The sequence below is a fragment of the Amphiura filiformis genome, chromosome 18 (assembly GCF_039555335.1).
Source record: "Amphiura filiformis chromosome 18, Afil_fr2py, whole genome shotgun sequence".
NCBI classification, from domain to species: domain Eukaryota; kingdom Metazoa; phylum Echinodermata; class Ophiuroidea; order Amphilepidida; family Amphiuridae; genus Amphiura; species Amphiura filiformis.
The window spans coordinates 32,591,689-32,825,693 of record NC_092645.1 but is presented as its reverse complement, the minus strand read 5'-3'; the positions used below and the strand labels follow the sequence as shown (position 1 = coordinate 32,825,693).

General features: G+C 36.6%; 2 protein-coding genes and 1 non-coding gene across 3 annotated transcripts; 2 read left to right on the top strand and 1 right to left on the bottom strand.

Moving 5' to 3' along the window:
• Positions 1–7,912: 7,912 nt before the first annotated feature.
• On the top strand, positions 7,913–156,845 carry LOC140139603 (cAMP and cAMP-inhibited cGMP 3',5'-cyclic phosphodiesterase 10A-like). Its single transcript, XM_072161308.1, has 12 exons — positions 7,913–8,316; positions 33,894–34,052; positions 34,943–36,345; positions 66,750–66,842; positions 77,826–78,026; positions 107,562–107,593; positions 130,019–130,201; positions 135,193–135,230; positions 137,415–137,517; positions 138,971–139,064; positions 155,315–155,370; positions 156,693–156,845. The coding sequence occupies exons 3-12, from the start codon at positions 36,333–36,335 to the stop codon at positions 156,843–156,845; spliced, it is 966 nt and encodes a 321-aa protein (XP_072017409.1). The 5' UTR covers positions 7,913–8,316; positions 33,894–34,052; positions 34,943–36,332.
• Trnas-aga (transfer RNA serine (anticodon AGA)) lies at positions 47,723–47,796 on the bottom strand. Its single transcript has one exon. It is a non-coding gene; the product is annotated as a tRNA-Ser (tRNA).
• Positions 156,846–160,865: 4,020 nt separating the features above from the next.
• On the top strand, positions 160,866–220,144 carry LOC140139602 (probable 3',5'-cyclic phosphodiesterase pde-5). The gene is made up of 16 exons (XM_072161307.1): positions 160,866–160,891; positions 165,996–166,054; positions 166,428–166,479; positions 167,137–167,372; positions 168,660–168,728; positions 170,271–170,385; positions 175,527–175,666; positions 178,712–178,798; positions 180,152–180,178; positions 186,012–186,165; positions 190,394–190,549; positions 191,593–191,765; positions 210,289–210,400; positions 213,324–213,404; positions 214,728–214,816; positions 218,685–220,144. The coding sequence occupies exons 2-16, from the start codon at positions 166,008–166,010 to the stop codon at positions 219,265–219,267; spliced, it is 2,121 nt and encodes a 706-aa protein (XP_072017408.1). The 5' UTR covers positions 160,866–160,891; positions 165,996–166,007; the 3' UTR covers positions 219,268–220,144.
• The last annotated feature ends 13,861 nt before the right edge of the window (positions 220,145–234,005 follow it).

Below are 234,005 nucleotides of genomic sequence, written 5' to 3'. Positions count from 1 at the left end.
AATACCTCCATGATATTGTTTGTCTACATTTTATTTCAGTAGGGTGATTTGTTTGGTTTTCTCAGTTGATTGGTTACTACCCAATCAGTGAAGATAATAATGGGATATTCCAGTTGAAATTTGATTGATTGGGTTGCAAAATTTACACTTCTTTTGTTAATTTTGATGAAAATTTGATGTCAGATGATTACACAACAAATGGAAAAGATAAGCTTTTGGTAAGCGACAAAAACATGAGATATAACAGTGTTTCTGATTGGATGATCATGTGGTATAATCATCTGAGTGACCAATTACATTGCAGCTTATAGATATTTGAACTCAATCCTCTTCAGCGCTTATCGTGTTGCTGATTGGCTCAGTAAATCATAATAGCCTTCTTGTAACCAATTAACAGATAGCATTTATGGGTAAATAGATGTGCACCATCTTCAGCCCTACCACCATTCTTACCATGTTGCTGATTGGCTAAATAGATCATAGTAGCCACCTTGCAACCAATCAGCAGGTAGTTTTCATGGGGTTAAGCCACTTCAGTCCTTCCAACATTCTTATCATGTTGCTGATTGGTTAAGCCTTCTTGTCACCAATCAGCAGGTAGTACTCATTGGGTTTAGCCTCTTCAGCCTTACTACCATTCTTACCAAGCTGCTGATTGGCTCAATAAATACCTTCTTGTAACCAATCAGCAGGTAGTTCTCATGGGATTAATAGCCACAACAATGTAAAACAAAAATGAAAACCATGCAGAACTGGACAAGATCTACTGTTCAAGATATTTCTTACATTTTTTATGTGCTGGTATATAGATTATAGTACATGTAATTATCTTATTAAGCAGAATTAAACTGCATGTAACAGATCCGTTTACAACTTTTGGCACAGTACCACTATTAGAGTTTGTAATTTATAGCGACGCTATTTATTTTCCAACCACATACCGTACCCATATGAATGATCTTTATTCCTTTACTGCATCCATGTAAGATTCAAATCTAAGTATTGCAAAAAACACACACACACCCGGCCCACACTACACACCCCCCACACACCCCACACAAAAACACCCACTGCTAAGTCAATGGAAGTGCACTAAAGTGTCTTCATTGGCTAAGTGGGTTATAGAGCAAAGCATTTTTAGATTTGATTAAATAAATAGCCGCCCTTTGAGACAAGTGAATTAGTTGTGGTGCTGGGTCACAAATTGTGGACAGAATATGGTAAATGCAAACCAAACTATGCCTCATGATGTAGGCAAAGACTGTATAAATAGCTACCCTTTGAGACAAGTTAATTATTTGTGGTACTGGGTCACAAATTGTGGACTGAAAACTGCAAATCAAACTACGCCTCATGATGTAGGCAAAGACTTGTAAATACAATTAAAAAGTATTTCTATACCCTAGTTTAGCTGCAACTCAGAATTAATGTTTTCATATTCTAAAAAAAATAGTGTTTCTTCCAATTTGAGTTTTAAACCCTTCTTAAATTAATTGTAAACCGATTATGTAATAATTGAAAATAAATTACATGAAATGAAATGGTGTTATTTATAGACTCTATTCATTGCTTCAGTGACTACTCCCTATTCCAGAAAAATAGGGTACAGCTAGAAGTATTTTTGGGGATTAAAAAATATTATCCTGTTTTGCCAAATGAAACATAGCTAAATCCTAATCCTTTAGTTAGTCCTAACTAACAATAAAAGTCAAATTTGGCCAATTTTTGGAAATATGGGCCAAAATCATGCGTTTTTAAGGCGTTTTTCGTATGCTGTGACAATCAAGCCCAAAGACTTGTGCAAAGACTAATTTCAGTTTATGCATTCTAATTTTTGGAAAAGACATGTTTCTTATAACCAACCATTTAATTCATTAACACAAAAAAGTAAAAAATTAGAGCAACATTTCGGCATATACTCAAGATGTAAATGCTTAGGACTTTAAGACTTGTTCCAAGTCTGTGATTTTTATGACTTGATTGTCAGAAAACATGCCGAAAATGCATGTTTGTGGCTCTTTTTGCAAGAAATTAGTGAAATAGTGAACTTTTTCTTTTATATCCAATAGGACTAAATGAATGATTAGGATTAAGGTGTTTCATTTGGCAGAACTTGATAATATTTTTTAACCCAAAAAATTAGTGCTGTATTTTTCTGGAATGGGGAGGGAGTAGTTCCCGTCTTCATTTAATTCTTGAAACCGTTGTGGTCTTCTTTTATTTTAAGGAATCAGATAGTAACGTTTGCACAGTATTTTTTGTGGGACCTCAGAGCACATCAGACACACCAAATTGCATTTTGATTACGAGGAATGTCCTGATGATATCAAATAATTTTGATTTTTTTAATTTCACGATATAACACAAATTTTATGGCAAATTATTAAAAATTGATATTTTTTATATTTAATATTAAACAGTTCTTCAAGTAAACTTAATAAATGTAATGATAAAAAGACCTAAAAGATTGTTGGTTTTTTTTGAGAAAAAATTTATATCGTCAATATGTCAAAATTTTCAAATGATGGACAGCTTTTCCTCCCAGCTACGAGGGGCGGTCAATAAGTTCGTAGAACAAGGTACTTGAAAGAGTACTAGCCAAATTCTTTCTATCTTACTCTTGAGCATGGTCACTACAAACCTTAATGCACCCGTCGCAATTTTTCTTGAAACCTATGTCAACAAAATGGAAGTCTTCCGATAGCTCCTTGAGCCACTCTTCAGTGAAGGCTCACCAGCATTGATCACCAGCAAACCTGATATTATGAAGCTAGGACTTAAAATTTTAAAATAAGTTTCACTAGCTGGAGGCCATGCCTGAACCACAATGAGGTTACTTTAGTTAACTGACCCCTCTGTCGTGAATGGTAGCTTGACAAACAAAGAATAGCGTACAGGACACAATCCGAGAACAGTCACATTCCTACCATCAACCTTCTTCACATGATGGCTTGTCTCAATTTTGCTATCAAAATTGTATGATATATGCCTATAATTGTACTTTCATTTAGGAAATGATCTGTCATCAAGACTCTCCCTAGATCTCAGAAACAGCGATGAAGACCTTGCACTATGGTGACCGAGTGATGATCTTCTTAGGTGTGGGAGATCCAAGTGCTTCCACTATATGCTCTCGTAATTCCAGTGATTAATGTATGTTTTATCACCTTTAGCCACATATAGATTAAACTTGCCTCGGTCCTCATTCTAAGTGTATAGAAGGTGTGGACCTGAATATGTCAATTGGTATCAAATTTGTACATTAAGATTCTGGGACCCCATCTAGAAGACACCCTGGAATACCCAATGTTAATGGATTAATGTTGAAAACACATTCAACAGAGTTGGCATATTTTGAGGCTATCTCATTTTTGGCTCTTTATCCATTATCAATGCCACTGTACCAGCACGTATATCGTTACGTCAGCAAGTCTTTTGGACCTTGGATGATCTTCAAGGACGCTCCTTCCATTCTTGAACTCTAAGAACCATTTCATTGCTGTTGAATATCAAGGACTTCATTACCATTTACAGCAACTGTACATTGTTAAATTTCATTTGAGTTTTCACCGCCGTTCGGAGAAATTTCCATAATGACCCTGTATTCACTTCTGGTAGTACCTGTGAATTCATTTAGGTAGGCTTCCTCTGAAGAGTGTCCTGCCCACATACAGTGATGCAAAAATGTAATATCTTTGCAGTAATGTTTTGAAGGAACAAGCTTTCAAATGAGACCAAATTCAATACCGTGCGACAAAGTAGCATACCGAGTTCTACGAACTTTTTGACCGCCCCTCGTACACGCACTTTAAGGGATCTAAAATGATCGTTTATTGCGTTTCGACAGTATTTTTTTGTGGGACATGAGAGCACCTCAGACCTATCGAATTGCATTCTGAATACGAAGCATGTCTTTCTGATATCAAATAATTTTAATTTTTGAAAATCACAATATAATACAAATTTTATGACAAATTATAAAAATTTGATATTTTTCAAATTTTGATATATAACAGTCCTCGAAGTAAATTATATAAATCTAATGACATATTCTTAAAGTGTATGTAGCAGGGAGGAAAAGCCGACGGTCAATTGAAAATTTTGACCTTTCATATTGAAGATATGGATTTTTTTCCCAAAAAGACCTAATTTTTTTTGGTGTTTTGGGGAAAAAATCCATATCTTCAATACGAAAGGTCAAAATTTTCAATTGATCGTCGGCTTTTCATCCCACATACATACACTTTAAGTATAAATCATCAGATTTATAAAGTTTACATCAAGTAGGGCCTACTGTTAAATATCAAAAATATCAATTTTTAATGATTTGCCATAAAATGTGTATTAAATTGCGAATTTCAAAAAATCAAAATTATTTGATATCAGAATGACATTCTTCGTATTCAGAATGCAATTCGATATTTCTGATGTGCTCTAATGTCCCACAATAAATACTCTCCAAACGTTCATACCCCAGCCCTTAAGTGCACATCAATTATCATTAGATTATTTTATAAAATTTACTTCGAGGACTGTTGAATATCAAAAATTGTTAATAATTTGCCATTATAAACATATATATTGTGAAATTCAAAACAAGATAATTTGATATCAGACATGTCAGAAGGACATTCCTCAGATTCAGAATGCAATTTGATATAATCTGATGTGCTCTCAGGTCCACTATCCGATGGAAACTTTGGGGCCTCATAACTGCTAAACTGACGGTCTACAGTTTATAAAAGTATAGATTTTTAGAATGACAAAGACTTGATGAATTCATCTGTGAGGTTAACTTTGGGCCAAAATGCTCATTTTTGGAGAAAATACCAAAAAACCTTTTTTTTATTAATTTTTAAAAATAGATAAAAATATCTAGGAAACGTTTGAGTTTTGAAAATAACAGGTATGCTAGAAATCGCACTTCTGGAAATGTTAAGAGGGGCGGTCAAGTGTGCTATTAAATTGCACTGCGAAATCATACCCCATTAATATACCAAATTCATATTTTTGGTCTTCAACAATTAAAAAAAACCCACACAAGTCACGTTTTGCTTTTCTAAAGTGTGTTCCAAAAAAATTCCGCCAAAAATGTGTGTGTGTGTGGGTATATGTGTTTTGGTTTAATCATGGAAGAAAGAGATAAGAAGGAACCACAACGAACGCATTCACTTTGTACACTCCCTTTACCGACAATTAATTGACATTGTTATTCATGAGGATTTACTTTGATCAATACCCCGCGTTAAATAGGTGATTGGTATTGTATTCCATGTATTTGCATGTCTTCTGGAGCGTGTGTGAAGGATGATTTGAACTAATGACCTTCCGTGCAAGCACCCTATAGGATTTTCTTTGGTGACGTGATCATCTGTCATTGATGGCCTACATCTTTTTCTTCCATTTTGCCCAATTTTTCCGAACTTTGATGACTTTTTTCTCAGAGTTGGCAGTCTTTGGCACTGAAACGAGTTAGCTAGTTACGATTATACACATATAAACTATTAAATTAAACAGGTTTTATGTACCGGACTCAACCGGAACATTGTGCATTATTTAAGAACATTTTACATCTATTTTTCATCGAAAAGGTCACCAAAATCTTACCTTATTTGCTAAAGATGAAACTCAGCAAAAAAACGGCCGATTTTGATTAACTTTTCGATGTTTTATAGGACATTTTCTACACAACACGATCAAGAAAACAGTTTGACTGTAGATCCCAAAACAAAGCTACTATACATGTTCAGAGCATCAGTGAAATTCCATAATCTTACTTCTGGGTAGCGTTTGTTTGTTCGTGGATGGGTTTGTTATAAATTTTTTCCAGTAATGATTTTGCCAAGCATCGATCGCGGTAAATGGATCATACATGAAAGTAAGTACCATTGATAGCTTTTCTTTTCATGCGTGGTCGTGTGTCTTGAGCTCGCCACCAAAAAAAGGTGGCGACGTTACATTTTGCCAAAGTCGACTCAAAACAAATGATGATATCTCTGTCAAGCAAGAAGTTATTGTCATGCTTGTGGTTTTATTTTATTGCTAAATAAAATGCACTTTCAACCCTGTAAAAAGAAATACTTGAACTTTTTTAATACTGACACTGTGCTTCATAGAATTCAGAATGGGCAGGGTGGCGGTGGTGGGGGATGTGGTGGTGGGGGATGTGGTACACACAAACTCTATGGGATTGGTATTTTTAGTGCTTCTGTAAAGGCCGGCTGTAAATTGGATTTGGACTCTATTTAGCATCTAAAATACTAATGGTCTTACAGCTAAACAATTCTACTAATTGTTTTTAATCATTTACGATTGGTTTAGTCTAGAAAATACAAACTTTTCCATACAAAACTACCCGTTGTCATATCAAACACTGTAGTAAGTAATGCAGATGTCTTCAAAATCTAAAAGTTACTGTAAAATGTTAATTACTTTTGGGAAATTTGACGAGGAATCTAAATATGGACATCTTTTTTCTGTATGGGTTAGGGGGAAAATGTTTAGTTTCAAAATATGTTGAATTGTAAAAAAATCTAACATACTTTGGGACACCCTATATTCCGAGATTACCAAACAGCTGTGATTTTGGTTTCTTCCAAAGTCAGTTGGCTCTCCATATCCTCTAACCAAATGAATGTTGTTTACTTCCAGTTTATTACTGTAAGTTGGTAATAAGCAATGCATTGAGTGGCCCATTTTTATCAAAATCTTTTTATTCCACCCTGTATAACTTGCAGGTCACCCTGTATAATGAGTTGAAATGTATATATTTGAATTGCTTATGCCTTCAGCTTTCCAAAAATGTATACTTTTGCTAGTTTAGGGTTGATGATTGTGGAGATAATGATGATGGGTCGGATCCAGGAATTTTTGATAAAGGGGGCGCCTTTTGGTCGACGACGAAAAAAATGTGTTAAAGGGGGTTACCCCCTCGAAAACTCAACGGTTTTGGCCCATTGTTTGCTGTTCATGGCCGAATTTGTTCCATTTTTTTCAATTTCTTATAATTTTTGTATTTTTAAGTTACCGGTGCCCTTTGCTAATCAAAAAATAGAGGGGGCGCGCGCCGGCTGCGCCCCCTAAATCCGCCCCTAATTAGAAACCCGGTTGGTGTAAAAATTCATAATATTTGTCATGTAACGCTAAGGGTGGCGAGTTCAGGACACACGGCCGCGTCAATAGATAAGCGGATTAAAACTTGGCCGATCGAAGTCGTTGTGGTTCCTTCTCATCTCTTTCTTCCATGGTTTAATGTGTGATTTTCTCCAAAATTGTTACTTTTACAACAAATCTATGTTAATTATTGTTTATAATAATTATATTTTCGATTCCACTTGACTTGTTTCCTTTCCAAAAATACTTGCAGGAATGATTTTAGAAGTTACAGGACTTTTAATTAATGTATTTCCCGGGTGTATTTCTAAGAGAATGATGATGAAAGCACTCAATGCAGAGATCTCCCCAGTCGATTTTTAATCATTTTGTTCAATGAAGCATACAAAAACCAAATAAGATTTCTATGAAAGCTTGATTTTCCTATTTACTACCCCATAGGTTTCAACGTTTTTCTAAAATAAATACTATTTTTACTCGCCTTAGTATTTTGAGATACCTAGGCCTAAGTTAACATTTTATTTAACATTGAACAAGTAGTCCTAGGCACAAAAAAAAAGTGGGGGTGGGGGGCTTGGTCTTATAGTCACTGTGACTTTTGCCTGACATCCTAAGTTTTCTTTTTCACATGTTTACTATGATTAGAAATTTTTCATTGAATTTTTGCCTCATTTTGTTCTCATTCAGTTTTTTCTTCCTGCAGCCGCGGGCGTTTTTTATTTTTTCTAATAAAAAAATGCCTCAAAAGTATGGAAAAAGAGGGTAAAATGTGCCTTGTTTGCAGGTCCGGGACCAGAGAGAGAAAGAGAGAAAGAAAATACTACCGCAGGACTGTGGAAATTTTAAGCTATTTTAATAGAGATAAGTCTGGTGCATGTACTTTTCGACTCTTCTACCACCTGCTATTCTGTGTTCTGTAAATCTGTGCAAATACCTCCCTCAATCGATCTTGCTTCCCAATCTGTCATTTTTCATTCAGCTGGTTCCCAATATTTTCAACACGACGTGCACTCTGAAGCGTAGTTAATTGATTGAATCCTCGCAACATTGCGAATTCACATCAATTTGTTTATATTGACCACCGATTTCGATTTATGGGCATTCACGAATGAAGTGATTTTGAACGATTTAAAGCAACGTTTGGGAGATGAAAACATCTATAAAACTAGGAATATCATTGTGCTCTTGCATGTGAAATATTTTGTAAGTATTGAACGTATGTCATGTTGTTTAATACGTTTTTCTTCGTGTGTTTATGTCTCGTAGTATTTTAATTTTTCTAAAATTGCACGGCAGTCATACATGTAGTGCCATTGCAGACTCTGTTTACCGTACCATTCAATGATTGATGGACTTGCTGAGATAAAACACCGGTATAACACAGTAGCAGGTGTTTCTTAACATGGGATTTGAGATGAGCTTGATGTAATAAATCTTTGTATTGATGATGTAGACATTGTTTAGCGTCTTATTTTTAAGTAAAAACATGCATCATCCAACTCCATCCATCATGTCCATGCATCATTGATATTGTCATTGTGACATTGACATGATTGTCAATCATATTTTTGCAAATTAAATTACAATAAATTACAATTTCAAACGTGTGAAATGAAGCCAAACAAGGTGATACTTGTATCAGGGCCGTAGCAAGCGGGGCGGCCGGGGATGCCATGGCCTCCCCACTTTTTGAGAAATTTGTTTTGTTTTTTATATCATTATTTCAATTTGGGCATGTATGTGTAATTTGGCTGCCCCACATTTTTCAACCTTGCTACGGCCCTGACTTGTATATCTTGAATCTTCTTCCTGATCCTGTCGGGCGCACAGATGAATAGAGCATGAGATGAGAGCCACCCACTTGCACTTGCACTAAACATCTTGGAAAGATGAACTCCAACATGTGTACAAATCATTCAAATAGATATAGATTTTGTAACAGATCTTCCCCGGGGGATCTGCCATTTTTATATAGGTCACCCCGGCCTTCCGGGAACTTATTTTACATGACGCTACAGTGCCTACACTTACGCTTTTCAACCCACAATAGACCGTGGAGCAGTGCGACTAGTTGAAGACTTGTAACAGAGGCTGATTCAGTTTGTTGACATTTTGTTTTGACCTCGAATCAAGCATATTTCGGGCCGATTTCGGGCCGATTTCGGTAAAATAAGGGTTAAATACTTGGCTTAAAATTGCATTTTATGTGAAGCTGAACGCATGAACATGTAGAGGAGAGTCTTTATTTTGTTGTTGGCTGGAGGCCCCATGTCGAGAAGTTATAGAAATAGTAGTATTTTGGCCGATTTGAAAAGGGACAAACCACAGAAAACTACAAATTTGACTTCTGAATCAGATTTGTTGTCAACGGAGGTCAACGGCTTGTGACGTCACTCCGGGGTCACCTATACACATGATCAGGGGAATGAGTCACATGTCGACCCTGGTCAAAAATGAGTTTTACACATGTTTCTAAAAAGGACAAATTTAGAGCTTTCAGAAACTGAAAACCCCAAAACACTTTCTTTGCTATCTCAAAATCGATATTAGCGACATCCGACTCATTCCCCTTGATCATGTCACATATACTGTAATAACAGGACAATAATAAATAAATAAAAGCGCAGTGATTTATAGTGCGCTACGCACAGGCACAACGCCTAGACCAGGCCTTCTCAACTGGCGGCGCGCGCGCCACTTGTGGCGCTTGGGGTCAGTCGAAATGGCGCACGGTAATTTGAATAATTTTTTTCACATAAATCTTAAACAAAATAGGGGTGAAAATACCCAATCTGGGCCTTTAAAAAAACTCAAAATCCAGGATAAAAGCTGATAAAGCTCCACTATGCACACGATACCTCGCAAAGTCCTCCCTTGACATATTGGCACTTCATGATCACTCAAATTTTCCAGTTGGCACTTCAAATAAACTAGTTGAGAAGGCCTGGCCTAGACGTTGATCCACAAGCCTCAGCACACTTTAGGTGTATACTGTTATATGTACATTCCATTTCTTCGGCTACATCATAGAGGCTACTGGCTTATAGTGATTTTTGGTCATTTTTTGTTGAAAATTGGCACATGTACCGTATGACTATGTTTGTAATGAGTCTCAGACTCAGGCTCTCAGGAGTCAAAATTGGCTATTAATTTTTAGTATTAAATTTTGGCGTATCGTTACAAAATAAAATTTTTGTGTTTTCCACAGTGGCGTACATAGGCTATACATGTGCGCTACTTTTCATACATTTTATTGTAAACAAAGTAAGAAATATTGGCAAAATGAAAATAATTGTATGTCAAAGACTTTGACAAAGTGGCGTATCATATCGCTACATTTTATATTGGCGTACATGCCACTATGCAATGAAGCAGACGGGCAACGAAAAGTAACGCCATAGGGATTATATGGCGACTGAGGTGGCGTAAGGTTGGTATAAGGTTAGTGTTTCCGTGTTTTCCATAGTGATGTATCGTTAAATTGTTATTGAAAGTTAGGAAATCTATTTAGTTTACTGCGTGACTGAGCGTAAATAACTTTGCATAGGGTCCGCATTAGCCGGTAGGCCTATCGCATTGCAATTTGCACGGCATTCACGGGCAACTGCAATGCATTTTTTTCAATGCATCGCAAAATTGCTACACACAATTTTGACTCTATTATTTTAAAATCTACAACACCACAATATTTCTTTTTAAAATCAATAGTCAACATTAAACACTAATTTTATACATGTATCACTCAACTATGAGAACTTAGCTCATTTTCAACATGATTTTGATAAGCTTTAAAATTCCAAAAATGTTTCCGTGCGTTCTCGACATTGATCACTGACATTGCCACAGAAACATTTTCCTTTAACCAATTCAATGCTACAAGTACAAGCCAACAACATCCAATGGTGATGCACAGACGCTGTACAGTAGGCCTACATACATTCTTTTCACGCGAGGGTCTAAGGTTTGAATCCTGGTACATGAATTATATTACTGTATGTGAAATGATATGTTTCAATGGCAACAGAACAGGTCTTTTATACAATAAAACTCATTTTTGTAAAATAGTGGAGAACTATACATTCAATTTGTGGTGCAGCATATCAAGAGGGGGACCTTGCGGCAAACAGCAAAGTCCTTTTCAAGATTAAGATGTAATAAACACAAAAAAATATAAAAAATGATAATAATTTGGGATGCTTTTAATCTGTTTTGAATACCAAATCAAATGAGTTGTCATTTTAAACCTTGCAAAATGCTTTCAAAGCAGACTCAAAGTTGAATACACCTGCAACGACCCTCATTTAGATGTGCTGCAGCATCACAATTTTTTGAATATTATTATTTTTAGAGCCTGGATTTACCTCAAAATATGCCTTAAATCACACCAAAGATACTATCTTTGATCACACATCAATGTTGCAGAGTACTATTTTATAGGCCTTTATTATTTTTATCTTGATTTATCTATCAGTCCACAGTCCAGTTCTATTGACTGATTTCTGTATAACATAATGTTTACATTTAACATTGATATTACATGTACTGGTATTTATGGTTATTGTTTAGACTTTTAAAAAATTCTCACCAATTTAGAAGTACATACAACCCTGCAGCATCTGAGTAAAGATCGTTTGTACCTTCTTTAAGAGTCAAAGAAGGCTTCTGAAAGCTGGGGGGCACACAGCTTGTAAATGTACTGGCGGAAATATTTCTTGTGAATTAAATAAAAAAGGATAATTGATAGGTGTTAGTAACCTAAAACAAAACATTTTATGCCTCCACCGAAGGTATTATAATAAAATGTTTCCTGGTTGTCAGTCTGTCATTCCGTCTGTCTGTCCGTCCGAGGTTGAGAGTGCAATTTCTTGGAACTGGTAAGGTGTATAGTGACGCGATTTGGTGAAGGGGTGGTGATTGGCGGTCTGCTTTTGGGCAGAGGACCCGCCTTCAAGCAAAATAATCACAGACCTATAGATTGACCCGACTGCGATTTAGTCATGGGCCTACTATACGTGCAATTTAACCTTTTCCTTCTCCCGTTTCTCCTTTCTCTTCTTTTTTCCCTTTCTCTTCTCTTCTCTCCTTTCCTCTTTTTTTTTTTTTGGGGGGTGGCCCCTAATCTGTGCTCTGACTTGGCTTATGTAAAGTGACTTGATGAGACTGCCTAGTACTTGATCTACTACAGTACCCCCTCAAAGCCAATATATATACATGTAATTCTCTAAATTGGTAGAGCTGATTCACCCAATTGCTAGATTGAATTTCCTGAAAACCGTTTTACGCATATTTTGTGACTGTGAAAATATTACCCCCTTGTGAGATAAATTAATGTTTCAGGGGAATCCAAATCCTTAAATACTTTTTTACATTACCCTGACTTTACTTTACAATTTTGAGTACCCCCTCAAAGCCAATGGCTATTAAGGGGAATACATTACCTAAAGCCACGATTTCTCTGTGATACGGAAAAACAGAGAAATTCACAGAATTCGGGGTTTGCTCACAGAAATTTGAAAATGCCACAAAATAGTGAAAAAAAAGGTGTAAAATGTCTAACTTTTGCGTTGATTTGCAAAGAAAAACAAAGAAAAGTGATTATAGCAGTACCGTATAAATCAACCATTAAACATTCCATTCTAGCATTAATTCTAGACCTACATGTACGATGGCAATGTTGAGGGGATACTACAGTAAACGGAACACAAAATAGGCATACACCTTTAAAACATGTTTGTTTTCACTTTTCAGCGCTTTATATTGGAAAACAGAAAATCACGGAATCGTCCAATTTGTAACACAGATTTTACATTTTGTAACACGGAGAAATCGTGGCTTTAACATTACCTGTTCATTGAGATGCAAGATGATATGAACATGTCACAAATAATATAGATGCTTGAAAAAACTTTTGAAACTTTTGTTGAGGAGTTTATAATTATAAACATGCACCAGTGATACATTTGTTTCTTTCTCAGCTTGAAAGATAAATTTGTCCAAGTCTGCAGGTTTTTTCTTTTTACATACTTTTACACGGTTAACCGACTGGATTGTGGTCTGACAAACGGATAGACAAATAACTGTTAATTTACACCCCTAGTCTGCAGCCATTCATATTGGTAGTATGAAGGGTACATATTTGAGGAAGCAGGTCTGAAGTTAATCTACTGTAGTAGACCATTTAAATTTATCATCCCTCTAATCCCACCATGGAAAATCCACCAATCCTGTTTTGATCCAACAGCTATCTATCCATGAGAAAAATGTTTTTTTCTCTGGGCAGGGCAGTCACTGGGGATGTGGATGTGTTGTGTTTTATGGAATGGTATGAATTGTTTAAAAAAGGAATGCAAAGCAGTCTAGTCTGAAGTGAAAATCTAACACTTTCAAAACAACGGGGATTCCCTTATTTTCTCTAGTTGGTAGAGCTTATTCACCCAATTTGTAATTTTTATATTGAATTTCTTGAAACCATTTTACACTTACCACCTTGCGCCTTGTGGGATAATTTTGTTTTTTTAATTAATGTTTCAAGGGAATCCTTCACTTTTTTTACATTACTCTTGACTTGACTTTAATTTTGAGTACCCCCTCAAAGCCAATAATATGTCAATGGCTATTAAGGCTCACTGAGCAGGCTAATTCAGTTTGATTGGCGTTTCTAAGAAACAGGTGGATTTCACAGGTATGTAGATTGTAGTCACACTTTGTTCAACCCTCTCCACGCGGGTGTCGACTGCAGACGACAAGTTTCAAATAAAAAAATAAAAAATTTCAGAATTGTTAATTTTCATGACCATATTTGGTATCAACATGAAAAATGCATTAAAATAAGTACAAACAAGCCTAGTATTAGTTCAGTGGATCTTAATCTTGGAGAGCTTGATATTTTGAGAAAATATCTCAAAAATATGGCTAGCATGATGTCGTAGAGCATTAATTGGTAAAAATTAGTCTGATTTCTGGCTTAGGCAGGAGTGAAACATTTGCTGCAGAAGTTGAGAGAAAATTATTCAGATTTTGTAACTGCTCATAATCAAGTATGTCACCTTTTGCTCTCGTAAATTCCAAATAGCATACACCAGTGATAGATTTGTTTCTTTCTCAGCTTGTAAGATAAATTTGTCCCAAGTCTGCAGCCCGGGGGGTTCACTCCCATTGTGACCTGTAAACCATCCGCGATAATAAGAAACACGGAAAAAGGGTAGTTTTTGTCGCCTGATAAGGCAGGAGACTATATAATCACTTTTCCGTATGTATGTATGTGGGGGTGTGTTTTGGTTAAAGTTTGCCTTCCGCCTATTTTCTCGGAGACTAGGAGTCGCACATTCCTCAAACTTGGTGGGTGGGTGCATCTTGACCCGAGACAGAACCGGTTTGTATTGGTTAGTGGGTCAAGGTCACCGAGGTCATGTAGGGGTCATCTGAGGTCAAATGAGTAAAAACTGTCGTATGGGCATGAAACTTGGTTGGTACAGTCAACATTTAAAGCCAAATTTTTGGAAGGTCATTTCAAGGTCACCAAGGTTCATCTGAGGTCAAATTAGTAAAAACTGTTGTATGGGCATGAAACTTGGTGGGTACAGTCAACATTTAAAGCCACATTTTTGGAAGGTCATTTCGAGGTCACCAGGGGTCATCTGAGGTCAAATTAGTAAAAACTTGTACGGGCATGAAACATGGTGGGTACAGTCAACATTTGATGCCAAATTTTGGAAGGTCATTTCAAGGTCACCAGGGTCATCTGAGGTCAAATTAGTAAAAACTGTTGTATGGGCATGAAACTTGGTGGGTACAGTCATTATTTAAAGCCAAATTTTTGGAAGGTCATTTCGAGGTCACCAGGGGTCATCTGAGGTCAAATTAGTAAAAACTGTTGTGTACGGGCATGAAACTTGGTGGGTACAGTCAACATTTAAAGCCAAATTTTTGGAAGGTCATTTCAAGGTCACCAGGGGTCATCTGAGGTCAAATTTAGTAAAAACTGTTGTACGGGCATGAAACTTGGTGGGTACAGTCAACATTTAAAGCGAAATTTTTGGAAGGTCATTTCAAGGTCACCAGGGGTCATCTGAGGTCAAATTTAGTACAAACTGTTGTACGGGCATGAAACTTGGTGGTACAGTCAACATTTAAAGCTAAATTTTTGGAAGGTCATTTCGAGGTCACCAGGGGTCATCTAAGGTCAAATTAGTAACAACTGTTGTACGTGCATGAAACTTGGTGGGTACAGTCAACATTTTAAAGCCAAATTTTTGGAAGGTCATTTCGAGGCCACCAGGGGTCATCTGAGGTCAAATTAGTAAAAATTTCAGATAGGCATGAAATTTGGTGGGTACAGTCAACATTTAGAGCCAAATTTTTGGAAGGTAATTTCAGGGTCACCAGGGGTCATCTGAGGTCAAATTATTAAAAACTGTTGCATGGGCATGAAACTTGGTGGGTACAGTCACCATCAGCCAGATAATCGTGCCCAGCCGATAACCGCCAAATTCATTTACCTCTGCCAAAAGTAATCACAAAAGCAGGTGAAAGCGAAAGCAGGCGAGACTCGTGGTTCGAGAACCGCCTTGTTTTGTGGGTAGGCACGACACGCACATATCGTGTTTAGGGTGTCACAAACATGAAAAATTGGACAACAGGGTATCAAAATTGCAATTGCTAATACGCGGAAATGGAATTTAGTGTATGAAAATTGACGCAAGGAATAAAATCCCTAGGGTGTGAAAACAGGAGCGTGTTACCTGTTTAGGGTATCGTTTTAGCCAAGGGTTAAATCCTTGTTTAGGGTGCTATTCAAAAGTTGATTTATCCAGATGGTGTACTGGCTACTTTTTGGCCTGGCCGGTAACTTTTCTGACTGGCATCTAGTTGCCGCCCCGGCTGGCCGGTATCTGTTTAAAGTCAAGCCCGGCTGGCCTGTAACTTTTGAGGCATATTTCAACACTGCATGGGAACAGGTAAAAGTTTTTTTTTTTGAGCTGCAAACATTCAAAATCAAGGGTCTTGGTGTTTTGGTTGGAAAATCACCTGAAACAAAAAACATCTACTGATACCTGTCCTTACATGAAGACTTTTTTCGTCTATCAGTTAATTTTCACTAAATTTTTTAATGGGTAACCAGTCCTGATCAGAAAATGCAGCAAAATATAGTTTGTACCATACCCATTTTCAGGTCAACACATTCAAGCTGATTTCTCTTATTAAGTTATTGTGGCATATTCAGCCGCAAACCCCAAAGAAATTATGTTAATTATTCACACAGGATCGCTGTGTAAACAATCTTGACTGTTTTGGCTGAAACTAAGCCAAGTTTTTGTTTTTTGCTTATATCTATAGCGGGATCTTAATCACGCTGCATTTCTCAATTTTCCCCATCTTGCAGGTTATGCGCGGTAACCGAGGCCGCAGGTTACTGGCATCTAGTGCCACATGTAAAGAAAGTAAACAAACTTATGAGACCATTTTTGTACCATAATGCACATAAGGACCAGTAATTATACTTGACAAAATTTCATCGATATAGCGCCTTCACTTCTGGATGATTTCATAAACTTTTTGATACCCCCTTGTATTTTTTTGCACCCATAGTACTCAAAATTAGTCACAAATAAATTAGTCCATATACATGTACATTTGTAAAGAGAGATCTTCAAGAGAGAGAGAGAGAGAGAGAAAGAGTGAGCTGAGGTACTGACCTTTCATGAGTTCATGAAAGGGGAGGTTGAGAGAGAGAGAGAGAGAGAGAGGAGATTAGAGGGGAGATTGAAATTGCAGGGATGCAAGTTTTTCAGAAATTTCTGGATTTCCAGATATTTGGCCATGATAGGAAAGGAGAGAGTGGTGAGAGAGGGAACGAGTGATTTGGAGACCGCAAAGCAGCCATCGAGCTACAGAGAGGGCCTGTCAACTTGACACTGAGCATGTGCTAGGCAATTCAAATGAGAGAAAGATGGTGGGGAGAGAGTAAAAAAAGGAAATTTAGAGAGGCTAATTTAGCAGGAAGGTTTTGCTCATTCAGTAAACACAAATCTGTATCATTTTCAAGCAGATCAATGCAGGGCAATAACTGCATGCGAACTCTCTTCTTTAAAATTTTCACGTAGATGAGAGAGGGAAATTGTGAGTTGATGCACAGAGAGTTTGGCAGTTTAGATGAGGGTGGGAGGAATGGAGAGAGATTTTGAGTTCAAATGAGATCATGTGAAAAAGTGGAGAGGAAAGGAGAGATTGAAATATATTCAAGAGAGAGAAGAGAGATTGGCAATTTTCCCAAGAGGAAATGAAAGAGATTGAGTTTAGATGTGACAGTAAGAGTGGGAGAGACAGATTGGTGTTCAGATGAGACCAGACGATGGTGGGCGACAGTCATTTAATGCGGCAACAGCCGATATAGCATAAACAAAACAGACAATATAACGGCAACACTGCCTTGACGTTGGAAGCCCCGGGCCGAGGTGCGTTTTTAAAAAAAAAAAAAAAAAAAAATGCACAAAATATATTTCCCAGTGCAATGTATACATTTTCACATGAAAATAAATAATTTTGGATTCAAAATGAATGTGAAGAAAAAAAAAATTATTTTAGCCGGGAGTGGGAATCGATCTCGGGACCCTTGGCGTAGCAGGCGAACAAATTAACCACTACACCATGAAGACATTGATACACGTGGGAGGAAATTTTCTGTATATCATAACATATCGTGCGTTATTCATACAAAATTTTTTTTTAAACAGTACTTACAAAGAGGTTCACTGTCGAACCTAAACGAATTTAGACTGATAAAATAGTGCTTGATAACATGCATACACTTTTGGAATTATTTGAGACATTTTCGTGTTTACCTGTAAAACCAATGACGACGTCAAAATTCAGTCAATCTTGGCCCCCCCCCCCCTGGATGAGACCGAGGAAAGGAGAGAGATTAAGTTCAGATTCATGTGAGAAAGAGAGATAGGGGAGGAGGGATTTAACAAATAAGGGCATAACTATAGAATACATACAGTGTGGTCTTTTGCAGGGTGGGTTTGAACCCCTAAATGAGTTGGCTTGCTAACTCAACCCCCAAAAAGAAAATTTTAACCCTCCCTCTAAATTAAATCTAATACCCCCCCCCCCAAGAAAATTTCAACCTCCTGACTCTCCAAATAGTGTAAAATTGAAAATTGTGAATACAAAATACATTTTGGGGAACGACCACACTGCATATCACATCCTGTGATTTAGGGTTATAGTTTTGGGTTAGGATGAGAGAAACGGAGAGTAGATGGGAAGTGATACAGATAGAAAAATAGGAGAGAGAGAGAGAAGGGGGAGGGGGTGGGAGAATCAGGGCAGAGTGATTTGGAGGAATAGTGAAAAATACAGAGAGAAATCAAGTTATATGATACATAGATGCAGCACAGATAGTCTGACAAGTGACAACATACGTACAAGACATTAATAATAGTTGAGTGAGCGTTCAAACCAACCAAGGCCGTAGGAAAATTGTGCCAATATGTTGCCATGACAACTAGTAGAGGGAATCAACCATTCTATTTCTCAGTTCCCCGTCGATTTGTGTCCACAAAAGCACACTTGATGTAATATTGTCTTGCATTGGTGGAATATATGGTGAATTAAACAGTGTTAATGCTATTGAAGTACTGCGGAGGTAGACTATGTTATCGGACCAAACACAGTAAGTACACTGTATGCCCGGTATGGCAATAAACATAAGGTACTAAAGGCGAAAATAGGATGTGACAATTTGATTTAATAATACTGGTCGATGCATGTGTTTTATGCCACTTAGACTTAGAGATTTATTTTTAAAATGAATGGGCAGGATTGGTTTATAAATTATATCGGATAGGTGCCTTGCTGATGAACTTGAAATCTATATTGTATAGATTTAGTATCAAGCGTCTTCTGTAGAGATTTGTGCTTAAAATTGATTTTCTGAGATTTTAATTTGTTTAGATATACATGCCTAATTGTTCTACAAATTGCTTTAATTAGCATGGTTAAATTTTTTCTTCATAAAGATGTACTTTCCACCTAGGCTTTGAGCTTTTAGGTGGGCGAGTGCAATGCTCACGGAGGTCCCATCCGAGTGTTATTTATAACTCACTGTATGAAATCTGCCTCTTAAAAAGGCATTTCGTGATCCACAGCATCATCCCCCCCACTTTTCACAAAAAACCTCTGGCTAAATAATGTATATATGTACAAAATATTTCTTGCAGATAAATTCTTTAAGGGGGTACTACACCCCTGCCCAATTTTGTGCCTATTTTTGCATTTTTCTCAAAAATTATAGCACATTGGGGACAAGTAAGATATGTATATTATAGGGGCAAGGACTACAACTACTGCACTGAAAATTCAGCAACTCAAGGCAAGTAGTTATTGATTTATTGATCAAATATTGGTTATCCTCATTTTGACAGTAACTCCACAACTGTTGCCTCTGCTGAAATAAAATTTCCAGTGCAGTAGTTGTAGTCATTGCCCCTATAATATACATATCTTACTTGTCACCAATGCTCTATAATTTTTGAGAAAAATGCAAAAATAGGCACACAATGGGCAGGTGTAGTACCCCTTACAAAGATATTGTGAAATTTAATTTCGTTCTGGTATACCAGAACGAAATTACAACGCATTGTCTATGGAGCAGTGTAAGGGCTCATATTGAAATTCCCTTACACAGGAAGGTGTGCACCATCCTGCAGCTTCCCTGTGCTAGCCTTCTTTTGTTAAAATCCTGGGCAGGGTGTATCACTGATGCATATAATCCATCCGTTTATGACCGAGCTTTCCTGAGGTGCGGCGCTTAGCGAGGGAATCCTGCCTTCTTTCTGTGTGAAAACGTGGTAGGGTATTTCAATATGAGCCCTAATACACATAAATCATGCATAACTTCGCAAACACAACATCGGAATCAACTGAAATTTTGGGAATAATCTTTTTTCGTGGATATCTTACTCCTTTAACTTCTTCACTTGGTGCAGTTTATAGCACACCTGACAGCTCAACTTAACATTGAGTGCAGTTTATTGCATGCCTAGTATTTACAGATTCAAAGCCTGACTTTCATTAAATCATGATTAAACTCTGCCAATTTGAATTCTCTGCAGTTTTGACTGCTTTGTATGCATAACTTCCAAATGTGAGTAAGGCCAAGAAAGATTTATCTCTCAAACCGCTACTATGGGAAATAAGTTTTGCTGAATAGTAACCAGCAACCAGCTACTTTTAAGGGGCTTTTTTTTGGTTGTCAGAAAAAAAAGGAAAAATTGATACAAAGTGAAAAAAAAGGTGTTTCACATAGCTTTTTTTACTACAAAAAGCATAGCACATAGCATTTTTGCCAAATGTTTTCGAGACAATACATGAAGGCTGGCGACAATTGAGCACAAATAATCATTACGTCATTACACTTAGACAACTTTTTTTGCGCAGGAATTTTGAATATTGCGTGTTTATTCTTTTTTTTTTTCGAATAATGAAAAGTTACCATGTTTGTTTTCTGAAAGTCAGTGTGACAGGAAACTCAGAACAGGGACTGCCTTTTGAGGAGAACGAGAGCAATCGCTCTATACTGCTCTCCTTATAAAGAGTGATTTTTAGCTCTCCTTGGTTGACCATTCTCTCCTTACATTCTATTGTAAATGCTCTAAGCAGCTCTCTGCAAATTCCAAAAGACAGTCCCTGTCAGAATCAACTTTTTGGGACCCTATATGTAATTAGTTACAGTTTGTGTATGCATTCCTTACTATTCAAACTTTAACTAGACAAGTTACAAGTGGCCATCAGCTACAGACCCTTTCTTTGCATTCATCTTAAATGTCCAGCTATTAGAAAAATTAATCAATATCTTTCATTCTGAATATCATAACAGGGTTTTAATAATGTAAATGCCTTTGTTTGGTGTGCAAACAAAGTTCCATGTCTCATAAAAAGTATTAAACGTCATCATACAGCATGGTACAGGTATGACCTTGTTGTTATAGGGCCTATAAATGTTCTTATCCTGATCATCTTCTCATCATCTTTCCTGAAAATGAATCAAGGTATCAACCGGGGTGTCAACATTTAAAAATGTAATAATTACGCCAGATATACATTTTGAGAACTCCAAAACATCAAATGTATGAAGCGAAACTCATACATGTGATGGGTGTAGAACTTTACATGCAACAAATGTGATTTAATGGGGATTTTCCAAAACCTAACCACCTTTTTATCAGCTTTTATCTGACCAACAATTTTGACTAGGTGTTCTGACCACTATATTTTACTTTTTTTTCTTACTCTAACTCTTTTGTAAAATGTTTGCAAATTATAAAATAATTATAAAATTATAAAATGATGATGATGTCATCAAGGAACTATGATGATTATTACGATGGCAACAATGATGATGATAATAATGAGAATGAGGATGAAGACCTTTATTTCTACATCATTTTCCACAAATTGGAAAAATTTACACTTTTAAATAGCATCGTACAGTTTACACAAAACACTCGCTTAATTAGTTTCCCCGAGGCTGACAATTGTATGTAAACTAAAGCTGCATTATTTTTTCTCTGTTTGACAGTCACAAGTGCTGCTCTACCACGTGTTTGAAGAGTTGGTTGCCAAGATAACAGGATAGTAAACAAATAGCATCTGGTATTATGACAAGGCTTGTCAAGTGTTTGCATTACACATTAGCATTTTAACCCCCTTGGTGCTAGGAGCATCATCAATTGATTTTTCTTAGTGTATTCATATATATCTATGTTTACTGTGTATTGTGGATTCATTGCTAGAATTTACTTATGATCTCCCAAGAGGTCCAAGATCTATACTGCCATTCAATTTCAGTGTTGCCAAACTCGCTATTTGGTAGCCCGATAAGACAACTTTGAACTGTGCCCATGATTTGCAAATGGCTTGCAAATTTTGTGATTTTGGTTGACTTAGGAGTTTGTACAGAAAAGAACTTTTTTTTCTGTGAATTTGCTTCAAAAACAACTTTTTTGATATTGTATTTGGATAAAATTCAGAGAAAATCATACAAATTTAGACAATAATTGACTCTAAAATTTATTTGATTTTTGCAACTTTTTGTTTGGCATATTTGCAAATTTTTTTCAATCCTGTTCTTATATTAGGATTTCTATGTAATTTTTGTACATATGCACAGAACGCTAAATATTCATTATAGTAGTACATGTATTTTTCATTAAAATTATATAACGACTTTGAAAGAATGGACTCATTAAAAATAAATTGTGTACTACTCAGGGCATATTCTATAGTTACATATACCGTACTATACATTTCAGGATCAAATAAAAGCCCTACACATAACATGTATAGGAAGCCTATTATGAGGAATTAGCCTGGTTTGAATGCTTGTAAGCTCATAGAATGAACTCAGGTGTAACAAGCTTATGAAATAAATGTCATTGTTACTATGTCTGGAATTAATGTTGTTTTTACGATTTACGTCTTGGGGGAATTCTGGCTTGTAGTATGACAATTTGAGCTTAAGTATTTCTGCTATCTTCGGTAGATAGCGCAAGTGATTCGCGCAGTATTTCACTCACTATATTACATTAAATATATATTGCATTGGGAACTGAAGTGGAAAAAAGCTATAAAGTAATTTCCTGCATATTTACTGTTGGTTTTAAAGCCATAAGAGCTTTTAACGATCCAACAAAATCATGTTTTCACCATCTGATTTCTTTATATCTTTGTTAAATCATCAAAATTGTTATTATGAAAGCTACCTCTTAAATTGCTTAAAGATACTGATATTCTTGTGGAGAATTATCAGGTGAGGTTTGAAATTGGTTGGGGATCATTCAGGAGAAATTGTAATGGCACAAATATCATGGTAGATGGCTGCATCAGTCTCTAGGGGCCGGTTCCTTGAAGCATGGCTAGTGGTCAGGCTTTTTAAGCCATCAGGCCCAAATATACCAATGCTTACAATTTCACATCGTACATCACCTAGATAGATAAATCAATAAAATGGACCCACATTGGTAGGGCTAGCCTGCAGGCTTAGGAAGCCTTACCACTAGCCAAGCTTCGAGAAATCAGACCTTTGAGGCCAGCTCGTGCATGCAACGGATACAAAATATGAAGTGAAGTATAATGACCTTGGTACAGGAAAACTTTGCAGTTGTTGAGAACATGGTTGAGAGTTTCTCTGTTGTAACAAGGTAAACACTTGGAGAAAATTTACACCACCTAGCAAAATTGACACTTGTGTTAAGAGAGTCGCCAAAGGCATAAAACCAAAGATGTGCAACTCTGGAAGGAGATTGAAAATAATGCCTAGCAACGAATTCTGCCTTATTGCAGTGTCTACTTACATGTAAGGTTGATCGGAACCCTTGAATTATGGAAACTTTCGGGCCTCATAACTGCTAAATTGTTGTTGTAATGAATACAAAATTATACATATTTAGAATGGCAAAGACTTGATCAATTCATCTGTGAGGTCAAATTTGGGCCAAAATGCCATTTTTGGCCCAGATCCCCAAAATAACAGTTTTGGCCCACTTCTTTTTCGTTTAAAAACGTAACAAAAAATTCTTGGGCCAAAATTTTTTTTTATTAATTTTTGAAAACTAGATAAAAATATCTAGGAGCTGTTTTTTTATTTTTTTGAATTTTGAACAACTTCACCAAAAATCAGATTTTTTTGAAAATTTAGCATTTTTTTACCATTTTTGGTGCAAATTTCTCAAAGCCGGTCGAAATTAGAAAAAAAAATAAAAGGACGGCTCATAGATATTTTTATCTAGTTTTTACAAATTAATAAAAAGTCAGTTTTTTTTTGGATTTTGGCCCAAAAATGAGCAATTTGGCCCAAATTTGACCTCACAGATCATGAACAGATGAACTTATCATGCTTATCAAGTCTTTGCCATATACAAAAATAGACCAACAATTTAGCAGTTATGAGGCCCGAAAAGTTTCCATAATTCCAGGGTTCAGACCAACTTTAAACCAGGCTTATAACACAAATATTATGACAGATGTCTTGACTGACGATGTTGTTGTTCTTCTTGTTGCCTGTGAACCCTAATAACCGGGAGATATTTAGGTCTCAGAATGTTTTCTGAAGGGGGGGGGGGGGGACCGGGGGATGGGGGGTAGGTCAAAGCCAGGACATCTTGCTGTTGGGTCACTATAATGTATGTGTGTGTAGATGACTTGAACACACTTGATGTTGAAAGCCATAGATGTTGTTGATGTTCCATGTACGATTGACCATCCTCTTGGGGGGGAGGTCAAAGCCAGGACATCTTGCTGTTGGGTCACTATAATGTATGTGTGTGTAGATGTCTTGAACACACTTGATGTTGAAATCCATTGGCGTTGATGTTCCATGTACGATTGATCATCCTCTTGGGGGGTAGGGGGGTCAAAGCCAGGACATCTTTCTGTTGGGTCACTATAATGTATGTGTGTGTAGATGTCTTGAACACAGTTAATGTTGAAAGGCATTGACATTGTTGATGTTCCATGTACAATTGACTGTCCTCTTTGCCCGGCCTCTTTGCAAAATAAAGCAAGGTTCCACATTTTATACATGTCCACTGCTCAGTGCCAGAAGTGGGTAAGTGCAATAGCTGCCATGTGTAGGTGAGTACAATATACTGTGTGTACATTGCAAAATGTTTGCATGGCAGCTATTGTACTTGCCCACTTCTGGCACTGAGCAGTCGATGTGTGTTTTTGCATAATAATAGAAAGACTTAACTTTTCTGCTGTGTAGGGATGAGCATATGCTGTAAAAACAAGGGGAGGGTAAAATTGGGCAAGGGCCAAGAATTCAAAAAATCTTTTTAAAAAACCTGCATTCTGCATTCGTTTTTGAAACTGCCATGGGCTGTGAGACATAATATTCTTTTTTAGGTCTAATCACCATGCAATTAGCATCTCAATCTAATTTACATCTCTAGGAAGTGACAAGAACTGCCCGCAGGCTGAACAATAGTGTTTAATATCATGTGCTTATTTTTTGTCTCTAGATGAGAGCAGAACTCTGTGTCATGTGATGGTGAATAGAAGCCTAACAAGTGTTGTACGGAGATCACATTGTAGATTTAATTGCATTTTGTATTGTTATATACTTTTTGAGTGTATAGAACACATAACCAAATCTATAAATACTACACATGCTACTAACTTTAGAGTAGAGAGCATTATGATGTGCATCAGTGATTACTGTGATAAAAGCTCTATAGGCGATATGCATCGGAAATTAAGTGCTTAATAATTGATGTATATCTTGACATTGCCATGGACGATGTTACTCATCAAACTCTGCTTTACCATGCAGGGTTCGCAGGTTTTTGCCACAGGTGAAAAAAAACATGGTTTTAACTGCTTGGCAAAAACAGTTTTTACCAGTTTTTGCTGGAAAAAACTAAAAAAGTGATTTATAGTTTAGTTTTTTTCATCTCAAAACAAATTATCAAGTTATAAAAATAATTGTAATTATAAGTAGCATATATGAAGAAATTAAAGGCATGAGTTTTCATTGTTCAAGTGAAATTTAACCGAATATATCAAATTCAAAATCATTTTAAGGACTTATGAGACAAAAAATATGTTGAATGATTCATCCAAAGTTGTGTGTTACTGTTTATTAGCTTTCTGTGTTACTTTTTAATATTTGAGTGACTATAAGTGAGTTTTTGCCAGTTTTTGCCAGTTTTGCCAGTTTAAACTGGGCAAAAACAGGTTTTTGCCAGTTTTTGCCACCCTTGTCCCTATTTTTGCCGGCAAAAACCGAACCCTGTTACCATGTTTATTAAGTAAACATGTAGTTTTGTTCAGGGGTATATATTTTTACAGAAGGGCTTATTTTTATACCTTAATTTTCAAGAAATGACTTAACATGTTTTTCAGTGGGTGAAAGGGATTTTTTCTTCAAAAAGTGTTTATTTTTTCCCAAACCAAAAAGTAGGAAATTATCAAGTTTATATACTCTTGGTTTTGTTAATCACAAGAACATACTGTCTGAAGTTAGCTCGATGTTTAGCTATGCGAGTGTCAAGCCCCGATGGAGTCCCTATTTGTTCTCATTGAATAATAAATGCTCTGCACATAGTCCCTATTTGTTCTCATTGAATAATTAATGCTCTACACATGTAGGCTTCAACATAAATAGTCCCAAGTTTTGAAATATTTTCTCAAAATATCAAGAGCTGTCTGAAGAACCACTGAACCAATACTAGGCTTGTTTGTACTCATTCTAATGCATTTTTCATGCTGATTCCAAATATTGTCATGAAAATCTTACTATAAATAGGCTAATGTTGTGTGTATGTATCTATGTATGTGGCATATGTAAAAGGCTCCGTCAGTTTCGATCCAAATGTCGCCAAATTCATACGGGAGATCGAGGAATATACGGAAATTGCCTGGACTTTATTTGGTTGAAATCGGTCAAGAATTGGCTGCAAAAACAGTGAAAATATGGGTAAGAACGGGGAATAAGATAAGAAAAACTGCAGCTGGTAGGCAGCGCGTTAAGCGCCAGCGTGCATGTCGCACTACGCCAATGCTTGCTACAGAACGGCGCAGAGCCACGCGACTTTAAGAGCCAGAGACCAGTGGACATGACAATACAGAAAGAAGGAAAAATAAATAAAATATTAAGGACAAAAAGGTACATGGACGGGTCACGGGATTATGATAACGGATGAACACTTCCGCATGTACACGCTATGAGAGGACGTAATAAATACGGGAAAAAGATGTGTGTTGTATAAACAACATGAAGCGGTACTATGAAGAAAAATGAAATTAAAATGACAAAAGAGGTACGAGTAATAGGCCAACAGGTTTTAAGTAACTAAATGAAACGGGAACGAAACAAAGAAGGAAAGAAACTAATCAGGAAATGTACCGGTAAGAAAAAAAAGAAGCTAAAATAATGAGAACAGAATTAAATAAAAAAGCAGCAAATAAAAAAAGAAGGAAATGTAATAAAGAGACAGATTCAGGGCAGTCATAGAGGGGGGTATGGGGGTGTGACACCCCCAATACGCAATTTTGTCGGCAAAATTTGACTGCTGTCGGCAAAACCATGTGACTGTCGGCAAATGTAGTCAAAGGTATGTGTGATTGTCGGCAAATTGTGAGAGCCATATAACAGATTAATCATGTGTTACGTTATTGTGTTGTTGTAACATAATAGAGGTACTGTGAATGGTATAGTAGTTACTAGTTAAAAAAAAAAAAAATTTAAATTTTTTGACTCCTACCCCCCGCAAAATTTGACTGCTGTCGGCAAAACCATGTTTTCTATCTTAGATTGAGGCCTACCATTAAAACAATTTCAACAACTCTTCCTATACCTTTGTACAGGAGCCAACCGTTGTTAAACCGTGATGAACCAACACTTTTACTGTAGCGTATAATGCGAACGCGAGCGAGACTATGCGTTACGCGAGAGCGCGTAAAATTCGTCATGCCTGGAACCTTTGTGCGGTTGCCAGCTTACAAGTTGAATTCAGTATTTTTCAGGTAGCGGCTAAACATTGCCGTTTTATTCTGTAGTTTTATTGCTGATATCAAAAGAGAAATCATCGAAGTTTTTGTAAGGCTGAGTGGCAATGATTAACTGACATTCCTCGTAAAATAATCGTGAATTATACAATATTTAGCTTCTTTTCGTTAGTTGAAAGGATTCAATCATGTTTCACCGTTGTTCATCACCGTTAACAACTCACGGCGGGCGTCTGCGTGGTTTACTTCGCTCAAGTAAACCATGCAGACAGACGCGTCGCATCGTTGTTAAACGGTGATGAACAACGGTGAAACATGATTGAATCCCTAAATGTTTCCAAATTTTGAGTTGCATTGCTGAGAAGCAGAAATGTGTTTCTCAAACAATATAGTGTTGTAATAAACTTGTTAGAAAACTTTGAAGTAATAACTTCATGGACATTTCCTGATCATTTTGCGTATGGTTGAATAATGGTTCATTATCTACCTGGTTGTCTTATACCTCTCGCGGGCACCTGACGAATGTTTGGATTTGAATTGAGACATTCAATGTTACTGACTGCTCTTTGTGCATTGCAGCTTAAATGTGTACATGTATAATCCGGTTGTCATGGTAGTAATGCTCACCAATGTCTCCACTGAATGTTACATGTTGATTTGGAACATTATGATGAACATTGACACTTTTACAATCTATTTTTATTTGATGAATTTTGTGAGTATTAAAGTCATTCCTATCAGCTACAATGTAGTAGTAATCGTTGGTTGCAACATATAGTGGCGTACATAAGTGAAGGACAAAATATGTGTCAGAGCAAAACGTGTTTGAAGGATATGCTACTAATAATGGAGCCGATACTACTACACTGGAGATTATCTCTCATTGTCCATTTGAAATTGAAGTTTAAGGTTCAAACTATCAAGGAATAACTATAGATATCTATAGCTTAATTCTGGTTGTCATGGCAGTAAATGCTCACCAATGTCTCAACTGAATGTTACTTGTTGATTTGGAACATTATGATGAACATTGACACTTTTACAATCTATTTTTATTCGATGAATTTTGTGAGCAAGTCATTCCTATCAGCTACAATGTAGTAGTAATCGTTGGTTGCAACATATAGTGGCGTACGCGCGTGAAAGACAAAATATGTGTATGAGCAAAACGTGTTTAAAGGATATACTATTAATAATGGAGCCGATACTACTCCACTGAATATTATGTCTCATTGTCCATTTGAAATTGAAGTTTAAGGTTCAAACTATTAAACTGTATCAAGGAATAACTATACAGTTGGAGGGCCATTCAACTTTGACGCGCTATTATTAAACTGTACGCTATGAATACGCACACAACGAAAAGTTAAATTTGCTTGATTTGGGTTGCAGTTTTAAAAGCTTCCAAATTTCTCTCTACAACTCCTAATAGCTATATATTTTATATATAATTACAAGAAAGGGTTTCAACATTCCATATATGTTCACAAAAAATACCGTAACTTTGCAAGGAATATGATATGGGCACATAAATACAAATTTTTGTCATGAATTGAGATAAAAGAGTAAGAAAAACTGCGTTATTTTAAAAGTGGTGCGAGTTCATAAATCAGGAATTTGCATATGATTAGAAACATGGCTTATTATCCTCATATTAAAAAATCAAGATTTTTGGTTGGTTAAGACAAAAACCTGCCGGGATGAAAAGGGTATTTTACAAGACGGAAAAATAGTAGGCCATGCGACAACAGCATTGAGAAGGTTCATGCGAGCAGTGTTAAACTGCGCTGCGTATTTCACTGAACGCAGATGAATGGCGCGCTTAGGCGCAACAAAGTCACGCTGCGTGTACTGCGTTCATGGTGTCAAGTCACGCGGTATTGTTATGAAGTTGTTTACTTAATTTTCGCGATGGGCCTAATCTGGGTAACCAATTTAAACTATTATAACAATTTAGAATTTTAAGTTCAAAATTTTGGACAAAGACTAATCGATAGATAAAGGTTGAAATTACTTGTCTGGCTAAAAATTAGAATGATTAAAGCGTTAAGACAGAAAATATCCGGTTAGAAGTCCTTAGCAACGAAAATAAATTTGAAGGTAAAGCAAGCGCAAAAAAATCACGAATTCTAACGACAAAAGTAGACAAAATGGAAATCAAGTAGAGAATTGTGAAGATATTTTCTAATAAAACTTATTTGTTAATTGCCCAAGATGATTGGCTACACATAATACGATACATTTCAAATCGAAATTTTCCGGGAAAAGTAAAAAGCATACCCAAGAGTGCGACGGTCATTTTTGCCAAGGTCGCGTCCGTTAATAATTTGACCTTTAACGGAAAACGCGCATGATGGCCCTCCGACTGTATAGATATCTATAGCTTAATTCTGGTTGTCATGGTAGTAAATGCTCACCAATGAATGTCTCAACTGAATGTTACATGTTGATTTGGAACATTATGATGAACATTGACACTTTTACAATCTATTTTTATTTGATGAATTTTGTGAGTAAGTCATTCCTATCAGATAGATTCCTATCACATAGATTAAAGTGGTGAAAGTACAATCTTTGCTGCTTATGATTGTTGATATCTTCAGCAGACCTTAACCCCTCTACAATTGATTTTTGGAAGCCTATGTTTTAAGACAAATGTCACAGAAAGTTCATGATTTGAGGGATATTTATCTCAAATGTTGACATTTTTGGCTCAGTTTTGCTATTTTTACAGAAAAAAGTAAACCATCTACGGGCCCGGTCAGGAACAGATAACAAAATCTGACTTGATTGCATTACGGCTATCATCAGTACATATCATTTATTATGAACAGATTGTACTTCCTGCAATCTTCAGTAGATAGCATTTATTAAAGGCCCATTCAGTGATTTGCTCATCCGGACGATCGTAAAAATCATCAAAATTCCGATTTTGGTATCTTTGTTATTGTCATAGATGTGCTAACATAGCCTGCAAGTGGTTCAGCCGAAAGCCGTGTATTTACGACAAAATAAGACATTTTACACAAATCTGTAATTTAGATACTGACAGTATCTAAATTAGCTACATGTATTTGAAAGCTTTTGAATGGGGCTTCAACTTTTGTCAGTACTGCTGTTTTCTTTGTTTTTCTTCATTTCAAAAATACCAAATGACAACTTGAATGACTTATCCTTCACTTTTAAGCAATTTATAAACAATTTTAATTTTTTTTACACTTGCACTGGGATCACTGAATGGGTCGTTAAGAACAGATTGTACACTATTTGTTGCATACATGTATGGCTTTGGTTTATACCAACTCAGAGGATAAAATCCAGATCCAGATAGATTACTGCTATCTTCAGTAGATAGCATTTAATTGAAACATATAGTTAAACCTTTGATGCATAGAAATTATTGCTGTCATCGGTAGATAACAGTTATTAGGACCAGCATTACTGCTATCATCAGCCAACAATACTGTCATCAGCAATACTACAGTAGATATCATTTGTTATGAACAGATTGTACTGCATATTTTGCTGCTATCGTCAGTAGATAGCATTTATATTGAGAACAGATTATACACTATGCCACATACATGTATAGCTTTGGTTTATACCAACTCAGAGGATAAAGTCCAGATCCTTACTGCTATCTTCAGTAGATAGCATTTAATTGAAATAATTATGGTTTAACCTTTGCTGCATAGAGATTATTGCTGTCATCGGTAGATATACGTATAGCAGTTATTATGATCAACATTACTGCTAACAAACATCAGTAAAAAAAAACTATAAAGATATCATATGTCATGAACAGATTGTACTGCATTATAGTCCCTGCATATGGTAATTATTTGCTGCTATTTTCAGTAGATAGCATTTATTAAGAACAGATTGTACACTGTTTGCTACATACATGTATGCGCCTTGGCGTTGATGTAAGCATCATGTCATAACAGTATTGTCTAATTGCCAAAGAGGGCGCTTTTCACTTGCACAATTTTTTTTGAGACAGGCTGTACTTCTGGTAATTGCGCACACACAGTAGTACAAAATGATTTTTAAAAAAAAATTTTCGACCCCTTAAAATTCTCATTGAACCTCTTAAATTTGGGTTTTGCCAGAAAAAATTAATAAGGTTTTAAAATTTTCAGCTCGCGCTATCCCTGCCTGTCACGGAGGTCACATGTAACTTGCAGAAACTCAAGTGGCTACTCTCTTCTCAATAATTTATTGTGATTGACGTCAAATGAAAATATTCCTTGAAAGTTGTTTAAATAAAATATATATGCCAGAGTGGTTTTCAAAAAACAATAAATAATCTACCTTTTTTTTAAATTTCTTGTTTTTGGTGCCTTCTTTATGCTACGGAGTGAATGATTATACATGTATCATGCATTGGGGCTATTTTGTTTAAAATACACTCCACTGTGGAAGACATGACCTTAATCTGCCACACAAGGAGTGTGAATTTCAAATGGGGTTTCCTGAATGGGTGATGCCATTTGAAACTTGAAAATTGGGAGTTTAAGGTCATGTCTTCCATAGGGGGTGTAGTGATTTCAACTGCAATAGCCTATGGTAAACTGACACCATGTTTGCTGACTGCTGAGATCACAGATATCAATGTGTTAAATAATTGATATTCAATTTGTATTCTATCTACACATGATCTATTTGCACTTCAAGTTGAAGCTGAATGGCTTTAGAATTTGATTTGATGATTTCTGTCCTTTTGAGGTTTAAAGCCATATTGTAACATTTCTTTAAAAATAGATTTGTATTTATTTTCCATAAAATGTTAGCTTTTACCGTCAGATATATCCCCTTTTAATTTTGAGCCGAACAAGTGAGGTAAAGCAAAGAAAATTGGAATTTACTACAAGCGCTATTATTTGTTACTCTGGCGGTTGTAATACGGTACGATCCTCTGGCGTGTGTGCGTGGGGGTGTGTGTCCCGCACGGCGTGTACGTAGTATGTGTTATGAACATCGCATACGCATTTTTGAATGTTTTTGAAGCAAGTGGCAGCCTGTTGCAAAAGGAAACCATGGCTGTTCAACATATGTATTCGCTGTCGTAGTGCATGTTAGTAACCATTGGTTACTGCTCCAAGCCTGGGGTCATACACCTGTTCCGAATTTTGATATGCCATAGGCTTTGTGTTGTGATCATTTCGATCAGTGGTTCGTAACAAAGAAAGCGTGATCCAGTTGACCTAGCAACGGTCTAACGTACACTACGACAGCGAATACTGGTTATCTTGAGTCTCTGAAATTCCCCTATAGTAACTGGATTCCTTGCCCCTATAATATACATAACTTTTGTAACCCAGTGTGTTATTATTTTTTGAGAAAACAGCAAAAATGGACACAAATTTATGAAGGGGTGTAGTACCACCTTAACGAACAGCGCACATCCAGATTTTGCAATGGTTACTATTGATGCTGCTTATTTCTATCAAAACCAGAATTAATAGTAAAATAAAAAAAATAATAAAAAATGTAGATATTTATATAGCGCTTTATGCCGTAAACAGCCTCAAAGCGCTTTACATTTATTCCGCCGTTATTAGAATATGTCGGAACCACGTTTGCTGCCTGCAAATGGCGCAGGGTTCTTCAGTACAACGACTGTGACTACCCCTAACAGCTTCCCATTGCACCTGGGTGGGGTGAAGCAAGCGAGACAAAGCACCTTGCCCAAGGGCGCAACACGGTGGCGGATGGGGACTCGAACCCACGCACGTAAAGCAAGCTCTCAGATTATGAGTCCAAGGCCGTAACCACTGAGCCACCATGCCCTCACTGGTATTGGACAATATCATTACATGCAATAGTCTACTGTAGTAGACTATTTCAATTTATCATCCATTAATCCCTCTGACCATGGAAAATCCACCAATCCTGTACTGATCCAACAGCAAGCTATCCATGGGAAAATGGGCAGGGCAGTCACTGGGAATGTGTTGTGTTTTATGAATGGAATTCAATGCATTTTGAAATCATTAATAGAGTATGACATATAAACTTTAAAAAAAAAAAAATGGGGGGTGGGATTATACTCGAGCGTGGGACTATACTCGGACGAATACGGTAATTGATATTTCAGAAAAAGATGAAACAAATTTGGACCCATTGTCTTTAAATGATTCAGAGTTTAGCTCTGTTTTTGCTTCTGTTTATATGATTTTAAGATTATCTTCAGTGAAATAAGCAATATCATCTCTTTCTTTTTTGTTTTCTTATTTTTTTTTCTATTTCTATTTTCTTTCCAGGATGCTCTCATGGCTGAGTTGTAAATGTGTAGGCCTATGTGTACTAGCTTACGAGCGGAAAAGTCACTCAAGTCTCATCAATCAATGATTTAAGGGGTGAATAATACACCAGGAAACATCCATCGCAGGAGAGATGTGACAGACGTGCCTACACGCAAGGTATAGACTTGTTTACATCCTGTTTTTATATTTTTATATTTTCCTTTCTTTGTTTGTTTGTTTGTTTGTTTGTTTGTTTCTTTCTTTCTTTCTTTGTTTCTTTCTTTCTTTCTTTCTTTCTTTCTTTCTTTCTTTCTTTCTTTCTTTCTTTCTTTCTTTCTTTCTTTCTTTCTTTCTTTCTTTCTTTCTTTCTTGTCTTATATTTGTCTTGTATTTCTTTTCTTTTCTCTGTTCTCTTTTCTTTTCTCTCTTTTCTCTCTTTTGTATTTTCTCTTTTCTCTCCTCTCCTCTCCTCTCCTGATCCTCTCCTCTCCTCTCATCTCATCTCATCTCATCTCATCTCATCTCATCTCATCTCATCTCATCTCATCTCATCAAGAATCACAAAACCTTAAGATAAGTGTACACTGCAGTTTTTTTAGTAAAGAGGTTGTATAGTTCTGGATTTTTAGTCCCATGTTCCATTTTTTTGCATTTCTTGCATTTTTGCTCCTTGTTTGTGCACCTGTATCTCAATTTCATTATTGCCGACTTTGGTTCGATTGGATTAGATTGTGTCACATAAAACTATAATGCACTCTAGAAATCTATATTACCAGTTTTTAAAAGGTTGAAAAAGAGCTACCATATCCATTGTGACATTTAGGTTTTCTTGTCGTCGTATTAAAATGGGATGGATTGTATTACAAATTTAATGGGTCAGACACAGTTACCAAGTAAGTGTTGTTTACGTTAATGCAGTTTTCCTGTCTTCTTTATTACAGATACTCATTCACCAAGTAATCAAACTAAACCAAGTTAGTTATAAAATAACCCAAGTTAGTTATAAACTAAGTTGCCTAGTAAGTATTGTTTACGTTAATGCAGTTTTCCTGTCTTCTTTATTACAGATACTCATTCACCAAGTAATCAAACTAAACCAAGTTAGTTGTGAACTAAACCAAGTTAGTTGTGAACTAAACCAAGTTAGTTATTAACTAAACCAAGTGATAGTCACCTGCTAAGAGAAAAAATGGTGAGAGTTTGACAACGATCTGTATATATTGGATTGGGACAAGTGTGACAACAATCTGTGTATATTGGATTGGGATTCATTAAGCACCTCATGAATATTCATTAATGATGTCATGAATATTCAAATGCATATATTGGATATGCAGTGAACATCCAATTTTCATCAGGATAGCTGTGAGCTTTTACGAGAAAAGGAGTATGGAAATGATTTTGTGTGCAATGTGTTATTTTGGTACTTTGCAAATATTGAAATAATTTGATCTACAAGTGAGGAAAACGGTTCCAGAACAGTAAACATTGGCTTGTAACATCAACATAGTAATTCAAAAGCCAAATTTATAACGGGAATTTACAGAAGTCAGTTTATCTGTTGGCTCTTAATCTGTTAAGTAAGTGGATGGAAGCGGATTGGTGACCAATGCAAATTGAGATTCATTTGGTAATCATTGGCTGTATAAGAAGATTCCTTTAGTGGAATTCGGACAATACTATGAAAACAAAAACAGGAAGCCTTTATGAGCACAAAATAAATTTAACAATCAGCAGGTTACTGGGTGGTTTGCAAGCAGGTACCTGGCTGTGTAGATAATAACCTGATAAAAAAAAAACCCAGGGAACTGGAAACGTCACATTAACAGTTGCTGTTCAGCTGTGTTGTGACAGGTGCTAAAGTGGTGGCAATGTCGTCTGCAAACTTTTTCACTGAAAGTACATGACCGCCGGGATTTTATTTGTCGTTTGTGAATCGTGGTGAAATGAAACGCAAATCAAGTTTGTTGATGTACTAATGAAGTAATCGGTTGATGAAGACGCTTTGATTGTACAGACACCTGTATACTTCTGTATTGTTTTTCTCTTCTCAAAATGGAGATTTGAAAGGATTGGTTATGTTATAGTTAAACGTTATGAATAAGGACAAGGATTTGACAGTTGCCGCATTGGCTACCTACCTGCCGCAGTTGCATTGTTAACAGGTTGCCTGCCACACTGGAAATACACAGACTAAGTCGTACATCGATGAAGTATAAACAAAAACCGGTTGTGCGGGAACCCGTCATGACTAGTCCAGCCGCGCGCCAAACAGGCGCAAGTCGGAAACTCCCGCCGTTAGCGGGCGCCTCACGCCAAAGTCCTCAAAATGCTGCCAAAGGATCTTCGATTTACCTCTCCGAAGCCCTGTTGGGTCAAAGACTTATGCGTCCGTGGAGGCGCTGGTGGACGATTTAAGTTTGAGGGACAAGTTATCATCAACGTAATTATGACAGGATGATGGTAAAAGGTAGGTTGACTGCTTGGGCTATTCTAGTTGAAATCCTTACACCCCTATGGAAGACATGACCTTAATCTTCCACACAGGGAGTGTGAATTTCAAATGGGGTTACCTGATGAATGGGTGACTCCATTTGAAATCTACACCCCCTGTGTGGGAGATTAAGGTTGTGTCTTCAATAGGGGGTGTATGGATTTCAACTGGAATTGCCCATTGTGCTTGACTTTCTAGCTCAGTGTAAATTGTCTGTTTGTTTGTCTATAGGTGTGTGACCTGATTTAGAGCATCATTCCCCAGTGGCGTTGCTGCCGGGGACAGGGGGGCAATTGCCCCCCCTTGGCAAACATTGCCTATTTGGGCCCGACCTAGTGCAAGAAAAAAGAGGAAAAAGGAGGGAGAGAGAGACGAGAGAGAGGGAGAGGAGGGCAGAGAGATGGGGAATCCATACGATATGCAATACCATACGATTATTATCAATAAGCCTGGCAAAAAGTGTCTATTTGGGGCCCCCCAAGTGCAGGGAAATTTGGTGGGTTTGGGCCCCGCCCCATACAGGCTTCCCCTGAAAAAATCCCAGCTACGCCGCTGTCATTCCCCATACCCCATCAAATTTCAGATTTTGGTGTCAGTTGAAAGCCAATTGTTTTCATAAATTCGGTTAAACTTGGGCTGTTTTACGTTCAGCTTGTATCAACAAACACATGGTAGTTAGTGGTTATCTCCCTTGAGAAAATCATGTACTCTTCTATGGAACGGTGTGGGTCAGTGATACACATTTTTTGCTTATAGAATCCAGACCGCTGTCCAGAGCAATTGAACTTAAACAGTAGAAGAAGTGATGTAACAGGATTAATTGCCATGTTGTGATAGATGAAAATAATTTGTGACATGATCAAGGGGAATGAGTCACATGTCGACCCTGGTCAAAAATGAGTTTTAGATGTTTTTCTAAAGAAGACATTTAGAGCTTTCAGAAACTGAAAACCCCATGTTGTTACGACTTTTCTTTACGAAGTTACGTCGATTTATCAATCGCTGAAAAAATAGAAAACAAAAGAATTTTAACACTTTCTTTGCCAATATCTCAAAATCAATGATAGCAACATCCGACTCATTTCCCTTGATCATGTCACATTGTTGAATGTATTGCCTTGCACTATAAGTAGGCCGCACTCATCACCTGTCATGTCTGCGTATGTATGCAATCATAGATTTGAATACAATACGGCGGTGTGTCCTGAACTCGCGTGCCCTTAGCGTTACATGACAAATATTATGAATTTTTACACCAACCGGGTTTCTAATTAGATTATCTCGACAATCATCAACCCTAAACTAGCAAAAGTATACATTTTTGGAAAGCTGAAGGCATCAGCAATTACATTTCAACTCATTATACAGGGTGACCTGCAAGTTATACAGGGTGGAATAAAAAATATTTTGATAAAAAATGGGTCACTCAATGCATTGCTTATTACCAACTTACAGTAATAAACTGGAAGTAAACAACATTTATTTGGTTAGAGGAAATGGAGAGCCAACTGACTTCGGAAGAAACCAAAATCACAGCTGTTTGGTAATCTCGGAATATAGGGTGTCCCAAAGTATGTTCGATTATTTTACAATTCGACATATTTTGAACCTAAACATTTTCCCCCTAACCCATACAGAAAAAATATGTCCATATTTAGATTCCTCGTCAAATTTCCCTTCAGAAAATCTATACTTTGACTATGATAAGTAATTAAAAAAATTTTTACAGTAATTAACTTTCAGATTTTGAAGACATCTGCATTACTTACTTGTGTTTAATATGACAACGGGTAGTTTTGTATGGAAAAGTTTGTATTTTCTACACTAAACCAATCATAAATGATTAAAAACAATTAGTAGAATTGTTTAGCTGTAAGGCTGTGAGTCGTTTAGATCCGAATCCAATTTACAGCCTTTACAGAAGCAGATTACGCACTAAAAATACCAATCCCATAGAGTTCGTGTGTACCACATCCCCCACCATCACATCCCCCACCACCGCAGGCGCCATCCTGCCCAATCTGAATTCTATGAAGCACAGTGTCAGTATTAAAAAAGTTCAAGTATTTCTTTTTACGGGGTTGAAAGTGCATTTTATTTAGCTATAAAATGAGACCACAAGCATGACAATAACTTCTTGCTTGACAGAGATATCATCATTTGTTTTGAGTCGACTTTGGCAAAATGTAACGTCACCACCTTTTTTTGGTGGCGAGCTCAAGACACACGACCATACCGCTCTTTTCGTACATGGATTCTGCATAATGTGAAAATTCCATAGAATTACGATCCAGGTCTTTATGCCTATTTGATAATCAGTGCTGCGATGCAGAGTTGTAACGTACGTCTAGTGCAGGGCAATACATTCAAAAATAGTTTTCACCTATGATAATTAATCCTTTCACATTACTACTACAGAGAATAAGAATATTTGGGTGATGAGCACTTTTTTGCTACACAAAATTAATTCTGGAAATCTAACATTGATCAGTTCATAAATATTGAAAAAAACAAATTCAGTGTCTTCAAAGTGTATTTTGAATCAATCGGAGATCAAGCTGTGCATGTTAATGTGTCTATGTGGTCAACTCGGACAAATGGCCCTGTGTGTTATATATACATTAATCAGGTAAGCGGGGTTGTTTGCGTTGACATTATCTAAAGGTTATAGTGTGAATAAAACTACAGATATCATCTGATAAAGTGAATAATTTAAAGGTGTACTGTTAGTGTTGGGGGTTTTGTTTTGTTTTTGCATTTTTTTCAGGGTACATAGAACCCCACCCAAAAATTCAATCGGGTACCTGAGTACATAATTACCCATTGGGGGAGAGTCTTTCCCAATTCAATATATTTCGCTATCACCAGTGGCGTAGCCTGGATTTTGGTGTGAGGGGGCAAAGCCAAATTTTCGTCCCCATTCAGGGGGCAAGGCAATATTTTCGTTCCCATTATGGGGGCAAAGCCATATTTTCGTCCCCATTCAGGGGGCAAGGCAATATTTTCGTTTCCATTTAGGGGGCAAAGCCAAATTTTCATCCCCATTCAGGGGGCAAGATCATATTTTCGTTCCCATTTAGGGGGCAAAGCCATATTTTCATCCTCATTTTGTCAATTTTTTGTCCCATTTTTGGTTATTTTAAGGACATTTTGCTCTTTGCTGTCCCCATTTTGTCCCAGAAAATTTTCTTGGGGGTGGGGGGGGGGGGCGGCACACTACCCCCCTGGCTATGCCGCTGGCTATCACTAGGATGATGTGACAGTATACTGTTTTAATTCCTCTTTGGTGTTTAAATTACCAGACCATGTGATTTCCCGATTGCCCCAGATTGCTCTGTAAAGTTTCTGTGGGTGCGTCTCTATAGTCATCTGCCCAACAAGTCTGTTTTACAAATATGTGCCCATCCACCACAAACTGGTCTTTAAGTCGGCATTTTTGGCCCCCACATATATGTGGGGCTTATATTTTTGCATACATTTCCATTAATCCGCTCTCCAGCTTTAACGCAATCACTGAACAACATCAAACTTGGTCGTGTGATAGTATTCTTTATATTTTCCTACATTTGTTGTGGGGGCCACCTTAATTATGAACCGCGTAACTCTAGTCCATTTTGAGATACAATCAAAAACAGTATATGGATTTCTATGTAAAATATATTAGGAATTTGACCATTGATGAACCATAACTTCACTTCTAGATGTCCGATGAAGCTGGTTGAGGTGTCATTTTAAAGCTGAAAGTGCATTCTTTCGAAATCTGCAATGATCTACAGCCGACTTTACTACCACTTCGTGGTGGATGGTCACATATCTAGGTAATTTAGCCGCACAAATCGGCAATCAAATTTGACTAACAGTATACATTCACTTACATGTGAAATGTAATGATACAAATGCCATTTTCAAACTTTTTCGTCCTGGCCAACAACTACCATACCGTAAAAACTCGATAGTTAGCATGTGCTTACTATCAAGCGCTATGAAAACATGAAATTATACTAAAGTCCGGCGCTTTACCAACTGAACTAATTGGGTTGAGACACACATTTGCAGGTAATACTAGTACTTGTTCGTATATATGTATCGATGATTTACTCAAAACCTTTTACACTTTTGTGGACGGGGCTCTTCATGTTTGCATGTTTTAAAAGCACTCGATAGTAAGCACATATGCTAACTATCAAGTTTTTACGGTATAATGCTAGCTGTAAACTGACACCCTACTTTAAATTTAAATTCAATGTTTATTTTTAAATCTAGGATCAAAAATAATATATTTCCTTATTATGTTATTTAAATTTGATGATAATTTGCCTAAATCTCTAATCATGAAAAATTTATATCGCTTTTACAATTCTGAACTCATGTGTGTAATGTTCTTCATTTCTTTTATGCTTCTATTAACAGAATAATTAATAAGAACATGATTGCAAGGATGGTTGCCATAGCAACATGCCAAATTGCGCAATAATAAAACTAAAAAGTAACGACAATTGGATATTGCAAATGCCTGCCATTGGGACATATTCTAATCTAAAATATAATTTTCTGAAGTATGATGAATAAAACATTTTCTGATCCATTTAAAACACATTTGATTAGATTGAAACTAACATCATGTGATTTTAATTAATGCTTTTGTTTCATGGTAAAATGCTGTATATATTGTACATATTACATACGTAATTCCCATGTCATAGGAAGGAGCATTTTTTTCAGTGACATACACCATAAAATAAAAATTGATAAGTAGGTTACAAGTAGAGTTTATTCCACTGATTTGGAGACGTGCCGCAAAATAAGGCCATAGGCCTAAAATAATAAAAAAAACTATTAAAAAAAAAACTACGCTCCAATTGTGACTGCTTAGTACCATATTAGTAGGATATAGCAGGCCTCAAAATCCTTTTTTTTAAATTTTGGGAGCTGCTTATGAAAAGTGCTCCGGAATTGAACTTTCGGGGCTACTTTCAGGATTATGGGGGATAAATACCCTAAGTCCCCATTTATTTTGAGCCACAAGCCCAAATGGTTTCCTTTCAGGGGCTACTTTTTATTTAAAATCACCCCTGTAGTTTAATTTTTGAGGGCTATTTTGGCATTTTGGGGGGGAAATGCTCACTAACGCTACATACTGGAATTATTTTTGAGGGTTGTGCTACCCGAGTTTCATAACCCTACCCAATTGGCCACATTTAGCTCTATTAGGACAATGTTTTAGAATCATGAACCCATGTCTACGGATTTTGTTGTAAGAAAGTAACAAATTTTTGGACAATTTTAAAAGAGAGCCATGTCTAAGGACTTTCTGTGAAAAACCTGTGTGTTAGGATTTGTTGTGGAAAAACAGACCCATTACAATGTACATGTAGTGCAGTATGTCCTGGTATTCCCCCATCGCACAGTCATCTCAAAACAAGGTTGTACAGACAATGTGCGTGCTGTGTGTGCGTACATCTAAACACATGCTTTAATTGCCTCATACGCTTTGCAAAAGCCTTCTGACGCATTGCTAGAAAAGCAAGAGAAACAAAATGTGCACAATTTATGCATGCGTTTGCAGAGATAACCTCGTTTTGGTAGCAAGATGTTGCAACGCTAGATACTTCACCATGAAAGTAATGTACCTCCTCAGGCAGTTACATTATTTCATGTGTAGCAGCTCCACACATCAAGCTCCATCACACTTCTGTAGAGAGCAGCAAAAAAAGCTAAACCTGCAGACCCAATATACAACATGTCTCTACTAGGCCTCATATTTTAATTTGTTGGGGCACCCATTTTCAAGGCCACTAGGCAATGACAAAGAAGGGCACCAAGGCCATCAAGTGATGAAGAATGCTGTGATCAGTTGACAAAGATCTGGGGCACAAAAGCCAAAACTGAAAAAGGGCAGGCAATGGTTGTGGTGGCCTCCCTGAAATTCGAGCCCTGGTCTCTACCAAGAAGACCTAAGCTGCACTTCAGCATGTATAATTGCATGGTTTGCAGATTATTTCAAATTCACACAAATTCAATTTCTTTCCCATAAACACTACTACTCTATAGATGAGACAATTTGATATATGTTTGCTTCAAAATGATCCAGCTGTTGCCGTGGCAACAAACCGCGTGTGTGAAGGCAATTACTGCGATATAAGCTCACCTGTACTCCTGATAAACATTCAATTTTATACAGAAATAGAAAGAGAGAGAGCGCAATATTTCTTCATTAGAATTTGACCCGAAGTAATAAAGAAAGGGATCTTGAAAAGTAAGTCAAAAACATGTGGATTATATTGCGTATTATAACCTTCGCAAGTATCATCAAATTTAGGTATGGATCTTGTCAGAATGGTAATTTGGTGAACGGTATTATATAGTATTATAAAAAAAACATGTAAATAGATACGATAATGGAAAGTTTTGATGATGTTGAGTTGTGTGGATTATTATATTAGCGCTGATGACGCCTGTTAGGCTGCTTGGTATTCACAATGTGGCGCTACATTGGGTTACTCCATAAATTTAAAATACATACACCCCTGGATAGCTAACTTCGTGATGACACTGCTACGCCAATTGCATTTTACAGTAACGGCGGAAGCATTAGTAAATTTAGGTGGGACAAGCTGGTTTTACTGGGACATTTGTGCGCATAAAAAATGTTAAATTTCAGACTACATTTGTGCGCATAAAAAATGTTAAATTTCAGACTATTTTAACCCAAAATGAAGGTGAACAGACACAAAATTGTGTAAGTTTACCTGTTTTGGCCCCAAACATGTTCTTTTTTCGGGCTAAAAAGGAAGATGCACAGGGCAATGATTGCTTTAATTTTTCTTTCATTTGGATTTTTAGGGGATGCCCCATGGAAAAAATGTGTGTGGGGGGGGGGTGGGTGTCCCCTGCTTCCGCCACCTATGTGCAGTTACATGTTCACTAGAACTCAGGGCATAGAAAAAAGGCAGTAAGGTGGGAACTTAGTTCCCAGAAAATATTTAGAAGTGGCAGAAAATAAATGAAGTGACTGGCAAATTGCACATTATTTTTTAATTTTCATGTGTAATTGTCAATTTGTGTTCTCTAATGCTCATATTGGTGCCTAAAAATGCTATTTTTATACCTCAGCAAGGATCAGGTTACCTTTAATAGTGATAAACTCACTGTTGAAAATGGCAGAAATTTCCTGATTTGCTGAAATTTGGTCAATAGTCCCAGAAAGGAAAATTATTCCTGAGCTCTGCTAGAACTACGATATTATATTTTGTGAGTTTCATGTTAAAATCCAGTAGTGGAAAATATTGAAAACTAGTTGGATTTTTGCCAACTTCTGCCCCAATTTTGGAAATTTTGTGTAGAGAATTCCAAAATCTCTCTACACATTTCCCACTGATTATGGATGAACGTTGTTGAATAAGGAATGGCTAAACATGTTGAATTTGGTTCAACCTTCTCAGTGGCGTACCGTGGCCACTCCTACCCTGGGGGGATGAAGAAAATTCAATTTTGCCGCCCCTTCCTCAACAGCTAGCGCCATAAGACCAACACATTTTGATTTTTTCACAATTTTTTATACTTTTTCAATTTTTTTCCGCCCTTTTTTGTTTACTAATTCTTTTGGCTGCCCCTTCTTCCACCGCCCCTTTGTTTTATGCCCTTCTTCTTCCTTGCGCCTTTGTTTTCGCCAAGACCCTGCTTTTTTACCCGGGGGCTCGTGCCCCCAAAATATGCGCATGCTTCTGGAGCACCCTTTTTATTTTTTGTAAGTCTGGACCCCACCCTTTACACCTATGAGTTGTCTGTAGCAAATCCACTCCATGTGGCAGAAGGGTGTTGTTTTTAAGATTTTTTTCTTATGTCGACATGTTGGAATAATTCAAAATCCCTTCATGATCCTTCCTTGACACGATGTCAACATTCTTTATGGCACTAAGGAGTCCGGTCTGTGTATGAATTTGAGGAACAAGCAGCTTTCATTTTTACAGTAAGTTTAAGGGATCTGGAATGAGCGCTTATGGCGTTTCGACAGTATTTTTGTGGGACATGAGAGCACCTCAGACGTATCGAATTGCATTCTGAATACTGAAGCATGTCTTTCTGATATCAAATAATTTTCATTTTTGAAATTCACGATATAATACCAATTTTATGACAAATCATTAAAATTTGATATTTTTATAAATTTAATGATATAAAGACCTCATTTTTTTGGGTGTTTTGGGAAAAAATCCACATCTTCAATACTGAAAGGTCAAAATTTTCAATTGATCGTCAGCTTTTCATCCCACCTACATACACTTTAAGTATAAATCATCAGATTTATAAAGTTTACTTCGAGTACTGTAAATATCAAAAATATCAATTTTTAATCATTTTGCAATAAAATGTGTATTACATTGTGAATTTCAAAAAATAAAAATTATTTGATATCAGAAGGACATTCTTCGTACTCAGAATGCAATTCGATATGTCTGATGTGCTCTAATGTCCCACAATAAATACTGTCCAAACATTCATACCCCATCCCTTAAGTAAAAGCATTGTTTGAAATAAGAACTTGTCCTAATGTCTGTGTGCAAAAGTCACATCAGAAAAGAACATGCGAAAAATCCATGAAATTTAGTTGTAATTTAAGTTGTAATTTTTCATTAGTTTACATTCATTAAAAGTACATTAGTTTACATTCATTAAAAGTACATGGTAAATCACCATTTTGGAAATTCCCGTCTTTGAGCACAGTGCACACTACATACAGGTGGAGATCCACTTTGTATCTTTGATTGCTGCAATGACTATTGTAGAAAAGCAGTGTCGCCATTGGTTTGTGTTTTAGCCGTAGTGCAATGAGCACCTTGCGCTGCATCGTAAACACCACACTGTCATTGAATGGAATTTCTTCTTGCGATGTGTTAGTAAATTTAGCGATTTTTCTTGGAAACTAAGCTGGTTTTTAAAAATAGTAAATTCTTAGTTGATACAACCTCCACGATTAGTCTACTCCTACACTTTTTATCAACCCACCCTTAACACAGAAAAAGTTAAAACCCCCATCCTTTTTCTGATTTAATGCAACTTCCAGACCGACACACTTTCTAAAGCATACCGTTTACTCTGAGCCAAAATATTCTCATTTTCCAATGCCACAGTTAAAAACCTATATCCAACTGATAGAAATTTACCTTTTGGAGTGAAATTTTTTAAAAAGTTGTTCAGTATACGTTGTTTAGTGGTATGCCTCAAAGATGCCAAACTAAACCAGTTCCTTTTTATAATAATTTTTCTTATATCGATCAAGGCCATTCTTTCATCCACCCCCACATTGTGTGAAGGCCAGGTAAAGCGTGTCCCAGCTTGTTATATAATGCATTATGCAATCGGTCAAAATAAAGCTAATTCTTAGCATTTACATTTGTTTTGTAGCTGACTTTGAACAAATTCCACTGTATGGCAGCAAATTTAATATTTTGACATGACCTACACACGTCGCGATCTGTCAGCGGTGAGTGTAGCGCTATGATAAAATTGTACCGCGGTTTGCCGATAGAAATATCAGTTTATACTACTCATCATGGCGGACAAAAAGAACAAATGGGTCCAGTATAAGACATGGAAAACCTACAAGCTTAATGATGTAATGGGGTTTGAAAAAACCGAGGCAGACGGGACGATATTTGTGTCGAAAGTTTGGTGTTTGAGTTGTTTGAGTAAGCCCATCCCACGAACGAACTACCCCCATTCATTCATGCTGTACGAAGTTAGAAAAAAAGGAGCCAGTTATCACGCCAGGCACCACTAAGCATGCAAAGTGCATAGCATCGGACTTTTGGTGATCCCCATTATCTTTTTTTACCGTGTCAGACAGGAGCGCGCTGCTCATTAAATATTCATGAACTCAACACGTCACAAACACGTGGTCTTATTCGGCCGATCATAATCGTTGCAGTTAACCCGACATGGTTTTATGAATGAGTTTTTGACCTTACTGGGGTCAGACATATGCATATAAATTCATGTATTTTGTAATATTCGAGATGGCTGCTGGGTCCTGGCAAAGACAGAATGAAAATCAATGGTTCCGTTCGAAAATATTGCCGCTTTGAAAATTGACTTTTTCTGGCGTCAAACGAGCAAAAATTTTGATGACTGAAGATACGCAAATTTCATTTATCTGTCATTTTGGTTATAATTTTTTGTTGGACATGGTATATTTTTTCTGACTTTGCTGGAAGTTTATTTCAAGTGGTCAGTTTTTCAACGGAGACGAACAATATGCATGAGGTGTTTCTTACCAAATTTTACAAAAATTTCACCGATCCTACGCACACGATTCGTCAGTTCTGTGCACGTGATGTCATGCAGTGGGTGCGTGGGGCAGTGCTAGGAAATTTGCATAATTTTAACTGGGTAAAAAGTTTGATTGCCCACCTATACATTATAGTCATATTTAACACCAATGCTTCTTATCTGAATATCAAGTGCAATAATTCAAATAGCCCACCTAAACTTCTTACCGAGTGCAAATGATAGCACACCTAAAATCCTTACCGAGTGCAATTAACAGCACACCTGTAGCTCGCCTGACTATTTCCAGGAGTGCGATTTGTAGCACTCTTGCTTTTTTTAAAATTCATTGACTGCCGGGCCCGTACACTTTTGCGTTTGGACTATGGTAACAGCCTTCTCCATGGACTCAAGCCTCAAGATCTTCGCCACCTTCAATCACTTCAACACAAAGCCTCCAAGTTAATTTTCTGTTCCTAGACGCAGTGATAAGACCTCTCATGAACAATCTTCATTGGCTTCCGATAAGCAACCACATCCAATTCAAACTCTGATTTATAAGTACCTGATTGACTCTGTTCCACGATACCTCATCGATTCAATTAGTCTTAAGCCAACACCTTCCAGTGGCCCCGTTACAAGATCTGCCCTGGACAGAACTCTCCTAAACATTTCCATGTGCAAGCTAACCTGTGGTGATAAGTCATTTACAGCTGCTGATTGATTTGGAACTTGCAAACTAGAGAACTGAAATATATGGCCTTTTACAGTCATAGAAGTAAGCCAAAAATTGCAATGGCCAGTCCGATTTGGCCCTTAGATGTGAAAATGTATTGGCCCTCGTTAATTTTACAAGGCCAAACTCATTGTACAATAGACAAATCATATATACTACAGTTTAAATATTTTAATGTTACGCTGGTCCACATTTTGTGACACTTTTTTATATATCATATTCCCATGATTAACAACAGGTAATAAGAAAGAATGAACTGTTTACCAACCCAAAGTGTTACAATTAAACATGACAACAAATAAATACAAATCCAAACCGGCACACAACCCAACTTGAAAAAAAGCAAGGGTATGTGCTGGCATGGGAATCGAACCCACGACCTTCCGATCTCTAGACGGACGCCTTATCCATTAGGCTACCAGCTCCCACTGATAAACGGTGGTTAAAACTGGGTCTAATGTAAAGCAGTCGAGGTATATAATACACACAAACAAATATTACGCAAGCACACAAGTGAAGGAGATCATTACTGATACTTAATCGTTTCCCCAGTATAATATAAGTAAAGTAGGTAATGGGGATCGCATCCTGCACAAGAACAAATAAACACAATGGGGAACGATTGCTCGCTACGAGAGGAAAGAATGAACATGTTTGTTGTCATGTTTAATTGTAACACTTTGGGTTGGTAAACAGTTCATTCTTACTTATTTAATATATTCTGTTTCCTCTCGTAGCGAGCAATCATTCCCCATTGTGTTTATTTGTTCTTGTGCAGGATGCGTATCCCCATTACCTACTTTAACAGGTAATACACAAATTTGTATACCAGGGAAGGAATAATGTCATTGTAACGTCAGTATTGAATCCATCTTGCTGACTTTGGGAAATGGTAACACAATTGAATACCTGAGTGGAAGAAGGGCCCAACTCCAATATTTTACAAAAATGAGTTAGACCCAGCATTTTATTGCCAGCAGACTGTTCTTCCTTGTGTGTGAAAGATGAGCCAAAATCCACTCTCTAAATAGTCTTCCACGTACACTTAATCATGGTTTTCATGGAAGAAAGGCCCAACTCCATGGAGTTGGGCCCTCCTTCCACAAATATAGGGTTAAAGAGGAATTTTGATCATCCATGAAGTCTGCTTTTCCCTACAGTAAACTTTCTTGCTAACATATTACATGAGTTCTATTTGTGCATAATGGCTAGTATCTAATTTCTGTAGCTATTTATAACACAGAACTGGCACTTGCAATATATTAGTGGAAGAAGGGCCCAACTCCAGCTGGTATTAAGACCTGTACCATTGCCATGGAAACATCATATTTAATTTCGAATGTATGTAATATTGTATGTTCATGTATTAAAGCTCCCCTGAAGACGAAAACAATCTGTCTATAAAACTTTTCCAAATATCAAGTTTTTTCTTAATATCTCAAAAACAGTTTTGATGGAGTTGGGCCCTTCTTCCACTCAGGTATTCAATTGTTACACAGGCAGGTGTGATAGGGTACACTCTTAAAATGATCTAACAATTTATGAATATAGAAACTTGTAAAATTTGACAAGGGAAACGATTCAGATGTGGACATAACAGATATTCTCATCAAAATAACAAGAAACTCATCAAATTTGATACGATTTTCATGTCATTTTATAAAAATAAATCGGTTCTTGTCAAAACTTGATACATTTACTAACCGGTGAATTTCATGGACTACTATACACACACGGAAGCAGTACGTACATCCAAGCCTTGGTTACAGAGCTCGAAGGTTTTATATGAATAGACCTATTGTTTTCAAACAGATGTGTGTGGTGTCCATAAAATTAACAGGTTTCACAAAATAATGACTTTAATATTAGTGCTATTGATTTTGAATAATAAAGTGAAGGACAGTGCTCTCAACAGTATGAAAAGGAAATCAATTCAACTTCATTTAATTTGATTGTACAGCTTCCATTTAATTCAGATTTCTGGCAGAAAAACTGTATCTTTGAGGAGATGAAAATTTTATCATGGAAGTAAAGCATACCATACACAACAAACGCATCAAGATAGATCTCACACTGGTTTTTCCTCTGCACACAATTCACTTCCTGTAAACAGTCTATAATACCGAATTTATTAATTCGCTTTTAAACAATTCATTGATGTTAGCACTGGGTAGTAGCCATTACTGCCAGTAGACAGGAAGTCTAGAAAGTTGACCTCAACACTGCGGGTGGTCTTCCTGTGAAAATTTTGGATTTTTCAGATTTTTTTTCTAAGTTTGTGAGAGCATAACAAGACTATCCGTCGATGGATTTTTATTTCGGTTGGTAAATATTTTTTTAATTAAGTTTTTCATAACATATTAAAAAGGCAGAGACCCCTGCTGTAAATTAGCTAGGTAAGTTTTGAGTAACCTTGATGAAAATTATCAAAAAAGTGCCTATTCTTTTGTGTGTGTACGGTCCATCACCTGTCACTTGGTAGTCTTGTAACATGTCTGATGGCGCTGCCCATGGCCATTCGATGAGTTGTTTAATTCGAATTAATCAATTCGATATTATAGACTGGTAAACAAGTTTTAGCACTTAGAATAGAACTAACATCATATGAGGAAAACTCTTCATTTAATACTTTTGTGTAATTTGCAAGTCTTCCCTCAAGTAAAAATGAGGCTATTCCATTTAAAATTCACACTACCCCCTGTAAAAGATGTTAGAAATATCATCCACAGCACCACTGACATTCACTAGAAAAAACAATAGGTTAGAGAACCAAATAAATCCTGTTTTATTGGCAGGACTTTTGAAGTACGGTAACGTCTGAATTGTTTAATATATTTATTTATTTTTTCTGAAAAACTAAAATGACTCTAAAATATCACCAAAAGCTTTAAAAAATCTTGTCATTTTTTGCAAATATTTTGAAATATTTTTCATTCAAAATCAATGCATTTTGGCTAAAAAATGGCGGATTTTACATGATTTCAGCAAAATAGACCAAATGTAATCTCCCAAAATGCAAAATATGGGGTAGTCAGGTCCGTAAAACGGTAAGGGTTTTTTTGTCGCCTTATGCAACGTTTTTTTTTGTTCCTGGACATAAAACATCAATAGGACAGCCATGATCGATGGAGTGTCATGCATTGGCAACATCAGCGCTGGAATTAAATTGCAATTTTCTGTGCTTTACCCAGCTGTTGTTTGTCTCAAAATTAAAAGGGGACACATCTGACAGTAAAAACATTTTGTGGAAAAGAAAGAATAGAGACCGAAATTCTCCATTTTCTAAATGTTTTTTTCTGTGTTGTTTTCCATTTACTACAAATAATAAGAAATCCGATTAATCTTGCAAAATCAGCGATGTATCCAAAAAAAAGTTATGAAACTGCAAATATATGACCCTAAAAGCAAGCAGGCCCGTACACAGGGGGCCCCACAAATTTATACAAAAAGTCCCAAAAGGTTTTTTACACTTTTTTTGACAAAAAAGGTCCAAATTTTGGGAAGAAAGTCCACTTTTCACAAAATCACCCCCCTTGAAAAAAAAGTCCACTTTTTCAAAATCAGCACCCCCATATGAAATCCTGCGTACGGTCCTGAAGGCAAGTATAAATTTCAGTGAAATATTTGATCGGTTTGTGCATTCTGTTTAATGTACATTGGAAATAAGACCCAAATTTTGCCTGTTGTTGCAGTAGTCCATTTGACGTTTTCTACTTGGAGTTCCGTGAAATTTTTCTGTTTTCCATAAAATGGAGAGCTTCAGGGTGTATAGGCCAATATGGACTTGGGATCAGAAATGAACGTGGAGACAGACTGGAGGAATTTTGTGAAGCTAATAACCTAGTCATTGGGAACACGTTATTTCAGCATCATCCACGGAGACTGTGGACTTGGATGAGCCCAGGAGATAGAACAAGAAACCAGATCGATTACATCATGGTCAGGAAGAGGTGGAGAACATCACTCCAAAATGTCAGGACACGACCAGGCGCTGACTGTGGTAGTGACCATCAGCTACTTGTAGCCAAAGTAAAACTAAAACTGAGAGCTAAGAGAGACAATGCACCACCTACCAGGTATGATGTTGACAACATTCCCACTCAATATTCAGTAGATGTGAAGAACAGGTTTGATGAGTTACTGAAGGCCCATTCTCCGTTAAAGCGTCCAAGTTTGGTCTCAGGAATGACAAAATGCCAACCACAAAGAATTCATAAAATTCATTCAGAATCGTAAACTTTAATAGTTTAAGAACACAAAACAGTGCATGGGTGATTTTTCAACAATTCTTCATTTTTAAGCAATATTACTTGTACGTATTGGGGGTAACGTATCAGTGGTAACGTATCTGTGAAACCCTTTCCCATCTTTGTCTTAATCGTGCAAGTGTAAAAACTGACCGACTTAATACCCATACTTGATCAGTCATTACCCAATGTACTAAAGTCTGGTATGGTATTTGGCTTCATTTATCGCAGCGTTTTTTCGAGGGGAGTAGAATTTAGGTAACGATCTGTGAAGGCATGAACGTAACGTCAGGATTTTTGCCATTAATAGACCTGATTTTTTTTACTTTGAAACCATTATGTTTTGTTCCATATATATAATATAACTATGGAGACTGCTTGATCCATCACATATGAGAACATTCATCTAGCCAATTATTTTCACAGATTATTATCCATTAGAAATATGGTAACGTATCTGTGAACAATATTGGCGACATAGTCTGAAAGACCTGTTGGAAAAATTTAATAATCTGTGTTGTGATGATTTATACTTTATAATTAGGGCATGATATCAGCTAATGAAAAGTACCTATAATCCATTATATGCGCGCATGTTTAGAGAGCAGGGACACATTATACAGAACACACCTTGGCTGGCGACATGGAGGAAAACAGTGGACATGCATAATCAGCTCTATTGTTTTATTCTTTCTAGGCATGTTACAACCTCTAGCCTCAGACATTTTAAAAAGCAACTCCTAAGTATAAGTTATATTAATAAAAGTTATTTCTTTCTGGCGAAACAAGTCTGAATACGACTTGAAACTATGGGCGACACATATTTGGCATTTTGGACGCTTTATCGGAGAATGTGCCTGAAAGTTAATGAAGAGGAGCAGACCCCAAATGAATTGTGGGAAGACATGAAAGAAGCAGTCCAGAGCACAGCAAAGAAGTACATCCCTAGAAAGATGAAACGGAAACAGCCGTGGATCTCTCAGCAGACCTTAAACCTAGCTGATGACAGGAAGAGAGCAAAGGCAGATGGAGGAAAGGAAGAATGGGCACGCTTAAACAAAGAGGTCTCCAAAAGTGTTAAGGAGGACAAAAGAAAGTACATCGAAAGGAAGTGTGTGGAAATGGAAAGATGTAAGGGTGACTCAAAAATAGCTTTTGGTATTGCCAAAGAACTTACCAAGAAGTGGACCCCCAGGATGGATGTTATAAATGATGAGAAAGGTAACACTCTTACCGAAAGTGTAGACATCAAAAGGCGATGGGTTCAGTATAGTTCCCAGCTGTTTGAGGCACAAGATGACAAGGTGTATGTACAGTGTGAAACGAGTGAGGAAGAACCTCCACCATTGAGATCTGAAGTTGAGCTTGCCATGGAACAAATGAAAAATGCTAAGTCACCTGGCATTGATAATGTAGCTTCTGAGTTGTGGAAGGCAACTGGGAAAGAAGGGATAGACCTAATGTGGCGTCTATGTGGTATCATCTGGAAAAAGAAGAAATGGCCGAGAGACTGGTGCAGGGCAGTATTTATTCCACTGCCAAAGAAGGGAAATTTGAAAGAGTGTGCCAATCACCGACCATCAGCCTGATTTGTCATGCAAGTAAAGTGCTTCTGAAGATCATCATCAAGAGAATGAAGAACAAAATGGAGCAGGAAATATCTGATGAGCAGGCAGGATTTCGTGAAGGAAGGGGTACTAGGGACCAAATTGTCAATATCAGGAATGTGATTGAGAAATGCAGAGAGCATAGACTTCCTCTTTACATGTGCTTCATAGATTACAGTAAAGCTTTTGACTGTGTTAGCCACCCTCAGATGTGGGAAACTATGAAAAGATGGGTTTTCCAAGTCATCTTGTGGATCTGATCAGCTGCTTATATGAAGACCAAGAATCGGCAGTCAGAACAAGTAGTGGAGACACAGATTGGTTCAAGATTGGAAGAGGCTTACGACAGGGTTGTGTGCTATCACCAAACCTATTTAACATCTACTCTGAAGACATAATGAGAACAGCTTTGGAGGGGTTTGAAGGTGGAGTGAAGTTTGGCGGTACAAGAATTACTAACCTGAGGTACGCCGATGATACCACTCTTATTTGTAGCAGCAGAGTAGAGCTGATTGATCTTTTGAAGCGCATCAAAGAGGCCAGTGAAGAAAAACACCTTCTCCTGAACACAAAGAAGACAAAAATAATGGTTGTAGACAGAGAGAGAAAAAGTGATGAGTTTGTGATAGATGGACAACAGATTGAGGAGGTGAAGCAATTTGAATATCTGGGTTCAATGATTAACAACAGTGGTGACAGCACAACTGAAATTAAGAGAAGACTGGCTATTGCAAGGACAACTGTGCAGGGCATGTCAAGCATATGGAAAAGCAGAGGCCTATCCATTGACCTCAAGGTACGCCTACTTCGTGCAACTGTGTTTTCCATTGCCACTTATGGATGCGAGTCTTGGGCTATGACCAAGAATGATAGGAAAAGAGTAGATGCTTTTGAGATGTGGTGTTACAGGAGGCTTCTACGAGTGACATGGAAAGACAGGAGAACAAATTCCTGGATCCTTGACAAGATTGGTACAAGTCTAACCATCAGAAGCGGCATAATGGAGAGAAAGCTGAAGTACTTTGGCCATATTGTCAGGAAACATGGAGGTGTAGAAAACAGATTTTGCAAGGGGCCATGGAAGGCAACGAGGAAGAGGACGCCCACCAACATCTTGGACTAATGACGTGAAGCTGGTTTCTAACCAGGGAATGCAAGGTGCAACACACTTGGCATCGGATCGAGTGAGATGGCGTACTCTTGTGAAGACCACAGCAGCGCTACACAGCGCCACCTGACAGAGAGAGAGAGATTTGTAATCCTAACTAGAAATGGTGAATGCAACATTAACCCCATGAGAACTACCTGCCGATTGGCCAAAAAGAAGTTTTCATTATCAAATGCACCAATCAGCAACATTGTTAGAATAATTGCACCACGCAAAAAATTGGGGTGCATTATTTGCAAAGTTCCATTCTGATTGGTGATTAAAGTGAAGATATCATGTAATTGACCAATCAGAGGCAATGTTAGATCGATAGGTTAAGTGCTCATGGGGTTAAACTGAATCAATGTAAAATAATGTGTGCTGATAATGTTTCATGAGCCTCACATGGCTTTTCAGTTCATTCTTTCAAGTGGTTTACTTGAATTACATTATGACGTCTGTTGCATTGATTTTGAAAAGGCAAAGTATGTTTTCCCTGATTACATTCTCAGTCAAATCTATATGTTAACCTACAATTCCAACATGTTGCAATCCAGCAGTTCTTTACCTTCAAATATATAAACATTTAATAAAAACAAATATGTAGGTTAGAAATTGCATCGCCCTCATTTTTTTCTGGGGCAATGTAATTGGGGCGTCTATTTTCTTGTACTTTTCATAATGCACACATTTGACCTCCTTAGTGAAACAAGTAATATCCATACACCCCCTAGAAGGAAGACATGACCTTGATCTTCCATAATATGGAAATATGAAATCTACACCCACCTGTAGCTGTGATTGTCTTGGTCCCAGCCAATTTGTGTTCCTCCGTCACTAAACCATCTGGTGACAATCCCGATAATGATGATCACTGATTGGTATAATTAATTTTCAAATAAAAAGGTTTTCAATTGGCTATGGCTGATAAATTTAGGGTGTGACTTGTGTAAATGACACAAACATCATACTTTGTAGATACCGCAAACACAAAATGTACGCTAGCTTGCAGCCACTGAGGCGCCAATCGTCTGATATCGCCTTTCATGTCATCAGCGACTTGCAACGCATACTCACATACATTGTGTTGATTAATACGGGGATTTATATCACCGCAAGGCTGTCCACCAACTTGCCTTATTTGGTAACACAATATTTTACGGAGTTAATTCAGCCAATCAGGAAAGACGTTTTATGAGGTTGTCCCCAGACGGTTTGTTTAGTGACAAAGGAGCACAAATCGGCCAAATTTTGCCGGTATATTCTTTAATCTCCCGTATGAATTTAGCGACACTTGGATCAAAACTGACAGAGGCTTTGATTAACTCACATGTATATATACATGGTCACATACAACATTTCCCTTTTTATAGTAAGATTCTGAGTTAAATATATTTAGCACACATTTTAAGAGTAAATTCTTAGTAAATCCTTGGTGGTATTTAAAATACCCATCCCATCCTGCTAATTAATTTACACACAAAACAAATTACCAGCATATCAGGCACTTAACAATGCTAAATTATGAAACTTGATCTTCATCCATGGCATTGTCTTTTTTAAAGACATTTCTTGTTGCTTGTGACTCTAAAACACCCTCCTGAAGGACAAAAAAGGACAAGAGGAAAAATGGTAATTTGTATCTCTATTCAAAATGGCAGCTAATACAGGGCTCAATTCCAAAATTGGATGAATATGGTTAAAAACCATCTAATTGTATTCCTCTCATTATGATTAAGAAAAAGTATAGTTTGATCTATCTCTGATGCACAGTTCTTGAGTTCAACTATTCAAATTGACAAGATCTCCAATTCATTATTTGACAAGATTACCCATTTCATTTTGACAAGATTCTGTTATAGTCGCCTACTGCATGAAAAGACAAACTATTCAAATTTGAATTTTTTGGTCGTTTTTGACAAGATAAAAGTATTCAAATTTAATAAGTTGGGTAATTTTTGACAAGAACTTTTTTTTATAAAATGACAAAACAATCTTTAGCACAGGCTCTGTGCTGGACGCTGATACCTATGATCTATGATATTCCACTAACAGTCAGACGCTCGCTGGTCACTGCGCTTACTATTCAAGGGGCATCGTGGTTTGTGAACGGGGCCCGTTCTAGACAATCTTATCAAATTTGATGAGTTTCTTGTCATTTTGATGAGAATGTCTGATTCCTTTGAAGAGAAATCTGTTATGTCCCCATCTGAATAGTTTCCCCTGTCAAATTTGACAAGTTTCTATTAAAAAATGAGTAGATCATTTTAAGAGTATAAGACTTAAATGATATTGTTAGTAGTAAAGTATATTTTCAGAGACAGACTATTGGGTATTCAGGAATAAAGTTGTATGTGATCGACATTCCACAGTCAAGTGAGCCAATGCCTGAGAACATTTTTGTAATTTTGTATGCATACACTAACATGACAGTGTGAGACTGAGAGGCAGTAACGTCTATGTTTGAACATAGCGCATAATTTATATGCATATAAACGGGCAACTCTATGCACAGTGGTTAGATCGGGCAATTTCAGTTGAAATCCATACACCCTTATGAAAGACATGACCTTAATCTCCCACACAGGGAGTGTGAATTTCAAATGGAGTCACCCATTCAGATAACCCCATTTGAAATTCACACTACCTGTGTAGGAGATTAAAGCACAGTGGTTAATGTAGCTGTGTACTCTCAGATACGCATGTAGTAAAAGTGCCATAACTAAGGCAAGACATCAATGAATCTCAATATAAGTACAGTTTTGGTGTAAAAACAACAATTATGAAGAAAATCACAAAAAAGTGAATTTTTGGCAATATTTGTTCGGTACAACATAAAAAAAAACACTCTTTCCAAAAAATTTTGTTTTGCTTTTTTCTTAATCTTGAGGCACCATTCCAAAAACTTTTTTTTATAGTTTTTTGATATTGGCCTTATCTTTTTAGATATTGACCATATAAGGCATTAAAATGAACTTTTTAAAATTCACAAACGCCTATTTGCACAAAATGATGCCTAAAATCGGAAATAGACCAAAATATAAAAAAATGAGAAAACCGTTTCTTAAGTTGATCATGCTTTTTATGATGAGCATAATTGCTTACCTATAGATACTGTATTTATTGAGTTATCGTGTACCTAAATCGTCATTTTACCGAGAAAATGAACATTGAAAAAAAGACCGTTGAAGTTTAAAGTGGTCACATTTTGCACTTTGATCAAAGCTTACAGAAGAATGCGGCAGTTCTTGTTTTTCTACCTTACATTATGTGAACATCGGGTAAATCCACAGCCCCTTGAGAAATTTGGGCAAAATCTATTCATATCTTGATGTTTAAATCGAGGGAAAGAACTTGAAAAAATTCACATTTTATCAGCTAAAACGGAGCCATTTGACCGCTAGGTTTTTGTGAAATAAGTGCTTACGTGGTGTTTCCATAAGATGCGCCACAAGCATGCAGATAAGCGTCACAGTATGCATAGCGTATTTGTGCGATCGTTGTTGCGCTGCGTACCCCTGCTGGTACAACAAAGATTTTCTTTCCTTTTAAATTTCAAACACGAGTGGAATAGTGAAATAAAATCCTTAAAATATTGCAGTTGGAGTTTACAAATCTTGATTGTCATTCTTTTTATTTATAAAAAACATAACAAAGTACAAACATATCAAAAAAACTCAATTTCGCGAAAGAAACAATGTCTAGAGTACACAGCCGCGTTAAATCGGGCAATTTCAGTTGAAATACATACACCCCGTATGAAAGACATGACCTTAATCTCCCAGACAGGGAGTGTGAATTTCAAATGGAGTCACCCCCCGGCCCCCCAACTCAACACAAAAGTTGACAACCATGAGAGTTACCAAATTGCGCGGAAAAGGGGTCACTTTTTGGCTCTGAGCGAAGCTAAAAGGGCCTAACTGATCGCAAGAATTAGAGAGCCAATTCGGGCGTTGGTTTTTATGCTAAGGATGTTTGTCTGTTTGATATTTGGTCTTGAAATTTGTTTCTAAATTTTGCTTATTTATTATTTAATCGATTGCACTCCAGGTAGATTTCAAATACTGTCAATAAAATGAGATTTTTTGGTAAAAAAGCCACGATGAACGAGTTGTTTTGTGGTACCCTGTGTGTGCTAGAGATTATTTTGGTCTGTATAATTTAAGTCTCGTAAAAGTGACGGAAACCAACGGAGGGTAATTTCTTAAGATTCAGTTTAGATTCAGAAGTTATTTACTATTTCATAACTTTTCTGAACAATTTCTTTACAATTTAAATAAAGAAATAGTTGAGGAATGTCAAAAATGGTCAAGAACATGTCTGAATCTTGAATAAATCTGAACTAATGAATCGGGTAAATGAATTTCCTAGTGGACTATTTTTCCTTGCGCAAGTGCACATATTTTTGTGACCTCAATTTTTGTGCAAAACACGGACCGAAAGTCATGAAAAATTTTCGTATTTCATCACACTCATTGTAGTTTTGTTAGAATATAGTTTTAAAAAGTCAATTTAATCATATTGTGGACATGATTCTGAGGGAAAATTATATTTTCAATGAGATTTTACTTTACCCCACTTCGCAATATTGAACAATTTCCGTATTTTTCCATAGCAAAAACAATCTAAATAAATGATGTTCCACTTTGCACAACAATTTTATACTTCAGAATATCAAAGATTGATATGTTTTCTCTTGAAAAACAACATGGTTTTTAGGCCAGGACTTCTTAAGAAATTCAAGACCAAGGTTTATTTGATCGATGTTACGTCGATGGTCCCCGATCTCGCCATGATTTTGGCTTGTTTTATGTTTACAATCAGGAGGTCATGACCTATGGCGTATTGATCGATTCTGATTGGATGGTCTCAAGATCGTCACAGTTATGAATGAATAATTCACAAGGTCATTAGGGGGGGGGGTGGCAGTAATAGAAAAGGTCAAAATAATGTTGGATAATGAACATAATAATGTACATTATAATAATAATAATTGAATTCAAATGTGACTGAAATTAGTGGTTTCAGAAATCATTGATTGCAAGTTGCAAAGTTTCATTTTTTACTATAGGCTGTACAATATTAATCATGAGCTAAATTTTGAGAGAAATCAAAAGGAATGGCAAGCGATCAATGACAGCAGGGGGTGGGGAAATCACTTTTTTTTAGTATTCCCTGATCAGAAAAAAAGTTACAAAGATCAATTATTTGAACCGATGGCTGCTTTCGGAAACTAATAACAACTAGTAGGCCTATGGGCATGAAATTTGGTAGGTACAGTCAACATTTATAGCCAAATTTTCGGAAGGTCATTTCGGGGTCACCAGAGGTCATCTGAGGTCAAATTAGTAAAAACTACTGGATGGGCGTGAAACTTGGTGGATACAGTCGACATTGGAATCAAATTTTTGGAAGGTCATTTCGGGGTCATCTGAGGTCAAATTAGTAAAAACTGTCATATGGGCATGAAACTTGGTAGGTTCAGTCAGCGCAAAATATGGTAATTAAGTACCTAATTTGCATAATTTATGCGTAATAAGCAAAATACCTTGTGAACAGATTATCTGGAGATCTGTATGGGGTACAGTGACGTAACTTGGTGGGGAGTAGCGTGGCCAGATGTTCACGACCTGATTAGATTATCAGCGCAAAATATGCTAATTAAGTACCTAATTTGCATAATTTATGCATATTTGATGCGTATCAAGCAAAAAAACCCTTGCGAACAGCTTATCTGGAGATCCGTATGGGGTACAGTGACGTAACTTGGTGGAGAGTAGCGTGGCCAGATTTTCTCGACCTGATTAGATTTTCAGCGCAAAATATGCCAATTAAGTACCTAATTTGCATAATTTTAAATGCGTATTTGATGCATATCAAGCAAAAAACCCTTGTGAACACCTTATCTGGAGATCCGTATGGGGTACAGTGACGTAACTTGGTGAGGAGTTGCGGGGCCAGAGGTTCTCGACCTGATTAGATTTTGAGCGTAAAATATGGTAATTAAGTACCTAATTTGCATAATATATGCGTAATAAGCAAAATACCTTGTGAACAGATTATCTGGAGATCCGTATGGGGTACAGTGACGTAACTTGGTGGGGAGTTGCGTGGCCAGAGGTTCTCGACCTGATTAGATTTTCAGCGCAACATATTTTATCCAATTTCGTGAGGTCAAAGGTCACATAAAAGGTCAAAGGTCAACTAAGGTCACCAAATCTTTTAATAATTTTTAATTGTGCATCACATATTCAAATAACAGCTTGATCGGTCATGTAATTAAGGAAATAGACGACTTTAAGATAGTCGCTTTCCATGTAAAGTATAGCAAAGTAGCACTTTCAATGAGTGATAACTCGTAAAGGAAGCATCTTTCTGTTTTGATTTATTACTTTGATGAAATAGTTCTTTGGTATTGCCAAATTTGATTGCAAATTTGTAAGGTGGGCCCCTGAACCCCAGCCATTTAAAGCCAAATTTTTGGAAGGTCATTTTGGGGTCACTAGGGGTCATCTGAGGTCAAATTAGTAAAAACTGTCGTATGGGCATGAAACTTGGTGGGTACAGTCAACATTTCAAGCCAAATTTTTGGAAGGTCATTTCGGAGTCATCTGAGGTCAAATTAGTAAAAACTGCCGGATGGGCATGAAACTTGGTGGGTATAGTCAACATTTAAAGCCAAATCTTTGGAAGGTACTTTCTGGCCCAACAGGGGTCATCTGAGGTCAAACTAGTAAAAACTGTCGTATATGCATGAAACTTGGTGGGTACAGTCAACATTTAAAACCAAATATTTGGAAGGTCATTTCGGAGTCACCAGGGGTCATCTGAGGTCAAATTAGTAAAAACTGTCGTATGGGTATGAAACTTGGTGGGTACAGTCAACATTTAAAGCCAAATTTTTGGACGGTCATTTTTGAGGCCACCAGGGGTCATCTAAGGTCAAATTAGTAAAAACTGTCATATGGGCATGAAACTTAGCACGGGGGTACAGTCAACATTTAGAGCCAAATTTTTAGAAGGTCATTTCAGGGCCACCAGGGGTCATCTGAGGTCATATTAGTAAAAACTGTTGCATGGGCATGAAACTTGGTGGGTACAGTTACCATCAGCCAGATAATCACTGTCACCATAAAGCACAGAGCCACAGCGCCATTGGTGCTCTTGTTTACCAGTAGCAAGGACCTTGAAATTGGCAAAATAGGGGGTATTTAATTTGCACTGCCCGTAAAATTTGACAGTGAAATTAGCATAATAGGGGTATTTAATTTGCACTGTCCGCGAAATTTTGATAAAAGGGGTAATTGAGAAAATCCAGAAATTTTATGTCAATATTTAGTGTCATTGGTAAGGGGTGTTTGAAATTCTAATCATTGAAAGCGGGTGTTTGAAATGCTAGTCATTGAAAACCGCAAAAAAGGGTTTGTTTTTGGCCATATTTTGTCCTCGATTTTGCATGAAAAAGGGGGTAAATTTGATGAAAAATCATTGCAAAAGGGGGCTTTTGAAAGATTTGGTAACTCTCATGGTTGTCAACTTTTGTGTTGAGTTGGGGAGCCGGAGTCACCCATTCAGATAACCCCCCCCCCCCCCCCCCCTATTTTGCCGGGGGGAGGTAGCTTTGCTCCAAAGCCAACCTATTTTCCATCCAGTTGAAAGAAAAAATGAAAAAACCATGCCATATGCCCTCTGACACTAAAGTAAAGACCGGCTGGCGCGTCGGTCAGTGGACTTTCGCGGTTGGTGTGTGGGGTAGACCAATATCTCAGGTAGACAGTGATCTTTACTGCATAGTGGTCCTACTTGACTTGTTGGTGACTTGCCTATAGTGAAGCTTGCCTTTGGCAAGCTCTCTACAAATACATGTACTGCTGGGTGATGCATGGGAGTGGTATTAATTTTTTACAGAATGGATTGGCCTATATACATTTTCTTTACTAATACTAGTCACTTGCTTGGGTTTATTTTACTTGGGGATCTCTGGATCTTCTAAGGTACTGCGAGGGCTCTGATCAAGAGCTACAGGGGGGGATGGTCCATACAATCATCCCCCCCCCCAATGTTGAGACCTGTATATGGGTTTCTGACCAAATTAACCTTATATTTGGCCATTTTAGCCAAAAATTGCAAAAAAAATTTGCGCTATGCACGAATTTATCCCACTTTTGCACCATATTTAATTAGTTTAGCTTCAAAATGGCAAAATAAAATTAATCTGTGTTAGATTCACTTTACTTTAAAGGGGCATTTTGTGATCCACAGCCTCATCCCCACACTTTTCTCAAAAAAAGTTTAGATTTTTATATCTCTGGAAACCTCTTGCTATATAATGTTTATTTACAAAATATTTCTTGCAGATTAATTCGTTTAGCAAAGATATTGTGAAATTTGAATTTCGTTCTGGTATACCAGAACGAAATTACAACACATTGTCTATGGAGCAGTGTAATACACATAATCATGCATAACTCATAAATGCAAAATCGAATCAACTGAAATTTTGGGAATAATCTTTTTTCGTGGATATCTAGTACTGAAAAATGTCATAAAATGAGGACGCTAGGATCACAAAATCCTCCTTTTTTTTCCAACCTCATCCCCCCCAATGTCAAAAAGAAATCTATGCCACTGTCAAATTTCTTGAAAAATTGGTACATTGATGGGTCCACTTCCAAATTCTCAGCAGCACACTCCAACCCAAACCAAATTTGAGTACCCCCCCCCCATGTCAGACAGAGTATGAAATTTTATTGGCTCATCTCTTACTTAACCCACAAATCCTGGAAAGAAATGTCTTTATTGTACTTGTATAACCTGTATTACTTGGCTTCATTGTCACAGATTAGTTGTTTGGTAAGGAAATCAGCAGTTAGGTTGTCATTCCTTGTGTAATCTTTCCTTGCTGAAGCCATATGTGACATGATCAAGGGGAATGAGTCACATGTCGGCCCTGGTCGAAAATGAGTTTAAACAGGTTTCTAAAGAGGACATTAAGAGCTTTCAGAAACTGAAAACCCCATGTTGATATGACTTTTCTTTCTGTAGTTACGCCAATTTATCAATCGCTGAAAACAATATAAAACAAAAGAATTTTAACACCTTCTTTGCCAATATCTCAAAATCAATATTAGCGACATCCGACTCATTTCCCTTGATCGTGTCACATATGACTATTGCAGTTGGAATCTATATCCTCTATGACCCTGTACACATTATGGAATTTTCTTTGTTCAACGACGATTGAGCGAAGATTAAAAATGTTATTTCCGTAATGTGTACATGCAGGTCTTTGTTCAACGAATATTAAAATCGATTAGTTCAATGAAGCAAAAAAGGTACTTTTGACGAAACAATTCTTAATTTGACAGAGGTTATTTTGTAATGTGTACACTGGCTTCATTCGACGAGGTAAAGTGATCATGTGGCAAGTGACAATTGCTAGACTATGTTCAAGTTCATATGTACCACATCTGTGTGTATCGATCAACTTACATCCATTTCACTAAATTTCAGCATTAGTTTTACCCATTTAGAAATTGTTTTAAGAGTTTAATCTGTTATGCAAGCAATATAGTATTGATACATTGGCATGGCTGACAATATTCACAGTAAGACCGGGACAGAACGTTAGACGTTTATAATAGTCCTTTGATCTTGGTTGATTTTTTGTTTAATGTGTACGGTACAAAGTCTTCGTTTGATCTTCATTTAGCGCAAAAGCTACATCAAGATTTATTTATCTTAGTCGAATGACAAAATTTTCTAATGTGAACAGGGTCTATGAAAGACATGATCATAATCTTCTACATAGGGAGTATGAATTTCAAATGGAGTTACCTGAATGGATGACACTATTTGAAATGTACACCCCCTGTGTTGAAGAGTAAGGTGATGTCTTCCATAGGGGGTGTATGGATTTCAACTGGAATAGCCCATTTCTTGTGCACTCTGTTCTTGCTGAAGCCATATCCGCCGTGTGAGTACAACAACAACATTGTATGTTACATTTAGATTAGATTGTACAAAGCTAGTCATTGCATACATTTAACATTTTAAGCTTATCTTTAAGCGCAAGTCGTAATTAAATACATTTTGATTAAGCAAAGTAAATGGAAAAGATGTGAATGGACACCACGAATCAGCCGTAAAGTCGGCCCCGGTCAATTTTGTTTTATTTTGTGTTTAGAAAATATATATCATTATAAGCTGGTATATCATTTGACTTCAAACGATATCCAGAAGCGGGGTTATGGTTTGTTGAACTCTGTTCCTTCAACAAAATTGTACCTTTTTTTGTTTCTACATGTCTCTTTTTCCACATTGCTGGTAATAAATACCAAACAGTCATACCTGGCGGTCATTTCAAATCATCCCCAAGTCAACGAGGTTCAGGAATGTCCTCTCATTGTTAGTTATACATACCTAGACAAAATACAATGCTTTTGTTATCCACCACTTGAATAGGATTTAGACAAAGCAAACAAAGACAACTATTTAAGGATTCTATAGAAATAGGTAGAAGCTTATTATCCTCTTCAGCAATAGGATTATTGATTGGTTTGATGAGATACTTGTTGCACCAAATTGAGGTATACCTATGAATATGACCTTCACACACATTTTACACTGTAACTCAGAATACAATTTGCAGACTTTACGGCTCATTCGTAGTGTCCAGTCACATATGTCATAAACTGCACTTTCTTGTGAAATCGGAAGTCAAGTTTATGTGAGTGTACAAATGATGTTCTTGCAATTACAGAAAATTGACTTCCACTGTCTGTGTTGGACAAATGGTATTTTGTTTTTCAATTTATTTGTTCCTTATATAAAGCCTGGGCATTTATTTGACTGTAAATTATATCTGGAATTTTTTCATTATTTCTCACTTACACTCACGGCATTACAAAACATATACAAAGATACATTATGTCACCTGCAATCACAAAATGAGTATCAAGTTGTCAGTTTCAGGACATTCTGGCTGACTGAGTTCATGTTCTTTGTTTGCCGCAGATCTTTGTGAATGGCTCATTGCGCCACCATTCACAAAGGACATACAGACGCACTTCTGGCTTGAACAGGTGCATGCTAAACAAAAGCACCAACGCAACAACCAGGGCATTTCGAAACTACTGACTTGCGACTTTTACGCTCTTTTTGTGGTAGCAGGTCACATATAATAAAAATAACAATAATAATGATTAAAGAGTTTAACTTCAACACTACACTATTTTTCGCTCACCTGGAACGTTTTCATGATGGTGATGCTGTGATGGTATCTTGTCTACGATCGGGATAACCTTCACTGATGCTCTTATGGGTATAGCTTCCAGAACTCTGCGGGAATATTCTTTTTGTTCCCATTCTAGCACTTTTACATTTTCCATCAAAGCATCACCATCTGCTGAAGACGCTCTTCGAACTTGTGAAAACGTTCCAGGTGAGCGAAAAATAGTGTAGTGTTGAAGTTAAACTCTTTAATCAATTTATCTACCACTACGTATGAATATCCACTCGTATAGTAAACAATAATAATATTTGACAATAATAATAATAAAGAAACAATTGCCAAGTGTCAAGCAAAAGTGAAATTATTTATTTTCATACTGGCAGAAAACGTTGTTTCCAATAAAGGAATGCCTGCCATTCTTTTGCTTGTTTTGTTCTTACACCAAGAAAATGTTGATTTCTGTTTCAGAAGAAACTATGCGATGTGATTTCAAATTTGGTACATATTGTATTGAAAGAAAAATGTTTGGTAAATATAAAAATACCCATTTCAGTTTTAAAGTTCTACTGTCATTGACTGCTTTGAGCACACAAAATTCTTCCTTTCAGCAAAATGGACTAAAATGTGCAAATGATGTTCTTGCATTCAACAAGGCACAGCATCAACATTTAGGTAAATACTGTAACCACTCAGGTATAAGCCCACACCCCTAGATGGCCAATTTCACTTCAAAAATGGGGTTGGGCTTATAACCGGGGAGGGCTAGTACTTGAATTTAGAAAAATCATCCCCATTTGTATATGCCCAATGTACCAGTAATTTCTACGATCTTTGTGTGGAATGTTAATTATCAACTGATATTTTTTTTATTTGTTCTTAAATGTGAGAGAAAAGCATTTATTTGGTTTAAGAACGTAGCCAAAATGTAGTATTGGGCTTATAGCCTATAGTGCACCCTTGTTCCCAGAATGTTTTGAAAAAAAGGGGGTGGGCTTATACCTGAAGGTGGGCTTATACCTGGGTGGTTACGGTAATTATTTTTGTACATATGGTAAACAAACAAGTAAAAATACGCCTTACAATGATGCATTCACTCTCAGAAGTATTACTAACAATGTCAAATATGTTTTTGTTTTCTATGTAGGTCATGGCACCTCACTCAGTAATGGGTTTTCTAGATATCAACGACATTTATTAAATAATCACCACCAAACAGCAGAACCAGAGAGTTTACCAGGTAGGTGTACATTTTGACCTTTGACCTTGACATCATTTCTCCTTTTGACCTTGACATCATTTCTCCCAGTGGCATACTAGACACAATTTACAAGGTGGTAATCGTTGTCGTCCCGCTGAGCTGGTCCTTACCTATTTATTTGTAATAATGTGTCTTTATTTCTTTTGAAAGTTATACAAAGATAAAATCTATGTAGTTTACTACAGAAATTTCACATCAATTGCAAAATAAAATGTCTGATTTACACAACTCGATGTTGGCATTTCTTCAAACCTGGTTTTCTCGAAAAGTTGTTTATTCATGGTGCCCCACTATACGCCACTATAGAATACAGCCGACACATTAACACAATTTGATAGGGCTATCTTCAGAAGATAACAGCATTCACACAATCTGACTATCTTCAGTAGATAGCAACAGGAACAAAATTTGATATCAGCTATCTTCAGTAGATAGCAAGATTAACACAATCTGATATGGACTATCTTCAGAAGATAGCAACATTAATGCAATCTGATATGAACTATCAGAAAAATAGCAGCATTAACAATGTGATAACTGATATGGGCTATCTTCAGTAGATAGCAACATTAACACAATCTGATATGGACTACAGGCTTGGGATATAGCAGCATTAACAATGTGATATGGGCTATCTTCAGTAGATAGCAACACATTAACAAAATCTGACATGGACTACCTTGGGAATATAACAGCATTAACAATGTGATATGAGCTATCTTCAGTAGATAGCAACAATCTGATCATATGGACTACCTTTTGAAGATGTCAGCATAACACAATCTGATACGGATTATAGTCTATATATCTACCTCCAGTCATTGGCACTAGCTTTTAAGTTCAGCGTGTGCTGAGCGTTGTTTCTTGCGTGTACATATGCACCAAGTAACGCTAAGCTAACACAGAACATGCTGAGCTTCAAAGCTAAGTGCCGCTGACTGGAGGTAGATATATAGACTATATCTTCAGGAGATAGCGACATTTTGTGATCTGATAGTGATATGGATTATTCTTTGAAAGATAGCAGTATTAAGCCTCATCTAACAAGGGTGGTAGATTTTCTCCTATTGCTGTAAAAATGCTCAATTGTCTGTCTATCTTTTACATTCATTTTAGTAAAAAAACACTGACCCAACCACCTTACCCAGGGTAGAGTAGGTTGTCCCAACTACAAGGGGGTGTTGAGGTCCAGGTACATATTTTGGTCCTTTCTGGTAAAATATTGTGTTATAATAATGATTTCCTGCATGAGCAAACATTTTCTATGATTTTTATCCAATTAATCTTAATTGTTTGCAAATTGTAGGAACCGTGATATGCGATCTCTGAAAATTGACTTTTCAAACTGTTTCATACACCAAAATTCTAACTGAGGAGTTTCTACACACAAATTTGTGCATAATTGTCTTACTGTGGAGGTTTTTGTATCACTAAATGAGGGTTGCTTGCCCCCTCTATGGCTCAAAGACATTGTTTTTGAAGCTTATCCATCCGTGGAGTGATCACAACTGCGGAGCTCTCCACAAGTATGGTATGTGTATATTGTATAATGTGCACACATCCACAGTTTGAATGCATATCTACAAGTACATCAGGAAATTTATTATGATATCGAGAATTGCCTGTCACACATGATCGCACACAGTGACGTAGGCAATCGGTCGGACCTCATCTGGCCAAAACATATCGACCCAGGTCAGCATACGGCCATATCCTTCTCGACATGCTTAGTAGCCGGCCAGGTCCGTAGAAGATATTATTCTTGTGATCCACACACTATGTACACATATATACATTTGGCCACATTTTATTATACGATAAATACGAATTTATTAAACCTGGTAACAAATATTCTCTAGCAAATGGGTTATACGATGGAACTGGTAGACATATTATAAATTCGGGATATTAAATATCTTCCTGACCAGCCAGATCTGCGCATGGTCAAAGACGAGGGTAGACGAGTGTCAGGGAACCGATGCAAACTGGCTTAGTCTCCACATCAGCCAGTTTGGTTCCACCCCTCCACAGGGAGCGTAACCTGTGTAGGAGACTAGGTCGGACCTCATCTCTTCGCATCGACTGTGACCTTTAGTCCCCGACATTGCCCTTATGTCACTCACATCCTCCTTAGTATGTGTCCTTCAGGGGTACTACACCCCTGCCCAATTTTGTGCCTATTTTTGCATTTTTCTCAAAAATTATAGCGCATTGGTGACAAGTAAGATATGTATATTATAGGGGCAAGGACTACAACTACTGCACTCAAAATTTTATTTTAGTACAGACAACAGTTGTGGAGTTACAGTCAAAAATGAGGGAAAACCAATATTTGATCAATAAATCAATAACTACTTGCCGTGAGTTGCTGAATTTTCAGTGTAGTAGTAGTAGTCCTTGCCCCTATAATATAAATTTCTTTCTTGTCACCAATGCGCTATAATTTTTGAGAAAAATGCAAAAATAGGCACAAAATTGGCCAGGGGTGTAGTACCCCTTAAACTGAAATGAAACAGCTGATGTTAGAAAAGTCTTAATTACACCTCCAGCAAAGCATTGTATCAGTGACATCTTGTTGTGAAACCATTGTCTTCTTAATTAGTGTGGAAGGCTATGAAGACCTGTTATTAATTACTGAGTAAAGATTTATAAATACAAGATGAGCAGTTGACACATCTTGTTGTGAAACCATTGTCTTCTTAATTAGTGTGACAGGCTCTATGTAGACCTGTTATTATAATTACTGAGTGCAGATTTATAAATACAAGATGAGCACAATAAGGCAATACACATTAGAAATCAAATATGCAATGTGGTACTGTACTTTCTGAAACGGACAATTTTCTGGACATGTGACACCCACGGGCGCAGACATAGCATTATGGAATGTGACCCGAGCACAGCGGGTGGTCTTCCAATGTATTTGAATAGGAAGAATACCTCATTTGATGCAAAATCAGTAACTTATGCATAAGTTAATAATATTATGGTAAGAGTTTCCGTAGATAAATATTTTTTTCCGTAGGTAGTTATTTTTGAAATTACGTTTTGATGATATTGTGAAGAAATTAAGATTTATAAATTTGCAATACACAAATTTCTATCGAAATTGCAGCCAAGATTACTATTCAATTCAAAATTCACCACGGGGTCAGAGATCAGGCTCGAGGTTACACTTACATTGATACGCATTGATCATGTGTCCAGAGAATTTTCTCTTGAAAATATACCCATTAATGTTGACTGATCATGATTAGTAATTATAAGACAAATGTGACCCGATCTGATCCACTCAGGCCAAAGTCATAAATGTTGACAATTTAATTACTACCATTACTAACTTGCTCAGTACCTACCTGTTTTTTCTTTTTTTTTTTTGCCTATATCTCAGTTTCATTATTGCCAACTTTTGCCTGATTGGACCAGATCTGGTGGCATAATGCAAGATGATCAGTTGACACATTTATTTTATTTATTTATTTATTTATTTATTTATTGCACTTTATCACTGGCACAGAATTACAAAAATATAATATTGCACATAAGTTACATCAAAAATTACACAATATCATAAAATGAACAATTTTTTTTAAAGTCCAGTGAATGGCTGGAGCGAACAGGTGCAATGCACCTCTAAGACCACCCACCAAATCCAAAAAGAAGGAAGGAAAAATAAATTTGAGGGAAATGCAGGTTTAGTTAAATTTGCCTGCAATTTGGACAATTACAAAAAAGAGGTCCAAGTGCAAACACAAGTTGCATCAAAGGTGCGAGCAAATTTGGACTGATAGAACTCCAAAACTTGTTGCTTAAAAATGAAGCAACATAATTTGTTGACCTGATAATACTAGGCAGCTGGTTCCAAATGGGCACCAAACGCTGAAAAAAGCCCATATTGTGGCACTCCGTTTTCGAAAGCTGATTTACCAGCAACAAAGGATCAGAGGAAAATCTGGTGGTGGGACGGTCTTTGTTAGTACCATTAAAAACTACATAATCATCAAGATCTTCTAACATCACAATGAGGCAATAAACAGAAAAATCAAATCTGCATTAATGTACTTCAATGTGGTACTTCCTGAACCAGCAACACATGTGAACAAGCAAATTTATTGTGTTGTGTTCAGTATAAACAAACCGCTTCAAATGATTGCAAGCGTTTGATCAGAACTCTGGTGTACACCTGCACATGTCTAAATAAATGAATAGAGGCACTCACGATTATTTATTTATTTAAGTGTAATTTATTTATTTGTTCGTTTAATTTTTTGTGTTGTGTTTAGTATAAACAAACAAGCAATGCCAAATTAATTCTAAAACATACATATTTTGTGACCTTATGTTTGATTTTTTGGCCCCACTTTGTGTGGGGGCCTATTTTATCATCCAAATGGTTGTTTGTTTACCTGCTGTCTGGTTGTTAGTTTGTTTGGCTGGCTTAAATGCAATAACTGATCAACTTCAAACTTGGTATGGTGATAGGATATGGTAGCCTAATGTGATGTATAGTTTTGTAGCATGTTATTTGCATATTTATGAATATTAATGAGCTTATTTGCATATTTTGCTTAGATTTTCATTAATCCACTCTGCAGCTTAAATGCAATAACCGATCAACTTCTAACTTGGTATGGTGATTGGGAGCATGGTGAAAGGGAGCACGGTGGCCGAGCGGAACGGGCTACGACTCATAATCGGAAGGTTGCGGGTTCGAGCCCCGGCGACGCCATCGTGTTGTGCCCTTGAGTAAGGCACTTTATCTCGATTACTCCTCTCCACCCAGGTGTGAAATGGGGAGCTGTTATGAATACTGTCCATTGAGCGCCGCCCAAAGGTATGAGCATGTCATGGGCATTGTATGGCAGCTGACATATTCTAACGACGGCGGAATAAATGTAAAGCGCTTTGGTACATGTTCACATGTGAAAGGCGCTGTATAAATACCAATATTCATATGGTGGTATGATGTGCTGTATAGTTTTGTGTCATGTTTTTTGCATATTTATGAATATTTTAATTAAAATTAGCTTATTTGCATATCTTGCCTACATTTTCATTAACCCACTCTACAGCTTAAATGCAATAACCAATCAACTTCATTATTATGTTTTCAGGGTTATTAGGAGTCAAGAAAACCTAATAATGATAATATTGATGGCTTATTATTTGCATGATACCATAACATATCGGATTAAGTCATACAAATATCGAACTACGCCGTTGGCTAGTCCGATATTTTTATGACTCATCCGATATGTTATGGTATCATGCTCAGCCATCCAATATTATATCAAACTTGATATTGTGATAGTATATGGTAGCCTAATGTGCTGTATAGTTTTGTGGCATATTATTTGCATATTTATGAATATTAATGAGCTTATTTGCATATTTTGCTTAGATTTGCATTAATCCACTCTGCAGCTTAAATGCAATAACTGATCAACTTCTAACTTGGTATGGTGATTGGATATGGTGGTATGATGTGCTGTATAGTTTTGTGTCATGTTATTTGCATATTTATGAATATTAATTAGCTTATTTGCATATCTTGCCTACATTTTCATTAATCCACTCTGCAGCTTAAACGCAATAACCAATCAACTTCAAACTTGATATTGTGATAGTATATGTGGCCTGATGTGCTGCATAGTTATTTACATATACATATTAATGAGCTTATTTGCATATTATTTGTACCAAGTTACCAACCTTTGTTATTTACACACCTTTGTGTGGGGCCACCTTAATTATGAATTGCGTAATTCTAGTTACTTGGTTTGATACATGTACAGAAATACCAATTTGGAATTGCAATAGAAAGAGATTATTTTGGATTGGGAATAGTAAATAAGAGATTTTGGGTCAATCCCTATTTGATTAATCTAAGTATTACTTTGAATTAATATATATACTGACCTAATGCGATGAGCGGAGGAAGTATAATAAGATTTGGGATTTACATAACATTCTGTTAGGGGTGGCTGTTGTTTTTTGTATTTGTTTGCTGAAGAAGAGTAGCCACACAAAATTAATTCATCTTTGCCATTTTTGACAAAATGAGATAAGATCAGTTTCATAATCTATGTATAAAGCTCTACATTCTGACAAACATTCAAGACATGCATGTCATTAATTAATAAAGTATTATCATTAATTAGGTTTGGCGTATCTCACTCAATGGAATTATTGTGTACAGCATTCCCCATGTTTTCGACGACATAGTGGCGTATCAGTGACATATGCCACTATGTCGTAAATATGTGACATACACCACTATTTAGGTATATCGTGGCTGTGTGGCCAATATGGATATGAATTCAACTATAACTGGCATATCACGTAATCACGTGTCCTATGTCAATTTTGAATGGAGAAGAATTTTTCAAAATATTTGACATACTAGCGTATAAGTTTAACGACTAATTACAATTAATTGGTGAATGACAACAATGTATTTATACATTAAATGTAACTTATATATTTATATTTTCATATCCATTCAAGAAAAGAGGACATTTTAATCGAGGCAATGTATGGCAAACGGTTAAAAGTTGCAAAAACTTCAAATGCAATTATCTCAAAATTGCCATTTTCATGATACACCACTATGTCATCCGAGCGACGATTTAATTTATGTGTGAAAATGCCCTCTTAAAACTTCTACGTAAGTCAGATTTGATGATACAAAATAGACACCAGCCAAATTTTGATCGCCACCATGGGGAAACGGTAAGGGGTAGGGATCTGAAAGTTGTGTTTTCTTCTAATGACTGTTGCTACAACCTTTTGAGTGAAATTAAAGAAATTTTGAGGGGGGTGGGGGCAGGAAACATCTTTTGGATTGACATGGAATGATGACCCTACTTTGTTTTGATGAAAATTAATAGTTCATGGTGAGTGCATAGGTCGCAGCCAAATGGTTTTAAAAGGCTTCAAAAACAGACAAAAGTCTGAAAAACATGATGCATGGTTAGAAAATCAAAAGGTTTCCTTTAGACAATGCTGACTTGGAATACACATTATACTTAAAGGAGTATTTCGTGATCCTAGCATCCTCTTTTTATGACATTTTTCAGTACATATCCACGAAAAAAGCATATTCCCAAAATTTCAGTTGACTCCGATTTTGCGTTCGCGAGTTATGCATGATTATGTGTATTACACTGCTCCATAGACAATGCGTTGTAATTTTGAAATTCAAATTTCACGATATCTTTGCTAAACGAATTAATCTGCAAGAAATATTTTGTACATATTAACATTATGTAGCCAGAGGTTTCCAGTGATATAAAAATCTCAACTTTTTTTGAGAAAAGTGGGGGATGAGGCTGTGGATCACGAAATGCCCTTTTAATGAGATTAATTGTTACTAGTATTCAGAATATCTTAATTACTTTTTGTTTTGATCAAAATTAATAGTTTGGAATACCCATAAGTGCAATATGAAAGGTCAAAATTTTGGGTCGAGGTCTTTGGGGTCTGGAAAAAATGTATGTCTTCAATACAAAAGGTCAAAATTTGCATTATATGGACAATGTTTCCTCCTAGCTGCATGCACTTTAAGTACATATCATTAGATTTATAAAGTTTACTTCAAGGACTGTTAAATGTCAAAAATTTAAATTGTTATAATTTGCCATAAAATTTGTATTATATTGCGAATTTTAAAAGATCAAAATTATTTGATATCAGAAGGACATTCCTTGTATTCAGAATGCAGTTCGGTGTGTCTGATGTTCTCTCTGAGTCTGAGGTCCCACAAAAATACTGTGCAAATGGGATTTTCTCCAAAACTGAGCATTTTTGCCCACATTTGTCCTCACAGATGGATTCATCAAGTCATTTCCATTCTAAATATGTATACTTTTATATAATTTAGACCAACAATTCAGAAGTTATGAGGCTTGATTTTCATTATTTAAATCAATATATTATTGAAAATAACACTTTGATCCGGGACTTTGATGTTTTGCAAAAGTTCAATCTACAAAGCATATACTTTGAAAAGGTGCTTTATAGTTGTTAGTAAGTCAAGTACGTTTTACAAAAGTGTTGTTTACAACATAGCTCAAGAACCAAAGGACCTTCAGAAGTATATCTGCGATATTTGGATTCTTTGGAAGTTCGCTATGAAATGACCAATGCAATTTTTGCCAAGCTCACTACCATTCGCAAGATGCTGTGAACTACCAAATCGCAACAGTTTAAAATAGTTGCTAACCTTAAGACCACCATTAAGGCTTTAAATAAATAAATAATAATAAAAACTAGACTTAGCTGTGGTCTAAGACCACGAACACAGCCGTGTTGTGAAACCTTAATGACCTTTGACCCAAAAATATATGAAAACCCCATAGACATTGGCTAATGTCAATGTATGCGTGCACGTGGCATTACTTTGCCATGTTATTTGTGGCAGAAGGGGCATTTTGAAGGTTTTTCGTCTCCGACCGGAAGTGACACCTTACTTACCTTTGACCCCAAATATGTGTAAATTGGCTAATGTCAATGTATGCGTGCACGTGGCATTACTTTGCCATGTTATTTGTGGCAGAAGGGGCATTTTGAAGGTTTTTCGTCTCAGACCGGAAGTGACACCTTAATTACCTTTGACCCCAAATATGTGTACACCCCATAGACACTGGGTAATAACAATGCATGTGTGTAAGTGGCATCACTGTCCTACGTAATTTGTGGGAGAAGGTGCATTTTATAGGTATTTCATTTTATACTGGAAATGACCCCATAATGACCTTTGACCCCATTTAAAAAAATACCATATATACATTGGGTAAACACAATTCATGTGTGAACATACCATCACTCTCCTATGTTTTTCTTAGCTGATAAATTTTTTTGAAGATATTTCGATTTATACTGGAAGTGACCCCTTAATGACCTTTGACCCAAAATCTGTGTACACCACATTGACACTGGGTAATAACAATGCATGTGTGCAAGTGGTGTCACTGTCCTCGTAATTTGTGGGAGAAGATGCATTTTAAAGGTATTTCGTTTTATACGGAAGTGACCCCTTAACGACCTTTTGACCCCAAATAAAAAATACCACATATACATTGGGTAACTGCAACTCATATGTGAACATACCGTTACTGTCCTATGTTTTCCTTAGCTAATAAAAAAAAATTGAAGGTATTCCGTTTTATGCGGAAGTGACCCTAAATGACCTTTGACCCCAAATCTGTATACACCACATAGACACTGGGTAATTACAATGCATGTGTGCAAGTGGCGTCACTGTCCTCGTAATTTGTAGGAGAATATGCATTTTGAGCTGAAATCACGTTTTAACCCCTGTGGCCCCTCGTGACCTTTGACCCCACGAGTTTCATGTGACATGTAGGGGCACGATCAATGATCATTGTGACCAAGTTAGGTCAAAATCGATGTAAGCATGTGAGTGCTAGAGCAAATGTAATGGTTGACAGAAGAAAGAAGAAGAACTAGACTTAGCTGTGGTCTAAGACCACGAACACAGCCGCGTTGTGACCCCTTAATGACCTTTGACCCCAAAATATATGAAAATCCCATAGACATTGGCTAATGTCAATGCACATTTGCACGTGGCATCCCCCCGGGGTGGCATCACTATGCCATGTTATTTGTGGCAGAAGGGACATTTTGAAGGGTTTTCGTCTCAGACCGGAAGTGACCCCTTAATGACGTTTGACCCAAAATAAAAAAATACCACATATACACTGAGTAACCACAATTCATATATGAACATACCGTCACTGTCCTTCATTTTTCTTAGCTAATAAATTTTTTTGAAGGTATTTCGTTTTATACCGGAAGTGACCCCTTAATGACCTTTGACCCCAAATCTGTGTACACCCCATATACACTGGGTAACACCAATGCATGTGTGCAAGTGGCGTCACTGTCCTCGTAATTTGTGGAAGAAGATGCATTTTATAAGTATATCTATTTATACGGAAGTGACCCCTTAATGACCTTTGACCCCAAATTAAAAAATACCACATATACACTGGGTGACCACAATTTATGTGTGCATATACCGTTACTGTTCTACGTTTTTCTTATCTTATAAAATTTTTTGAAGATATTTTGTTTTATACCGAAGTGACCCCTTAATGACCTTTGACCCCAAATCTGTGTACACCCCATAGACACTAGGTAATTATAATACATGTGTGCAAGTGGCGTCACTGTCCTACGTAATTTGTGGGAGAAGATGCATTTTAAAGGTATTTCGTTTTTATACCGGAAGTGATCCCTTAATGACCTTTGACTCCATATAAAAAAAAAAATCACATATACACTGGGTTACTACAACTCATATGTCAACATACCGTTACTGGCCTATGTTTTGTTTAGCTAATAAAAATGTTTGAAGGTATTTCATTTTATACGGAAGTGACCCTTAATGACCTTTGACCCCAAATCTGTGTACACCACATAGACACTGGGTAATATCAATGCATGTGTGCTAGTGGCGTCACTGTCCTACGTAAGTTATGGGAGAAGATGCATTTTTAGTTGAAATCACGTTTTGACCCCTATGACCTCTGCGTGACCTTTGACCCCATGAGTTTCATGTAACTTGTAGGTGCACGGTGAATGATCATTGTGACTAAGTTAGGTCAAAATCGATGTAAGCATGTGAGTGCTAGAGCAATGTAAAAATTGACAGAAGAAGAAGAAGATCCTGTAAGAAAAAAGACACAGCCGTGACTAACGTCACGGCTGTGTAAAGAAAGAAAGAAAGAAAGAACCTGTAAGAAAAAAGACACAGCCGTGACTAACGTCACGGCTGTGTAAAAACCAATGGATACGATGTCAAAAAGGTCCACTATTTGGCACACAATATCAGAAATAAGAAGCTCTCATGTAAAAAGTAAATTTGTTGGTACATGGTTTGAATTCAAAGTCAGGGTGAACTGATATTCTGAATCTTATTTCTTTATATGTTTGTAGAACCAGTAATACAAGAGCAAGTAAAGCACTACCTCACTGAGAACCCAGCTTTTCTAGAAGATTACGTCCTCAGCCATGTTCACTCGGAGGAACTTGAAAGGTGGCTGCACATACTACAAGGTCATAGGTTACGACCTTCAAATTCAGCATCAAAAGAGGGCGCAACAGGGAGGAGCTTATCTGTGGCCTCGACAGTACATGGTAAGTAGTATGAACAAAATTGTCATCCCAACTAAAAATGTAAATATAAAATGTTCAGTATATTAAATGTTCAGAGTATACCATATGTCCCCAGGCATGCCAATTTTCAGGCTTTTGCCTCAGGGGAAGGATTCAGGTTGAATCTTTCTCGGAGGGTGTATGAAATTCAATTGGAACTGCTTAGTATGTTTATTCCAATTGAAATCCATACTCCCCCTGTGGCAGATATTTCCAAAATCTTTCACAGGGGTAGTGTGGATTTTAATTAAATGGAATAGCCCAATGAAAGCATGATTCAAGCAGAACAGATAGCCAAAGATCACTGTGCATGGAGAAACTTTGTAGTCACCTGCTCCGCAGCCAAAGGATGACAATGATGGTCTGTTGTTCTTACTTCATTCTTGGTCTTGAGTATTGGATTTGTTTTGTCAATACTTAAAGCCATATTATAACATTTGCTGAGGAGAACGCCCTCAAAAAATGTTTAAATTCTGGTTTTTACACAATTGTAAAGTACTTTAGTCAATAAAGATACCGTAAAACCCCGTCTACAAGCATATATAGTGTTCTTTATAAAAGCTTAATTAAATTGAAGCAAGCGTTAATATACCAATACAATAGATCGGTCTTAAAATAATACTTGTTTGTATATGCTTGGATCCGTAATTTATTTGCTCAAACTCCATAATGGCGACTGGATTAATGTAGCTTTCATCAGAAGCACACTATATGCTTGTCGACGGGGTTTCACGGTACTCTGCAAAAATCAAGACACTAGGTGCTGTAGTTTTGTCAAAATCCAAGATTTTGAATAAAACGATGGAACCAGCGTTTTATTATTACGATGGAAATATTAGTCGAACACATATGCACAGTACGTACATGGCGTGCGGGATACACATACACACACCCCCGAGGATCGTACCGTATTACAACCACGGAAGTAACATGCATGGGCGCTCCAATTTTCTATGCTTTACCTCACTTGTTCGGCTCAAAATTAAACGGGGACATATCTGACAGTAAAAGCTAACATTTTATGGAAAATAAATACTAGTCTATTTTTACAGAAATGTTATAATATGGCTTTAAATATGATATAGGAGTAAATATTCATACTACTATAGGTAAAATGAATTAAATTTGATATTGGCATGGATAAAGTAGAATTCCAGAGGGACCACTGATCATCTTTGAACAAGATTCAGGTTAAAAGGGTCATTTACAAGATCAAAGATATGTGGGTGTACTATGTGAATAGGGTATATAAAAAACAAGCAAAGTCTTTAAAAAAATGGCATCCCTTGCTCAATGTATTAAGGGTCCTTTGAGATTCATCTTCTGACCTTGTGAGTTTTAAGTGTTTTTCCAGTAGTATATACTCATATACAGTAAGCAAAAGAATTAAGGTACAAGTTGTGTTCACCCCTGCATATCCTCAATAAAGACAAATATGTCAAAATTAAACAAGCAGCCAATACCTGTACTCTTTAGCTCTGATTTAAGACCTTATTTGTTGAAATTGGTTGAGAATTTAAGAAATAGTGATCCAAAACCTAATAATGAAGATATCAAATAAAAAGTTGCACTTTTGTGTTCTAATCAATGAAAGCACGACTTTAGCTTTTCGTGCTAATCAATGAAAGCACGGCGCTAGTTATCTTGTTTGCGAACGCTTTGTGTTCAAATCAATAGGGCATGCAATGTGGCAAACTGCAACTTTTAAATTTGAATCTTCCTTGGGTTTTTTGATCGTCGTGTCTTTATTTCTTGAACAATTTCAACGAAAGAGGTCTTAGATTCGAGCTAAAAGAAGCAGATATTGGCTGTTAGTTCCAATTATGACATATCTGCCTTTGTTTACGGTATACAGGGGTTGAACGTAACTGGTACCTTAATTATTTGGCTTACTGTAGTCAGGGATTTGTGTCTCAAATTGGTATAGTGCATGGATTTGAATCCAGAAAATTGATAATTTACTTGCTTAACATCGTGTTCACATTTTGAGTTACACTCAGCGTAAACTTACACTAACATAGATAAAAATTCAACAAATATTGTCCCTACTCCTACCTTATGTCAACACCTAGCCTACTCCTAGTACTATAGAAGTGGGAGAGAGAAACAATAGAAATAGATGGGGGCCGTAAACAAATGGACATATTCATGGCCTCCTCCACTATTGAAAAAAATTGCTACCCCATCAGATCGCTTCTATTGAGCTTTGGAGAAGACACAAGAGTTGAATGTACTGATATGAAAGGACTATGGATTTTCCCTGAAGACCCCACATTGACATTGTACCATATTGATGCAGCAGTTTGGCCAGGAGCCATTCTAACAGAAGCTGCGTTCACATTGTCGAACGTACGGCCGATGGAACTTGGTCGGTGCAAGTTGCTAGTAGTAGCGGTAGGCGCTGCCAGGAGTAGCGGTAGTGTTCCGCCAGGTGTACGATTTACCCCTGACAAAAGGTAGGAGTATTGAGCTAGGTGTAATCTCCGTCAGGCGTATGTTGCAATGTGAACACTGCTACGCCTGGCACCAGGTGTAAGTTTGACCTTTTTTTTGTCGGAACTATAAAATTACATATCGCGAGGTAGAATAAGGTCACAAAAACACCGGAAGTGGTAGCCGATGTTTACACGTACGAGAAGTGAATGCTTGGTGGAACTGGTCGGGTAGGCTATGTGCTTTGCTAGGTGTGGACAGGCGGTAGGTCCGCAGGGATATGAGACCATGAGTAGGGATGAGTTGGGGTGAGTTTACGCTGAGTATAACTCAAAATGTGAACACGACATGAGGAAGAAAGGCTCACAATGGGAGAAGAACCTGTCTTAATAATCACTCTTGGTAAAGAGCACTCACTCTAATTCAAATTAAGATGGGTCGTTACTCTTTGTTAATATCAGTAATGCTAGGGGCCTCTGACAATATATGAATGAAATTTTTTCTAAAAAGCTTTAATAGAAAAATTGTAGGATATGCTACTAGTAACGGGGGCTATACTTCTCCACTGTTATCTCTCAGTGGCCAGATTCCATTTGAAATTGAAGTTTAAGGTTCAAACTATTAAACTGTGTCTTTAATACTTAAAGGTCCGTAACCCGATCGACAGCATCATCCCCGATTTTTTCATTGTTGATGAGGTTTTGGTATCACATAATAGATACTATTTTTCTCATTACTATCCTGAAATTTGACGCTCCAAGTCGATGTATTTCGGAGAAATCATGAATCACAGCGGTTTTACAGGTATACCAGTTTGTAAACAATAAAAATTACTTCGGATCATGGGAAGAGAAAAGAGCGAACTACACTAAGTGTAGTCTCCTACACAGCCAGTTTGCGTCGGTCTGACACTCGTCGATCCTCGTCGATAGCCACATACAGTCTGGCTCGAGACTACGCTAAGTGCTGAGGAGACGGTCCGCCGTATATAATTAAAACAATTCCTTGATTATTTCAGTTGGTGAAATAGCTCAATTGGCTAGCGCTACCGTTCTTTTACCCTAGAGGTACCGGTTCAAAACCCGGTATCGGAAGGGTTTTTTTTGCTCTCCATTTTAACCCAAACTTTTTTATTTTCATTTGAACTGTACATATTGCAAGGGGAAATATATTTTGTTTCCTTTTTTTTTTTTACGGTACGAAAAAACAAAAAAAAAAACCAAATATTTTCCGTTCAATACAGGCCGGGCATTGCAGCATGTCAGCATTCGTCATACTGAACGGAATTGTTGTTGTTGCATGCCTACCCAGAATGCAATTCACGTATACAAGGTATTGGATTGCAAATTTGGCTATTTATTCACATTTACGCTGAAAATGCTCTCGTTTTTCACAAAGCAGCATAAAGGGGGAGATATTTGATATTATTATGTAATTTTAAAGACAATCCATATCCAAAACCAATAGGGTTACCCCCCTTTAACAAGGAATAACTTTTATAGGATAATAGTTAGCTCTAAAGCTATACGCCACTATGTGAAACGGAAAAGTTGGAAAATCACTCTACGCCACTATGTGTTTTGCGAATTAGCGAATTGTAACATGTCCATAAAAAATAGGTTTGTATTTCTTTTCCACAAAATGTTCAACCCATACGCCATGGTACATAAGGCCAAGTAAAATAAAAAACATGTTTCACGTCCGGATTTTTGAAAAAGAGGAGGAGGAGGGGGCTTTTTATTTTTTTTTTTTATCGCAAAATTGGTATAAATACCCATAATTAGAGCTGTTTTAGCATACACAATAATGCCTGGGAAAAGGAGGAGGCCTCTTTTTATTTGTTGTTCTGAGAGGTAGGCCCCTCTAATTATCTCAAAACCTTCCAAAAGTGTTTCTTGTATATTATCAAGGCTATAGAAAGCATCTCTACTTCCTAGACATATTTTATGAAAAGTTATAACTGAATTTCAAAAAATAAAAAAATAATTGAAGAAATCTCAAAAAAGGAAGCGGGAGGGGACGTGAAACATGTTTATTTTTTTATTTGGCCTAATATGTACAGTGTTGTTAACATGGTGTATGTGTTCAGCTAATATTTCAATTGTAACAATTAGAGGCCTCACTCAGTCATTTCATTAAAAAAATCATATTTTGTTACATTGCAGATCAAAATGTTACATGATTTTAGACTTTCTAAAAGAAAGGTTTTTGAGTTGGAACATTATGATGGTCAGGTAGTTGAGGCCAAACAAACAACCTTCATTTTTTATCATGGGTTGGTTTGAGCACATCAATATACCAATTTTTGAAGAAATTTTGACCCATCAATATACCAAAATTTAAAATTTTCAGGCAAATTTAACACAAAATTGTAATAGTTGCCCAAATTGTTGTAATTTTTACCCACATTTTTGGGAAATTTCAAACATTTCGGCTACATTGGGCTTAAAGATTGAAAAAATGACCCATCCAAGTACCCAAATTGGCATATAATAGAGGTCATTGATATATCTTAAGGCAGCTGTGTACTCTCAGACATGCATGTAGTAAAAGTACAATAACTTTGTAATTATTCACGCAAGACATATATAAAGTATACATTTTATAAAGGCAAGACATCAATGAATCTTAATATAAATTTATGGATTTGGTGTAAAAACAACAGTTTTGAAGAAAATCCCAAAAAAGTGAGTTTTTGGCAATATTTGTTCGGTACATCATAACAAAAAACACTCTTTCCAAAATATTTTATTTTGTTTTTAGCTCAATCTTGAGATTCCATTCCAAAAAACGTTTTTTTTAGTTTTTTTTATTGGCCTTATTTTTGGAAATATTGACCATATAAGGCATCAAAATGAACTTTTTAAAATTCACAAACGCCTATTTGCACAAAATGATGTCTAAAATCGGAAATAGACCAAAATATAAAAAAATGGGAAAACCGTTTCTTGAGTCGATCATGCTTCATACGATGATCATATTTGCTTACCTATAGATGCTGTATTTCTTGAGTTATTGTGTACCTAAATCGTCATTTTACCGAGAAAATGAACATTGAAATAATGGCCGTTGAAGTTTAAAGTGGTCACATTTTGCACTTGGATCGGAGCTCACAGGAGAATGCGGCATTTCTCGTTTTTCTACCTTACATTACATGAACATCGGGTAAATACACGGCCCCTTGATAAGTTTGAGCGAAATCCATTCATAACTTGATATTTAAATCGTGGGAAAGAACTTGAAAAAACCCACATTTTATCAGCTAAAACGGAGCCATTTGACCACTAGGTTTTTGTGAAATCAGTGCTTCCGTGGTGTTTCCATATTGATGCGCCGCACATGCAGATAAGCGTCGCGTATGCGTAGCGTATTTGTGCGTTAACAAATTACGCGATGACGCATAGCGATGCGTTATTCGCTGCGTGTACCCTGGCTGGTACAACAAAGATTTTCTTTCTTTTTCAATTTCAAACACGAGTGGAATAGTGTAATAAAATCCTTAAAATATTGCAGTTGGAGTTTACAAATCTGGATTTTCATTCCTTGTATTTATAAAAAACATAACAAAGTATAAACATATCAAAAAAAACTCAATTTCGCGAAAGAAACAATGTCTATAGTACACAGCCGCGTTAAGGGCGAAAATGCTACCCATGTTTGCAGCATGCCCTCTCCTGTGTGGTCATTTGTATTGAGTCCCCCCTCCTGGACATCATCTTGCCTGATATCTTCTCTTATAGAATTTAGTTAAGTGCAGAAGACAACTATAATGGCGGTACGACATTTTGCATTTACATTAAATGCATGAGGCATGGCCTTTACAATAATAAGCTTTGTGCAGAACTAGTCATGAATTGCTGGCATGAATTACTTGACATTTATGAGGATCTCTTAAACTTAAGATAGAGATACACAGTATAGAATCCTGTAGTTTTGATATAGGTTTGATGCTAACTAAATTTGACTCAATGGTAGGCCAGATTGTATACAGCGACTGCATGGCGCGATATTGAAATAAAATCAAGTTAATTGGGGCACACAATAAGGAAATATTCAACAGTTTGCAATGTCAAAACATGGTTTAAAAGATGATCCCACTTTTTAAAAGCCATAATGTGCGATTTGCTCACAGTGACAGGAATTTTGTGAAATTTCTACTTTTTGCATGATTAGGCCCTTCGCACTTGATTATTAGTTTCCTGTTAAAGATTTTGAAAAAGGGACGAGGTGACATTTAATTATTAATTATTAATTTTCTTTTATTTTCTTTATTTAGTTTGAACTATTCCAAGCAACTATTGACTCGTTTTGACTAGAGCGGGCATTTAATTATTTCACAACAATATTTGATTTTATAAATAAGTGAAGGTGGAGTTGGACTCTTTGTTCATTCATCATTATTGTTGATATTATTAAAGTCAGAAAATGGCAAGTAGAAGTAGTTGAAAGTTATTTTAAAGGAGAAAATTAGAAATAAAAATAAAATAATTAATTTTTTTGAGAATTTCAATTTTGGACGCGGGCGGTAAACAAGAAACTAATAATCAAGTGCGAAGGGCCTTATTCATATTCATATTCATTTTATTTTCATCTCAAGATATAATTGGCTGTTCCATTTAAAATCTACACAACCCCTGTGGAAGCTTTTTGGAACTATCTTCCTCAGGGGGGAGTATGAATTTCAAATGGAATGAACACATTAAGCACCTCCACTTGAGCCTCACCCTCCCTCTGTGGAAAATTCAGGTTGAATCTTTCTCAGAGGGTGTATGGGATTTAAATGGAACTGCATAATGTGTATATTTTATTTGAAATTCTTACTCCCCTGTGGAAGATATTTCCAATATCTTCCACTGGTGGAATGTGGATTTTAAGTGGAATAGCCCAATTTGATACAAGGTACTTCAGACTGAAGTTCTTTAATTCCAGTCAAAATTTAAGGTTTTGTTTTAATAAACATGGGGGTTTATTCGCTAAGTCCCCCCTAGAGCTCCACTGTTAAGCAGCAAGTAGGTTCTTTTCATTTACCTCTTCATATTCTTCATAACCAGAAAACCATCTTGACAGTACTGCTGTTGTTACTAATATTCTTTTGGCAAAGAAGAACAAAATAAAAATTTGACTGAAATCATATATTGGCTTTAAAGGGGGTAACCCTATTGGTTTAGATAGCAGGGATGCAAGTTTTCCTGCTTTTGCAGGAATTCCTGCTTTCATGAAGTCCAAATTCCTGCACTTTTCTTTATTTTCAGCCCTTATTGGAGGCTAATTTGGCCCAGATTCACATACTTTTCATGCTTTTTCCTTCAGGTTTATAGCGTGCATCCCTGGATAGAGATTTCCTTCAAAGTAACGTACAATGTCAAATATTAGTTGCATCACTTGCAGGGTGTATTCACTACAACCCATTACATTGTCTTTGCCAAAAAAAATCAAAAATCTGAATTTTTTGGTAGTTTTCTAATTTAGCAAATCAATCTTAGTGCCTCGGAATAAAAAACAAAATTTTCTGCAAAAAATCTTGTATGTACTCATATTATTATTCATTCATTCATAGTTTATTCATCAATCAATATCATCAAATACAACATATATATATATACAATATACAAATCAATTGGAGTAAAAGTAAACATCAAGATTAATGGTGAAAGCAATTATTAATGTAAGATTTAAGGGTACATTCTCTTGGGTCATGACCTTGACATAGGGAAAAATTTTTATTTTATTTTTGACAAGAAGACATACATACCCTTCATATAAAATAACATGAATCCTGAAAAAAAGTGCCAATGTGTAATTTCCCCCTATTTTGTCTTCCGTTGCTAATGAAAACAAACTCCGATTGTATTGCGTGAGGTCCATTTATTAAAAGCTCCATGGTATGCACCAATTACTCTCTTAGTTTCGAGTCCAGACTGCATATTGTAAGGACGAACGACGTGTGTTTAGAACGACGTAAACCACAGCATAAACCGATTGTGAAGGAGACTAAGTCTCAAGTTGAAGCGCTTCCGATTAGAACGTCAGTCCGCAAACTCGTCAAATTGGGCATATAATATCAAAACGGGATGTACGAACGGAATCGGGATATCGCTGTGCTTGAAACCGTATGCCCAGCAGGGCCAGCGCCGTAACTTGCAGTAGTGTTTTGTTTTGCATACAGCCCGGGCATGCAAGAAGTGCTGTGAAAACATATTTATATGAAAGATGGGCCTATATTAGATTTACTGAAACCCGGGGCTCACAAAAATGATTATTATAAATGATCAACCAAATATTGTTGAAGGTATATTGATCATTATTCAATGACAATGGACATGCCTATTGCCTCCGGCAAGGGGAAGGGGGTGGGGTAATCCCATACTGCCAAATGCATACGGGGATTGCGCTTTTGCAATTAATCCTTATAGACATGGGTCCCTATTTTTGCTGAAAATCCTTATGGGTCCGTTAAACCCCCGTACCGTAAATCTCGATCTTTTCGGGGAAAATGGGTCTAGGCCTATACGAAAGAAAACTTTAGACATGGGTCTTTGAGAAAATCAATGGGTAGGCCCCTCCCTACCTGTCCACGGTCAAATGGCAATGGGTAGGCCTACGGGTTTCAAGTCTGGAGCCTCCACCCCTGTCTAAAAATATCAACTTGTTCCCCCGCATGCCTAGGGTCGGTTTTTAGGTGTCACTTCGCCTAAACCATAATTATACGCCTAACGACCATACCCGTCATACGCGTAGGCCTCACGGGGAGGGGCCTTTGGTGGCAAAAAGAAGGGCAGCAGAGGCGGCAAAGGGATAGCGCGCAGTGGTGTAGATTTCTTTTTGACATTTGGGGGATGGGGTTGGAAGTTTTTTTGAAGTAGGCCTATACGGTGAATCCAGCACCTTTGGCGACAGCATTATAAGCAAAAAAATACTAGAAGATAACTTGTGACACTAGATGCAAAAGTGGAATAAATTAGCGTTGAGCGTGCAAAAATTTGCACTTTGGGGGCTAGCTAAAATGGCCAATGAGGTTAATTTGGTCAGAAACCCTGGCAGAAACCCACATACAGGCGTCAACATTGGGAGGGTGATTGTATGGAACATCTACCCTGGCAAAATATTAGTGGGATTTATCCTCCATCCCACCAGGATCTCACGCCTACAAAAGGGATCCGAAAATCTAAACTTCCCATGACAATATGTCGGTTCATAAAATACAAATTTTGTATTAGATCCAACACAAAGGTTTTTACTGCTTTTGGAAGGAGGGTGGTCCAAATTTAAAAAAGTCGGAGGCAATGAAATTACGACCCCCCTTTTTTTCGGCAACAAAAAATTATGACCCCCTCCGCTGATTGGCCTACACAGCTCTACACCTTAGGGGCTGTGCAATAATTATGACCCCTGGGGGAGGGTAAAATTGGCGGGGGGCGAGCCGAAAGGGGGGGCAAGCAATTCCCCCCAAGCGATTTTTTGTTTGAATTCATGGGGCGCCTTTTTAATAAAACGCTCTAAAAAGGCTTAGGAAAACAGTACGGAACGCTTAATTTTTCTTTCAAGGAGAGCGGATCGGCCGAGATCTACACCATTTAAGGTATGCAATTTGGGATCCCAAAATTTGGCATGTTCAAGGGGAGGGGCAAAGAATTTTTGGCGGACCGACGGAGGGGGGGGAAGCGATTTTTGGCGGGGCAGAGAGGGGGAAGCGATTTGGCGAGTCATTTGGAAGTTTTACCCCCCAGGGGGTAAATTGCACAGCCCCTTAGGCCTACCCCATAAACAGGCTAACATTGTATTGAAATCATTCAAATCAGTCTTTTTGAATGAAATAACCACACTATCTGTCATCTTGTGACTCCCTACATTTTGGTCATCGAAAATGTTATGACCCCCCCCCCTATTTTTTATACTTAAAATTTTTGAACCCTTCTGTATATTTGGGACCCCTTCCGAAGAAAATGATAGCCCCCCCCCCTCCCCGCCAGGCCTAATCAGGCCCGTACGCAGGATTTTGTTTTGGGGGGTGCTGATTTTGAAAAAGTGGACTTTTTTCCCAAGGGGGGACGATTTTGTGAAAAGTGGACTTTCTTCCCCAAATTTGGACCTTTTTTGACCAAAAATGTGTAAAAAACCTGGTTCTCAAAATTTGGGACTTTTTGTATACTTTTGCAAATTTGGGGAGGTGCGGTCGCACCCCCCCCCCCCCCTGCGTACGGGCCTGGGCCTAATTATTATTTTGTTCTTGAGCAAAGATTGGTGAATGCATCGTTAAACCATATTTCGTACTTTTGTTCTCAAAATTACAAAAAAAAGTAAGGCAATTATCGTAGTAGGCTGACGATATCCATTCTTGTTCTAAAATTATTGTTAATTTTGCCCTTGGTTTGTTCTGACTAGAAATATGAAACACTGGCCCTGTTCTGACCACAGCTTCTAACATTCATAACATCGTTGGTCAATCATGTTCCAAACGGGATATACAACCGCGGCAGTCTTCTCCAAGTGTGTACATCTCGATTTGCCGGATTGACCCATGACCTCATGAAACGTAAACACATGGCCGGGCGTGAAATATAAATTTCTCCGTGTCTTCTTGCCAGGAAAATCATGAATTTAACCAGTTGCAGTCATTTGATTGTGAGTAGCAAAGTACACAAGCAACCGGGCCTTGTCGTGGCTTATGAGGGCGAATTTCGCTTTGACACTTTGTCAAATAAGTAACATAGAATTGAAAGAAATGTTACGCGATTGACCATATCTCTGAATCGTATAAAAGCTTAAAAAGTGTTGACCATACCGTCTAAAAAAATTGATATTTCGAAATTGGCTGATCGTTATCCCCAAATTCGAGTATGCACATGTAGCGAAGATATGCACCATATCTTGCAAAGTTATTTTTTTTTTAAATAATTAAACAAGCTATGAAAGCTAGACTCATTAAGAAATTTTTGAAAATACAAATTTCAGTCGTAAATTTAGGTTTTCTACAACTTGTAATTTTATTTCTGAAGTAGAGATATCAAAACTGAATAGCAAGAATGTTATTATGGGATGTTTTATAGATGACTACAATTTTGTTTAGAAATCGGAATGAGTAAAATTGATGAAATGACTGGTCAAAAAAAAAATAGCGAGTGCTATAATCACCCAGTTCATTCACTCAGTCCCAGTCCCAATCAGAGTCTGAAAATTAAAATAGCAATGGAAACATAATAATATATAAACCTTTAGTCCTTTACCTTTAAGATGAGGTATAACTTTTATTTTTCCGATGATTATTTCTGGGCCAAATTTGATACTTAATGTGGCAAAATCATCCCATTTTTTTGCTCAAAACCTCAAAAGAGGCAGTAACCTTAATACAAGTTATATACCAGAAGCAATGTACTATAATATACCTAACATGATTAGAAGTATAACTCAGGATATGACAATAAAATCAAAATGATGTTATACATGAGAATATAGGTATCAAGGATATAATAATAAAGTAACAACATTATACAACTAAATTCAGCAACATGAATAGGTAGGTATACAGGGTATATTAATATACTATACTATGTGAATGTAGGTGTAGGCCTACAATAAATCATACATTTCACAATTTAAATGTAGGTAATCAGGGTATAATAATAAAGTATATTTGAGATCAAAACATGAATATTGTAAATGCAGGTATACAGGGTATACTAATATAGTATAACAATCATATTTACATAATAATGCAGGTATAGGCCTACAATAAATCTTGCATTTAGAAATCAAATAGTTATATTCAACATGAAGGATATTGAACGACGAGGTCCCTGCTAAACGCGGAGCGTGGGGTGCAGGGACCTCTTTAACTAATTACAGACTAACATAGGTGCAATCAAGATGATATGGATTGGGCTGTTCCATTTAAAATCCACACTACCCCCTGTGGAAGAATTTGGAAAGATCTTCCACACAGGGAGTATGAGTTTCAAATGAAATAAACACATAATTGCAGCTCCAATTGAATTTCATACACCCTGCTGAAAAAGATTCAACCTGAATCTTCAACAGAGGGAGGGTGAGTTTCAAATATAGGTTTTTTTCACAACTTTATTCCCTGTACTTGAGTCCGGTGGGAGGAGAAAAACAAACAAAATGGCCACCGAACCCCTTAAAAAACAAAATATATGTATATATTATGCAATATATTTGTATATATCTAGTTTTACAATAAAAAGTTCCATTTAGCATTTCAAAATTGGAGAAACATTTCTTGATATAGATGTAGGTTACTTTTAAAGACATTTAAGTTATGTTGCGATTCACTGATAGAGTTAGTTATTGTGCTAATTCCATTTGCAATTTATACTCCCCCTCACAGTGTCATCTCCCCGATATGCAGAAATCACCATGGTAGGTTGAATCCACAGCCACGCATGGCCATTTTGTTCTGACCTGTTTACTAGTTTTGAGACGCATAATGAGCCGAGAGACATCCGACTAAGGCTACTGACAATAGCCTGGTAACTGACCTCTGTGTGTGCGAGTGAGCATGTATATGCCATGAGGTCATCTGCTTTTAGACTGCCTCCACGAGTAAGTGCAGCTAGCCTATGCAGTGCTATGTTCGGCACATATAAAATCAGAATTTTTGTCAGTTTTTGAGCTCAATACGCACGCTTCTTTCTCAATACGCAAGCTAACGACTATCATATCCTTTCAACACATATGTTCAAGTGCAAGGAAAAAATATGGCTTCTTCAGAATAAAAAAAAAGGTATTCATCATTTTCTACCCCAGTATCCAAAGATTTATCGTCTGAATATCAAATTGTGCATAGCACATTCACGTGTATCGATCCCGTGTATTCATTTTAGTGTCTCTGCTGTACAATGTAATTATTAACCAGGCGATGTCGGTGTGCCCCTTTGGAAGATATTTCAAAAAATGTCCACAGGGGAGGGTGGACTTCAAATAGATTAGCCCATTTGTTGTCACCAATTTAAGCTTATTTCTCCTGTCACTGACATCATTAACACCTCCCTTGAACAGGGTATTGCTCCTACGTGAATGAAAAATGCAGATGTCATTCCTCTATCTATCAAAACAGACATCACTTCAGTTGACAAACAAAATGTATGAAATTGTATGCCTTTAAAATAAGGATCTTCTATAGATTCCTCACCTATAAAAACCAATTAGCACAGAGTGACGTCAATAGCATTTATATAATATTGTCTCAAGGGGAAATGGTTAGAGAAAATGTGCAGAGATGTTATAAAGCAAATTGGAAACAATTGTTTTGATATAAAAGTGAGATAACATGAGAATAAAGAGAGTCGTGTTCTTCATTAATAAGGTTTGGTTATCTTCGACTTGAAGTGGCACCACCGAGAGAGATACATTGAGATGTGATACGTCCTAACAGACATAGAGAGAGTATCAGGAATATATCATGTATGGAGTCCTTAACTCTCTTCACACGGGTGTCGACTGCAGACGACAAGTTTTAAAAAAAATGTAAAAATTCATTAAAATGAGTACAAACAAGCCTAGTATTGATTCAGTAGTTCTTAAGATAGCTCTTGATATTTTGAGAAAATATTTCAAAACTTGAACTTTTTCCATTGAGGCGCATGGATAGCACGCAGAGCATTAATGAATTTGGTAGCTTCAGTAGATATCCAGAGGATGATTTAAGGAAGCCCCATCATGCACTGTAAAAGTGTTATCACTAGAGTTTCAACTGCCACTTTACTTTTCAAATCCCATTGAACTCTGTGCAAAAGATGTTGTTTTAGAATTGCCCGTGTGTCATTATTAGTTGGTCGATTTCAGATCTAAAGTGATGTATGCATGAAGGATAATTCACACCTTCTGTAGATAACATAAAATGTGAAATCGACCAACCTTTAGAAGGTGTTTTATTGTAAATATATCTGTCCAAATTCAAATTTAACCATGCACGTGTGTATGCAGTGGGCGGGCAGTGGTGTCATGTTCTCTCACACAGCTGTGCTAACCGCAAGACTTGCTGGGAAGTGCTTAAATCATCCTCTGGTAGATATCTATATTATAAAATAACTGACTCTGTCTCTTTATAAAAATCTGATTTAAAAAAATTTAATCAGATTAAATAAATTTAAAATGACTTTTTTGTCTCCCCAACCACATAACATCTAATAAAGTCAACCAAAGTGGCTCAACATAATGCCTAAGAGTTGGCAATTCCAATTATGAAATAAAAATCAAATTGTCACTCAAATGCAAGATATTGTTGATGTAAAATCTTGAATAACTAAAATTTGAAGTAAATCAATGTTAGTGATAAATCATAAACAAAAATAGGCTAAATTGAAACAGGCTCTGATAATGTTTTCATCTTCAGGGGACCTTTAATACATGAACATACAATATTACATACATTCGAAATTATATATGATGTTTCAGTGGCAACGGTACAGATCTTAATACGGGCTGGAGTTGGGCCCTTCTTCCACTAATATAATGCAAGTGCCAGTTCCGTAAGCAGATGTGTTATAAATAGCTACAGAAAGTTGGTAATTATCCATTATAATTAATTGCACAAGTAGAAGCATGTAATATGTTAGCAAGAAAGTTTATTGCAAATGTTCCGTAAATTTTACGGGAAAATACCTGGCAGTTCTATTGCCAACCTTTTCCCGTAAAAATTATGATTTAACAAGTATTTTACCGTAAAATTAGCATATTTACGATATATTGCCGTATAATGTATGCGACAGAAAGCCCGTAATTTTACGGTAAAATACCTGGCAGTTCTATTGCCAACGCTTTCCCGTTAAAATTACAGTAAAAAACAATAAAATTACAATAAATTATATGAAGTAAAAACACAATCTGTCAAGACAAATACGGCTATTTCCTATTTGAAAAATGTGGACGATGCAACACATTACAAATAAATCAAATTTAATGGTACTAACATGCCTATTTGTAGAGAAAGAGTAATTCAGTTTACGGTAAATGACCGTAAAACTTTACGGTTTGTGCCGTAAAAAACGGTGATTTCTAAGAGTGTATGCCTGGCCTTATGGTAATGTTATAAATGAGTAAATAAATATGAAGTAAAGGAATTAAGTCTTATCTTCAGTAGATAGCATAGTAAGTAACATAAGAAATAACTTATTGTTATTAGCATTAGTGTGTATCACATAAATGTCTACAAAAGAAATGGATGTTGTAAGTACAAAGCATTTGAATTAGAAAAGGAAGTGCTGTCTTCAGTAGATAGTAAAGAAGTAAATTACAAAAAAAATGTATTTTTTGTCTGTTTGGTTGTAACACAACATGGTTTGACCATGTTGAAGTAGTGATAGTTGTGACTGATTCCACTGTGGACTGATTCACAGTGAAGTGAAGTAGGCACTGTTGCCAAGTGACTGTGCAACCTAATCAGGACATGGAAATGTGCAGGGACGTGAAAATAGAATTCCCAGAAAAATCTTGAGAGGTGGCAGAAAATAAATTGGGATGACTTGTACAATGCATTAATTACCAAAAATGTCATCAATATTGCTGCATGTAGCATTTTGTTTTGGTTGAATGTACATATTAATGCATCCAAAGTCTATTAAGATATTTTTACCAAGAAAAGCTTAAAGGAAATCTGTACCATAAACTAATCAATGGCTAATATAGTTATATAGGGGAGATTGGGGTTAGTTGGAACGCAGGGTAAGTTGAAACATTGTATTTTTTTCTGACACAAAAAATTAATTTGGTAAAATACTGGCACCTAGTAATAGGTATTAGTAAGGGTCATCCACCAAATTAGCAACAGCACTGATGCCCCACCAGTGTTGGCTTGGGAAAGGAATATCTGTTTTTTGACATACTGACTAATTTTTATACCCCTCAGAAAAGATGCGTTATCTCCATGTTGTTTGAAGATTCAGGGGATTATTTTTTGAGTATCATAAGCACTAGTAGTAAGTCCCAGAATAATGTTAAATAAAAGTTTTATTGTATTTCTTCTTTTGTGTAATGAACTTTGAAATGTAAAAATAGGCATCAGGGTTAGTTGAAACTTTTGAGGTGGGGTTAGTTGAAATGTGAAAATCGCATAAAAAAATATGGTTAAAAATTTGACTTTTTAAAAATTTGTAACATGTTTACCATTTCTTCAATATTGCTTTAATATGGTTAAAAGCAATAATACAAGCAAAAAGTGCACACAGAAAGTACATTTTATAATATTTTAGGCTTCTCATATTTTGGTCCATGGTGACACTCGTCACCTTGTGTCCAAAGTATTGACCCGCACTCCTACATATATATTTATTCATTTTTTAACACTGATTCTATGTTAAAGGGTGCCTTCAAGGGAAGTGTAACCCTAAACAACACAGTAATAATTATTTTGAAATTTTTACAAGCCGTGTTTCAACTAACCCCACCCTATGTTTCAACTTACCCCAGGGGTGGGCTTAGTTGAAACACTTTTTTTCAAATTTTCAAATTGGATTATATGAATAATCATAAGCAGGTCCACTAAAGTTTAAGGCAGTATTTGTAGCATGTATGTATATGTTTATACTGATATGGTTAGTGTTTCTTGAAAGTAATCGGTTTGCGTTAAAAAGACGATTTTGTGAAAAATGGTTCAACTAACCCCAATCTCCCCTACCCCTAAATTAAACATACCAGACGGTCTATATGAATTTCGGAATATTCCTAACAAAGAAAAAGCACTTTTAATCCTTCGTTTCTGCGATTCATGGAAGCCGCCATGATAGCTGCTTGCGAGTCCTTTCTGCCACAAGCGGTATAGTGTAACCTTTCACACAGACCCGCAAAGTAGCGTAGTATTGCTATGGCATTCGCGACCCCACAGCGAATTTTGGTTTTTAGTGCTGTTTTTACTTTTCGTTCTCAAAAGACATTGTTGATCATAAATATTACTTAAAATACATTTTTTTATGTTCTTCTGTAGTTTTATGGGTAAAAATTGTCGCGTTTTCTTTTGAACGAATGTTGAATCTGAACTTTGGTAGTATTCGCTTCGTGTCACCAAAGTTCACGAGGGACGTGGCTCGTGGCACGGATTTCGCTGGTTTCAAAATCGGGGTACCGTTACAGCGTAATAAAATACATCGGGTACCAATATGGCCGCCACCATGGATTACAAACATGTCGCTGATTGTCGTAAGGAATTAAGAATTTCTCCTTTATTTGGACATATATAAGCTTGGGACTTTTACTGTTTGTCGTTTTTATTATTACTGCAACTATATAGCCATTGATTAGTTTATGGTACAGATTTCCTTTAAGGGATCTGGAATGAGCGTTTTGACTGTTTCGACAGTATTTTTTGTGGGACGTGAGAGCACATCAGACATATCGAATTGCATTCTGAATACGAAGAATGTCTTTCTGATATCAAATAATTTTCATTTTTTGAAATTCACGATATAATACAAATTTTATTACAAATTATTAAAATTTGATATTTTTCACATTTTTGATATATAACAGTCCTCGAAGTAAATTATATACTAGTAAATCTAATGATATATTCTTAAAATGTATGGAGCTGGGAGGAAAAGCCGAGGATCAATTGAAAATTTTGACCTTTTATATTGAAGATATGGATTTTTTCCCAAAAAAAGACCTAATTTTTTTTTTGTGTTTTGGGAAAAAAAATCCATATCTTCAATACGAAAGGTCAAAATTTTCAATTGATCGTCGGCTTTTCATCCCATCTACATACACTTTAAGTATAAATCATCAGATTTATGAAGTTTACTTCGAGTACTGTTAAATATCAAAAATGTCAATTTTTAATCATTTGGCATAAAATGTGTATTACATTGCAAATTTCAAAAAAATCAAAATTATTTGATATCAGAAGGACATTCTTCAGATTCAGAATGCAATTTGATATGTCTGATGTGCTCTAATGTCCCACAATAAATACTGTCCAAACGCTCATACCCCATCCCTTAAATTGCTGCTACATCTGGTAATATTAATAATCTAAAATCAATTTCTGATATTTGCGCCTTGGTTCCCAGAAAGACAACATATCATTTCTGTGGCCTGAAGCTAAAATAAAATTTTATTTGTTTGACTAATTTATTACAAGCAAAGTTTAAAAAAAAAAATTCTTACAAATCAAGGCAAATCAGAACTTGAAGTATAACTCGCTTCCAGATTGTCTCCAAGGTCAAATCCAAGAGAGGGGGGGGAGGCAATTAATACCCCAAAATTACATCTATAAGAGCATGTTTATGCAAGAATGTGAAACTTGACTCAATTTGGCAATGAACTGACTGGAAGTTTAAGTTGAAATAAGTTAAAAACACATACAAAAATGTCATTATCCTTGTTGTACCTCCGTTTCCAGAATTTTTCAGTTTCCGTGTCGCTCCACCATTCACCTCGCATTTTAATCATGTTTTAAATGTTTCTCTTGTGTAGGCCTCACAACACTATTTTTGTCACCTGACGAAGGGCGAGGCCCGAAAATTCGTGTAATAAATATTCTTTTACGACATTATAATTATTCTTCGCTTCTTTGCTTCCTTCATCAAATGTCGACGCAGTTAATTTTCTACAAACTTCGGACTCTACGTATAGTAGCCTTATGAAATGATGCCTCAAAGAAAAATGAAAAGTTAAATGTGTGTCTGAAGTAGTTAGTAAAATATGAAGCCATCATTGTGGTCTGTAAATAGCAAATACTAGTGTTTTTATATTCACAAGGGGCCTCTCAATAAACACCTCGGCAAAGAAAGTGACTATAGCCTGAGTGACCGTAGCTTAAGTGACCATAGCTTTTAATATATAAATATAAAGTAATAACATGAACTGCAGAAAATGTTATAGCTGCAGTTTAATTTGACATTGTGGGAAAAAAATCTTGATGTTCCAGATTTTGATGATTTAATGAAAAATTGTATAATTTGAGAAGTTGCAAATTACTGTAAAAGAATATGTCTAATGTATGTCAAATTTGCCAGGAAAATTTGTGTATTCAACTTAATTAGCATGCGCATATATTTTTGGGGGGTCAAAGCAGGGGGCGACCAAAACAAAGGGGCTGCAAAAACGAAGGGGCGGCAAAAGAAGAAGGGCGGCAAGAAGAATTAGTAAAGAAAAAAGGGCGGAAAAAATTTTGTGTAGCTTTTAGGGCGCTAGCGCCTATAATCTTTTTTTTTTTTTGCTCTTCACTTTTTCAAACCACCAAAAAAAAAATAAATTGGGTCAACCTTTTCGGCCTTTTGAAGAAGGGGTGGCAAAATTGAATTTTCTTTAGCCCCCCCCACCGGTAGGAGCGGCCACGGCACGCCACAGATTAGTGCCCTGGGTGGTTAAGTCAGGTCATTTTCCAGGGTGCTTAGGGACCGTTCACAAACACTTGTAAGGGGGGCCTGATGCAAAAAAAATTTTATCACAAAAAATTTTTTGGGCCCCCCCCCTTTACAGACCTCAAAATTTCAGGGCCCCCCTTTTGACATGAAAATTATCGGTCAACCCCATAGAAAAGCATATAAACTCAATTTTCCCAGAAAAATTTGTGGCCATTTTTTTCAGGGCCCCTCTTAGAAGGGTCAAACAATTTCAGGGCCCCCCCCCAAGTGTTTGTGAACGGTCCCTTATTACAAAGTTATACAAATGTGAATTGATAGTGAAAAGCTGTCACAGTTAGATTGTTTCTACTGAAGCTCTAAATAAAGGTTGCATGTATAGACGAATCCAACAAGCCAAGAATTTGGTCGGCCATCTTTGGGTAGCCGCTAGCACCAACCTGGTGTTTTGAGCGCCCTATTGTGCAAATAAAAGCCGCCTAACACCTAGAGAAGATGCAAGGACGAGGAGGGTTAATAGAATAATACAAAAGAGATAATTTGGCAGGTAATCCTGTCGCATCTATTCATACATAGTCCCTTTATTCGCAAGTACATCCATTTGTAGCATTTGATATGGTGTAGTTAATCTGATTATTATGTCACTTCAACAGCGAATAGACCATGTAGAAGCTGTGTGTTTTGCCAAAGGGAACTGTAGGGCCTATTGTGTTGTAAACTTTAATCATTCTTTTGTCTACCTGTGTTTTCGCGGAAGATGTAAAACGGGTGATGGAATGCAGTTTAAAATTTCCGCCAAGGCCGAATCATTTCACATTTTGGGAGTATTGGAGCCGACGGGTACCCAACTAAAGGCTGCTAGTCAGGTGTAGGAATGCGTGGATTTGGATTCGTCTATACTGGAAGTACTGTTATTACAACAGGAATTCATAACAATTAGTGGTTTTTTAGCGGGTTCGCTGTCTGACAAGTTTAGAACTGTCAAGCTTAGGAGTAGCTCTTACTTCTTCAGGACAAAGTACCTAAGAATGAGACATGTAGGCCGCCCCTTGCCTATACTGATGGCTCTGAAAAGAGCCGTTCACATGGGGCAGTCTTCAGTGAACGGCTCTTTTAGCAAACTAATAGTTTGTTGAACTTCTCGTACACTCTCCAACAGTCACTCCATTCTGTTTCTGCTCTGGCAAATATTCACACTTTTATCAAAGATTGTGGTTTCACCTAATCTTTCATCTTTCATCTGTACATGTAACAGTCTATATGCAATTTGAATGTGCGCCCATTTCTCTAAACCAGGGTTTTCTATAAGCATTTTGCTGAAGGGGTATTTTCAATTTTTTTTTACCCTTTCAATTGTGAATTTTTCCTCTGAAGGGGTCCAAAACATTGCCCAAGGGGTATTTTTATAATATTTTTTTTGAAGACATTTTTAACAATGTGTGTGTTTTTGAAGCAGAGGCAGATCTACAGCAGTCAGAAGTGGGAGGGAGGAGCAAGTTTAGAAGAAAATAATAAAATGTAAAAAATGCCTCCTGCGAAGTAAAAAACAAAATGAAGACCTAATTGAAGCGATTTGGTGAACTATTTTGGCACTATTGATGTGTGAAATGAGCAGTCCATGGAGCCTTTCGGGGACGGCAAGTTTTCCCTATTATGGTAGGCTTATATATTGTGTAAAACATAAATTGACAAAATGTCGAAAGCAGAAGTGAAAGTGGCCATTTGTTTATCAACTTACGCAGGGGGATGTTCCCTCCTCAGAACTTCAAAAATTGTGCAAGTGGAAAGCGCCATCTTTGGCAATTAGAAAATACTGTTGTGACATGATTTGCAAAATGTGACGGGCCCTGCATCGGGAGTAGGTCCTAAATGCCAAAAGCTGAGAATAAATGCAAAATTCCGGGTGTTTCTCTATTCAAATCTTGCAATATTTGAACGTGTACGTTTTCAAGATTTTGTACGCGTTTGACTTTTGGGGTCCGCAAAGTGCCTGAACGTGTAAATACGCGTGTTTTGTGCGTTAATGTAAACCCTGCTCTAAACCACCTAATTGTTTCTTATATAAACACAAGTTTCATAACCATCTTGATTCTTGAATATTCATAGTCCTTAATGTGTGAACAAGTTTGCTTTCAGGTCCTCAAGATGATCTTGAAAATAATTTGAAATTTTATATTATACAAAATCAAACAAACTACAGCAATTCAAAATTTCTAAAGACCATTTATATTAAAATTCAATTTAATATTAGTTTGACAGTGTTGTTATAAATAAAAACGTGGTTCAGTGACCTATCTAAAACTACAAGTTTTTACATTATGAGAGTCAAATTAATGATCTGCGTGCTAGCCATGCGCTTCAACAGAAAAAGTTCAAGTTTTGAAATATTTTTCTCAAAATATCAAGAGCTATCTTAAGAACTACTGAACCAATACTAGGCTTGTTTGTACTCATTTTAATGCATTTTTCATGCTGATTCCAAATATGGTCATGAAAATGTACATTTCTGAAATTTTTGAATTTTCAAAAAAAAATTGAAAAATGTCGTCTGCAGTCGACACCCGCGTGAAGAGAGTTAAGAGAAAGGTGCATACATGTGTGATGCAATCAAGCAAATTCAATGTCAGTTTACTTTTAATTAATATTCTTGCTTGTTGTACATGCTACAATATGCTGGAAATTAACTCTTTAGGCTGCGATCACATAGAAGTATACTATTCGGGTATACGGTGCACGTTTTGCAGGTGCATGCGTATAGCTTAAATCGAGCAAGGTAATTTCATAGTACCGGGTCACAAACAGGAGGGCACTATTCGAAAAGGCCGTATACCTGCGTATAGTATAGTATAGTATAGTATAGTATAGTATAGTATAGTGGGAATCGGTGAGGTACACTATTTGCCCCCCATCAGCGACAAAACAAATTTATGGATTTAGCATATAGCATTATACACACTGGACAATTTTGAGTCGGTATGGATTTCCCATAGCATTTACACAGGCAATTTTGAGTCGGTACTCTTTGGGTATAACCTCTTCGGGCAACCCTGACCAGTTTCCTGACTATAGATATCCTGACTATACTTTGGCCCAACTACAGATGAGCTAAACTGTAGTGAAAGCATCATTGATGCTCAAAACAATATGTGGTGGGCACAGAGAGAAAGAAGAGGATTATCATTTAAATTGCTTCGTGTCTATCCACTGGGAATTCATCTTTGTACCAAGGCGGATCAAATGCAATCCTAAGAAAATTGGAAGATTATAAGTATTTACGGTTGCCCATACATATCAGTATTTTATTTATTTTAAAATCATAAGTTGAGAGGGAAAAGACATATTGTGGCCATTCCATTTGAAATCAACACTCCCCCTGCAGAAGATTTTGGTAAAGTCTTCCACAGAGGGAGTATAAGCTTTGACTAGAATAGACAATTGGGGAACTTCCATTTGAAATACTTACACCAGTTGTTTAAGATATATAGGTAAAGCCATAATACAGAAGGAGTGTGGGTTTCAAAATGATTAACTCTGACCGATTACATTTGAAAAACTTACTCCCCCTGTGGAAGATTTGTCCAAAATCTTCCACAGGGGTAGTGTGGATTTCAACTGGAATAGCCCATTGACATTTAAGAAAAATGGCTTGTCAGATTCATAAGTAGAATGATGAGTACTGAGTATGATAATAGATGGGAAAATGGATTGAGAGTAGAAAAAAAATACATTGTGACATTTAACAAAAACTACTTGTAGTTGGCGTATTTACTGTTAAGAATTTCAAATGAATGAACACAGTTTGCCACGTCACACCTGCATAATTGCATGTATCCGTTGCCGGGTCCGTTGCAACCAGTACTCGTCCGGTTTAACTCACTGAGGGCGTGTTGTCATGGTTGAGTTGAGTGGCAGGAACATGGGTGTTTATCAAACTAATTTCATTCATTTGAAACCCTTACAGATGCATGGAAATCAATGAAATTAGTTGAAATTTTATAATAAGATGTATGGAGACGGGTCAGGAAGGGAGTTCTTGGCATTCCTATGCTTTCACAAGGAGTACAGATATTGAAAGTACTCCTCTGTGGGACAAGAAAGGTGATAGAGGAGCAAATTACCAAAAAAAGATCAATTATCTTGGTGCAAATTGTTCATCCAATAGATCAAATATATATAAAAAGATAAATTATTAATGGAAAATTTCCAAGAAGGCTGCATGTAAATAATAATTATGAAAATAAATCTGGGGATTGCTAGTAAAATTGTGTCAATTATTGTGCAGTGATTGAATATCTAGAAAACATATCTGTTGTGATATATTCAAGGTTAAATTGCAATGTGCAAAAAAAAAAAGAAGAAAATAGTGAGTACATACACTTTTCTATATGGTAGAGTATAGATCACTTGACATCATTGTTTATCAACAAAGGGGAGGGACTGGTCTATCGATATGCTTGAAAGAACCGGTAGACATTTCAGTGGCTTTCTTGTAGTGTAGTAGGCAATTAAAAATGCTTGTGTCCATAGCGAACTAAGATGCATACGCACACTGCAGGGCAAAGAACAATGAAAATTGCCATAATTTGCGGGCATACCACCGGGCAATGATGTCAAGTGGTCTATAGGGTGTAATTGCAAAGCATGCAAAACAAATCAACAAAACACGGAACACATTGGGCTATCACACAGCAAAAACACTGTTTAAAATGTCGCTGTTTAAAACGATGTTGTTCAAACTTTGAACAACATTGTTTAAAAGACAGTCCTTGAATTTTAAACAGTGTGTGTTTAATTCATGAATAATACCAAAAAAGGAACTTTTGAACAATGTTGTTTAAAAAAGATTGAATTTTGCAAAAGAGGGGTTTCCTTCCTTGAAATCAGGGTCAGATTCATCATCATGGCGGATGACTATGTGATTGACTTGCTCCAAAAGTGGGAAATGCCAGACCTAATTGATACATTCAGAGGTAAGTGTTTGGTTTAAATATTGTTTGATGTGATAGAGTATTATATGAACACACAGTTGTGTGTTGTACATGCTAAATGATGCAAGCTGTGCAGTAGTATGCAGCCGTGACAAGTACAGTGTGAGTGTAAGCTTAACCACATCAAACATTAAACCAAACACTTATACCTCTGAATGTATCACATTCACACTGCTCATGCACAGATGCATGGGGCTGATGTGCATGTTTTACAGTCAATTCTTCTTGCCCATTCTCCCAAGTAAATTGATTTCAACAAAAAAAAAAATGTTAAAATGTATGTTTTAAACAATTGTTTTAAACAATAGCCATAAACAGCTTTAAACAACTGTTTGTTTTAAACATTTGTTGTTTAAAATCTATACTAATAAAATAATAAGCGGTCTCTATCTGTCTATCTGTGTATCTATCTGTCTGTCTGTCTGTCCGGCTATGCGTTTCGCCGCACTTCAACGCATCGTGCTGAAATTTTGGATATAGGTAGGTATTGGGAAAAGCATCTTGGCCATGTGGTTTTGAGGGTCATCGGAGGTCAAGGTCAAAGGTCAAAATTTCAAACTTTGTCCAATCGGGCCCAAATTCGGTGGGTGGAATCCTTGATAGGAGGGGAATATAATGCGTGAAATAAAATCAAGGTCAACCGAGGTCAAAGGTCATTACGGAGGGGTCAAATTTCAAACTTTGTCCAATCGGGCTCAAACTTGGTGGGTCGAAACCTTCGTACGAGGGGAGCATGAAAAACATTTTATGGAGGTCATCCGAGGTCAAAGGTCAAAGGTCATGGATTTCAAACTTTGCCCTATCGGGCTCAAAATTGGTGGGTGGAATCCTTGATGCGAGGGGAATATATGCGCAAAATAAAATTGAGGTCAACCAAGGTCAAAGGTCATGTAGGGGTAAATTCAAACTTTGCCCTATTGGGCTTAAACTTGATAGGTGGAATCCTTTCGTATGAGGGGAGCATGAAAAAAATGACACCGAGGTCATCTGGGGTCAAACAGAAATGCTATCATGCCTGTGCTCTCACAGCATCAGGGCTCTCACAGCTGCAGGTGCACTAGTACTTTAAACAACTGTGTAAATTTAAAACAACCCAGATGTTTAAAAACTGTTGTTTAAAAAATTGTTTAAAATTTTAAACAATTGGATGTTTAAAGTTTAAACAACCCAAGGTTGTTTAAACTTTGAACAACTGTTTAAAAATTCTAAACAGTTGTTTAAAATATTTTTTACTGTGCAAAAGTTAATTTTAAAAAATCAGTAATAATTAAGTTCACAGAAGCAGATATCAAACACTGCATCGATGAATATACAGTAAGCCAAAGAATTAAGGTACCAGTTGTGTTCACCCCTGTATATCCTCAATAAAGACAAATATGTCAAAATTAAAACAAGCAGCCAATACATGTACTCTTTAGCTCTGATTTAAGACCTAATTTGTTGAAATTGGTTGAGAATTAAAGAAACGGTGATGTAAAACCTAAGGAAGAAACGAAATCAAAAGTTGCACTTTTGTGTTCTAATCAATGAAAGCACAATGCTAGTTTTAACATGCTAATCAATGGAAACACGGCGCTAGTTCTTTTTCGCGAACGCTCTGTGTACAAATCAATAGGGCATGCAATGCAGCAAACTGCAACTTTTAAATTGGCATCTTCCTTGGGTTTTTGGATCGTCATGTCTTTATTTCTTGAACATTTTCAAAAAATAATGTCTTTCGCGAACGCTCTGTGTACAAATCAATAGGGCATGCAATGCAGCAAACTGCAACTTTTAAATTGGCATCTTCCTTGGGTTTTTGGATCGTCGTGTCTTTATTTCTTGAACATTTTCAAAGAATGATGTCTTAAATTTGAGCTAAATTATGCAGCTATTGGCTGTTGGTTCCAATTATGACATATCTGTCTTTGTTTAGGATATACAGGGGGTGAACATAACTGGTACCTTAATTCTTTGGCTTACTGTATATTAGTATCACATGCAAGGTTTTTCTCTCACAATAATTTACATTCAAAGCGTTATGTGAATTTATATAAACTTGTAAGATAATAATGATAGCGGTATGTGGGGCTGAGTAGAGACAGACTTGACCTTGGCATTATGCTTATCAAATTGAAATGGCCGTAGCTGTTGAAAAATTTAAACTAGATGGACAGTAGTATGCCTAGTGTTAAAATAAAATGTGTGCTCCATGTTGTGGCTGGAATGGACATTTACTTTAAGGGATGGGGTATGAACGTTTGGACAGTATTTATTGTGGGACATTAGAGCACATCAGACATATCGAATTGCATTCTGAATACGAAGAATGTCCTTCTGATATCAAATAATTTTGATTTTTTGAAATTCGCAATATAATACACATTTTATGGGAAATCATGAAAAATTGATATATTTGATGTTTAATAGTACTTGAAGTAAACTTTATAAAATGCTGATTTATACTTAAAGTGTATGTAGGTGGGATGAAAAGCCGACGATCAATTGAAACTTTTGACCTTTTTCAGATTGAAGATATGGATTTTTTCCCCAAACACCCAAAAAAATTAGGTCTTTTGGGGAAAAAATCCATATCTTCAATATGAAAGGTCAAAATTTTCAATTGATCGTCGGCTTTTCCTCCCAGCTACATACACTTTAAGAATATATCATTAGATTTATAAAATTTACTTGAGGACTGTTATATATCAAAATGTGAAAAATATCAAATTTTAATAATTTGTCATAAAATTTGTATTATATCCTGAATTTCAAAAAATCAAAATTATTTGATATCAGAAAGACATTCTTCGTATTCAGAATGCAATTCGATACGTCTGAGGTGCTCTCATGTCCCACAAAAAATACTGTCGAAACACTCAAAACGCTCATTCCAGATCCCTTAAGCCAGATTTTTTTTACAACCTCTGCATTGAAGATGAGGTATACTGTTTTTGCGATGTCCGTCCGTCTGTACGTCTGTCCGCAATCTCCGCATGCTGTATAGTTCTTGAATTAATAGCTGGATTGCTTTTTGATATTCTAGGATAGGTAGGCTACAATCAGAAACTCCAGTTCCTTTGAGGGGGGTCTAATTTGCATATTTGTTTGCTATGATAAGGAGCTAATTTGCATATTTTTTATTTGTCAAAAAAATGATTGTGGTCATATCAACACTTAATTGCATTGAGAAGAATACTGTGCAAGCTGAGAATTGCACAATTTTAGTTTTGTTTTATTTGGCTGTGATATTTCATGATGCTTCTGTTGTATCTACTGTGAAATCCGAGGTCAGAAGATAGACCTTCAGGTAACCCCATTTGAAATTCAAACTCCCTGTGTGGATGATTAACTCTCTTCACGCTGGTGTCGACTGCAGACGACAAGTTTCAAAAAAAAATTTAAAAAGTCAAAAATTTCAGAAATGTGAATTTTCATGACCATATTTGGAATCAGCATGAAAAATGCATTAAAATGAGTACAAACAAGCCTAGTATTGATTCAGTAGTTCTTAAGATAGCTCTTGATATTTTGAGAAAATATTTCAAAAGTTGAACTTTTTCTATTGAAGCGCATGACTAGCACGCAGAGCATTAAGGTATTGTCTTCCATAGGGGGTGTATGCTTTTCAATTAGAACATCCTGATGACAAAGATGGTCTTTAGATGTGTATATAAATGTGGCTGACAAAAAATAGCAAACATTTGAAGTTGAAACTATGTGTTTGGACTGGAAAGTGATATAGGCGACACATTGGCTCTATTTGTCTGATTAAATGCAAATAGATTGAAATGTTTGACATAAATAGGTGAACTCTATTATAATGATGGCAGTGAAAACAAAATATGACACAGCATCCAATCGAGAAATAACATACAAGGTATAAGGGTGTTTTAACTTATTTATTCCTTGTATACGGAGGGGCACTCCCACTTTGGAGGGGACACATATGTAGGGCTGTTAAGACTCCTTTTTTCAGCATCACTGTGGCAAAGACCCCATATTTTTTGTTCAAACACATGCCCTGTCACCCAAAGACCCCTGATTTTTTCCATGTGATCTGTCACCTAAAAACCCTTATGTTTCAATTTGAATAGCAACTTTCATTTATCGCTGATTTTGTTACTTCTTTTGAAATAACAAAGCCATTTAGAACTAGAAATTTTCCAAGCTTCTTTGGTTCTCACCCAAAGGCTCCGTTTTAAAACCGGTCATATTCGCACCTAATGCCCTCCTAATTTAGGTCCAAACGGTCTGTCTCTCACCCAATGACCCCATATTTTGTATATTTTGTACATTTTGCGCTTACCGAATGCTAAAAATCATGCTCTCACCCAATGACCCTATATTTTTCATATTTTGCTCTCACTGAATGGCCCTTACTGTGAAAGTGCCAGCCCTACACATATATATCCATTTCATATTGAAGTGTTTCCCACTGGGTGTATACCATTCCCCCATTTGATGTTGATTCACATTTATCTTGTTTTTACTTTAGCCTTGCTTGTGTAACACAAGTGGCGGTGCCACGGGTGGTGGGGGGGCATGAGGGGCAAATGCCCCCAGTCAGAACTGTTGCGGGCCCAGTAAAACCCAAAATTACAAACATTTTACCTTTTACAAAAATTTGTTGATTTCCCCCGAAATTCACTTTGCCCCTCAATGCCCCGAAAATAAATTCATGGCGCCGCCACTGTGTAACACAACTGCATCCTCTAGAGCCATCCGTTGGTTCTTTGCTGGTCAGTTGGAACAGACTTCGCTATTTTCTATTGATGATGTCTATAATTTGTGTCTTACAGGTCCCACATCTCCAAGGCCAAAGAAGTGTAAGGTAAGTTTACTATAATGGGGTTTGACAAAAATGGTTGCGTTTGATTTTAAAACGTACATGAAACCTGCTTTAAAATGGTTATGTTTGATTTTTTGCGTATGGACAGAAGCAAATTATATTGCTAATATGTTTAACTTCTGAAATATATTTACAAAGAAAATGTCAGAATCCCTGAAAAAGGAAGTGGTCGGAGATGCAAACATGATTTGTTTTTCACTTGTCCTAAAATGGAGGAATATCTTAGAGCAACATTTACACAATGTGTTCCTTCTTGCGGAAACAAATTTCATTATGACACCTCCTTCTGGCAAAGATTTCTATTGTACATTGATTGATTTAATAAAAAATGAATTTCAAACATTTCAGAATTGCCTGTGTATGACTGAAATAGTTACCAAATTGAAGGAAATTAGAATTTTTGGTGAATTGTTAATGTTTCTGACATATTGTTTGGCATCTCTTTAAAATAACTCTAATGCAGAGATAAAGCCACGTACATGCTGTTGAAAAAATGAGTGGGGAAAAATTTAAATTGCATCTTTCAGCTATAATGTGCAGGAAACTAGAGTTTTGAAGGTATGATCCAAGATGTAAAAATAGTTGCAGGATAAATTCTGCAATTTTCTGTTGACTTCAAGTCACAGCGTCATTGAACATGCACAGTGCTCACTCAGCACTTGGAGAGTTTTTGGAAACTTACGTTCATCCGATTGTGTACAAAAAAGTACAAATTCTCTCTATTTTGGCCAATAACTAAAGAACTAACAGACCTAGCCAAATTTCAAAGCCATTTTTGGAGTTCTAAGAAAATTTCCTGTACAATGCATTGCATCAATTTTTACAAAAATGATCTGATTTTTGATAAAAAGTAGAAAATTGATCTGCAGATATGAACGCACATGGCCTGCACCCACACTGTGTCATCGCCCCGAAATCTTCATGGCAGAAATCACCATGATAGGCTGAATCCACAGCCATGCATGGCCATTTTGTTCTGACTTGTTTAATAGTTTTGAGACGCATAATGGGCCGAGGGACATCCGACTAAGGCTATTGACAATAGCCTGGTGACTGATCTCTGTAGATGTCAGTGAGCATGGTATACGCCATGAGGTCATCTGTTTTAGTCTGCCTCCATGTGTGGCCTACGCTGCGCTATAGTTCGGCACATAAAATCTGAATTTTTGTCAGTTTTTGAGCTCAATATATGCATGGTTCTTTCTCAATACGCAAGCTAACGACTATCGTATCCTTTCAACACATATATTCAAGTGCAAGCATTGAAATATGGCTTCTTTAGAATAAAAAAATTACGGGAGATATTCATCATTTTCTACCCCGGTATCCAAAGATTTATCATCTGAATATCAAATGGTGCATAGCACATTCATGTGTATCGATCCCGGGTATTGATTTTAGTGTCTCTGCTGTACAATGTAATTATTAACCAGGCGATGTCGGTGTGACCCACGCCAAAATTGCAAAATTGGTCCTGCAACCATTTTTACATTATATTAGAGATCATATCTTTGAAAGTGTTTTATCGAATGAACTCTGGTTTCTTGCGAATTATAGCTAAAAGATGTGGCTCTCACTGAATGACGCTTAAGATTTAAAAGCTCTATTTTGATTGGTTACCCAGAGATGAGTATATCATGTAATTAACCAATCGGGAGCACTGTAAGAAAGACAGTTATAGTGCCCATCATGGGTTAAGTTCTAAAAGCTCAATTTTGATTGGTTACTCAGATGAGTATATCATGTAATTAACCAATCAGGAGCTCTGTAAGAAAAGCAGTTGTGCATATGGGGTTAAGAAACAAAAGTATGGGATGACATAAGACACTTGGCAGTGATTCAAATCACAAGGAGTCATGTATTGATTATTCATGATACCTTTGCCCATGACTTCTGTGTTTTTACATCGATTCTTTTATTATGGCAGGTGGAAAGTTAAAATGATGCTTTATTTTGTCAATATTATTTCCGAGATGACAATTTCAACCAAAAAAGGTCCTTATTCAAAATATTATTGCTACAATATAATCAATAGGTTGTATTGTATATGGTAGCTGCTGATGTCTCACCCAATGTTAATGAAAGTGCAGTGATTAAGAGTGTGCTACAGACAGGCTTTAAACCCGGGGGACTCCCACTTTGGAGGTGATGCGTAAATGGGGCTGTTAAGACCCCCTTTTCAGCAGCGCTGTCACCCAAAGACCTCATATTTTTTTACGAACACATGCTCTGTCATCCGAAGACCCCCTTTTTTCATTTGTTCTGTCACCCAAATGCCCTTATTTTTCAATTTGAACAGCAACTTTTATTTATCACTGATTTTGTTACATATTTTGAAAAAACAAAGAAATTTGAAGCCATTTAGAACTAGAAATTTGATGTTTGAGGTTTCTGTGGCACTGTTTTGGCTCTCACCCAAAGGTTTCATTTTAAAAAAATGACCCCATATTTTTTACATTTAACTCTGAATGCCAAAAATCCGTGCTCTCACCCAATGACCCCATATTTTTTACATTTTGCTCTCACCGAATGCCCCTTACTGCGAAAGTGCCAGCCCTACACCCATATCCATTTTATATTGCTTGAAACCTACAAGCCTCTGCACAAGAATTTGCTGACCACACTGACTAAAGACATAATTAGTAGCTCTTTTGGGCATATGTAGAATAAAATCAGGTTCCAAAAATATAACTTTAGGGCTTAAAACAATGTAGAAAGTTTTGTATGTTTGTCCAACTCATTTAATAATCTATATGATTTTTCTCCTTCTAATTTATAAATATCATAACCTCACTAAGCTGAAAATAGAACTATTATCACTGGCAGGAATTCATGATTCAGTTTTCTATTTCATGCCTAATAATCATAATCTTTTGACGCTAAACCTGAGCAGAAATCAGATAAGCTATATTTCTGATTTTGCGGGATTGGTTCATCTTGAAACCTTAGATCTCTCCCACAATTCCTTGATAGATGTTCCTTTCCACACATATGATTTTATTCTTGCATTTGGATTTTCTGAATCACTAAAAAAACTAGATCTGAGTTTCAATAGACTTTCTGCATACAGAACACCTAAATGTCCTTTATATTGTGATTTACCATACCTGACCTACCTAGACTTGACTGGAAATAGCCTTATTCTTTTTGACTTGCCACTTTCTCAGACATATATATATCTTGAAACACTGATCCTAGACAAACAAACTCATAGTCCACAAGAAGAATTCATTTGCTTGGAGGATCCACACAATATTCTCTTAAAACATTGTCACTGAAGGGGGATAATTCCATAAGATTTGAAATGCCAATGTGCTCTATGTACCCTAACTTGGAACATGTATTTTTGTCACCTGGATACATCAACAACTTTTTCTCTTCCCTTGCTCTTCATAACTGTACTAACCTGATTGAGCTTGATCTATCAGGGTCTCCGTCGAGCATAGATTTCAGTGATACCGACACTGATATCCATTTATTTAATTTGACCACATTGATCCTGTCAAGAACTGCCTTGATCTCAATCCAAGAGATTGTGGTCATCAAAGCACCTAATTTAGCAACTCTGGATCTAAGCTTTAATAACATTAAAATTGTCAGCCCTGGTGAAGTGAAAGCGTTTCCAACTCTTGTCATGCTTAACTTGGAGGGCAATTCACTGACATCAATTCATGTCCTTCATCACCTGACATTTTTGCAGAATTTGAATGCAGCAGCCAACCAACTAACTAATCTCCCCAATTGGTTATTTGGCAACCAAACTCTGCTGAAACTTGACTTGAGCAACAACCCTTACACATGTAATGGTGACATTATCAACTTCAAGGATTGGATTCTTTCTGACCAAAGTTACATGGTTATTACAGAACCAGTACACATGTGCCAGCCCCAGTAGCCTTGAAGGTGAGAGTCTTACCGGTATCAATCTGGACTGCAGCTCGCCTTTAGCATTTTACCTTGGCATCAGCTTGTCATCTTTATTGCTAGCATGTGCAATAATATTTCTACTAGTGAAATACCGCTGGCACATCAAGTTTAAAGGTGAACCTCATTGAAAATAAAGTTATATATCAATGGAAAGCTTATGATGTCAGGAAGCAAAAAAAAATATTTTTTATTTGCATAGCGTATCAGGCTAGACATAATCTCCATGCAAAGATTGGATATTGGCACCCCCTAAATTACAAAACGAAATCGTTCAAATTGGGCGCTTTAGTTGATGACGCCAGCCCAGGGACACACAGTTACTTCCGGGTTTGATTGTAAACACAATGTCCGTGTATTACTGTGGCATGCATCGGGCCAATTCAGTCATTGTCAACTTCACATGAAAAATATCTTCAATAAAATAAGAATTACATGAAGGAAATATCATGATCAAATCAAGAATGAAGTTCCTGAATAAAGTGTGTGGGTTTAAAATGGGAAAAGTGCTGGCAGGTGATTTGGGATAGGCCAAGCCATCCACGATATGCATAGGGAATATTACAGTAAAGCACGAAGAGCGAAGATTCGCCAAATGAAAACAGATTGCAAAAAATAACTCCTAGTGCTACCAGTTCAGATCGTCACACCAAGTTGAGATGAACTTATCACAATGAGAAAATGAAAGAATAGAATAAGGTACATGTACAGGATTTTTTAATTATTTCTTAGCTTTACAACCGGTCATGTATGATAGGCGAACTTGTATATAGATACATACGGGATGAGCTCAGTGATTTGAAATGTCAATGTGCTCTATGTACCCTAACTTGGAACATGTATTTTTGTCACCTGGATACATCAACAACTTTTTCTCTTCCCTTGCTCTTCATAACTGTACTAACCTGATTGAGCTTGATCTATCAGGGTCTCCGTCAAGCATAGATTTCAGTGATACCGACACTGATATCCATTTATTTAATTTGACCACATTGATCCTGTCAAGAACTGCCTTGATCTCAATCCAAGAGATTGTGGTCATCAAAGCACCTAATTTAGCAACTCTGGATCTAAGCTTTAATAACATTAAAATTGTCAGCCCTGGTGAAGTGAAAGCGTTTCCAACTCTTGTCATGCTTAACTTGGAGGGCAATTCACTGACATCAATTCATGTCCTTCATCACCTGACATTTTGCAGAATTTGAATGCAGCAGCCAACCAACTAACTAATCTCCCCAATTGGTTATTTGGCAACCAAACTCTGCTGAAACTTGACTTGAGCAACAACCCTTACACATGTAATGGTGACATTATCAACTTCAAGGATTGGATTCTTTCTGACCAAAGTTACATGGTTATTACAGAACCAGTACACATGTGCCAGCCCCAGTAGCCTTGAAGGTGAGAGTCTTACCGGTATCAATCTGGACTGCAGCTCGCCTTTAGCATTTTACCTTGGCATCAGCTTGTCATCTTTATTGCTAGCATGTGCAATAATATTTCTACTAGTGAAATACCGCTGGCACATCAAGTTTAAAGGTGAACCTCATTGAAAATAAAGTTATATATCAATGGAAAGCTTATGATGTCAGGAAGCAGAAAAAAATATTTTTTATTTGCATAGCGTACCAGGCTAGACATAATCTCCATGCAAAGATTGGATATTGGCACCCCCTAAATTACAAAACGAAATCGTTTCAAATTAGGCGCTTGTTGATGACGCCAGCCCAGGGACACACAGTTACTTCCGGGTTTGATTGTAAACACAATGTCCGTGTATTACTGTGGCATGCATCGGGCCAATTCAGTCATTGTCAACTTCACATGAAAAATATCTTCAATAAAATAAGAATTACATGAAGGAAATATCATGATCAAATCAAGAATGAAGTTCCTGAATAAAGTGTGTGGGTTTAAAATGGGAAAAGTGCTGGCGGGGTGATTTGGGATAGGCCAAGCCATCCACGATATGCATAGGGAATATTACAGTAAAGCACGAAGAGCGAAGATTCGCCAAATGAAAACAGATTGCAAAAAATAACTCCTAGTGCTACCAGTTCAGATCGTCACACCAAGTTGAGATGAACTTATCACAATGAGAAAATGAAAGAATAGAATAAGGTACATGTACAGGATTTTTTAATTATTTCTTAGCTTTACAACCGGTCATGTATGATAGGCGAACTTGTATATAGATACATACGGGATGAGCTCAGTGACTGACTGAGTCTCACTACGCCGAGTGTTCAGTATCCGCGACTGTACTGTACTTACAGACAAAATGACCGATTTGATATTCACATTCTGATATTTCCAACTTGCTACTTCATCAGCAAAATTTATTCCTGTAAATGTTCCAAATATAAGGGAACGATTGATCAAATCTGCTGAAACACCCCATGAAACCACAGATATATGGAACACACAACGCAAGTGCTGCCGGGCGGACGAAGCCCAAGCGAGTCGCTGTGTTTGTGCATATCCGTCCCTGCAATTTCTTCAGCAATTTACACGATCGTGTTCGGTAATCCATAAAACATGAATGTTTCACTTTTTCAGTACCGTACACTGATTATACTATCATTAAAGAATCGTGACACAAGTGACAATATTTTAATTTTATTCAGATTTCAGAATTCCATTTAATAACAGTCTACTAAGCCTAAATTGTATTTATTTTATCATAAAGTATCTGCCCGAGTATCTATTTCTTTCAATCGTGATTGTGTGGAAAGAATGTATTACCGCAATGCGCTAAATATGAAAACCTTTATATGGACTGGATTTTTAAATCGGCGGTTCTTTATTAATTTTTTGCTTACTGCAAGACGATATTTTTTTAAATCAGATATTTTAAAATGAATCTAGACTATGGAATGTCACCAAATAAGTATTTAATTTGTTATTCGATCATGTTTATTCAGTCCATGACATGAACGGTACTCGGTAGCAGCAGGCATTTGCGCATGGGATTGATCCCATGGCCAGCGCGAAATTCAAACTCAATTACCCAGTTATACCCAGCCAGTTATGACTGATTTTGTCAAAAATTTACGGAAAATGTATGTGTTGACAATAATTCTATTATTTCTAATATATATAGAAGGAACCAGCAACTTGAAGACTCCTCTAATTTCAAGCTTTATCATGTTTATTGTGAAAATCAGACTTGCCGGGCAGCTTGCAAAGTACAGGAAGCAAGTAAATTTACGTGTTTCCGAGTAGGATTACGTGATCATAACCCTGAGCTTACGCCACGAGCATTCCCAAGGTCATAGACGATTGATTTGGGTGCTTTTTGGGCGCCTTAAAAAAGACCAAAAATTCATTCATTTTTTTTTTTTTTTTTTTCTTTATTGGCCATCAAAAAAATTGGAAAAAATAATTTTTAGTATCCTGACATCATAAGCTTTTCATTGATATATAACTTTATTTTCAATGAGGTTCACCTTTAAGCTATTCCTCCTGTTTAGGCAAATATGTGCTAATATGGATCAAAACTTTGAGCTAGATCTGATGAATGGCCCGTACAACTACCATGCTTATATTGCTTACGATGAAGACTCACCACGAGATGAAGGGTGGGTCATCAATGATCTGAGACCAAACATGGAAGAAGGAGCTGAACCATTTCAACTGTGCATCAAAGGAAGAGACTTTATTCCCGGAAGCCCAATCATAGAAACAATATGTGACTGCATTCAGCAAAGTCGAAAAACAATCTTGGTGCTGAGTCCACAGTTTGCTGAAAGTGAATGGTGTTACTACGAGATGCAGATGGCACAGATGAAGTTGTTTAATGAAAATCAAGATGTTTTAGTTTTGGTGTTGCTAGAAGATATACCAGAAAATATGATGACAATATCTTTACGTCAGTTGCTATGCAAGAAGCAGTACTTGAGGTGGCCAGCAGATACAATGGGTCAGGGTTTATTTTGGCAGCGGTTGAGAGCAGAACTGAAATCACATGTTGACATAGACCGCAGATGTAACTTTTGAATGTTGCTGCTAAACATATAATGATAATCAGGTCTTAAATTGCCCAATTGCTAAATGTTGTTAATCATTGGATGAATCCACATTTTTATAGAAGCGTATATGCGAACACAAGTATATATGCAAGTTATGAGTTAGGTATGATAAGCGCATTTGTCATGCCTGGAACTTATGAGTGTATACACGCTTACATGTTGAATTCATTATTTTGTTGGAAGCTGCTATTTAAGCATTGCCATTTTATTCTGTACATTTATTGATAATATCAACATAGAAATCATCAAGCTTATTCTAATGTTGAGTGGCTATACATTCCTCATGAATTAATCATGAATTAGGGTCGACCCTACATGTAATTATTTCGTGTAAGCTAATCCTAACTCTAACCCTAATCCTAACCCTAAGCCTAATCCTAAGCCTAATCCTAACCCTAACCCTAATCCTAACCCTAACCTTAACCCTAATCCTATACCCTAATTTTGTGTAAAATTACATGAAGGAATAACCTGAATTGGACCCTTTTATGACCATTAGCTGAAAGGGATTCAATCATGTTTCCCCATTGTTCACCACAGTTTAACAACTCGCGTCCCCATGATCTACTTCGCTCAGGCAGCTAAAGCTGCTCTCGCGTAAAACCATGCAGACAATGCGGACGTATCGTTGTTAAATGGTGATAAGCAACATGATTGAATCCCTAACTTAATTATCATACACGTAGTAAAACTTTTATTAAATCTCACTAAGGTGTTTTTTAACAGTGAGGCACTCACACACATGCTTACGACTTTGTATATACAAGTGGCCACCATTGAATGAAAATTTGGTTATCAGGAAAGACAGGAACGTCCTGGTTGAAATCAAAATCTATCCCTGTGTGTTAGCAAGCCACCTGTCCACCCATAGGCAACATTATGCCTTTAACAAATGCTAAATTATAATTGTACTTGTAGGATTTATTGAACTCTTAGAAAGAGAAGCTGCAATAATTATGTGTACCCCGAGGTGATGAATTGTAGGGGGGGGTGCGATTTTGGCAGACCATTATTTTTTGAGAATTCACCACCTGACACGTTGCATAGCACCTGAATCAAATATATAAATGAATATGCCATAGATGTACTTATTTCAATTCCCTGAACCCCAGTCAACTGCTGAAGCCAGGACAATGTTTTGAGGTCAATATAGGATGGGCAGTACCAGGCGGCGAGTGGCATGATAGAGCCGGCAACTTGTAAAACCGCCCGGCCGTATGGCATTTTCCATATACTCGGTTAGTTTTGTGGGGTTCATTATCGAACCCCAAAGGTTTTAGCTTGTATTTATATTATTTATTAACATAGGCCTATTTGTTTGTGATATTTCAAGCGCTTTTAAAATTTCAAAATAATCCCATTCAATTACACGGTTGATTTATGGAAATTTACTGAATTTAGAGAATGCACATCATTCACCACCTGGGCAGTACTATTCAAATGACAGACAAACACAATGTGCATACCAGTACAAATGACCATAAGGCTGCTGAAAAGTCAATTTTGAATTTCCCGTCACCCGCCCTCACTTTACTTTCTGACCCTCACTTGCATTCATTATTGTGATTTTCCAAAAATAATAATTAAAACTGGTTATATTTGAAAAAAAAACCAATGAATATCTGTGCATTTTTAGTTGAAAATCAAAATCAAAACATCCATTTTGCTACCAAACTTGCAGCTTCTTTTTAAACTTTTAATTCTCACTTTGGCTAAACATCCATCTTTGAGTGAGTGAGCAGTAAAGACCAACATGTTTTACACTTGCATTTGGTCATACATGTATAATGAAAGTCATAAAAATAATGAATAATGAAAAAAATCACCTCATTTGTTTTCAAATTATTATGTGACTGGAAACTCAAGATCGATTGTCAGCAGCCTAAAGAGATGAAAAATGTTAAAGTTACGTATAGTTTCTTAGGGTTTTATCATGTTTAATACATGTTCCAGGCTGAAAACATCATGAAAGGTTGTGAAAGATTTGTTTTGGCCCCTGAACATGTATAAAACATTACCAAACTACACAAAACAATACGCAACTTTAGTGTATACATGTTGAGGGGCCAAGTGGACTTACGGTCTTCTTGTGCTCAGGTCTTCATATGGTCAAGGCTTAATGTTGAACTATAACCTGTTGAATGGGATTGATGTCTTGGAATAGCAGTGGCGGCTCCAGGAATTTTTTTCGGGGGCATTGTGGGGTAAAGGGAATTTCAAGGGGGCAAAATCACCAAATTTTATGCAAAAATTGCAGCTTAAAGGGGTAATTTTGGGTTTTTACGGGGGGGGCAAGAGTTCTGACTGGGGGGCATTGTGCCCCCAGGCCCATATTATTTTATGATTTGCACCAAAACACACATTTCCATAGAATTTAATTGTTCTCAATTTGACCGGGGCAACTGCTGCCGCTTTTAACAGGTTCGATTGCATTCCTCTGTAGGTTATTTCATTTAGTAGTGTAAGTAATAAAAGGCATTCGCAAATGTGTTTGCCATTGGTTACAAATTATCAGGAAATTCAGCGAATTCAGCATCATCATAGCTGTTGGATAGCCTTTGTTTGTTCATTTTCCTTAAGCCTTGACACATTAATTTACTCGATAATTGTGTAATTTTTTCACAGTATTATGCTCATCTTTTCATATAAAGTTTGCCAGTTCAACAATTGCAATGACAGGTTAGACAGTTGTCCCCTGTAAACAGTGATAAGAGTGACAACACAGGTCATGTTCATGTGGGGTTTATTATATTAGGTCACTTTTGTACCAACACTTTTTAGCACCAAAGCTTTGTATCTGAAGCCAGTTTTTTGGTCCATACAGATGTCACAAAAAGAAAAATGCTCCAATTTCAAAGAAAATGATGTCAAATAGCTTGTCATGTAAAAACAAGTCAAATAAGGAATAGTTTGCACCATCTAGAAAGCTTCATTCTAGGACAAAACATCCAAGATGGTGATAACTATAACTTTATTTGACTTGTTTTTACATGATGACCAATTTGAGGGGGTGTTAACTCGGCCCTCTTACTACCCCCTCAAATTGCTGGAAGGTTGGGATCTCATTCTAACATAAATGTTATTAAGCGTTAACAAAATACAAAAATGTTTGCCACAAAATATCTTGCAATAACATTTGAACAACATGTTTTAAATTTTGTTGTAGTGGGGTTTTTTTTCGGATAAAACATTAAAAAATGTTTTCATGGCCTTTATATAATCCAACATTTAAATGTTATAAAAGCATTTTGACCGAAACCAAAATGGAAATACAGGGATGCAAGTTTGTAAACCTGCTTTTGCAGGAATTCCTGCTTTTTGTTACTCCAAATTTGTAAACGCACTTTTATTTATTTTCAGCCCGTTTTGTTGTTTTATAGCACTAATTTACGCACTTTTTCAGACTTTTCCTGCAAAATCACTTCAGGCCACTAGCATCCCTGGAAATATAACATTTTGGTGTTAATGCAGGGAAAGCACTGTGGCATCTATATCACATGGATCTAAGGTACTATTCTTTTTGGGACATCCTGTATCCAATTTGGATAGTGCTTTATGCAAAATAAAGCTTCTGAATTGAGCGGGTTACTTTAATGGGAAATTAAATTGATCTGAGTTTTGCTTGATTTAATTGCATCCAATGATGGGCTGTTCCATTAAAAACCCACACCCCTGTTGGGGAAGATTTTGGAATTCCAACCAAAAGTCAACAGTTTTATAGCCATTCCAGATCTAACCATTTACAAAAAGGCGGAAAAGGTGTAGAACACTTTTGAATTCCAAACAAAATTGTCCAAATTGAGTCCAAATTGTGTAAAATTCTGTGGATTTAATATATTTCAAAGTAGCAAATATTTTCAGCTGGATTGATCCAGGTGCAATTGAAATTGGGATGGCAGTTCAATCTTCCACAGGGGGTGTGTGGATTTTAAATAGAATAGACCAATGCTGTAGCTCAACGGATATATCAATACAATAGCTTACTGCAAATTAAGAAAACATCGTCTCACAGAGATTTCTGACGTAGAATTTTTAATTAAAATAGGTGAGGCTTTTTTGCCTACAAAAAGGTGACAAATATTTGCCGTTTTCATCAGAGGATAACTGTGTTAACATGTAGGGAGAGTAAAGGTTGCCAGAGATTATGCAAACATGGATGGTTGCCAAGTTGAATAGATGTCATGAATTGATTTCATCAAAATCAAAAATGTTCTGGAGTGCCATGTCTTACACTTAGCTAACCTTGGTCGTAGTCTTCTGCCCGGATCCCAACATCACCAATAATGCTGCAATGCCTGTGTTTAGAGTTAAGTATATCTTATATGACATTACTTTATGGTACTATGATATTACTGCATATAATATGATACAGAAGCAGTTTTCAAGACTTACTTTTTTTAGACACCCTGTAGACTGAAAACTTGCAATATAAGTACATAATCGAAACTCAATTAATACAGGCACTGATGTTGAAAACAATTTGAAAAGTATTGAATTGTACTTACATAAATAACAAATGAAGGAGAATTATCGCTAGAAATCAAATCATTACCAAGCATTTTTCAATTACTATGTACTGTTAAGCAACAACCTTGAGTATTATAAAATACTGTGAACAACATTTTTTTATAATTTGACATTCTGGTATTGTAAAAGTGAACATTTTGATATGTGTGATTGATGTTTGTTTTGCATTTTTGCCAATAAGCCCAATCGCCATTGTGACTTCCGGTTTTTGAGAGCACTTTTAGGACACTTTGACCTCTGACATTTCGGGAAAATTACTCTAATTATTATTTATTTTTTATTATTCTAATAATGTTACAATTAAAAATATTTAAATAATTAATTTATATAATAAATATATTTTTCGGATTTGTTTTTATTCAAGTAAAACTTTTTTGATTATATTTTGTATGTACAAAAAACAATTTTTGTGAAAGGTCAAAGGACAAAGTGTCCTAAAAATGCAAAAACTGTCCCACAATGCATTGCAAACTTCTAATGCCGATTTGGCTTATTTGGAATGGTTTGAAATGATATAATAATAAAGAAATTTAAGATTTTGTACCTATACTAGGAAACATTTACAGATATTGGACTCATTTTGCTTTATTAGGTGATGGAAAAAAAACCCTGTTCAATTGGCCTCTGGTTTTAATGCACATAAAATTCTAAAAAACTAATAATCATTATCACTATCATTCCGAGTAATTAACCAATTTATTTAATGGGTTCCCCGGTCTATATTTGACCTATAGTGCAACTGACGCATTTGACTCCAGCCAGGAGCATTGGCAGGTCCTACTACCATATGCCATAATAACTTATAATAATATTTACCCATTAATATAGACAAGAGTGACTGCTCATCTAAGTATAATTAATAAAAGGCTAATTATACCTAATGTAGAAAATGTTGGTGTGTGCATATTAAAATCACCAGGAAGGACATTTTTATCATTGAAGCATTGGACTGGTAACTCCATTTGAAATTCACACTCCCTGTGTAGAAGAATAACCCATTTACCCATTAATAAACAAGAGTGACCGCTCATCTAATTTTAATAAAAGGCTAATTATACCTAATGTAGAAAATGTTGGTGTGTGCATATTAAAATCACCAGGAAGGACATTTTTATCATTGAAGCATTGGACTGGTAACTCCATTTGAAATTCACACTCCCTGTGTAGAAGAATAACCCATTTACCCATTAATAAACAAGAGTGACCGCTCATCTAAGTTTAATAAAAGGCTAATTATACCTAATGTAGAAAATTTTGGTGTGTGCATATTAAAATCACCAGGAAGGACATTTTTATCATTGAAGCATTGGACTGGTAACTCCATTTGAAATTCACACTCCCTGTGCAGAAGAATAAAGTCATCTTTTCTTTAGGGGGTGTATAGATTTCAATTGGAATATATACCAATGCTTGCATTAAAAATTGCCACAGATTCGCTGTCTTGCATTGGGGATGAGCTATGGTGTTGTCTTTTTAAAGACAGTTCTTGTTTGCAGATGAAATATGCTCTCATTCAAAACTCCCTAATAATGGGCTATTCCAGTTGAAATCCATACACACCCTATGGAAGACATGACCATGATTGTCCACACAGGGAGTGCGAATTTCAAAAGGGGTTACCTGAATGGATGATTCCATTTGAAATATACACTCCCTGTATGGGAGATTAAGGTCATGTCTTCCACAGGGGGTATATGGATTTCAGCTAGAATTTCACAGGTTACCTGAATGGATGACTCCATTTGATACACTCTTTGTGTAGAAGATTAAGGTCATGTTTTCCACAGGGGGTGTATGTATTTCAACTAGAATATCCCAATTTTCACAGGGGGTGTATGGATTTCAACTGGAATAGCCCAATAAAGGAGTTATATATAACCCCGCTCTACATCTACATAAATCTCATCTTTCTTGTCCTTCTATTATAGCATGACTTTTAACATTTCAGTTCAATGGTAAAATTAATATGTATGTATATAAATCTGGTGAATTATTGCATATACGTTATAGGATAATCATGGATTACTAAGATGGATAAAAAGAGGGTTTTATATGACAGTGAAGGCAATATTCAGGTCAGATAATGTTTTGGTATTGAAAAAAATAAGCAGGTGGTGTTTTCAAATTAAGCTAATGGCATTTCAAAGGTTCCATTCTCAAAAAAATCAGCACTCCAGAATTATTAGGACTGGAATAGCTCATTTGGTTCACAATTGTATACCATCAAGCTTGAACCCCCCAAAATTATCTTTAGTAAACAGTGGCATAGTGTGTAACAATAGTTAGAAGAAGCTATCTTCAGTAGACAGCATGCAGCACAATGTAGTTTATTAAGATATTACTCTTAAAGATGATAAAGAAACTGCACTTTATAGAAAAAAATTGTTATCTTTGAACAAGTTCATTTAGAATGTTAAATTCAAATAGTAACATAGTTCTTTTTGCTAGTGTGCAATTCCAAGTTTCAAAGAAGATGTCAGATGATATATAAAAGGTATATGAGAATAGAACCATCTTGCTCTTGCTCATAGATAAATGTGATACTGTTTGGGCTCAATGGTATTTAAATGATCAGGTAAATGGTCAACTTATCCTTTGCATTCAATTTCCAATATATCGTCGATGTATCTCTTCCAGACAACTAAGGAACCGTTCACAAACACTTGTAAGGGGGGGGCCTGGTGCAAACAATTTCATTGTGAAAAATTTTATCCCCCCCCCCCCTTTACAGACCTCAAAATTTCAGGGCCCCTCCTTTTTTACATAAAAATTATGGGTCAACCCCATAGAAAAGCATATAAACTTAATTTTTCCAGGAACATTTTTGGTCATTTTTCAGGCCCCCCCCTTAGGAGGGTCAAAATTTTTCAAGGCCCCCCTCCCCTTTTTGCATCAGGCCCCCTAACAAGTGTTTGTGAACGGTCCCTAAGTTATCTTCTATTGGTATTAGAAAATGCGAGTAGCCTTCAGTTGAAGGTAGCAAAATACATTTTTAATTTCAATTATCAAAAAAATAATTTATAATACATGTATATGACTACTAATAAAGAGCATATAAATATTGTGCTCATAAATTTTGTCAAGTTTGCCGTATATCAGCTTATTTGATATTTGTGTGATTGGCTAGAGCTTTTAATGAAAATTGATTTGTAAAATGTCACAAGGCAAGGTTGTGCTTTATTGTTTGCAGAATAAATGTTTCTCAAATGATTTGCACTTTCAATTTACTGTCACTGCTAGCATTTATAATGCTTACACGAATTACACTCTGTAAAATTGCACACTGATTGGCATACCGTATTGTTTGTAATAAATGCCCCGGGGGTGTTGCATTTTTCCAAAAGGGGGGCATTTATTGGAAGTGAATTGTCAGTGAAAAAAGCTTAAAAATTGTGTTCAATTTCACGATCATACTCCTATTAAAAGGAGGGATTTACGACTATACATGATGGCGGCGCCCACGGAAAATGATATTTTCGTGGGAAATACAACAAAATTACACCTGTAAGTGCATGGAATTAGTGAAATTCTACCATAATTAGGCAATGAAATGGATGGGAGTTGAGTCATAATAGGTTTTGTCCATTCAATTTAGTGATCGTGACTGACATGACTGATGCAAGTTTTAAGCTTACCTACACGATATGTCATGGAAATGTTCGCCTTTCACAGAAAAATTGGAGGGGGCGTAGAGGGGGAGCGTTTATTACAAACAATACGGTAAATGAATTCCAAGCACTACTCCCTATTCCAGACAAATACATCTTTAATTTTTTTGGATTAAAAAAATATTATACTAAATGAAGCATAGCTAAATCTTAATCCTTTAGTTCTAACTGGCAATTAAAGTCAAATACTAATATAAATTAGCAGTTCGGTCCGACTGCCTGATCAGGAAATATTGCCGAATCAGGCAGTATGTTGCCGAGTCAGGCAACACAGGCTTTGGTAACCCTTCCGAATTTGACAGACTAAGGACTAAATTGTTCATGGTGATTTTATAAAAGATCAGTGGAAATTTTACTTTGACACACATGAGCTACATGTAAGTTGACAGTTTTTCACCGGGCGAAAAACAATTTCTAACGTTTTTTTTAAAATTTGATTTGAATAGGCAAATTAACTTTATTTGAACTAAAATTGATGAAAAAATACTACTGATTGTACATCCATTGATAATTTTATATATTTTACCTACTTCTTTACTCTAAACCAAGAAATAACGGTATATTAAAAGATGCTCTATTTGAAATAGAGCATTTCATTGTGGGATACAGTCTGGATACCATGCTGCCTGACTCAGCAACATGCTGCCTGATTCGGCAGTATTTCCTGATCAGGCAGTCAGACCGGACTGATTAAGGGAAATGGGAAATGGTGGTCATTCATTTCTCTGCAATTTTTACATTTTTGATTCCTTTAAGAGAATTAATTATGATGAAGTGAATTTTCCAACCCTTAAAAGCCAGCTTAATTTGTCTTGTTGATAGCAGCAGAGTGAAATACACTGAAACTTAACTACTTGTCAAGGGGATTGTATAAAAAGCTGATAGAATTACTGTCATTGTTGATGAATTGATTGGTTTTATAAGTCAAGGAGAATCAGTAAACTAGAGTCCTTTGTAAGGTCTAGGTTCTTTAAACCATTAGGGCTGCTACAGACTTTTTAGTGGATGTAGAATATTCTATGTAACATGTCTTCATTTATAGAATAAAATTTAGAGAAAAACTGCCTTTTTTCAGAAAAAAATAAAATTACTTTTGTGAGGACATCCCCGTTATGAACGAAACCATCACAAACACCTAACTAATATCACTATCAACTATTATGAGATATTATACACCAGAAAACCAATCAAATTATGTGAATTCTTTACAAGACGCACCCATTGAATAAGAATATTGAATCTAGTCCCATTCTATTTCCAGTAATGTTTAACTTCGAATGAATGTTTGATGACATAAAATTGATAATATGTTTGCACCAGACATTCTACATAACATATTATCAAATTTAAAATTCGTTAGAACTTTAAATAAAGATTTAATAATGAAGACATGTTACATCGAATATAATGCTAAGTCAAATACTCTGAGTGTGTAGCAGCCCTTGTAGTATTTTGTCGTTGAACTCTTGTGTCTAAATATAATCCAATCTAAACACTTGGATACACATACAAAACACCAATAACAGCAACTACTGCTTGGTGTTGCCAAACCTGTTATTTGGTGGCCCATTTGGGTGACTTTTGAAGATTTTTCCTACTTCCTGTGCATCGAATACTGCAACTTTTCAACATTTGCATGGCAATTGTTTAGTACTTAATTTGAGGATATTTGACTCATGATTTGGGTGGGTAACATTTGGCAACCCTGCTACAATTACTGCAACAGCAGCAAAAGTATAAGTTATGGATGTGAATTTCATACAGTGTTTGAAAAGCATAACAATTAAAAGCTGTTTATTTAAGGAAAAATATGTAGTCGAGATAAAATTATTTGTTAATCTTCTCCAGTTATGAGTCTAATATTTTTCACCTATTATAAGCCAAACAAACTTGAGCACACAGAGCATTAAGGGATCTGGAATGAGCGTTTTGAGCGTTTCGACAGTATTTTTGTGGGACATGAGAGCACATCAGACATATCGAATTGCATTCTGAATACGAAGAATGTCTTTCTGATATCAAATAATTTTCATTTTTGAAATTCACGATATAATACAAATTTTATGACAAAATATTAAAATTTGATATTTTTCACATTTTTGATATATTACAGTCCTCGAAGTAAATTTTATAAATCTAATGACATATTCTTAAAGTTTATGTAGCTGAGAGGAAAAGACGACGATCAATTGAAAATTTTGACCTTTTATATTGAAGATATGGATTCCCCCAAAAAAAAATCCATATCTTCAATACGATGACATATTCTTAAAGTGTATGTAGCTGAGAGGAAAAGCCGACGATCAATTGAAAATTTTGACCTTTCATATTGAAGATATGGATTTTTTTCCCAAAACCCCTAATTTTTTTTGGTAAAAAAAAAAAAAAATCCATATCTTCAATACGAAAGGTCAAAATTTTCAATTGATCGTTGGCTTTTCATCCCACCTACATACACTTTAAGTTTAAATCATCAGATTTATAAAGTGTGCTTCGAGTACTGTTAAATATCAAAAATATCAATTTTTAATCATTTGCCATAAAATGTGTATTACATTGCGAATTTCAAAAAATCAAAATTATTTGATATCAGAAGGGCATTCTTCGAATTCAGAATGCAATTCGATATGTCTGATGTGCTCAAATGTCCCACAATAAATACTGTCCAAACGTTCATACCCCACCCCTTAAGGAATAATATGTAGTGGAGAAAAAATTATTCTGTTAATGTACAAAATTGACAATGTTTAAGAGTATCCAGTGTGGTGCGGAGGAAGTGCAACCTGCGGTATGTGGCAAAAAATGGTTTTCACCAAAATATGTCAAAATTGTGTTAAAAAGTTCAAAAACCTTGGATTCCTGGCTGATGGGCCAGGCTTGAATTCAGGCTTCAGCAACTTATTTAATTTCATTTCATTTCAATTTTATTTATACACGGAAAAGCCCAGATCAGCCCTTGAGCTGGTCTTCCCTGGGGCCGTGTTGCTACATAAATTTACATGTTACATGACATCATTAATCAAGGATATTAAAAGTAAATGGAAATACAAAACAAGTATAAAAACTATATATGACAAAGTGATAAAATATAAATTAAACATACAAAGCAAGTACAATTGACAAAATAATACAGTAACCAAAAGCAAACATTTAGGCAAAGTTCAATTCATAATTACAGTAAAGCAATCTCCTGAACGCAGCAGATCTATCGCACAACTGTGCTTCAGCTGAGAGATCGCTCCATAGATGAGCACCCTGTACGAAAGATCATAAGTTTCTTAAAGTTATTTGAAGGAAAAGGAACATCAACATTATTTGGATTACGCCTGAGATTATAATTATATTCCTTTTTCTCAAATAACATGCAAATATTATCAGGAAGTATTGTATCCTAGCTATTGGTACTTTGTTTATAGCTCTGCTAAAATTCAGTCATGAAAATGACTAAAGGTAGAATTTAAAAACAAATTTCAAATCCTTTACAAACGGATGTTTAGAGATTTCTATATTTAGAGTATTTTAGCCAACTGCTCTCTAATTGAGCAGTCATCAGTTGGGAATCAGTTTGAACCAAATGACGATTTATTTAATTGCTTAGAACTGTTAAAGTGCTCCTTTTTTTGTTGGTGAATTCCCAGTGTTGAGCACTCCTTTTTTAATAATAATAATAATAATAAGATATTTATTAAAAATGCGCTATTGCCTGTAAAGACACTATAAAAAATAGAAGTTTTAAAACAACAGACAGCAATAGATAACTGCCTGCTGACTCTCACAAATTGAAATGAATGCAACTTTACTTTTATAATTCTGTCTAGTTGAGTCAGTTATATTTTGGCTGTAAATTATCATAATAGCTAGAAACATTGGTAAAATAATTTAATCTCATGCTAATTACACCATCATGAGCTACCATGCTTGGACATTAAACTTTAAGATGTGCAAAATATGTTTGTGCTACTTCTGGTTTACCCGGTAAAAAATGCAGCCCATTTGGACTCAGCAGAAACAAGCTTGGCAACGGTGGCTCGGATCATGATCATGAGTATTTTGTATTCAGAAAATAGCGGGTCAAAAAAGCTGTACGCTCAGTAGAAACATGCTGATATTTAATAAAGGGACTTGGCTCAGTATATGCCTTGCTTTTGGGCTATTCCAGTTGAAATCCATACACCCCTATGGAAGACATGACCTTAATCTTCCACACAGGGAGTGTGAATTTCAAAAGGGGTTACCTGAATGGGTGACTCTGTGTGAAATCTACACTCCCTGTGTTGGATATTAAGGTGATGTCTTCCATAGGGGGTATGGTTTTCACAGGGAATAGCCCATTGTCTTAAGCCTCCATCTTCATTAGAAATCAAATCTGTTGATACCATACATCCATCCATTTGTGTATCGAAGCAAGTGTAACATGCTTATGAAATTGATTGGAGTGACCAGGTGAATGACCATGAATAAATGACCATAATACTTAAGTGACCATCATAAATACCGACCGTTGGCGTCATTTGATGCGCAATATTCGTATTCTTTCTAGTACGTCTTGTTAATCAGGAAGTTTGTTCATTTTTGTGCAGATAAGGTTTGTGTACAATAGCTGCCTATTGTTGGGTGGGGCTATTCCAGGTGGAATCCGTACACCCCCTGTAGAATATTGAATTTATAAGGCTATGAATAATAGAAGTCACTCTTTCCCCTGGGGGACCCCAGTCCTGGGTATACCCCTGTAAGGTTCTGAGAGAGTTTTTTATTTTTCTAACAGGGAAGGGGCAGAATGATTACTCAAAGAAACCATAAAAGATTTTGTGATCTGAGGAACCTCAAGTGAGTTATCTTAGAAGCCTTAAGAATCTTCTCCAAAGGGTTCTTAATTTATTAAGTTGATTGGTTTCTCCCTTTTAAGACAATTCAGAACCCTTTTGACATCATTGTTTGCTCTTGCCATATTTTTCCTTAAATGCAATATTTCAGACTTTAGCTGGAGTGTGTTTCTAGATCATGTCACAAGTTACAAAATGCAACTTTATTGTGACAACACTACAAGTTATTTTAATAAAGCTGACGATGTGTTTACTCTCGTAAATTTCTTTGAAAAATAAACATGTCAGAGATGAGGAGTCCACTTGGATATGACAAAGAAAGCACTTGATGAAATGTAAATACTTAGTATGACAGAAGATGAAGTGGTCAAAAGTGGTCAAAAGATGCAAATTAGTTTGATCTTTTGATCAACCCTCGATGTTTGGCCAAGAGGTTAATAACTGCGCATCGGTTATTTGGAAAAAAATATGAAAAATCTAAACATTTTGCTTTTGGAACCGAGGAATATCCCGTGCGCCCGAGGGATATTCCGAGGTCCAAAGCAAAATGTTTAGATTTTTCACAATGCCCGACATATTACCGATGCAAAGTTATTAACCTCATTCATAACGGTCACTTTAATCTCTTCACCTTACAAAATAACACAAAATTTTGCTCAAAAGTGTATAAAAATAGATGATTTTTACATCTTTCCTTTCCAAAAATTGATCAGGCTAAAACAGGACGACCAATAACAAAAGTGCGTATCACAATCTGTGCAAATATGGTAGCGCACAATTCGAATACGACAGCCAGCGCGCGCGCAGTTCGTTCAACGCACAACAACACGCAAACGCCGGTCAATTGTGTGCGACATTGGAACAATTACGCATTTTACGGTCAATTGTGAGATATTAATAACCTTGATTTGCATTCGCATTTTCACAAATATCTAAATGTAATTGGATCGCACGCATCGCGTTTATTAATGAGGTTATGAATAATTATTATTTATAAAATCAATTGACTATTGTTAATTCTGATTATATATAAATCCATGTCACGTAATTATATTGACCAATACAAGTGTACCATTAATTCTACTTAATTAGTTAACATTACATTAGGCAAAAAAAAGGTTTATCTCAAAGCTCACGCGCGCGTTTGTAAAATCGCGCAATTTGAAGAAAAAGAAATGCGGAAATTTTATTTATTTTAAAAAAAAATGTTTGTTTTTTCCGAAAAAATTCGGCAAAAATCAGATTTTTTTCCCCTCAAAATACCAAGTCGGGAATTAAAAAAAAATTGCATTTCGCACATGTTTTCAAACCGCTCGTGAGCTTTGAGACAAACCTTTTTTTTTTTGGCCTTAACACCAGTTTATACCACACAGTTATTGCATTCAAAATGTAATTTATTTTTTCTCTCTTTCTTTGTATATCTTCCAATTTCAGAAACAGAAAAATTTACCGTCACAAGAAAAACATCAAGAAAGAAGAAAACTTATATTTGACCTAACACAAGATGTGCACCAGTTCTCCAGCAGGGCACGTATTCTAGACCAGCTGGCACAGTCTATATCAACGACTATAGGCGCGGATAACTACACACTGTACCTTGTCAACAAAAATGGAACAGTAAGTCTTATTCATTTTAATCATGACATTTTTTTGAAAGAAAGTAAGGTATTTCAGTGTAAAACAAAGGGGTGATACTATTTTAACCCCTGCTGTAGTATATTTCATGGACAAGCCCTCATAAATGCTGAATACGGCGTGCAAGCACTCATACAGGGTATATCAAAACGATTGGTACCCATAAGTTTTGTTTTCTAATGAGACACCAGTTTCTTCCACATTCAACATTAGAAAATGACTATCGATATTAGTTTTATGACCTTTTATTACATAAATTTACAAATAAGGTGGATGTTATAAAGTATGTGGCAGTCTTGGCAATGCTCACTGGATATTGATGGGTACCAATCATTTTGATGCACCCTGTAGGTCAGGATGATTTTCAGGAAATGTGATATTCTGGCTGAAATCCATACACCCCTATAGATGACATGACCTTAATCTCCCACACAGGGGATAAAGATTTCATGGGATATAGATATCAAGTTGAGTCGCCCATTCAGGTAACCCCATTTGAAATTCACACTCCCTGTGTGAGAGATTAAGGTCATGTCTTCCATAGGAGGTGTATGGATTTAAAGTGTAATAGTCCAATGAATCTGTTGCTCAATTACATTCCTGTTACTTTACCTTGTGTCACTTAGAGTTTGGTAGCCGCCACAATGTGTTTTAGGTTAGTAGCCTTGAAGCGTGCACTGTTCTCAGAATCACATAATATGCTGGCATTTAAAGGTGGCATAATGCATTTTGACGTCATTTCCAAACTCAAAGTGAGACGAGGTATAGATGACTTCATCAATGAATGCTATCAACCTAAGATGACTACATCAATGAGTGCTATCTACCTAAGATCACCTCATCAATGAATGCTATCTACCTAAGGTGACTTCATCACCTTAAGTGCTATCTACCTAAGATGACTTCATCAATGAGTGATATCTACCTAAGATGATTTCATCAATGAATGCTATCTACCTAAGATGACTTCATCAATGAATGCTATCTACCTAAGATGACTTGATCAATGAGTGCTATCTACCTAAGATGAATTTAACAATGAGTGCTATCTACCTAAGATGACTTCATCAATAAGTGCTATTTACCTAAGATGACTTTATCAATGAGTGCTATCTATCTAAGAGGACTTTAACAATGAGTGCTATCTACCTAAGATAACTTCATCAATGAGAGCTATCTACCTAAGATGACTTCATCAATGAGTGATATCTACCTAAGATGACTTCATCAATGAATGCTATCTACCTAAGATGACTTCATCAATGAGTGCTATCTACCTAAGATGACTTCATCAATGAATGCTATCTACCTAAGATGACTTTATCAATGAATGCTATCTACCTAAGATGACTTCATCAATGAGTGCTATCTACCTAAGATTACTTCATCAATAAGCGCTATCTACCCAATAACCTAAAATCCAATATTGAACATGCTTTGGTCAAGGTTAACATGAATGCCTGAACTTGGGATAATTTTAGAAAGCTTCTGTAGTTAATAACATTGTATTGTCAATAATTGCTGCACCTGGGAGAAGTTCAACTTAATAAAGAAATGAATGAAGATGATCATGAACAATGCCTCTGCCTCCAGAGGGTTATATAGTATACTCTGGTGTGTGAATTAATGAATGATTGCCTTTAACAGCTTTTCATGTAGACTTGCAGGAGTCTACAAGTCTGTTATAAGGTCAAAAAGTCTGTGATCGGATCACACAGGTATAATACTGGCGGAATAAAACATTTGAGGTTTGAATAAGAAGTTAAAGGTTCAGTCATAATTCTACCCAACACAAAATGAGTGGGAAATATGAAATTCTAGTTTGCAGACAATGAAACATGAGTGTGATGGTCCGAAATATAATCATGAGGTGAAAGACAGTTAATATTTGTTTAATATCACTTGTACATAAATTCTATTACTAAATTAATTTAAGGTACGATATACATTTTTTCATCAACATAACACCATGTTTTGCCGTGATATACATTTTGAGGTCCGCCCCATAACTAAATCGGCGAAGTCAAAGAGTCAGCGCACGGATTAGGCGCCAGTTGCACTACGGCGCAGCACTATGATAGTAAAAACTATCACACGGAGAGGCTGATGGTAAAAATGATAAATGGTAATCAACCAATGAACTGTGTAGAATTTATGTATGAGTGATATAATATTACCTATATATCACTTTGTTTTTGTGATGGCTAAACTTTGAATAGCCTTCTAACAAAAGGAGAAATAAACGTGGGTTTTTTAGTGAAGTCAAGCTAAAGGTTTTGATTTGAGTTGACATCACTCATTTTGCTTGATCGCATCACCTATGACCATACATCAGATTTGCTTCTTGAAAAGTATGGTAAATATTTCCCATACTTTTCAAGAAGCCAATCAACTAAGAGCACAATACAATTGTGATACATTTATATGGTCCCTGTTTTTAAAGTTCTGGACATTTTCCATCTTGTTTAGGTTCTTTCTGTCACTACCCAGCAAATGCAAAATATTTTTCCAAAGGGCACAAAATATTTGCAAGAAAACGTTTAAATTTTGGGTTGTATAAAGGTTATAAACTGTTTTAATGACAGTCTGAAATCTCCTTTAAAGGTTGCGGCATAACATTGTTACATAACACTATTTAAGTGTTGGTAAAAGATTTTTGCCAAAAATATTTTACAATAAGACAAAATTGACAAAATTAAAAACATTTGCTTGATATAGAATGATTTAAAACATTTTCGTAATTTTAAATTATTCTCATTTTTCATAAAGTTATATAAGCATTTCATGACCGAACAAAATGTTTAAAAATATATCTTGTGTTTGGTGGGATATGACTCATGTTTTAATGCAAAAGCAGTCTTACAAATAAATCTATAACAAATAATGCAAACCAATAGTAAAATTTCCCAATATAGCACATTCTTCTGAAAATCAATGCACAATTTCATTACCATTTACTGCAATCTATTACAGAAAGGCTTTGATTTGATATGTTCCCTGGTCTGCCCCTAGGGTAATATAACTCACTTGGGTCTCAAACATTTGCATTCATCAGGCCACAGTTCTTTAACCCTAACATGTTTATACACTCATAGAATGACCTTTGAATGTGTTGGGTACACAAACTCATCCTCCATAACTTGAGGTCAAGGTTTATGTTATAATTGTTCAATGTGAGTAAATGAACTGTGCCACTGAAGATGTGATGATGCGACCATTTAAGCTCATTTGTGAGTGGACTACTATACACATATACTTTGTTCCGCGTACAATACGCATATCCTGTGTTCTCTAACGGATGTCGGTTTGTACCGAAATTCCTCCCCAAAATTCAATATCAGAGGTGTAAGTCTTTCGGGAATTCCGGAAATGTGGCCAAATTTTTTAATTTTTAATTATTTTTTTACATTTCCGGAATTGGATGATAATAATATGTCATAAAAAGAACAAAAAAACCCTTTTTTTGGAGGGGTGATACCCTGCAGCCTATTCCTCGGACAAGCCCCCTTGCACCCCCGGAATTCCGGAAATTTGGCGAGGTGCTCGCATGTTTTTCACGGAGTGGATCATTACCTCACTTACACCTCTGCAATATGCGTATTGTGTGACAAGGGAGATTAATTGACTGTATCTATTGTTATGCAATATGCCTATTTAGGGACCATTCACAAACACCTCCTAAGGGGGGCCCTGAAAAAAATGACCACTAATTTTCCTCTTTGCGTAATGTGCGACTGGCCATGCGCTTATGTGAATTTACACACAAGTATAAGTTGTGACTTGTATTAACACATGCAGTAACAAAATCAAATAATTTTGGCAAATTATAAACCTAACAAAGTATAGTGTGCAGGAATCTGACTAACATGCAAATACAGAATATAATGTTTTACACTTAGGGAATCAAAGTTAACATAGGTTGAATTATTAAATCAAAACATCAAAATTTAGAAGATAAGAAAAATATGGAATTCTAAACTGCAATATTGGATTTTACTTCAAAATGAAGCAAAAAGCTCTTAAATTTAATCAAACTTGATTTGTGCCAAAAGCAAATTTGTAGTTTAAGGGTTAAAACTTTTGTTTCATTTTTTAAAATTGACAATCTTTGCTATGCAAAAAAAAAATAGGATTTGACAAAATCTTAATAGAAGTTGAAGTCTTTTACAATAAATTTGCTTGGCAGCTGAGTTTCACTATATTTCAGTATTTCATGGATCCTTTAAAAATCATATTCAGTGATGGCAGAATCATGAAAAATTTAGGATGGGGAACAAGCATATCTTGTTTCATTTATACAGGGACATTTGCGCACAAAGCACATGAAAAATGAATTTTTTAATTTCAGGCTATTTTAGCCCAAAATGAATGTGAATTTTGTTATTTGCTGGGCTATTGCAACTAGACCCAAAAAACATGTTTTGGGGGATAAAAAGGAAGATGCGCAGGACATTTATTGCTTTTTTCTTCTATTACGATTTTTTTTTGGATATCCCCCATGGAAAAATTATCGATACTATCGATTTATCCCAGAGATTTATCGTAACTTACTTTTATGAATGAACTTGTAGTGTCATGAGTGCTTAGTAAGTGTAAAATGTAGGTTTACATATTATTGTATGTAGATTGTAGATTGGTACAGCTTGTGTAATATCAGTAACCCTTAACCCCCTGAGTACTACCTGCCAATCTAACATTGTCCCTGATTGGTCAATTACATGATATCTTCATTTTAATCACCAATCAGAATAGCTCAGAATGGAGCTTTGCAAATAATTCACCCTAATTCTTTTGCGTGTTGAAATTATTCTAACAATGTTGCTGATTGGTCCAATTGATAATGAAAACTTCTTTTTGAACAAATTGAGGGTGGCCTAGATAAAAGTGGTCATAATAAATGTGAATGAAGATTGTGTTATTTTATTTGATTGATAAATTTAACACAAGTATTTTTTGTACTATCTTTACAACAGGATCTGTATGAACATAAAGGTGACCAGGACCTTGAGAGGTAAGTCTGGATGATTTTTTTAGTTTATTATGAAACTTGATCTTCAGCCGTGGCATTGTCTTTTTTAAAGACATTTCTTGTTAGTTATCTGGTATTTGTTTATGAAATATGAAAAATATCACTGATTTGAGGTTGTATCGCACGAGGCCGTACTTTATCATTCAATAGACATAAAGTGAATATAAGTAAATTAATAAACAAACACATAAATAAAATGATTAGAGAGAAGGTGAACAAAGACTTTACTTGGCAACCCCGGGCTTCAAACCTTAGAACCCTTGGTGCCAAGCACAAGATCACCAACCGGTAGCCACGGGTCTATCGCTGGCCCGGCCAATGAATGCATACATATATATATACGAGGGGTATCCAAAAGTTTTTGACATCACCCAGAAGCGAAGGAGCTATATCGATCAAATTTTGTCAGTGTAATTACTGGTCCTTATGTACATTATGGTCCAAAAATGGTCTCATAAGTATGTTTACAGGTGGTGCTAGATGAGCAGTAGGCGCATAACCTATAAAATGGTGAAAATTGAGGCACGCAGCGTGATTAAGTTCCTGCATGTGAAGGGTTAGGCCTACAATGCTCAGAAAATCCATGATGAAATGAAAGCTATCTACGGTGATGATTGCCCATCATATGGCACTGTTGCTTTTTGAAAAGGAATTTCCAAACTGGCCACATGTCCCTCACAGATGAGCCAAGAAGTGGACGCGTCCATCACTTTTGGATGATGCGGCCACAGTGAAGAAATTCAAGAAAGTGGAGGATCTTATCATGAAAAGGTTTTGCGCCTACTGCCCATCTAGCACCACCTGTAAAAAAAGTAAACATACTTATGAGACCATTTTTGGACCATAATGTACATAAGGACCAGTAATTACACTGACAAATTTTTATCGATATAGCTCTCTCGCTTCTTGGTGATGTCAAAAAATTTTGGATACCCTCAGTATATATGACTTATGCATCATGGCATCACACGGGATGCATGCGTGCGCAGTGTTGTTGCTTTTTGTAAGATTTTTTAGAGTTAGGGTTAGTCATGCCTCAATGAAGGCATGTTAACCCTAACTCTAAGCACAGGCACAATGCCTAGCAATGATCCACAAGCCTCAGCACACTTTACAGGTTAAAGTGGTTTAGGGCTCTCTGAAAAGAACAAAAAAGTAGAGATGAACAAAGAAGTTACTTGGCACCCCCAGGATTCAAACCTTAGACCCCTTGGGTGCCAAACACTAGATCACCAACTGGTAGCCACAGGTCTTTCACTGCCCTAGTCAACGAGAAGTGTGCCTATATATGACTTAGGCTGATTTCTTCATGGCATCATGTGTGAGACGCATGCATGCATACTGGTTTGGCTTTGTAAGATTTTAGAGAGTTAGGGCTAAAAAACTATTCATCAGTGCATTGGGATTCGTTGTATAAATGGTTATGGATGATAGGAAACTTTAACTAGGAAAGCAACATTTTAAAAGTGTGTAAGTACAACTTTGGAATGTGCAACTTTTTGTTAAAGGTTGCCATGGAAACAGTTTTGAGGATATTCGCTACTTGCATGGTTCTGCCATTATGCACTATGTGAGGGTAGAGCCTTGAACTGGCAGCATACATGAATGGGAATTGAACCAGTCATATAACATTCTGTGTAAGGTTACGTAATTCTTCCTTTCATGTATGCTGCCAGTTCGAGGCTCTCCCTGCACATGGTGCATAATGGCGGAACCATGCAAGTAGCGAATTAACACCAATGATGTATCAAAATTTGCAGAACATAATTGCGTTCATTGGGTTTGTTTTTTCAGTTGAAAGAATTAATGAATTTCTCGGAAATTACCTACACATCATAATACTAATCACGGCGTGTCCGTTCGCGCAGTTCATGTTCGCGCGGTGTACTGTCGCGTGCTCGCGTAGCACTATCGCGGGGTATCAACGGAATTGTGTGCGAAGTAAGCATCACAGCTACAAAACAAACAAGAGTTGATTAAGTTGTGTCAAGTTGGGTCTTCATTGAGAGACGCATTTCATAGTAGTTTAAAAGGTTAGGGCAGGTATATGGGTAACGGGTTTTGGGTAATTAGAAATAGGCCTATCACGAGAACCGCCCGACCAGAGAACCGCGAAATCTAGTTATGATATATTTATATTTCTTTTGATTCTCTTTTCCATTATAGCGATGCAGAACCAAGCCAAACATGGACTATATGTAAAGGCCAAACAATAGCTGGTTTTGTAGCCAATGCAGCATGTAGTGTCAATACAACTACCTTAACTGGGGTAAGAATTGGGATGTTCCATTTAAAATCCACACTACCTCTGGAAGATTTAGCTCAAGTCTTCCACAGGGGGAGTATGAGTTTTGAATAGAATAGACAGTTGGGTAACTTCCATTTGAAATACTCACACCAGTTGTGAAAGATGTAGGGAAAATCATAATTCAGGGGGAGTATGGGTTTCAAAATGATTAACATTGAGCAATTACATTTGAAAAAGTTACTCCCCCTGTGGAAGGTTTTCAAAATCTTCCACAGGGGTAGTGTGGATTTCAACTGGAATAACCCATTGGATGTCAATTACCATACCAAAGAAATTAGACCGAAATAAATCCAACTGCGCAATATTTGTGTGTCTCTAGTCATGGAGGGGACACTGAAGAGTTTTTCTCACCATTGTAATACACACACACACACAGGCCTTATTACAAAATTTGTGCAATTTACGATACTATTCGCATGGTTTGGTAATGAAGCAATATTCAAGTTTAGTATAATTTTTTGTCAGTTTTTCACAAGTTCATTTTTTAAGCTTTTCATCTCTCAAAATGAGCAAAATGCATGTGATTTGTTTTGCACTTATTTTCAACAAGAACATTTAAACTTTCACATACATCCTAAGATGGTGTCATACAAACATTTTAGTGAAAATATGCACACATTTTGTCCAAATTTAATGATTTTAAGGAACTATAGCAACATTACACTTCTGGTCTCAAAAGCTTACACTTCAATGCAGCCTGGAGGATAAAATAGTGTAACTTCAGGTTATGTTGCCATTAGTGAAGTAAAGTAAACTTTGAAGAGTGTTTTTGGCCCCTGTACATATAACCCATAAATTAATAAACACATAGATTGGAATGTTTCATGCCTATGCCCTCTAAGCGTACTTGAATTCAGCTGACGCAGGTACAGCATTAGTCCTGGCGACATCGCTCATCTGAGCATATGCAGAGTGCTTAAGTTGTCAGCACTTACACACAAACTCTCTTTTGTGTACGCTCACACTATTTGCACTATTTTTTAGTTCGCTAACGGACCCCTTACTTAGTGTCAACCCCCATAGGCAACATGCGTACCTTCCACGGTGTGGAAGGTACCCTTTATATTGGGTCATTTTGGGGTCATATATTTCAAAATGCTCAAGAGTGCTATGATGGCATCAGGAATATAGCAAACATATATAAAACATTGTGAGGACATTACTTTTGGGTTTTTGGCTTACGCATCAGACTATATCTGTGACTATCTGGCAGAATATCTAGCATTATACTGCCAAGTTAGTTGCTTGTCAATAAATTGGTTTTACTGATTCAAACAACAGTGAAAAATGCAAATCTGTTATTTATTTGCACATAACTTAAACTTCATCTGTATTTGGTATGGCACAAATGTTTTTATGTATCTTTTATGATGAAATAATGATGCAAATATGCTCTATTGTTATAATTTTGCAGGGTGATAAGCATCCAGAGGGTATAGCAGTAAAAGATGTAACAGCCAATGCCGTTCTAGGCGTCCCACTTCAGCAATCAAATGATGACGTTATAGGTAAATAAATTATTAGTTGTGGATAAAATGTGGTTTCTATACTTGTTTTGTTTGTCTGTCTTGTGGGGGGTGGGGGAGTAGGGCCAGCTAGGTAAGGGTATAATGTACAGAATAGTTTCCTCTTCACCCTAGTTCTTAAACATAGCTGTCCCAATAAAAAAAATATCATAAAAACTGCCAAGCAGAAAATATGTTACATATTTTTTTTACAAATTTATTTACCATTTAGAAACCTTCCATTTGATTCACCATTTTTTGCTTGGATCTTCCCTGTACAAAGTACATGGAAATACACATTTTCAGGAAATGTTAAGGGCTGGGGTATGAGCGTTTGGACAGTATTTATTTTGGGACATTAGAGCACATCAGACATATCGAATTGCATTCTGAATACGAAGAATGTCATTCTGATATCAAATAATTTTGATTTTTGAAATTAGCAATTTAATACACATTTTATGGCAAATCATTAAAATTGATATTTTTGATATTTAACAGTACTTGAAGTAAACTTTATAAATCTGATGATTTATACTTAAAGTGTATGTAGGTGGGATGAAAAGCCGACGATCAATTGAAAATTTTGACCTTTTCGTATTGAAGATATGGATTTTTTCCCCAAAACACCAAAAAAAAAAAGTCTTTTTGGGAAAAAAATGCATATCTTCAATATGAACGGTCAAAATTTTCAATTGACCGTCGGCTTTTCCTCCCTGCTACATACACTTTAAGAATATATCATTAGATTTATATAATTTACTTTTGAGGACTGTTATATATCAAAATCTGAAAAATATCAAATTTTTATAATTTGTCATAAAATTTGTATTATATTGTGATTTTCAAAAAATGAAAATTATTTGATATCAGAAAGACATGCTTCAGATTCAGAATGCAATTCGATAGGTCTGAGGTGCTCTCACGCCCCACAAAAAAATACTGTCAAAACGCAATAAACGCCATTTTAGATCCCTTAAAGCAGTTTTAGGAAATTATGTTAGTGCTTGTTTTTTATCCCTGAAATATGCCATTTCAAAGGGAATGTACACATTAGCAGCTCCATTTGAAACACATCCTCCCAGTCAGTGGAAGATTTGGGTAGAATCTTTCTCAGAGGGTGTATGAAATTCAAATTGAGCTGCTAATGTGTTCATTCCATTTGAAATTCATACTCCCCCTGTGAAAGATATTTCCAAAATCTTCCACAGGGGGAGTGTGGATCTTAAGTGAAATAGCCCAATATTGACAGCAACACACACACACACAGAAAAATAACCCAGGGCAAACAAAATTTGTGATAAAGATGCATTAACATGACCTTAAAATTACCCACTTCAGCTGTCAGTGTTGCATTTAATAATTGACTTGTGCAGCACGGACGATGTGGTGTGGCATCACACGTGCTGCAGCCCTGTTATATCACCTCTTAAGGGACCTGTAGAATCAAAATTGCAGAAAGTTTCTCAAGTGTTAAAGAAATATTGAATGAAACTATTATGATTTTGCCTGTCAATAATTCAGGTTGTTTGATAGCTTTGCAAATATACAAGCGTGTACTTGTGCTGGCTGGTAGTGCATAATAAAAGTCGTTTTGACTTTATGTAAAAAGCGTTAAAGAGGGACTGGGTTGACCAGGCAAACTTTCAAGGGTAACCCAATTAAGTAGGCTTAAAATATAATCAAGCCAATGTTTAGTTATTGTTCACCTCTATACCAACAAACTTTACACAGCTCATAACTTAATGTGTTTTCCAGATATTTATAGCGGCCTTTAAGTACTGGTCACTCATGGACATCAGCTGTTGCTATGGAAACATAATGCGTTGAATTGTCTATTTGTCACGATCACAATTTATGTCGATAGAACTGTAGGTGGGGCGACATGCATGGGGGTTCACATGCATTTGAATAAATACTTAAATCTGGGACACACATGACAAAGCTGTGCGTAACAGGTGACATGTGGGAACCATGGCCCGGGGGGAGGGGGGGTACTCAAGTTTGGTTTTGGTAGGGACGTGCCATTGAGAATTTGAAAGTGGACCCGTAAGTATACCAATTTTTCAAGAAATATGGACCCATTGATATACCAAAAGTCAAAATTTTCGGCCGAATTTAACCCAAATTGTCTTAGTTTTTACAAATTTTCCCAAAATTTTGGCTAGATTAAGGAAAAATTGGGCTATTTTCCTAAAAAATTGAGAAAATTTTGAAAAAGGACCCATTCATATACCAAAATAGGCTTTGAAAAAGGGGTCATTGATATACCAAGCGGCGAAATGCTACCCATATTTGCGCACGTCCCGTATGGTCATTTGTACTGAGTACCCCCGGAACCATGGGTGGTCGTGCTTACTGGACAGAGTCGACAGATGACAAATTGCATAAAAAACATAAGCAATGACCACAGTTGGTGGTGTAGTGTCATCCAGCACCTGTATTAATAAGAATCCACAGTAAGGCCAGTAAGGCCAATAAAACGTAGGCATCCTTAGTTAAGTAAACTTAAAGAGTGGGTCATGTGTTTATTGGTGGGATGTTTGTTGTGATGGGTGTGTTTATGTTCTTATCATATATGTGATATGTATTGCCTGTTCATGCATTGTGCTATTCCAGTTGAAATCCATCCACCCTGTATGGAAGACATGACCTTAATCTTCCACACAGGGGGTGTAGATTTCAAATGGACTCACCCATTCAGGTAACCCCATTTGAAATTCACACTCTCTGTGTAGAAGACTAACGTCATGTCTTCCTTAGGGGGCATATGGATTTCAACTTTGAATAACCCATTATCACATGGTGAGTTGGTCTGTGCCTCCAGTTAGGGTGCATTGTGTGTGCATGCACCAATGACTGTGCATGTCTTGTTTGTTTTTTCTGTGTCTATATCGAATTCCAATTAAGTGTTCTCTTTTATATGTGTGTCTTGTTGTGCACAATCATAGTGAACATATCTCCAAGTGGAAATTGAGCCTGAGACCTCTTTCACTAGAGGAAGATCCTCTAAACCATTAAGTGGAAATTGTACATGGGACCTCTTTCACTAGAGGAAGGTCCTCTAAACTATTGAGTGGAAATTGAGCCTGGGACCTCTTTTGCTAGAGGAAGGTCCTCTAAACCATTGAGTGAAAATTGAGCCCAGGACCTCTTTCGCTAGAAGAAGGTCCTCTAAACCATTGAGTTGAAATTGAGCCAAGGACCTCTTTTGCTAGAAGGAGATCCTCTAAACTATTGAGCCACACTAAGTGATTTGGGCCAAAAAGTATTAACTGATATTAATAAATTTAGAGGGAAACAATAAGTTGATGACTCAGCAGTAGAAAGACCTATCTCCATAAGATTATGTGTGTGTAAAATTGCCATTGATTTGATAATCACACACACGTACACACCCCGCACAGCAAGTGGTGGATGTACAGCCATCAAAATCCAGGTTACTTAATTGTTTAGGCATTTGGCTCTTGTACTATGGTGCTAAAGTGTGTGAGGTAAGCAACTGTTTAAGCCTCACCCACATCCATTGCAGGGTGTTCCCATGAAATAAAACAATTGAATAGTTCAGCGGCACAAAGACGTATATCAATTAGCTACTGTGTGCATTTACAGGTTATTACCATGAAAATAATTGTGTTGTGTGTGCATATGCCTGTCAAATGTGTGCTTTAGTCGCCGCATACGCTTTGCAAAAGCCTTCTGGCGAGTGCTAGGAAAGCGTGAGAAACAAAATGCACTTTTTGCGCATGCGTTTGCAGGGAGAACCTCGTTTTGGTAGCAAGATGTAAGATCGGTGCAAAATGCAAATATGGCTGTATTTCCAGGTTAAAAAATGAAAAAACGTTCAAAAGTTCAGCGGCACAAAAACTGTATCCCTTAGCTGATGTGTATTTGATGCATGAGTTCACTGAATGCACAGTACATGTCCTTATAGCAGTCAAGTTAGCTCAATCGATAAGGTGTTTGACTGTGGTGCGAGAGGTTGCGGGTTCAAACCCTGAGCTGAAAAATTGAGTTAGCTTGAAATTCCCTATGACAAGGAGCTTATTGCTATTGGAACCCATTCAATACTCAGGGAGCTGATCCTGGCTGTGATGGTGTATTGTGTGCTAAGGTGTGCGCTTCTTAGCTGCAATGTCTCTGAGTTATTATTAATTAGTGGTATATGGAATGATACTGGTATGTAGTGGTCAGCGACAACCTGTAAAGTGTGCTGAGGCTTGTGGATCAACATCTAGACATTGTGCCTGTGTGTAAGCGCACTATAAATCACTGCGCTTTTTATATATAAGTGCATGCACCATGATTCACTCTTCTCACAAGCAATCAGCTAATGGACATACATCTTTGTATCGCAAAGACATTACTGTAGCTTTTTTAGCCAAGTAATTTTCATCTGACCATTAAACTGGGTTGTTCATAGTTACTCCAGAAGCAATAATCCATGGTCATTAATAAAAATCAATCAATCTCGGTGAGCAGGTAGTGTAAAAGCATTACACACTCCTGACTAATTACTTTCTTCGATATAAGATCTGAGAGCATGACTTGATTTCCTAGCTGCCCTAGTTTGTGATGAAATGGCGGCAGAAGCAATCGGGAATCAATTAATATGCCTAGTTGTTTGTAGTTGTTTGGGGGAAAAGGAACTGATTTAAAAAATAGTCCAAACATGTTTGTCGTTAGTTTTAATTATTTTATCAAAAACTAGAGTTGTATTTTAAGATATCATGAAAGAAAAATGTTATTGTATCATATCATATCATATCATATTATATTTATTTTTTCCATCAAAATTCATGCACAAAAATAATAAATGTTGATGATTTAACTTGCGCTTTATCAAGCAATATTAAAAAGCATGACCTTATCTTATATATCTTATCAGCACACTTCAACAATTATTCCGCTGCCATTAGGATATTTCAGAATCTGAGTTTCACTTCACCAAGTCAGCAACTGATGTGCATGTACTCTCAGTGACTTAGATTGTGATTGCTTCCAGCAGCTCCCCATTTTACACATTGGTTGAGTGAAGCAATTGGGAATTAAGCTATCTTGCTCAAAGATGCAACACACTGGCCATGGTGAGGCTTGAACCTGCAACCTTTCGATTATGGTGCCCTAACCATTAGGCCGCCATGCTTTCCAAATAAGATTAAACAGCATCTTATCAAATAAGATTAAACAGCATCTTATCCCAACACCCAATATGTTTGTTTTCTCTTCTTTAAAATTTGTTGAGAAATTAAAAAAATTACAATTAATGCTATTTAATTTCACCCTATTTGAGCTTGGCAATGGTTAAAAACAGGGTAGCATCATTAAAAAATCACAGGATGATATTATGGAGTTTAATTGACAAAAATTGAATAGATTGTGGCATTTGTAAATAACTTCTACAGACTAAAGACGGAAAAAACGTGGTTGGTCCCGTGTTGAGAAAAGAGTTTCTCTGTCATGATGTCTTACAGACATGATCCGTTTCCATATACTTCTATTATGATATTTTTATGATAATAATTGTATAGAATTTTGCTTTCAATGGTAATTATAATGCATAAATTGGGGAATTAAATTATTAAATAATAAATAATGGTAATCGTAGTGCATAAATTGATTAAAGCACTGTGTATGCATAATGTAATGTCTATCGTCACACATGCAATTTTTGCACTTTAAAGGAAGAAGAAGATTAAGTTATCAAAAGCAGGCCACATGATAAAAATGGCGTAAAAATGCAATGTTACCATTTTACAGTATCTAATTTGATATTGCAATGCATTAGGGTACAATCATGCCTTATATCGCTTGGTGGAATCAGTTGGGTTTGTCCTTGACCTTGACTCAATACTGTAAAGCCATCCAAAGAACACAATTTTAAACCATCTGACAACACTTGACTGATCATTTGCTAGGCTTGTTTGTACTCATTTGAGAGTCCATGGTTCGGAAATATAGCCTAGTTATGAAAATCAACAATACTGTGATTCTTTAAATTTTGTGTAAAATTCTCGATGAATTTGACCTTGCCACCATCTTGAAAGGGTTAAATTGTGTAAATTGCATGTTATTACTTCACGCTAATTTGATAAATTGCTACACTGCTATTGAGGCTACCCTAGAAATACCTTTTATAATTTGTTTTTGCGTCACGGTGCGCTGGATGCAAGGTATTTGTTCGTACATAATTATTGTCTGTAATTGCTTCATCAGATATATTCATATCTCAATTTTGCTCAGAAATATTTTTCATTGAATTAATGGTTTTGTTCTGAGTAATGTTGTCATAATTTAATGTTTGTCAATGCATATCTTGTTTTTTTCATTGATTTTTGAAGGAAACTATATGTATACATCCATATCAAAAGGATGCACTTGTCGGCTGCTACATGTGTCTCATTTCACATAATAACTGGGTATAAATGCCAGACTCATTTCAAGTGGGGGTCACTTTGTATCATCCCCAAGTCACATGGCTTATTAGTTGTAGTAACTACAAATTTCGAACGTTTGAGGACTTGTTCTCAAGTTGTAGGTACTCCCATAGGGTGCCTCCCGGGTTTTATTTTGGCAAGTTTGCATTAGTAGATCTGGTAAAATACTCACTTTAGAAACCTGTGTTAATGTATGTCATCTGTGATTGCTAAACTTACTCTATGCATCAGCTTTTGTCCAAAGAAATATTGAAAATATGAGCAGCGAAAAGTCCATTCCACGACTATGTACATGTGAATGAATGCACGCTAAATCGTGGCGACACATACACATAGCTCCTTGGAACTCAGGGTCGGAGCCGTGAGTTCCAATTATTGGAACTACATGGCTTATTAATACAAAGAACATTCCATAACCATGACACTTGGGGATGATCTAAAGTGACCTCCACTTGAGACGAGTTTGGTATTTATTCCTAGCTATTATGTGAAATAAGGCACATATGTAGCAGCCGACAAGTGCATCATTTTGATATGGATGTACACATTATAGGAAAAAGGGATGACACCCACAATCCTTTAATATCAGTGCCATAACCCAAATCACAAGATCAATTCTCAATTTCTTAGTCCTGATTGCATAAACTAACCAGGTACTTATCTGGGCTTGAACAAGTTCATTAGGAATATTAATTTCAATTGTGGATTTTGTTCATTTTGAAGATGATTAAACACGCTTGAGTAAAGTTTTCATTACTACACTAGTGGTTTCATCAGACTGGCAACCCATCACATCTACACACACAACAATTTCTTTGACCAAATCATCACACCCTCACAGTGAATTTTAAATGGAATCACCCATTGTTATTAGAACATCAATTTTTAAGGAAACTATATAGGAAAAAAAGGGATGACACCCACAATCCTTATTTAAGTAAAGTTTTAACTATAGTGGTTTCATCAGACTGGCAACCCATCACATCTATGCACACAACAATTTCTTTGACCAAATCATCACACCCTCACAGTGAATTTTAAATGGAATCACCCATTGTTATTAGAACATCAATTTTTAAGGAAACTATATAGGAAAAAAAAGGGATGACACCCACAATCCTTATTTAAGTAAAGTTTTCACTATAGTGGTTTCATCAGACTGGCAACCCATCACATCTATGCACACAACAATTTCTTTGACCAAATCATCACGCCCTCACAGTGAATTTTAAATGGAATCACCCATTGTTATTAGAACATCAATTTGTCTTTAATCAGTTCAAATTTCTCCGAGTTGTATCATCTGCGGACAAGGTCACAGCAAAGATAGCTTTGATGTTCAAGACTTAACTGAATTGGACAGGAAGCGAGTGGTATGATGGTAGGAGAGAGCTGGCAAAACTGCTCGGCCATATGGCATTTTCCATATACTCGGCTAGTTTTATGGGGTTCATTATCGAATTGTGGGAGAGGCTTTTACGACGGGAATTCATAACAATTAGTGGGTTTTTAGCGGGTTCGCCGTCGGACAAGTTTAGAACTGTCAAGCTTTCGTCAGGAGTAGCTCTGACTTCTTCAGGACAAAGTACCTAAGATTGAGACATGTAGACCGCCCCTTGTCTACTGATGACTCTGAAAAGAGTCGTACACTGAAGACTGCCCCTTGTCAACAGAGAACAATCAAGCAGATCTCGCCTATCTGCTGACTTTGTACGTTTTGGTGGCTCTGAAAAGAGCCGTTTGCTGAAGACTGCCCCTTGTCAACAGAAACAAGCAGATCTCGCCTATCTGCTGATTTTGTAAGTTTTGGTGGCTCTGAAAAGAGCCGTTCACTGAAGACTGCCCCTTGTCTACAGAAAACAAGCAGACCTCGCCTATCTGCTAAATTAAAGGTTAGTTGGCTCTGAGAAAGAGCTGTTCAATGAAGACTGCCCCTTGTCAACAGAGAACTATTAGACTGCATATACTGTAGTAGAAGTATACGGCTTACCAGGAACCGTGTGGCCACTCATGGACCGATCAGTTAGAGAATGCATGGCGCATACCACCTGGAACTGGACAAATGTTCCATTTTCAAATCTGGAAAGTTTCGATTTAATTTTGAGATAATTTCACGCTGTAGACAAATTCAGACAAAAGAGATGAAACTTAAATGTGCATTCAGTCTAAGCTGGGTATCGCATTAAGTCTTAACTCGCTCCAAGCGGGTGTGGACTGCAGAAGTTACACTTTTTTTAATGAAACAATTTCAGAATTATACATTTTCATGACCATATTTGGAATCAGCATGTAAAATGCATTAAAATGAATACAAATAAGCCTGATATTGGTTCAGTGGTTCTTAAGATATTTTGAGAATATATATATCAAAACTTGGAACTAAAATGTTGAAGCCAATGGCTAGCACGCTGAGCATTAAGGAAATTCAAGGTAAAACATATATGTAGGCAATTATATGGGAAATGGGATTCCTAATTGAAGATCCTAGTTCTAAAAGAGAGTGAATTTACATTGAGTGCATTTTGAGATCAATGCCAAGGAAGGTTTTTATGCCCATGTAGATTCAATGCAAGCTAAAAAGGTGATGGTTTTGTCCTTGCAATTTCAATACCACATTAGCCGTGTTCAGACGGTACATAGGATCCTCGAGGATTGGCGTGCTCGAGGATTGCGATCCCTAAGCCAATCCCCGAGTGTGTGGCCTGTATAATTCCTCGAGTTTCGCAATGCCTGATGACGTCAGTTCGAGAATTACAACCAAAAGGGGGGACCTCTGCAGCAGTATCGCGCGAAATTGAACTCGGCAGAACGTAAACAAACCATACCACCAAATCAAAAGGCACCAATTATTGTGATTGCAATATCACTCCTCTGTAGAAGATATTTCCAAAATCTTTCACATGGGAGTGTGATTTTGTATCTCCTTGTTGTCACCAATATAATAGTCATGACTAATATGACTAAAGTAACTAATGGAGGCTAAAATCTGATTGGGATCGAATGGAATAAGACAACCCGCAGATCATGGAGTGTGTGGGCTGGGAGTTGACCATAGTCACGCCATTCAATGTTTTTCCTGTAGAAATTTATTGTAATGATGATTTTTTTAACCTTTTGACCTCTGACCCATATCAGGTCACATGTATGAATCTTCCAATGGACCAGTAATAGGTAAAATAGTTAGTCATGTGTATAAAAATGATGATGGTGAACAGGAAGTGTATGCCCTTTTTAGTTAATATTGCACAAAAACATCCACTAGAGTATGAATGACATTTTCTATTCTAGTAAAAGGATCTTCCCATGTTGTTATTGGGCCTATGCCATTTGAAATCCACACTCCCTGTGTGGAAGATTTAGCTAAAGTCTTCAACAGAGGGAAGTATGGGTTTCAAATATAAGAGACGATTGGGTAACTTCCATTTGAAATACTCACTCCAGTGACCTGAATCGTCCACACAGAGAGTGTGGAATTCAAATGAGGTTACCTGAATGGGTGACTCCCATTTGAAATCTACACCCCTTGTGTGGGAGATTATAAGGTCATGTCTTCCATAGGGGTTTATGGATTTCAATTGGAATAGCCCAAAATGATTGTGTCATCTCCATGGATATTTTTTGTAATAGCCTTCTCCTCCTGAGTCAGTGGCCACATCAATAAATGCATGTTGTTATATCCTGCAAGAGTGCTGTTATGTGTATGATCAGATCTGCATCCTGATCTTCTATAGCTTCTTTTTTGATAGATTCTAAAAGTTTCAGAAGTGCAGTGATTTTTAGTGCGCTACACACAGGCACAACACATAGATGTTGATCCACAAGCCTCAGCACTCTACTCCAATATTGACATTAAAAAGAAACATGTTGGCACATTGCAGCAAATAATATGGGCATTGTTATTATATCAGAACAACAGCAATTTTTTTCTGGGACAAACTTGACCTTTCAAATAAATTTCCATTAATTTGAAACTTAGTTTTGATCCATGCTAAGCTAATTTGCCATAGTATATATTTGGCTATCTGAAGCATAAATGTAATAAATGCCAAGGCCAGGGAAGACTGCTTCCTGGCGTGATCTGCATCGAGGCTTTTCTTTTCTTTTTTGGACATGTAAAGTTTTGGAAACATCATTCCCATATTATAAATTATGGCAAACTTGCTGCTACTGCTCACCAACTTGGGACGGGCAGTGGTGGATTGAGCACTTTGGTCCAGGGAACCCTCCCTTTCCAGAAGCAGCTACTATCATGACAAAGAAGACACTGTCATCCTCTTTAGTTAGCTAGACCCAGATGAGCAGTACTATATGGCTATTCAAGTTGAAATCCACACACCCTCTGTGGGAGACATGACTTAATCTCCACACAGGGAGTGTTACATTTCAAATGGAGTCACCCGTTCAGGTAATCCTATTTGAAATTCACACTCCATGTGTGGAAGATTAAGGTCATGTCTTCCATACGGGGTGTATGGGTTTCAACAGGAACAGCCCTTATCAATATGCATTTATGGATGTGACTTGTAAGCTTGACCGTTTGGACGATGCATGGTGTGCATTGTACTTTTAAGATTTGGGCATGTCAACTGTTTCTCGTTGATTATCTCTTTGTGATGTCTCGTCTTCAAGATTTCATCTTCACAGCTTGTACATTTACCCTATTCTTCAAGATTTTCATCTTGCAGCTTCAACATTTATCCTCCTCTTTTTCAGCTTCGTCACAGCTTCTACATTTATCCTTTTCTTCAAGATTTTCATCTTCTTTACAGCTTATACATTCTGCTTAAAATATTCTTACTTCAGAAAAAAACACAGTACTATATTTTTGGGATTATAAAGACATCCTGTTTTTCCATAAGCTCAAACCTAGTCCTTTATATAGTTAGACATAACTGGCAATCAATGTCATCAAATATTAATATTTGGCAAATTTTTGTAAATAAGGGTCCAAAACATGCATTTTATGGTGTTTTTTATATGCTTTAACAACAAACCCTTAAGACATGTAGAATGTCTAATATTTTTTAGTTTGGTTCAACTACAGGATTACAGTCGGGACACACCCATGTTTCATTTGAACAGGATATTTTTCAGTGGCGGCGCCAGAAATATTTTTTTGAGGGGCAAAGTGAATTTCAGGGGGTGGGTCAAAATCAACAAATTTGTCAATCAATGGCACCGCCACTGATATTTTCTTAATTCAAAAATTGGGTATTGTATTTTTCTGGAATCAGGAGTAGTACTAGTTTTGCATGTGGATATTATTTTTGTTCCTTCTATTTTTGTTGCAGTTGATATTTAGGGAGTGAAGTGTCAGGGACTGCCTTTTGAGGAGAGCGAGAGCAATCACTCTCTACTGCTCTCCTTAAATTTGATATAGGAGAGTGATTTTTAGCTCTCCTTAGTTGACCATTCTGTCCTTACATTCTATTGTAAATGCTCTAAATAGCTCTCCTTGAAGGCTCCAGAAGAGCTATTAAATGCTCTCCTGCAAATTCCAAAAGACAGTCCCTGAAGTGTCCCTGAGTATTGTGGGTAATATATAGTGACTTCCACGTCAGAAATTGTCAGCCGTAAATTTTTTGATCAATTTCATGTTGTGAGTATCCGGGGGATAAATGTATTCTGCATGCTCAGTACTTATAGTGTGTGAATATAATTTCTAATTGCCTTTGTGTGATCAGATTGTGTGACATCTACCCTGGTCCATAGCCAGGAATTATTTTGAGGGGTGTGGAAGGCTCAAATGTGAATTTTTTTTTCAATAAAAGGGCAGCTGAAATAAATAATAATAAATAAATAGATTAAGGGTCAGTCCAAAAGGGCAATACAAATCCTTTTTTAGAAAAAAAAAAAAAAAAGATTGCTGATATCTGATTAATAAGTTGCTATAGCATGCTTTTAGTATCAAATTGCAAGCAGTTGTTTCGCAAGTTTAACATTATGTCGCTAGCCATGACTGAACACTGCTAGCTACCAGCATTTCGTCACTAATGATTTTTAATCACATTGCTAGTATATATGATAGTGCATTAGAGAAATTAGGCAGGTAATAATGAGAAACCGGAGAAGAATCTTACCCTTCCCAAAATCCTTTGCCTTATCAAATGACGGTATTACTTTGTACATGTTCAATTTGTTTTCAAGTTGAGAATAGACTGGCTATAAACATGGGTCGAATCCAATAGTCATGAAATAAACATAATTTGGAAGATGTGGATGTGCTGTGTTCATTGAGGCACCTTTCGTCACTCACCTAGGTTTCATTATCATTGAGGTATAGGACTTTTTATTTTTTCGGAGAAGAGCAGGTAGGGCAACTACTTGATTATATTTCTACATGTTCATACTACATACTCTGAAAATTTTAGAAAATTCGCACGAGTCTGTTTTTTTTAAATCACAATTTTGTTCCTAAAATGGGGGTTATAGCGCCCTCAACGGGCACTCTTCCCATAGGGCTACATGCAAAGACCAGTTATAGACAAATGGCCCTAAAATAAAACGGACTCGTGCGAATTTCCTCAAATTTTGCATATGATGTAGATTTAACATCTGGAATGTAATGCAAGTGATGTCGTTGCTGCTCTTCTAAATTCATTTTTAAAATGTCCGCCCCAGACCAAGGTGTGCACTATCAACTCATGTTGACGGCTGCCTTCAGCAGTGGCGGCTTTAGGGGGGCGCAGCCGGCGCGCGCCCCCTCTATTTTTTGACTAGCAAAGGGCGCCGCCTAACTTAAAAATACAAAAATGAAAGAAATTTAAAAAATGAACAAATTCGCCATGAACAGCAAACAATGGGCCAAAACCGTTGAGTTTTCGAGGGGTAACCCCTTAACACCATTTTTTTCGTAAATCACCAAAAGGCGCCCCTCTATCAAAAAATCCTGGATCCGCCTTCTGCTCAGTCATCAACCTTCTGGATTGACGACTGAGAAAACTAAAAAAAGTGACGGATTTTGCAACAGGATTCCTGTGGCATAGAGCATGCGCAATTGTGTCCAAATTGACCTTTTGACCGAGTTTGTTGTTTTTAGAACTCTAGAGCGAGATCTTGTCACAATGGTGCGGTAAAGCAATGTGGTACACAGGCGCCGCTAGTCAGTCGCGCTATAGCGCACAACCAAAGTTGCATTGAATATTTTTCAGAAGTCCGTCACGATATGGATTGTAAATTAATCAGTCGTCAACTACGAAGCATAACACATCAGTAAATGCACAGTGTAGACAGCTGATTGGATTTAGTCTAAAGTCAGGACGTTGAAATGGAAGAAATGCATTATGGGAATTGTAAGATGTAATCTTCTCTGCTAACAAACAGACAAAAGTATAAAAATTGCTTTTTGGCTAATGTGATGATATCACGCGGATTTAATGTGTTCATTTCCAAAGGTAATGTTTCTAATAATAAATCTTATCAGAATGTTAAGTGCCTCACGGTAGCCACTTCATATCAATTTTATCATTATTTGATGAGAATGTATATATGATGTATCAACTTTAACACTTCCTCCTACGCACACCACACAATTCCCTGTACATTCAAGATGCCGTTATGGCATGACAATATATGGTATTAAATTATTCACAAGGCAAGTTTTGTGTGAATTTCAAAACTGTTTATATGAGGAATAATCGGTTGAAATAAGGGGCATAGCCAGCTTTCTGGGGGGGTAAAAACAGGGGCATACTAGACGAACAAAATTTCCTGCTTGCATCATTTTGACCCGGTAAAATCAGTGGGATATATATACATAAATTATATCAGTTTTTATTTTCGAGAGACTGACCATGCAGAGTCTTTAAGCTTCCAAAAGAACTTTATTGAGACAATGTGCACGCTTAGTGTGCACAAATTTTACGCTTCTTTTGCCCACGATCGGGGTGAATTGGTAAACGGACTCCTTGCCCCTGTTCTATTCCTTTGCCTTCCCAATTTTTTCTTTTCATTTTTTGTCAGGGGGGCACTTTTCTCTTTCATTTTTTTTGTCAGAGGGAACTCTGCCCCCACTGAGTACGCTACTGTTTGAAAATAATTGTAGTACGTTTTTCCCTATCTGTATATTCTAAATGGCCACCATCGTCCTTCTAACTCATCACAAAATTGCCTTGTGCACCAGCACACTGGTTACTGCTCTGTCTCTATGACTCTGACCCTGTTCACATCAGAAAATGTCTTCATTCAACAAAGATAAATTATTCTTGATTCACTAATTAAGCATGCGTACACATTACGCTGAACGAAAATCGAACGAAGACATGCACTGTACACATTTCATGAAAATTAACAAAGCTCGAACGAAGCTATTAACGCCCGGCTATTATTAAAGCCGGCGAAGGTCACTTGTCACATGATCACTTTCCTTCGTTGAACGAAGCGAGCATACACATTACAAAATTAGCTTCGTTGAACGAAGTATTCCATCGTCTGTCGAAACAACCTTTTTAGCTTTGTTGAACGAAGCAATTTTAATCTTTGTTGAAGGAAGAAAAGTGAAAAAAAAAAAAAAACAATTTTTAATCTTCGTTTGAGGTTCATCGAAAGAAGAAAATTTTCTAATGTGAACAGGGTCTCTGAGATATATAGTGTTATCTCAAGTAGATTTGCACTGTATTTTGTCATGAATTAGCATCTTATTCACATGTATTATTCTTAAAAAATCAGTGTAATGGCACATGTAAATATGCACTGCAGTTTTAGAAAGCAAAAACTTTTGTTTTGTTTATTTCTTGCTTTTATGACAAAATCATTTGACAAGTTTAGGTGCAAAACACAATATTGCCGTAGCTGCCGTATGTTATTTTTTATCAATATTTATTGATACTGTTATATTTAGTCTTTTATTTATTTTTATTTTTTTCGTATATGATCACAAGCTTCCAATACCTTGCTCAGACTAATTACTCCCCATTCCAGAAAAATACAACACTCTTTTTTTTGGATTAAAAACAATATTCTCCTCTTTGCCTAATGAAATATAGCTAATAATTAGTTCTAACTGGCATTAAAAGTAAAACTTTAATATTTGGTCATTTAAAAAAAAGGGCAAAAACACACATTTTGGGGTACTTTTTGTATGCTGTGACAATCAAGTCCAAAGATTTGTACTAAGACTAATTTCAGATTCAATTTATTGGAAAACACATTTTCTATATCTTTTATAATAAATTATCAAAATTAATATAAAAAACTAAATTTATAGGCAAACTCATAGCATAATACTCCAAACTTGAATGGTTAGACTTGTGCCAAGTCTTTGAATTTTGTGACTGCAATTGTAAGAAATCAGTGCAAAATTGCCTGTTTTGGGGCCCATTTTTCCTCAAACATCAAAAAATATCGAATTTTGAACAGTATTACCGGTTAGAACTAACTAAAGGATTAAGATTAAGCTTAAGATTAAGCTATATATTTTGGAAAAACAGGAGACTATTTCTTGAATCCCAAAAAATTTGTGCTGTATTTTTCTGGAATAGGGAGTAGTGTCCCCTAATTAGCAATTATTACCTAAGCATAACATAACAATATTAATACAAAAATACATAAGGTAGCCTTTGGATATATCACCTTTTGCATCTGAACTCTGGACATTTTTAGTTTTTATTTTCTCTCTTCTCTCTCTCTCTCCTCATTTTTATTATCATTTTTTAAATTAATAATTTGTGAAGAAATTCTTAGTAGAGTGATACAGGGAATGAGTGACTATAATATGTATACTTTTGTTCTAGTATAGATTACAATGTCTTATAAAAATTAATTTATATGTTGTTTGTAATGAATAATCAATTTTTATTTTGTCATCCTCTTTTTTAGGTGTCCTAGAATTTTACAAATCCGAAGCAGTGCCATTCTTAGACAGAGAGGAGGAGGTAAAACTAATTGAAGGACATAGGGAAACAAAGATGAGGATAGGTTAACAAATAAGCCGAAATACCCTGCGCAAATATAACCTTTACCCCAACCCTAACCCTAACCCTAAAAAATAAGGTGCGCAGGGTAAACCAGAATTGTATTGAAAACACAGGGTGTGCAGGGTAAACCAGAATTGTATTGAAAACACAAGGTGCACAGGGTAAACCATTATTATGTTTTGATGAATCCAAGTGTGTGAAAATATTGGATCCAACACATAATAATGATAAAATTGGATACTTTACACCCATATTTATTGGTCTCGCTATGAGTTTTGAAATATTGGACTCGACTACGTCTCGTCCAATATTTAAAAACTCATAGCTCGACCAATAAATATGGGCTCAATCGATCCAATTTTATATCAGAATTGGGCCAAATAAGCATTACTTGATGAGAGAAAAGTTAGACAACTTTAATGCTTGCCACTTGAGAGGTTGATGTGTCTTACTAGTGCATTGGACAAGTCACAAGCATACCTACTAATTTTTTGGTGGGTATGCTCCCCGGAATTTGGAGATGGTGTGTCTTTGGGAGCTGACAGCAAACTGGTAAAAGGGGGTCTTTCAGCGCTCCGAATAGTTAAAATCAAAAGTCTTTCTTGGCTTACTGGTTAAAATTGTGTGGTTTAAAACAAATTTGGAGAATGAGCACTATCCATCACATCCATAGTTTTAAAATCTCCCTAAAATCAGACCCTTAATAAGAGACCACTGTCTTATTTCTTATTATAGCAGTCAAGTTAGCTCAATCGATAAGGCATTCGACTATGGTGCGAGAGGTTGCGGGTTCGAACCTTGGCGGTGCCTAGTACGCTCTCGTGGAAAAATTGAGTTAGCTTGAAATTCCCCTGGACAAGGAACTTACTGCTAATTTGTCTCGTTGTAACCCGTACGAAACTCAGGGAGCTGATCCTGGTTGCACAGGTTATTTGTGGAATGTCTTGGGTGTGCGCTCTTGAAGCAGCAAAGTCCCTGAATTGTTGTGGAATGATGTGGGGCCGTAGTGGTCAGCGACAACCTGTAAAGTGTGCTGAGGCTTGTGGATCAACGTCTAGGCGTTGTGCCTGTGCGTAGCGCACTATAAATCACTGCGCTTTTTTTTAAATTTCAATATTTTTCCTTTCCTTATTTACTAGTAACACCCAATCACACCACAACAAGAACTGTCTTTTAAAAAGACATTGTGGTTTGGGATATGCTGAATTGTAAAGAGAATATTGTTATGATTGGCAATGAATACACATAATTCTGTTGTTTTTTTAATCTGTCACCAATAGCTTGCTGGAATCATCTTACTCTGGGGAAGTTTAGCCGTATACTATGCTACGGTAAGGACTGATAACAACCCTTCCTGTGTTGGACCGGGGGATGGGCAGGGAGGATTGGACATCCTGCTGTTGAAAAACATACGCCCTCTATGGAAGACATGACCTCAATCTTTCACACAGGTGAATGGCAGTGTGAATTTCAAAAGCGGTTACCTGAATGGGCGACTTTATTTGAAATTCACGCTCCCTGTGTGGAAGATTAAATTCATGTCTTACATGGGGTATATGGATTTTAAATGGCCAATTGCTACAGTAGGAGATTATGGCATTTACTGGAAACCAAGATTATTGTTAGTCGCATAAAATGTTCACAGATATTGCCCATATTGTTCTAATTCATATGAAGATAAAAATATTTGCAACATTAGTTATTTTCTCTTCATTTTGTCCTATCATCAATACCGTAAAAACTTGATAGTTAGCATATGTGCTTACTATCGAGCGCTTTTGAAAACATGAAATTGTACCAAAGTCCGGCGCTTTACTAACTGAGCTAATGGGGTTGAGACACACATTTGCAGGTTTACATGTTCGTATATCGATACTATGTGTATCGATAATTTGCTCAAAACCCTTTACAATTTGGTGTATGGGGCTCTTCATGTTTGCGTATTTTAAAAGTGTTTGATAAGTAAGCACATATGCTAACTATCGAGTTTTTACAGTATATAGTTCCTGAATATGATACAGAGAGCAGTACATGTATTTTAATTAATTTCAACGTCATAATTACTAAACTCATAATAGTTCCAGTCTATCATAAAACTCACCTTGATCTTAAAACCTGGTGGATAGTCCAACAATGTTCACAACATTCTCCCCCATATTTTTTTCTCATAAGATTTTGCGAAAAGGTTCTCAGGTGAGAATTGCTTGACTTCCTGCTCAAATTCGCTGAACCTCTTTACTTTTTCTTTGTCTTGTCCATATATGGGACATGAATATAGAGCTGTAGAAATGCTGAGAACCAGACAAACAGGGAGGGTCCCCTGTCATTGATGCCCAGTCTTATGATGATTAGGTCCTCTCACAAAAGGCGATCCTAGCTCAGCATTTCTCAGTTCTAAAATCTTTGGACCTGAACTGATTCTTTTGGAGACAATTTTGGCATGTTTCAGTCTTTCATTTTTGTCTCGCCTGATAAGGCAGGAGACTATATAATCACTTTTCCGTATGTATGTGTGGGGGTGTGTATGTGGGGGTGTGTGTGTATGTGACAAATTTGGTTAAAGTTTTGGTTAAAGTTTGCCTTCCGCCTATTTTCTCGGAGACTATGAGGTCACCAGGGGTCATCTGAGGTCAAATTAGTAAAAACTGTCGTATGGGCATGAAACTTGGTGGGTACAGTCAACATTTAAAGCCAAATTTTTGGAAGGTCATTTCAAGGTCACCAGGGGTCATCTGAGGTCAAATTAGTAAAAACTGTTGTAATGGGCATGAAACTTGGTGGGTACAATCAACATTTAAAGCCAAATTTTTTCGGAAGGTCATTTCAAGGTCACCAGGGGTCATCCGAGGTCAAATTAGTAAAAACTGTTGTACGGGCATGAAACTTGGTAGGTACAGTCAACATTTAAAGCCTAATTTTTGGAAGGTCATTTCAAGGTCACCAGGGGTCATCTGAGGTCAAATTAGTAAAAACTGTTGGTCGGGCATGAATCTTGGTGGGTACAATCAACATTTAAAGCCAAATTTTTGGAAGGTCATTTCGAGGTCACCAGGGGTCATCTGAGGTCAAATTAGTACAAACTCTTGTATGCGGGCATGAAACTTGGTGGGTACAGTCAACATTTAAAGCCAAATTTTTGGAAGGTCATTTCGAGGCCACCAGGGGTCATCTGAGGTCAAATTAGTAAACACTTTCAGATAGGCATGAAATTTGGTGGGTACAGTCAACATTTAAAGCCAAATTTTTGGAAGGTCATTTCAGGGTCACCAGGGTCATCTGAGGTCAAATTAGTAAAACCTGTTGCATGGGCATGAAACTTGATGGGTACGGTCACCATCAGCCAGATAATCGTGCCCAGCCGATAACCACCAAATCCATTTACCTCTACCAAAAGTAATCGCGAAAGCAGGCGAGACTCGTGGTTCGAGAACCGCCTTGTTAAAAATTATGCTAACTATACTGGCGATTTTGACTACAGTAAAATTACGTATTGCTTGGCCAAACTGGAACATGCATGTTATGCGTCCATGTGAAGCGTACTAAGCGTGTGCAATGTATGGCGTGTGTATGCTTTCTTCTGTACTGCGCTATGCGGGGGTGTGTTTACAGCGGAGCCAATAGCGTTCAAAGCGCTCAGTTTGGCCAAGAAATACTTAATTTGACTGTAGCTTGTTTATTTTACTCGATTACTATCAGTCTGTCTGCTGTTATTAATTTTCATTATATTCCCTTCTAACTCTTTGAGTCGGATCCAAATGTACCATAATAAAGCCTTACGAAGGTACGCTTGGTACCAAAAATTTGCTGCTAAAGTATTACTGTTTCCCGTCTCCGTTCGTTCTTTCATGAATATTCAGCTTAATTATCCACCAGGCTTTATTCAAGTTTACATGTGACCAAATCTGATCCAATCAGGCTTAAGTCGGCAATAATGAAACTGAGATATAGGCAAAAAGTAAAGGGTAAAAAAAACCCCCAAATAATAAAAAACATAAGAAAATGGATAAATAAAAGGTTATAACTTTGCAACCAAATATTCATGAGACATGGGGATTCAGCATCAGTAACTGTAGGTACTGAGCAATGAAGTAATGGTAGTAACTCAGTTTTTAAAATTGTCAACTTTGGCCTGAGTGGATCATCAGATTAGGTTACTTATTCAACTATATAATACTAATGCCCATACATGTATCATACATGTACTAGCGGTTGCAGCATTGATGAAACACAAATTGCTACCAGCGTTCAATCATGGTTAGCAACATATTGAGAAAGTTGCCTTCAAGGCAAAAATACATGAGCAAATGAGATATCATTTTGAAACATCTCTTATTAAAGCCATAATGAATGATCTTATAATGTGAAGTTGGTGAATTTTTTTCAAACCTGATTTTTTTGGGGGCATATTTGTAATGTTTATACATGTTCAGAGTTACACCTAAATGGAATCCGCCAAATTTGTTGTGTGCATCAGGTCAACAGAGCAATTTTGACATCAATGTTGTATTATTCACACATTAAGTTCCCCAGAAATTTTTTGGGATTAAAAAAATATTATCAAGTTCTGCCAAATGAAACATAGCTCAATCCTAATCATTCATTTAGTACTAACTGGAGATAAATGAAAAGTTCACTATTTTACTAATTTCTTGAAAAAAGAGCCAAAAACATGCATTTTCTGACAATCGAGTCACAAAAATCAAAGACTTGGAACAAGTCTATAAGCATTCAAAATCTTGAGTTTATGCCGAAATTTTGCTCTAATTTTCACTTTTTTGTGTTACTTTAATTAAATGATTGGTTATAAGAATGAAACATGTCTTCTCCAAAATATAGAATGCATAAACTGAAATTAGTCTTAGTACAAGTCTTTGGGCTTGATTGTCACTATATACGAAAAACACCCTAAAACACATTTTTTTGGCCCTTATTTCCAAAAATAGGCTAAACATTAAAATGACTCTTATTGCTAGTTAGGATTTAGCTATGTTTCAGTTGGCAAAACAGGGTAGCCTAATATTTTTTTTTATTCAAAAAAAAAGTTCTGTATTTTTCTGGAATATGAAATGCCCGAAGGTCCTATCTGAAATAGCTGCCCTATATACATTTCATAATTTCTGCATGATGCACAATATATAAAATAACACATCTGGCAGCTATTGCAGATATGCCTTTCTTGCCCTAAATCCCCAATGTCATATTTTTGTATGTCGCACTTACGCATGCCATAATGTTCTTTTGTTTCCCATTTTATATTTGTGATGCATGTACCGTAAATGTGTACTGATTGATGATATCATATGTTGGATGTACACCTGCAACTTTTTTGTCGGACACACTGTGGTGATCTCTTGTATTGGATGTAAAAACACTTGGCATATTTTTTGTTGGATACACTATACTCACTCTCTGTATATTGCATGTCTGTGTTGTACTCTACACACAAAAGTATGCCCAGAGTGTCTTCTCACAGACTGAGGTAACTATCAAAGATGAACATAAAAAACAAATGAAGCACTTATTTGGTATTCTGATGTCTCAACAAGTTTGTATGCAAACTCTGTTTTTTCATTCTCTGGTCCTGCAACTTTGAACCCGGTTCCGGCACTCTGTGTATCCGCGGGTACTCATGCTCGTTGGAAATTTCGCGACATTACTATTTTCAGATAAAGAAATTCGATTTGCAAAACACAAAAAATGGGTCATTTTTCATACCACTTTTTTTTTCAAAAGTGAAAAGGGGTGCTCTTCGTTTACGAATCACATGTATAATCATTGTAGTTTCATTATCCTTTAAATCCCATGCACAAATCATCTCAGTTTCATTCATAACCTTATTAATATACGCGAAGGCTGTGATCCAATCAAAAGAAATCGATTGCCTGACCGCGCACTAATTGCGAGGTCATTAATAACTCACAATGACTCCTGACGCGCTACAATGACTTCTGCGCGCACGTGCGTGTATAAGCTTAGCATTATGGCAACGCACACGCCTACGCGATGCCGTCGCACTTCTGTTATTGGTAGCTCCGGTTGTCGGCGCAAATGTTAAATTTGCCTGGCCGATTTTTTTGTAGGGTAGGTTACATCAATAATTAAAACCGGTTATATTTAACAGCGTTTTATGGCATAAAATAACATAAAAATACCTCAGCCCAAAAACAAAACCCTCCGATTTCACACAATGACTTCAAAGTAGGTGGTGCGCAGTTATTATTGTCTAATTATTCCATTTGGCGCGCGTTTTCACATCAATTACGGCATAAACCGAGGATGCCAACCATTATAAGTATCCTACGAATTTCCATTAGAAAGTGGTATATTGGAAATAAAATTTGTGTTTTAGCGAAAAAGGGGCATAGTTGAGGGGCAAAAATTGTGAAATCACTAAAAATAGGGGTGTTTTATCCTGAAATCTTACGCAAAGTAAGATGCAAATGGGGATGTTTTCAAAGTACGCCAACAAGCATGAGTACCTGAGGATAAACAGAGTTCAGGTCTTGGTGTAGGTTACTGGAGCATCCAATTTGTATCATCGTGTATCTGCAATCTTGGTCGTTATGAGCACCAAAGTGAAGCACCAAGGTTGGACTCCATTTGAATCTGCCACACCCCTGTGCATGATTCAAGAAATGCCTTCTATAGGTGGAGTATGAATTTCAAATAGAATTAGCATATTAACTAACTCTATAAAACTCACCCTGCATATGTGGAAGATTCAGGTTGAATTTTTAGAGGGTGTACGTAATTCAAATGAAGCTGTCTATAATGCGTTCATTCCATTTGAAATCCATACTCCCCATGTGTGACATCTTTCTACCTCTGTGGACGATATTTCCTAAATCTTCCACAGGGGTAGTGTGGATTTTAAATGGAATAGCCCTTTACATTGTAACAGCTTAGATCTTTCATAGTAAAGTTGCCAAAGAACATTATAATCTGTAATGTAATTGGTTAAGGATGTGCGATAGAAACACATGCCCTCGTTAATATGCAAGAGACACAGCTACATATTAAACCAAGGAATTTGCAAATTAGTGCTTCATCTGTTTTTATTCATCAGTGACAACTTTGTTGTCATTTGTTTGCAAGGATTATGTGTGACAGACAACTTAGTCAATTAAGTTTGACAAAGTTCTTTTTCTTTTTTTTTTCTTTTTTTTTTATTCCCAAAGTGATTGAGATGATCAAAAGTATCTTTAGAATATTTCTTCCTATCTCTAGACTTGACTTCTTTAATTTAGAGTAGGGCAAAGTTTCAGTGGCTCAGTAGCCCAAAGACATGCCCATCATTGTCTGCAGTATGAATGATAGATAGGTCTTTGTCCATTAGCCGTCATGCATTTGTTTAGCACTCAGCGGTACAAAGCCTCAAGTCCATTTTAGTGCTACTGTGCTCCACACAAATGCATGGTGGCTAATGGACCAATGTCTGAACTACAATCTTGGAAAAAAGTACTTGGAAAACTTAACACACTGTCGAAATTCTGTGCAGAATTTCTTATGATCATGGAAATGAAGGATTGTGTATCCTTCAATGATTTATTCTTTCCCTCTCACCATCAACACATTGGGAAGCTGCTGAATACATTGGCATTTCTCAACATTGCACGGGGAAAGGGGTGACAGTTTTCCATTATTTACACGCAAGGGTACCAAGACTTCATACACCAGCTATATAGACATACGTCTTTGTGTCGCTTAACTAACAAAATGATATAAAGGAAATATTGTAGAAATTTCTTTCTTTGATAATCATGATAAAATTGCCACTTTTGTTAATATTGATTTTATCACTGATATAAGAGAAACTACAGGCATGATAATTGTGATCCATTCTCACGTGCTAACACATGTGATACAATCAGAGAAAATTGATCTTTCTTTCATGTAAAATCAACTTTAATTTCTTTCTTCACTTTATGTTTTTGCTTATAACGAGTGTCAATTATGTTTAAAATAGCATAAAAATTGAAGTGGCTCCATTGTTCACAATGAATTCACAAGAATTCAACAGTATATAAATATTCACTGTTAGTGATTGTGACAGGTGAGAGTAGACGATTGATTGGCTCATATTGCAAGCTGGGTAGGTAATTGAAATATGACGATACATCTAAAGTTAATTTATTGGGCTATTCCAGAAATTAATGCCACCCCCCCCCCCAAAGAAGACATGTCAATTTGTACCATAAATTTTTGGGAAATTTTCAGACCAAAATTTTATTTTAAAAAATGGGAATACACATTTTGACAATAAAATGTGACATGATCAAGGGGAATGAGTCACATGTCGGCCCTGGTCGAAAATGAGTTTAACACATGTTTCTAAAGAGGACATTTAGAGCTTTCTGAAACTGAAAACCCAATGTTGATACGATTTTTCTTTGTGAAGTTACGTCAATTTATCAATCTCTGAAAACAATATAAAACAAAAGAATTTGAACACTTTCTTTGCCAATATCTCAAAATCAATATTAGCGACATCCGACTCATTTCCCTTGATCGTGTCACATATTGCAAGCCGGTAGGTAATTGAAATATGACGATACATCTAAAGTTAATTTATTGGGCCATTCCAGAAATTAATGGCACCCCCCCCCCCCTAAGGAAGACATGTCAATTTGTACCATAAATTATTGAGGAAATTTTCAGACCAAAATTTTATTTTAAAAAATGGGAATACACATTTTGACAAAAATGACTAAAAGATTGGGAATTCCCAGTGTCCTTAAAGCAGACAGGCACATTTTTGCCAACATTTTTGGGAATTCCCAAGCCTAAAGTCTTCTTTAGGGTTGTGAAAATAATGACCACTTTTTTTAGGGAGGGATTCCCAAAGCAAAAAATGGTGAAAAAATTTTGGGAATCCCATGTCTTCTTTAGAGGGAGTGCCTTTTATTTCTGGAAAAGCCCATTATTTCTTTTGTGGTCTGGGCTGTGCGCCGAGCGTACACAAGCGTAAACACAGGAAGTGGTAAACAATGACCTGATTGGCTGATCAACTGTCTTGACAACAAGACGGTTGACCCATTGGTCATCAGCTCATAGAAAGGGACCTGGCACTTCTACGCGATCGCTGATCACCAGCGCTTACCTGGAACCACAGAAGAAACAGAAATGTTTCCATTTCTACCATCACACAAATATTACATTAAATTTTCATACATACATTATATTATATACTTTTCATGTACAATTAATACTTGATTGCTATCAAAACACCAAATTTTGTTGTGATATAATATCATTTTGTAGTTTTGTACACAAACTTACCAACTACTGTATACGCCAATATTTTCGCGGGAATATATTTTCACGGTTTCATGTATCATTGACAATTTCACAGGTTGTTAAATTCGCGGTTGTGGATATCTCCTCAATAGAATAACATAGTAAAATGCTTAATTATCATGTTTTCGCGGGGTTTTATTTTCACGGATGCCTCTTGATCAGCGAAATCCGCGAAAATTAAACCACCGCGAAAATTTCAGCGTATACAGTATGCTATCTTACTTGATACACAATGCACAATACATACTATACTGCACCAAGAAAGTATCCTTACACTTGGAAAAATAATCACAATTTCAAAACTGAACCATATTGGGGTAAATTTGGCCTGTTCAAAACTCCACTCCAATTTGTCACTTTTAAAACTGGACCTTTGTCTATTCAATTGCTTGTAACTTTACTTCTTGAGGTCACATTGGATTCAATGTGGTGTCATAATGTGCAGGATTAAATAGTGCATCTATTACAAAAACAAATTTGCCCCAATATGGTTCAGTTTTAAAATTGTGATTATTTTTCCGAGAGTAAGGATACTTTCTTGGCGCAGTTTATAAATTCACAAATCTTATTTGTTGCATGAATATATTGAATGCACTCATTAATATTTGCATGCATTGAATGAAACATGTGACAAGTTTGTGGCATGAAATCAACATCCTGCACTTCAAAAATGATCCAACCAATTTTGTATAATCTGTTTGTCTCGCCATTTTATGAATGATCTTGTCACTTCCGTTTTGAATGTGTAGTGAAACTACTAAGATACGGTCTGGTTTTATTACACAAATTTACATTCATCATATGCAGCTAGATAGCTCTATTAGCCTTTCGACTTACTTGTAATATCACTTTACATGTTGCCAGAGGCTCGGATCAATGAGCTACGTGATGAGTATATGTGACCAGGTCTGATCCATTCAGGCCAAAGTCGGAAAGTTTGAAAATTGAGTTACTACCATTACTAATTTGCTCAGTATGCACCTACACAATGTTGAATCCCCAGGTCTCTTGAATACTTGGTTGTAAAGTTATGAACCCTTTATGTGTCCATTTTTGCATGTTTTTATTGTTTTTCCATTCACTTTTTGCCTATATCTCGGTTTCATTATTGCCGACTTTAGACTGACTGGATCAGTTCTGATCACATATAGAGTTAGTGATTATAGAAGCTATATTAAAATACTATAGGGTTAAACAAAATATATATTTGTATAGATTAGATCTGAAAAATGTAACTATACATGTAGAAGTAATGTTTTGTTATATATTTTATGTTTTCTTTCAAGTTGTACATAAATATGGTGAAACAACGGAAACTGAACGACTTCTTACTGGCTGTTACAAAGTAAGTAGATCCTCCGCAACAATTTGATCTATATACTTGTACTATTTTGAGTTTCTGTATAAGGCTGAACATGGCTACAATGTAAATAAACATTTGGCCATCAAACCATCTTCCACAGGGCAGTATGAATTTCCAATGGAATGAACACATTAGCAGCTCCATTTGATACTCACCCTCCCTCAATGGAAGATTCAGGTTGAATCATTCTCCGAGGGTGTATGAAATTCAAATGGAGCTGCCTAATGTGCTCATTCCATCTGAAATTCATACTCCCCCTGTGGAAGATATTTTCAAAATCTTCCACAGGGGTATTAGCATGGATTTTAAATGGAATAGCCCAATGTTCATATATTATTTATATTTTTACCTTTAGATCCATCTTTCAAGACATAGTCAGCATGGATAATGTCATCATGAAAGTCATGGTAAGAATAAAGTGGTTGCATTTGTTAAGACCTACAAAAAAGGAACTACCCCTGAAAAATAGTTTGATAATCGAGGACATCCATGGTTCAGAGCAGTGGCGTGCACAGCACATTGAAAGTGGGGGGGGCAGGTTGTTCAGTTCCCCGAATGGAGTCTGATTTAGGTGTGTAAGGTACAGTTTTAACATTTTCCCCCCGATTTCCCCCGGATGACCAACAAAAGTGCCCCCCTGCCCCCCCCCCTTTGCGCACGCCACTGACTCAGAGGCCAATAATTCAGCAGTGCTCATGGGGTTAAGATTAGCAATTTGGTAGTTCACAGCATCTTGCAAATGGTAGTGAGCTTTGACAAAAATTGCATTGATCGTTTCATAGCAGGTGTGTAGAAGGATTCAAATATCACAGACAGGTAAAACGTACATAACTTTATTAACAACAATAAACGTACTTAACTCATTAACTGAATAAATCAAGCAAGTTTTCAAAGTATATGATTTGTACAAAAAATGTAAAATGAACTTTTTCAAAACATCAAGTGTAATTTTTCAATAATATTATTGATTTAGATAATGAAAATTGATATTTTGGCTGCTTCGACCAACAATACTGCATCTACCCTTAAGTCCTCAACATTCATGTCTTTTTGTTTCTTTTCAGAACTTTGCGCAAAAGCTTGTCATGGCAGACCGTGCCTCTCTCTTCCTTGTCGACCATAAAACAAATGAACTCTATGCCAGGATCTTTGATGTTGGCAACGGGCTCGGTAACCAACTTGTGGAGAAAGACCAGAAGGAGATTCGCTTTCCGATGGATAAGGGTGTGGCAGGCTATGTGGCATCCAGTGGGAAAACGTTAAATATTCTTGATGCCTATGATGATGATAGGTTTAACAGGTAGAGTCAAAAAATGGAAGTTAGGAGCTTATTCAGTGGTCCCAGCGAAAGTGTAAATAGAATTGTGTATAAATCGCCTAATGGTGAAGGAGAAATCATTCAAATTGTCAATATGTAAAGTCTGCACAAAAAGTAACCCAGCTGTTATAAATACGCCTATAGATTCAGAACTAATAATTGTTTTCACATTATTTCAACATAAAAAAGAAGGATGATTTATTTACGCGCATTTTGATACCCCATTTGTCCAATTTTGTTCAATATTGACAATACAGCAGTGTTTTGAAAGAAAAATACCCCAAAATAAAAGTTGCAGTTATTTGTATTGATTTGAAGTAAGCGCCAAGATAATGGCGGGCTTTACGTGTTTACAGTGCTGGCATTATAACCAATGATCGCTCTAAACTGCAACTTTTAAATTCGGGTATTTTTCTGTAAAAGCACTACTGTGTTGTTAATATTGAACGACATTTGACAAATGGGGTATCAAAATGCGTGTAAATAAATCATCCTTCTCGCTATTTGAAATATTGTGAAAACAATTATTAGTTCTGAATCTATAGGCGATTTATAACAGCTGAGTTACTTTTTGTGCAGACTTTATATTTGAAATGCAACATTTGGCAAAAAAATGAGCAAACATCAGTATTGACAAAGTTGAAGCCCCACTCAAATACATGTAGAGAAATTATGATTGGATGAGGTCTCGCCCCTTGGTGTATTTTGTGTACTTTATGTGATATTTTTGATATTTAAATCTATGACATGCTTTTTGTTGTTTTTTAATGATTGTAAATTTCACATCAATTCAGCTTTTAGCTGCTACCGTGTCTTTTAATAAACCATGAAAGAATGAATGAATGAATGAATTACAGATTCATGTCTTTAATACATGGCTTTTGGCGTAACCACTATAATGTTAGTGCATCTATGACACTAACAAAGATGCCAAATCCGAATTATGATGATTTTTACAATCCTCTGGATGAGCAAATCACTGAATAGGCCTTTAACATCAGGTAAAATGCTCTTATATAAATATATGTGACGGTACCTGGATTTTTCATCAATGTGATGTTTCCTTCCTATCATAATCTCTTGTTTATAAATTTTGTTTGTTTGTGAGTAGATTCTAGCAATGTTCTTTTCTTTGGGGGGGGGGGGAGGGGGGTGTTTTCAAATTATGTGTTCGATGTGTTGAATGGTAATTTAAACAGCTCGTAATCAATTTACATCCCATACATCATTACGATGTCATCATAACACTCTTGTTTTTTCCATATACAGGGCAATAGACCAACAGACAGGCTATGTCACCAAATCTATCTTGTGTATGCCTATATACAACAGAGGAAAGTAAGTGAACAAAATGGCTACCAAATTATCAAATATTAGCCATACAAGAGGTGGAGGCAGTGAAAAAATTTTACTTGCTGGCATTTGCTGCCTTGTTTATGTTATTTACCACATGGTTTTAGTAAATAAACTATTAAACCAGTTAGAAACAAATTAGGCACAAATAATTGACAGAAGCATTCTTCATTCCCATTACCTTGTAAAAGTAAAAGGAACAGGGTAAAGGGTATATGGCCTATGTGTAGAAAGCCTAATAATTATCCCCAAGACTTCCCCAACCCCCACTTGGAGAGTTTCCCTGGATCCCACCCAAGTAAGTGGTTCCATATCTGAGGACATTCCAGATATGGGTATCCCCCCTCCTTGTCAATAAATGTTATAACAGCATTACAGTTGTGACTGATAGGCAGGACATTTTCATGCATGCAAATATTTTATAATGCCATGGGCAATTGAAAGATTGTTTTTATAAATTTCAAGCCACAAGACTGATTATTTTCCCACTTGTAATAGTCATATTACAGAATATTATGCTTAAGGGATTGTTCATATTCTACTCAAAACTACATGCAGAATTAATTATAGGAGTTGTGCAGCTGGTTGACAATAAGTTGGTCTCTGTGACCATAGACAGTAGTAGTATGCTGTGACAAGGAAGGAGGTGGTCATCGAAAACTATTTGCAGTGTATTTTATTATTAAGTTTGATGCTGCAAAGATTGTACTTAAGAGTATATTCATAATAAACTTATATAATGTTGATTAGCTTGAGGGTGATATAAGAATATATTACACGAACTAAAAATATTGTACAAGTCATCAACTAGTCTGATATTTCTTAGCAAGTGCAATGTAAATATGCTATTCAATTTTATTATTATTAGTTTTGTCAGGCTTTTGCTATGACTTTGTGTTAAGATAAAAATTTAAGCTTACATAGCCACCGGGCCAAATCAATGCATATTGTAAGCTTACCTTTTCACCTTTTTTGTTTTCTGCTTTTTTCCCCCCAAAGACAAATGAAGAGCTTTGTTTCAAAACCCCTTACATCCACTTGAGCAATTCATCAAAAAATCATCAAAATCTCACTGATATAAGGGGGTTTGCAACAAAAGCAGTTTTTGGTGGGATGCTTGGGTAGGATGCGCATCCTACCAAAAACTTCTTTTGTTGCAAACCCCCTTATATCGGTGAGTTTATTGATGATTTTTTGATGTTTTCTCAATATTGCTCAAGTGGATGTAAGGGGTTTTGAAACAAAGCTCTTCAAATGTAGAATATTTACAGCTTCAGTTGTAGAATCATCCTAAGGTTAATCATCATCCAGAATTGCCACAAATTAAGTTTTTCGTTTTACTTGTTTGAGCCGGTACGGTGGCTGTTTCATTGTGTTGTTGTTGCGACCATGGTAACACACAATACAATATTCAAAACAATATTGTATTGCACCCAGGTACTTTGCAAAAGCTGTAAAATACAGTTTTGTTGTATCACTTAAAAGCCAGTTATAAATAATACTAACAAATATTATTATTTATTATAGGATTATAGGTGTTGTACAGATGGTAAACAAGAAGATTGGTCCATTTACCAAGGGGGATGAACAAGCATTTGAAACATTTGCAGTGTATTGTGGTTTAGCCCTGCATCATGCCAAGGTATGTTCATGTAGGTTGTTTAATTCAATAGGCACCAAACATATTACCTATTTAAGTAGTAGTCAAATTAGCTCAAGCAGTTAAGTTAAGGTTGGTCTTAACCCAGGAATTATGGAAACTTTCGGGCTTCATAACTGCTAAATTGTTAGTCTAAAGTATATAAAAGTATACATATTTAGATTGGCAATGACTTGATGAATTCTTCTGTGAGGTCAAATTTGGGCCAAAATCCACAAAAACGGTTTTTGGCCCACTTCTTTTTCGTTAAACATAACAAAAATATTATTGGGCCATTTTTTTTAAAACTAGATAAAAATATCTAGGACCTGTTTTTTTATTTTTTGGAATTTTGACCAACTGCACCAAAAATGATCTAAAATTGCTTTTAAAGGGACCATTGAAAGAAAAACATATTTGGTATCAAAATAAAGCTAATAACATATAGAATCCATTTCTAAAATGATAAACGCAATTTTCCTTCATTTTACCCCCCAAATCAGCAAATAAAGACAAAGCGCCCAATGTCGCGTCGTTCCGCCCAATTCATATGTGCAGATACACGTGGCAACCTCTGTGACGTCAAAGTGGTTATCCTTTCCGCCGCATGGCAACACTGCATAGGCCAACGCATGAACGTGTTTACACGCAATGAACTTTTCTGTGCCTTTTAGGCCTAACATTAAGTTTTATTAAAAAGGATATTATAATATAAATTACAAAGCTATACAATGACTGTTGCAAGATGCCGACCATGAGACGGACACTAGACTGGTAGGCATGCCTATATATAAATTCTAGCTACAAAATTGGCCAACAACGGGGAAACATAAGTAGGCCTAAGTTAGGCCTACATAAAGTCAAAGCTGTCAGTGCGCAGTGCTGGCTGCTCGGCTTTTGCAAGAGAGTATCATTTGTTTTGTGGCATTCTGATATAGCAACTCTTTACTTATATTTCCTCTGAAATATCTGGTGAGGATAGGAAAGAGAAGGCAACGATGTTTCGGGTTAGCCCATGACATGCGACTTAATTTCTTCATGCCTAATTAGCCTACCTCCCGGGCGTGCGGCCTAGGTTACAACCGCCGGGCCTAAAACGCAAGCCGATCCTGACTCCGAAGTTTGGAAGCTGAATTGGGAGTGATTAAAGTGTGTTTGTTTGTTTCTTTAAACAGTCGCTCCGTGTAGAGACACACTTATGGGACCAGATTCAAAACAAAAGCCAGGCTCAGGAGACCGAATTGGCGCGGTTGTTTCCTCGCCTTGCACCACTGAGGTAGCGGGTTCAACTTCAAGCCCCGGCGCGCGGCCCAAAGACTCTTGTGAACTTGGTTTATCCCGATCCCGGGATCCCGTATCCATGCTCGCTCTCGCAGGTTTTCTCCGGCTTCTCAAAAATTGGCGATTAGTTGTTTGGTTATCAAAAACTTCTTTCACCCAATGAATTTGGGGAGCTGAAAAGATAATTGGTGGATGTTACAATCCAAGTGCGGCTAGGTTTGCGCCAGGTTCGGCAGCATCCAGCCTAGATTATGCGATCTGATTGTGATAAGAACCATGAGTACCATGGCAGCGAAATTACAGCGCTTTGAACCCTCCGAGATCTGGGAAAAGGCGCTATATGTATAAAAGCCGAAATTTATTTTTATTTATTAAACAAATTTGAAGATAAAGAACCACGAGAGGAACATATAAAGGCCACTCCAAACAATCATATGAACAATATTTACTGTCAGTATTTAGTTTGCGTTTTCGGAAATGCTTATAGGCCTAATCCAAAAATCTCAACTCCCACTGAAACTTGAAAGTGCAAAGTGTCCGAGCATTTTATCAAAAGTAGGCCTTCAGTTTCAAAGTTTATGTTGGTTGGGTAAATGTTGTAAAATACAGCGCGCCCGGCTGGATATTTCGTTTCTAGAAATGACTGACATCAATTTCGCATAGCCTAGGCCTACCCCGGGCCTAACCATCCATGAATTAAAATAAGTGTAGGCCTATAATATTTCCCATTTGATGTTTGTACCCCAGTGGGTTCAGTCTTCACTGACGATGTGTACGCATGATGGTTCCAATTAGGGGTACTTTTCGAGAAATATCCGCGGACATTGAAACTTGAAAGTGCATAGTGTCCGAGCATTATATCAAAAGTAGGCCTTCAGTTTCAAAGTTTATGTTGATTGGGTAAATGTTGTAAAATACAGCGCGCCCGGCTGGATATTTCGTTTCTAGAAATGACTGACATCAATTTCGCATAGCCTAGGCCTACCCCGGGCCTAACCATCCATGAATTAAAATAAATGTAGGCCTATAATATTTCCCATTTGATGTTTGTACCCGAGGTTTGTACTTTTATTTTTGTAGCATAGGCTTTTTGAAGGCCTATGTATGTTTGTAGGCGCTCCTCGTAATTTATTTCAAGAACAGCTTGCATGTCATGTTCTTCATCTGCCGTTCAGCTACTGCCCCAGTGCCAACGGCTCAAATAATATTGGCAAGTGTCCCTTATAACACATGGTAGGCCCCTATAGGGGAATAAATTTGCAAAATAAAAGGGCCTGGGCCTACTTTGGCATGTTTGGGGTATGAAAATAAGCACTTTTGAAAGTTAACTTATGGAAGAAAAGGAATTTTTTACCAATTGTCAGGTTTGGGGAAAAGTAATCATCTCTTGAATATTTTAAGGTAAAAAAAAAAAAAAAAAAAATACATAGGCCTATAACAATAATCTTGGCGAGATTCCCTTCGTCATCGTCACTATATCATAGGCCTAGGCCTACTCATAATTAGTTTTATGGTTTTATATGCCATGTAGGGCCTACATAAATTAAAGTCATCGGATTCATATCTTGGTCATGTTGACCGGGGGTTGAATTTATGAATAAATAAAATAGAAAGTTGCATGCTTGATGATATTGTCAATTGATTAGATTTGCTTCTGTCCAATAAGCATTTCAATTTAGAGACTTTGTTTTAATCATCCTCTCAGAGAACCATCAAATAACAAGAACCTCGATCCTATTATCCTCCTCTAGTAGGCCCTACAAGTTACACAACTGATAATGTCCGGGAATAATACATAGGCCTAAATGATCCATTTGCATTGTAAAAAAAATAATAAATTGATAAATAAAAAGGCCCTCCACTTCCTCTTTTTGATAACATGTGGACAATCAACTGGTATTTTGTTTTACTTGACCTTTAAATAATTATATAAGTGGTTGTACTATCCTGATTATTGCATCTGATATTTAGATCGCGATCGTCAAATTATCCCGCAAAATGTCAACACAACACAAAAAGCGCGTAACCACAATGACGCCATCGGAAAGCGCCCAATTTCAATTTTTGAAAAAATGACGCGCGATGTAGCGTCGGAAGTGGGTAAATCGAGTACATTGTTTTCATTGTATTTTTATTTCTAAAATAGTTAGTTCTTCAATTGTTTTAGATATTGATTCTATATTTTATGGGCTTTATTTTGGTACCAAATAATATTTTCTTTCAATGGTCCCTTTAAGCCATTTTTGGCTATTTTTATGATTTTTTGGAAAATTTAAATTTTCAAAAAAATCATAAAAATAACCTGATTTTAACTCAAATTTCAAATATTTTTGGTGAAGTTGGTCAAAATTTAAAAAAAATTAAAAAAACTGCTCCTAGATATTTTTATCTGGTTTTCAAAAATTAATAAATTAATAATTTTGGCCCAAGAATTATTTTGTTACGTTTAACTAAAAAGAAGTGGGGCAAAAAAAAAGGATTTGGGGACTTTGGGCCAAAATGAGCATTTTGGCCCAAATCTGACCTCACTTTAGACCAACAATTTCGCAGTTATGAGGTCTGAAAGTTTCCATAATTCCTAGGATAAGACCAACACCGATACCCATCCCTGTGCATTGGTGTTGGCGATGAGAGGTCGAGCCCCGCCCGCCTCAGTCTCTGATCGTTCATGTGAAATAATTGAGCTAACTTGAAATTCAAGTGTAAGGAACTAAATGCTTATTGTCTTGGGACTGTACAAGAACTCGAGGAGCTGATCCTAGCAGTGATGGTATACCCTAAAGATTCGCCTAATGGGACATATGGGCTTCCTTGACATAAACTGGGAATTTAGGCACAAACTAAAATTGCTCTTCTGTAAAAATCGCACCAGCAAATAAGGGTACGAACCCTTAATTCTTGTTGGGATTTTTAGAGGTGTGAGCTTTTGTATTTACCCTAAGGCAAAGGAGCCTGTTAGCTCCCATTTCTTGTTGTTCAGTCTGAAAAAGTATGTGTCTTTAAGCGAGTGTGTGTGTACGCCAGCTTTTCGAGCAAACACTAGCGATTTGTAGCTGTGCCCAATGAAATGCGCACTAACGTCACTGCGACAACAGGGTGGAAAATGGTATAGACTAAGGGAACAGTTGGCCCTTAAAACTGTTGGCTTATTTATAATGCTGTTCAGATATATGAATCTCAAATATGAAATACCAAATATCAACCCTAAATAAAAGAGCCTGTACAAATCATTAAGGAATCTAACTATTATATCAGGCTATTACCATTGGCACAGAAAATGGTCAGAAATCATGGTCAAAATGTTTCAAAATAGCCCAATTGTACTTGCAAATCATTGGTTTTGTAATCTCATCTGCCTATTAGGGGCTGTGCAATAATTATGAGCCCCCCAGGGGGTAAAATTTCCAAAAGGCTCGCCAAATATCGCTTGCCCCCCCTCTTAGCCCGACAAAAATCGCTTGCCCCCCCCCTCAGCCGGCCAAAAATTCTTTGCCCCCCCCTTCGCTCACCAAAATGTCTTTCCCCACGAATGTGTGCCAAAAATTGCTTGCCCCCCTCTCGGCCTGCCAAAAATTGCTTGATTCCCCAATTTTCCCCTTCCCCAGGGCTCATAATTATTGCACAGCTCCTTATACAAAATAAAAGTTGAGTGCCTTTCCTCCACAAAGTTTATAACTTTCCTTATATTGTTGAAGTTGTTGTATTATTATTATTTATACACTCACCTTATATGACAGCTCTATGACAAGATTCACAACTTCAAACTCGGTATGGTGATAGGATATGGTGGCCTGATGTGCTGTATAGTTTTGTGTCATGTTATTTGCATATTAATGATAATTATTTACTCCTTTATTTGACAGCTCTATGACAAGATTCACAGATCAGAACAGAAATACAGAGTAGCCTTAGAGGTGCTCAGTTATCACAGCCAGTGTCATGACCATGAATATAGGAAACTAAGATTTATGAGTCTCCCTGAACCAATGCCAGACATTGCAAGGTAAGCTGCAGTACAGAAAGTGACGGCGCCACGGGGGGCATGGGGGAAATGTCCCCCAGTCAGAACTCTTTCCCCCGTTTCCCCCAGTAAAAACCCAAAATTACGAAAATGTCCACTTTTTGCGGCAGTTTTGCACAAAATTGGTTGATTTTGCCCCCCCTCCCCAATTCACTTTTCCCCCCATGCTCCCCCCCCTATTTCCTGGTGCCGCCACTGAGTATAGAGGTTGCTTGTCATACCTTTGTTTTACAAGTATTGGAATGTAAGATGTTTTTAAGACAAATGCTGTCTAGTAAGGCAAAAAAAACAATTGTCTCATTTGGTAAAAAAGCACATTTGGCAAAAACAAAAGCTAAGTGCTATGCTTTTTTTAAAAAGAAAATGAGCTATCACGATCTTTTTTTTTTTTTTTTTTTTTTAGTCAAGGCATAATGTTTATGTACTTTGTAGTATTCAAAATAGTTCTGTAAAGCCCAGTTTTAGAGTAAAACTGCTCCTTTTATAATTCTAACAACAACCAAACTGCAAAAAATAAAAGACGATCTTTGGATCACGATACGATACTGAAAATATACGGCCAACGCGTGGTGCTATGGGTGTCTGAGGCAGACTTTTTTTTGGCCTAAGTCAATTTAATTGTTTAGGCCTAACTAATCTCTCAACCTTTTTTTTATGAAATGTTTGGGAAATGAACCCAAAGAATACATTTTTAGCTATATTATGTACAAGGTTGTTGAAAGGTAATAGGTTGTGTCTTCTAGATTTTTGTATAAAATGCTTTTTTACAAAACGTTCTACAAAATTAAGAAAATTAAGAATTATTTCATAAATGTGCACACATTTTTGAAGCTTTCAGATATGCCATTCAAAAATTTAATAGGAAATTATGAAATATCCTTTCTTAAACAAAGATTGTACACTATTGTGTGTTACAAAATGTACTTTTCGAGAGAAAAACTGACATTAATTTGATATTAGATTTCAACACTTTGTTTATTTCGCTTACCAAGAAACAGCTAGGGACCAACACGATCAAATGACATCAAAATTTATTAGGAATTATAAAATATCCTCTCTGCAACAAAGATTGCCCCCTATTGTGTTTGAATTACAAAATGCACTTTTCAAGAGAAAAACATTTCAAAACTGAGTATAATTTTCGCTTAGCAGGAGGGCATTGGCTTAGCGGGAGCGCATTCAAGGAATTTCCTTTTAAGAAATGGCTAGAGACCAACCTGATCAGATGACGTCAAGTAAAGCCAAGAATTTTCTGCTTTACAAATGCTAAGAATCTTACCAAGAATAAACTGATTAAAAAGCCCGCGATAAAGTCAGTAACTTCGCTCCGCTGACCCGTGTACAACTTCAACCCATGCAGTACAAAAAGTTTGCCTCCAGCGAGTAGAAGCGCAATGCACGTGTCTGAGTCATGTTGAAACACGTTCAAAAGGTCGGGAAAGCCCCAAGAGCTATTTTTAGTCGGGCGCACAAAGTATTGTGGGATACTCAAGCTGTGAAAATAACGCATTGCAGCATGTTTGCAGCCCGGCCAATGTGACGATCATTGCGAAGTTGGGATGGGTGATTGGGTATCATGGCTGCAATGGGAGGTAGGACAGGCGTTGTACGGTAAATCTATGACGGATTTTACTTTATTTTGATGAATTTTGAAGACCCATTTCATTTAGTATTTTATTTATTTCTTTTCAATTGTATTTTTTTTCTTTTTTTATGTCATTTTTGCTTATATTTTTTATTTTTTTCTCCGAAATGCGTTTTCCGCTTTACCTCCGAATTCTGTGATTTTCGCGGAATTTCAGTGGCTTTACGTCAAGGTTTATTAGCATTATGAATATTCTTCTCTGAAACAAAAGAAAAACATTTCAAAACTGAGAATAATTTTCACTTAGCGGGAATGCATTAGCTTAGCAGGAGTACATTTGCTTAGCGGGAGTACATTTGCTTAGCGGGAGTGCATTTGAGGAACTTCCTTTTGGGAATTATAAAATTTTCTTCTTTGAAACAAAGATTGCATACTATTGTGTGTACAATTACAAAATGCACTTTTCGAGAGAAAAACATTAAAAAAATTGAGAAGAATCTAAAATTTGACTTCAACACTACTTGCTTAACCAATGCACTTTCAAGAGAAAACATTTAAAAACTGAAAATAACTTTAAATTAAGATTTCGGCACTACTTGTTTATTCGCTTAGCGAGAGCGCTTTTGAGGAACTCCCTCATTGTTAGCCGTTGTTGTAATTATACCAGAATTGGCCTAGAAAAAGGGGTCATTGATATACCAAAAGGCTGAAAATGCTACCCATGTTTGCTGCATGTCCCAATATGGTCATTTGTACTTAGTACCCCCCCCCCCCCTGGACTCAAAAGCAGTTCCTGTATACTTGTTGTATGTGTGTATGCTAAACCAATTTACTTTATTTTCTGCCGCTATAAGGATTTGTAACCTGTCATGTCATAACATGGAAATGATATCAAAAGTTGCGGAGATGAGGTTTGCAAAACATACTATTTTGGGAATATAATCAAATATTTTCTAAATTCCTAACTCTTGTCAACATTTAGGGAGAGTGAGTTGGCACAGCGGTAGTTCCCTCGCCTTGCACCACTGAGGTCCTGGGTTCAAGCCCGGTAGCGCCCAAGGACTCATGTGCACTTGGTTTATCCCGATTCCATGCTCGCTCTCGCAGGTTTTCTCCGGGATCTCCGGTTTCCTCCTGTATCGCAAAAATCGGTGATTAGTTGTTTGGTTATCAAAACTTCCTTCACCCAATGGAATTTGGGGAGCTGCACAGATAATTGGTGGATGTTACAATCTAAATGCGGATAGGTGTGCGCCGTTCGGCAGCGACTGGCCTAGTTGATGCGATCTGATTGTGATAATTCACCATTACAGCGCTTTGAGTCCTCTAAGATCTGGAGAAAGGTGCTTTATAAATCCAAAATTGATTATTTTATTTATTTATTATCATCGGGCATGAGACTTTAATCAGGTGATTAATGTTATTATTTTTTTAATATCCAGATATGATTTTTCACCGTGGGGACTGGATGAAGATGCCAAGCCTCTGTATGTGCTCTGCATGTTCCAGGATATGTTCAACATCAAAGAGTAAGTATTTATTTTCCCACTCATCTCACGTATTCTTCATATAGTACCTAGAATTATTCAAAAATATTTCAACACATCTGTCTCATTCAATTACAGTTTTAAAGTTTAAAAAAAAAATTGTTTAAGTTTTGATTCATAGTCATATTTATTCAGCATCATTGTGAGTTTATTGTTTGAAGAAATTATGTATTTATGATCAGTATTGATAAATTGGTTAAGAGCTATGGTGATTTCAAAAGCATTTTCATGTCAATTAAAAAATATATATAATACAAGCATCACATTGCTGTCAGAGAGCAGGGCTGCCAAACAAATTTTAGCCGGAAAATAATCGAAAAGTCATCCCATTTTTCTCTTGACCATTGGTTTCAATGTTGAAATTTCGCCCAATTTTTTTCTTAACCATTGGTTTGTATGGGACAGGAAATAGTCAAAAGTTGTGGGCAAAATCTTCAAAAGTTGCCCAATTGGGCTACCAAATCGTGGGTTTGGCAACCCTGTCAGTGGGCAGGTGCAATCCTGTATGTATTTTCAAAAACATGACATGTAACATTGTAACAAATAGAGTCCATTGACAAAACATATGATTTACTCTCTCCACGCAGGTGTCGACTGCAGACGACAAGTTTCTTTTTTTTTTTTTAATTTAAAAATTTCAGAATTGTTAATTTGCATGGCCATATCTGGAATCAGCATGAAAAATGCATTAAAATGAGTACAAACAAGCATAGTATTGGTTCAATGGTTCTTAAGATAGCTCTTGATATGTTGAGAAAATATCTCAAAACTAAGACTTCTTTTATTTTGAAGCCTATGGCCTGCACGCAGAGCATTAAGAATGTCATTTAGCATGAGACATAATATACGTTGACATTAATTTATTGAAAAGGTTTTGCAAATTGGCATAGGCTGTTCTGCCTGCCTAGTCGTGTACTAGTATTTCACTCTGTGTATTATATATAACAATTGCATTGAACACAATTTTCAGATTTTGTTTTGGCAACCAAATGTAAATAAGCATTTTTTTATCAACTCAATCAATGCATGAAAGTTTTTGCCTTTTTTAACTATTTTCATTGACTGATAGAATATTGGTATTAGATTACTTAGTTTACTTGAAAATTCTTAGCATAATATATTTGGTGTGTTGTATTGCCCTATGCTCTGCAAAGGACGCTAGTTAGTTAGAACACGTCCTTGTTCAGTTAATGTACAAAATGATTTCTTTCGTGGCAGTTTTGCTTACGTAAGTTGACAAATTTGACCCTGTACACTTGACCTCTGACATAAGGACCATTAAGAACCATCAGTTGTTGAATCTCTCTATATGTACCATGTATATCTCTTTTACAGCCCATCAGCAGAAGGGTGGAAAGAAAGGTAGAAACCCATTAAAGTACACTTTACTTGATGTGTGGAAGAGTTTGACGTGATCTAGTTCTTTCTGCTCAGATGTTCTGAAAACGTCATAAAAAAATTGGTCCAAAGCCACTTTGTCCTTCCTCAATTCTTCCATTATCATTCCGTCCTGTAGCTCTATCCTTAGAACTAACACTAACCTTTAACCCCAACCCTAATCTGTAACTGCAAGAAAACAGCTAGCCTGGGACAAAGTGGTAATGCACCAAATAATAGCGATGTGAGAAAGTAACAGCTTTAGGATTAGATGGCACCTCAATCAATCTGTATCAGCACTCTCTAATTATAACATGTAATTCTTATTTTTTTACCATGTGCATGTAATGTTATTTAGCCCTCTCCACGTGGGTGTCGACTGCAGACGACACAGTTCCAAATTTTCTTTAAAAATTCAAAAATTTCAGAAGTTTTCAGGCTTTCTCGTTTATTTTCAGTCCGTTTTGGGCCATTCTGGCCATTGTCACACTGTTTTTCAGGCATATTCAGGTTTTTTGTCAAAAGTTGACTTTCATCCCTGGAATCAGCATAAATTCCAACCAGCTGTTGCTGGTTGTGGTAGTTCATTTTGTTTCGAAATGATTAGGGTACTGCTTCTTTTCTGTATGAGTGGTTTGTCACTGATCTAATAAATAACATTGCATGCACATATATTGGGCTATTCCATACTATCCTAGCAGAAGATTTTGGAAATATATTCCACAGGGGGAGTGTGAATTTCGAATGGAATTAACATTTTAGGCAGCTCTATTTGAAATTCATACACCCTCTGAGAAAGATTCAACCTGAATTTTCTACAGAGTGAGAGTGAGTTTCAAATGGAGCTGCCTAAATGTGTACATTCCATTTGAAATCTTTACTCCCCCTGTGGAACATATTTCCAAAATCTTCCACAGGGTAGTGTGGATTTCAACTGCAATAGCCTGTTATCTAAGAATTATTTCTTCATTCTGTCACAATAACATTCAATTGCAGTGAATATGATTAACTATACACAGGGCTGTAGCAAGAGGGTGGTGGGTGGCAGGGGGACATGGCCGCCCCAATTTTTTAGTAATTTTGTTTATATTTCTTTATAACATCTGTCAATTTTGATAGAATACCTCATTTTGGCTACCCCAATTCTGGATAGCCACCCCAATGTTATCATTCTTTCTACAGCCCTGACTGTACTGTTTTAAATATTCAATAACTACTTGTAATTTTGTATAGCTATGGTATCAAAATATGAAAAGAAACAAAAACTAGCATGATGAAAGTGATGATTGTGCATAGGCTGACCTATAGTTGACCTATAACCTGCATGGTCGGATCCCTAGAATAAGACGTACTGTACTCTGTGATTCTTTTTTCCCTACCCTTAAAGCATGGGTCCAGATGGAGTTGAACTTCAACCCGATACCTTCAAAGCAAGGTATTAAGGGCAACTGGATGTTATCAAATGGAATATGATGTTAGGAAATTAGACCATGGTCTAGCTATCCAAATCAATTCCAAATGTTGGAGAACGGTTTGCATTCATTGCAGTGTACCTTCATTTCATTTGTACAGTATGTGCCATGCATGAGCCGTCTTAATCGCTGAAACAAGTTGCCCAAAATTGTTAACAAATAGTAATGAAGGCATGAAGTTGAATGAGATAATGATTTGTTTTATAGTTGATGAATGCCTGGCTGCATCTTGGAGAGTATAATGCCAAAGCTGTAACAATGATTATTATATATGTGGAAATCAAAAAGATTAGACTTAAAATAATGCCATGATAAATCCAGCATATTGTATTGTCACACATGGTGACTTAAATAGTGTACCTCATAATTAACAGCAATGTATTACACACAGATGGTAAATAAGCATGCACTATACATCTGAAGTTGCTGTGAGCAGGGTCTTAGCTAGCCACCCGTCTGGCCGTCATCTTAGACGGGGAGTTTGCTCCTGGGACGGGCAAAATTAATGCCTTTGACAGATGCTAAATTATTAATTGTATGTTTTGAGAAGCTAATTGACTTTTTTAGTAGACCCAATTTGTAGAACAAGGCCATATCAACACATATTTGAACTCTTTGAACCCCCAATGGGCTATATACGTCTGGTAAATGTTTTAAAGGTCAAATTAGGACAGGAAATTTTATTCAAATGACTGACAACTCTCAATTTCTAGCTAAGACCCTGGCTGTGATCGAGTATATCAAGATAATCAGGAGGTACACTTATTTTGCACTCCATATGACACACAAACATGGTGGGTCCGTAAGTCCAATCTCTTTGGTATAAATATATATCGTCGTTGGACGGGAAAACCCTCCTATGTGTCATTGGCCCCTGAACATGTTTAGAGCAAAACTTCCTATGTAACCTCTTGGTAGTTTTGTTTTTAACATGTTCAAGGCCCGGTTCAAGGGCCACAAGTACAAAGGAGGGTTTTCCTGCTTAACAACAATATACTGCAGAATTCTTTTTTCCTGCATGTAGATTTAGTTGAAGACTAGTGGATTAAGTCATCGAGTGCATGAGCTGTCATATCCCCATGGACACTACTACCTTTTGTACAAAGCCCACAATTGGTTAATTACATGATATAATCATCTGTTTAACCATCAAAATAGAGCTTTTAGACCTTTTGGCAATTTTAAGCTTAACCCCCTGCAGCTCTACTGACTATTCTTACCATAACTCTGATTGGCTCAATATGTGATACACCTGTCTGTTTAACCAATCAAAATAGTTCTTAGAAGCTGATAATTTGCCAATGTGCATGTTGCATTGTTAAATTTCTGGGACAATAGAATATCATTGTTTTACAAAATTGACTTTAAAATTGCCTAAAATGGGTGAAATCAATAAGTATTACATCTTATTTGGTCAATTAATACCAGAAAACAAGATGATTGAATGAAATAATTATGCATGGCAGCCATGCATGGCAGTTGATTTCTTCCCCAGTCTTCAATTATAGATTGCATGAGATGCACTAACAACACTTCTGATTTACTCACTAATAATCTACAGGGAGCAATTCTTTTTCTGTCATCAGATTTGTTGATATAACTTAATTTCATTTGTCACTACATTTTAGAGGTTTATTATTAAAAAAACTGTGTGTACGATTCAGATGAGCCATTCAAATTTATTTCACCTTTCAAATTTCATTGACGACTTAGGCTATAGCCCAGTAAATTTTGTTTCATAGGTGACCCCCCCCTCTGTCTGTAACGGCCGAAAGTGAGTCAAAATAAAATTGATGTTTTTAAGAGCATATTTCTTTCATATACAAAAAAGGCCCATTTCACCCCCTAACATAATATGTTTTGCTTTTAAGACAGTATTTTTTTTTGGGACATGAGAGCATCAGACATATCGAATTGCATTCTGAATACGAAGAATGTCTTTCTGATATCAAATAATTTAAATTTTTGAAATTCACGATATAATACAAATTTTATGACAAATTATAAAAATTTGATATTTTTCACATTTTTGATATATAACAGTCCTCGAAGTAAATTTTATAAATCTAATTATATATTCTTAAAGTGTATGTAGCTGGGAGGAAAAGCCGGCGATCAATTGAAAATTTTGACCTTTCATATTGAAGATATGGATTTTTTCCCCAAAAGACCTAATTTTTTTTGGTGTTTTGGGAAAAAAAATCCATATCTTCAATAATGAAAGGTCAAAATTTTCAATTGATCGTCGGCTTTTCATCCCACCTACATTACACTTTAAATATAAATCATCAGATTTATAAAGTTTACTTCGAGTACTGTTAAATATCAAAAATATCAATTTTAATCATTTGACATAAAATGTGTATCACATTGCGAATTTCAAAAAATCAAAATTATTTGATATCAGAAGGACATTCTTCGTATTCAGAATGCAATTCGATATGTCTGATGTGCTCTAATGTCCCACAATAAAGACTGTCCAAACGTTCATACCCCATCCCTTAAGACAGCAAAAAACTGATGCAAAACAGTATGCTATCAAGCTCTTAAATTTGAGATGGCATGCGAGGGGTCCAAGGTTCGAATCCTGGGGGTACCAAGTGACTTCTTTGTTCATTTTTTTTTTTTTCTTCTGTCTCTTTTGATGGAAAAAAAATTAGGATTGATAATGTGGTTAGGTTTAGGATGCTATCAAGCTCTTAAATTTGAGATGGTATTGCTTGGCACACGAGGGGTCCAAGGTTCGAATCCTGGGGGTACCAAGTGACTACTTTGTTCATCTTCTCTCCTTTTTTGTTTCTTCTGTCCCTTTTGATGGCAAAAAAAAAATAGGATTGATAATGTGGTTAGGTTTAGGATTAGGATTTGAGATAAAATCTCTCGTTCCATGTTTCTTTACTCCGTATATGAAGTGTCACAAATAGTAATAAGAATTCACAATTCTGCACAAGCACTAACAAGTAACTGTAGACCTATTTGCACACTACCTGAATGTAATGTAAGTTGTTATAAAATGTTTCAAGACTTAGTAGGTATAAAGGTTGTTGTAATTTTTCATTATGGCGGTGGAAATATTTTCCTGTTACCAACGTCATACCAATTCACTAATGGCATGGATGTTTTACAGAGATCGCCATTTTGATATCAACTTTTACGTAAAAATGTCAAAATCTTGTTTTTGAAAATGAAATTTGTCTACAACTGCTCGAAGTGATGAATTGAAACTATATTGTTGCTGGGCAGGAAAACACCCTCTGTGTTATTGGCCCCTGAACATGTTTAAAGCAAAACCACCTATGTAACCTGTTGGCAGGTTTGTGTTATACATGTTCAGGGGCCACAAGCACATATGAGGTTTTTCTTGCCCAACAACGATATTTGGCTACTCAATTTGGAAACCACACACCCCCTGTGGAAGACATGACCTTAAGGTGGTACTACACCCCTTGATAAATTTGTGACTATTTTTGCATTTGTCTCAAAAATATTTACACACTGGTAACAAAAGTTATGTATATTATAGGGGCAAGGAATCCAGTGGCTACACTGGAATTTCAGTGACTCAAGACAAGTTTGCAAGGATAATGGCATAGTGCCATATCATAACTGGACACATGCGTTCTCAGTGGTGCATAGTCGTACCTTATTTCTTAACATATATGTAATGAACCACTTGTCTTGAATCACTGAAATTTCAGTGAAGTAAATGGATTCCTTGCCCCTATAATATACATAACTTTTGTTACCAGTGTGCAGTTATTTTGTGAGAAAAATGCAAAATTAGTCACAACATTTATCAGGGGGTGTAGTACCAACTTAATCTTTCACACAGTGTATAGACTTCAAATAAAATCTCCCATTCAGGTAACTCAGTTTGAAATACATACTCCCTGTGTAAAAGATGAAGGGCAAGTCTTCCATAGAGGGTATATGGATTTCAACTGGAATATTGAATAAGCTTTCACAGGTGTGTAGTAACCAAATTCTGAAAGTTGAAAGTTTGCTACATTTATTTGTCAAAAATCTGACTACTTAATTTGCATGCAAGTGAATCAGCATAGCTTTGATGATAAAAAAAAATGTTGTCAATGATTTTTTACTCACTTTCAATGAAAAATGACAAAAAATATACTACTTGTTATGAAACTAACTTGGTAGAATGTTCCAATGATATGTATCTCTCTAACTTTTGGAAAGTTAACAACATCTTAGTTGAAAAATATTTGTACAGGACGATAAATGAGGGAGTCAAACAGCACCATTTTCGACGATTTTCGACCATATTTGTGTTATATAATCGGGTTTTTGTTGTTCTATATGACCAAAGTATATTTTGACTCTTACAGATTTGACTATGAGGAACTATGTCGGTTTATCCTTACGGTTCGAAAGAATTATCGTACAGTGCCATATCATAACTGGACACATGCGTTCTCAGTGGCGCATAGTGTGTACACTATTATCAAGACGGCAGAGAAGATGGTTTTCAACCCTCTTGAGGTAGGTCCACTCTGTTAATAGGGGTTTGCAAGGGTGATGGCATGGTGCGCATCATAACTAGACACATGCGTTCTCAGTGGCGCATAGTGTGTACACTATTATCAAGACGGCAGAGAAGATGGTTTTCAACCCTCTTGAGGTAGGTCCACTCTGTTAATAGGGGTTTGCAAGGGTGATGGCATGGTGCCATATCATAACTAGACGCATGCGTTCTCAGTGGCGCATAGTGTGTACACTATTATCAAGACGGCAGAGAAGATGGTTTTCAACCCTCTTGAGGTAGGTCCACTCTGTTAATAGGGGTTTGCAAGGGTGATGGCATGGTGCCATATCATAACTAGACGCATGCGTTCTCAGTGGCGCATAGTGTATACACTATTATCAAGACGGCAGAGAAGATGGTTTTCAACCCTCTTGAGGTAGGTCCACTCTGTTAATAGGGGTTTGCAAGGGTGATGGCATGGTGCCATATCATAACTAGACGCATGCATTCTCAGTGGCGCATAGTGTGTACACTATTATCAAGACGGCAGAGAAGATGGTTTTCAATCCTCTTGAGGTAGGTCCACTCTGTTAATAGGGGTTTGCAAGGGTGATGGCATGGTGCCATATCATAACTAGACGCATGCGTTCTCAGTGGCGCATAGTGTATACACTATTATCAAGACGGCAGAGAAGATGGTTTTCAACCCTCTTGAGGTAGGTCCACTCTGTTAATAGGGGTTTGCAAGGGTGATGGCATGGTGCCATATCATAACTAGACGCATGCATTCTCAGTGGCGCATAGTGTGTACACTATTATCAAGACGGCAGAGAAGATGGTTTTCAACCCTCTTGAGGTAGGTCCACTCTGTTAATAGGGGTTTGCAAGGGTAATGGCATGGTGCCATATCATAACTAGACGCATGCGGACGCAGTGGCGCATAGTGTGTACACTATTATCAAGACGGCAGAGAAGATGGTTTTCAACCCTCTTGAGGTAGGTCCACTCTGTTAATGTGGGTATGCAAGGATTATGGCATGGTGCCATATCATAACTGGATGCATACACGCTCAGTGGCGCATATAGTGTGTACGTTATTATCAAGTCGGCAGAAAAGATGGTTTTCAACCCTCTTGAGGTAGGTCCACTCTGTTAATAGGGGTTTGCAAGGGTGATGGCATGGTGCCATATCATAACTAGACGCATGCGTTCTCAGTGGCGCATAGTGTGTACACTATTATCAAGACGGCAGAGAAGATGGTTTTCAATCCTCTTGAGGTAGGTCCACTCTGTTAATAGGTGTTTGCAAGGGTGATGGCATGGTGCCATATCATAACTAGACGCATGCGTTCTCAGTGGCGCATAGTGTGTACAATATTATCAAGACGGCAGAGAAGATGGTTTTCAACCCTCTTGAGGTAGGTCCACTCTGTTAATAGGGGTTTGCAAGGGTGATGGCATGGTGCCATATCATAACTAGACGCATGCATTCTCAGTGGCGCATAGTGTGTACACTATTATCAAGACGGCAGAGAAGATGGTTTTCAACCCTCTTGAGGTAGGTCCACTCTGTTAATAGGGGTTTGCAAGGGTAATGGCATGGTGCCATATCATAACTAGACGCATGCGTTCTCAGTGGCGCATAGTGTGTACACTATTATCAAGACGGCAGAGAAGATGGTTTTCAACCCTCTTGAGGTAGGTCCACTCTGTTAATGTGGGTATGCAAGGATTATGGCATGGTGCCATATCATAACTGGATGCATACACGCTCAGTGGCGCATAGTGTGTACGTTATTATCAAGTCGGCAGAAAAGATGGTTTTCAACCCTCTTGAAGAAGGTCATCAAAAACAAATGCTGACCCAAGATTTTGCACAAATCGGATCGGTCGGGTATAAGGTAACACAACAACTTCTTGTTTTTTGTCCAATTTTTTAGTACAAAATAATCAAAGTTTGACCCTTTTTGTACCGGGGCCAGCAAAGTTTAAAAAAAGACCTTCCCCCACTCCATGAGCAAAAAAACTTTCCCCACCAACACTAAAAACAAAACAAAAACTTTCCCCACTTAATTGTGTATAAATGCATGAAATTAACAAAAAATTGCCGCTGGAACTTTTCCCCGACTCCAATTCCCCAACCCCTCCTTTGAAGTCTATCTTGTAAACCAAAACATTTAATGCCATGCTGTTAACAGCCTTAACAAATAAAATTCAGTAATGTCTCAACAAAAGTAGATCACAGTGATTCCTTTACAATGTACCCATTGCCGATAACTCATCCAAGTTGGTGCCATCAATTCACCTACACTTTTCATAACATTCCAGAAATATTTGTTTTATTGTATGCAATTGCTAGAGTTCCAAAATTTAACATTTTTATACTTTCCAATAGTGATCTACGTTTGTTACTTATATTTTTTATAATTGACAGTATGTCTTTCTATACTCAAAACATTTACACACAACAACAACTAATTGTGCTGTGGCAAGAATATAACAAACACAAGCCCTAAACAAAATAGGCATATACTATCAAAAAACACAAATTGCAATGATGTATGCACGTACTGCTAAACATTGACGTCAAAAGTCCACACATTTATACGTTGCTATGAGGAACTGAATTTGGAAAAATTACCCTATGCCACTATGATATACCATGTCTCCAAACAATACAACTTATAGTTCTGTATCTTCTTGTAACTTTTGTATCAACTTTTTATGTACATTATTTTTGTACCTTTTATCACTTTATATCATCAAGTGCCATCTATATGTGTCATATTAATAAATATCATGTTATCAATAAAAACTTAAAACCAAGCAATGCTTGTCTGTAACTTCATTTCATGTGTAGTAGCGTCAACTAGGAATCATCCTTTTCACCATGATTACCACCAATCAACCAGTACTTCCCACCATCCAAAATCTCCCTATTTTGCCAGCCAACAATATCACATAATTATCAGAGATTACTCTATGTTTAATTGCAAGCATCCAACCAAGGCCAATCGATTAGATGTACATCCTTGAATCACAATTGTCATTTTAAAACCATGTCTCGCCTGTCAAATATTATACATTACAAGCATCTTTCGGAAGGATTATTTAATCTTCACATGAAATCATTCCTGTCCCGGTACATCCCTTTTTAAAGGGTTTTTTATTTCACTTACATCCAGTTCTTCATTCGGACTTAAGTTTTGGCAAAAGAAAACACTTTTACTGATTAATTTTCAAAAGCAATGATATGAATATATAGGTAAGCAGCAGAAGAAAATATGGGATATAGTGAAATAGGTCTACCAACAGCATTGTATAATTGCTAATTTAGGAAATGTGTGCAACTGTTGGATATATGTATGATATAGGTGAGATATCTAGGACGAGAGAACAATTAAAGGAGGATTTTGTGATCCTAGCATCCTCTTTTTATGACATTTTTCAGTAGATATCCATGAAAAAAGCTTATTCTCAAAATTTCAGTTGATTCCGATTTTGCGTTTGTGAGTTATGCACGAGTATGTGTTTTACACTGCTCCGTAGACCACTGTATCAGTTGTAATTTTGTTCGATATTTTTGCTAAACGAATTAATCTGCAAGACATTTTTGGTACATAAACCTTATGTAGCCAGTTTCCAGTGGTATAAAGATCTCAACTTTTTTTGGAGAAAAGTGGAGGATGAGGCTGTGGATCACGAAATGCCCTTTTAAGCTCTTTTTTTTTTGTCGGGCATATCTAGGCATTAACAGCTGAAATCTAGGAGATAACGCTGACAAAACTTTGGCCAGGCACAAGTGACCTGGTGAACGAAGGGGGTCGCCGTAGATAGCTTGTCGGGGTATTTGTACAGGACAGGCAAGTGTAGCCAACAATCGGGCGTTACCCTGATCGGATCGAACCACTTTAACCAGTGTGTCACGCTGCTCCCCTGCTCCAAATGATTATGATAGGGTACAATCTTCCTAGTTACTAGGACTAGGGTTTGCAAGCATTATGGCATGGTACCATATCATAACTGGACACATGCGTTCTCAGTGGCGCATAGTGTGTACACTATTATCAAAAACAAATGCTGACCCAACATTTCGCAAAAATCAGATCGGTCGGGTATAAGGCAACACAACAACTTCTTGTTTTTTGTCCAATTTAGATACGCACTCCAAGGTGATGCTCCTGTACCACTTGGCCTCTTGCTTCTAATTTATATACATATATTGATATTTTCTCATTTTTACAGTGTTTAGCCCTTTTTGTGGGCTGCCTGTGCCATGATTTAGACCATCGAGGGGTGAATAACGCATTCATGGTGAATACAGCGTCGCCACTAGCTGCCATATACTCAACATCGACCATGGAACACCACCACTTCAATATGACTATCACTATCTTACAGGTAACATTGTATGACATCAGGTAGGGTCTTTGCTAAGATTCAAGTACCCTTATAGGCATGAGAATTTTCCTTTTTTTACAGGAATTCCTTCTTTTTTTGCCCAAATTTCCATGTTTTTATTTCTTTTTAGCCCATTTTTGAGCATTTTTGCCATGTTTTATGTATTTTTTCCTTTTTTAGAGAATTTTCCTGTTTTTTCATTGAAATGCCCCACTGTGCAGCTATTACACCACATAGCTTCAGCTCTTATGTATTCCATACCTGTCCTGGGTGGGACATGCCCCCCCACCTTTTGGCAAAATGGCCCATTTTTTGTTCTTTTTACAATTCAGATGCCCCCCCACCTTTTGGCAAAATGGTCCATTTTTTGTTCTTCACAATTCAGGCCGATTGTACCCCCATGTATCAAGCCAGATTGGCGCTAATGCATGTCCTGTTTTGAAAGAGGAAGTCCGTAATATTGAGTTTTCCTAACTTACAAGTAAAAAAAGAGAAAGGGAGATATAATCCCTTTTCAAAAAATCTCAAGTTAGGGATGCTGGTTTTTTGTAGAACAAGTTTCATTTGAAATATTTCCCTTTCCAAACTTCTAGATCATAGCTCAAAATCTGTGAAGTTTCAAGTTGAATGATCATTTCCACACTAATTTATTTTAAACCAACTACATGTATATATAGTTCCACCAATCAACATTGATGGAATTTGTTTCAGAAAGGGGTCTTGAAAAACTGCCGGAGAGGTGTGCAGAGGGGTCCTGGGAACTGGCAGAGAGGTGTTAACTTGGGGTTATGCACCAGTCAATATTTGTGAGTCTTAGGAAGGGGGTGGGTCTTGACTACCATCAAGTCAATATTATAATTTGTGACTCCTCTTGCCAGATTTGTATTAAGCTACACTCATGATGACATTTTCTAATCTGTCAAAATGTGCAGAACTTTTCAAGAATGCTGATAAAGCAAGAAAGGTTGCCATATCTCTCTCTTGCTTCACCAATTGCATATTTTGACTTATTATATACCTTATTCCACGCTTCCCTAATCTAGAACGAGGGTCACAACATCTTCAAGCACTTGACATCACAAGAATACAAGACAGTACTCAGGGAAATACGACACGCTATCCTAGCCACGGACCTGGCGTTGTTCTTCGGTAATAAAGACAGACTCAAGAAAATCGTAGAGGCTGACAGCTTTGACTGGGACAACCAAGATCACAGGTATTTGAACACGTTGATTGAGATAGGAGTAGGATTAGGAACACATTTTACAAAAATATCTAAACTTTTTGGTTTTTTTTGCAAAAGTTATTTTCAAAATGATTACATTTTACCTGGTTAGAATATATATCTGGAAATCATGTGGTGCTACATTAGGCCAATACATTCAATGTCCACGCTCTTTATGTGGAAGAATTTTGAAATATCTTCCATTGAGGGAGTGTGAATTTCAAATGGAATTTGCACATTAACCAACTCCATTTGAAATTTGCCCTCCATCTGCATGCCAAAACTGATTAACTCTAATAAGTTACCACTAAATAATGTAATAAGCGCCCTCATGGCATAAATTTGCCCTCCGTTTGTATGACAAAACTGATTAACTCTAATAAGTTACCACTAAAAAAATGTAATAAGCGCCTCATATCTTAGATTTACAAAAACAAAGAACTTTATTATCATGATGGGGTAATTCATGTTCATCTGGAGCAAACCATACTTCATTTGTCAAATTTTTGTAGATTGAAGCTAAATTGGGTTTTGTCCTAAATAAAAAATGCCAATCAAATGTTATTTGTTTTGATTTATTGGTGACAATCATGAATGTGTTGTTATACTTTCTCAACCAAATATTTATTTAGGGAGATTTTGTAAATTATGTGGTTATATGTGGTTGCATGTAATATGTGTACATCCATATCAAAACGATGCACTTGTCGGCTGCTACATGCGTCTCATTTCACGTAATCGCTAGGAATTTTATACCAGACTCATCTCAAGTGGAGGTCACTTCCAATCATCCCCAAGTCATCAAGGGTTAAGGAATGTTCTCTGTATTCCTAAACCATGTGACTTGGGATGATTTGAAGTGACTCCGCTTGAGATGAGTCTGGTATTTATTCCTAGCTATTATGTGAAATGAGACACATGTAGCAGCCGACAAGTGCATCATTTTGATATGGATGTACACATATTACTAATACTAATGTGCGTCTACAGTTTGGCAATTAATTGTCAGATTTGTAAAAAAAGTCCTCAGTCTTTATGTGAAATGCCGGTCCTCGGTTGCCTGGGTAAAAATCCAAGGGTCCACAGTTGTGGGTGCATATGAGTAGGGGTGAGGGGGTGGGTGTGCGGATGTGTTGGGGTGGGTGGTTGGGGTGTGTAGGGTGTGTGTATTTGTTGTTCTGTCTGTTTCTGTTTGTAAATTTGTGTCTGTCTGAATATTTTAAATTTTCTTGTTAGATTATGTGTTGTTTCTATTTGTTTGTTCATATTTGAGTGAGTCAGTGTTTGTTTGTTTGTTTGTTTACTTGTTTGTTTACTTGTTTGTTTGTTCTAATAAATGTGTGTCATGTTAACACATAGAATGCTATGAATGAACTCACCCAATAACACAATACTAACTCCCATCAACATAATAATTTAATTCTCAACCCCAACTCTCACAACTCACTCAAACTCAAATGGGCAATGGGCTATTCCACTTTTGGAAACATTTTTTCACAGGGGGAGTATGAATTTTAAATGGATTGAACACATTAGGCAGCTCCATTTCTATTTCACACACCCTCTGATAAAGATTCAACCTGAATCTTCCACTGAAGGAGTGTGAGTTACAAATGGAGCTGCCTAATGTGTTCATTCCATTTGAAATTCATACTCCCCTGTGGAAGATATCTCCAATATCTTCCACAGGGGGAGTGGGGATTTTAAATTCAAGAGCCTAATGAATGGAAAGGTGGATTAAGGTTTTACCGTCGTCAGCCGAGTCGACTTGACTATTGCGCCTGTTTTCAAGGCGTGCGTGCGCCAGCGTCGTGTTCGGCGTTATGCGTTGCAGACATCGCAGAGAACGATGCGTGTTGTGCGTGTCAATGCTATTTTTTAGCGCACCGGCGATAACTAGGGCCAAAAAATAAAGAAAACAATGTTTGCTGAGCGCAAAAAAAAAAAGTGGTCGCTTCTAATATATTAAATACATGTACAAACCAAATTTTGCCAGCGTGCTTCCAGTAATAACGGACCTCAAAGTAGGCCTACGACAGTAGGGTCCAATAGATGGTAAGAAGTTATAGGCCTACCAAACAAACACAGAATCAGGGTTTTTTTAACATTAGGCCTAAACGAGTGTTGGTTAAATTGGTTAATTCGTTTTAATAGTATTTTGGCCTAAATGTTGGGTAAGCATTACGGTATATTACAGGCCTATTGAAGGATATAAGTTTGTAGAACGTTTCATAATGAAACACACTACAACAAAATTAAAAACATGTGAAAATGTTATTGTAGACATATATTATTTTGGCAACATTGTTCCAACTAAGAATATGTTTTGCAGCAAGTGTTCAATGTTTTTGATTGTTATTTTTAAAATGTTTTAAAAGTTTATAATCCACCATTTAAATGTTTAAAGCATTTTGTGTTATTGAGTAAATACCTACTACGTCCACTGAATTCATAATGCATGCGATATAGGCAACACCATCAAAACTATTCGGTTTAAAAAATGTGTCATACATTTACAAAAATGATATCATAATTGGCCAAACGTTTTTCTACAGCTATAGGCAACCCAGCGCGTTTAACTTTGCTTTAATTGAACTGCAACAATTGATGATATGAATCCACCTCGAGATAATTCCGTGAGGCCTATAGTTTTGTGACCAAAAGTTTTCCTCTCGATAAACGGCACTAAGGATGCTAAGTAGGCCTATGCCTATAATAATTGTAGGCCTATTATAGTCAAACACTTCCGCCCATGGTGTCAAACGCTTCGCTTTAACATCTTTAATAAATCCTCTTTTTGGTCATTCGAGTCAGGTGAACATAAAGCTGAAAATAACTCACTTTGTGTAACTTGATAACTCTTTGGCCCAATATCTTTGCAGAATGGGAGTCTTTCTTACACCCGTTTGTGACCAAAATACATCAAATGATATTTAAAAAAAAAAAATTCTTAGCCTTAATTATAATAGTCGACATCATTATAAAATTTTTGTTCCTAATTATGGACACTTCTTAGCCTAAGTATCTTTTTTTTACCTATAGGTAACTTTTTTTTTTACAGTGAAAAATTCCCTGCGTAAACAGACAATTCCTTTTTTGTGGCCATATGCGTAAATGAACGCTGATCCGGCATCAGATCGCGCTTCATACCAGCGCGTTAACGCGCAAAAAATATCCACGTCACGCAATTAACTACGCATGGTGTCGCAGAAAAAATGCATTTTTGACCTATTTTGGTCAATTTACGCGAAAACTAGGTCCGGTACCCCCAATTTTTTTTGCGCGATTTTATAGAGCTTTTTCTTTTTCATAACATATATAAAATTAAAAAAACTTTGTCTCGACAATTTTTTTAATACAACATAAAAGGTGATATATTTTGGGCAAATTGCTGATTTTGCCATTGAAGTGTACAGAGATTTTTGGAAATGTACACCTCTTTTAAAACGGCTGTAGCTCAAAAGTGAGGTCCGGCACCCCCTGTTTTTTTTTACAGATTTATTATCTACACATATCAATGTACAAAATATGTCAATTTAAAAAAATTTGGTCGATAGATTTAGTAACGACGGTAAAACCTTAATAGGCTGTCTTAATTTAAGAAATCTCTTTCTCATGTCGTAAAATATTAGGACCAAAGGTGTCTTGGTGCATTTAGAATCGGTATATTTTCTCTGTAGATAATGCCTCTTGTGGCAATCATTGGGGGTTTTAGTAAAAACACTACCCAATCACTATGCGGCTCCACACCCATACAACTTTGCGTAAAAACCCTCTGTGTGCAATTAACAAAAGCAACACAGAGTCATGCAAACTAGATCAGTTCAGGAAAGTTGAGATAGACTGATTACTTATACCACAAAAACATACACAATCATAGAAACTATTAATCAAAATGTTTGTTTTGATATAACAATTCAAATAAAGATAGGATATGCACAATCTAGGATGTTTTGTTACCTAAGTAACACAGCAAAATGATTCAAATACAATTGAGGCCTAATTGACCTCAACCTATATTGATATTGGTCTTGATTGGTCTAAAATTACCCATTTTCAAGATTTTTGTCCATGCACCCCCAAAAAAAAAAAACGAAAAAAACACCTTCCCAGTCCTGAATATTTTGCCACTTCACTGCTACACTAAAGGTAGGGATAACCATCAAAATTTCATGTTGACCCTATTGCTACAAAAGATTGTTTTCTGAGTAGAACTAATCAACAGAAGTATTTTGGTGGTTAAATGGTCAAAATCGGTCAAAAACTTTTCGAATTATGAATTATCAAAGTTTCCCATTCTGACCGGTCATTGGAGCGAAATAAAATGACAAGGTCCAAAAATAGCAGTTAGGAGCAAAATTGGCATAAGCATAAATTTACCTTTATATATTTCTTTATTTTAACATATTTGCAAACATGAAACAAGCATATTGTGAAAGTATCAAAGGGGTTTCTTATGAAATGGCACTTAACTAGTCACTGGCATAACTTATTTTTTCAAACCAAGGCATTGAAATCATGCATTTAGAGGACATTTGCCAAAAATCATCCAAGATAGCCGATATGGCACAAAATCAAAATTGCACTATGTAGGTGAACTTTTTTTTCACAACCAAGAATTTCAATGTTATTGGGTTTAATATGACCAATTAGTAGGTGTATGTAAACAAAATCTTAAGTTTTGAAGGTCATTGACTCATTCACAACAATAGAGATTATCCTCATCATGCTCATGTGTATTCCTGTAGTATTCCTCATTCAAACCAAAGTAGCACTCAATACATTATGAGTATCTTTGTTCAAACCAATTCAATGCTTGACCTCGGAGTTACCTGCATGACTATCGCGGGCTATTTTGAAACAGTTATGGTTGCACATTCAGGTACTTCTTTTGAAAGTCCTAAACAAGGTATAGCCAGCAACAAGTTGTAGATGTTATAGGCCTAAATATAAGAAAACGTTTAGGGTTAAGATCAGGTGAACAATACATCGAATGAGCACGAAACTTCACATTTATGTTCAGAAAGGTGTCTTCTTAACATGATTTGAAAGGAATATAAAAATTCCAAAGGGAAGCTGGTGATTTAATTTGTAACTCGAGATCTACTTGTTCAATTTTTAACCTTTTTACAGAGGGTATGATAGAGGTATTACTGGCAACTCTGCCAAATTACAGCTCAGTAGGCCACGTTTTTCACCTGATCTTACTGATTTGAATATTTTGTGCCATTCTTGAGCAGTGCTAAACTCAGCCACTGGCAATTATAAGCGCACTGTGGCGATGGACCAATTTTGACTCGCACTTACAGAAAAACAAAATAAGTTATGTTGCTGTAATTTGCAAGATAGTTACAAAATATAATTGGCAGTAACTTCCCCAAATTTTACAGAAAAATATTGAAAAATAAAAGAATGAGATCAATTTAGAAATGTATGTGCAAGCAGTGCACAGTTGAGCTCCCTGCATGTCTATGGGAGTGTTCTAATCAAGTTGATGGTTCATTGGTCATCCCTACTAAAGGTACTTACTCTCTTCACACGGGTGTCGACTGCAGACGACATGTTTCAATTTTTTTTAATTCAAAAATTTCAGAAATATAAATTTTCATGAGCATATTTGGAATCAGCATGAAAAATGCATTAAAATGAGTACAAACAAGCCTAGTATTGGTTCAGTAGTTCTTAAGATAGCTCTCAATATTTTGAGAAAATATTTCAAAACTTGAAATTTTTCTGTTGAAGCGCATGGCTAGCATGCAGAGCATTAATTATGGATAGAGTGAGAGAGAGAGTTGGAATTGGGAATTGAATTATATAACTAGCATGCTCACTGATAATAACAACACACCTGTACCTGTTATTATACAGGGAAAGATGTTCTGATGAGAAAAATGTGTATGCTTGAAACAAATGACCTCACTTAACAATCAAACTGTTGAACAATCCATATACCCCTCCATATACAGTAAGCCAAAATATTAAGGTACCAGTTGTGTTCACCCCTGTATATCCTAAATAAAGACAAATATGTAAATATTAAAACAAACAGCTAATAAATGAACTCTTTAGCTCTGATTCAAGACCTTATTTGCTTTAATTGGTTGAGAATTAAAGTAACGGTGATCTAAAACCTACTGAAGAGACGAAATCAAAAATTGCACTTTTGTGCAGGTGGTGTATGACGTGCAGTCCCTAAATTCAGTAAATTTTCATCGTCAACCATGTAATTGAATGGGATTATTTTGAAATTTTAAAACGCTTGACATATCACAAACAAATAGGCCTATGTTGATAAATAATATAAATACAAGCTAAAACCGTTGGGGTTCGATAATGAACCCCACAAAACTAACTGAGTATATGGAAAATGCCATACGGCCGGGCGGTTTCACGAGTTGCCGGCGCGATCATGTCATCCGCCGCCTGCTTTTGTGTTCTAATCCATAAAAGCACAACGCTAGTTTTTTGTGCTAATCACTGGAAGCACGGCGCTAGTTCTCTTGTTCGCGAACGCTTTGTGTACAAATCAATAGGCATGCAATAGAGGAAACTGCAACTTTTAAATTGGCACCTTCCTTGGGGTTTTGGATCGTCGTGTCTTTATTTCTTGAACAATTTCAACGAATGAGGTCTTAAATTCGAGCTAAAAGATGCAGCTATTGGCTACTAGTTCCAATTATGACATAGCTGTCTTTGTTTAGGATATACAGGGGGTGTAGATTTCAAATAGAGTCACCCAATCAGGTAAACCCAATTTGAAATTCACACTCATCACTTGTTTTCCATAGGGGTGTATGAACTGCAGCTGGAAGCCCCTTGTGAAAGTAATCAAAGTTTTAGAAATTGATAAAAATATAAAGCTATTGAACCCCACTGGAAATTTATGTACAGTTTTCCATATCCAAAAAGCTATAACTGGATATAAATTAATTGTGAAAGTTGTAAGGATTTCCAAAAGTTTCTTGAATTTTTGTTACATTGAATTTTTGTAAATTTGTTTTTCAAAATTGTAACAAAAGTTGTAAGGATTTCCAAAAGTTTCTTGAATTTTTGTTACATTTAATTTTTGTAAATCTGTTTTTCATGAAAATTGTAACAAAATTACTTGATACTATATCAACAGAATTAGGCGACCTACATGCTTGAACTTAGCAGGGCGAAGTAGGGCACAAATAATATATGCAAACGGACGTAAACAATGCAATTCCAAGAATTATGATCAAGCAGTCTGATCAGGGCACTTTGTTTTGGCCGTACATTGTATATTTTAAAGCTCAACTTGACTCAACTTAGCTGGAAGCAATTGATACAAGTTTATAGGCAAATTAGGAGACAGCAGGAAATCCTAATGACTGTTTGGAATGGTTTTTCTGACACGCATGATGTGTGCTGTGCAGTTTGAAATTTATTAACAATGAGTAACATGTTTTGACTTGAATATACTAGAAGTTCAGTGAACTTGGTTTTGATACAAAAGTTGTTTATTCTGAGAGATTTTCTTTACATTTTGGAGGGTTTTTACTGTGTTCATGAAGCAGTAGCTAATTCAAGTTTGTCAAGTTGGAGAAATAGCGGGAGAAATGGTTGAAGTTTCAAGCATACATTTACAAACAAATAGGGCCTATATGAAACTGCTTTTACAAATTAATAATTTAATTTCACAAATTTCACAAGGAGCCCAAATTCACATCATTTTTTTTTTACATTTTGACCACTTCATACATTTTTCTGATTTCAGGCATATTTTACCTTTTATTTTAATCAAAATTGGGGCAAAAAAGATAACGTGGATCTTGGTTTTTGGTCCTTATATGGACGAAAAAACATCTTATTACCTCAAAGGTATATTTTAGAACTGGTCAACAACACTCACTTTTTGAACCAACTATTTCAGAGAAACCATTCTCCGTCATCAGCGGTGTAATGCTGTTGGTAGACTGACTCATGGACGAAATAGATAACAGACTGCGTACAATCAGTCTGAGAATTGCCCGATAATGAGGGCCGATTGTTCCATGAAATGCGACAGGCGAGACTACTACGCACTTACTGCGTAATGTTACAGTCTATCGCGTAATCGCGAAGGCACGCAACGCTCTATCGCGTATACGCGAAGGCACGAAATGCTGACGTGATTGTTAGACACGGCACAATCGGCCCTCATGAATATGCGAGAACTCACAGCATACAATCCACAGGAACTTTGACTGGCTGTACGCGGTCTGTTACTCTTTCGTCCATGGACTGACTGATGATTCTCCAGTGTTTCTAGATGTTGTTGACAATGTCCTATTTGTCCTTTGTGATGTTGTTGACAATGTCCTTTTTGTCCTTTGTGATGTTGTTTCTAGAAGATAATCATATATTCTAGAAAGGTTTCTCTGAAATCTGAAATATTCGGTTCAAAAAGTGAGTGTTGTTGACCAGTATACCTTTAATGTCTATTCCCAACACGTATAAATCTTGTCATTCGCGATCTTATTACCTATCAAAAGCTTGATAATTCCAGAATTTTTTTGGACTGAATGCATGTCAAGTTCATACTAACACATACATTGATATATTCTGATTGATGTAGAATGGTGTTACAGCTCACTGCAACTGGGCATGATTTAGTATGCATGCGTACAGTTTTGATGATATGTCTATGCATGGTTAATGCATCTGTTATTCTGTCGGGAATGCAGATGAGTAGTCATTATTTTGTTTTGTTGCTAGGGGTCTTTGTTACACTACTAAATTTATTGAATTGGAACCTTCCTAGAGGAGTATTGTATTCTCTATAGTTAATCCATCCAGGTAATAAATCAACCGTTCTTTCGAGTAAAATGTCATATTTTTGACAACATAGCATAAATGTGCTTGTTGATGCAATGTTAATGACATTTTGTCAGTAAACGTGACATTCACTCAAACGTATAAAATTTGTTTTTTGCCTCGAACTTTTTTGAGGCACCAAGATTTATGAACTTATATTTGATATTGGTTAAAAATAATAATAATATTTGGAAAAAAGGTCGAGTGCTAGGCTCAAGTAGTTTATCATGATCATGTTGATAAAACGGTGCCTACACGACGCATATAAAAAGATGTCCTATAGTACAGGTTCAAAATTGGCATATATATTTGGGGTTGTCAGAAATGAGCCCTGCTGGATTCATTAAAGTATTTTTTGGAAAATGGTTTTATAGTACTTGATACCGAGTTTTAATTGTATCAAGCCAACTACTAACTATGAAGAAGAAGTACATGTTGTAGTTTTATCACTCCTCACTAGGATCCACAACATGCTCACCCATAAGGGCACAGTTCTTTAACCCCAATACATTTGTACATTCATTGAATGACCTTTGAAAATTTGGGGACAAAAACTCATACTCTGTAACTTGAGGTCAAATTTTACACTATGGTTGTTTAATTGAGGTTATGGAACTATGCTATTGGGATGAGGCCATTATGGTCCATAGTGCTTATGGGTGGTGACAGACCTGTGAGACAATGAACCCTGCTAGTTGTTGACATTTTAATTATTTTGATCAGTTATCAATCATGTTTATATACTGCCTTAATACATAGACAATATCAGTCACGCTCAGACCAAATGGTCGATGATAACTTGTTGATTATGTCCTAGTTATTAATTTTGATGATTAGTTTATTTAGTTATTGCCTGTATGGACGCAGTCATGGTTAAGCTATCACTGACAAAGAAATAAAGTTTATTAATCTATGTGGTAAATTAAATATGAGAAAGGTTTTTAACACAAGTCAACACATACATAAATGACAACCAGTGAAAAATTTTTCACTGACTATCCAGGATTTGAACCTGGGACCTTTGGATCACCGGACCGATGCTCTACCAACTGAGCTAATAAGTCAGATGGAGAAGAGCAGAGATGTTATTATTTATAGGCCTTCAGTTCAATACCCACCCTCTATCATCTTCTCATCCAAGAAGCTTTAAGAAAGAGGTTTGGAAATCATTCCAAAATCATATTCGAGACAGAGAAATAAAGTTTAATCTATGTGGTAAATTAAATATGAGAAAGGTTTTTAACACAAGTCAACACATACATAAATGACAGCCAGTGAAAAAAATTTCCCTGACAATCCTGGATTTGAACCTGGGACCTTCGGATCACCGGACCGATGCTCTACCAACTGAGCTAATAAGTCAGATGGAGAAGAGCAGTGATGTTATTATCTATAGGCCTTCAGTTCACTTATGGTTAAAGACTCATTCACAGATCCCAGTGAAGTGAAAGTGTAAAAAAATTAAAATTGTTTATAAATTGCTTAAAAGTGAAGGATAAGTCATTCAAATTGTCATTTAGTATATTTGAAATGAAATTTTTGGCAAAACACAAAGAAAACAGCAGTATTAATGAGATTGAAGCCCCATTCAAATACATGTACATGTAGCTAATTTAGATACTGTCAGTATCTAAATTACAGATTCATGTAAATTCTAATTTTAGTCTTAAAATTACGGCTTTCGGCTGAACCACTAGCATGCTATGTTTACATATTTATAACAATGACAAAGGTACCAAAATCTGAATTTTGATGATTTTTACGATCGTCCAGATGAGCAAATCACTGAATGGGCCTTTAAGATGTAAACTATGACTGGTTGTCTTTGATAGTGCCCGTGTAGTCAAGCTTAAGGCTTTTTAAACTACAACTTTGAAGATTCCTTTAAAATGTACAATTTCAGTCCAATTTGAGTTGGGTCATTTTCTTTGTCAAACTAATACTCACTTATCTAGATGCTTAACTGTGGTGTTCTATGGAGAAGTCATAATTCATGGATTAGGCCTATGCCTTCAATTCAAACTTTATTTCTCTGTACGACTCCCTACGACTTCGAGGAAAATACCATAACTAATTACCTGAAATTATGGCTTCACAACAAGAAAAAACAAATTCCTTTAAAAAAGGAATAGGGCGCCCATTAGGGAGCTTTGGCGTGATGTGCTGAAATTGGGGTGACGCCCAGCGTATGTAGGGAGACCCCCTTTTCACCATCGCTGTCAACCAAAGACCCCATTACCAGCACGTGCTCTGTCGCCCAAAGACCAGGCTATTAAGACCCCCTTTTTCACCATCGCTGTTACCAAAAGACCCCATTACCAGCACATGCTCTGTCACCCAAACACCCCATATTTTTCCTTTAGATCTGTCACCCAAAGACCTACTTAGACCCTAATATGTCACTATCATCTATCACTGATTTTCGAGGCTTCTTTTGGCTCTCACCCAAAGACCCCATTAAAATATTCTCAACCAATTCCCCCCTAATTTAGATCCAAACTGTCCCTCAAAAGCACTCTAGTTCACGGTGGAGCAGTGCACGTGTTGCTATATGGAGTGGGCCAGATGTGAGGAAATTATCATTGATAATTTAAGTTACCATCGATGATAAGGTACCGTCTGGACGCTCATCATTGATAAGCCAATTAACAGTTATCTTACCACCAGTGATAAGGCACTATCTGAACATGAACTTGAACATGACTACTATTTAAAGAGATACGACCGGTTTTATCCAGTTCATGAGGATGACCTACTTTTGGCTATTCCTGTTGAATTCCATACACCCCCTATGAAAGACATGACCTTAATCTCACACACAGGGAGTGTGAATTTCAAATGGGGTTACCTGAATGGGTTGACTCCATTTGAAATCTACACAATACATATATCATGTCTATTGTATAAAACATGCAAGTATAGCCCGCACTGAAAGTGCAAATTTGTATGGTGCCTGTTGCTAGCACGTCCTGTACCATGCCAAATTTGACAGCCTCACTCACGCGATAAGTAAAAACGAAAGCTTCAAGTTCATTTTCATGTCCAACTTTGTATCAGATTACTTTCATGTTTGCCTTTTGCTTGCTTTAGTAGCATATTGTATTTGTTCCAAAATGTAAAAAATCTGAATTTGATGAATTTTAGGGTGTTCATGTTTGGTAAATAGTTGATAATCATATATGGCCCCTTAATTTGAACATGCGCTGTGTGATAACTGGTAGCATTTGTTTTGTGACAATTTTGTAGAAGTAACAAATTAATTCTCTATAAATACTAAGGCTTGTTTGTACTCATTTTAATGCATCTTTCATGCTGATTCCAAATATTGTCATGGAATTTTACAATTCTGAAATTTTCTAATTTTTGTTTTTTTAATTTGAAACTTAATTGTCGTCGTGGAAAGATATAGAAAGAAAGAGTAATGCAGTATCCTATACACCCAAGTAATGTGTCCGAGGCAGTAAAACACATTACTTGGGTGTAACATTTATTTCTATTCTATAACCACAAAAATAGTATGATTTAAACAGAAAATATCACTTTTTTGCCGAAATATTTTAAGTTGTTTACATCAAGGTAGACCACATAGACATATCCAGAGAATAAAGTGACAATGCGTATCATAGAAATTGTAGGGGTGACTGTGTGTAATGATTTGCGAAGAATGCGTCATGCTCTAATACGTTTCAGATGCAATCAGGGCACATTATTGCGATTAATGATATCTGTGACGCGTTTGGACATTTGAATAATGCAATTATCGGTACAAAAGTTATAACAAGTTCAGGAGGCTGGGGGGTATATGTGGTGCATGTAAGTTTTTGCATGGTATAGTATGTCATGTTTAACATTATAGTTACATTGATGAATGTAGTATGCACTGAAATGCTAATATTATACTAATATGTATCAATATTATTGACTAATATATGCATGGGTTTTAATAACAGTATTATAGTATGACACACAAAATGGAGCACATTATATGTGATGCGATCAAGCAAAATCAGTCGGAACTCGGAAAAATTTTATTTTCAGTTTTTTATAGGATAGAAAAAAGCATTTACAAAGCTGGATTTTGCAGAAAGCCCCATTGAAATTGAACAACCAGTTCCAAAGATCATATGAGCAATTAAAGAGTTTCCAAAACAAGAGGAAACAAAAGGAAATGTTTCTTTGTTTGGCTATATTTCAAAATCAGTATTTGCGAGTTCCGACTGATTTTGCTTGATCGCATCACATATAACCCTTTAGCAGATGAATGAATGAATGCTATAAAATAGATGATAAAACTGCACTAAAAACTAACCCACTAATGGAATGCTATAAAGTTAGTAAATCAGATGGAATCAATTCAATATGGAATCATTTGACCATACCTTTGCATCTAATCCAAATTCTATGCCTATGTCAAACCCCCGGTCAAACCGTAAAACCAATTTTTCCTCAACCCTGATCCTAATCCGATACTGAAGTGTATATCTCTACCCCACCCCTGTTTTCTCAGCAACCAAAGTAAGCCAACCCCAACTCTGTACATGCCATGAACTTTACCCCTAAAGGGGCATTACGTGATCCACAGACACATCCCCTACTTAACTCACAAAAAGTTGAGATTTATCGGAAACCTAGTACTGCATAATGTTTGTGTGTATAAACGTTCTTTGCCGATTCGGTGACAAAGGTACCACCAATTTGTATTTTCTACTTGCCGACAAACAGAAAGTACAACACTGTAACCTATGGGCTGTAATATCCATATTCAATGTCCCATGCAACTGAAATTTTGGAAATGAGTATTGTTTGTGGCTATGTATTAAACCATATCTTTAAAAGAGGATGCTAGAATCATAAAATGCTCCTTTAACCTGACCTTATTTCTAGCCCAAACCCTTCTCCACCCTTAAAAACTAATGCAGACCCTTAATATACTGTCAAAGAGGTATCTAAATATTTTGGAACTCTTAACCCAAACCTTATCCTTTACCCCAAAAGGTCAAAGGTCAACATTTATACATAATGTTGCATGATTAACAATAAGGAATGCTATTTAATTTTAGTAATAGCTGCACTAAATAAGTTCTATGAAATGTGTTTATAATGTTTCCATAAAATGTTTTAATTGTGTGTATAAGAATATGTTGCAGCTATGGTATTCAAGTATTACATGTTTTATTGAGAATAACAATTTCGTGTCAAGGTTTTCATTTCATTCTTTGGTGAGTTTGGCATGGTTTAGCTCACAACTAAAATGTCAGTGAGTTTACTGAGTTGGCCCAATTTTATTTCTTCAATTAACTTGTATTTCAGAGCATCATGTACAGTATTTTTGTTAAACATTCCCTTAATATAAACCCAAAACTCAGTGCTGACTGCAGTAGCATTGCAAGGAGAAAGGGGGGGGGGGGTATCCACATTTTCCCATAGTCAGTGAATTTAAGACCTTTAAGAAGTATGTGAAAAATATTAAGTGTGTTTAACCACCGGGGGGGAGGGCTCCACATAAATGACCATATGGTTATGATCCCCCTGGAAGCCCCCTCTTTTTGAACTGTGTAGCTCCAAAAGACCCCTAAATTTGACCAAATTGGAGCTCTAAAAGACCCTTTTTTCTTCAAGTTCTAACTCTTTTAAAAAAACCGCAAGTGACTCATTATAGGTCTGATATTCCCTGTTTCTTACAAATTTAAGCTCCTGAAGAGCTGGCATTTTCAGTTTGCATCTCCAATAGACCCCATTTTCGTATTGGTATCTTCAGCTCTCAAAGACCCACCATTGCTATTGACCTTTTTCCCTCTATCCCACAATGCACTATACCAGGGGTATGACGTAATTCATCAACCACATAGATCGTGTGCATCCGATGGTCTTTGCAATTATTTTGTCTTAATATGGGCATACTGATTCCATATATGGGGATTATCGTAAAGGCCATCGATGTTACTAATTATGCAATTATTGAATACACGAGTGATGCAGTTACGGAGCGATGCAGAACATCTGTGTAAGAGATTATTGTTTACATTTTATTTTCATCTCCGAAAAAAAGTGAAACGGACGCCGACAAAATATCACTGCGTGTCCCGTCATTAGTTTTTCACCTCTAGGTCTATAAAATGTATACAAAGTTAGGTTTCAATAACAGGAAACTTTTATTCGCGACGACACCATGTCAATAAGGCATAGAAATGTTGTTTTTTGCCCCGATAGGTAGGGGTGATCGCGCGCCATTATCGTGATTATCTGTGATTCCTTTTATGTAATGAAGGCACCAGCCGAAATGTCCGTATTCCAGAATGTAATGAACATAACTCTGTACTCCCTCGGGGAGATGATGTATTTTTCGACACTCATACCCCCCCTGGAATAGTGCATGATGGGAAGAAGGGAAAAAGGTCTATTTCCACTGTGAGCATACCACGCAAAGGATGATGTTACTGGGTCTTCAACATGCAGGAAACAATACAGAACCTGTTTGTTTGTGTAATCTACCTGCTGCTGATACTACAGATTTACAAAGCAATCTCTTTCCTTTTCCAAATACAAAGCCTACTCCTGGTTTGAGTGACTAATCTATAGGCTGAGATTATTATAACTTTTCCTTAATCCTGGGATTTCAGATTGAAGTCAATGTGCTATTCCAGTTGAAATCCATACACCCCCTATGGAAGACAAAGCCCTGATCTCCCACACAAGGAGTGTGAATTTCAAATGGGGCTACCTGAATGTGACTCCATTTGAAATCAGCACCCCATGTGTGGGAGATTAAAATCACATCTTCTTTATGGGATGTATGGATTTTAACCAGTATAGATAATTTTTATAGAGTGAGTGATACAAAATCACTTGGATATTGTTGACTTGCATGCATGTCATGTTCTATAAGCACATCATATAACTTCCAACATTTTAAAAGTGCAGCCATAGTCCTTAAACTCATCTTAAATGTAACCGTTTTAAAAGTGCGGCTATAATAGTCCTGAAGCTCTTCTTATCAGCAAGCATTTTAAAAGTGCAGCTACATTGTATAGTAATTAAAGTCTTCTTATCAGCAATCATTTAAAAGTGCAGTTATTGTTTTTAAAATCTTCTTATCAGCAACCGTTTTAAAAGTGTAGATATAGTCCTTAAACCCTTGGTATCAGCAACTATTGTGCAACCTTGCCAGCTTCATAAAATCTTAAAAGGGCATTTTGTGATCCACAGCTTCATCCCCCTCTTTTCTCAAAAAAAGTTGAGATTTTTATATCACTGGAAACCTTTGGCTATATAATGTTTATATACCAAAAATTTCTTGCAGATTAATTCGTTTAGCAAAAATTTGAATTTCGTTCTGGTATACCAGAACAAAATTACAACAGTGGAGAATTGAGCTTATATATTTAAAAGCTGTATTTTGATTGGTCACTCAGATTAACGTGTCACATAATTATCCAATCAGAAACACTGTAAGTTCAAATATTCTCAAGGGTTAACAATATATAAGTCATCGTTGGGCAGGAAAAACCTATGTAATTGCAGCCCTTGAACATGTTTAATTAAAAATTGCCAAAAGGTTACATAGGAGGTTTTGCTCTAAACATGTTCAGGGGCCAATGACATATAGGAGGTTTTTCCTGCCCAACGACGAAGTGCTCCATCATTGTGCTTCATGAGTGATACTGCTATTACAACCATATAGCATGGATTGAGTGTATATTTAATCATCACTAACTCAGCTCGTAATTTTCACTTCTCTTTTTTATTAATATTTGTGTTGTGTATTTGGTGTTGATTTTGTTCACCCAATATTTATTTTGACCTGTCCCTAACATTACAAACAACATATAAAATCATCCATCTTCTGTACCCTATATTTATTTTGACCTGTCCCTAACATTATTACAACACTATACAAATGTTCATCTATCTATGCTTTACATGAATTTACATCTTTCAAAAAAATTACAATGTGGCTCTTTTATATCACTTATTTCATTCCAATACAACATATAAACTTCTTTTAATTTCGTTTTTTTTAAATACATAATATACATCCTTTCCAATTAACAAATTTGCATTGACTAACCCCTTATTTATCCTACTAATTAATTAATTAACCCCACCTTAATTAACTATTAATTATATGCATGTTTGGAATGTTTGCATGAACCTGCACCTTGTTTTTTTTAAATATATTGACTTATTTATATATATTGCTTTTTTTTTTTTTGTAAATGTGTGGTTAAATTTGGTACAAAAAATGTAATGATCAATATCTCATTATGCATGATCAATATAATTATTTACATAAAAATATCTTGACTGGTTCCATGTGCAACTTAATTTTAATTATGTATTTGGTATTTGTTTAAATTGAAAATTCCATATCGCACCCATCCGTAAATGTCCATCGACTAACTCGCATCAAACTCCCATCCCTGACCCCAATTGCACACTCCACAACCACACCAATCTTTGCACTTTTCTCTATTTTTAATGCTACACTTTATCAAACTTTAATTCCACTTAATTTCACTTCTGCCTTAAACCCTACACAATTACCACCAACTTCACTATTTTATTCACTCATCCAATCTTTTCTACACAAACCACTCCTTCTTGTTGCCTTCCTATTAATCATAACATACATCATCAAATTCATTGCTCTTTTTTTTCATACTCCATTAACATGATTCATCATTCTGCTAAACATCTTGAATGCAATTTACATATCTACAACTATTTGCTCATATCATCATCATTACATACCTATTCTTTCTTTTATTATTATTTCTTTTTTTACTTATTTTTTTTATTAATTTATTGATTTTTTTATTACATACCTATTCTTTGTTATCTTCTGCACTATATTATCAAATATTATTTCTCTCCGTCCGGATTCTTTCAATCGCTACCTTTTTCACTGCTCTCTCTCTCTCTCCACTCCTAACCCTCTCTGTCTACTTTCTTTCATTCTCCTTGGCCCTAACCCTCCCTAACCCTCCCCATCTCTCCCTCTGTAATACTTTTCTTTTCACCTCTCTCCTTTCCCTCTCTGCCCACTCTCTTCCATTCTCCCGCCTTTCTGGTCATATCCCTCTTATCACCTTCCCCATCTCTCCCTCTGTAACTTTCCCTCTCCTTCTTTCCCTCACTGCCTACTCTCGTCCATGCTCCCTCCCCTCTCTCTGGCCCTATCGCTCTATCACCTTCCCCATCTCTCCCACTTTTGTCTCCCCTCTCTCCTTCTTTCCCTCTGCCCACTCCCTTCCATTCTCCCTCTCTTCTTTCTGGCCCTATCCCTCTCTCACCCATTCCCATATCTCCCTCTCTATTCATTTTCCTCTCCCTCTCTTCTTTGCCCTTCTCCACTTTCATACTTTTCCCTTTCCTTTTCAAATTTATTGTATTCTCCCCCATCTCTTCCTCACCCCAATCTCTTCCTCTATCTCCTTCGCTCCCCATTTTGCCTTTTATTTCCCAATTTTATACATTTCCCTTTTCAATCCTTTGCAATTTTGTTCCATTCTCGCTTCTCTTTTCTTCCTATCCACTTATCCAATCAATGCCACAACCTCATCCACCAACCCACATTCCATCCATACCCACCCCAATCATCCACATTACACCTAATCCCCACATCAACATTTTACATGTGTGTGTTAATGTCTGTCTGTTTGTATGTCTGTACGTGCCATGTGCGTCTGTACAATAGAGACAGTGTGAAGGGCCTTGCGATGACCGCTTGCGATTTGGCGGCTAATACAAAACCGTGGCAAGTCACACAGCAGACCGTTAAAGTCATATTTGACGAGTTTTACGAACAGGTAAAATACTAGTATAGTTTGTTTGAATGTAAGAGGGTTTTAAACATAATAGCTGCCAGGTGACATTTTGTTATGACTTTCCTCCAAACAAATCGTGTGATGAGTTGTCACACTTTACACGTAATGTATTGTCAAGAAGAACATCTGGGGCCCGTTTCACAAAGAATCGCAATCACCCTTACATTGGATATAACAGGGTTTTATGTGTGATAAATTGAACATTTAAAAAAAAATCAGAAAACAATGTGTCCATCAAAACCATTCTGATTTCTAAAACTTTTTCATCATTTATTTAGCAAGAATTTGTTTTGCAATGAAAATGTTAATCCAGCAGCTATTATTTCCTTGAAACCATCTTACATTCTGATCTTGTTTTTCTTTTATATTGAGGTTTTTGAAAAAGTCACAAAGGTACTTGTAGAACTTGTTATATGGATCAAGCAGATATTGAAATGTACTAGTGGCTTCATCCTAAGTAACTTGTACTACTTACCTTTGAGATTTTTCACTTTAGGTATTTTGTGTAGTTTGCAAAATTTTGAAGCCAAATGTTTGATCACATGGTTTTTACTAAATTAAATAATTTTGATCAAAACTTATTGCATTGTACAAAAGTTGGAAATATAATCAACATTGTCTTTTTTATTGGATGGATGTTATCCAAACATAATGACTATTTATATAACTTTTCAAAATAAGACATTCTCAATATATTGCAGACTACACAATACCATCAAGGTGTTGCTAAGCAACTAGAATCTCTTGGCAGCCATTTCATGTTTGTACATATGTCGGTGTTTTAATGCCCCCTTTCTGCAGAGCGTTGTGTCGAGCAATGGTGATGACCGGATGCGACCTCTGTGCCGTATGCAAACCGTTTGATATTCAAAGCACGGTTGCCGCCGAGATCTTTGAAGAGTTCTACCAACAGGTGCAGTTAGCATGCTAGGAATTTAATTTGTATTGTTGTTGTTGTCAGGGCTGTGCCTTAACCAAAGTTGCCAAACTTGTGAATTGGTAGCCCAATTGGGTGGCTTTTGAAGGTTTTCCCAGTGATTTTTGATAGTTTCCTGCTCATAGAATCCAAATGATATGAACAAATTTAGGTGAATTTTCAACATTGGCACCAGGACTTTCAGTAGTCAACTGTCCCCTAGAAACCAATACTTAGAGGAAACTTGGGTGACTTATTGGTGACTTGGCAAGCAATTCACGCTGAACAAGGACACAAAATGGGGTATCCGTAACTAAGTTGGGGTCTGTTTTGCTTGGCATAGAAATTACTCAGAAATAAGTCTCTAAATTTGAAGCTTATTTAGGGGTATTTGGAGGAAAAGTTAGCCAAGAGTCTCTTGAACTTTGTGGGTTGGTTCTTAAGGACAACATGGTATACAGAGAGTAATCAAAATGTCTGGCATGGTAACTTTTATATACATTTTTGTATCAGGTGGGTAGAAACTTAATTTAAAAAAAAGCAAAAACAGCCTGATTGACTGGTGTCCAAATAGTTAAGGCATAGCCCTGATTGTTTTTGTTGTTTTCACTTCACAATGAAAGTAAGCACTAAATTGCTGAAATAATAGGAACATTAAGCAATATGCCACATGCTTGATGTGCTTCACTACCGGTATATAAAATGAAAGTAAGGTACTGCTGTGGGATAAAATACAAGGGCCAAAACTGCATCACAAATCTCGTAAGAGGTGAACTCGTAGTCCACTTAGTGGAATTCATAGGGAGTGATCTTATAGGTTATGAAGAAGGGTGAAATTTAATGCCTGTGAGTCCCATAATGTGGCCCATTGAGGATAAAAATGATGGAACCAGGCAACAATTTTTTGTCCCAAAGCTTTGCCCGTCACACGGCGTACCGGCCGTATGAAAGTTAAACAGAAAATACTACAGTATCTGTGAAAAAGCAAGCTTATTTTCACTCAAAATACAGGCAATTTCCAATGTATTTTAAACAAAATGCAGTACCAAATCTTATCCTTTACCTATTTCGCCAACTTGTCTCGTTATATGCCTTCAGGAGTCATAATTTTGGTAGTTGGTTGTTTTCTGGTGTGGGTGTACATTTCTCGATCTCGATGAAGATGGCCATCATGGAATTGGAGAGTTCATTTGCAAAAAGCTGATAACTGCCATTTTGAAGTTGTTTTTTTTTGGAGTTAAGGCCAGCAACATGTGCCCTGTAATGCTAGCTTTAAATGCACACCCTACTTTAAAAATTCCACGGTAAACTTTTGAAACAACGATCAAAAGTAGCCCATGTTTTCTTATTAATATTCCAGTATTTATTTGCCTATATCTCAAATTGCGACAATTGATATATCAGTTTTTACATCTGAACTTTTCAAATGTGTATTCAACTATCCTGTAAAGAGAAGCTGATTTAATGGAAGCCCTTCATTATTGGATGGGAGAGGGTACTTTACTTTGTTTTGGGATCTTTTGATTGAATGAGTGAAATTTTGCACTTTTGTTCATTTTACAAATTATAACAAGAAAACGTTTAAATGAGGTGTTATCATAAGCTTGGTAAGAATTATGGGTAATTTTGTGACAGGAACACAATAAGAGGTCATTTGGTGAGAGGGAGAGCTGCAAAAGGGGTAAGTGTTGCTACACATCTCCACTATTGCTAATTAGTGCTTTCCCAGTTTGGGTGACATCGGTAAAACTAAAACAAGTATTTTGGTTCAAATCCATGCACCCCCTATGGAAGACATTCATAACGTTCATCTTCCACAGAGAGTGTGTATTTCAAATGGGACTACCTGAATGGGTTACTCTATTTGAAACCTACACCCCCTGTGTGGATGATTAAGGTTGTGTCTTCCATATGAGGCTTATGGATTTCAACTGGAATAGCCCAATTGGTTATGTTTTGACATGTCTCTGGCATTTCTTTGTCACACAGGGAGATCGGGAGAAATCCCACGGTCGGACACCTATACCCATGATGGATAGGGACAGGGCCCATGAATTACCAGCAAACCAGGTAAGCAGCATCAGGCCGGGGGCACTCAAGTTTGGTTTTGGTAGGGACGTGCCACTGAGAATTTGAAAATTTGGACCCATTGATATACCAAAAGTCAAAATTTTCGGCCGAATTTAACCCAAATTGTCTTAGTTTTCACACAATTTTGGGAACATTTTAACAATTTCAGCTAGATTTTTGGAAAAAATTTTCTGAAAAAAACACCCCATTCATATACCAAAATAGGCTTTGAAAAAGGGGTCTGTTTTTGATATACCCATTTCATGTACATATCCTTAAAACTTTTGAATCCATGCTTTCTACAAATGTTTTCAGCTTTGACAGCTAGTTGCCATGGCAATTGCCATGAGCATGAAAGTTAGTCTTAAGAACACAGTGGTCAATCTGTCATCCTAACCAGCTGGACTTCACTTGGGTCACCATATTATATGCCCTCTGGCAATTCCAGCCCTGAAACTCACTCCCCTGCCCAGCTGACCTCCAGAGCACCAGGAATGTGTTGACATGCAAAAGGTCGAACATCAGTAGGTGTCGAGGTATATGAGATCAAATTATGAAATCCAATATCAGAAAATGAAACTAGTGAAACAAAATTTATTACCCTCGCTTTTCTCTAATCGAGGGTAATTTTATAAAAGTTCTTTAAGGACCCGTCGACGAAATGCGAAAGGCTGAAAATGCTACCCATTATATTTGCGGTACGTCCCCGTATGGTCATTTGTACTACCCCCCTGGCATCAGGTCGCCAACATTTTTACTTGAGACCCACATCCTCGGAAGGTGATAGCAAGGGAGCCAAAATGATTTTTACTTGAACCCCAGATCCTTGGAAGGTATAGCAAGGTATATAACAAAATGATTTATTGATTTAGAACAATTGTAAATTTCATGTAAGGTTAATAAGTAACATCAAATTAGAAAATTGGAACTTTAAAAATGTGTTTTATACCAGAGCTGGAGGCTTGTGTTTAAGTCTAGTGACATTTTAGGAATGATTTCAAACCTAATTACCCGTCAATAGCAGCCAATTGATCCTCGTTTACATGTTCGGAACAATAGAACGCGGTTTAACTGTTGGGTTTTGAAGTCCTCCCTTGCACAGTGAGTAATCCTCCTTTTACATTAGAATGGACATGCAGCAAGCATGCCAAGTGGCAAAGTATTTTTGCATGTTTGTGAATGCAAGACAAGATTTTTTGTTGATACTGTACACTTTTTATTTTGGTCGAAAAATACTTTCCAGCCCATTTCGGGCAAATATGATCTGTTAAGCAATGTAAACACAATCCACATGTCTCTTCATACTCTTTCTTGTCACTGCAGGTATCATTCATAGTTGGAATCTGCTTACCATGTTATGACCTGTTACAGAGACTGGTTCCCAATGCTAAGCCTATGTATGATGGAGCAAAGTAAGTATATTTAACCCGATGGGCACCACGGTTGTTTGATGGCATGTAAAACTGAGTCAATTTTAAGAAAAGTTGAATAGTTCCACATGACCAGTGCTCTTTGCCTAGGCGTTGTAGTGTGTCATTGGAAAAATACTGACCCACCCCAAAAATGGGGAGGACAAGCAAACATTTCTTTTGCCCTTATATATATATATGTGTAACTCTCAGGATTTATGAAAACATACTGCTATATAAATTTATAATACTTGCCAAATACAGGCATTGTTTTTTAACCTACCTGAATGTAGGTCATCTTCAATTAAGGCAGCTGTGTACTCTAGACATTGTTTCTTTCGCAAAATTGAGGTTTTTTTGATATGTTTGTACTTTGTTATGTTTTTTTTAATACAAGGAATGAAAATCCAGATTTGTAAACTCCAACTGCAATATTTTAAGGATTTTATTTCACTATTCCACTCGTGTATGAAATTGAAAAGGAAAGAAAATCTTTGTTGTACCAGCAGGGTACACACGCGCAACAATGCATCGTGTTGCGTATTGCACAATTTGTTAATGCACAAATACGCTACGCATACGCGACGCTTATCTGCATGCGCGGCGCATCTTATGGAAACATCACGGAAGCGCAAAAACCTAGTGGTCAAATGGCTCCGTTTTAGCTGATAAAATGTGGGTTTTTTCAAGTTCTTTCCCCGATTTAAATATCAAGTTATGAATGGATTTCGCTCAAACTTCTCAAGGGGCTGTGGATTTACCCGATGTTTATGTAATGTAAGGTAGAAAAATAAAAACTGCCGCATTCTCCGGCGAGATTCGATGAAAGTGCAAAATGTGACCACTTTAAACTTAAACGGCCATTATTTCAATGTTCATTTTCTTGGTAAAATGACGATTTAGGTACACGATAACTCAATAAATACAGCATCTATAGATAAGCAAATATGATCATCGTAAAAAGCATGATCTACTCAAGAAACGGTTTTCTCATTTTTTTATATTTTGGTCTATTTCCGATTTTAGGCATCATTTTGTGCAAATAGGTGTTTGAGAATTGAGCTAAAAACAAAATAAAATATTTTGGAAAGAGTGGTTTTTTTGTTATGATGTACCTAACAAATATTGCCCAAAACTCACTTTTTTGTGTTTTTCTTCACAATTGTTGTTTTTACCCCAAATCTGTATTTATATTAAGATTTATTGATGTCTTGCCTTCATAAAAATGTATACTTTTATATGTCTTATGCGAATAATTACAAAGTTATTGCACTTTTACTACATGCATGTCTGAGAGTACACAGCCTCCTTAATTAAAAATCAATCAATGCAGGTTTTGTTTTGTGCAATTAAAAATTAATCAAATGCAGGTGTTAATTGTTTTGTTGTTTTTAATGAGTGGAGGCCATCTTCATAGGCAGAGCAGACTCGCCATTCAATATTATTTTAATTAATTTATAATTTCAGACAAGTACACTTTTTCCTGTCATAAATTTTAATTTAAAAAAATGATATAAAATATCAAATTATGGTTCATATTTTAGTAATTTTTTTCTTTTTACAACTGAAAACTATGGCAAACTACATTTACAGTAATATCAAACCTTTCCAGTATGATAATTATATTTGAGAAGATTTTGCCAACCTATACGTGCAAACTTTCTTTGTTGTTCATGTCTTTAGGGGTGATTAAAAAAAATGTATGGTTAAAATAATTTAAGATTTTTTTAGCTAAAAACAGATATTTTTTCAAAGATACACTCTCAGGACTGGATGTTACATACCTCAATAAGTTTGGTGGTTTATCACCAGCGTTCGAAATTTTGGTTGTCCGTTCGCCCGGGACAGTCACCGGACAACCAAAAATACTGATTCGGTTGTCCTTCGGATAACCATAAATCTTTAGCCAAAAAGGACCTTTGTATGTACGGACAACCAAAAACTTAGACGGACAACCAGAAATTGTAACCTGGTTGTCCGTGGGACAACCATTTATTTTTCCTCAATTCGAACACTGTTTATCACGGCACTTTCTCAAATTGAATGACCAGAGTTGCTGATTCTTGAAGGCCACTTACTGTTGGATGCTGACGTAGATGGCGTTTATCAGGGCAGCTAAAAATAATTTCCCAAACTGCTGTTTGGTCCAGGCACATCACACACACTTACTGACACATGATTTGTGATTCCATACCTAATTGGTCTTTTCTTTAGGAAAACATAGAAGTTATATGATTTATAAGATTTGTGAGGCTTGTTTTTAATATAACAGAGCTGTGCTGTATTCAATTAATGAAAAATTAAATTAAAAACGTGTGTAGAAGACCTTATGTTTCAGATTTTTTTGGAGTTTTGCGGGGTAAAAATCTGATAAAAATACTATCTCTGAGTGCCCTGAGAAATTTATGAATGAACCTCCATCCCTGGCCTCTTGGTCATTCACCAATCTTTGCATGAAATCCATGGATTTAAACTCCGAGCGCAGTATATTTCATTTCTTTATTTTATTCTCCAAACATGTATGATATGCGAAATATAATAGAAGTCACTACAAATATGATATATACAATTCAATATAATTAAATTATATGGATTTTATATGATTTTATATCTACGGCGAATATTTTAGTGCTAAACTGGCTGACATTCGGTGGTGAAATCTATAGAATTGATAGAACCGTATGAATGGAACGAAGCGGCGTATTCAGTAAATTCAAGATGTGATGAAAGACTAAGATTTTTACCACAGGGAATACCTCGACAGCCAATGAAAAACCTGCTTTTCTGAGGAATCCCAGCAGCCTGCGCATAGACTCGTGCAACACGCGCACATACTCAGGTACAACAGTAACAGTTAGGCTCTACCGCATGTTATTTTCTGGAATCCCAGCAGCGGTGTGTACGATCGTCTGGTCTGGAGTTCATGTTGATGCAGCAGCGTTAGAGACTACAGTGGATCGAGTCATACGAAGTTAAAATCAAGACACTGCATCTGTTTATTTTGTTTACATAACATTCTTGTCACTGGTGTTCAGTTTTATTTATCAGTTTAATCGTTGAAGTTTGCAGAAAAAATATTTTACGAGTGGTAGCGTTCACAAAATATTTTCAGAGCTGCAGGAAAATGGTATTAAAGATTTAGGATGTTTTAAAATATATTTTCCGTCTTGATTTTTTTATGCGACTGAATTTTTTCTGGGAACGCCGGTACCACGATACCGTGGATTTCGTAGCCCTGGCGTTTATAGAGTACCGAAGTGATGACGTCACAAAAATCTTTTTTTGCATTTCAGCATTTTCATGACCATATTTCAGTAGAACATGATGAAAAACATCCACAGTCAAATTTGGCCTGGTTCCAAACAGGACATGAACCAGGCCAATTTAGTTACACTGATTACAATGGGACTGAAATCAGGTATTCATGCGGCCATTCCAGGCCCTCATGATCCACCCACCAAATTTGGACTGTGGATGTTTTTCATCATGTTCTACTTAAATATGGTCATGAAAATGCTGAAATGCAAAAAGAAAAAATTTCATGACGTCACACTTCGGTACTCTATAGCAACTGATCAAGATTATTAGTTTGCCCCCTCTTTCTTATCCATATTGATTCCTTTATGTGTCTTCTTTTCCTGTTGGATTCAATGTCTCTCATTTTCACTTCATCCCAGCATCACATGATTGTCCTCATCAGTGATATGGTTTGTGAGAGGCAATTTCATAGGGGCACTTTCTCTGATGTTATGACCCTGGTGTAGGGTTTTTCAGAGGTTTCATCAGATTAAGATTTGTGTTATGGGTAACTCAAATTCCAGGACTTTAATTGTGTGTTAACTTATGCTTTAATTTTTCTTCTCAATTCTAGAGCAAACCTGCAGAACTGGTCAGCTATTGTTGCTAAACAGAATGCTGAGAAAGAAGAAAAGGAGAAGAAAGAAGCAACAAAGAAAGAAGGAGGAGGAGCAGAAGGAGGAGGAGATGGAAAAACTAGTGAGACAAAAGAGGATGGTGAAAAGGCTGATAATAAACAAGACAATAAAAGTGATGATAAACAAACTAGTGATGATAAACAAACTAGAAGTAGGAAGAAATCATGTGCTGATAACGAGACTGGTGAATTAAAAGATGAATGTAAACTGAAGGAAGGGAAGGAATCAAAGAAAAAGGACGAAGGAAAAGAAGAAAGTGGACAGACAAACTCCAAAGAAGAAAATCAAGAATCAACGAATAAAGAGGAGACGGAAAAAAGTGGTACCAACATGCCTGTTAACAGTGAGAACAAAACAGACTCAAAAGAGGAGGGCAGTGTGACGACGGATAAAAAACCAGCTCTTCCGAATGGGAAAGCTCATCATAGTGAAGAGTCTGGTGATCAAGCCAAGGCCAATGGGTCTATTAAGGGGCAGGATTCGTCAGATCGAAAATCGAGCAATGAGGAGAAAAAATAATGAAGCCGTTTTGGTAAAGATTGAAAACATTGGTATTATTTTTTGGAGACATTTTGTGTATGTTGTGTATGAGAAATATTTTGTATAGGCAGTTTTGGTGAAAATGATGGGCACTTTTAATATCGTCATTGGGAAGGAAAAACCTAATATGTGTTTTGGGCCCCTGAACATGTTTAAAACGAAACTACCAACAGGTTACATAAGAGGTTTTGCTTTAAACATGTTCAGGGGCCAATGACACATAGGGTGTTTATCTTGCCCAACGACAATATCAAATCTTGGCTAAGACCTTGGTGCCCATAGGGTCATAATGTTAGGAACCTCTGACCCTGAGACCACATCAGATGTAAATTCTATAGTCACCGGCACAAACTCAGAATGATGCATCTAACATGCTCATAGTAGGAACATGCAATGATTGGCTGTTTTGCTGATTGACCCCTTGAATACATTATTGGGTCTAGGTCACTATACGCACCATTAGTAGGCAGAGGAACCCTATTTAACGTTAGCTTTGGACATTTAATTAGTTTATTGATTTTCACCCGGGTAAGTCGGGTATCCAAAGCTAACGCTAAATAGGGCTCCTCCACCTAATGCAACATCCTTTGAGTGCAGAAACTTACCACACTTTCGACTAGGATAACGCCTGCCGCAACATTTCAAGTTGATCGCTGCTGGTGACTATAGGGATACTGATAACTACCATGATATATGTTTTCATACTCCCAACAAAAACAGAAGTTTCTGAGAATGTGTTTTATAGATAAAATAAAAGTGAAAAACATACAAAAAATGTGAAGTTTATTCCAAGCTGCAATAATCAATTTTATTGACAACATTGATTGCACATTTTTAGTGTTTTACTTGCACAGTGTTTTTTTTTTCCACTTTTTTTTTTCCACTGCATACGTACATTTCTAGTATGTGTGATATTATTGTTGTAACATTTGTATAATTCAAACCAAGCATTTTGTTACCTTTTCTCCTATTTAACATACTTTTACTAAATAACTGTTCCAGTTAAAATTCATACACCCCAGTGGAAGACATGACCTTAATGTTCTATTTAGGAGAAGGTCAATTTCAAATGGGGTTACCTGAGTGGGTGAATCAATTTGAAATCTATACCCCCTGTGTGGGAGATTAAGGTCATGTCCGGGGGTCATGTCTTCCGTAGGGGTGTATGGATTTCAACTGGCATATACCAATGCTGAATCACAATGGTCACAATATTATTAAAGGGATATGAAGAGAGATTCTGTACAAAATAAACAATAACAAGGGATTGCCATCCCGGGGGGGCCACTAAAGTATGATAGTGTACGTATGCGTGACCAAATTTTCTTTAAACACCCCCTAAACATGTTTTACCCTACCAGCAAATTTAGGCCCTTAATAAGGTAATTAAATATAAAATTTACCCCCTAATGAGTTTTTGGGCTAGTAAAATTGAAAAATTGTACCCTTTTTGGACTCTTAATTTACCAAAAATTTGAAAACGTACCCTAAACGAGTTGTTCAGTTTCAGAAAACTACCCTTATTCTTGAAAATCTGTGTTTTTAGACCCTAAATGCGTCACTCGTGTAACTTGCCTTGCCTAAAAAAAACCACCCCCTCTTCCTTGTTTTTTTGGTCATGCATATGTACAGACCATTTATGTGAGTGCCCCCCCCCCGGATTGCCATATCTGGTACAACTCACTGTGATTATCTTATAGAGGTTGTGCATATAACATATCATACCGTAACTATGGCGGAGTACTCAAATGCATTCAACAAAAGCATGATAGCAATCTACCGCGACAGTTCATCTCACACACATAACAAATGCACTGCCATCAAATAGGTTGATGACAACATTTGATTGAATGCATGGACTGCACTGTGCCATGATTACAGAGAAGGACACCGGTTCAAATCCTTTGGAGCCAATAGATGAAAATATGCAGTGCCTCTATATCCAGTGCCAAACTATAATTATAACCTTCAACTCAGAAATAAGCAATTCTTATTATTTCTTAATTAAAGACCCATTCAGTGATCCCAGCGCAAGTGTACAAAAATTTAAATTGTTTATAAATTGCTTAAAAGTGAAGGATAAGTCATTCAAATTGTCATTTGGTATTTTTGAAATGACAAATTTGGCAAAAACAAAGAAAACAGCAATAGTGACGAAGTTGAAGCCCCATTCAAATACATGTAGCTAATTTAGATACTGTCAGTATCTAAATTACAGATTCGTGTAAAATGTCTTATTTTGTCTTAAATACACAGCTTTTGGCTGAACCACTGCAGAGCTATGTTAGCACATCTATGACAATGACAAAGGTACCCAAATCTGAATTTTGATGATTTTTACGATCATTCGGATGAGCAAATCACTGAATGGGCCTTTAAAGAGTTTAACTTCAACACTACACCATATTTCGCTCATCTAGAATGTTTTCACTAAGTCTACTAGCGTTTTCAGCAAATGGTGATTCTGTGATGATATCTGATATGTTTTTAATGTCATGTGATTGACAATATGATGTCATAGGATTTTGCGATGTTGCGATGACCTCACCCCCTCCCTCTCCCAATTATCAGCTGATTATCCCAAATTGGATCTATATCTAGTTCTTGTTACATTCAAGGACAGCAAAAAATAGTGTAGTGTTGAAGTTAAATTCTTTAAGGGATGAAATCAAAACTCGACCGGGTGGTTCCGTCCGGTTACCATTGTTTAGAACAATAGCAACCGGACAGAACTGCCCGGAACCGGTGGTTGACCGCCGGTCGAGTTTTGATTTTGTCCCTAATTCTTTATCTAAGAATATCCACTCTTTCATTGTTTGGAGTATTTGATAATTAATTTGTGAAATTAGCATAACAAGGGTTCAGCGCAACACGTCCTCATCGCCATTTTGGTCATTGCACTATTCCAGTTGAAATATATACAATACACCCTCTATGGGAAACATCTTAGTCTTCCACACAGGGAGTGTGAACTTCAAATGGGATTATCCGAATGGGTAGCTCCATTTGAAATCTACACTCCCTGTGTGGGAGATTAATGTCATGTCTTCCATAGGGGGTGTATGGATTTCAACTGGAATAGCGTGAGAAAATAGTGTGTAAAGAATTCTGAAGTTTAATAGCTGCCCTGTGAACATTTGGCAGTTTACACACAGTATATTGTACTCATCTACACATGACAACTACATATGGCAGCTATTGCACTTACCCACTGCTGGCACTGAGATATAAGGCTATGTGTCACTTGTCTGGGTTTATTAGGGTCTGAAATAGACATCTGTTGTCACTGGAAAATCCATTAATTTATGAACATGTTGGTGATAAAATCTAAATTGAGATGGGCAGTGTGCTGAGCTCTGGATGTATACAGTTATTTTAATGAACCAAGAAGCCGTCCTTGTATCATAGTATGATAAGTATAATGAATTTGTTCACTGTCAGTAGCTGATAGGCACTAAACAGTCATAAACGTAGTAGGATTTAGATTATTCATGACAATCAAATTACCATATGTATCTACTACAGAATTGGTGGCTCTGAAAAGAGCTGTGTAATGTTTACCCCTTATCTACTGACAACCCGTGAGAGTTAACACTCATATCATGATGGGCTACCCTTTGCCCAGTGATCTAATTGCCATGTCTACAGAATTGGTGACTTTGAAAAGAGCCATTTAAATGTTTACCTTTTATCTACTGACAATCCGTAAGAGTAAACACTCATATTATGATGGGATACCCTTTGCCCAATGATCTAATTGCCATATGTCTACAGAATTGGTGGTTCTGAAAAGAGTCAATTAAATGTTTACCCCTTGCCTACTGACAACCCGTGAGAGTTAACACTCATATCATGATGGGCTACCTTTTGCCCAATGATCTAATTGCCATGTCTACAGAATTGGTGACTTTGAAAAGAGCCATTTAAATGTTTACCTTTTATCTACTGACAATCCGTAAGAGTAAACACTCATATCATGATGGGATACCCTTTGCCCAATGATCTAATTGCCATATGTCTACAGAATTGGTGGTTCTGAAAAGAGTCAATTAAATGTTTACCCCTTGCCTACTGACAACTCGTGAGAGTTAACACTCATATCATGATGGGCTACCTTTTGCCCAATGATCTAATTGCCATGTCTACAGAATTGGTGGCTCTGAAAAGAGTCAATTAAATGTTTACCCCTTGCCTACTGACAACTTGTGTGAGTTAACACTCATATCATGATGGGCTACCTTTTGCCCAATGATCTAATTGCCATGTCTACAGAATTAGTGGCTCTGAAAAGAGTCAATTAAATGTTTACCCCTTGCCTACTGACAACCCGTGAGAGTTAACACTCATATCATGATGGGCTACCCTTTGCCCAATGATCTAATTGCCATGTCTACAGAATTGGTGGCTCTGAAAAGAGTCATTTAAATGTTTACCCCTTGCCTACTGACAACCCGTGAGAGTTAACACTCATATCATGATGGGCTACCCTTTGCCCAATGATCTAATTGCCATGTCTACAGAATTGGTGGCTCTGAAAAGAGTCATTTAAATGTTTACCCCTTATCTATTGACAACCAGTAAGAGTTAACACTCATATCATGATGGGCTATCCTTTGCCCAATGATCTAATTACCATATATCTACTACAGAAATGGTGACTCTGAAAAGACCTGTGTAATGTAGTGTTGCCCCATGCGAACCCAAAACTGATGGCTCTGAAAAGTGTGGTATTATGAAAACCAATCAAGGCTATTCCATTTACTATCCACACACACCCTATGGAAGACATGACCTTAATCTCACACACAGGTGGTGTAGATTTCAAATGGAAGATTAAGGTCATGTCTTTCATAGGGGGCGTATGGATTTCAACTGGAATAGCTCAATGTCAAAGCCTATTGAGCAATTAAGATGTAATCAAAATAAATTTTGTTCGTACTTAATGTCAACAAAAGTTATCAAATTCTAGAATCCTGCTCTTATTTGAACTGAAAGTTTACACATCAAATTCATTAAATAAAGCTTTCTAAACTGATTATTTATTCGCCTTTTTTTTACCATTTAACAACAAAATAAACCTAGTTTTTACAAGTCCATTATGATATTTTCGAAAGTGTTTTTATTGCATTTTGAACAATTTGCTAACAAAAGTATCAAAGTTTTTTAAAAAGTATTGAAAATAAAATAAAAGCTTATACAGATATGTTGTAGATAAATTGCCTTGCATCAAACATCAAAGTAACAAAATTGATAAATACTTGGGGATACTAGTCCAGTGGTGCTACATGTAGTATTTTGGTTGTTACAGCTGTACTACTAGCTCTCCCATCCTGTTCCTGTTAGTTGAGACTTCTGAAAACTTTGTCGCCCAGAAGCAAGTGTAACTCGATTCCAGGAAACACAGATCGAAGTGAAATTTAAATCCAAGTGTACGATTATAATCCGGATCCAAGTGCACCATTATAATCCGGATCCAAGTGGGCCATTATAATTCGGATCCAATTGCACCTCTAAAATCCCAATCAAAGTGCATTCCAAAGATCAAGATCAAAATGCTTTTTAAGATTCATATCAAAAGTGATCCAGATCCAAATACAACTCTTGAATCCAGGTCAAGGTGTACCTCATAAGTTCTGGATCCAATATCCAGATCCAAGCACAACTCGGAGACCCAGATCCATGTGCATTGCAGTGCACCTTTCAGACCCAGATGTTGCCCAAACACAAGCTTCATACACTTGAAGGTAAACCCCGGTACCCACCCCACCCACCCCGGTACCCACCCTGGTGGGATTTATATCAACTTATAATCTGAGACAGAATTAAAAAGACTAATTTGCATCTGAATTGGTAAATAGTAGCCTGTAAAAGGAAGGTTGATTCAGCTGGTGCCTTCATCGGAAAAAAGGAATCGCAGAAAATGGTGAACAATTACAGTTCTTTTACAAAGCAACTTTTCTAGGCATAGGCATTGTTAAAATGGTGCCTTCAGAAACTAAAGTTCTCTAGTACTAAGAAATAACTTTTGAGGTGGTTTGTGCATTCGACGGTGCAAAATTAACCACAAGGCACACTGTCTTAATCGCTGCGTTCAGAGACAACGTTCAGAAAACAACCATCAAGACACTCATAAACAAACATCATCTACTCTAGGTTCCAGAGTAAAAAAATAAGTACAGCTTGTCTGTACGCAGTGCGATAATACTCATACATATGAGGGAGGCACTTATAAGGAAGAAGAAGAAGTTTGATTGACGGATGCAAACTAGTCCTTTTAATTCGATCTTCGATTATACCTGTGGACTGTAAAGTGCAATCCAAACATGCCCCAGTAATTCAAAGTTTATAGAACAAACTTATTGTAGAATATCTGAGTTAGGAACATGTTTTATTTTCAGTTTGTAGTAGAAACTATGACAGTAGACTATATTTTTGTATAAATTAGATATCATATGTTGTACTGCGGGATACAAGTCAGGGCATCGTGCAAATTTAAGGTGTGATTTGTTTGTGTAATTCTGAATATTTTTGTAAGAATGATAATATAATTAATTATGAAATTATATTGTATTACAGTGAGTTTTAATGTGAGAAATTATATTGTTTCAACTAATGATGATGTAAAATTGATTATTTGTGATCTAATGCACAAGAGAATGAGGCTAATGGCCTATATAATAGTTTTTGATATAAAGCCATATTGTAACATTTCCATAAAAAAATAGATTAGTATTTCTTTTCCATAAAATGTTAGTTTTTACTGTCAGATATGTCCCCTTTTAATTTTGAGCAGAACAACTGGGGTAAAGCAAACAAATTTACTATCAGCGCCGATGTCGCCAATGCATTTCACTCTGTTGTCTTACGGCACGGTCCTTTGATGTGTGTATGACCGTCCGCGCGCCATATACGTATTATGTTATGAACATCGCGTACAGGCAACTAATATTTCCATCGTAATAATTAAACGACAGTTCCTGCACTTTATTCAAAATCTTGACAAATGTGGACTAAACTCCAGCACCCAAAGTCTTTATTTTTGTAGGGTATGTTGGTTTATTCAAGTACATTACAGTCGTGTAAAAAAACAGCATTTAAAAAATATTGAGGGTGTTTTCCTGAGCAAATGTTACAATATAGCTTTAAGAGACAAATGTGACTCAATATGAAGACAGGAGGCAGCCTCATTCAGGCTGATGAAAATGAGAAAACAGGATTTTGTTATCCCCACGATGTCCATGAGACGATCGAGAGTAAAATGGATACCTAAGCACATATATTATACCAAAATTATATTATATAACCATTCCTGGTAAATGCCAGCCTCATCTATTTGTGTTGGGTCATATTTTGATTATGTGGTTATTTTCATTATATGTTAGAGTTAAGATGGTTTAGAAATTTGCATGGTGAATATTTCTACAGTGTATTTAAATTGCTACAAACAGGTTTGAAAAGTCACAAAGATTTGACTCTCTCATTTCAGTTTTTAGGTGTATTGAATGAAGTATTCTAATGAAAAGACTTATTTTATATATTTTTTGATAAGCAAATTGATATGAATAATGTGATTTTAACAGTACAAAAATCAAATGAGATCATCGCACTCAGAAGTAAATGTGACACTCTTAAAAGTCAATTCTGTTACTTGGGAGCAGTGTTGCCAAAACTTTTCAGTGCCAAGGCGCAGCGCATTGGCTCGCCAGGCCGTGGTAAAGAATTCTCAAGTAGCCCAATTTTTTAAGCTTCCAAAGAATTAGCGCCCAATACCTGATATTTGGGTGGATTTACCCGAATTTAGAACGCAAATCACCCAATTGGGCGGAAAAACACTTGACTTTTAAACTTCCGGTACTTACTAGGAAATTACTGAACAATCAATAAATGGTCACAACCCCCATTGTAATTGCAATTTGGAGCTTTAGAGACTCAAAATCTTAATAAATCGGCTAAATTGAAAGGAAAATACATCAAATTACTGCCGCGGCCTGACACTGTCAAAAGTAGCCCAATTTTAGGCAAGTGGCGGCATGCTTTTTTGAGTAGCGGCAAGTGATCGCCAAGTAGCCCAATTGCGCGCCTAAGGCGTGGCGTTGGCATCACTGCTTGGGAGTTTTTGTCAGACATAAGGGGACTGCAGTATAAAGACAAACAGAATTTTTAAATTGGGCTATTCCACTTGAAATTCACACTACCTCTGTGGGGGAGTATGTTTTTCAAATGTAACTGGTCAGGGTTAGTCATTTTGAAACCCCAACTCCCCCTGTATTATGGCTTTACCATATATCTTCTACAACTGGAGTGAGTATTTCAAATGGAAGTTACCCAATTGTCTATTCTATTTGAAACTCATACTCCCTCTGTGGAAGACTTTAGCTAAATCTTCTACAGGGGTAGTGTGGATTTTAAATGGAATAGCCCAGTAGATCTTTTCTGAAGACAGCTGTTTGTTTATAATGATGACCATGCGTATTGGGCACAGCACTTAGGCCTAAAAAAGAAAATTGTTTGATTGGCGTAACATTAAAAAAAATTAGGGTAGGTCGGTCAGGATTTTTCTTTTTTTTCTTAATTTTTTTTACACACATTTTACGCTGCAAACTGCGTATAAGGCCTTCTTTTTTTATCTAATTTTTTTTTTTTTAATTAAAAAAAAAATTTGCAAAAAGAAAAAATAAGAAAAAAGTCAAGGGTCGGGCCTATTTTTAGGGTCGGTCGGTTACGCCAATCAAACAATTTTCTTTTTTAGACCTTACGCAAGTAACACTTTGCGTAATTTGTGTCATTGGCAAGTTCTTATGTAAATATATACAAATGTTTCCAATGTTTATTTTAAAAAGTCTATAATGCAGGGGCAGGACTGAGCAGCAGTGAAATTAACAAATCGCTACATGGTCATTTTGCTTCCATTAAATGCTCATTTTGCTTCCATTAAATGCTCATTTTGCTTGCACTAAAATGCTCATTTAGCAAGTAAATCAGTCATATTTTGACTCCCTTCATAATAACTGGGAAAACACAAAACACCCTTTTTCTTAAATTTCCTTGTTTTAGATACCCTATTCACGATACGCAAGTACAGTGCCTGATCATGAAAAAAGGCCGGCCTTTTTACTTGAATCTTTGGCCACGCATGATACCCCCTGGTCAGTGACCAGTGGCCCCCTGGGTCATTTTGCTTCCACTAAATGCTCATTTTGCTTCTTATAACAAAAATATCTTTATGCTAAAATATTGGCTCATATGCGATTATGATGTAATTGTTATTACAGGTGTGAGATAGGATGTCAAGCATGCTCATCTATCAGGGTGAAGTTCTTTGACCCCAATATGCCTGTACACTCATATAATGACCCTTGCATGTGTTGGGTACAAAAACTCATACTCTGTAACCTGAGGTCAAATTGTGAGCAGTGACAGGTGAATGAAGGTTGTGGAACTGTGACATTGCTATGAGTCTACTTTGGTTGAAAGTATTACCTATATAATTGATGTCCTTGCAATTCACTGAGAACCATCTATATCATTAGTGTACTGTGAAATAAGCAGTTATTATTAATTTTGCAGGAATATGCGATGTGCATCAAGCCAAATGAGTTGCAAATCAAATTCTACATTTTCAAATATGTGACACGATCAAGAGAAATGAGTCTGATGTCGCTAATATTGATTTTGAGATATTAGCAAAGAAAGTGTTTAAATTCTTTTGTTTTATATTGTTTTCAGTGATTGATAAATTGATGTAACATCGCAAAGAAAAGTCGTATCAACATGGGGTTTCCAGTTTCTGAAAGCTCTATAAAAATGTCCCCTTAGAAACCTATGTAAAACTCATTTTCGACCAGGGTCAACGTGTGACTCATTCCTCTTGATCATGTTACATATTGGTAATTGAGTAGCTTGGTTTGACTGAAAATCCTATGTTTCCTACCTTTCCTTGGAAAGTAAGTGAAAGATTTGATCACTAAAACTAAGTATACTGATGCAAAGAACACAAAGAAATACTGACACATTTCTTCCCCAGGGGGGATGGGGTACTCAAGTTTGATTTTGGTAGGGACGTGCCGCTGAGAATTTGAAAGTGGACCCATAAATATACCAATTTTTCAAGAAATTTGGACCCATTGATATACCAAAAGTCAAAATTTTCGCCAAATTTAACCCAAATTGTCTTAGTTTTTTTTACAAATTTTCCCAATTTTTTTTGGGAAATTTTTGAAATTTTGGCTAGATTGAGGCAAAATTGGGCTATTTTTCAAAAAAATTGAAAAAAATTTGAATAAAGGACACATTATATACCAAAATTGGCTTAGAAAAAGGGGTCATTGATATACCAAAAGGCCAAAAATGCTACCCATATTAGCGGCACGTCCCCGTATGGTCATTTGTACTAAGTACCCCCCTGGGATTTCTTGCCATTATCTGCAAACTAGAATGTTTATCTTCCAACTCATTCTACCTGACTGCATCATATCATACTTGTGATTTGCCAAAGACCCTTTCACATAATTTTGAGAATCCAGAGGTTCTTCATTTCCTCTGAATCAAACAAAATTTACATTCAAATTGCAAAAATTTTTATGCTGCAAAAATATTGTATTTCATGGTGTGTGTTTTTTTTTTTGTGTGTGTGGGGGTGGGGTGATTTGCTAAAAATCCTGCATTTTCACATAATTTTGTGAATCCAGAGGTTCCTCATTTCCTCTGAATCAAGCAAAATTGCCAAAGTGTTATGCTGCAAAAATATTGTGATCCATGCTTACTGGTCAGTGTTAATGGATTACAAATAGCATCAACATGCATCATAAACAAATGTGTGTGTAGTTGATGCTATAGGGTCAAGCCAAAATTATGAAAATGGAGCTAGTCTGTCAGTTTCTTCTACAAGGAGGTTATATGCACCATCTGTGCAAGTTTCATAGTGAAATAATGTGATAGAACATTTGAATCTATAAGGACAAAATCACCTCCTTGCATTGAAACTTAGCTCTTGATCAGAGCCCTCGGAGTACCTTAGAAGATCCATGATCCCTGAGTAAAATAAACAAAACCAATTAAGTGACTAGTAAAGAAAATGTAAGGCCAATCCCTGCCTGGTTGGACCATACCACTCCTAGTACAGATCACACTAGGCAAGCTACATAAAGTCACCAACCAGCACTTCCTTGTCACCAACAAGTAGGGCCACTATGCAGTATTGAACAGATATTGGTCTACCCCACCCACCCACCAACCGCTCAAGTCCACTCACCGAGGCGCCTGGTCTTTACTATAGTGTCAGAGGGCATATGGCATGGTTTTTCATTTTTTCTTTCAATTGGATGGAAAATAGGTCGGCTTTGGAGCAAAGCTATTTGACACTTTGGTCATAAAAACCTTCTTTGCGGAAATGATTCTGATGGCAGCGGAATAATTGTCGAAGTGTGTGGTACTTAGGTGTAGTGTAGTTAAATCACCAGCATTTAAGCTAATTGACACTGTGTGGTCATAAAAACCTTCTTTACCATTTATATTGAAATGCACTCAATGTGACTTCACATGAACCCTTTTATCTTCAATTGATACTAGCTATTAATTATATCAAACCTTTATGTGATAAGCTTAAATAGAAAGAATTTGTCTTTTCTTTTAAAGCTTGAAACATAAAGAATAGATGCATCTCATTGGTCTTTTTTGGAAGAAATTGGTATTTTGCAATGATTAAAGAAGCCTGTATGTGTGGGTTGGAAACACCATCAAACCGAAACCAATAATGTGTGTTTTTTTGGCAAAGAGGGGCAAAGTGAGGCTGCAAAGCGTAAAGATGCATGGGGTGTATTGGCATACTTTTCACTTCTAATGTGAAAATACAAAAACCTCGGTCTTTATGCATGTGTCTTTTTTATCCTCGCTTTGCACCACATGCTTTGTATGTGTGACTGAGTAGGGGTATGTGTGTCTGAAGTAAGGTGAAGAAAAGCCAAACTTAGTGTGTTTCAGCCACCTGGTGGTGGGGGTGTATGTGGATGTATAAGTTTGTGAGGGTGTGGTATGTAGGTGTGTGTTGAAAACGTAATTAGCCATTGACTAATTGATTTATACTATGATGAAACGCAGCACTAGACAATCAACTGACCTTTTTTTTTGCCAAGTAACGACCACCTTTTTAGTCTGGGGTTCAATATCTGCCCTAATGTCTATTATCATCAGACAGATGATTGCGCAATAGTGAACCCAAAAGGTTCAAATTCTAAGTGGTTGACAACTGTATCCACACAGATATTCAGAATGGTGATTGAGAGGCTAGAATTGATTGGAACAGTCTGAGTTGGGGATCACAAGTCGATATCCGAAGGGTCATTTGTCCAAAAACCTAAACCTCACCCTAACCCTAAACTTATAACCTGAGCCTGAAGCATAGCGCTAATCCAAAACCTAACCATAACTCTATATCCTGACACTTACCCTAACCCCTAACCTAAACCCAACCCCTAATACTAACCCCAATCCTACTGCTACCCCTACCACTAACCTATCCCTAAAGCTAGCCTAAAATTCCTGAAGCTAAATTTGGGCATTGCCCCTAATAACCAATCCCAAATGCTAGCCTAAAATGCCCAAACCTAACTTTAACCCTAGATGGACTAATGGCTCTTCAGATAAATGGGTGGTTCCTGATTTTTACATGATTGTTACAGTTGCAGTCAGTGACAGCCCCAGGATAGTGTAGGCTAGACACAAAACATTCATGTTATCAAATCAATATAGCTCATTATATCGTAATGTGTATTTCATTCAAATGCAAACAATAGTATCAATTACCTTATCATTGTAGGCTAGACACAACTTATTCATGGCATCATATCATTATATCATAATGTCTATTTCATTCAAAGTACAAACAATATTATCAGTTATTACAATTGCAAATATTTATTTTGAGTATAATAATTAGGTACTATAAACAGTACTGGTAGTAAACTGTAAACAGTGCTGGTAGTCAACTTGCTTTCATTGCAGAGAAGACACAGCTTATTTTGCTCTGAGGTTGTTGTCTTGTTTGCTACTGAGTTCTATTTGCCTGTTTGGTTTTGATTGTCTGTTTATGTGCAAAGTAATTTTCATCACTTCCAGTGTTTTCCTGGGCTCTGGAATTGGCCATTTTTAGCCATCAAACTTTGCCTGTCTTTGTGCCTGCATTGATTGTTTGGTTAATCATGTCTGCTTATATGCACAGTGATTTTCATCACTTGTTCTAGTGCACTTTTGTATTCCCATTGATCTGTGCTGTTTTTTGCAGGTTTAACACTTCTATAGGCCTTGGAATTGGTAATTTTGGGCTGTCAAACTTTACCTACTTCTATGCCTACATTTGTTGTTTTTGTCCCTCTCTGAGTACCGTCTAGTCTGTATCTTTTTCTTTCCAGTTACTATAAACAGCATAATATTTTTGCAGCATAATAAAATTCAAAAAACCTCATCTTTTGAAAAATAAATAAGGTATTGGTGGGCATAACATTTCACAAGTGCATTCATCCACGGGAATCAAGACCAGGGGGTCCATTAAATTTCACTCAACTTTACGAAGCTTCGTAAGACTCAAAAACGTTTGTAACTTATGATGAGTCGTAAGATCCATTTCACTAAACTTACGAAAGGTACCCTTCGTAAGTATAAATAGGGATTTACTACAGTGACCCTTCATAAAGTCTAGTATTTGTAACTTTACGACCAGTTACTTGCGTTACGAAGGATAAATGTTTATTGAAATGGACCCGGGGGGTTAGACTTTCCCCGCTAGAAATACATTTTCCGGTAATATCAATGGTTTCGGAATAATGTTGACACTATATATTCGCTCATGCAGAATTGTGATCATTTGGGGATTTAATGTACCATTTAAACATTGAGCAAATAAGCAATATATGTTTTAGTCACTGGCTACCATTTATATAATGTGCTATTGAAGTTTAAAACCCAGGGGGGGGGGGGGCACTCAACTTTAGAAGTGATGTGTATCATTATGTGCCTACCGGAGTCGCGAAGTAGGGGCCTATCGGGTACAAAACATTATTTAAAAAAGGGGGGTCATTGGGTACAAACAAAATAAAAAAGGGGGTCATTGGGTATAAGATTTCAAAAAGGGGTCATCGGGTAGAACATTTTTTGAAAAATTTCAAATTTCCAATACAAATTTGTCTAAATATGAGAATTTGAAAGTTTCGGCATTATTTTGTGGCATTTTGCTGCTGCTTTTCTAGAAAAAAGGGGGTCAATGGGTAAGCCGCAAGCAAAAAAGGGGGTCATTGGGTTAGCCGCAACTAAAAAAGGGGGGCATCGGGTATGACTTTTAAAAAAAAGGGTATAGTCGACTTCAAAAGAGCGGGCCTATTGACAGGCACATACCGTCACTTCCAAAGTTGAGGCCCCCCCCCTGGTTTAAAAGTCTAAATGATGCTTATCCAAAATTAGCATGATTAAAAAGTATTATAAATAAAATGAGAGACATTTTAGCTTCACTTAAATGGGCTGTTCCATTTAAAATACACACTACCCCTGTGAAAGATTTTGGAAATAGTTTCCATGGGGGAGTATGGATTTCAAATGGAAGGAACACATTAGACAGTTCCATTTGAATTTCACACACCCTTTGAGAAAGATTCTACGCACATCTTCCACATGGGGAGGGCGAGATTCAAATAGAGTTGGTTAATGTGCTAATTCCATTTGAAGTGGAA

Bases quoted from the DNA above. Each gene is read 5' to 3' on its own strand.
- LOC140139602 (XM_072161307.1), top strand. From the start codon at position 166,008: ATGGTGAAACAACGGAAACTGAACGACTTCTTACTGGCTGTTACAAA. The intron at 168,729-170,270 runs GTAAGTGAACAA...TATTTATTATAG, and splicing joins CCTATATACAACAGAGGAAA to GATTATAGGTGTTGTACAGA. The intron at 214,817-218,684 runs GTAAGTATATTT...TCTCAATTCTAG, and splicing joins CCTATGTATGATGGAGCAAA to AGCAAACCTGCAGAACTGGT.
- LOC140139603 (XM_072161308.1), top strand. The intron at 66,843-77,825 runs GTAGGTGTACAT...ATATGTTTGTAG, and splicing joins AGAACCAGAGAGTTTACCAG to AACCAGTAATACAAGAGCAA. The intron at 135,231-137,414 runs GTAAGTCTGGAT...TTTCCATTATAG, and splicing joins GGTGACCAGGACCTTGAGAG to CGATGCAGAACCAAGCCAAA.